A 260036-nucleotide genomic window follows, 5' to 3' on the forward strand; every position below is an offset into this window, starting at 1 on the left:
CTCTGCTTTTAAGATGCTGTCTAGGTTTGTCATTGCTTTTCTCCCAAGGTGCAGGCGTCTCTTAATTTCGTGACTGCTGTCACCATCTGCAGTGATCATGGAGCCCAAGAAAGTAAAATCTCTCACTGCCTCCATTTCTTCCCCTTCTATTTGCCAGGAGGTGATTGTTTTTTTTTTTTTTTTATGAGCTTCAGACCATATTTTGCGCTCTCCTCTTTCACCCTCATTAAAAGGATCTTCAATTCCTCCTCACTTTCTGCCATCAATTATTATAGGGTTGCCATATTTCAGAAACAGGACACCCTGAAAGTTACTGAGCTTTTTAAGACAACCCCCAAAGTTTGTTGAGCTCTTTCCTACAAAAATGGCTATTTTTTTGATTGACTAGCCAGGACAGATCCAGGACAAAGCACCACCTTTCAGAAACTGCCCCCACCCCGGACATCAATTCCATCTTTAAAATCCCAGTAATGTCTAGGGAAATCCCTATTAAATAATAATATTTAAGAACATAGGAACCTGCTAGATCAGGGTTCAATGGCCCAACTAGCCATGGCAAGGATGCCAACTTGAAAAAAATATATTTTGGGGGATGATGTGGTGCACATACAACATTCAAATGGCAATGCTCATCAATTTTATTTTATTGTGGGGGCCAAAGAGGAAAAAAGGCCCCTAGGGGTTGGCTCCTATGAGTCATGGAATCAGAGCTGAGACGGATTCTGTTTTCCGCTGGCCAACAAGATTCCTGTGGGAAACTCGAAAGCAGGACCTGAGAACGAGAACCCTCTCCCTTCTTGTTTCTAGCCATTGATAGCCCACTCCTCCGTGAATTTGCCCCATCCTCTTTGGAAACCAGCAATACTGTGGGAGGCAGTTCCACAGATTAACTCTGCGCCACACAAAGGACTTTCTTTTACCACTGTTGCGGCTACATTCACAACTAATCTCGCAGCCCGACCATCTGACAAAGAGGGAACGATGTGTTTCAGACATTACAAATTGTGGACAAATTTAATTGTTTCAAGAAGTGGCAGAAAGACATATCTAAATTTGTCTGGCAGGGCAAAAAACCCAGAATAAAGTTTAAGATACTTACTGATTCAAAAGAAAGAGGGGGTTTTGCCCTGCCGGACCTAAGACTGTACTATGAATCGGCAGCTTTCTGCTGGTTGAAAGACTGGCTACTACTTGAAAATGCAGACATTCTGGATTTGGAAGGTTTCAACAATATGTTTGGTTGGCATGCATATATCTGGTATGACAAGGTTAAAGTGTACAAGGGTTTCAAAAACCATATTGTCAGGAAAGCACTATATAATGTTTGGACTCGGTACAAGGATTTGTTGGAAAATAAAACTCCCAGGTGGCTATCACCAATGGAAGCTAAGGAGGTGAAGAAACTTAATATGAGAACTAATTGGCCAAAATATTCTGAGATCTTAGAATTTGAAAGTGGTGAATTTAAACTACAGAGCTTTGAGAAAATAAAGTCCAAGGTACGAGATTGGCTCCATTATTTTCAAATAATGGAGGTCTTTAAACAAGACAGGAAAATTGGATTCCAGGTGGAAAAATCGAAATTAGAAACTGAATTGTTAGAACCCAATACTAAGAATTTATCAAGGATGTATAACTTGCTGTTGAAGTGGAATACAATTGATGAGACAGTTAAACTAGCCATGATTAGATGGGCACAGGACTTAGGTCATGATATTATGTTTGCTGACTGGGAACAGTTGTGGACCATAGGTATTAAATTCACGGCTTGTAATGCCTTAAGAGAAAACATTATGAAAATGATTTACAGGTGGTACATGACCCCAGTCAAGCTTGCGAAGATTTATCACTTGCCCAATAATAAATGCTGGAAATGTAATGAGACCGAAGGTACCTTCTTCCACCTCTGGTGGACCTGCCCAAAGATTAAGGCCTTCTGGGAATTGATTTATAATGAAATTAAGAAAGTACTTAAATGTACTTTTCACAAGAAACCAGAGGCATTTCTTTTGGGTATGGTCGGCCAACTGGTGCCAAGGAGGGATAAGATCTTTTTTATGTACGCCACAACGGCAGCAAGGATTCTTCTAGCAAAGTATTGGAAGACACAAGAGCTACCCACGCTGGAAGAATGGCAGGCGAAAGTGATTGACTTTATGGGACTGGCAGAAATGACCGGCAGAATCCACGACCAAGAGAATGAGACTGTGTAGGAAGATTGGAAGAAATTTAAAGTATATCTTAAAAATTGCTATAAATTTGAGGACTGTTAAAGGAAAGGAAGATGTAGAATTACAGCTATATTTATTTTTCTTGATTTAAAGTGAAATTGAAATGAGAATAAGTTAAATTTTAATTGGTTAAAAGGGTTGCTGAAAAAACTGTAAAACTAGGATGCAAAAAGGGGAAGGTATGGGGAAGTCCGAGAAAAGAGGCTTACGAAAATGAGGTTAAGAAAGCAAAAATTTATGTATTTGTACGTGTTTGATGTTGGGTGTATTGTCTGGTGTGGTTTTGTTGTTAAAATTGGAAAATCAATAAAAAAATATTATTAAAAAAAACAAAAAAAAAACAAAGAGGGAACGATGGAAAATCTGTTGTTTATTACTATCACATTACTTTAATAAAGGTAGAGGGGCCCCTGACCATTAGGTCCAGTCGCGACCGACTCTGGGGTTGCGGTACTCATCTCGCTTTATTGGCCGAGGGAGCCGGCGTACAGCTTCCGGGTCATGTGGCCAGCATGACTAAGCCGCTTCTGGCGAACCAGAGCAGCACACGGAAACGCCGTTTACCTTCCCGCCAGAGCGGTACCTATTTATCTACTTGCACTTTGACGTGCTTTCAAACTGCTAGGTTGGCAGGAGCAGGGACCAAGCAACGGGAGCTCACTCTGTCGCGGGGATTCGAACCGCCGACCTTCTGATTGGCAAGTCCTAGGCTCTGTGGTTTAACCCACAGCACCACCCACGTCCCTTACTTTACTTACTTTAATAGCCCCCACCAAAAAGTATTAATTGAAATAAAACACACACCCACACCCAAAAAAACCCAACACAATGAGGTGGGTGAAACTTTTATTTCAGCATGGAAAAGAAAACAATTTTCTTCAGGAGGAGGTTCATGTCGTTGCGGAGGTGCGAAATCTTTGGCCCACCAAATGTCGCTTGAACTACAGCTCCCATCAGACCCAGCAAACATGGCTGACGTCCAGGCCTGGAACCTCTTGCAAATTTAATAATGAAAAATTCAATTTCGTTAAAGGACTACAAAGGGACGAGCCACACAATAAGTTCATTTGTGGGTGATGCCGCACTTAGGCTGACTCCAGCGTCCTCCGGCCTTGGGCGCCCAAATGTTGTTGGACTACAACTCCCATCATCCCCTGCCATCTTGGCCAATGATGAGGGATGATGGGAGTTGTAGTCCAACAGCAAGGTTGAAGAAGATTATACAGATTTGAGCAGCTCACAGCTAGAAACTCTTAATTTAGTTGCTACATATGATTTTGGGGGCAGGAGGGGATTACATTTAAAAAAATATGAAAGGTTTTATGCATTAACATGCCCAACTGAACATATAATAATAATCTGAATTTAAACTATGCCAAAAAAAATACCAAAAGCTTTGTAATGGTTATCCCCCCCAAAACTAGAAATTGCTGGAAAATGGGAGTTTAGTTCAGCACCTTCTGGAGAGTGTGAGGTTTGAGAAATCTGTTCTACTCTAGATCATGATTTCAAATTCCCAGTGACTATGAGATTTAGGAACATGATTTTTGTGCCACATGGCAAAGGGGGATATTGCTGCAGGGCGAAACCAGCGGGTTCAATCTGCTCTGTTGCACATACCTTGGTGAGACTTGAGAACAGATGAGAGAGGATAGCACAGGGCCCTCCAGCATAGCCGTCAACTTACAGATTTGAAAATAAGGGACCAGCGGTCTCAAAAACAAGGGATCAGAAGCCAAAATAAGGGATTTTAGTCAACCAGCAGCCAAACGAAGCCTCAAGTGGTGGTTCCCACAGCGTAGCAACCCGGCAAAGGGGATACAGCAAGGAAAAGCACCGTCACCTCTCTGCTGGGAAGCGCTGAGCAAAGGGGAGTCCCCAGACAACGCGGCCGATTTGAGTGGCACAAGGCATGCAAGCTCCACCCCCCAGTCGTTCTTAGACTCCTTATTGGGTGAGCAATGCAGCCAAGCAACACAGTTGGAGCCTCCCTCCTCCCTGGCCGGCAGGCAGGGAGGGAGAGGAGCTGCTTTCTTTGAAACCCGGGGAATTTAAGGGACATCATCAATAAGGGACAGCAGCGGGACATGGCGCTGGGATAAGGGACTGTCCCGCCAAATAAGGGATGCTTGACAGCTATGCCCTCCAGGTGTTGCTGAACTACAACTCCCAGAAAGCAATGGTGGGAGTTGTGGTTCAGCAACATGGGGAGGGCACCAAAGGTCCCCCCGCCACCTTTCAACCCACGACTTCCAATTGGTATCTGTGACGTAGAAATCTGAGCAACTACAACTCCCATCATCCCTGACCGGTCAATGGATGATGGGAGTTGTAGTTGAACGACAGCTGGGTGGACCCAAGGTTGCCAGAATACTGAGCCCCAAAGGAAGGAGGGAGGAGAAACTTTGGCCCTCCCAAAGGTTTCGGAACTACGACTCCCATTGGGCGCAGCAGAAGCACATGGGAGTTGTAGTTCGGCAACACCTTCAGGGTTCCCTGCACCTGTACAAAGGAAGCAAGCTCTGGCAATAAGTGGCGACTCTTACCCAAAATGGGAGCCGTCCCCTGTGAAAGTAGCATCCTGGGTTTGGAAGCCAACTTTCTGTGCGACTTGCGCCGTGAGTGAAGTTGAACATGCAGAGCTTCGGCGATTTCAGAGAGGCTCTGGCAAGCACAAAAATCATTCCCTGTGTGCAGACACTGCTGCTGCTCCTCTTTCTGGGCCACTTCCCATCTGGTTAAAAAACAAAAACGCGAACTCGAAAACCCACATCGCAGTCCCCCCTCTTGTTGCGCACGGATCCTTTCCCATGTTTGGAATTCCAACCGCCCCATTTTCTCTCTCCCAGGTCCGCTAAACAAAGCACCTCGACTCAAAACTAATTCTCTCTCTCTCTCTATTCGCAATTTAGAAAATAATAAAACAGGACCCACCCAGTCCCAGACTTTCAACCGCTTTGATACAATCGGCAAAGCCAAGCCATAAAGTCGGGACAGCATTACTTTCCGCTTATGTGTAGCCCTGCCTCTAGAAAAGTAGCAGGTCAGCGAAGTTGTATCCCTTGCACGCTACATATCTACTTGCAAGGATTTTTCTTTCTTTTTTTTCGTGGCGGAGAGGTGGTGTGCACAAAATATTCCCACATCTAAAACACCTCTGCACTGCAGCCTATAGTGGTACGGTCTGAGAATTGGTTCCCCCACCCCGCAAAAAAAGGGGGGAAAGGTGAGATTTCAAGTGGCAGGATGGACTTATAGGTAGCACAGAAATCAAGGCAAAAAGCAGTGAGTTCTGGCTTCAGGGAACACAAAATCAGGTTCGCTGGTGGCTGGTAGGGTGGAACGCTAGGAGCCTAACAGTAGGTGGCGCCACAGCCAACGACAGAGTCAACAGCAGGCAAAATCAACTCTCTTTTGTCCCCATCTCCCTGCTGGGTTCTAAAAGAGCAACATTGAGGGGAGGAAGGCGACAGGCAGCGCCACCCCTGGGCTGGCAGTTGGGGGCTATCTGGGTGCAGACTGAGGTTGGCGGGGCAATGCCTCGTTTGCTCCTAAGGGGAGTTTCCCACTGATCAGGTCCCTCTTTGTAGGTTTCAAAGGCTTAGCACTCTGAGCACCCCAGGCCTGGAGGGCTCCTCCCTCCTCTATCTGGAAAAGGGGTACACATTGAGAAGAGCCAAGTGGCCGGGACATGACAGGCGTTTTGGAGAGATTTGCTTTCTCCCCACCTGCATTTTCAGGCACCTTCATTTATGCGCTCGGAACAAACCTTCTTCCCAGAGCAAGGGATTTGCCATGACTTTTGGCCTAGGTGGGCTTGTGACACTCCTGTTCACTTTTAAAGGGGTTTATATCGATCATGCCCGACTCTGGTAGCGGTGGGAAAATAATGCATCGATATTCCAGCACAGCTGCCCGAAAAATGCCCCTTCTAGAGAAGACGGGGCGCTAACGAAATGCCAAAGACCCAAGTCTTATTATGAAAAGGGGAAGAGAGGAGGATTCGATTATCTACTAAGGTTCGTCCAACTGATTTTTCAGGAGTTTCCTTCTGCGTGGATTCTCTGATGACTAATGAGGTTTGAGCTCTGAGTGAAGCTTTTCCCACAGTCCAAACACCGGTACGGTTTCTCCCCTGTATGTGTCCTCTCGTGGGCCACGAGGCTAGAGCTGCCACGAAAGCTCTTCCCACAGACGGAGCACTGAAAGGGCTTCTCGCCGGTGTGGATTCTCTGATGTGTAATGAGGTGCGATTTGTAGCTGAAGCTTCTCTCGCACACCATGCACTGGAAAGGCTTCTCTCCCGTGTGGATCCTTCTGTGCGCGCTGAGGCGGGAGCTGACGCTGAAGCTCTTCCCGCATTCCCCACACTGGTATGGCTTCTCGCCCGTGTGGATCCTCTCGTGGCTGACTACTTCTGAGCTGCGCAGGAAGCTCTTCCCGCAGAACGAACACCGGTAGGGCTTCTCTCCGGTGTGGGCCCTCTCGTGCGCGAGGAGATCTGAGCTTTCACTGAAAGTTTTCCCACAGTCCAAACATATAAACGGTCTCTCGCCCGTGTGGCTTCTCTGGTGCTTCCTGAGCCGCGAGCTCACACTGAAGGTTTTTCCGCACTCAGAACACTTGTATGGCTTTTCCCCCGTGTGGATTCTCTGGTGGCTGTTGAGGTACGAGCTCTGGCTGAAGCTTTTCCCGCACTCCAAGCACTTGTACGGCTTTTCCCCCGTGTGGATCCTGTGATGCGTGATGAGGTTCGAGATGTCGCTGAAGCTTTTCTCGCATACCGAGCACTGGTAAGGTTTGTCGCCGGTGTGGATTCTCTGATGACTAACAAGGCCCGAGTTGCGCCGGAAGCTCTTGCTGCAGTACAGACATTTGTACGGCTTCTCTCCAGTGTGGGTTCTCTCGTGAGCGATAAGTCCTGACTTCACACTGAAGCTCTTGGCGCAGTGAGAGCACTTGTAGGGCTTCTCTCCCGTGTGCGTCCTGCGGTGGGCAATGAGGCTGGAGCTGACACTGAAGCTCCTCCCGCAGTCGGAGCATGTGTACGGCTTCTCTCCCGTGTGGGTTCTCTCGTGAACGATAAGGCGCGACCGGAGGCTGAAGCATTTGCCGCACACCGAGCACTTGTGAATTTTCTCTCCGGCTTGGTCTGAGCCCTGACTGAAGTTTTCTTCGTAGACGATTATCTTCATGGGTGGCTTGCCCTCGCCCGTCTCCTTCTCTGCCGCGGCTACACCGAGATCTTCGTAACCACCCGCCAATGGGATGGATTTTTGCAGCCTCTTCCTGGGTGGCTTTTTCGACGGCTTATCTGATTGCGGCGGCCTTTCGGGTAGGTCTTCCGGTTTGTCAAAGAGAGGGAAGGTCTCCTCAAGGCCTTCATCGGACGCCTCACACAGCCCCTCGTGCTCCCTGTTCTCTGGCTGTGGACTGCCTTTGTTGTTCTCACTAGGGCACAGGTTGCCTAAAAGGAACAGTTTTGGGGATTAGCACTGATAATCATAATCGTCTGTTTTATCTGAATGCCACTTTCTCACAGAACGGTGTCCAAAATGGCACAAATCATATCAAGTGAGCAGTAAGTGTGCTTTTATGTAAGTCGGAAGGTGCCCAGAGTGGCTGGGGCGACCCAGTCAAATGGGCGGGATACAAATAATAAAATTACAGTGGTACCTTGGTTGTCTAAACTTACTCCATTCCAAGAGTCCGTTCGACTCCCGGAACCGTTCGAAAACCAAGGCACGGCTTCCGATTGGCTACAGGTGCTTCCTGCACTCAATCGGAAGCCGTGTCGGACGTTTGGCTTCTGAAAAGCGTTCACAAACCAGAACACTTCTGGGTTTTCAGCGTTTGGGAGCCAAAACATACACGTACCAAAGTGTTCGAGAACCAAGGTACGACTGTATTACTATTATGATTAAGTTCCAAACATATCAGAAACAATTACAAATCATCAGTCTCAGTCACAGACCTGATAGAAATCATCACAATATCAGCAAGAACCCCAAAACAAATTTAAGAATCAAAATCAACGGCTTGGCTCTGGGACTTCAGAAGTTCAGAAACTAATATAGAGTCAGACCATGAATCTAGTGAGCATAATATTGCCTATGCCAATTGGCAAGATTTCAGGCTGACGTCTCTCCCAGCCTTAGCTGGAGATGCCCCTCTCTCTCCCCCCAACCTTCCTTCTTTTCTCTCCCAGCTTTCTCCTCTCTCCCCCCCCCCCTTCTCCTCAGTCGGTATCACAGGAGACTCCTGATCTCGGGGTCGTGGGTTTGAGCCCCACATTGGACAAAAACATTCCTGCACTCAAGGGGGTTGGACTAGATGACCGCCATGGTCCCTTCCATCTCTATCATTCTACGACCCTTTCCCAACCTGTCTCTCTCCCTTCCCCATCTCACCAAGCCTGCCTCTCCCTTCCTGTCTCCCCTTTCCTTTCTCTTCTAGCTCTCCGCTTAATGGTTTGGGTCAAAGGAAGCATGTTGTGCCTGCCAAGGAACCAATTTTAAAATTCAAATGGGCACCTTACCTCGTGAAGAACTGTCCTCTGCAGCAGTCTCCTCCTTGACCTCCAGGCCCTGCTGTCTCTGCTCAGGGTCCAACAGAGCTCCTTCGGCCTTCAGGGACGTCTCCCTGGCCTCCTCAAACAATCCCGGCACCTGAAAGACCAGGAAAGAGGCTGAAAGATGCAGCACGTGTGGCGGTGGGCAACGCCGCAGGCGATGACAGGTCCTAAGTCCACCCTGAACAACTTTCAGACCTCCCTTACCATTCCTTGTTGCCGTTGGCAAGTTGGAACAGAAAAATCGGCTTCATTCCCAACCCACGCATTATCGATAGGGGGTCGTTATTTATTTGTTGTTTTTAAATAATATATATTTCTTGCCTGCCCTTTGTCGTAAGGTCCCGAGGCAGGTTAAAACAATTAGAACACAATATTAAAAAGCAATTTAATATTGGGACCAAAAAAACTCACACACTTTGAGTGTCAAAACCAAAGGTAAAGAGGTGGGTCTTCAGCGGTCTCCAAAAGCTGTGCAATGGGGGTCGCTTGTGCAGAGGATGCACTGAGGGGCCACCCCACTAACTTCTGAGGGAGGAGGAACAACCAGGCGGGTCCCCTCTGCCAACCTCAGCACCCAAGAGGGTCTGTAGGGAAGGGGATGTTCTTTCAGATATTTGGGCTATATCCAATGCAAGTGCTGTCCATTATATTTTCTCTGCGCAATCAGAACGGATTTCAGGAACCAAAAAGTCGTATTGAAAAAAGTGGACTTTCGCGCCGTCTAGCCCCACAAATGGCCACTAAGTATTTCGTTTTGGCGACTGTAACCCTGGTTTGAGGAGCCATTTGGCGCCCCATGGCCTGAGGAGAGTGAGTGTGGCCAAGGGAGGGGGCCTGACAGACAGGTCTGGAGGGCCACATTTGCTTCCTGGGATGGAGGCTGCCTATACAGTGGTGCCCCGCAAGACGAATTGCCTCGCAAGACGAAAAACCTGCTAGACGAAAAGGTTTTCCGTTTTTCGATGCGCTTCGCAAGACGAATTTCCCTATGGGCTTGCTTCGCAAGACGAAAACGTCTTACGAGTCTTGCGATTTTTTTCGCTCCCCCCTTTTTCAAAGCCGCTAATAGCCTTTTAGCAGCTAAGCCTTTAATAGCCGCTAAGCCGCTAATAGGGTTGCTTCGCAAGACGAAAAAACCGCTAGACGAAGAGACTCGCGGAATGGATTATTTTCGTCTTGTGAGGCACAACTGTACCTGGATGAAAGATTTAAGAGACCCAATATCTCACTTGTGCTTCCGGCCTTTCGGGCTCTCGCTGCCTCTGGAGGAAATCCTCGGCCAACATCACCGCCTGGGCGCAGGTCTCCGGGCAGCCATCTTTGACCCAGCTCTGGCTCTCTGGCGGAAGGATGGCCAGGAACTGCTCCAGGATCAGCAGCTCCAGGATCTGCTCCTTGGTGTGCCTCTCCGGCTTCAGCCACCGGTGGCAAAGGAACCAGAGGCGGCTGCAGGCCTCGCGGGGCCCGTCGGCCTCCTTGTATTGGAACAGGCGGAAGTGCTGCCGCTGGACTTCGGTGCTGATGGCGTCAACCCGCAAGATGGCCGCCTTCACCTTCCCATAATCTGCCGCTTCCCTCTCCTCAAATCGCGGCCCTTCCTCTTTCAGGCCCGGTATGAGCTGCGACATCCACTTTCCCGGACGGGTGTCAACAGCCTTCTCAACGGACGTCAAAAATATATCGTCCCAGCGCGGCGGGTCTGGAAGCCGGGGGTCGTCCACTTCCGAATGAGATGTCACCACCATCTCCGTGACGTCCCTCGTGCAGACTTCCTCGCGTGCGGCAGCCGCTTCGTTTTTCACCAGAGCAACGTGGTTGGTCACACCGGGGTCCTCAGAAACGTCTGTCTGTCTTCTAGGGCCTCCATCGGCCATTTTCTCACCTGTTGTATATAATTTGTATTATATTTTCTGTTTTACAATTTAAAGTACTCCTTAATATATCAATGACGTCCCTTTTCCTCTTTCAATGGTTCATTTTACATATCATAAATACCTGCATATTTTACAAAAACTATACCATTTAGTATTCCATTATTACACCTAAAGGTACCCCTGACCATTAGGTCCAGTCACGGACAACTCTGGGGTTGCGGCACTCATCTCGCTTTATTGGCCAAGGGAGCCGGCGTACAGCTTCTGGGTCATGTGGTTAGCCTAACTAAGCGGCTTCTGGCGAACCAGAGCAGCGCAAAGAAACACCGTTTACCTTCCCGCTGGAGCGGTACCTATTTATCTACTTGCACTTTGATGTTGGCAGGAGCTGGGGCAGAGCAATGGGCGCTCACCCCGTCGTGGGGATTCGAACCGCCGACCTTCTGATCGGCAAGTCCTAGGCTCTGTGGTTTAACCCACAGCGCCACCCGCGTATGTTCTTCTAATTCTCTTATAGTATATGTTAAGTCTGCGAGTTGTGCATATTCTGTCAACTTAAGTTGCCATTCTTCTTGGGTTGGGACCTCACTCGTTTTCCATTTTGGGGCTAACAAAGCACAGGGCACAGTAGTGGCATACATAAATAACCTTTTTTGACACCTGGAAATTTCAGCCTGAATTATCCCCAACAGGAAAGACTCTGGTTTTTTGGGGAAAGTACTTTTTAACATTCCCCCCCCCCAATTCATTATGGATCATTTCCCCATACTCTTTTCACCCTCCACATATGAAAGAATGTACCCTCGACCTCATTGTATCTCCAGCACTTATTTGATTCAGTCTTAGGCATTTTAGTAAGCCTACTCTGAGTTAAACGCCATCTGTAAATCATTTTCAAGAAGTTCTTCTGCCTGCCCATTTTCTCACCTGCGCACTCCGTTGGAAAAGGTTCCTGGAGGCCCAGCGGGATGGTCCCCACCTCCTCCTCCTCCGAAGCCATTTTCTCTCCCCAGATCGAGGGCAACTTTAGCCCAGCTTGGCTATCTCCACTCCAGATTCAACCCCTTCTGTGTCTTCTTACTAAACGCAGCTGGGTTATTTGTTCGGAAAGATAAAATGCTCAACAATTTACAACAATAATAATGAATAGATACGACCTGTGCTTTCCCCAAACAAGTGAAGACCTTTTTTGTTCCAACAGGATTTCTAGCTGGGCAAATGGGGTCTTTACTGCCAGTGTCCTCTTAGAACCTTAGAATTATAGAATCATTGACTTGTAGAATTGGAAGGGACCCTGGGGGTCATCTAGTCCAACCCCCTTCAATCCAGGAATCTCAGCCAAAGCATCCATGACAGATGGCCACCTGACCTCTGCTTAAAAACCTCCAAGGAAGGAGAGTCCACTACCTCCTGAGGGAGTCCGTTCCGCTGTCCAAACAGCTCTTACTGTCAGAAAGCTCTTCCTAATGTTTAGTCGGAATCTCCTTTCTTGTAACTTGAAGCCATGGGTTCGAGTCCTACCCTCCAGAACAGGAGAAAACAAGCTTGCTCCATCTTCCATGGGACAGCCCTTGAGATAGGGGAAGATGGCTCTCCTATCTCCTCTCAGTCTCCTCTTTTCCAGGCTAAACATTCCCAGCTCCTTCAACCATTCCTCATCTGGCTTAGTTTCCAGACCCTTGATCATCTTGGTTGCCCTCCTCTACACACATTCCAGCTTGTCAACATCCTTCTTAAATTGTGGTGCCCAGAACTGGACACATTATTCCAAGTGTCGTCTGACCAAGGCTCTTACTTCCCTTGATCGGGACACTATACTTGATGTTTGATGCAACCTGGAATAGCATTAGGGTTTGTTTTTTTTGCTGCTTGACTCGTGTTAAGATTCTTTTGGCCTTTTTTTTTTTAAAAAATGTTGGTTTTGTGTCTTTTAACTGTTTTTAATTATTTTGTGTGTAAATCGTCTTGAGACAGTCATTTAGAAGGAAATTAATAAAGCACTTTGTAATAAAAATATTAATAATTACAATTATTGATTATTATTATTATTGGGATGTAGCCAATGAATTCATTTCATCAGCGCAAGTATTTCCACTTGTGCAATGGAGCCTCCCCCCCCTTATTCTTCAGATATGGGAAGTGTGCAGGGTGTCAGGATTCACAGAATGCTGTGTGAGATAGTAAGTCTGCAGCCTTGAGTTTCCTGGCTGATGCAATCAGCCTGCAATGCTCTCTATGGAAGTGCTGGGTCAGAAAGACTCAGCAGTAATGTGCTGTCAGTTGATTGGCTGTCATTGGTTTAAAAGGGAAACCTGTCCGTCAGTAAGTGTGGTGGTGCAGAAGAGTGTGGTCAGAGAGAGAGAGAGAGAGAGAGAGAGAGAGAGGGAGGGAGGGAGGTCTTCCTATTTGCCTTAAGGTGCAGCCAGGTACTCTGTTTGACTGTAGGAACTGCTCGTGTATTATAGCCTGTAGATATTTGTATATATAGCTCACAATAAATATACTGCACTGAAGAACCTGGAATTCTGAGCATTTCTGCTAAAGCGCTGCGGAGAATTCGTGACACAGGGTGCACACTTGGTGTGAATGGGCGGATGTTCCTCTACCCAAGTAGAAATCCTTGTGCTGATGGAACAAGTTAGCTAGATGCAGCCCATTCGTAAGAATTCTTAGTAATGAATAAAGATTAATAATCAACAATGAGCCTTTTACATAGCTCAGTTGGCTGAGCATGAGACTCTTAACCTCAGATTTGAACCCTATATTGACAAAAGATGGTTGCATTCCAGGGGGTTGGTCTAGATGTGCCTTCCAGCTGACAGTTCTACGATTCATTTAATCCCGCCTGAGGCCAGGCTAGGCGGAGAGGCAGAGATCTTCAGAGCTGAGCAAGTATTTAAACCTCAAACCTTCCTGGCTCGATGGCCCACACTCTTCCCCACCACACCAGACTGGGGACAGCGCAGCAACTCTGTGCATCTTTACTCAGAAGCAAGTACAGACTATAATCTGGAGTGGGAGGGAAGCATTGCAGGGACACGAATGCATTGTATTCCAGGATAAGATCTCGTGCATCTAATGAAGCGGGCTGCAGTATCCCCGAAGCAGACACCGTCATCAAATGGTTAGCCTTCCAGATCACACAAGACTCTTTGTTGTCAGGGCTCCCCTCTCTGAAAATGACCGTCCTTGCAGGAATTCTTACATCATTCAGGCATGGATGGTTGGCTGAAGTCTCTTTATTTTTATGATTATTTGCAATTTCTGTCCTTAATCATCACCATTCTGTCCTTAATCATCATCAATAATAATAATAATAATAATAATAATAATAATTGCACATGCATCTCCCCCAACTCTCCTCCACCAGTCACTCACCTTTTGCAAAGATTGCAAGGTTGCAATCCTTCCTTGCAAGGTGCGTGCAAACCACAGATCCCTGGATGCACAATTCAGAAGGCGAACCTCCCCTTCGCAACTCCCCTCTTTCTCCTCCCCCTCCCGCCACAGGAAGGAACTCGCCAGCCCCCGAAAGGTCCTCCCCCAGGACCTCGCTCTCGAGTCCCGCCCCCGCCTCTCTAGCAACGGCCCACTCTGTCGCTTTAACCCCTCGCGCGCCTCGCGGCAAAGCAAACCAACCATGCGGGGTTCGCGTAAGGCGGGCGCGGGAGGCTTTTTTTAGTCCGCTTTCCCTGCTGGACCCCCTCGAGAGGTGGGGGTGGGGAGTAGGTGCCGGCGATGGGCGGGGCCAGAAGCAAAAGGGGGCGGGGCGGTTGGCTGCAAAGTTCCATCTTTTTGTTGCAATGTCCAGCTTTGCACAATATGGTTGCTTTTTTTCTTTCTCTCTCTTTTATTACAAAGGATCATGGAATTACAGAGCTGGAAGGGATCCCCAAGGGTCGAGTGCAACCACACTGCAATATGATGATGATGATGGTTGTTGTTGTTTAGTCGTGTCCGACTCTTAGTGACCCCCTGGACCAGAGCATGCCAGGCACTCCTGTCTTCCACTGCCTCCCGCAGTTTGGTCAAAGATGATGATGATAGTTTATTATTTATACCCCTCCCATTTGGCTGGGCTTCCCCAGCCACTCTGGGCGGCTTCCAACAAAATATTAAAATACAGTAATGCATCAAACATTAAAAGCTTCCCTAAACAGGGCTGCCTTCAGATGTCTTCTAAAAGTCTGGTAGTTGTTCTTCTCCTTGACATCTTTTGGGAGGGCGTTCCACAGGGCGGGTGCCACTACCGAGAAGGCCCTCTGCCTGGTTCCCTGTAACTTGGCTTCTCGCATTGAGGGAACCACCTGAAAGCCCTCAGCGCTGGACCTCGGTGTCCGGGCAGAACGATGGGGGTGGAGACACTCCTCCAGATATACTGGATGATATATTATTATTTATACCCCATCTATCTGGCTGGGTTTCCCCAGCCACTCTGGGCGACTCCCAATAGAATAGTAAAAACACGATAAAACATGGATGCTTTGGCTGAGATTCCTGCATTGCAGGGGGTTGGACTAGATGACCCGCGGGGTCCCTTCCAACTCTTAAGGTTCTATGATTGCAACACAGGGAACTCAACATACATTCCACTGTCTGATTTGAAACCATACCAAACCCTGCTTAGCTTTGTAAACGTGCAAGCAAGTTTTGCTGCACATAAAACGGAGAAAAGATTTATAACAAGGGAAGAAAATTTAAAAGATGAAAATCAAACCTGGCACATAGATTAAGTAGAGTTGTAACTGCTTCCTAAAGCCTGTTGCCTTGCTTAGCCGGCTTTGGAAAGGCAGCATGAGGACCGAGGGGAGTATGTCATTTTGGCTTTGCTTCCACCCCCACAGTAGGTTCCCTGTAGGAGTACTTGTGAAGCCCACTCGGTATGAAAAGTTGGGCCACCCCGATTTAGTCACCTAGGTTACTTTTATAGGTTTTTCTGGTTTCATCAGCATTTTGATCCTTCTACGAATACTGATCTTATAATAATTTTGCGGCTTCTAGCAAAAATTCTACAAATTTTATAATGTACACTAAGGTTGCGGCCCTCCCTATGTCAGATGACCCTTGGGTTCCCTTCCAGTTCTACAATTCTATGATTCCTGCAGTATCTGAATGGCCACAGGCCATTCAGAACTGAAGGGCAATTTGATTCAGCAGCTTGCTAATCTTTCTAAATCAATTAATGAAAATCTGGCTGGTTTTATGTGTGTATTATTAGTAAACACGGCTGATTTTGTGTGTCATTAGTAAATTTTCTGTTTATGCATACCACTGAAAGATTACTATTATGATGGTGCATAAAAAGGTCTCCAAATAAGAAATAAGATGGAAGCCTGCTATCTGGGGTTAAAAAAACAAAAACAGAAGCTGAAGTTCTCTAATCATGCCAATATCACTTTCCTATGCTGATGAAAACTTGGTGCATGAAATAATAATTATTAAAAAAGCAGGCAGGCTGAGAATATGCTCCGATGAGAAGCAGTGATGGCCACGAACTCAGATGCTTTTAAAAGAATATGGGTCAAATTTGTGGAGGATAAGACTATCTGTGGCTAGTGGCCCTGTCAAGAGGCAATATGTCTTTGAATACCAGTCACTGGGGATCAGAAATGGGGAGCGTTGGGCTCCTGCTCTCGGATTCTGCTCTACGGGCACTGAGGCATTGACAGGAGTGAGCCAGCAGTAAATCACACCAAGCAAGTTGGAGTTAACTCTTTATTAGCAAAAACAGGATATGCACAGGAGTGTCCGGCCTAATGAGAAGAGCAACTGATCTCCAACAGGTCTCACCTCCATGAAGCAGTGGCTGAGATGGAAGGTCCTTACCTCCCCATGGCTGCCTAACTCCCCTCCTCTCCAGGGCCTTTTCTGAGCAATCGGAGACTGTGCCTGTATAAAGCTAACTGCCCCTCCATCCTCTTCATGCCTCTCCTGGTTCTGGGAGAACAAGAGGGAAGGGAACTTGTTGCAGCAGGAAGGTGAGACATCCATGACTCTTCACCAGCCAGAATACTCTCTCCTCCCACCCCCTGCTTCAGCTTCTCATTCTGGGCTGCTCTCTGCCACAGACTCTCCCCGCTCACTAAGCCCTGTTACCCCTTCAGCTTCTGACACCTCCTCTCCCCAGTCTGTTCCCTCTTCTCCCTCATTGTTGTCCCAACACCATTCCACAGGCCTTGAGCCTTCTTTCCTTCAGGGTTCTCCAGCTGGTCGACCAGTATGCCGGACTGCAGAGACCCCCTTTGGCATGATCCAGCGTTGTTTGCGAGGGAAGAAAGTGAGGTGGAACAATGACAAACTCCATAGACTGCAATCAATAAGGAGAAGGAACGGAACAGGATGGCAGTGGGAAGCACCTGGTCAGACGAGAAAGCGTGGGGGACTGCAAAGTGTCGCTCAGTCACAGTTTTTCCTCTTCTGGCTCTGCTTCGAAGTGGTGCTGGGGTGTGTGACGGCAGCTGGCAGAGAGGTTGCCGGCGAATCTCCGGGACCTGGGTTCGTTATGGGAGGGAAAGGCTCGGGGCTGGTGGAGGGACACAGGGGGCCTGGCACCGGGTCGGGTCCCGGAGCCAAGTCTTGTGCCCCGGCAGGAACGTGCATCCCGGGTTCGTCAGGGGTGGGGGAAGGCAAGGGCATTGTGCTACTCCCTGAGGCGCTGGCCCGCCTCTCCCCGGAGTTGGGAGCGGCCTGCTGGGCAGACCACGGGGGGCTGAACCCCGGAAAGAGACTGGGAGAGGGGTATCTCGGTGTCGAAAAAGCCGTCGCAATGGCCTCCATGGCGGAGGTCTGCCTGCCCATGAGGTCGGCCAGCGTCTGGTGGGAGCGTTCGATGGCTGCGATCATGCGGTGAGTGGTGGCGCGGTCCTCCTCCCGCTCCTGCTTTTCCTGGCGCCTCTCCTGCCTGTCCTCAGCACGCTCCTCCTGCCGGGTGTTTTCGAAGGCCTGCAGGTCCTGCTGGTGCAGCTGCCGCAGTGCGTCCACAAGGTCAGCGTTCGCCTTGGAGGAGGACACCATCGCCGGGGAGGATGTGGGTTCCGCAGGCCGCCGGGCGGACTCTAATCGCTGGCGCCAGTTGCGCTCCCGCCGGAAGCGCATGCGCTCCACGTTGCCGGCATTCGGCCTCCTTGGCTCCTCCGCAGCGCCTGAGGAGAGACAAAAGGAAGGAGAAGGAGTGAAGGAAATAAAACAGCCATCAGCCCTCGTCATAGAATCACAGACATTCGAGGCCTAAAGGAAAAGATGAACGCAGACACAAAACACACATCTTATCTGATGTGTAACTATTGTGGATGAGAATCTTTTGTCAAACTGGGGCAAGTTCAAGGTGTTGGCACTAAAATACCCAATGCAGCTCAGGACCAGGTTCCTCCACAGCAGGTCTGGGCAATTATCGGCTTTCCAACATCGTAATGTTGCCAGCTAAGCTTCATGATATGGTAGCTAATAATAATAATAATTTTATTATTGATACCCTCTTCCACCTGACAGTTTCCCCAGCCACTCTCGGCAGCTCATAGAATATATCAGAACACACCAAAACATCAAACATTAAAAACTTCCCAATACAGGGCTGCCTTTAGGTATCTTCTATATCAGGGGTCAGCAACCTTTTTCAGCCGTGGGCCGGTCCACCACTCCTCAGACCATGTGGTGGGCCGGACTATATTTTGAAGGAAAAAAATGAACGAATTCCTATGCCCCACAAATAACCCAGAGATGCATTTTAAATAAAAGGACACATTCTATTCATGTAAAAACACGCTGATTCCTGGACCATCCGTGGGCCGGATTGAGAAGGCAATTGGGCCGCATCCGGCCCCTGGGCCTTAGGTTACATACCCCTGTTCTATATGTTATGTAGTTCCTTATCCCTTGACATTCGAAGAGAGAGCATTCCACAGGACAGCATTCCATGACAGATGGACAATCAACCTCTGCTTAAAAACCTCCAAGGAAGGAGAGTCCACTGCCTATTGTGGGAGCTCATACCTGTTTACATTCACTTGCTTTGATATAAGCTAATTGGTCTACTTTGATCCTAGGCTTGGAGCCCAGAAACGGGAGCTACCTGTAAGGGTTGGGTATTTGCCGCCTCTGCCCTCATATTGGCAAGTGCAGCGATGGGAAGTCCTGCCAAAGTGAGGGCTCAATAGGCAATCTGTAAATGGCTGCTCTTAACTTTTCCTTTTAACTGGTAATTTCATGGTTTTATTCTTTTCACACACTGCTTTTTAGGCTTGGTCGTTTTCTTTTTCACACTATAAATTTTGCGTAATAAATAAGCGAAACACACATGCTGCCTCCGACAGAGGAGGGAGAACGTTGACATCGCACCCCACAGCCATTATACAGTGGTACCTCTGGTTAAGAACTTAATTTGTTCTGGAGGTCCGTTCTTAACCTGAAACTGTTCTTAACCTGAGGTACCACTTTAGCTACTGGGGCCTCCTGCTGCCGCCGCCACCGTGCAATTTCTGTTCTCATCCTGAAGCAAAGTTCTTAACCTGAGGTACTATTTCTGGGTTAGCAGAGTCTGTAACCTGAAGTGTCTCTAACCTGAGGTACTACTGTATGCCACAAAAAAACTGTGCCCAAGCCACAAAGCACCACAGATAAAAGCACCACTCACTTGACACCTGAGGTTCAGCAGGGGTCTCTGGGGAGGGCAAGGGGACACTACTGCCCCGCGGCGGCTCCTCTTTCCCCACGATCAGCATGTCGTCATCTTTGGACGGCTTTCGGGCCTGCCTGCCCAGTTCGGCGGCCGCCCCCTGGAGTTCTTTGGGAGGGGAGGCCTGCGGCAAGGGGAGGACGTACTGCCGCTCGTTCGCGGCTGCCTCCGGGGCGGCGCTGGCCGCTTCCCTGGCGATCCTGGTGGCGGCCATGGGGTTGAGGGGCAGCCTCTTGCGCCGCTTGTCCAGCCGCTCCACCACGCCGGCCCCACACACCTTGCCGCAGACGATGCCCTTTCGTAGGCAGAGGAACTGCTCCAGCAGCTTGAAGTAGGGGGCGGTCTTGGGCGCCCTCCCCGAGTGGAGGTTCCCGCACTTGATCTCCTTGTAGCCGCGCTTGAGGTCTTTGGCCCGGCTGCGGCACTGCTCGGCGTCCCGCTCAAAGCCCCGTTCGCGGAGGCGGTCGGCAATCCAGGCAAAGAGCTTCATGTTGCGGTACTGCTGGCCCAGGGCGATCTGGACGTCCTCCGCTTTCCAGATGTCAATGAAGGCGATGGTCTCCTTGCGGGACCAGGCGTCCCGCCGTCTCCTGGGCTCTGGGGAAGGGAGGTTCACATCCGGGGGGCTTGGGAGAGAATCCGTCAGGGAGAAAGGCTCTGCAGCCAGCTGAGAGCTCTCTGGGTCGGCCGTCATTTCTGCTTGCTGTAAAGAAAAGAAAGGGGGAATGAAACTTTGGGCAAGTGCGGCTCAGTGGTTAGATTATTTTTTTAAAAACAAAACACTTGTATCATATAATTGGCTCCCGGTACATTTCAGAGCACAATTCATTTTTTAAAATATAAATATTTTAATTAGTTTTTTAACATATCGTGTCCAACATTCATATAACATAATTTCTTATACAATATTTTTGACTTCCATCAGCTCCTCTGGTGATTTTCCGTTTTTATCACTTATTCTGCATTTCCTAATTTTACTATTACTCTTAATTATCATTAACTAATAATTTTCTGGGACGCGGGTGGCGCTGTGGGTTAAACCACAGAGCCTAGGACTTGCTGATCAGAAGGGCGGCGGTTCGAATCTCTGCGACGGGGTGAGCTCCCGTTGCTCAGTCCCTGTTCCTGCCAACCTAGCAGTTTGAAAGCACGTCAAAGTGCAAGTAGATAAATAGGTACCGCTCTGGTGGGAAGGTAAGCGGCGTTTCCGTGCGCTGCTCTGGTTCGCCAGAAGCAGCTTAGTCATGCTGGCCACATGACCCGGAAGCTGTCTGCGGATAAACGCCGGCTCCCTTGGCCTATAGAGTGAGATGAGCGCGCAACCCCAGAGTCAGTCATGACTGGACTTAATGGTCAGGGGTCCCTTTACCTTTACTAATTTTCTTCATAGTCCTTTTTGCAATATTTCAAATAATCCTCCTTACAAATCTTCTTGCAATCCTACTAGCGTAATCTGTTCATTACAATTACACTTCAAATAGTTCATATATTTACTTCAGTCTTCTGAGAATCTCTGGTCCCGCAGGTTTTGAATTCTTCCTGTTAGTTTGTCTAGCTTTGCATAGTTTCAGAGCAGAATTCAAAGTGTTGGTGCTGACCTTTAAAGCCCTAAATAGCTTTGGCCCTGCATGCCTGAAGGAACGTCTCCACTTGCCTCAGTTCTGCCTGGACGCTGAGGTCCAGCTCCGAGGGCCTTCTGGCGGTTCCCTCAATGCAAGAAGCGAAGGTACAGGGAACAAGGCAGAGGGCCTTCTCAGTAGTGGCACCCACCCTGTGGAACGCCCTCCCATCAGATGTCGAAGAAATAAACAACTACCTGACTTTTACAGATAGGTAGCCGTGTTGGTATGCCATAGTCAAAACAAAAAGAATTCCTTCCAGTAGCACCTTAAAGACCAACTAAGTTAGTTCTTGGTATGAGCTTTCGTGTGCATGCACACTTCTTCAGATACACTCAGTGTATCTGAAGAAGTGTGCATGCACACGAAAGCTCATACCAAGAACTAACTTAGTTGGTCTTTAAGGTGCTACTGGAAGGAATTTTTTTTGTACCTGACTTTTAGGAGACATCTGAAAGCAGCACTGTATCGGAAAGTTTTTAATGTTTGATATCTTACTGTGTTTTAATTTATTGTAACCCAGTCAGATGGGCATCATATAAAATGAAATGAAATAAAATGAATAAAATAAAAATAATAAGCATCAGCATCAGAATAAGAAAAGCTGTTTACATTAGCAGAAATAAAAAAACCATACACTATTGACAGCAGCGAGCCAGCATTAAATCACACCTAGCAAATTGGAATTAGCTCTTTATTAGCAAAAAGGATCAACACGGGAGTGTCAGACCTAATGAGCAAAGCAACTCATCTCTGACAGGTCTCGCATCCATGAAGCAGCTGCTGAGGCTGAAGGTCCCCATCTCTCCATTTCTCCAGGGTTTCCCCCAAGCAATCTGAGATTCTGCCTACTATCCCCTCTTCCCTTTTCATGCCTCTCCTGGTTCTGGGAGACCTGATCTTAGGAAAACAGAAAGCTGCTTTCTGCCAAGTCAGACTACCGGTCCATGCAGTCTGGTACCGACTTCACTGACTCTAGGATTTCAGACTGGGTTCTCTCCCAGTCCGACCTGGTGATGCCTGCCTCACTGCCTCTCTCAGCCTCTCCAGCCAGCCTCTCTCTCCACCTGGCTATCATCCGCCAAGCTTCCGGCGCCTTCCATGCGAGCCACCTCTCACCTTTTGCTCCTGCCTCTCGGCCTCTTGCTTCATCTGCAGGAAATCCTCCGCCAGGCCCACCGCTTGGGCGCATGTTTCCGGGCTGCTCCCCGTCACCCAGCTCTGGAGTTCAGTGGGCAGGATGTTCAGAAACTGCTCCAGGATCACCTGCTCTAGGATCTGCTCCTTGGAGAAGCGCTCTGGCTTCAGCCAGTGGTGGCAAAGGTACCAGAGGTGCCCACAGGCTTCTCGGGGACCTTCAGCCTCCTGGTAGCGGAAGTCCCGGAAGCGCTGGCGCAGGGTATCCCTGCTCGGAGCATCTCCGCCCAGGGCCTCTTCCTTCGCTGCCCCGAACCCCCTCCTTCCAGTGTCCGGGACGAGCCTGGGGGCGGCTTCCTCGCGAGCCCACTGGCATCCTTCCACAGCCCCCTTGAAAGATGCCAGAAGCTCCTTCGCGTCGTCCCAGGGGGCGGGTTCCGGCGACTGCATGTTGTTGCCCCGTCCGGACGGAGGGGACCGTGCCGCCTCGGGGAATTCTTCCAGCTGGGTCTCCCAGCAGTCAGAAAGGCCCTCGTCCGGCTCCTGCTTGACCTGCTGTGACAGTGCCCAGCCAAAAAAGGCCCTTGTGGTCCTGGACGGAGCCGGGTGGGCACCCCTGACTTTCCCTTCCAGCCCCGCCAACGGTTTGAGCCCTTCCGACTCCTGGCCCTCCATTTTCATTCCCGTCCGAACACACCGTGTGCAACGGGAGGCGTGAGGAGGCCACACTTGCCCAGTCGTCACCCCCAAACCTTTTTCCTCAGGCGCTCGTCTCTCCAAAAACAATTGCCAGCCATGAGTCACTCTCTTCACATTTGCATAGGCGTCTCTCAGCAAAAGCTGAGGACATTGGGATGCTTAATCCATGAGGAGTCTTACACGGCAGTGGGCAATGTTAGAGGCCTGGAGCTTTTTTCTCCGCTGAAGAAGGAAAGATAAAAATTAATCATTGCGAGTAACAGAGGGCCCATCAATTTGTGCAATGCTTCCCAAGCCCCACATGACCTCTTGAAAATTACTGAGGATCTCAGTGGACCCTATCATTATTTTTTCTGCCTGCTGCAGCAATTGTAAAGCACTGTGTTATGTGCTGTATGCTTTTTAACTGAATGCTTACTGCTTTGTTTCTTTCGTATCTTGTATTTTGCTGTATTGCAAATAATTCTTGATTATGTGTTTTGTGTTTTCATATTGTGATTTTTATCTTGTGAACCGCCAGGAGACCTGTGGGTATAGAGTGGTATACAAACTTAATAAATAAATTATTATTATTATTATTATTATTATTATTATTATTATTATTATTATTTCCAAAGTTTTTTGATTGTGTTTTTCACAGAAACACCATGGACCACTTGAATGAAGCTTGAGGGGCGCAGTTATCTGAATAAGCTAGCTTTGTTAGTCAACAGCAGCAGCAACAACAAATAAACATATGTAAATAAATAATAATAAGAGTAATATATTGCTTATTAACAGTACTTTCTTTGTCATGGTTCTCACTAGTACAGAGCCCCATCACTTTCTGCTGCTGTTGTTGCCTACGGCACCATTTGGTGCTGTCACTCACGGCACTTTGATCAAAAGATTACTACCGTCACTTCATTATTTTTATTTTTATCAAAAAAACCTTCTTCTTCATCATCAACTCACCTTCTTACCAGCCCTGCACCGTAAAATCCCAGGGCTGGTTACAGCAATTTTAAAAAACCACAACATTAAAGCCAGTTTAAAACAAACCACAGTCAACTAGGAGTGTTTTGTTGCTGTTTACTTTCACAAAAAAATTAAAAAATATTAACAACCCAGGGTTAGTGGATTGTCTTTAATTTTATTATGTATTTTGTGGGGCATATACAGAGAGAGAGAGAGAGAGATTTTTGTTGTGAACTGCCCAGAGACCTATGGGTATAGGGCAGTATACAAATTAATTAATTATTAGAGTGATCAATCAATCAATATTGGGGGACCCCCACCGCAATTAACTAATTTTGACACATAACTTTTATTAAATTTTCCAATTTCCATTTCAAAATATTCATTTGAACAACATTACATCAGTGACTACCCTTCTTCTCTTTCCGTAGTTCATCCTGCATATCACTAATTAGTAATTAATTTTTTTGGGGGGGACACCCCCCCTCCCCACCCACAGCAAGAAGAAACTTCCTAGAACTGAGGGCTAAGGGCACGCGGCGGCTTCACTCGCCCCTCCTGAGCATGCTCCGAAGAGGGACCCCCCCCACCTGCGCGCATGCCCGGAGGGGGCGAGCCAGCGCCGGGCTTCCCCCAGCCAGCAGGCGAGCGTCACGGGACGGGGATCCCCCCCCCCCAGCGGCGCCCGCTTGCTCTCCTCTGCGCTGCTTTTCTTTTGCAAACGAACAAACGACAACAACCACCACCGTGCATTGGGAGGGAGGGGAGGGGAAATGGGGGGAAGGGAGGAATAAAAGGAGAGGATCGGGGCGAAGAAGGGAGGAGAGGAAAAGAAGGTGGCCTTACTCCCCCCTCCCCCAAAAAAATCAGATCCCCCCCCCCGGCCCTGTCTCGCTCACCCCTCCTGCAGCCCAGCCCAGATGCCAAACTTCACTCCTGCGGCTGCTGGGAAATCCGGACTCCAGTTTCCCACGCACGAGGGGAAGGAGGGAGCAAAGCAGGAAGGGGACGGATTAGCCCCTGACATCAGGAGGCTTGGCCTCACATGCCACCCACACTGGCCTGTCTAGGAATCCGGAGTGAGGCCTCGTTTAAACGCTGGCCGATTTGGAGCAGAGCTCTCCATCCATCTATTGCAGGGGGGGGGGTAGTGGAAACTTTATTTCCTTCCCTCTCTTTCTTTCCCTCTCTCTCTCTCTCTCTGCCTTCCTTATATCTCAGGTCCCTTTCTGCCCATCATTACACCTCTAAGCTGGGAAAGGAAGGTTGAGCTGCACCGGGTGGATTTCTGCCTGCCAGTTTAGTTCAATCAAAGGCGCAGCAAGAGGCCTGCCCCGCTTTTAAAAGAGCACTGCCTTATATCCCGCCCAGTGGCCTCTCCAGGAATCTGGAGTAAACCCTCATTTAACTGCAGGCAGTTTTGAAATGGGGGTTGTTTTTTTGAGGGGGGTGTCACACTCCCCCTTCTCTGCCTTTTTAATAGGTAGTGGCTGTTTCTTCCTATCTTGGCACCTCCGTGCAAGGGATGGAACGTGAGCTGCATCAGTTGGATTTCTGCCTGCCGTCCAGTTAAATTAAGGGTGCATATCCGTCTTTAAAAGAGGGGAGATCTTTGCTCTGTTGTACATCCCACTGACTGGTGTCTCTAGGAACACAGAGGAAGCCCTTTTTTTTGTAGCTCATCTAAACGCAAAGACGTCTGGATCTGGGATCTGGTTTCCGCTGCCTCGTTCTCTCTCCTTCCCAGGCGGAAAGATCCAACAGTGGAAGTTTCTCTCTATCACTTCCTTGCTGCACCTGATGGGTTTCTGCCTGCTACAAGCTGGTAAAGTTGTAGCGGAGCTCAGCCATTTTTGTTCAGAGAATGGTAATACAATTTCTTTATTATCTGAGATTGTTAATGACATGGCTGCCGCCTCTTTAATAGGGGCATGACAGTAGGGAACTCCACAGGTGAAACTTTGCTCCAGATGGATTTCTGCCTGCGACATAGCCATGAGAAATAGGTAAAGGTAAAGGTACCCCTGCCCGTACGGGCCAGTCTTGCCAGACTCTGGGGTTGTGCGCCCATCTCACTCAAGAGGCCAGGGGCCAGCGCTGTCCGCAGACACTTCCGGGTCACATGGCCAGCGTGACATCGCTGCTCTGGCGAGCCAGAGCTGCACACGGAAACGCCGTTTACCTTCCCGCTAGAAAGCGGTCCCTATTTATCTACTTGCACCCGAGGGTGCTTTCGAACTGATAGGTTGGCAGGCGCTGGGACCGAGCAGCGGGAGCGCACCCCGCCACGGGGATTCGAACCGCCAACCTTTCGATCGGCAAGCCCTAGGCGCTGAGGCTTTAACCCACAGCGCCACCCGCGTCCATGCCATGAGAAATACTTTGCCTTAAAAAAGAGAGGAGGGGGTGATCCTAGGTTTTAATCGTCTAGGATTGCTATTTATTTATTTTTTGGCAGGGTGGCTACACTTTTAATACTATCACTACAGGAGCAAATCCAGCAGGTGGAGTTTTCCTGTGACTTTGTACAGAGAAAACTGGACACAGAGAAAAAATGTTTTCTCATAATACTGTCAGAACATAAGAAGAGCCCTGATGGAATGTGCTGCCCCAAATGTAGGGCACCATCTGAGATGGGCTTTGAAAGAGGATTTGACAATATTTTGGAGCAGAGATGTCTCAGAGATGTGCTAGGGCAGGCCTAGGCGATCGGTTCTGTGAAACCAAGGAAGACTCGTGCAAATTTCCTTTTTTAAAAGTTATTTTTAATATCCTATGAGCCACCCCAAACATTTTTTTACAATGGAAGGGTGGGATATATATGTTGTTGTTGGTTAGTCGTTTAGTCGTGTCCGACTCTTCATGACCTCTTAAATATATAAAGCAAAGTTCTTAAAACAATGTGGCTTACTGTGGTAAGAGATCACTTACAGTATAATAATAATAATAATAATAATAATAATAATAATAATAATTTATTTGTACTCTGCCCATCTGGCTGGGTTTCCCCGGCCACTCTGGGCAGCTTCCAACAAGGATTAAAAATATATCAAAATTCAGGCGTCTCTCGTTTTTATGAACTTGTGCACACTGACGAAGTGTTCTGTGAAATGCTGAAAGCTGGCATACTCGAAAACTCGTTTAAAAATCTGGGAGAGAGAGGAGATCCCAGCAGACTTTAGGGATGCCAAAATTATCAATCTTTTTTTTTTTTTTTAAATGGTGACAGAACGGATTATGGAAACTATCGGGGCTTCTCTTTATTAGCTGCAGGCGGCAAAATTCTTGCCAGGATCTTAGCCTGGCTCAATCAACTAACTGAGGACTTTGCGTTGGTGAGAAAGGACCTGTCAGTCTGATGGAGGGCAACCAGAGTTGCCTAAATCTGTTCCAGAGCGAGAAATTCCACGCAAGGACAAAGTGCATTGGGGTGAAGAAGTACACTTTGTGCAAGAGGGTCTTGTGGAACGGTCTTACTGTCATACTGATTCAATGACTGCAGGTCCAGAACCTACGTGTCAAGCTTGGACTCTTGGTGTGAAATATACTCGGAGTTGAGTGAGTTCATGCTCTTTATTGAATTACAAGAGGATCTGTCCTGGAGTGTCAACACAAGGGGGCTTGTGAAGAAGGCGCAGCAGAGACTGTACTTTTTGAGAATTCTAAGGAAAAACCATCTTCCACAGAAACTGCTGCTTGCCTTCTGTCACTGTGCCATTGAGAGCGTGCTCACTTATGGCTTATGTGTGTGGTACGGAAGCTGTACTACCCAGGACAGGATGGCGTTGTGCAGAGTTGTTAAGGCAGCAGAGAGCATTGTTGGCTGCCCACTTTCCACCTTAGAGCAGATTTATGCCACAAGGTGCCATAGGAAGGCACTGGACAGAGTAAAAGATCCATCACATCCTGGTCACTGTCTCTTTGAGCTCCTGCCGTCGGGACGGAGATACAGGACGATGAAGACAAGAACGAGCCGTCTTAAGAACAGCTTCTTCTCCAGAGCGATCTCGGCCCTGAATGGGAAGCCTGGACTTTGAAAGTCATCTAATCTTCCTTGCTGTATTATACTGTATTGTTTTAATTAGTGTTTTTATAGTTGTTTTGATTTTGTGTGGAGTGCCCTACCTGTGTGGATGGAGCAGCCAAGTAATTTCGTTGTCCCTGAGAGGGGGCAATGACAATAAAGATATTATTATTATTATTATTATTATTATTATTATTATTATTATTTATTCAGATCATAGTAGTGAGGAATGGAATGTTTCCCTGAACTGTCTACTTTATATACATTATTATTATATATATAAATAATAATTATTATTTTAATAATTAATTATAATAATTTAATAATAATTTTAATTAATAATAATAATAATAATAATAATAATAATAATAATAATAATAATTTATACCCCGCCCACCTGGCTGAGTTTCCCCAGCCACTCTGGGCGGCTCCCAATCAAGTATTAAAAAGAATACAGCATTAAATATTATTTACACAATGGGCCCCACGTGATTGGCTAATTCCGGGATACTCCTGTAGGCCAATCAGCTTGCAGATTCACTTTCGCCTGGAGTTGGATTGGGTGGCTCCTGTGGACCAATCAGACTGCTGCATTCTGGATCCCATTGTTCTAGGACCAATCAGACTGCTGCAATTTGGATCCTAGTCAACTCAATACATAACAGGGTGGTTGAATAAAAATTGTGTATATAAGTGTATGTTGTCTTGCCTGCGTAAGGGGCATGTGGGATGTATCATCACTGAAGCAGTCAAGTACAACAATTTCCTGTTGCCTAGAGTGGACCCACAGGGGAATGTGGCTCCAGAGAGGGAGGACTTCCTGCCATACCTGTTCTGGAGCCCCCTCCCCTTGTGTGTGACCAGGTAGGTGGGCGTGGCCCTAGCAGACCCTTTAAATGGGCTGAGCACGTGGCCATCGCCCCTTTCTCCTTTTGACTTCTCTCTTGGACCTCCTCTTCTGGCTCTTATCCAGCAGCACATGGTTTATCCTTACAGAGGATAGAAGCTGCAAGGTAAGTAAACTTTACTCCTAAAGAAGACTCCTGTGTTGTTGTTATTATTTTAAGAGGGAAATACTAAGGGGAAACCTACCAGGAACAAGCAAGACTGGATTGCTTAATTTAAAGGATTGTAAGGAATCACCAACTTGCAAGGGAATGTGTTCTTTTTTAAAAAATAATAATTTTTTATTAGTTTTTCAACACAAATTAAAAGCAAAACAACACACGCACATAGACAAACAAAAACATATAAACATGTATAATTTCAAGAAACTCTTTTTCCTAAACCTTGCTTCTCGGACTTCCCCATACCTCCCCTTTTCTGCATCCCTGTTTTAAAGTTTCTTCAGCAACTCTTCACATCAATTAATTAATTACTTATTTTCTTTTTACGCTTCTTCTCATACATAGTCAGTTACAGCTGTAATTCTATATTTTCCCTTCCTCTGACATTTTAACACTCATCAATTTTACAACTATTTTTAAGGTATACTTTGAATTTCTTCCAGTCTTCTTCCACAGTCTCTTTTTCTTGGTCCCGGATTCTGCCAGTCCCATGTAGTCAATCACCTTTGTCTGCCACTCTTCCAGTGTGGGTAGTTCTTGTGTCTTCCAATACTTTGCGCAAGGGAATGTGTTCTAATGGCTTTCTCCCTAGTGTGAGTGAGGAGGGATAATATTTAATCAATACATCCTCCCTGGAAAATAGAATGCCTATGGTCAAGCTAACATATTATCAGGGTAAAAAAAAATTTTTTTTAAGAAAACCACAAAAGTTGATGTTATTATGTTGACAGTATGTGAAACCGAGCCACAATTTTTTGAAAAACAAAACAAGAAAGCTATTAAATCCAAGTGCAAGAAGGAGAAAGAGGATTTTTCTCTCTGCTGTTTACCGGTAATTTCTCTTTTCATATCAGTCTTGTTTTTCTGTGAACTCCAATTCCCAAATAAACACCTGGCCCCCTTTAGCTGAGCAAACACCCAAGTGGGACAGTGAAGGGGCTTGAGATGAAGAAGGAAAGTCTGTGAATTCACCCCTGTCTGAAGGGGTGGGCTGGAGCCTATTATTATTATTATTAGTATTTATATACCACTGTTATAAGAAAAAACCTGCTCCTATTCCCTTCAGGGGTATCCAAGAGCCCATATAGAGTCCTTTATTAAACTGTTGCAACAGGGTTCCCACTCTCCACATGCAGGAGGGAGGAGGAACCCAGAACAATGGTGCACAAGCCCTTATATTGTTGTTGTTTAGTCGTTTAGTCGTGTCCAACTCTTCGTGACCCCATGGAGAAGAGCACGCCAGGCACTTCTGTCTTCCACTGCCTCCCGCAGTTTGGTCAGACTCATGTTCTTAGCTTCGAGAACACTGTCCAACCATCTTGTCCTCTGTCGTCCCCTTCTCCTTGTGCCCTCCATCTTTCCCAACATCAGGGTCTTTCCCAGGGAGTCTTCTCTTCTCATGAGGTGGCCAAAGTATTGGAGCCTCAGCTTCAGGATCTGTCCTTCCAGTGAGCACTCAGGGCTGATTTCCTTCAGAATGGATCAGTTTGTTCTTCTTGCAGTCCATGGGACTCTCAAGAGTCTCCTCCAGCACCATAAGTCAAAAAGCCCTTATATAGAAGTTTGAAATTGCCCACCCTGTAGCCCAAGACGTCTCCCCAAAAAAAATCATGCATCACAGAAGGCAGAAATCCTGCCTGCTAAGATACTCAGTGGTCACTGATTGCATTAGCTGGGCAGCCTGGCCATTCTTTTGTAATGGTAAATACTTTAATTCCTAAATCTAGGTCACAGGCTCACCCTATTCATACACAAATATGCCCTTAAGACTGGATTTGCAAGCAAAGAGACAATGGGAAGGCTTTCCCATTTCCTTTCTCCTTGCAGAGAAATATTTGAGGTCAATTTGGGAGAGTCAAAACGGTTTGGGAGAGTCAAAATGGCTTCAGGATTACTCTCCTGTACTATTTCAGACACGTGGCTCATATACTTACGTAAGTGTTTCCCTTGTACATTTATGAACATTTATTTAGCACCTTGGAATTCTTATAACACCGCCCTATACCTGGAGGTCTCAGGGCGGTTCACAGTAAAAAATCAAAATATAAAATCACAAAACATATAATCAAAATAAAAACAACCCAATAACCCCCCCAAACCACATTTTTAAAGGGCATAGGATGAAGTAGGACTTACTCATGAGTAAACAAGCAAAGGCTTCTGCTGCTCCACACTGTTCTCAGTGTTTACCTCTGCTTTTAGTGTTTATTGCTGCTGTCTACAATGCAGTTAATATTTGGATATTTTATTTAACCTGTTTTATTAGTTGTTATCGGCCTTTGCCAGACAGCCCTAAAAAATTAATTCTATCAAATGAAGACATAATTAATCCCACCAGGTAATAAAATGCATTGACCCAACAAAACACATGACATTTGTGGATTTTCTAATATTAACAATAGCAACTGCTTTGCACTCTTGAGACATCTCTTGTTATTTTTTCACACAGGTAGTTTCCTGCCCCCCATAGTGAAGGCGGTGCTTCCAGAGTGACATCAGGACCTTGGCCAATCAGCCTCTTCGGACGCCGAAAGTTCCCTTCTCTAGGATAGCACATCTGGAAATGGTAACATTGGCTGGTTTCCTTTTTATTTTTTTAGTTGGTGGTTAAGATAGAGAGGGTGAGAATCCCTCAGCAAACCGTGGGAACAGATCTGAGCTTTCCATTTGCGCACGTCCTGAGTCCATTTTAATGGTTTCGATTCTCTCCCCTGGATTTATAGCTAATCCAGAAAGCTCGCAGGCTGGAATCGGGACAGGATCCGGCAGGGAAGCCCAGATTTACAAGCCATGCCTGATTATTGCTCTGGGCCTTTTAAGAAACAAACAAATTGGGGGCCAATGGAGGAGGGCGAAAGATTTAAAATACATGCACACATATATGTATATAAGTCCAGTTATCTCCTGCTTGGACTACTGCAATGTGCTCTACGTGGGGCTACGTTTGAAAGTGACCCGGAAACTACCGTATTTTTCGCTCTATGAAACACACTTTTCCCCTCCTAAAAAGTAAGGGGAAATGTGTGCGTGTCTTATGGAGCAAATGCAGGCTGCTCAGCTATCGCTGAAGTGTGCGCACCGATCCCTCTTGCTCTCCTGGCTTCAGGGATAGCCATGCAAAGCCTCTTGAGCGCAGCCGGAGGCTTTGCGTTGCTTTCTGATTTTCCTCCTCTAGAAACTAGGTGCGTCTTATAGCCGGGTGTGTCTTGCAGAGCGGAAAATACGGTACCACCAATCCAAAATGCAGCAGCTGGACTGGTGACTGGGAGTGGCCACTGAGACCACATAACTCCAGTCCTGAAAGACCTACATTGGCTCCTAGTACGTTTCCGAGCACAATTCAAAGTGTTGGTGCTGACCTTTAAAGCCCTAAATGGCCTCGGCCCTGCATTGCAGAAGGTTGCAGGTTCAATCCAGACAGTACTAAACTAAGTGACCAAGATTCCTATTCCCTTGTGTAGGTGAGGATGATGAAGGAAATATTATATTGTGAGCTATTTTCATAAAACAACAACGCTGGGCGTGTCAGAAATGCAGGATACGTATGCGGCACTCAAAAGTACCTTCTGAAAGGGGAGCTGCTTATCTGTATTTCCTATTCTCAAGATTCCTCATTTCAATCAATTTACTTTCCTAAACAGGCAACGAGAAAGTGGCAGCCAGGAGATGAAGCCAAAGACGCCTGTGCCTCTGAAGAAAGTTGCAAGAAGACCACCTGGGCCACAGCCAGGATGACGATGCCTGATACTTGCAAGGAGCAAGACCTGTGCATTGTCTATGGGGAACCCATCAGGGCTAAGCCCATCATCCACAAGAGAACAGGGGGTCAGCAAAAAGCCCGCCCAGTCGAGGAGGAGGAGGATGAACCCCTTCCTCATGGAGGAAGTTGCAGATCCCCCTGGGAAATCCCAGTGTGGAAAATTCCTGGTGCTCCTAAGGAGCAGGATGTGTGCATTGTGGGTGAGGAAAACATCTGGCAGTTCCCCAAAACCGCCGAGAGAAAGGCATGTTTGCAGAAAATCAGCTCAGGGGAGGGTCCAGTTTACAGCAAAGGAGACTCCAGTGTCCCGAGTAAAACTCCAGCTCAGACCGTTGTTGCTGCCACAGCCAGGATGACGATGCCTGATACTTGCAAGAAGCCAGACCTGTGCATTGTCTATGGGGAACCCTTCAGGCAAAAGCCCATCATCCACAAGAGAACGAAGGGTCAGCAGAAAGCCCACCCAGTCGAGGAGGAGGAGGAGGAACCCCTTCCTCATGGAGGAAGTTCCAGATCCCCCTGGGATATCCCAGTGCAGGCAATTCCTGGTGCTGTTAAGGAGCAGGATGTGTGCATTGTAGGTGAGGAAAACATCTGGCAGTTCCCCAAAACCGGCGAGAGAAAGGCATGTTTGCAGAAAATCAGCTCAGGGGAGGGTCCAGTTGATAGCAAAGGAGACTCCAGTGTCCCAAGTAAAACTCCAGCTCAGACCGTTGTTGCTGCCACAGCCAGGATGACGATGCCTGATACTTGCAAGAAGCCAGACCTGTGCATTGTCTATGGGGAACCCATCAGGGCAAAGCCCATCATCCACAAGAGAACGAAGGGTCAGCAGAAAGCCCACCCAGTCGAGGAGGAGGAGGAGGAGGAACCCCTTCCTCATGGAGGAAGTTGCAGATCCCCCTGGGATATCCCAGTGCAGGCAATTCCTCGTGCTGTTAAGGAGCAGGATGTGTGCATTGTAGGTGAGGAAAACATCTGGTAGAACCCCAACTTCTGCGAGAGAAAGGCATGTTTGCAGGAAACCCACTCAGTGGAGGGTCCCGTTCACAGCAAACTAGACTCCAGTGTCCCCAGTAAACCTCCAGCCCAGACTGTTGGTGATGCTGCTAAAGGACAAGACACCTGCATTGTGTATGACCAAGGTGTCCTACAAAAGCACCCTGTCCATATCAGAATTGGGTATCCTGAGGAAACACACCCAGGGGAGGATGAAGTTAAGCCTATTGATGGTGGAGAAGATTGGAAAGCCACATTGCAGCCCACTGTTGGTGCCCCCAAGGAACAAGACATCTGTGTTGTGTATGGAAAGAAGCCCATCATTCAAGGAGGAGCTTGCAGTGAATCACAGCCCCTGTCTCCCACCCCTGTGGGAACAGGAACTGACTAATGAGGAAGACCTTCTATTTACATCAATGTGTTATTTGATTGATTGATTGATTGATTGATTGATTGACTGGTTGCATTTATATCTCATCCTTTTCTCCCAGGAGGTGCACATGGAATTCTCACAAGAACCCTGCAAGGTAGACTAGGCTAAGAGGCAATGACTGGCCCAAGGTTCTCCAGAGAACTTCTGGGCTGACTAGGGATTCGAACCCTGGTCTCCCAGGTCCTAATCCAGTACTCCAACCACTACACCACATTTATTTTATGAGCCGTCTGGAGTGCAGCAGGCCCGCAATGTCATTGTCTCAATTCTCCACAAGAAATGCAGGAACGAAAAGGATAGCGATTTCATACAGCGATTTCTGTATAATTAGCCTAAAATCCCTAAGATCAGGAACGCGTTTCCGCACATGTTTTCCACCTACTCAAATTTATCCGTTTGTCTCTGCGTGCATTCTTTAATGAGCAGTGAGGTCTCAGCTGTTAAGGAAGCTTTTCCCACAACCCAGGCACTTGATAGGCCTCTCCCCTGTGTGGATTCTCTTGTGTGTCATGAGGAAGGTCTGTCCCTGGAAGGTTTTCACACACACCAAACTCTTGTACGGCCTTTCTCCAGTGTGGACTCTCTGATGTGTGATAAGTTGAACCCAGACCCTCTTGGGGTGTTAATGCTGTGAGCCCCTCCACTGTGAGCTCAGGTTTCATGTATGTGCAAATAAACCATGTATCTTAAAAGACGCCACAGTCTGTCCCTCATTCCAAAGGAAAGCGAAGCCTAGATAAGCACCAGGAACCCCTGGAATCTTTTTTAAATTCTTTTTTTTTTTCATTCATTACACATCTCATATTCATAACATTTACTATGCATTCCTCCCTCCCTTCCGCTCCTAGGCTTCCCCCAACTTCCGCTTCTAGTTTGTTTCTCCTTTCACCAACTTTGCTGCCTCCTAAAAGAAAAAGCTACTAATAACATATTTATACAAGAACACCAAACCTAAAAACATAAAAATAACAATGAATACACCATATTATTTCTCTATCTTCTACACATTTTCTAATGCTAACAATGTGAATGTTTATTTGAATCCTGCCATCAAGTCTATAGACTTTCTTTGTTTCTGCAAATATAATATAAATGGTTCCCATTCTTTTTCAAAACAAAAAATTCCTTCCAGTAGCACCTTAAAGACCAACTAAGTTAGTTCTTGGTATGAGCTTTCGTGTGCATGCACACTTCTTCAGATACTTTTTCAAAGTCACTGTTGTCTTTTTCTCTTAGTCTGTCATTTTTGCCAGTTCTGCATAGTTCATCAACTTCTCCTGCCATTGTTCTTTAGTTGGTATTTCTCCAGTCTTCCAGTTTTGTGCAATCAACAATCTCGCTGCTGTAGTGGAATACATAAATAAAGTCCTATTTTCTTTCGGTATGTCTTGGCCTAAGGAACCTCTGGAATCTTGCACTGCTCAGAAATGGAGGGCGTGCCTGCGACAATACTGCCTTAGAAGAGGCGTTCCTCTTTCTCACGCACATTAACACCCTAGAACAGGCATGTTCCCCTCTCACACATGCACATCTTAAAAGAGGCAGTCCCCCTCTCCCTTGTATGCACATCCAGAGAAGGGCATCCCCCCTCTTTTTCTCTCACACACGAGAGAGAGGAGAGAATGCCTCTCCTCACACCCTGATATGATACGATACAATAATCTTGTCATCGTCCCATACAGAACAACAAAAGTGAAAAAATCTACATCAGACATTCAAAAACCAACAAGCCTGCTATCCCAGCTTGGTTAACCCCCTACAAACTCTGATACCCCATAATTAAATACAATATACCGTAGTCCCACAGAGACTACCTTACACTGTGTTTAAAAATCGCATTTGGATAAAAACTGTTTCTCTTGTGGCTAGTCCTAGTCTTTATAAACCTGTACCTTCTTCCAGGGGGACACGGGTGGCGCTGTGGGTTAAACCACAGAACCTAGGACTTGCCGATCAGATAGTCAGCGATTCGAATCCCCACGACTGGGTGAGCTCCCGTTGCTCTGTCCCTGCTCCTGTCAACCTAGCAGTTCGAAAGCACGTCAAAATGCAAGTAGATAAATAGGTACTGCTCGGGCGGGAAGGTAAATGGCATTTCCGTGCGCTGCTCTGGTTCACCAGAAGCGGCTTAGTCATGCTGGCCACATGACCCGGAAGCTGTACTCCGGCTCCCTCGGCCAGTAAAGTGAGATGAGCGCCGCAACCCAAGAGTCGGCCACGACTGGACCTAATGGTCAGGGTTCACTTCTTCCAGAAGGCAGAAGCTGAAAGAGATCATTTATAGGGTGCGCACTATCCTGCGCTATCTCTGCAGCTTTCTTTTGGCACCTGGAAGCATAGATTGATCCAAGGTGGGAAGAGTGCACCCAGTTATTCTCTCTGCAGTCTTTACAACCCTGGACAGCATTGTTTTTCCCCTGACCGTGCAGCTCCCAAACCATGCACACAGACTATAAGTTAATACACTCTCCACAGTACAATGGTAAAATGCCATCAACCTGTTCTTTGGCAGATTATTTTTCTGGAGGATTCTCCGAAAATATAACCTCTGCATGGGAAGAAGGCAGCCCTGTTTAGGCAAGTTTTTAATGTTTGATGTTTTATTCTAATTTTAATTTGTTGGGAGCCACCCAGAGTTATTATTACTATTATTATTACCGTACTTCTCTTCCTACCAATGAAACCCTGGTCCCCCCAGCATCACCCAGGCAGGGCCTTCTCACCTGCTCCTGAGCCAGGGATGCCAAGACAGGCATTCTCATTTCAGTGTCAATTAAATGAGGGTTGCCATATTTCAAAAAGGTATTTTGGAGGGGGGCAGAGTTGTTGAGCTTTAAAGGGGGGAGAGTGTTTTTGAGCTATTTCTTAATGAAATTTGCCCAAATCTACACTGCCCACATGGGCTGCCATACGTCCAGATTTTCCGGGACTTTCCAGCGATTCTTCCCCCCCCCCCCCGATGCTGCTTACGAGGGTTAAATACTGGCTATGTCTGGGAAATTCAGTCCTTAGGCCTTATAACAGGGGGGGAAACGTCCATTTTTTAAAAGCCATTTGGGACACGGGAAGCTATCTCTCTGGCACGCTAGATTCCCGTTTATGGATTTCAGTAGTTCTTCCAGGGTTTCTGACACGATCTTTCTGTGAGGGAAAGAATCCAAAAGGAGGAGGACAAGGTGAGGGGGAATAAAAGGCCTTTCCTTAGACATATCTGATTTCCTGTCCCTGAGAAAACCCTCTGAAGGGTTGCTAGGCAGCAGGATTAAGTGAATTGCATTTCAGTTCAGATGAGACCCCTCAGGGGTTCGTGCTGCCAGCTGAGCGCAGGGCGACACGCCAGCAGTGCTAAAATGAATATTATTTTTTTGTGGGGAGAAAGGCAACACTGGAACCGTTCTAGAGAATAGCAAACTGGGCAAGGGAGTTTATTCTCTGTGGAGCAGGGTCTCTGTTTGGGATTAGGCTGCAGGAGATAATCCAGCCTAACTTCACACTTCCCAATTCCATACGTTTCATTTGTTATTGCATTGTTTTGCCACCTTTCCTCCAAGGGCCTTCAGGTGTCGTGCATAATTCTCGTGCTCCCCCATTTTATCCTCACAGCAACCCTGACAGCGGAGGTGGAACATGGCCACTGAAGCTAGGAGCCATTGACAGCCTTTCCCTTCTCTTTTAAAGCCATCCAAGTTGGTGGTTGGGCTGCCTCTTGTGGCAGGCAGTTCCATAGTTTAAGCACTTGGTGAAGAAGTTACGTCCCCAAGGAACATTCACCCAAACCAGCTCAGGGAGTGTCCCGTTCAGGGCTTTTTAATGAGAGTGAAAGCTCATTAAGTAGCAACGCCTGCATCAAATCTCCCTAAAAACAACTCAGGATGAGAACCTAATGCACAAATACACATTTACTGAGAGCAATCTGATAATGATTTAGATCCCTTGGCCATATATTATCTGCGTTTGCCTAAGAATGAGATGCTTGCATGCTCTGTTTACCTAACAATGAATATACCCGACTGGACCCTTCGAACCTGTTTGCTCACATCTGGCTTTCAACAACACACGTAACGAGTGTTTAATGCAAATCTTGCAAGCTTCTGGACCGGGATCAGAAAGAGATTAGCAAACTAGGGAGAAATATGGTGTCCTGGGAGTTATTTTGCTCCCAGATTTTGCTTCAGCCACCAGCAATGGAGGACAGCCTTGAACTCTGATCTTCTTTCTTGGTCATCAGTGCCAGAACAGGATCTTGAATTAGATGGGCCAGCAGGCCCTTCTCATGTTCATCATAATGGCTCCCGACCCTGGCGTGAACCACGGTTCCCAGAAGCCCTTGCAAGACCCAAAGGAGGTTACAGACCAACTTTTTTGTTTGTGCAAAGCCAGCGCCATATACTACAATGTGCATTTAAATCACACTGTTTCTCCCAAGGGATCCTGGGAATTAGTCTATTAAGGGTACTGGGAATTGTAGCTCTGTGGGTGAGCTACATGATTGTTTGAGGGAAGCCATGTGCTTTAAAAGGGTGGGTTTTTTGGTGTAGTTTACTTCTGAGTAAACATCATGGGTGTAGCTAGGTGGGCAAGGGGAACAGCTGCCCCCTCATCAAATAAATAAATACTTAACTAAAAGAAGAAATTGTAGAAGGATTTCGACAGATTTTTCTGAGCACTTGGGGTCGAAAGAAAGTAATTTAAAATCCTGGCTGGGCCCATGGTAGACATTTATAGGATTGCACTATGGTAGACGTGTATAGGATTACACGTTAACCCTTCAAGGTTCCAGTTACAGATAGGTAGCCGTGTTGGTCTGCCATAGTCAAAACAAAAAAAAAAATGCCTTCCAGTAGCACCTTAAAGACCAACTAAGTCAGTTCTTGGTATGAGCTTTCGTGTGCATGCACACTTCTTCAGATACACATATCTTTATCTGTGTGAAGTGTGTATCTGAAGAAGTGTGCATGCACACGAAAGCTCATACCAAGAACTGACTTAGTTGGTCTTTAAGGTGCTCCTTCAAGGTTCACAAGACTTCTTTTTCCCCAAAAATTGCACCACCTCCTTTCTCTAGGAGAGGCATAGGTAAACTCGGCGCTCCAGATGTTTTGGGACTACAACTCCCATCATCCCTAGCTACCAGGATCAGTGGTCAGGGATGATGGGAATTGCAGTCTCGAAACATCTGGAGGGCCGAGTTTGCCTATGCCTGCTCTAGGAAAACAGGTTTGGTGTTGCCTTTGTTTTGAACTACAGTTCCCAGAAGCCCTTGCGAGCCCCAAAGCAGACGCTAGGCACCTTTCCTTTGTGGGGAAACCGGCCAATTTTAAAACAAACAAAAGCCCCACATGCACAAACGGGATGGAACCCGAAATAAGGACAGGGGTTGGGAATTTAAGAAGAAAGAAAAAGAGACACACCCCTAAGCATTGCAAAGAGATAATAAGTAGTATCTGGACTTGCAAACTATGCACAACCTGGATGGAACCCAAAATTAGGACAGGGGTTAGGAAGGAAGGAAGGAAGGAAGAAAGAAAGAAAGAAAGAAAGAGAGGCTCTCGATGCATTGGAAATAAATAATAACAAATGCATAAGTAGGGTGGAACCCAAAATAAGGACAGGGGTTGGGAATTAAAAAAGAAAAAGAGACCCCCCCCCATGCATTGCAAGTAAATAACCATAATTCCTGGACTTGCAAACTATGCACAAGCAGGGTGGAACCCAAAATAAGGACAGGGGTTAAGAAGAGCAATTTAAAAAAGGAAGAAAACCCATTGCAATACTAATACTAATATTAACGTGATGATAATATCCGGGCTTGCATCAACTCTTTTGCTTTGCCCAAGAGGAGAGGAGAGGGGAGAGCGAGCAGATTCCTAGAAAGGAGCCCCAGAGAGTTAGTCTGGCCTCTTCCTGCTGTATCTCCTCCCCCTGCAAACGGAGTCTTGCGAAGCCACTTCCCCCCCCCGTCTCCTTCCTTCGCCTCCGGGAGTGGCTGCAGATCTGGGGGGTCTCCGGAGTGCGGGGGGGGGGAGCAGGTCCCTTCCGGAGGGGAATCTGGGTAAGTTGCACCCAAAGAGGAGGCGGAGAAAAGGCACGATCCTGAGTGGGTGGGGGGAGCAAGAGAGGGAGATCTGGCGGGGGATCGAGTCGCTCTCTTCGCTCCGGAGGGGGGAGAGAGTTCGCTCCCTTCCACCTCTAGTAGCTCCCTGCCCCACAAACTGGGGAACCAGTAGCTCCCTGCCCCACAAACTGGGGAACCAGTAGCTCCCTGCCCCACAAACTGGGGAACCAGTAGCTCCCTGCCCCACAAACTGGGGAACCAGTAGCTCCCTGCCCCACAAACTGGGGAACCAGTAGCTCCCTGCCCCACAAACTGGGGAACCAGTAGCTCCCTGCCCCACAAACTGGGGAACCAGTAGCTCCCTGCCCCACAAACTGGGGAACCAGTAGCTCCCTGCCCCACAAACTGGGGAACCAGTAGCTCCCTGCCCCACAAACTGGGGAACCAGTAGCTCCCTGCCCCACAAACTGGGGAACCAGTAGCTCCCTGCCCCACAAACTGGGGAACCAGTAGCTCCCTGCCCCACAAAGTCGTACAGTGCTTGACAGTGAAGGGCCACACTCCTTTTTTTATTTAAAAAAAATCTCAGGGCCTCTCCAGGTGAGCTTTTATTGCAGGCGTAATGTGCCACATCGTGTGTTAGTGGTTCATTATTTTACTTTCTTTGTTGATGATGTCTGTTTAGGGAAGTTTTTAATGTTTGAATTTTTATTCTGCTTTTAATGCTCTGTTGAAACATGCCCAGAGTGGCTGGGAATTACCGTATTTTTCGCACCATAGGACGCACTTTTTCCCCTCCAAAAATGAAGGGGAAATGTGTGTGCGTCCTATGGTGCGAATGCAGGCTTTCGCTGAAGCCTGGAGAGTGAGAGGGGTCGGTGCGCACCAACCCCTCATGCTCTCCAGGCTTCGCACACCTCTCCGCAAGCAGCAGGAGCCCAGCGCTGGGCTCCCGCTGCTTGCGGAGAGGTGCCTGCATGCCGAAGCCTGGGCGCGCTGAGCTCAGCGCGTCCAGGCTTCGCGGACCTCTCCGCAAGCAGCGGGAGCGCTCCCGCTGCTTGCGGAGAGCTGCCTGTTTGAGGGCTGGGGTCGGGGGAAGCTCTAGCTCTAGCTTCCCCCGCCCCAGCCCCGCACCTGGGGGGGAAATATTTTTTTCCCCTTTATTTCCCCCCAAAAAAACTGGGTGCGCCCTATGGTCCGGTGTGCCCTATGGTGCGAAAAATACGGTATTATTATTATTATTATTATTATTCCATAGTTTGCAGGGCTAAACAAATGGTTAAAAATGGGGGGTGGGGGGAGAAATGGTGGTATTGGTGGAAGGTGCAACAAAAGTCGGACCAACAACCCGCACCCACCCCAAACATTTGTGGTATGAATAGCTATGGGATTTCAGCAAGAGTTTACAGGATTTGCACGGACTGGAAGTGAAGACACAGAACTGCCCCAAAACGTTTGCAGGTCCAGAGAGCATTGAAATCTGGGATTGCATATGGCCATCCTGATAGCACCCAAGATCCTGGGTTCAAATCCTCTGGAGCAGAGGCTCTTTGCAAGAAGGGAGGAGGAGGAGTGGCAGCCCCATTGAAGCCAGGAGGGCTTACTTCCGAGTAGACCCGGCCAGTATAGCCGCTGCATAGCCTGCTTTGTTTTCTAAGGAGCTCAAGTCGGTGTGTGTGTGTGTGTGTGTTTATTTCACCACCACCATTGTCTGATCCTCACTACAACCCTGAGAGGTAGGTCGGGGTGGGAGAGGATTGAGTTGCTGAGACACAGCCAGAGGCTTGAAATCGAATTGAAGCCTGCCCTGGTCTGACGCTTTTAACTGGGCTGCTCTGTTAAAAAGATCTATCTAAAAAAAAAAAAAGCATGTATCTATACACACATGTGCACATACAGTGGTGCCTCGCAAGACGAAATTAATTCATTCCACGAATTTTTTCGTCTAGCGAATTTTTTGTCTTGCGAAGGACGAAATCCCATAGGAATGCATTGAAAATCAATTAATGCGTTCCTATGGTCAAAAAAAGTCCAAACAAAGCCAAATTTGGTACAACAAGAGTTTATTAAGTGCTCTTTAAAGTCACACATACTGTAAAGAGCATTTCAAAATTCAAACCCAGAATTTTTTTAAAAAACAAACAGCAGAGTGGCCCAATGGTCACAGAAAATCATAAAAATGCAGGAAAAAAACCACAAGCTTCCAGATTCTTGCAAACCCCTCCCCAACACCAAGTCCTTGAATTCCAAACACCCCAACCCAAAATCCAACCCCCCCCAAAAAAAGTTTTAAAAGCTTAACTTACCAAATGGCTGCAAAAGAAGTTTTGGAAAAGCTTCAAAAATCACCAAAGTCTTTAAAAACCTCATAAAAGGCTACTATGTACACTGCGTTCTATGAGTTGCTCCTCGAAGTCAAGCCGCAACTGTATTAATGGTGTTAAGAAAAAGGAAACAAACTTGCAAGACGTTTTTGTCTTGCGAAACAAGCCCATAGGGAAATTCGTCTTGTGAAGCAGCTCATAAAACGGAAAACCCTTTCGTCTAGCGGGTTTTCCATCTTGCGAGGCATTCGTCTTGCGGGGCACCACTGTACAGATATGCACACAGAAAAGTGGAACGGTCTCCCTCTGGAGGTGGTGAACTCTCCTATCTTGGAGGCTTTTAAGCAGAGGTTGGATGGCCACCAGTCATGGATGCTTCAGCCCAGATTCCTGCATTGCGGGGTCAGACTAGATGACCCTCGGATCCCTTTCCAACTCTTACCATTGTTCTATGATTCTATGTCTCTTAACGTGCCTTCGGGCTCCCAAGAAAGACGGCAGCCTTTAACCTTCCCCGTTCCTCGTCGATTGCTTATACAGTAATAAAAAAATAATGAACAATTCCTTCCCCCCTATAAAAAGTTAATTTTTAAAAAGCAAAGCCTACGTGCAAAAGCTAAAAATGTCCCACGGTGTCTTGGAAGAGGCATTCCCCTTCGCTTTTACAAAGCACAAATTTCGTTTGGAGATTGTGTGCGGGTATACGTAAATGCATTTAATATATGCAAGGCACTTTGCAGAAAGTAAATTAATGCAAGGCACTTTGCGAAAAGGCATGGTAAAGTTGTGATTTATTATTGGGGTCTCCAATGTGACGCCGCAGTGCCCTCAGGCCCCTCCTCTGACTCCAACCAATGTTCCTTGCCCCTCCCGATTTGTTACTGAGGGTTTTGGGGAAGGTGGGTGGGTTATTTTTCTTTTTGGGTCAAAAGAAAAAAATTCCTTCTGGTAGCACTTTAGAGACCAACTAAGTTTGTTATTGGTATGAGCTTTCGTGTGCATGCACACTTGTGTCACCTGCTTATTTTGTCTAGGTTTTATTTGTTCTTTGTTTTGATGTTACTTTGCGCGTGAGAATACAGACTACTGCAATTTTCCCCATCTGTGAAATGGGCATTTTGTCGCACTCACAGTAGTTCCTGAATTGCCTGACGCACACAAGTTTATACATGTACCCCACACCTTCTTAAAACAAGGAAAGCACATTTTTGTTTTATTTAAAGAAGAAAACAGAGTTTCTTGAAGAAAAGGAGAACAGTGTCTCTTCTACAGATAAGATCTCTGGGTGTTCAGCTATAGTTTGGCAGCGGTACTGATTGCCTAACTGTCTAAAAGGAATTGTCTTAAACCGGGGTCAGCAAACTCTTCCAGCAGGGGGCCGGTCCACTGTCCGTCAGACCTTGTGCAGGGCCGGACTGTATTTTGGAAAAATAATAATGAACGAATTCCTATGCCCCACAAATACCCCAGAGATGCATTTTAAATAAAAGCACACGTTCTACTCATGTAAAAACTCCAGGCAGGCCCCAAAATTAACCCAAAAGCATTTTAAATAAAAGCACACATTCTACTCATGTAAAAACACGCTGATTCCTGGACTGTCCACGGGCCAGATTTAGAAGGTGATTGGGCCAGATCCGGCCCCCGGGCATTAGTTTGCCTACCCATGGTCTTAAAGGCTGCCAAAATGAAGGCGGCTAAACCATTAGTGGACATTTTTTAAGTGTGTGTGAAAAGACTATGAGTTCAGCCCTGTTCTGGTACTGACAGAAAAAAGAAAGAAAAAGAAAATCTCTGGGTTCAGAATATGCTCAGAGGCACCCTGCTCTAACTGAGCATCTTTCGCACCTGGTTCTGGTTGGTGGAGGGCCTGAGAAAAATCAAGTCTGCCCCACCCTTGGCTTCAGCCCTACGCAAACATGTATGATTCATATCACTGAATTGTGTCGAGTGACGTCCTGACAAAAGGAGCTTTTGGGGAGGCAAAACCTGTTCGCAACAAAATGCAAACGAAAAACCGTTTGAGAAATTAATCCGGCTACCCAAGTACAGGGTATGGGAAACGTCAGCAGCAGAAGGGCCGTGAAATAATTAAATAAATTTGTGTTTAAAAATTGGGCATGGCATGGCAGTTGAATAGATTTGGATGGACACTTAAGAGTTCGAAATTCCCACTTTGGCCATAAACCTTACTGGTCTCTATGGGCCAGTCACTATTTTTCTGCCTAATCTACCTTTCAGGGTTGCTGTCAAGGTTGGGAGAAAGCAAGTGCTGTACATGCTAAATTCTAAGACCACTATTCTCCTTGGCTGTTTTGAGGGGTCCCCACCAGCCTTTTATTCACTAAAGCTTTTTTGTTTTTTTAAAGGCTTTGAAACCTCAGATCCCCCCACCCCAAGCCTGGGGGTCTCCCTCTCCCCACCCACGTCCCTGGATGTTCGTTCACAAAGTATGGCTGCCATAAATCCAGAATTTCCCAGATGTAGCTGGGAGTCTCCCGCTGGAAATGGCATCTGGGTGGAATTTCCAAATATCGGCAAAAACGTCCTGGAAAACCGGGGGGGGGGGGTCTAGAAGTGTGGGTTTTGTGTCCTGATTTTCACTTTTTGAAATACGGCAAAAGACCCCCTATTTGGAAATCAGTGTTTGCTCTGAGGGTAGAGAAAGCCATGCTCAACGGCTTGTGTGGCATTTGTGTAGCGATGTTTTATTTTTTATTTTTTTTGCAAAAAGTGGGGAAGTTTCTCCTTGCCAGGGGGAGCGGCTTGGGGTTGCCATAATGGCTACCAAAACTCCTTAAGGAAGAAAATGAGATGGGCTGCTTTCGTTACAATGCAAGGGGATGAGCTCACATCTGCGGCTGAGTTTTCCGAGGGATTTTCTTTTTCCGGAGAGATATTATGTGTTCTCTCCTAACCACTTCCTCCTCTGCTTTTAAAAAATGCTCTGTTCTTTTTCTGTCATTCTTGGTCTGCAGACGTGGCTGAGGATCTTGGGCTTCCTCGTCCAAATTCGGATGCCATCACCCCACCCCTCTTTTTTATAACATTTTTTATTGGTTTTACGAAATTTTATACATTTTAACCATTTCAAACATGAAAACAAAAGGTTCTGTTCAACCTTCGGACCTCCTTCCCTCCCTCAATGGGTTCCACATTCAAGATAAAATTCTCTGCATTTTTTTCGTTTATCCATCTGTTCAATATCCCTGACTATGATTTTAACTGTTTACAATGGTCTTTTAAGGAAACTAAAAATTTACTCCAGTCTTTTAAGAATACTTGATCTTCCTGGTTTCTTATTTTCCTCATCGGTTTCCTTCATTCCATCTCTGGGCTAGAAGCATTCTCGCTGCCGTCGTTGCATACACAAAAAGTCTTTTTTCAATCCTTTAGGCCAAACTCATACCATACATTTAAAGCATCTTGATACCACTTTAAACAGTCATGGCTTCCCCCCATTTTCTTTTTTTTTTGGGGGGGGAAACAATAATTCGTTAAGCGGACAGTCCCCACCCACCCCGAGCTACAGTTCCCACGGTGGATTCACCATGAATCTATCTTTTGGGAATTGTAGCTCTGCGAGGGGAATAGGGGGTCTCCTTTTTTAAAAAAATTATTGAATCATTTTTTCAATACAAACAACAACCACAAAAACCACAACAAAAACCACAATAACACTAATAACACAATGTAACAATTCAGATTTGAATACTGATATACCTATAACTACACCTTTTTAACAATATTTCCCCACCTCTCCTCCCCCTACTTCCCACCACTATCTATCTGCCTTATCGCTTAAGTATTCCTTCCAGATTTCTTCATATTTATCCATTCTTAAATTGCGTCGATATGTGATTCGTTCGTAGGTAACTAGCCTGTCCATGTTGTCAATCCATCAGCTCAATGGGATCCTTTGCAACTCTTCCAATTCATGAAAACAAGTTTTTTTGTTTCTAATATGGCACGGTACGTCCATTTCTTTTGACCCCTTGTAATCGCCCACGTTTCTGGTATATAATTTAGAATTAAATGCAGTTTGCGAATAGGGGGTCTCCTAAAAACTCTCAGCAGCCTGAACAAACCACAGCACCCAGTTGGTTGAGGGTGGTGGGACTGTGGCTACCAAAAACTACAGTTCCCATGATTATTCGGGGGGAGTCGGTGACAGTTAAAGTGGTATAGGAGCGATTTAAATTTATGTTGTAAATGTGACCCTAGAAGTGGGCTGGGTAGTCCTAAAGTTTTGGGGGAATCTGCTTTATTTTTGTTTTACCAATAACCGGAAGTTTCTAGTAAAGCCAGATACAAAATGGCGGCTCAAGGGGCTGGAGCCAATGGCAGCTGCAGGCCACACACCCTGAGGCTGCATCTTGCACTCTGCTTTGGAAGCAGTACGGTGTCGCTAGAAACCGTCATGGCTTCCTCCAAAGAATCCTGGGAACTGTAGCTCGCTGAGGGTTCTCAGTTGCTAGGAGACTCCCATTCCCCTCACAGAGCCACAATTCCCAGGGTGCTTTAGCAATCAGCCCCTATTCCCAAGGAAATTTGAGATTTGTAGCTCTCTGAGGTGAATAGAGGTCTTAAATAGATGAAATTTCCATTCTGGTTCCATCTAGGCCACTGTTAGAAATTAGCCAGGCGCCAGGCGCATTTTGTGCCTGGTGCAGGTTCAATTGCAACCACGTGGAGACGTCTAGATGCTAAGTTGGCTACTGACATCTCCATCTGGCTGGCCTCTCCAGATTTCTTAAGCGGGTCAGCAGAAGAGTTTATTTATTGCATTTATATCCCACCTTTTTCTCCAAATAGTACATGGTTCACCCCCCCTCAGTTAATCCTAATAACGACCCTGTGAGGTAGGTTAAGAGGTTGTGATTGACTCCAAGGTCACCCAGTGAGCTTCATAACAGAGTGGGGATTTGAACCCTGATCTCCCACATCCTGGTCCGACACTCTGACCACTACACCACCCTGGCTTCCTAGAGTCCTTCTGCTGTGGGGCAGCTGTGGGGTAAAAAAATATAGCGAAAGCAAAATGTCACTTAGAGCAGGATCTGGAACATTTTGAAGCTTGAATTTGTTTTATTCTGGATTGTTCTATTTGATGCTTCAAGGTGCTGTAAGCCACTTTTAGACTTTTCCTTTAAAATAGTGAAAAACTTCTGGGAAATGATATATAATGAGATGAAAATGATGTTGAAATTTACATATATATCTGGGTTTCTAGAACTGATCTAGGTGCAGGCTGGACATTTCTGCAGGGCCTCTGTGATTGCTTTTCACCTTCTCAAAATCTACTCTCTGTCTCCCTCAGGAAAAGAGCCACATTTTGCGGAGAACCGCTGCTCCCTTTGTGCATACGTGGAACGACGGACGCTGCGCACCCCGTATAATCCGAGTCCGGGAACGTCGGGGCGAGGAAAGGAAGAGCTGGGCAAACACCTAGGTGCATTCGGGAGATTTGCCACCTTCGGGAGCGAGGGAAATGTCCGCCGAGCAGGCCCCGCGGATCCTCCAGGAAAAGAGCATCCGTGAATTCCTCCAGAGGAAACCGGGGGAAGAGATCAAGCAGGAGTCTCGCGACGGCCTCCTTCAGCAGTGGGAAGCCCAGTGGCAGGAGTTCCTGAAGACGGTGGAGGCCTCTCAGCCGGGACCCCCGCAGCCGCCCGAGGAGCCTACCCCCTGGGACGACGCCAAGGCCTTCCTGGCCTCCTTCGAGCAAGTGGCCGAAGCCTGTCGGTGGCCCCGGGAGGAGTGGGTGACCCGGCTGCTGCCGGCCCTCAGCGGGGAAGCCAAGCACGCCTTTGGCAGGCTGGAGGGCCGGGACAGGAAGGATTATGGGAAGGTGAAGGCGGCCATCTTGCTAGGGGACGCCATCAGCCGGGAGAAGAACCGCCAGTATTTCCGGCACTTCCGGTACCAGGAGGCCGAGGGGCCGCGAGGGGTGTACAACCGGCTGCAGGAGCTCTGCCGGCGGTGGCTGAAGGTGGAGAGGCACTCCAAGGAGCAGATCCTGGAGCTGCTGATCCTGGAGCAGTTCCTGACCGTCCTGCCGCCCGAGATCCAGGGCTGGGTCAGGGAACGGGGGCCCGCGTCCTGCACCCAGGCGGTGGCCCTGGCCGAGGACTTCCTCTGGATGCAACGGGAGTCTTTGAGATGGGAGCAGCAGGTGAGAGACCCCGCTTCCTCTCCCCTCCTGCCCCCGGGGGTGCCGGATGCGGCCCTCCGGACCTCTCTGCCTGGCCCTCGCCACCTCTACTTTGCACTGCCTGACTGGGGCGCGTGCTTGAATTCCGATTGGCAAGACTTAGCTTTAAGCAAATGCCTACTTGCAAAGCAAAATACTGTTGTTTCCTGCTGGATCTTACATTATGTGTGATTTTTTGCTGTTTCGTTCTGTTTGTATGTAAAATTCCCCCCTTTGGGTAATAAGAATAAGAATAAGCATTTTTTTATTTATACCCCGCCCATCTGGCTGGATTTCCCCAGCCATTCTGGGCGGCTTCCAACAGAACACCAAAATACAATAACCTATTAAACATTAAAAGCTTCCCTAAAAAGGGCTGCCTTCAGATGTCTTCTAAAAGTCTGGTAGTTGTTGTTCTCTTTGACATCTGGTGGGAGGGCGTTCCACAGCGCAGGTGCCACTACCGAGAAGGCCCTGTGCCTGGTTCCCTGTAACTTAGCTTCTCGTACCGAGGGAACTGCCAGAAGGCCCTCGGTGCTTGACCTCAGTGCGAACGATGGGTTGAGATTTACAAATTTCAATAAAAACTCTCTCTCTCTCTCTCTCTCTCTCTCTCTCTCTCTCTGTATATATAACCAAAAAGGTGAGGCAGAGAGAGTGATTGGTTGAAGGTCACCCAGATCCCAATGCAGTGCTCTAACCACTACACCATACTGTAGTTTGGGGCTGAGTGGATGCCAGGCTCTTCCCTCCTTTGTTATTGTCCTGCTGCTCCCGCTCCTTGGTGCTGCTTCATGTTCTGGTCCTCCCTACTGTTTCAGGTGGCAACGGCAGGGGTTCCTTTGGCGGCGGTGGCCATTCCACTGGCCGAGGCGGAGACAGTGGCGCCTGATTCTGGAAAGAGGCAGCTGTGCACGGTGGTGAAGCAGGAGATGGATGCCGTCAACATCTGTGAGCATGGAATGCCGGCCCACGGGAAAGAAAGTACCGTATTCAGGCGAATCTAATGCGCCATCAAATTGAATGCGCACCTCAGTTTTCAAAACCTTGAAACCGAAAAAGTATTTGCTGTGTCAGTGGTGTTTTTTAAGCTTGCCGTCGAATCTAATGCGCTGTCAGGTCTAAGGTGCACCCTAATTTTTGCGATGTAAATATTGGAGCACACCACATACATGGGGAGAAAGCAGTAGAAAGATGTGCACTGATCATTGCATTACAGTCCTAATTATTATTACAGTGGTACCTTGGGTTACAGACGCTTCAGGTTACAGACTCCACAGGTTACAGACTCCACTAACCCAGAAATAGTACCTCAGGTTAAGAACTTTGCTTCACAATGAGAACAGAAATTGCATGGTGGCAGTGGGAGGCCCCATTAGGTAAAGTGGTGCTTCAGGTTAAGAACAGTTTCAGGTTAAGTTCGAACGAATTAAGTTCTTAACCCGAGGTACCACTGTATTATTGTGTCATTGTAAGATTAGTGTATAATTTTATAGAAAAAAAATCAAAATTTCTGTTGCTATTAGTGTATACAGCCGTACCTTGGAAGTCGAATGGAATCTGTTCCGGAAGTCCGTTTGACTTATAAAATGTCCGAAAACCAACATGCAACTTCTGATTGGCTGCTGGAAGTATTTATACCCAACTCATCTGGCTGGGTTTCCCAGCAGAACATTAAAAACCACAATAAAAGATCAAATATTAAAATATTAAAAACTTCTCTAAACAGGGCTGCCTTTAGATGTCTTCTAAAAGTCAATATAGTTGTTTATCTCCTTGACATCTGATGGAAGGGCATCCCACAAGGCGGGCGCCACCACCGAGAAGGCCCTCTGCTTGGTTCCCTGTATCATCACTTTTTGCAGTGAGGGAACTGCCAGGAGGCCCTTGGAGCTGGACCTTAGTGTCTGGACAGAACGATGGGGGTGGAGACGCTCCTTCAGGTATACTGGGCCAAGGCTGTTTAGGGATTTAAAAGTCAGCACCAACACTTTGAATTGTGCTCGGAAACGTGCTGGGAACCAATGTAGGTCTTTTAAGACTGGTGTTGTATGGTTTCAGCGGCTGCTCCCAGCCCCCAGTCTAGCTGCTGCATTCTGGATTAGTTGTAGTTTCCGGGTCACCTTCAAAGGTCGCCCCACATAGAGCACATTGCAGTAGTCCAAGCGGGAGACAACCAGAGCATGCACCACTCTGGCGAGGCAGTCCGCAGGCAGATAGGGTCTCAGCCTGTGTACCAGATGGAGCTGGTAAACAGCTGCCCTGGACACAGAACTGACCTGCGCCTCCATGGACAGCTGTGAGTCCAAAATGACTCACAGGCTGCTCATCTGGTCCTTCAGGAGCACAGTTACCCCATTCAGGACCAGGGAGTCCCCCACACCTGCCCACCTCCTGTCCCCCCTAAACCCTTCTGTCTTGTCAGGATTCAACCTTAATCTGTTAGCCGCCATCCATCCTCCAACCGCCTCCAGACACTCACACAGGACCTTCACTGGTTCTGATCTGAAAGAGAGGTAGAGCTTCAGGTATTTGTAGACGGATATTGTGGCTGGGGAGACCCAGCCAGATGGGCGGGGTACAAATAATAATAATTATTATATTATTATCACCTCTCAGTCTCCTCTTCAACAGGCGTCTCTCTCTTCCGGCAGGTGACATCCGACAGGGCGAGAACAGCGGGGAAATCCTTGGGCTCCAGTTGCAAAGAGTGGAGCAGCAGAAGCTGGAGGAAAACTTTGGGAACCAAGGCGGGCCGAGGCGGAGAACGAGAAACCACCAGGCCGAGAAGTGGAAGAAGCCCCCCATTCCTTGCCCCGGTGGCGGGTTCCACAACGCCTCCATCTCGGAAGAGAAGCCCATCGAGAAGAGGAAGTACAAGTGTAACGTCTGTGGGAAGTTCTTCAGCTACAAGTCGAGCCTTAAAATACACCTGAGAATCCACACGGGGGAGAAGCCCTACAAATGCCAGGAGTGCGGAAAGAGCTTTATCCGGAGCGACCTCCTGGCGTCGCACCAGAGAATCCACACCGGAGAGAAGCCCTACAGCTGCTCCTACTGCGGGAAGAGCTTCTGCGACCTGTCCACCCTTATCAAACATCGGAGAATCCACACCGGGGAGAAGCCCTACGTGTGCCTGGAGTGCGGCAAGAGCTTCAGCCAAAAGGCGATCCTGAATTCGCACCAGCGGATCCACACCGGGGAGAAGCCGCACAAATGCCTGGAGTGTGGGAACAGCTTCAGTAGGAGCACTTACCTTACTTCCCATCAGAGAATCCACATGGGCGAGAGAACGTACAAAAACATTGGCTTCTCTGAGCAGTCGGGCCTTATTCACCCTCAGAGAATCCACGTCGAGGAGAAACCCCACAAATGCCCGGAATACAGCCCAAACTTCAGCCAGCCGTCGTCGTGCGCGACACATCAGAAAATCTACGCGCTGAGCGACACTATCAACGTTTTTGAGTGTGGGGAGAAACTTCAACTGGAGGCAGCGTCTTATGAGACTTCTGAGCGTCCTAGCAATTAGCCTCATGTCTGGTCGCCTGCGGTGATTTGAGCTTGCCTCCTGGCGACCAGGTGTGTTCCCCCTTCCAGCAGGGATTAAAAGCCACATTCTTTATAAACGGCAGCACTGTAAATGCTCCTTCAGTGGAGATGCAGACAGGGCAGGGAGCGCGATTTTATATCCTTTCGCATTCTGTTTTGCAACTAGCTGTAGGGCGGCTGCCAGGTTTGAGAGCTGAGGGAGGGATGCCGCGCTCTCGGCGTTTTCCAGCTTCCCTTCCCTTCCTTTGCGCTGGCATTCCAAGTGACCAAGCAGAGGGAAAAGCCATCCCAGCCTTTGCCCTTCGGTCAGCTTGCGTGTTTGATCTGTCTCAATCAATTCAGCCAGCTGACCTGTGAAATATTAGTCATGTATTGTCAGATAATGATCAAGTACAGTGGTACCTCGGGTTACATAAGCTTCAGGTTATACATATGCTTCAGGTTACAGACTCCGCTAACCCAGAAATATTCCCTCGGGTTAAGAACTTTGCTTCAGGATGAGAACAGAAATCGTGCTCTGGCGGTACGGCAGCAGTGGGAGGCCCCATTAGCTAAAGTGGTGCTTTAGGTTAAGAACAGTTTCAGGTTAGGAACGGACCTCCGGAACGAATTAAGTACTTAACCCGAGGTACCACTGTATTTGAAAAGGCTACCTTTTCAAGCCCCCCCCCCTTTTTAATGGCTTTCCTCAACTCTCCAAAGTTACAGCTATTGAGGACTGCATTCCCTTGCAGATAATCTTTTTATTTATTTTTTTGAGGGGTGCGTGCCGGTATTGGATGGGGGTAAAGATCCAAAAGCGGGCAGTTTGCAGGGTTGTATAGCATTCTCTCTGCCACCTCATTTTTCTCCCTCCCTCCCTCCCTCCCTCCCTCCCTCCCTCCCTCCCTCCCTCCCTTTTCCTTGTCCCCAGCTTCTGGTGTCCAGAGGTAGACTGCTGCATATGGAGGCTCCATTGGGTCACCCACATCCCATAGAAATTTTGCAGGCTTTTCCCGTCTTTTTGGGCTACAGTCACACCTCATGTTACGTCCGCTTCATGTTACGTTCTTTCAGGTTGTGTCCCGCGGTGACCCGGAAGTACCGGAAAGGATTACTTCTGGGTTTCGCCGCTCGTGCATGCGCAGATGCGCAATATGAAGTCATGCGCAGAATCGCAACCTGGCGAATCGCAACCCGTGCGTGCGCAGACGTGCCGCTGCGGGTTGCGTTCTTTTCATGTTGTGAATGGGCCTCCAGAACAGATCCCGTTTGCAACCAGAGGTACCACTGTACTTATTGGGAAAACTTCCCCCTCTTTCTCTCTCATACACTTACACACATTGCAGAAGAGGAACTAATCACAGGAAGGTTAGACTAGAGAGCAAAGACTAGAGTGGGTCTGCAGAGGGCCAGATGAAATGAAGTTGGGGGGCACAGCCTTCACACCATTGATTTAAAGTCTCACTTGCGACTGTACCCAGTGAGCATCACTGCAACCTGTTCCTTCTGCTTGCCACCCCCTCAGTGACCCAGTCCCCTGCATGAGTTTTACGAACCTGCCAGCAGGATCTAATTCTGGGGCAGCGGAACTTCCCGCAGCAAGAAAGTTAGGGAGTCCTGGATGGACCTTTGACCCTGATTCTTCCCCGAGATTCTTTTCCTCTTGTGAGATTGCCTGCAGTTCTAACAGGTGGCCAGTAGGAGGCATGTTGCTGGGTTAATAGTTTGCCCCCCCCTCCCAAATTTTACAGGTATTGGGAGGGGGGCAAGTCCTTGCTAACAACTGACACCCTGGAATACTTAACTATATTTGGTAAGATGATGATTATTTCTTTGATCATGAAAGTGAAGAGCTTGTAAGAAGGTTCAAGAAGACACTCCCCCCCCCCGAAAAATCTGGGTTCTCACGTGATGCTGGTGAATCTTGTCAGTCTCTGTGTGGCTCCTTCCTCTGGAGCCTTTTAGAATCATAGAATCATAGAATTGGAAGAGACCACAAGGGCCATGGAGTCCAACCCCCTGCCAAGCAGGAAACACCATCAGAGCACTCCTGACATATGGTTGTCAAGCCTCTGCTTAAAGACCTCCAAAGAAGGAGACTCCACCACACTCCTTGGCAGCAAATTCCACTGTCGAACAGCTCTTACTGTCAGGAAGTTCTTCCTAATGTTTAGGTGGAATCTTCTTTCTTGTAGTTTGGATCCATTGCTCTGTGTCCGCTTCTCTGGAGCAGCAGAAAACAACCTTTCTCCCTCCTCTATGTGACATCCTTTTATATATTTGAACATGGCTATCATATCATATTTTGAGCCTCTTCGGGTCGGAAAAGCTGTTGTCGCAGCCTGGGCACCGATGTCCTTTGTCCCCTGCTTGGAGTCTCTGATGAGATGTAAGGTTTGCGCTCCAGAGAAAGCCGTTTCCGAAGTGCAAGCTTTTATTCAGCTTCTCTCCTCCTCTGTGGACAATCCTGGTTTCCTTCTCCTCTGCCACTCCCTGCTTTCCCACAGCCCCTTCCCTTGCAATCTCGAAAGGTAGAATGGACATTGTCCCTTCTCCTCTTTTATGTTGGCGTTAGCAGAGCTGGGTGGATTTGGCCATATCGGTGGGCAGGTTTTTGGCCTGCTCTGCAAGGCCAGCCCTTTTCTTTCCCCTCTGCTTGGAAATGCATAATGGCCACTCTCATATTCGGGAGAAAGTAAAAACGAGGGATGTGCTCAGGAAAACGAATGGGCTGGATCTGAATTGCCCCATCAGAGACACCAGCCATTCAGTACTGTGCCTCTTCACCATTTGAATTGCCCCGTCCTGATCCTTGGTCACTCCTGCATGCGACGGAACGGTTGGCTTTTTAAACATAGCTAGGCGATTGGCAGCTTTTAAAAAAATAATAATAATTTTTATTAACCGGCCAATCAAATCAAGTCAAATCACATCACATAAATTCCGAATTAAAAAGCCGAATTTCAAATTTTGTTGAGGGGACCCATATTTCAAGATCCGAAGGGGGATTCTGATCATCTTCTTGCTACTGCGTTAATGTCCAAATCAGTCCAAACAAAGTTCATAATTCTATCCAGTCTTACCTTGCTGTTTCCACATCACCTCTTGTTCATATATTTTCTCTTTTTTCTTTATGATCTCTTCTGATAGTCTCCTTAAGCCGATAAACACCAATAATAATCCTGTGTGAATTTTCCCGTTCTTCCAATCCTCAAATTGAGATGGTTTCCATATATCATCGCCTTCATAGATAACAGCGCTCTTTCCATCATTAATTACAGAACTGTCGTTCTTAAGTCCCACTGAGGAGTTTCACCCACAATATAAAAACAGCTCTATTTCTCCTCTCAGACTTAAGTCCTCCGACAGAACTTCCCAATATGGCGACGGCACTTTTAACTGCGTCATTCCAGAGCCCTTATACATTCCACGCTCTTCTCAAAACATGCTTTGGTTCGAAAGTTTATCTCCACACAGCCTTAAATCCACAGCTTAAGTCCTTAAAACGACATTTCTGACTTGTGGGGGGTTGGTTCTTGTTTAATCACATATAAGAAAGAAAGGTTTCCCCCCCCTCCCCCATCAGTCCCTTTGCCATACCGAGTCTTGGCGTATTTTCTTGTGATTTATACTTGCTCCTTCGACTCTTCTTGTTTTATCAGAGATCTCTTCTGTTAGCAGTCTTTACTCCCCCTTCTTCCTTGAAATATGTGCATTCGCTTCATCCAAATTGTTTCTTTTGAAGTTCTTGCAGCTAGTGGCACGGATCAGAGACAGCGTCCAGGAGCGCCGATATCCACAGAAGGGCATTCTGCCTAGTGCCCCCATCCCCACAAATTCGGGGGTGTTATAGGGCACAGCAGGCAAGGGCAGTCCCACCCCACAATCCTGGGGGGGGGGGTAGGGAGGCTATTTACTCCCATCACAGCCTCCAAATTACCTTGTGTGGGTCCGAGAGATGTTATTGTAAGCCATCTTCTGATGCGCCCCCTAGTGGCCCCAGGCGATTGGCAGCTTTGCTTTGCTTGTGAAGATGTACCTCTCATGCGTTTTTTTGCGGTCTCTCACAGTGGCCTCCTTGAAAAAGAGGGCAGTGGTCCCTGTTGCCCATTGGTAGGGTGGGAGCCAGGGAGCCCAACAGCAGGTGGCGCCAGAGGCAACGCAGGCAGATCCTAATCTAATTCTGCTATTCTCCCTGCTGAGTCCTACAAGGGGCAACGCTGAGACTGTTTGCCAGGTCTGTTGGGAGGAATTGGGACGGAGGCTGGTGGGGCAAGACGGTGTAGGAGTTTCATAACGACAAGGCCCACGAGGCTTCTCTGCGTTGCGAGTTCGCCTTTCTGAGAGGCTGAATTCTTAACCTCTCTTTTCTATAACTTCTTTGGTGGTGTGGAGGCGGCAGAGGGAGAGGGAGAAGCTCTTCCGCATTGAGATCTTCCTGAACTGTAGGCTCTATCCTCCATGATGCCGTCGCAAACACCAATTCTCCCCTAGCACAGGTATGGCAACCCCTCTTCGTATTCCCTTCTGAGAACCTCTTGAGGGGGACATGTTCCAGTGGTGGGTAGGGTCAGAGGCAAAAGGGGTGCAGCAACATGCTTTGGGGGGGGGGACGCGGGTGGCGCTGTGGATTAAACCACAGAGCCTAGGACTTGCCAATCAGAAGGTCGGCAGTTTGAATCCCCGTGGCTCCCGTTGCTTGGTCCCTGCTCCTGCCAGCCCAGCAGTTTGAAAGCACGTCAAAGTGCAAGTAGATAAATAGGTACCGCTCCGGCGGGAAGGTAAACGGTGTTTCTGTGCACTGCTCTGGTTCGCCAGAAGCGGCTGAGTCATGCTGGACACATGACCTGGAAGCTGTACGCCGGCTCCCTCAGCCAATAAAGCGAGATGAGTGCTGCAACGCCAGAGTCAGCCATGACTGGATCTATCAGTCAGGGGTCCCTTTACCTTGATACATTTGTACAGTAGGCCAGTTTCCAAGCCCCTCTTACCTTCCCCTGGCCTGCAAGAAGCATAACCAGAGTGCAGGAACACATCCCAGCCAGGCAAAACCTCTCCAGGAGAGTATGAAGTGGGGGTCAGTGACGGGGTGGCGTAGGGAGAGGTCCGGGGGGGGGGGGTTGGAGGGCTGTGTTTGACTTCCAAACCCTCGCCAGCACCTTAGGGATTCCTGATTGCGACACCGAATAACGGCTCAGAATTTCTCTGCCTTAAAAAGATTATCTCCCTGAGTATGATAGCTGCTGGGGAGCTTTCTTGAGCCGTAAAATGTGTCCCCAACCAAGAACACTCGCCCATAGTTTTCAGAGACACGTCTTGATTTCAGACCTTGGCATCAACATGAGGACAGATGGGTCCAGCCTTGTGTTTAACAGAATGTGCCTGGTCGCCATAGGTGAGCGCAAGCTCTGTGCAGGCGAGCAAGCAGGTTGGCGGAGGAGGAACGGCACGTCCCTGCCTTCTGTTCGCCTGCTTGGTTTCCATCCTAGTTGCAAAACACCTTTCTCCACACCAGCATGGAAATGCAGAAGGGGGGCGAGTATGGCATGATCTGCCCCTCCTCCAGCAGCCCCCTTGGTTACAAATCACATTATATTTTTTTGCTAGCCTAAGATGCTCATAGACAGTGTTTGCATCTTGGCTGTGGCGGAAATCGAGAGCAGGCTTGGGGCTTTTGTGTGTGTGTTTTGCTTTTTCCCAGGCTAACGATTGTAGTGGGCTTAGTCGGATCCTGACATAATTATTTTAAGTTCACTATTTGATTGTCAAATCATGTTTATCTTGGCAACTGCAGTAGATGTGCTTTTGAGGGAGCTGTTTCTAATCAAGCTTGAAATTTGCCGAATGACAAAGAATTTGATCTCCGACAACTGGTTTGCCCCAAGTGGGGTTACCTGGACTTGGACCTTTTGAGTTCAGGAGCAGTTCTTCGCAAACCTCATTTTGGAAAAACTCGGCACCAAACAAGTCAACCTGTAACGCTGTTCAGACTTTCCAGAGATCTAAATTTTATTAAAAGGCAACTTTCGCTTTTGCTGTTGTTGTTTAAATGCTTTCCTATTGTCAAACTTTTGATTGTGCTTTTCAAATAGTTTTTAAAAATCTACTTTTTTCTAAAAACAAAAAACCCTGTTTTTTAAAAGGTTTTATTAAGTTTGTAACCTAAACTGCTTTCTGCGTGAGAATTGAGATGTGTATGATATTTTAAATATGGTAAATAAAATACCCTGGGTCTCTAGAGATTTGTGTGATTATGGTGGTAGCGTTTTATATATTAAAGATAATGCTGAATTATCTTTTGCTTTCTGCTTGACGTAATGTGCAATTATATGCAGAACAGTCATAGCTTCCTATGTTCCTAATTTCAAGGTGAGAAGATTAAGCCTTGTGGCAGGCAAACGTGAAAATCCATTTTCAGCAATTGGGTAAAAGCAGCACGTTCAGTGTTATTGGGGTGGCTCATATTTGGGCAGGTGGGGTGAGGTGTGCCTCCTGTCACTACTGGCAATTTTTGCTTTTTTTAAAAAAGGAACTCTGGTACTTTGAGACTTAGGGTAGTTCAAAAGCAAAAATGGGTTTTATTTTACAACAAAATGGGTAAAAGAAAATATGATAGAATCGTTTCAAGGAGCAGTAAACATATATATATATATATATATATATATATATATATATATATATTTGCTTTCGTAGATTTTCACGGGTACAGGAATGCAGGTTTTGGTGTCCTCGGGTGTCTTCCCGTGTAAAAGTTGGGGTGTCTAGGCGACGTTTCGACGAGGTCTCACTCGTCATCTTCAGGCTGGTGCTTTCGGCTTCTTGTTACTGGAACAGAGCAGGATCTCAGTGTTTGAGTTCCTATAAATACTGTTGAGGGGGTGTGGTGTATAGCCTCCAATGTTCTGGGCAGAGAGGAAGTTCCCAGGCTAGTGTGCCTTTTCTTCTTTTGTTCCTTAATTACTTGAGGGATATCTTGAGTGATTTCTTGAGTGATATCCTGAGTACCACTTAGGTGGGTCATTAGGTGTGGATTAGTTGCTAAAGTCTTTGTGTCTTGACCTCTTGAACTTTGTGAAGAGTTTTTCTGAGAAGATGGCTGTACTGCACTTAGTTGTGCTCTGGCTTGGCTTCGTGTATAGGGGCGAGCTGTGGTTTTGTGGCCTGTGTCAGCCAGATCTGTGTAGGGATTGCAGGGGGGTGCAGCATCCGGAGGTGCCACCATGGTTTGGCTACTGGATGGTGTCTGTAATTTATCTGTGGAGAGGGTCTGGGTTTGGGTCTGGTGTGGTTGATTGGTGATGGCGTTCTGTGTGCCTCTGGATCTGGTGTCAGTTTTTGTGGGGAGGGCTAATTTCCAGATGTCTGGCAAGCGGGATGTGTCGTCACGCTTGTTCATGTTGTGAGGGTGTTTCTCTATCTCGATGGCTTCCATGATTATTCTCTTGTGGTGATGTTCCATGTTAAAGAGCAATTTGGAATCTGCAAAATTAATTTCGTGTCCTGTTTCTTTCATGTGTTGGAAAAGAGAGGAAGTTTTTTCTTCTTTTTTGACGGCATTCTTGTGTTCTGCGATACGTGCATTTATTCGTCTGTTTGTTTGTCCAATGTACGTGGCTGGGCAGACTTTGCAGGGTATTTCATAGACCCCTTGGTTTTCCAACTGGATTTTATCCTTGGGGTTTCTGAGGATATTGGCTATTTTTTGGTTGGTGCAAAAGGCTGTTTTGATATTGTGTTTATGGAGGATTTTGCTAATTTTATCTGTAGTGCCCTTGATATAAGGAAGGAGGGCCATGCCATTGTTTTCTTCTGTGTCTTGGTTTTTGGGGGGTGTTTCTTTTTGGATTAGCTTCGTAACCCTGTTTTGCTGGTATCCATTGGCAATTAACACATTTGAGAGATTCTGTAACTCAGTTGTCAAGTGGTCTTTGTCAGCCAGGTGTTTGGTTCTGGAGATGAGAGTCTTGGCTACGGAGTTTATTTGTGCAGGGTGGTGGTGTGATTGTGCATGTAAGTAGCGGTTGGTGTGTGTTTTTTTCCGGTAGATAGTGTGTCCTAGGGAGCCATCAGGTTTTTTGTAGATTAGGACGTCAAGGAAGGGAAGTTGGTTGTTGGCTTCTATTTCCATAGTGAATTGTATTTTGGGGTGTAGGCTGTTGAGATGTGTGAGGAAGCTATCCAGTTTTTCCTTCCCGTGTGGCCAAATTACAATAAAATCAGACTTGAAGTCACCAACATCCTCTGCTCCAGCAAACCACCCAGAAGCAATTTACACAAAGAAGAACAGAAAGCACTCACCAACCTGAGGAAAGACAACAACATAATCATTCTCCCAGCAGACAAAGGTAATGCCACTGTTGTGATGAACACATCGGACTACCAAGCAAAACTATCAAACCTACTCCAAGATCCTACCTACCAACCTATAAAAACAGATCCCACCACCTATCTGGAAAAAACCACCAAATCCAAAATAAAAGCCTCTCCTATCAGTGAAGAAATCCAGCTAAGAATCATCCCCAGAGAAAAATCATCCAGATGCCCCAAACTCTACGGCCTCCCCAAGATACACAAAGAAGGAACACCACTCAGACCAATAGTCAGCTCCATAGGCTCACCTCTACAAAATCTCGCTAAATTTCTCGCCAAGCAACTTCAGCCCTATGCAGAATCCATCTCTTCACACGTTCCAAACTCCTTCCAGTTCATAGAAACAATAAAGAAGCAAAACCTACATCCTAATGACCTACTTGTGAGCTTCGATGTTGTATCTCTCTTCACACAAGTGCCCATTAATGAAGCCTTAACAGCCATTCAAAACAAATACAATCCCCCCGAATACATCTTGGACCTGACCAACCACTGCCTAACCAACACGTACTTCATCCACAATGGACAAAGATACAAACAGATAGAAGGAGCACCTATGGGATCACCCCTCTCACCGGTCATCGCAAACCTGTACATGGAACACTTTGAAACCAATGCTTTAGACAAGTCAGAACACAAACCCAAACTTTGGCTCAGATATGTTGACGACACCTTTGTAATTTGGCCACACGGGAAGGAAAAACTGGATAGCTTCCTCACACATCTCAACAGCCTACACCCCAAAATACAATTCACTATGGAAATAGAAGCCAACAACCAACTTCCCTTCCTTGACGTCCTAATCTACAAAAAACCTGATGGCTCCCTAGGACACACTATCTACCGGAAAAAAACACACACCAACCGCTACTTACATGCACAATCACACCACCACCCTGCACAAATAAACTCCGTAGCCAAGACTCTCATCTCCAGAACCAAACGCCTGGCTGACAAAGACCACTTGACAACTGAGTTACAGAATCTCTCAAATGTGTTAATTGCCAATGGATACCAGCAAAACAGGGTTACGAAGCTAATCCAAAAAGAAACACCCCCCAAAAACCAAGACACAGAAGAAAACAATGGCATGGCCCTCCTTCCTTATATCAAGGGCACTACAGATAAAATTAGCAAAATCCTCCATAAACACAATATCAAAACAGCCTTTTGCACCAACCAAAAAATAGCCAATATCCTCAGAAACCCCAAGGATAAAATCCAGTTGGAAAACCAAGGGGTCTATGAAATACCCTGCAAAGTCTGCCCAGCCACGTACATTGGACAAACAAACAGACGAATAAATGCACGTATCGCAGAACACAAGAATGCCGTCAAAAAAGAAGAAAAAACTTCCTCTCTTTTCCAACACATGAAAGAAACAGGACACGAAATTAATTTTGCAGATTCCAAATTGCTCTTTAACATGGAACATCACCACAAGAGAATAATCATGGAAGCCATCGAGATAGAGAAACACCCTCACAACATGAACAAGCGTGACGACACATCCCGCTTGCCAGACATCTGGAAATTAGCCCTCCCCACAAAAACTGACACCAGATCCAGAGGCACACAGAACGCCATCACCAATCAACCACACCAGACCCAAACCCAGACCCTCTCCACAGATAAATTACAGACACCATCCAGTAGCCAAACCATGGTGGCACCTCCGGATGCTGCACCCCCCTGCAATCCCTACACAGATCTGGCTGACACAGGCCACAAAACCACAGCTCGCCCCTATACACGAAGCCAAGCCAGAGCACAACTAAGTGCAGTACAGCCATCTTCTCAGAAAAACTCTTCACAAAGTTCAAGAGGTCAAGACACAAAGACTTTAGCAACTAATCCACACCTAATGACCCACCTAAGTGGTACTCAGGATATCACTCAAGAAATCACTCAAGATATCCCTCAAGTAATTAAGGAACAAAAGAAGAAAAGGCACACTAGCCTGGGAACTTCCTCTCTGCCCAGAACATTGGAGGCTATACACCACATCCCCTCAACAGTATTTATAGGAACTCAAACACTGAGATCCTGCTCTGTTCCAGTAACAAGAAGCCGAAAGCACCAGCCTGAAGATGACGAGTGAGACCTCGTCGAAACGTCGCCTAGACACCCCAACTTTTACACGGGAAGACACCCGAGGACACCAAAACCTGCATATATATATATATATATATGCTTTCGTAGATTTTCACGGGTACAGGAATGCAGGTTTTGGTGTCCTCGGGTGTCTTCCCGTGTAAAAGTTGGGGTGTCTAGGCGACGTTTCGACGTTTCTAACTGCACTTAGTTGTGCTCTGGCTTGGCTTCGTGTATAGGGGCGAGCTGTGGTTTTGTGGCCTGTGTCAGCCAGATCTGTGTAGGGATTGCAGGGGGGTGCAGCATCCGGAGCACAACTAAGTGCAGTACAGCCATCTTCTCAGAAAAACTCTTAACAAAGTTCAAGAGGTCAAGACACAAAGACTTTAGCAACTAATCCACACCTAATGACCCACCTAAGTGGTACTCAGGATATCACTCAAGAAATCACTCAAGATATCCCTCAAGTAATTAAGGAACAAAAGAAGAAAAGGCACACTAGCCTGGGAACTTCCTCTCTGCCCAGAACATTGGAGGCTATACACCACACCCCCTCAACAGTATTTATAGGAACTCAAACACTGAGATCCTGCTCTGTTCCAGTAACAAGAAGCCGAAAGCACCAGCCTGAAGATGACGAGTGAGACCTCGTCGAAACGTCGCCTAGACACCCCAACTTTTACACGGGAAGACACCCGAGGACACCAAAACCTGCATATATATATATATATATATATATATATATATATATATATATTTAAATGCAGTGCTCAGAAATGTACTGGGAGCCAATGTAGGTCTATTAGGATCAGTGTTATGTGGTCTCAGCGGCCGCTCCCAGTCACCAGTTTAGCTGCCGCATTCTGGGTTAGTTGTCGTTTCCGGGTCACCTTCAAAGGTAGCCCCACTTAGAGCTCAGGGCCTCTGCCTATAATCTATCATTGTTATTGGAGAAGAGAAGAGGTCCCTGCAGATTGGAGGCAGGCAAGATGTCCCCATCTACCGACTGGTCATCTTGTGTGGATACCAGGAAAGATCAAAGAACAGATAATTGAACAGTAGGTCTGTGAGCACTTAGAATAGGGTTACAGACGTCCCCGGGACAGTCCCTGGATTTGCAAATCTGTCCCTGGGAAACGTGGCCGCCGCAGCCTCAGTAGCCTGGTAGTGCAGTTGGCTCTGGCTGGCTTCAGGAGCTGCTCGCTGCTGTGGTGCAGGAAATATGGCGGGCGCCACAGCAGTGAGTAGCTCCTGAAGCCAGCCAGATCCAACTGCACTACCAGGCTGGCCCCTCCTGGGCAGCGGCTTCCCGCCCGGGACTCCTGAACCTCCCCTGATCTGTCAAAACGAAGGGAGAAGGAGATTGGGGAAGGCTCGGGAGTCACAGAATCATCGAGTTGGAAGAGACCACAAGGGCCATGGAGTCCAACCCCCTGCCAAGCAGGAAACACCATCAGAGCACTCCTGACATATGGTTGTCAAGCCTCTGCTTAAAGACCTCCAAAGAAGGAGACTCCACCACACTCCTTGGCAGCAAATTCCACTGTCGAACAGCTCTTACTGTCAGGAAGTTCTTCTGGAATCTTCTTTCTTGTAGTTTGGATCCATTGCTCCGTGTCCGCTTCTCTGGAGCAGCAGAAAACAACCTTTCTCCCTCCTCTATGTGACATCCTTTTATATATTTGAACATGGCTATCATATCACCCCTTAACCTCCTCTTCTCCAGGCTAAACATGCCCAGCTCCCTTAGCCGTTCCTCATAAGGCCTTTGACCATTTTGGTTGCCCTCCTCTGGACACGTGTGGGTAGCACGCCATTGCCCAGTTTTAAAAAAAACTGCGCATTTATGTTTCACAGGGTGTGAAAAGAAGGGCTTTGCACCTTTATGCAATATGCACGTGTGCTGGGGCCCAGGGTCTTTTGCCTCACCATCCCCACTACTGACTCAGCTTCAAAAAAAAAAAAGTATCCCCGGATTCATTGAAAAAAGTCTAGTAACCATAACTTAGAAACGGACGCTGTGATTACTTAAGAGTCCCTTGCCAGCATGACCAGTGCTCAGCAGTGGCGTAGCGTGGGTTGTCAGCACCCGGGGCAAGGCAAGTAATTTGCGCCCCCTAACCCGTGGATTTTAGCACTCGAGTCTCTTCCACTAGATTAGTTAGTGCAAACGTGCACCCCCCCCGATGTTGCGCCCGGGCCCCCCTGCACCCCCCACGCTACGCCACTGGTGCTCAGGGATAGCGGATGCAAGAGTCCAGCAACTTCTCCAGGGCCACAACTACCCGGTTCCTAGTCTAGACTGACTGCCAGCAGCTGTCCAGGATTTCAAACCAATTTGTTTCCAAGCCTTCTGCATGACAAGCAGGTGGTCCTCCCCACTGGCTATGCCCTGTCCTCCTTTCTCTCAGATTCCTCCTTCCCACAATGCCCATAGCTCCCAGTTTTGGGGCACAGCCTACTTTCTTTAGTTTATCCTAGCCCCCTGATCAGTTTCACGAGAACCACCACTCCATTTCTCCTACCACCATATAGAGGCCCTCCAAACCCAAGAGCTTTCTGGCTTCTTCATCTCTCTAATAGGTCCTTTCCTTCTTGCTTTTTAATAATAATAATTTTATTATTTATACTCCACCCATCAGGCCTCCCCAGCCTGTGTCCCTCTAATCTTTCCCTCAAGTCCTCCTCCTGGTTCCTGATTCTCAGTCTGTTTCCTAATCTGGAGCCTCCCCTCAGCTAAACTACCTGTGCTCCCTTGCTCCTTAATTTTTTTACACAGTGAGAACCATCCCCCCTCTTTCAACGCTCGTGTGAGATTCTTTTTTTAAAAATCCCAGCCAAACTGATAGCTTGCCCTTCCCTCACAGGGTCTGGACAGACAGCAAATCTTGAGACCATTCCCTTAGTAGTCAGAGCTCAGAATGCTCATGAACCAGCTCAGCCAATCAGTGCCAGAGGCTGCCCTGATGTAAGAGCAATGCAGTATGAACAGCCCTATTATTCTGGCCCCTCTGCAGAGTCTCTTTTTGTATCGTGAAGAGGATGTTTTCCCGATCCAATGGGAATGAGCAACTTGGCTGTAAAGCAGTTGCCTCATGGCTGAGTGTGAGTGGAAATCCGGGTGCTCTTGGGACGATCTGAATACAGTGGGATTTGAAAAGCAAAGAAAGCTACTTTGTTCAACAAATCTGGTTTCCTTTTGAGAATTAACACTGCTTTGGGTACAGCTGCGATTTAATTTATAAGCTGCGTCTCTATTACTCTTTACAACTGGAAACCTAATAAAAATATAACAGGGAGAATATAACAGATATACCATATTTTTTGCTCTATAAAACGCACCAGACCACAAGACACACCTAATTTTTGGAGGAGGAAAACAAGAAGAAAAAAAATTCTGAATCTCAGAAGCCAGAACAGCAAGAGAGATCGCTGCACAGCGATCCCTCTTGCTGTTCTGGCTTCTGGGATAGCTGCGCAGCCTGCATTTGCTCCAGAAGACGCACACACATTTCCCCTTACTTTTTAGGAGGGAAAAAGTGAGTCTTATAGAGCAAAAAAATACAGTATATAACAGAAAGAAAGTACACGTATTTGGAAACAAGGACTAACACAAAATGCTAATGGCAAAGTCACACAATCTCACCCTCATCCTATGCACGGTCTAATCGTGTGCATGTTTGAAGGAGGACACTCAATGTCTCCAATGGGGCTTTGGAAGAGAGAAGAAATTAGTTCAAACCACACTTTTTAAAGTGATCTGACCTAATTCGTCACTCCTGGACTTACATACATACCACATGCATACCAGAATGCATACCAGAGCACAGCTGTGGATGCCTCTGATTTTTTAAAATTCAGTTTTGGTTTGTTAGTTTTGAAGGGTACTAAATGCATATTTTAGGGGGAATGGGTATTAGAAAGCATACCAGGAAAAAATGAGATTTTTAGAGGGAGTCGGTGCCTAAAATGCATAGTTTAAAATGTGAATTTTTTCATGCATTAAAAAAATAATCTACAAAAGACAAGAGCTATAAATGAGCGTGTTCAAAACTTGACATGGATCCATCCACCCATTACTCTCCAGTAAATATGGATAAGATGCCCACATTGGAGGCCCTTTGAAATCCATTGGCTTACAGAGACACACACACACACACACAGCGCTTGCATTGAACGGGGCATTGTTGGTGTGTGTGTGTGTGTGTGTGTGTGTGTGTGCATAACACAAAGTCTCTTGCTACCACATGCAAGAGAGAAAAGAGACAACAGGACTTCCCTCAATTATTGGGAGATGGAGGCACCGACATCAGCTGTTCACAGTGCTTGCTCACAGAGAGAAACTCTTTGCACCTGTTCAGAGCAGGAAGGAGGGCAGGTGTTTGTCCTAGCATCCAATGAAATGTGGACATGTTTGAAGTGGGCATGTTCAATGTAGGAGAGGCTGAGACAGTACAAACAGCAACTGAGCAGGAAAACCAAATAGTCTCTCCTACATTGCGGATTTTTGAGGGGATATTTGGTGAGACCTTTCACAGGCACCATAGAGTTAAAAGGTGAAGGACCCCTGGACGGTTAAGTCCAGTCAAAGGTGACTGTGGGGTTGCGGTGCTCATCTTGCTTTCAGGCTGAAGGCCTGGCATTTGTCCACAGCCAGCTTTCCGGGTCATGTGGCCAGCAGGACTAAACCGCTTCTGGCGCAACGGGACACCATGACGGAAACCAGAGTGCACGGAAACACTGTTTATCTTCCCGCTACAGCAGTACCTATTTATCTACTTGTACTGGCGTGCTTTCGAACTGCTAGATTGGCAGGAGCTGGGACAGAGCAACGGGAGCTCACCCCATTGCAGGGATTCGAACCACCGACCTTTTGATCGGCAAGCCCAAGAGGCTCAGTGGTTCTGGTGGACACCCGGGCACCCATGGACACCATGTTGGCAAACCTTACCCTAGGCAGTTGATATGAATAAATTATAATAATAATAATTTTATTATTTATACCCCACACAACTGGCTGGGTTTCCCTAGCCACTCTGGGCAGCTTACAGCATATCTAAAACCATAATAAAAACATTGATCCATTAAAAACCTCCTGATACAGGGTTGCCTTCAGATGTCTTCTAAAAGTTGTGTAATTTTTCTTATCTCCTTGACATCTGAAGGGAGGGTGTTCCACAAGGAGGGCACCGCTACCAAGAAGGCCCTCTACACAACTATCCAGGTCATTACAAACTAATTAATGGAAACATGCAGTTAAAAACCATCCAACTAACTGAGTAATTATAAAACCACAAATGAATCACGAGCATTAAAGAGGGAGTCCCGCAAAGGAGCAACCACGGAAGAGACCCAGCTGTTCAGCTCTCCAAAACCAAAGATGGTTGGAGCAGGACCTCATCTGCTACTCTTAAGAGTATGGGGAAGTTAATATGGAGGCTTCACCTCCCGTGTGAATTCTCTGATGCCGAATAAGATTTGTGCTCTGGCTGAAGCTCTTTCCACACGCTAAGCATTTATACGGCTTCTGCCCCGTGTGAATCCTTTGATGTTTAACAAGGCCTGATTGGTCGCAAAAGGTCTTGCTGCAGTCCGAGCATTTATATGGTCTCTCTCCCGTGTGGATTCTCTGATGTGACGTAAGGTGAGTACTCTGACTGAAACTTTTCCCACACTCCAAGCATTTATACGGCCTCTCCCCTGTGTGAATTGTCTTGTGGTTAATAAGGCCGGATTGATTACAAAACCCTTTCCCACAGTCGGAACACTTGTATGGTTTCTCCCCGGTATGGATTCTCTGATGTGATGTAAGGCTCGTACTATGGCGGAAGCTCTTTTCACACTCGGCGCATTTGTACGGTTTCTCGCCTGTGTGAATTCTCTGGTGTTGAATAAGGCTAGTGCTCTGGTTGAAGCTCTTGCTGCAGTGTGAGCAACTGTATGGCCTCTCCCCTGTGTGGATTCGTTGATGGGACGTGAGGTGCGTGCTCTGACTGAAGCTCTTTCCACATTCCAAGCATTTATACGGCTTCAACCCTGAGTGGAGCACCTGATACTCTGTGACACTTCTGTGCTGGCCGAAGCTCTTCCCAAACTTTAAGCTTTTGTTGGTTTTCTCCCCTGTGTGGATTCTCCAATGTGCACTGAGGCACTTGCTTCTCCTCTTCTCTGCTTGTTGTTGTTCTTGAACTACGATTTCATGGAAGTCTCCGTCCTGGCAAGGAATGGCTTTATCTCTGCCCTTCTCCACGTGGATTCCCTCTGGCCTCTTCGATCCATCTTGATTCCAGAAGTTCTCTTTCAATGCCTCCTGCTGGCCTGCTTCTGAGGTCCTGCAAGGTTCACCTTCATCTTCGCTCTCCCATACACCACCATCTGAAATGAAGAAAGAAACCTGATAAAAGCCATGAATGAATCATTCAAAACCAGGAATCAATCAGTCAGTCAGTCAGTCAGTCAGTCAATCAATCAATCAATCAATCAATCAATCAATCACAGACCTCCTTAATAATACTCATAGAACAGGAACATTCTTTTATATGGGGTGGACTTGTAAAAGGTTAAAAGAATATTGGGAAATGATACATAATGAATTGAAAAAAATGTTTAAAAGTACTTTCTCCAAAACCCCCAGTCCTTTCCGTTCGGGATAATTCAGACGGAAATTCCCAGGTGTCAAAAAAGTGGTATATTTATGTATGCCACTACTGCGGCCCGTGTTTTGTTAGCCCCAAAATGGAAAATGAGCGAGGTCCCAACCAAAGAAGATTGGCAATTTAAATTGACAGAATATGCACAACTTGCAGACTTAACATATAGAATAAAAGAACAAGTTTTGATGGATGGAATACCAAACGGCATAGTTTTTGTAAAATATCTAAGGATGTAAAAATTAGTACTTTAAATTGTAAAACAGAAATTTTAATTTATATATATGCAGCAATGCAGGATACTCAACTAAAAAATCCACTTTGAATGTGGCCTAGGTTCTATTCAGAGTGGACACATTGAAATGAATGAGTTCATTTGGGCCGCAGAGCAGCGGAGGATCGCATTCCACAACATCTCCACCAGGATGCCACTTTAAACAGCCACAGCTTCCCCCAAAGTATTCTGGGAGCTGTAGTCAGTTAAAGGTGTTGAGAGTTGTGAGGCAACCCTCTCTTCCCCTCAGAGACCTTCAGAGTTCCTTTTTCGTGTGTGTATATAAAAAAATACTCATTTTACATCCTTAAGATAATGATTTCCCTTCTTCTCTTTCCATGGTTCATTTTACATATCATAAATCCCTGCATATTTTACAAAAACTATACCATACAGTATTCCATCGTTGCATCCATCAAAACTTGTCTACACTGTTGAATTTATGTTAATGCTGCCAGCGTTTTCAGCTCTACACAGTAATTTTCCATATATTCAATCAACGTTTTCCAATCTTCTCTAAACGTATGTTCATCTAGTTCTCTTATTCTATAAGTTAAATCTGCCAAGTGTGCATATCCCATCACTTTAAGTTGCCATTCTTCTTTAGCTGGGACTTCGCTCGTTTTCCATTTCTGGGCTAACCAAACACAGGCTGCAGTTGTTGCGCACATAAATAACCTTTCTTGACACCTGGGAATTTCAGTCTGAAAATTCCCAGAGTTCCTTGTGAAGATGGTCAAACTACTCTGGGAATTGGAAGAGAGGCCTTCTAACAACGGTCTCTTAGCAAACTGCAACTCCAACAAGAGTCATGAATTCAAAATGAAAATGCAGATAGGGCCATAGGCTCTAGAGAGAGAGAAGCGGAGAGTAGCTTCCGGAGGTCAGTCCAGCAGGGAATGTCAAACTATCCAAGGCACACATGGAAAACCCTCCTCTCCTTACCCAGCAGGTCCTCCTCGTCCTCTTCCTGCTTGGCTGCTGCATGCGGCTGCTTCTCCCTGGCCTCAGGTGGCGATTGGCCAGAAATGGAGGAACCTGCAGCTGCCGCCACCACCACCTCCTCCTTCTCCTCAAAGACCACCTGCAACAAGCAGAGCATCTCTCTTGCATTAGTATACCTGAAGGAGCGTCTCCACCCCCATCGTTCAGCCCGGACACTGAGGTGCAGTGCCGAAGGCCTTCTGGCGGTTCCCTCGCTGTGAGAAGTCAAGTTACAGGGAACCAGGCAGAGGGCCTTCTTGGTGGTGGCGCCCTCCCTGTGGAATGCCCTCCCACCAGATGTCAAAGAGAACTACTACTACCAGACTTTTAGAAGACATCTGAAGGCAGCCCTGTTTAGGCAAGCTTTTAATGTTTAATAGATTATTGAATTTTAATATTTTGTTGGAAGCCACCCAGAGTGGATAGGGAAACCCAGCCAGATGGGTGGGGTATAAATAATATATTATTATTATTATTATTATTATTATTATTATTATTATTATTATTGAAAGTATCGGAAGCAAAGGTTTGCTTGCGTCCTCCACCCTGCCCTTAGTGACCTCATTGCCATGCAGGGGGAGGAATCAGGACTCAGTTTCATTAAGGCATGTTTAGGTGCAAGACGGACCATGCAACAAAATGTCACCACTCAGGAGCGCTCTTGTTCAGGATGCCAGTCAGGCCCTTTTTCAGCCATACCGTTCCATCCCGTCCCCAGGTTCCCTGCCCTACTGCCAGTCAGCATTCTGTGCCCACTGAGCACGCTCAGTCTTCTTGGGACTGGTTTCCCCCACTTCTGTACTACTGCAAAACTAGAGGTTCCTCTGCAGCCCACCTGCCCATCGTAGAATCATAGAAGGTTAGAGCTGGAAGGGACACCAAGGGCCATCTAGTCCAATACAGGAATCCTGCCCACAGCCAGCCTTGGGTGGGCTCAAACCACCAACCTTCTGTTCAATAGTCAGATACACTGACCAAACCTTATGAGGAATGGTTGAAGGAGAAGGGTATGCTTAGCCTGGAAAAGAGGAGGCTGAGAGGAGACATGAGAGCCATCTTCAAATACAGTCATACCTCAGGTTACAGACGCTTCAGGTTACGTGTTTTCAGGTTACGGACGTGCCGAAACCCAGAAGTACTGGAACGGGTTACTTCTGGGTTTTGACACTTGCACATGTGCAGAAGAGCTAAATCGCGCTTTGCGCATGCGCCGAAGTGCTGAAGTGCAACCCGCGGGTGCACAGACGTGGCGCTGCGGGTTGCGAACGATGCCTCCCACACGGATGTGTTAGAATTCCTGCTCCATGATTGCAGTCATAGGATTGTTGTCTTTCACATGACGGTATATGTTTTGACTCCAGAGAGTGGGATGTGACGAAGACAGGATGTTTGTGTTACTGTGTTCCGTGAAGTGGGACTATTGTCCTTTCTTCCTTTTCTCTTTGCTATCTGATGCTATAGAGAGAGGGAGCCATGTTGCAGTGCTCCATGTGTGTGTTTATATTAAATAAAGTAGATTAGCCAAAATGCTGAGTTGCTGAGGTCTGTCACGCAATGATGCGAAGACTCTGCGGATCCCTAAGTGTGTCGTGTCAGTTGGCATCGGTCGCTGTGATGTTTGGGCTGAAGAAAACTTTGAAGCTCCCGAACGATTGATCAGGAGGGAGAGAACATGCCAGTCGGGCATGTGTCTCTGCCAAAGTCCTACTCGAGTGTAGGCTGAACTCCTGACAGGATCATGTTTGCAACCTGAGTGTCTACTGTATCTCAAGGGCTGTCACATGGAAGAGGGAGCATGTTTATCTTCTGCTCTTTAAGGCAGGACTCGAACCCATGGCTTCAAACTCCAAGAAAGGAGGTTTCGACTAAACATTAGGAAGAGCTTTCTGACAGCAAGAGCTGTTTGGACAGTGGAATGGTCTCCCTCGGGAGATTGTGGACTCTCCTTCCTTGGAGGTTTTTAAGCAGAGGCTGAATGGCCATCTGTCATGGATGCTTTGGCTGAGATTCCTGCATTGCAGGGGGCTGGACTAGATGACCGTTGGGGGTCCCCTTCCAACTCTACAATTCTATATGATTTCCTGATACCTTCCTTCTTCTGTGTGCATGGTAACTACATAAGGTTTTTCCTGAGTAAGGGCTGGCAGTCGGGTTGGCTGCTAGCGTGTAGGACTGTAAGGGGATTCCTTCTGTGGCCAGCTTTATTGCTGAGTCACAGAACCCAGCCATGCAACTCGGAATTGGACACCATGAAGCCCTAAGGGGAGCCTGGATCAGGCCAAAGGCCTGCCTAGTTGAACATCCTGTTCTCACAGTGGCCCAATGGGAAGCCCACAAGCCGGACTAGGCCAGGCCACCGATACTGACACTAACCACAGCCAAGTGGTCCCACCTGGCTTTCTAGATTGACCCGAGTCTCCTGCTGCCTCAACAGGAAACCTTCTGCCAGGGCCACCGCCTGGGAGCAGGTCTCCGGGCCGCAATCCCTGACCCAGCTCTGGATCTCCGCTGGCAGGATGGCCAGGAACTGCTCCAGGATCAGCAGCTCCAGGATCTGCTCCTTGGAGTGCCTCTCCACCTTCAGCCACCCCTGGCAGAGCTCCTGGAGGTGACTGTAGGCGCCGCTGGGCCCCTCGGCCTCCTGGTAGCAGAAGTGCCTGAAGTGTTGGCGCAGCTTCTCCCTCCTCAAGGCGTCCCCTCTCAAGATGGCTGCCTTCACTTTCCCATAATCCTCTCTGTCTCCGGCGTCCAGCCTCTCAAAGGCCCACTCGGCTTCTCCCCTGAGGGCCGGCAGGAGTCGGGCCGCCCACTCCACCTTGGGCCACCGGCAGGCTTGGGCCACTTGCTCAAAGGAGGCGAAGAAGGCCTTGGCGTCGTCCCAGGGGGTGGGCTCCTCCGGCAACTGGGGGGCTCCCCATTCCGAGTGAGGGGACTCCACTGTCCTCAAAAACTCCTGCCACTGGGCTTTCCAGCAATGGGCCAAGCCTTCTTCTGATTCCTCCTTCACGCGATGTGGGGTCCCTCTTTCAAGGAACCCCTCGGCATTCCCCGAATGCCTTGCTCTGGGGAGTTGACTCTGCGCCTCATAATCCATCCTGGGTTTGTGGCCACCAGCATTCAAGAGGGCGTGAGCGGCTTTCCCTGTTCCTTCCGGTTCCTCTCTTTCTCCCTGGGCTGCAGGATATTCCTCCTCCATTTTCATCCCTGGGCAAAGGTGCGCTGTGGAAAATTCCAGAAGAAACCACAGTAAGAAAAGGGCCTGAAAAGCAGAGAGAAAGAAATCGACAGAGGTGAACGGTCAGCCTCTCGTAGGACTGGAATAAATGAACTCTCCCTATTTTTCTTTTCTTTCTTTCTTTTCTGAGAAATTTGACTATATGGGAAGATTGTGGTCAGCTGCAGGAGAGAATGGGGCCTGTGTACCTTTGTGTAGAAGCTACAAGCTGGCATACTTCCTTACTGTTACTGCATTAATACTGCCTGGAAGTGGATGACAAATGCTAAAAAGAAAGGAAGAAAGAAAGGAAGGAAGGAAGGAAGGAAGGAAGGGAGGGAGGGAGGGAGGGAGGGGCTAGTCGGCCAAGGAAAGGCTGTAATTCATTGGTAGAGATCTGTCTTGCACTCAGAAGGTCTTGAGTTCTAATCCCCCATGGCAGTGGTTCTCAAGCTTTTTTTCTCTGGGACACACTTTGAGAATAAAAATTTGCTCACGCCACACCAGGATTTTTTTTAATTTTTATTGATAAGAAGCACATTGGAGCACAAAAAGAAAGAACTCTTGGCAGTGCTTGATTTAAAACACATAACACAACTACTGTATAACATGATCATGGGACGTATGCAAAGTATAAAACAATGCAGCTACTTAAGAACATTAGTCATTTCCAAATTATAATTCTAAACGAACCTCTTACATATGCACCTTAAGTACGTATACAAACTCACTAAGAGGTGTGAGCTTCCTTTTTCCAGATAATCTCATTTACATCGGTCCGATTTGAACATCTTAAAAAGCAGAGACATCACCTTGCCAACAAAGGTCCGTATAGTAAAAGCTATGGTTTTCCCAATAGTGATGTATGGAAGTGAGAGGTGGACCATCAAGAAGGCTGATCGCCGAAGAACGGATGCTTTTGAATTCTGGTGCTGGAGGAGACTCTTGAGAGTCCCACGGACTGCAAGAAGATCAAACCTCTCCATTCTGAAGGAAATCAGCCCTGAGTGCTCCCTGGAAGGACAGATCCTGAAGCTGAGGCTCCAAGACTTTGGCCCCCTCATGAGAAGAGAAGACTCCCTGGAAAAGACCCTGATGTTGGGAAAGATGGAGGGCACAAGGAGAATGGGGAGGACGAGATGGTTGGACAGTGTTCTCGAAGCTACCAGCATGAGTCTGACCAAACTGCAGGAGGCAGTGGAAGACAGGAGTGCCTGGCGTGCTCTGGTCCAGGGGTCACGAAGAGTCGGACATGACTAAATAACAACAACAAATACCCCCCCATCTGGCTGGGTTTCCCCAGCCACTCTGGGCGGCTTCCAACAGAATAATCCTGTGTGTGGTGGGGGGGATCTGAAGGGGCTTCTCTTTGTCCCCCCCTCATTTTCCACCCCTCCTTCTGCTTTGCCTCCCTTCCCTTCCAGATGACCCCCAATGCTCCCTTCCCAGTCCTTTGCCTGCCCCCCCCCCAGCTCCCTTCAGTGATTCACCTCCTTGGCTGGGCCTTTCTGCTGCTTCTGCCTCTTTCTCCAGTCTTCCTGCAGATGCAAAGCAATGCAATGCAATGCAATGCAATGCAATGCAATGCAGCCCACTCCCCCTTTCCAGCACTACATACAGGAAAAAGGGCAATTTGCTAATCCCTCTCTCCTGTCCTCTCTAGGAAGCAGGAGGGGGGAACTCCTTCGGCTTAACCCTTTCGGGGCATCGCTGTCTTTAAAAAACAAACCCACAAAGCAAAACTAGGACATCTCCGATTTGGATTATTAGAAATGTCAAAAGTCCCTGGTGTGAATAAAAAAACTCTGGTGCTTTTAGGGACATGAGGGAGAGTGCACCTGGTTGTTTATAGAATCATAGATTTGTAGATTTGTAGAACTGGAAAGAATTGCTGTTAGCTGCTCTGTGCCCAGCTCTGGCTGGGGAGGGCGGGATATACAAATTATTATTATTATTATTATTATTATTATTATTATTATTATTATTATTATTATTTATTATTATTATTATTATTATTATTATTATTATTCCACCTAAGGGCCATCTTTCCGCAGGGCCTGCAAGACAGAGCTGTTCCACCTGGCCTTTGGTTTGGACTCAGTCTGACCCTTATGCTTCCCTCCCCTTATGGTTTTGATTTTTTAAAATGAGGCTGCATTTAAAATTGCATTTTGACCTGTATTTTAAATTGGTGTTGTTTTTCCTATTATGTTTTTACTGTAATTTTACTGGTGTTAGCTGCCCTGAGCCCGGCTCTGGCTGGGGTATAAATTTATTATTATTATTATTAAGTCCAACCCACTGCAATGCAGGAATGCTTCTTAACAGGTGAGATGCCTGTCTTTAGGAACCCACCTCATCTTTATGATTGTAAAATTCCTTAACATTGTTTTTTCGTTTTTTAAATATTTTGCTTTAATGTTGTGAGTTGCCCTGGGGCCTGTAGGCAATTAACATACAAGCAAGCAAAGAAACAAGCAAGCAAATAATATATAGTACATAAATTCGATTTAAAAAATATTAAAATAGTTTTACTTGTTTTTCGGTGTTTTTTATTTTTAAAAACAAAAACAAAAAAATGGTGTTATTTAACTTTTTAAATACTGGTATATATTGTGTGGTGTTAGTTATGTTCTGCCTGCACTGGAGCAACACCTCCACTGAAAGAAAGAACAAGAAAACTGGGATTTTTCACGTTTTGGAAAGTGATGGGGGTAAATGTGGGGCAATGTGAGGCGGTCCCATAAATACGAGGGCCCTAAGCCACAAAGGGCTTTAAAGATAATGTAGAATTAGCTAATCCAAGGGCTCTAATTGGAGTAGGCTTTCTCCCTTTTATATCATCGTTGTTGGCATCCGTCCGTCTCAATAGACAATGGAGTGTGCCTCCAAGGGTGAAGTCAAACCACTGTGTTAGCAGCACAGAAGTGACCTCCATCGGGCACAAGCCTGGGCAGTGTGTCTGGAGGTCCTGGGCTGCCCTAAATGTCAAGACCTCCCTCTTGGCCTCGTTGATGTGGTCTAAAGGAAAGCAGAGCAAGATGTTTGGCGCCTGTGTAGGGTTTACTCCTTAGCCTTTTCTTCTCCTGAAGATAACCCACAAGGCAGCGGATAATTAGGAGCAGAGTTTTCTTCTCCTAGATGGACTATTTTCCCAGATGGATGAGGCCCAGATGAATACAGTGGTACCTCGGGTTAAGAACTTAATTCGTTCTGGAGGTCCGTTCTTAACCTGAAGCTGTTCTTAGCCTGAAGCTGTTCTTAACCTGAAGCACCACTTTAGCTAATGGGGCTTCCCGCTGCCGCACAATTTCTGTCCTCATCCTGAAGCAAGGTTCTTAACCCGAGGCACTATTTCTGGGTTAGCGGACTCTGTAAACCTGAAGCGTCTGTAACCTGAAGTGTCTGTAACCCAAAGTACCACTGTCATAATTATTTTAGGCTATGTCTCTCAAAAGTACTGTTCCCGCCTTGTTTAATTTATCCTGCCATTTCCCTTCCACACTCATCTCATACTTTGGCGCCATTCCTTCTCTGAGGTTAAAGCGCTGTGGCGCCACTTTTAACAGCCATGGCTTCTCCGCAAAGAATTCTAGGATCTGTCATCTGCTGAGAGTTGCGCTACAATTCCCAGAGTGGTTCAACAACCAGCCCTCTATTTTCAGGGAACTCTGGGAACTGTAGCTCTGTGAGGGGAACAGGGTTCACCAAACAGCTCTCAGAACCCGTAACAAACTACAGCTCCCATGATTCCTTGGGGGGAAGCCATGGTGATGGAAGTGGCACCAGGGCACCTTAAATGTATGGTGGGAATGTGGCCTAAGTTGCTCTTCCGAGGTTCCCTGCCCCAGATCTTGATGCAGAGTTAAGGAATGCAAACCTTTCTGAAGCTGCCCTGAACATGAACGATTTGTGAAAGGGATAGAACCACAAGCTCTTTCGTCAGCTCGGGATAGGGCTGCCATCTGGTGGGAGAGCCGGCAAAATGTGTGGGATTTCAAGGCTGATTGTCTAAAAAAAAAAGCTGAAGAAGTTTCCTAAATATAAAAAGGTCAAGAACTTTTGAGTTTCTTTTTCCAAAAAATAAAATAAAATCAGGAACTTTTGTGTCTTCTAGAAATATGGCCTAACTTGGATACAATTTTAGTTTCAAACAAACAGAAGAAACATGAGCACGGAAGCTTATTCAAAACCACCAACTTTTAATTCTTCCCCCTCCCCTCATTAATGTAAGGTGGAATTGATAGTCAAATGGGAAAAGCAAGAGGGTCGGTGCCTTGGAATGAGCCATTTTTGAGGAGAGAGTCTGGGGTGGGAGAAATCAGGAAGGGGTCATCTTCCTTCTCAGCGATGGTCTGTGCCAGGGATGGAGGTGGCTGTAGTCTGTTTCAGGAGAGACAGAAGGAGGGGGACACTTTGTTGGTCTCTCCTCATCTTCTCAGGAGAAGAAGTCACCTGCCTCTTGAGACCCCCGATTTCAAGGACCACCAACTAGTCAACTGTTGAGGCGAGGGAAAGAGAAATAAATAACCGAGACGACAGGAAGGAAGAAGGTTAAGATAAAATCCGTTCTGCAAGACTTTAGCAGGTAATGTTCACAACCACACACTATGGTACCATTTTAAACAGTCATAGATTCTGGGAGCTGCTGTTTCCTTACAGGTGCCGAGAGTCGTAAGGAGAGACCCCTACTCCCCTCACAGAGCTACAATTCCCAAAGTTCCCTGGAAAAATCAACAATACTTATTGGCTTATCTCTCATGACTGTTGTCAGGATGACTAGTTAAATATCATAAAGCCTATTAGGTCGTTTTTTAAAGCTCTAAATTAGAGCTCCGAATTACTGTCCTGCCTCACATGATGTTGTCAAGCTGAGAAGCTTGGAATAGACTAGACTAGACTAGACTAGACTAAAATAAAATGTGTTATATCTTACAGGCCTCTCAGGGTTGATGTCTGCTATGTAATATTAAGAAGAAGAAGAAGAAGAAGAAGAAGAAGAAGAAGAAGAAGAAGAAGAAGAAGAAGAAGAAGAGGAGGAGGAGGAGGAGGAGTAGTAGTTTGGATTTGATATCCCGCCTTTCACTCCCTTTAAGGAGTCTCAAAGCGGCTAACGTTCTCCTTTCCCGTTCTCCCCCACAACAAACACTCTGTGAGGTGAGTGGGGCTGAGAGACTTCAAAGAAGTGTGACTGGCCCAGGGTCACCCAGCAGCTGCATGTGGAGGAGCGGGGAAGCGAACCCGGTTCACCAGATTACGAGTCCATCGCTCTTAACCACTACACCACACTGGCTCTCTTAAGCACATTAAGGAATAAAAAAAGGTCCAAATTATATAAATAACAATAATTACTGGCCTACCCCTCAGGGTTGTTGTCAGCCTTATCAGCTAAGCAGCATTAAGTGCTAAAAACAGACTAGACAATTGCGAGTGAACGCTGTTCCATTATTCTTACATGGGCAACTCGAGTTCCCAGCGGTGCCCCTCCTGGTTCTGGTGCTTGGCTACTGGTTCATAGGACCTTACAGAAGGCTTGTTTTTCCTCGATTCCAGGTGTCCCCCTCATCCGTTAGCAGGAGGGGCCTTGTACCTCCATGTCGTCCTCGTCATCTTCCTCACATCTCTCCAGCTCACGCCTCTGGGCTCGGTAGGAAGCTGAAAGGGGACAGAGGGAGAAGGCCGTTTCACTGCGGACCATGACCTCTCGCTGTCACTGAGATACACGGAGCTGGGCCCTTGCCACGACCCCCATTGTGAAGAGCCAAGCGGGGAAGCATGAGAAAATGTTACCACCGGAATGGAGTGCTCTGGTTGTGGTGTTCAGCCAGCCACGCCCTCCTTCAGTACTCCATTCCGCCTCTTTGCCAACGGACGCTCAACATTCTTTGCCCACTGGGCATGCTCGGTCACTATTAACGTACTGGTGGAATCGATGCTCAACATTACCCAGCAAATGGGCAAACTCAGCCTTGGCCCAGTATACCTGAAGGAGCGTCTCCACCCCCATCGTTCTGCCCGGACTCTGAGGTCTGGCTCCGAGGACCTTCTGGCGGTTCCCTCACTGTGAGAAGTGAGGATACGGGGAACCAGGCGGAGGGCCTTCTCGGTAGTGGCGCCCGCCCTGTGGAACGCCCTCCCATCAGATGTCAAAGAGATAAACAACTACCTGACATTTAGAAGACATCTGAAGGCAGCCCAGTTCAGGGAAGTTTTTTATGTGTGACATTTTAATGTATTTTTAATCTTTTAAAAATATTTATTTTAAAATATCAAAGAAATAAACAACTCTCTGACTTTTAGAGGACATCCGAAGGCAGCCCTCTTTAGTGAAGTTTTTTATGTTTGATGTTTTAGCGTGTTTTTTAATATTTTGTTTAGCGTGTTTTTAATATATTGAATGCAGTTCTGGGCTGCATCAATAGGAGTATAGCATCTAGATCAAGGGAAGTAATAGTGCCACTGTATTCTGCTCTGGTCAGACCTCACCTGGAGTACTGTGTCCAGTTCTGGGCACCACAGTTCAAGAAGGACACTGACAAACTGGAACGTGTCCAGAGGAGGGCAACCAAAATGGTCAAAGGCCTGGAAACGATGCCTTATGAGGAACGGCTAAGGGAGCTGGGCATGTTTAGCCTGGAAAAGAGGAGGTTAAGGGGTGATATGATAGCCATGTTCAAATATATAAAAGGATGTCGCATAGAGGAGGGAGAAAGGTTGTTTTCTGCTGCTCCAGAGAAGCGGACACGGAGCAATGGATCCAAACTACAAGAAAGAAGATTCCACCTAAACATTAGGAAGAACTTCCTGACAGTAAGAGCTGTTTGACAGTGGAATTTGCTGCCAAGGAGTGTGGTGGAGTCTCCTTCTTTGGAGGTCTTTAAGCAGAGGCTTGACAACCATATGTCAGGAGTGCTCTGATGGTGTTTCCTGCTTGGCAGGGGGTTGGACTCGATGGCCCTTGTGGTCTCTTCCAACTCTATGATTCTAAGTTTTTTATGTTTGATGTTTTAGTGTGTGTTTAATATTTTGTTGGAAGCCGCCCAGAGTGGCTGGGAAAACCCAGCCAGATGGGCTGGGTATAAATAATAAATTATTATTATATTATTACTCCCCTCCCAATGGTCTCCCAGAACCAGGAGAGGGCAGAGCAAAGACAGACAAGGCAATGAAGTCTCAGACTGCTTGGGAGAGGAGGTGGGGACCTTCAGCTCTCACAACTGCCTCACTGGGGCAAGACCTACCGGGATCTGTGTTGCCGTGCTCACTAGGCCTGGCCTCTGGAGCTGATTGTTTCTTTGAATGAAGAGTTAACATCACTGACGCCTGCTGCTGGCACCCTCCCCTGACATAAAGCTTCCGCTTACCCGGCAGGTGACGGTCCTTGAAGGGGGGGCGTCCCGCTGCGTCCCACACGGCCCGCATCCGGTTGAAATACGGGGGGATGACCGCAGGCTTCTCCCTCCCTTCCGCGGCAGGCCGCCCGGCTGCAAAAAAGTCCGTCTTCAGCTGTTTCCACTTCGATCGGAGCTGGTCGATGTTCCTGACGAAGCCCTGAGCCTGGAGCTGGTCCCGGATCCTCTCCCAGTGTTGGTGCCCCCTCTGGGAGCTGCTACTCATCAGAAGGGCCAGGGCGGGACTCGCTTTGATGCTGCTCAGCAAGGCCACAACTTCTTTCCCTTCCCACCGCTGGCCACGGATGCGGGAGGGAACCATCTTGTGGAGGCCGGGTTCACCGGTGGAGCCCATGTGCTGGGCGCCACAGAAATACAGGCGCTTGTAGGGTTTTTCCCCAGCGTGGGTCCTTTGATGGACGAGGAGCTTTGCGCTGCACAGGAAGTACTTCCCGCAGACTTGGCATTTTACCGGCTTCACCCCCATCCGGGTTCTCGTTGGGAGGATGACGTTCCGGCCGTAAGAACCGTAGGCAGTCCGTTTCCGGTTGGTGTCGATTCCTACCGGGACTGCAACTGGGGTTTCCGTGGGGCTCAGGCAACCCAATCCATCAACTTCCTCTGCCATCAGCTTTTCCTGACGGCCGTCTGCTATTCCCTGGCGCCCTGAGGCATTTTCTTGCGCACAACACTCGGAAAAGCTCTCCTCCGTTTTCCATACCGGTGTCCCGTGTGGACATTCTGCCTCAGAGTCTTCCGCCGCGTAGTCTTCCCCGTTGCAGATGGTGACCCAACCTTTGGCTGCTGGAGAAAGGAGGAGAGAATCCTAAATACACTCAGAGCTTTGAGAGAAATGAGACTTGGAAACAGAGGGGGAACGCGCTTATTTGATAGAGGAAAAAAGCACATTCTTTTCAAAGACCTTAGGTACAACTTTAGGGCAGCCCTGTTTAGGGAAGTTTTTAATGTGTTATGCATTGCTGTATTTTAATATTTTGTTGGAAGCCGCCCAGAGTGGCTGGGGAAGCCCAGCCAGATGAACGGGGTATAAATTATTATTATTATTATTATTATTATTATTATTATTATTATGCAGTACTGTACAGTCGTACCTTGGTTGCCGAACGCCTTGGAACTCGTACGTTTTGGCTCCCGAACAATCAGAAACCAGAAGTGAGTGTTCCAGTTTTCAAACGATTTTCAGAAGCCAAATGTCTGGCACGGCTTCCGATTGGCTGCAGGAGCTTCCTGCAGCTAATCAGAAGCCACGCTTTGGTTTCCAAATGTTTTGGAAGTCGAACAGATTTCCGGAATGGATTCCGTTCGACTTCCAAGGTATGACTGTATATTTAAGAAGGTGATGCCTTTCATTACAGGTCAGTCAGTCTAACTCTCTAGCCACTAATATGCTTACACTGATGATAATAATAATAATAATAATAATAATAATAATAATAATAATAATAATAATAATTTTGGTTTTGGCATCTGGGAATCAGTGGAGGAGTGGGCCTTTGGGGTTGAAGTCAAACTCTTGCAAGGTTGCAGCGCCTGCTGGGGCTGAAGAGACTGATATTACAGTCATACCTCAGGTTAAATGTGCTTCAGGTTGAGCGCTTTTGGGTTGCGCTCTGCGGCGACCTGGAAGTAACGGAACATGTTACTTCCGATTTTCGCCGCTCGCACACGCGCAGATGCTCAAAAGGATGTTACGCGCATGCGCGGAAGCGGCAAATTGCGACCTGCGCATGTTGCGTTCACTTCTGGATGCAGACGGGGTCCGGAACGGATCCCGTTCATATCCAGAGGTACCACTGTACAACTAATAAAAACAAAATTCAACAAATAAGAGAAACTCATGCACAAAAGGCACTTTCTTCCTCCCCATACCCAGCAGGCCAGCTTCTCCGTCGTCATCTTCCTGCTTGGGGTCGATGCAGAGAAGCCTCTGCTTGTTCAGGGACGGATCCTGGCCTTCCTCGGAGGAACTCCTAGCCACCTCTTCAAACGTCACCTGAAAAAGCAGAGAGGAACCCGGTCAAGGCGGAACTGAGATATGCTCAGCAGAAGATTTTGGTCTGAGCAAGTCCCTCAGTTCTCATCAGCAAATTCATATACGAGATAAATCCATATAAGGTCCCGTATTTTTCACTCCATAAGACGCACCAGACCATAAGACGCACCTAGTTTTTAGAGGAGGAAAACAAGAAAAAATATATTCTGAATGAAACAGTGAATGTTTGATTTTTGTGATTCATGCTGTGGCCACAGACGTGATTTGACAGTGAGTTTTGGGTAGCCCAATCCAAAATACCTGAGGATCCATGCTGATCTGTGCTTTGTAACCACACTTTTTTGCCACTGCGGCCCCATGAAACAGTGGGTGCGTGATTTTTTTGGTACAGGCTGTAGCCATGTACATGCTATGTGATCTGATGGTGAATTTGGGGTGACCCAATGCAAAAATCCTGAGGATCCATGGGCTTTTACCTCCCCTCTCCCAGGCAGCCTCCTTTATCTCTAGCGTCTCTTATCTCCCTCCCCGATCGCTTGCCGATTAGCGGCTTTATTTCAACCCCTACTACCCTCTTTCAAAAAAATAGCATAATCTGCTTTTCACGGCGCTCATCTCGCTTTATTGGCCGAGGGAGCCGGCGTACAGCTTCCGGGTCATGTGGCCAGCATGACTAAGCCGCTTCTGGCAAATCAGAGCAGCGCATGGAAACACCATTTACCTTCCCGCCGGAGTGGTACCTATTTATCTACTTGCACTTTGATGTGCTTTTGAACTGCTAGGTGGGCAGGAGCAGGGACCGAGCAACGGGAGCTCACCCTGTTGTGGAGATTCGAACCGCCGACCTTCTGATCGGCAAGCCCTAGGCTCTGTGGTTTAACCCTAATAAGCCCTAGTAAAAAAATTATTAAAAATAAAGAAGGAAAAAGGTGGCCATATGACCTCACCTGGCTTTCTTGGCTCTGGGCCACTTCCTGCCTCAACAGGAAGTCCTCGGCCAGGGCCACCGCCTGGGAGCAGGTCTCCGGCCCACACTCCCTGACCCAGCTTTGGATGTGGGCTGGCAGGATGGTCAAGAGCTGCTCCAGGATCAGCAGCTCCAGGATCTGCTCCTTGGAGTGCCTTTCAAATTTCAGCCACTGGCAGCAGAGTTCCTGCAGCCGGACATAGGCCCCTCTCGGCCCCTCGGCCTCCTGGTAGCAGAAGCGCCGGAAATGCTGGCGGATCTTCTCCCGGCTCATGGCGTCCCCTCGCAAGATGGCCGCCTTCACTTTCCCATAATCCTCTCTGTCTTGGGCCTGGAGCCTGCGGAAGGCCCGCTCGGCTTCCCCGCTGAGGGCCGGCAGGAGTCGGGCCACCCACTCCTCCCGGGGCCACCGGCAGGCTTGGGCCACCTGCTCAAAGGAGGCCAGGAAGCCCTTGGTGTCGTCCCACGGCGAGGACTTCTCTGGGAAGGCTGGAATGCCCCAGTCCGGATGAGGAGACTCCACCGTCTTCAGGAACTCCTGCCACTGGACTTCCCAGAGCTCAAGGGAGCTCTCGTTTGGCTCTTGCTTGATGTGATCCCCCGGCATCCGTCTCAGGAATTCTCGGATGTTCCCAGCTTGGAGGACGTGAGGGGCTTTCGCTGCTCCTGGAGATCCCGCCTCTCCCGATGTTGGTCCTGTGGGGGTCTGATTCCCCCTTTTCATATTTGAGAGGGTTCACGGAAGAGCGAACAAAAACCGAGTGGAAAATTCCAGAATAAATTCCAGTGGTCGGCTGAGGGGAAAAGGGGGGGGGGGGAAGGTCATGAGAGAAAATGAGCACAAATAAAGGACTGACAACAAACTTGGAGGGGTAGCTAATGCCGCAATAAGACAGAATCAGAATTCACAATGAGCTTAACAGATTGGAGAACTGGGCCCGAGCTAAGAAAATGAATTTCAGTAGGGACAAATGTAAGGTTGTCCACTTAGGCAGGAAGAACTAGATGAACAAATACAGTCATACCTCATGTTACGTTTGCTTCAGGCTGAGCGTTTGCAGGTTGCGTTCTGCGGTGACCCGGAAGTACCGGAAAGGGTTACTTCTGGGTTTCGCCACTCGCGCATGTGCAGACGTGCAAAATGACATCATGCGCATGCGCAGAAGCCACGAATTGCGACCCGCGCATGTGCAGGCGCGGGTTGCTTTCTGCTCATGTTGTGAACGGGCCTCCGTAACAGATCCCGTTCACAACCAGAGGTACCACTGTATAGGATGAAGGGACACCTGGCTTACTAGCAGTACATGTGAAAAGGATCTAGGGGTCTTGATTGACCAAAGCTTAACATGTGATGCAGCAGCAAAAAAAATGCCCATGTTATTCTAAGCTGCATTAACAGAAGTCTAGTGTCCAGATCATGGGAAGTCTTAGTCTCACTCTATTCCATAGCTGTCAATTTTTACCTTTTCTTGCGAGGAATCCTATTCAGAATAAGGGAATTTCCCTTAAAAAAAGGAAAACGTTGACAGCTATGCTCTATTCTGCCTTGGTCAGACCACACCTGGAATACTGTGTCCAGTTCTGGGCACCAAAATTTACAAAGGACATTGACAAGCTGGAAGGTGTGCAGAGGAGGGCGACCAAGATGATCAAGGGTCTGGAAACTTAGCCTTATGAGGAACGGATTAAGGAACTGGGTATGTCTAGCCTGGAAAAGAGGAGACTGAGAGGAGATAGGAGAGCCATCATCAAATATCTCAAGGGCTGCCCCATGGAAGATGCAGCAAGCTTGTTTTCTCCTGCTGTGGAGGGTAGGACCCGAACCACTGGCTTCAAGTTGCAAGGAAGGAGATTCCGACTAAACATCAGGAAAAAACTTTCTGACTGTAACAGCTGTTCGACAGTGGAACAGACTCCAAAGGGAGGTTTGGACTCTCCTTCCTTGGGAGGATTTTAAGCCGAGGTTGGAGGGCCATCTGTCATGGATGCTTACGCTGAGATTCCTGCATCACAGGGGGTTGGACTAGATGACCCTGGGACCCTTCCAGCTCTACAGTTCTATGATGCTATGCCCTGCATAAGGCAGCTTCTCTTGGAGAGAGACCACCACCTTCCATCACCCCCCAGTGATTTTCATAGAATCATAGAATCATCGAGTTGGAAGAGACCCCAAGGGCCATCGAGTCCAACCCCCTGCCAAGCAGGAAACACCATCAGAGCACTCCTGACATATGGTTGTCAAGCCTCTGCTTAAAGACCTCCAAAGAAGGAGACTCCACCACACTCCTTGGCAGCAAATTCCACTGTCGAACAGCTCTTACTGTCAGGAAGTTCTTCCTAATGTTTAGGTGGAATCTTCTTTCTTGTAGCTTGGATCCATTGCTCCGTGTCCGCTTCTCTGGAGCAGCAGAAAACACCCTTTCTCCCTCCTCTATGTGACATCCTTTTATATATTTGAACATGGCTATCATATCACCCCTTAACCTCCTCTTCTCCAGGCGAAACATGCCCAGCTCCCTTAGCCGTTCCTCATAAGGCATCGTTTCCAGGCCTTTGACCATTTTGGTTGCCCTCCTCTGGACACGTTCCAGTTTGTCAGTGTCCTTCTTGAACTGTGGTGCCCAGAACTGGACACAGTACTCCAGGTGAGGTCTGACCAGAGCAGAATACAGTGGCACTATTACTTCCCTTGATCTAGATTGCTGTGCGCGTTTCTATATCAGAAGGAGGCATCTCTAGACAGGCAACTTTAGCAGGGATTTACGCTTTACACACACAGGAAAAGAGGGAACGAAATGAACGTTTGCAAAAGGTCTTCCCTCCCCAAAGCGGAGCAGAGTGCGACCCTCCTGAGGTCACCGGGCAGCTTTTGCAACCGGAGAGACAGAGGAAAGTGGCGATGGGAGATCTTATTAAACCTCGATCTTGCAAATCCCTCCAGCCATCGCCCAATACCTTTTCCAGGCTGGATCCTGCTCTCCTCTCTTGTTTTCTGCAGCAAAAGGAAATTCAAAAAGCCATCTCAGGACCATCCCAGGGAGCTGGGAGGACTCGCCTTCCTCATTGCCTCTCTAGGAAGCCAGTATCTCTTCGCTTTTAACCCTTTGGGGTTGACTTTCCCCGCCACCAACCGGGAAAGTGAGAGGGGTAACCTGCCTGGTTTGGGCTCCAGAGGGAGAGAAGGGATTTAAACAAGGAAAGCCGGAGGACAGATTTTCATTCATTCCTTCTTAGCACGGCAGCGGCTCATTAACTCATTAGCTGCCACCAGCCTGGCAACCTTTGTTCCTAACGGGACACGATTGGCAGAGATTCAACCCGTGAAGCTTCCCCACTTCCTCCTGAATCGAGGCTTCCAAAGGCAGAGGAACCCTGCCAAGGGGGAAGGTGGCAACTTGCCTGCCGCGTGTGCCTTTTTCTTGTTTAATGGGATCGTCTAATTACTTATTTCAGTTACGGCTGCTTATATTTTAATGAAATTGATGTGTTGTGGATTTAGAGTATGCATGCTATGTTTTAGCAGGATACCTTTCTTGTGTTGTTATAATTGTGGGCGCTTACATGCTAAGGTTTATAGGGGGTTGCTTTATTGTATATTTAAATTATTGTGGATCTTTATTTCTGGAAGCTCAACATAAAAAAAAACGAAGATCATGGCCACTGGTCCCATCACCTCCTGGCAAATAGAAGGGGAAGAAATGGAGGCAGTGAGAGATTTTACTTTCTTGGGCTCCATGATCACTGCAGATGGTGACAGCAGCCACGAAATTAAAAGACGCCTGCTTCTTGGGAGAAGGGCAATGACAGGCCTAGACAGCATCTTGAGAAGTAGAGACATCACCTTGCCAACAAAGGTTCATATAGTTAAAGCTATGGTTTTCCCAGTAGTGATGTATGGAAGTGAGAGCTGGACCATAAAGAAGGCTGATCGCCGAAGAATTGATGCTTTTGAATCATGGTGCTGGAGGAGACTCTTGAGAGTCCCATGGACTGCAAGAAGATCCAACCTCTCCATTCTGAAGGAAATCAGCCCTGAGTGCTCACTGGAAGGACAGATCCTGAAGCTGAGGCTCCAAGACATTGGCCACTTCATGAGAAGAGAAGACTCCCTGGAAAAGACCCTGATGTTGGGAAAGATGGAGGGCACAAGGAGAAGGGGGCGACAGAGGACGAGATGGTTGGATAGTGTTTTCGAGGTTACCAGCATGAGTTTGACCAAACTGCGGGAGGCAGTGGAAGACAGGAGGGCCTGGCGTTCTCTGGTCCATGGGGTCACGAAGAGTCGGACACGACTAAACGACTAAACAACAACAACAAATTTCTGGATGATTAACTGGGATTGTTTCATTCCGTGTTTTAATTAGGGATGCTTGTGGTTTAATGTTGCATAAATGTCTATATGCCTCTGGTTTAATGATGCATAAATGTTTACAGCTTTAAAAAGCCCAGAAGCCTACTTTGGCATTATGAGGTAAACATTGATTGATTGGCATCTGCCAGTCTTGGAAAACAACAGAGAAGTACATCTTTGAGGGTGAAGTCGAACTGTTGGAAGCTTGCAGGAGAGACATATTTTTTGTGGGTTTTTTTGCAGGAGAGACATGTTTCGTTGCAACCAAGGAAGGTGACGGCGCCCAGTTGTGCCGCTGCAGATGCACCATGGTGTTTCTCTTCTCTGCACTCCTCCCAGTGGTCTTTTCTCCTCTGGTCACTGCTGTTGATTTGCAGTGGAGTGCAGAGAGAAGAAAAAGTGGGAAGGGGGAATGAGGGAGCATGTAGGGGTGAGAAACCCATTAGGCATGGGGCACACCTTTCAGTTTTCTCTGCCTCATTTCTGCAGTCTTAAATTTAGTTATCCAAATTGCCGCTTCACAGTAAAAGGAAGGAGCTCCTGAAAATCTGTCAGCATTGTAGTGCAGATTTCTCCTAAGGCACATTTTTTGCAAAGCATGTTTTCGCTAATAATCAAAACAAAAAAAATTCCTTCCAGTAGCACCTTAAAGACCAACTAAGTTAGTTCTTGGTATGAGCTTTCGTGTGCATGCACACTTCTTCAGATACACTGAAACAGAAGTCACCAGACCCTTCTATATAGTGAGAAGGTGGGGAGGGGTATTACTCAGAAGGGTGGTGGGAATGGGTGATTGGCAGGTAGCTGTGATGAGCCTGTTGACCACTCTTAACGACTGCAATAGGTCTTACAGGAAAAAGCAAGGGGTGAGAAGGTGAAAAATGGCTTTGTCATGTATAATGAGATAAGAATCCAATGTCTTTGTTCAGACCAGGTCTCTCCATGGTTTTAAGTTTGGTAATAATAATGACATCTTTTCCAGTAACAAGTCTGGATCAGTTGACCAGATAGCTAATCTTTCGTTAGAGGACTATGTAACTTGGGATAAGGCATCTCCAGCCCCAGTACTTGCACACCCTTTGCAGTTACCTTTTGCCTCCCTTGCTCCAGTTGCTGAGTCACAATAGCCCCGCCTAGATTTCTGGACTTAAATTTGGCAATGGAGGTCTGGACGCTTTATCTGAATCACTGCAGCTCTGTGCTTATGTGGTAACCACATTAAGACTTAAAATGGCAGAGTATCTTTGAGTCAAGCTGGGTATCTAAGTGTAACACTTGCAGGACTGAACCCTGTAGTACCCTACTTCTCCCATTTCTCCAGGATGGCGTGGAACCATTAGTGAGTACTCTTTGGTGGCCTTCCCTGTTGTGCTCTGCGGCAAACCCCCTCTGTATACACCATATTAACCACCATGGGTTAGCTGATGATTTTTGTGTGAGGGTAAACTTAGATCCTTGGGACATGGGTGGTGCTGTGGCCTAAACCACTAAGCCTCTTGGGTTGCGTTGGTGGTATAGTGGTGCGCATAGCTGCCTTCCACTGAGCCTCTTGGGTTTGCCGATCAGAAGGTCTGGGGTACCAGAAGCGGTTTAGTCATGCTGGCCACACGACCCGGAAAGGCGTCTGCGGACAAACGCAGGCTCCCTCAGCCTGAAAGCGAGATGAGCGCCAGAACCCCATAGTCGCCTTTGACTGGACTTAACCATCCAGGGTTCCTTTACCTACCTTGACTTACCTTGAGAGCAATACATGTGAAAAGGATCTAGGAGTCTTGGTTGACCACAAACTTGACATGAGCCAACAGTGTGACGCGGCAGCTAAAAAAGCCAATGCAATTCTGGGCTGCATCAATAGGAGTATAGCATCTAGATCAAGGGAAGTAATAGTGCCACTGTATTCTGCTCTGGTCAGACCTCACCTGGAGTACTGTGTCCAGTTCTGGGCACCACAGTTCAAGAAGGACACTGACAAACTGGAACGTGTCCAGAGGAAGGCAACCAAAATGGTCAAAGGCCTGGAAACGATGCCTTATGAGGAACGGCTAAGGGAGCTGGGCATGTTTAGCCTGGAGAAGAGGAGGTTAAGGGGGGATATGATAGCCATGTTCAAATATATAAAAGGATGTCACATAGAGGAGGGAGAAAGGTTGTTCTCTGCTGCTCCAGAGAAGCGGACACGGAGCAATGGATCCAAGCTACAAGAAAGAAGATTCCACCTAAACATTAGGAAGAACTTCCTGACAGTAAGAGCTGTTCGACATTGGAATTTGCTGCCAAGGAGTGTGGTGGAGTCTCCTTCTTTGGAGGTCTTTAAGCAGAGGCTTGACAACCATATGTCAGGAGTGCTCTGATGGTGTTTCCTGCTTGGCAGGGGGTTGGACTCGATGGCCCTTGTGGTCTCTTCCAACTCTATGATTCTACCTTAGATCCCTGGAGACCCAGGCAGAAGTTGAAGAAATAAGAAAGATTTATTTTACAGAACAAAGTTGATAAAACAAAGGACGCATCAGGAGATAATGTTCCTTCGGGAAACAGTTAGCATTAATAATTACACTAAATCGAATGGATGTTACAGGCTTCTAAAAAAGGTAGTCAATGCATTTCAGCATATTTATCCCGCATTGGCTCCCAGTACATTTCCGAGCACAATTCAAAGTGTTGGTGCTGACCTTTAAAGCCCTAAACGGCCTCGGTCCAGTATACCTGAAGGAGCGTCTCCACCCCCCGAGGTCCAGCGCCGAGGGCCTTCTGGATGTTCCCTCATTGCGAGAAGCAAAGTTACAGGGAACCAGGCAGAGGGCCTTCTCGGTAGTGGCGCCCGCCCTGTGGAGCGCCCTTCCAGCAGATGTCAAAGTGATAAACAACTACCTGACATTCAGAAGACATCTTAAGGCAGCCCCGTTCAGGGAAGTTTTTAACGTGTGATATTTTACTGTACTTTTGGTTTTTATGGAAGCCGCCCAGAGGGGAGGCCCAGCCAGATGGGCGGGGTATAAATAATAAATTATTATTATTATTATCTGTCTTCACATAAATCTATCCATCTGTCTTCCCATAAACCCATTTCTTAGCAGAAGCATCCGTCTCTGCCCACCATACACCTCACACGTGCAATGGGATGCCATGCCCCCCCCAATTACGTTGTATTGTAATTTATATTTGGTCGGGGAGGGTGGGGTATAAATAATAAAATTATTATTATTATTATTTTATTTCCAGTAATTTCACTTCAGTTCCTTAGCTGAGTTGCTGCATAGGTGAATTCTCTAGTTCTTAAATAACGTGCCACTTTCTGTCATGTTACCCAACCTTTTATGAATCCCACTCCTGAGGTATTTCTAGCAATAGAACAGACCTTCTTATCTGGTTTGGGATTCTTCTCTTCCTAGAAGATCACTCCCCTCCTAGCCGAAATGAGACCCAAGTAGACTGTATCCTCACAGCTCCTACTTCTCCTGGCTCAAACTCAGCCCCCCAGTTAACTCCTGTATGAATACTCTCCCGAGAGAGTACACACTGTATTTCAGTCTAAACTCAGACTCCTTTCTCTAGCTGTAGATACTTTTCTCAGAGTGGATGCTACACGCAGACCAGAACCAACTCTCTCTCTCAAACTATTTGCCCACTCTCTTAGAAATGCTCCTTTTATTCCCCCTCTCTAAATGCTCCACGCATGCACCCCCTCTGGCTAGCTGTCTTGGTAGCCAAACAGACAGAGACTCCCAGCCGCTGGTGGAATTCAGAGGCACTCTGGTCTAGCTCAGCTGTCCATCACAGTCCCAGGTCTCTGCCCCTGGCAGCAAGTGACAATTCTTCCACGTGAAACCCCTCTGGCTGTTTCCACTTTGCTGCAGCGCAGGGGAGACTCCAGGATGAAGGCTCAGAGTCAAGGCGTCTTCTTCCTCCCGTACTCAATAACCATGGGCTTCCCCAGCAGGATGAAGCCGTTTGCCAGCTGCAGGGCTGCCTGTGCTGTTGAGATACCTGAGACCAAAGAGCGACACAGGATCAGCCTTGGCGGTTCAGCTCCTGGGGAGGCATCCAGAGACCGTTGGAGCCTCTGCACTCCATTCCCCGCCCACATCCCAACCGGAAGGCCAGCGTTTGGCTCTGGGGGACGTGGAGGGCTGGACACTCACTGGGAAAGGTGAGGAAAGCTTGTCCTCTCATGCGCCCACTCAGCAGGCGGAATTGGATCTGGGGGGCTCCCTCCTCCTGGAACCTCGCAAACAAGGACAGCAGCTCCTTCATGTTGACGCGGCGGCTGAGGTTCTTCAAGTACAGCACCTGCTCAGCACCAAAACACATACAGTAATGCAGTGTTGGAAACTCAGATATATAAGCTAATCGCCAAATGACACCTTAAATCTAGGTGGCCGTCACCACCACAGAATGTCTAGTTCATGGAAGAAGCAAAGATCACCAGTGTTGAAACAATGATTCTTCAACATCAACTTCATTGGACTGGTTATGTTGTGCAGATGCCTGATGATCATCTTCCAAAGCAACTACTGCATTCCCAATGTAAAAATGGAAAGCGTCTCTCTCAAGGCAAATCTAAAAAAATGTAACTGGGAAACACTGGCTTGCGAGCGCTCCAATTGGAAAACAGCCTTCACCAAAGGTGTCATGGACTTTGAAGATGCTCAAACTCAGGACGAAAGGGAGAAATGTGCTAAGAGGAAGGCACACTTGGCAAACCCTCACCGTTATCAACTCCCGTCCAGAAACCTATGTCCCCACTGTGGAAGGATGTGTAGATCCAGAATTGACTTCCACAGTCACTTACAGACACACTGTCAAAACTGTTTATGGAAGACAATCTTACTCGGCTACGAGTGATCACCAAAGAAGATTCCTTCCAGTAGCACCTTAAAGACCAACTAAGTTAGTTCTTGGTATGAGCTTTCGTGTGCATGCACACTTCTTCAGAATTTTTTTGTTTTAATATTTTTGTTTTGACTATGGCAGACCAACACGGCTACCTATCTGTAACTGGCACCAAAGAAGAGATGATGATGGTTACTATTAATTCTATTTCTATACCACTTTATATTTTAAAGAAAAAAAATCTAAGTGGGTGTCAACACATACCGTATTGACCTAAATATAAGCCACACTTTCCTCCCAAATTCCGACTGTGCGGCTTAAATTTGCGACCTTACAAAACTTGGTTTTTACGATTTCACTGCTGAAATAGACGGTAAAATGGAACGGGTGTGAGTGCCTGCAGAATTTTAAGGGAGTGGCTTATATTTGGGTATTGTCTCCCCCCCCCCCCCCGATTTTTAAAGGTGTGGCTTATATTCGAGTGTGGCTTATATTCGGGCCAATACGGTATAAAATAATCCAGAATAAAACAAATTTGAGCTTTGGGGAAAATATTTCAGAACCTTCTCTAAGTGACCCTTGGGATTCCTTCCAACTCTACGATTCTGTGATCTCCCCCCCCCCCCCCCCCGGTTTTTTGAGCAACATCTTCATGTCTGGAGAGCTTCCTGGGAAGGTCATTTTCTGGGGACAAGCTGCAAAAAGAATGGAAGCGCTCTTCCGCAGAATGGCCAGGCGACCCCCTCAACAACCTCTCTGTTACCGACTCTCAAACATTTGAGTTTGTCAAAAGGGAGACTGATGAAATTAATTGACTGGAGCCATGCGGCTCAACTCGGGTCAACTGGACCTGTTTTTTTTTAACAAGGTGGACCCAAGTTACTTCTGTGGTCCTTCCGGGTTTTGAGGCCTTGAAGGTTAAGCTCATTCGTTTCCTAGGACATCTGCCCCTGATCTTGAGGGTTCTAGAACATGAACGGATCCTCTTGGCGCCAGGAACCTGACACGGCTCCCCAACAAGCTTTTTGTCTCGTTTCCCGTACCGCCAAGTGGTGGGAGAGAACCTCTTTGCTGCTCCTCCATTTGCAAGCAGGGAGGCTCCTGAGCCCCAGGGGCAGGGAGGGAAGAGACTCACCTCGCTTGGCTCTCCAGGGCTGTAGGAGGAAAACCGGGGAATCTGGCGGATCTCCTCCTCCGAGAGGCGGTTTTTGTGGATCTCCTCCTCTGGGATAAACTCCACCGGCTCTGTCACCGTCACCGTCACGGGCGCTGGGGTTGGCTGGGGATCTGCGCCCTGAGATGCTGGGGGGCTGCTGGAAGGCGCGGGGCACGGTGAATCTGGGTCACTCTGGGGAGGCGAGGGAAGCCCCTCCGGCCGGCGGCCAAGAGTTGTGCTGAGGTGTGACAAGGGGTCCTCCTGTGTAGCCTCATCTGGGCCAGAAGGGAAACAACAGAGCCCTCAGTGACAGACATTTGCAGAAGGCCACGTTGCGAGGAAAGTTAGGCAATGAAGCACCCCGCCACCTCCCCCAGTTGCCTTCCACACCCACCCACAAGGACTGCAGGGGCCCCAGCCATGCACCTTGGTGGTACAGAACCCTTAGGAAGGCATGGCGGTCCGTGCCCTGGAAGAGAGAGCTCTCAATCTCCATCTCTCGCCTGCTCAGCTGCTTACTGCCCGCAAAGCGTTGGGGTAGTGAAAGGATGCGCCGGCGCTCGGCCATCTTCTCCTCGATGGCCCCGATCCTCTCTTTTATCGCTTCAGGGGCTGCCCCGAGGCCGGGACTCTGGAAGGAAGCCACAGACAGGGGTCAGGTGCCTGCCCCTCGTCCCCCACCCCTTCAGCTTCCTCCAACTCATAGGAGATCCCTCCCCTGGTGCTGAGAAGGGCTGCACTGAGGAGGAATGGTGGGAGCCTCCCCCTTCTCCTGATCAGCATCTTGAATCTTCCCAGGAGCAGGAGGAAAGTATAGATTTGGAACAGTGGTTTGCAGAGGGACATAGCTCAGAAGGCAGATGCTGGGAAATACTGGATGGGGAAAAGCTAGGAGAAGAAACACTGAGAGAGAGTTAACAGATTTACTGTCTCTGGAAAGCATTCATCCGCTCTCCCCAAGATCAAGAATGGCTGAGACTGTGGCAGAAAGGAAAGCACAGAGGGTACAAGTTCAGGTTACGAGATGTAAAAGTGACATGGGGGGCTAGGGACATAAGGGGGTGGAATTCTACATTGGGAGCATCGCCATTCCTAAGAGATGGGTTCTTTGTTCTCTCACTGTGATCATTAAAGATCATCACATTCACCCAGTGCTATACCAGCTGCACTGGCTCCCGGTGGAGTACAGGATCAGGTTCAAGGTGCTGGTTTTAACCTTTAAAGCCTTACGGCCTAGGACCCTTGTACCTACGGGAACACCTCTCCTGGTATGTCCCACGGAGGACCTTACAGTCTTCAAACAAAAAACATATTGGAGGTCCCGGGCCACAGGGAGGTTAGGCTGGCCTCAACCAGAGCAAGGGCTTTTTTGGCTGTGGCTCCGATGTGGTGGAACGCTCTGTTACAAGAGACCAGGGCTCTGCGGGACTTGACATCTTTCTGCAGGGCCTGCAAGACAGAGCTGTTCCACCAGGCCTTTGGCCAGGGCACAGCCTCACCTCCTCCTTTGGTAATCCTCACAGAATTCTAGCCCAATGGTTGCCATTAATTTGATTCTGAACTGATTTTAGAATGAATTGATTTTAGAATGCTGCATTATTTTACTGTTGTTAGCCGCCCTGAGCCCAGCTTCGGTTGGGGAGGGTGGGATATAAATAAAATTTTATTATTTATTATTATTAAATGGGAAGAAGACTCCTTTTCCTTTGTTGTGTTTATCTACTGCCGGGGGGGGGGGGGGGAAGAGGAAGCCGATTTCCTGAAGCCTGACACCTGGGCCTCACATATTTCAGCATGGAAGGCAGACCACTGCACTGGTGCCACCAATAAAAAGGTCCAGTCTGCGTTACAGCAAGCTGGTCATTATCAGGCCGTAGCAAAACAAACCGGCTTCCACCAGCCGACTGCAGTGCCCTTACTAGGCAGCGAAGTGAACACAGTGAAGGACTCCCTGCCCCCTCATTCACCTTATCTGCCAAGGCATGGCTCTTCCAGAACTGGATCTCGGCGTCTGAGAGGCCCAGCTCTCGAAGAGCGGCGGCCTCTTTGTTGCTTTCCTGCAGCGCCTGGAACTGAGGCAATGTGCAGGTCCCAGCGGCTTCCTCTCCAAAGGGCTTGTAGAGCGCTGCAGGCGCAAAGCAGCGGCGCTTGGACACACACCTGCGAGCCAACATAGCAGTGTTAGAAGAGGGCTACCCTGGGAGGCGGCAGGCCAAGCCTCCGGGAAAGAGCCTGCACCATTGGATCCTGAGAAGGGGGTTGGACTAGATAACGCTTGGTGTCTTTTCCAACTCTACCATTCTACGATTCTCAGAAGACCCGATGGCAGAGGACCCTCACTGGCACACAGCGTCCCCCCCTCTCACCCCCCTTGCCCAAGGCAATGTGCTTCCGACCTTCCTGCGACAACGGACCAAGAATGCTTCCTGCTGCCAGGGACACCTCCCACCCTGACTCTGCCCTTGTGCAGGATCCACACTCACTGCTCAATGGAGACAGATGTGTCGAGCTGATGGTGCAGGAGACTCTTGAGTTGCCTCTGCCCTTCCGTCTCCTGGTCCTCCAGGGGAATGTCATCCCGGCTGTGTCTGCTGTCGATCCTGCGAAGGCGGAGAGGTCAGAAGCAGGGAGCTTAGAACTCAGATAGGATACTTGGCGCCTAATAGCTCCTTAATTCCAGGCTTGCCAAAACAGTAAGTCTAGTGCCATTTGGGAGCAAGACGGTTCTCAAGTCTTATTTTTCAAATGATGGACAGTGTGATTGATTTTCAGGTAAACATCTTTGGCTCTAGTAATAATAATAATAATAATAATAAATTTTATTTATACCCTGCCCTCCCCAGCCAAGACCGGGCTCAGGGCGGCAAACACCAAATATAAAACAACTTAAAATACAACATTAAGATGCAGCCTCATTTCAGCAGAAACTCAAAAACTTTTGGGGGGATGAGGTGTGCCTACTGAAATAAAAGCAACTATTTATTTACAACAAAGGCCAGATTGCCCCTCTTTAAAATAAACAACAACAATTTTTCTTACCATTTTTAATTGATTTTCCATAAAACAAATTGTCACCAAATTAATTCAAATTTAAAAGCTGACTTCTCATCCCACCACCTGTTCCTCTCCCCCTCCATTCCTGCTCCAGAAACATTAGCTTTCCCACTTTCATTTCAATAATCAATAAAATCAAACATATTTATATTTGCAATAACATTTCATCCTTTCTCCCTGCACATCACATCATCCGTATGAGTACCAATTTCTGCTGTGGACTTCTATATATTATTGTAACCTATCCACATAATAATCAGGTCAAGCAAATCCTCTTTTATCTGTCTGCGATAATCATTCATCAATAATTTTAATTCACCTCCCAGCGAAAAAGAACAATAATGTTATTTATGTACACCACTACGGCGGCCCATGTTTTGTTAGCCCCAAAATGGAAAGCGAGCGAGGTCCCAAACAAAGAAGAATGGGAACTTAAACTGATGGAATATGCACACTTGGCAGACTTAACTTATAGAATAAGAGAACAAGAGGAACCTATGTTTAGAGAAGATTGGAAAATGTTTATTGAATATACGGGTGAAATTTGTTTACATTTGAAAATGTTGGCATTTAGATAAATTCAACAGGGTAAATAAGTTTTGATGGATGTCATAATAGAATACTGAATGGTATAGTTTTTGTAAAATATGCAGGGATTTATGATATGTAAAATGAACCATGGAAAGAGAAGAAGGGAAGTCATTGATATCTTAAGGATGTAAAAATAAGTACTTTAAATTGTAAAACAGAAAACGAAATAAAAATTATATACAACAGGTGAGAAAATGGCCAAAGAACACTTCTTCGGATACCTGCACACTTCTTCAGATACCAGCACATGAAAGCTCATACCAATAACAAACTTAGTTGGTCTCTAAGGTGCTACTGGAAGGGAAAAAAATTGTTTGTTTGTTTCTACCTACCAGGAAGGTATAATTATTGATAGGACTCAAACAAGTTTTTTATTTTGTTTCGACTACGGCAGAACAACACGGCTACCTACCTGTAACTTCCTGCTTGATAATCCCTTTCTGTCCCTCTTAAAGAAAACACACATGAATCTGGATCATGAGGCTGCATTTTAAATTGTATCTTAACCTGTATTTTAATAAATTGGTGTTTGTTGTCCCCCCCTCCCATTATGTTTTTATTGTAATTTTACTGGTGTTAGCCGCCCTGAGCCCGGCTCTGGCCGGGGAGGGCGGGGTATAATAAATTATTATTATTATTATTATTTACATAAACTATTATCAGATTCATTCAGGTTTACAGAGTTGTTCCTGAAGGCAGGCTTAGGTTACATAACAGATAAACTATATACTAGATAGTAGTGAGTCATGAGAAGACTGCATCTGAGCATTAACCAGTTACCAGGCAACCAAAATGGTCAAAGGCCTGGAAACGATGCCTTATGAGGAACGGCTAAGGGAGCTGGGCATGTTTAGCCTGGAGAAGAGGAGGTTAAGGGGTGATATGATAGCCATGTTCAAATATATTAAAGGATGTCACATAGAGGAGGGAGAAAGGTGGTTCTCTGCTGCTCCAGAGAAGCGGACACGGAGCAATGGATCCAAACTACAAGAAAGAAGATTCCACCTAAACATTAGGAAGAACTTCCTGACAGTAAGAGCTGTTCGACAGTGGAATTTGCTGCCAAGGAGTGTGGTGGAGTCTCCTTCTTTGGAGGTCTTTAAGCAGAGGCTTGACAACCATATGTCAGGAGTGCTCTGATGGTGTTTCCTGCTTGGCAGGGGGTTGGACTCGATGGCCCTTGTGGTCTCTTCCAACTCTAGGATTCTAGGATTCTAACACTCCTTGCAGCAACCGACCAACAGACCAAACTGCCACATAGAGGCAGTTAGTCCTGTCTCAGAATGTTGGACTTGACTGACAGCTATATATCCCAAAACCAAAAAAAATCCTTCCAGTAGCACCTTAAAGACCAACTAAGTTAGTTCTTGGTATGAGCTTTCGTGTGCATGCACACTTCTTCAGATACACTGCCAGAAGTGTGCATGCACACGAAAGCTCATACCAAGAACTAACTTAGTTGGTCTTTAAGGTGCTACTGGAAGGAATTCTTTTTGTTTTGACTATGGCAGACCAACACGGCTACCTATCTGTAACTGGAGCTATATATCCCATAACACACACACATACCAGGATTCTCCCCCCCCCATTTAAATCAGATTTTAAAAATAAAATGCTTTTGGAGGAAAAATCTTTCTAAACTAGTTTTCTATTTAAGTTACATTGTAGTTCAAAGGCTATTCATCAGGAAATAAGGATTTGTTTTAATGAGATGAAAAAGATGCTGAAATATACATTTACCAAAAAACCAGAAGCATTTTTACTTGGTATTGTTGGGGAGGATGTTAACAACGTCAGCAAGAATATTATTGGCACAAAAATGGAAGCAAGAAGAACTACCGACGAAAGAAGAAATGAAATTAATGGACTATGCAGAATTAGATAAATTAACAGGAAGGATTCGGAATCTGCGGGACCAAAGATAATTAGAAGACTGGACTGAACTATTTGAAAAGCAATTGTAATAAACAGATTACGCTAATAGGACAGCAAGAAGTTCTGTAAGGAGGATTATGTGAAATATTGCAAGGAAGACTATGAAGAGAATTATTAGTTAACGATAACTAAAAGTAACAGAGAAATTAAGAAATGCAGAACAAGTGATAAAGAACGGAAAATCTTCCGAGGTTGTTGACAGAAGTCTAAAATATTGTATAAGATAAGAAGTTATGTTAAATGACTGTTGGAAACAATATCTAATGGTAAGGATTTACTGAACCAACAGTGGAATACAAAAAAGGGAGGTATGAGGAGGTCCGGGAAATAAGTTAAAGGAAAATTAGCAATGGAAAATCTGTGTATTTTTAACTATTTTTATTTTGTATTTTTGTTATTTCTTTTTCATTTTTTTATTGTAATACTTTAAAAAACTTAATAAATATTCTATATAAAAAAAGGAAACGATATGTTACAAAATTAATAAAAATGTATAAAAAGGAAGTAAATATTAAGATTATACTAGCAAGAATAAATCTTTCTGTAAAAAAAAAGAGATTTAAATGAAATCTTACTGACTAGTGATTTAAATTGATTTGATTTAAATCAAATCTACCCTGGTACATACATACACCCCCCCCCACTCCAAGGCCAGCTGGCCATTTAAGGACCACCTTCTGTGGGGCGGGAATCCTTCAACTTGGGGGGCAGCTTCCTTCCCCCCAAAACGGGTCTCCTCCTTTCTCCCTCGCCTCGGAAGCTGCCGGGATGCTGCTGCGCCTTTCGGGGACCCCGCAAACCCCACAGGGCCCCGTCGGGCTGCACCCCACCCTGAGCCCCCCAAGTCAAGGGGGCAGCAAAGGGGCGCGGGGAGGAGAAGGAGGCGACGCCGGAGACCCACGCGCCGCTGTGGGAAGCATGAGCCAGGCAGGGGAGGGATGGCGACCCCCCTCTCCCCACACATGCACCCCCAAAACTCCCCTCGGGGGGTCGCAGCAACTTCCCGCCCATCCCCCCAACTTACCTCCTCATCGCTTTCAACGGCACCAACGGAAACTCCTCGGACTGCAACTCCCAGGAGGCGCCGCGCGGAGCAGGAAGGAAAGGGAGCGGGGCGGGGCGCGGTGGCTGCTGGGAAATGTCGTTCCGAGCGGGCAGGAGAGAGGAGCCGGCCGCAGTCGCGCAAACACACTTGATGGGCATTGCTGGGGGGGTTGGACTGGAAGACCCGTCGAGCCGCTTCCAAGTTTACACGTCTTTTTTAAAAATGATTTGTGCTTTTCATTTTACAGTCATTTTTACATTTCAAAACCCGACCTCCTTCCCTCTTTCTGCGGTTCCTAAAATTTCTTTTTAGCGTCTTCTGCATATTTCATTTCATTTCTATACCGCTTTAAATTTGTAAGAAAAATCTGAAAGCGGTTTACAGAATATTAAAACATCAATAAAACAAAACAACATAATTAACGGAAGACTAAAAAATTATAAAGATTAAAAAAAATTACAAAGGAGGTCAACTACAAAATGCATATTGAACACAAATTAACTTAAATATATATTAACTTAAATATATAAAACTGTAGGTTATTACACTAATAATGCCAATGTTCTTCTCTGTTTAGAATTATATCTGTAAATATTCAATAATCCATTTCCATTCTTTTTATTAAAAGTTTTGTTATCTTTATTTCTTAATTCTTCCGGTATGTTTTGCCATTTCTGCATACTCTGTAAATTTTTGTATCCATTCTTCCTTTGCTGCTTTTCATTTTGGGGCAAGTAACATTCTTGCCACTGTAGTAGCATACATGAATAGGCTTCTATACAGTTTAGGTAGTTCTGTCCCTATAATTCCCAAAAGAAAAGCTTCTGGGGTTTTTCCAAACATTATTTTAAACATCCTTTTCATTACAGTATAAATAATTTCCCATAAGCCCTAACCTTATTACAAAACCACCACATATGATAAAAATAACCTTTCTTTTTACATTTCCAACACTTATTTGATTTAGATTTATACATTTTTGCCAATTTACTCAGTGTTAGATACTATTGATATAACATTTTCATATAATTTTCTCTTAAACCATAGCATGCTATATCCATATTCCACAATTGTTCCCCTGGTTCCATGTCTGTATTATGACCAATATCTATTAAGGATTATGACCAATATCTGTTGAGGATTTTACTTGCTCATCCTTTGTCTCCCATTCCAATAATATTTTATACAGCACTTGCATTACATTCCAACAGGTCTCTCTCCAGTTGTGATATTTACACTTCTATGATTCTTTGAGGAGTCATACAGCCCCTTTTTTTAAAAAAGTTGGCAACCCCTATACATGTTCCTGGAGACAGGACCTGACTCTGCACTGCTAGGCCTTGCAGATGAATCTCCCTGCAGCCCCCCATCCCATCCCACTAGGACACCCTCCCTCCCCAAAAGCTGCAGCTCCAGCCAGCAGGGATGAGAGGGTTTCGCATTAGGGTCAGGGCAGGGGCGGACCTGCATTGTGGGGGCCCTGAAACTCCAACTGTTCTGGGACCGCCTCTTCCCATAGGAACTGACCTGGACCCTGCGATCCATGAATCCCAAGAAAGGGCCTTTCTTGCAGTGACTCCCAATTTGCGGAACACTCTCCCAGTGGGGCATATCTTTTGGCACTAAGCGATAATGTCCCTCTTCTCCCAGGTCTTTGGACAATTGCTCAGTCTACAGCCTATTAAAGCAATGATTGAATCATAGAATCCTAGAGTTGGAAGAGACCACAAGGGCCATCGAGTCCACCCCCCTGCCAAGCAGGAAACACCATCAGAGCACTCCTGACATATGGTTGTCAAGCCTCTGCTTAAAGACCTCCAAAGAAGGAGACTCCACCACACTCCTTGGCAGCAAATTCCACTGTCAAACAGCTCTTACTGTCAGGAAGTTCTTCCTAATGTTTAGGTGGAATCTTCTTTCTTGTAGTTTGGATCCATTGCTCCGTGTCCGCTTCTCTGGAGCAGCAGAAAACAACCTTTCTCCCTCCTCTATGTGACATCCTTTTATATATTTGAACATGGCTATCATATCACCCCTTAACCTCCTCTTCTCCAGGCTAAACATGCCCAGCTCCCTTAGCCATTCCTCATAAGGCATCGTTTCCAGGCCTTTGACCATTTTGGTTGCCCTCCTCTGGACACGTTCCAGTTTGTCAGTGTCCTTCTTGAACTGTGGTGCCCAGAACTGGACACAGTACTCCAGGTGAGGTCTGACCAGAGCAGAATACAGTGGCACTATTACTTCCCTTATCTAGATGCTATACTCCTATTGATGCAGCCCAGAATTGCATTGGCTTTTTTAGCTGCTGCGTCACACTGTTGGCTCATGACAAGTTTGTGGTCAACCAAGACTCCTAGATCCTTTTCACATGTACTGCTCTCAAGCCAGGTGTCACCCATCTTGTATTTGTGCCTCTCATTTTTTTTGCCCAAGTGCAATACTTTACATTTCTCCCTGTTAAAATTCATCTTGTTATTTTTGGCCCAGTTCTCTAATCTGTCAAGGTCGTTTTGAAGTGTGATCCTGTCCTCTGGGGTGTTAGCCACCCCTCCCAGTTTGGTGTCATCTGCAAATTTGTGTGTTTGTCGTTTTTAGTATCATCTGTTCACAGATTTGTAGAGTGGGAAGAGATAACACAGGTCATCTAGCCTAACCCCTTGGAATACAGGAATTTATATACTGACCTTCAAGAGAGCTCAGGGCCGTTTGCAACATAGAACATTATGTTGCAAACGGCCCTGAGCTCTCTTGAAGGTCAGTATATAAATTTAATAAACAGTGATAACAATAATCACCATCAATGGTGATTGGCCTGATGTTTGGGTCCAGCTGGGATAGCTCAGTTGGCAGAGAATGAGACTTAATCTCAGGGCTGTGGGTACCAGCCCCACATTGCTCAGAAGTTCCCTGCATTGCAGAGGGTTGGACTAAATGAATCCCAACTCTACCATTTTGTTAGTGTGGGCCTTGACTTTTCAGATCTGGGTTAGCCAGCCATGTTCTAAGGCTCCTGGGCCTAAAACAACATCCGCTCCGCCCCTTGAAACTGCAGAGTAGAATCCTAGAATTGTAGAGCTGGAAGGGACTCGAGGGTCATCTAGTCCAACCCCCTGCAATGTAGGAACCTTTTGTCCAATGTGGGGTTCGAACCCACCCCCATGAGATGAGCACAAACAATGCTCAGTCCACACCTGGGAGCAGAAGAGAGAGGAAACCCTACACCCAGTAACTCCTCTGGCCACACAGTTCTGCACAGAAAAGGCCTTTATTGTCAAACACAAAACTAGTAACAAAACATTTGGGCATCGTGCGTGCATCCCCCCCACCCCCTGTGACGAGGCAGTCAGTCAAACGTAATCCGGAAGCTGCGCTCCTGTTCCTTGCGGCGGCTTTCACAAACCTTGGTCACTTCCTCTACTTTCCTTTGCAGCAGGGCTGAAGGTGGAATGACAAGGAGAATGTCAGAGGGCTGAGCATCCCAGCGTGCACACCCTGTGGCACAGCAGTCGCTCCCTCCCCCTCCCTCGCTGGAAGCACAATGGGGCTGAGTGGGGTGTGCTTCTAATAGGGCAGCAGCCACCCCCTACCAGCTCAGTCTGGACTAGGAATCTCAAGCTGCACTGGGCTGTAGCTCCATGGCAAATTGCATTTTCTCCCACAGGCAAATTCACTGGAATAGTGTGTGCTAGGCTCACTCGTGCAGAGCACCCGTCTTGGGGTTCAGCCCCCAATTGCAGCGTCTCCACGTGGGGCTGGGAGGGACTGCTTCCTGAAATCCTGGAGAACCACTGCTGCCAGTCAGTGTCGGCGACACTAAACTAGATGGACCTATACTCCTTGTTGTGCTGGCCCTCCTTCCCTGCCTTGTGGGAAGGGAGCTATTGGTTTGACTTGCTTTGGTTTGCATTATGCATTTTGTGTTTTCTTTCTTGTGTTTTTATGCGGTGGCCTGCTCTGTGATCTTTGGATGAAGGGCGGGATGCAAATTAAACAAATAAACAACACAACAGCCAACAGATAGCTCCTAAAACCTGAGCAGGAGATGGATTTCGCGGTCTGGAGAACCACAAAATGGATCCTCCCCCCCCCCCAATATGAGGCTGCGATTTCCCCCCCAGCGGTTGCCATGTTTGCTGCAGAGGATCTCAACATGTGCCAAGCAGATAGCTCAGTAGGTTCGAGCACGGTGATAATAACATCAAGGTGGCAGGGGTTGATCCCCGTATGGGACAGCTGCATATTTCCCTGTCTAGTTCCCAGGCTGAACTAGATGATCCTCAGGGTCTCTTTGAACTCTATGATTCTAGGACATGGAGTGCTCTTTTCCCACCTTGATGCTTCCTTCCTTCCTTCTCTCTCCCTAGCCAACCTGCCTCAAAGCAGTTCATCTTAAAACTGAAGGAAGGACCCTACGACTCCCTAATAAGGAAAAGTGCCAAATACCTGAATTCTGATCAATCCACTGGAGGGAGTCCATGTGCGCATTCAGAATCTTGCAGATCTGCTGAAGCTGGAAGAGATTAGAGAACGTCATTAGTTGCTGAACCTGGTCTGGATCTCTCGGAGCCCTGCAAAGACCACGAGATCAGCACTCACGCCGGCAGTCAGTTTTCAAGACTGAAGGATGCTGATGTTCTGCAGGAAGAGTTGAGCTAGGAACGGCATCATCGGAAGGGAAACCGAGCGCCGTAACTGACATGATTTAAAAAGGCCTTTGCCCAGCCCAGGCAGGTAGCAATGTACTCTGGCCCCAAGATGGCAGGTTGGCAGTAGTCCCTTTCCTGCTCTGCATGGCTCAGCTGTCGGTGGGAGAGCGCAGAGCCCTGCCTGGGACTGCAGAGATGGCCGTGTTGGTCCTGCGAGGCACAAATGTGGGTGGAAGAGGAAGGCAAATTCACACAGATCATGTCTTGGTGTCCAAGGGTACTAAAATCCCCCCCCCCCCGTCTTGTTGAGGCACATCAAGGCTGGTGGTGTGATCTGCTGAAGGCTGATAGGACTCCATCCTTGAAGTCATAGAATTGGGAGGGACCCCGAGGAATGCAGGAATCTGACCTAGAGCATCCGTGACAGACGGGCAGTCAACCTGTTTAAAAATCTCCAAGAAAGGAGAGTCCACAACCTCCCGAGAGAAGCGTTCCACTGTCAAACAGCTCTTAGGTGTGGTCTGAAAATGTGATGCAGCAGCAGAAACAAAACAAAACAAGCTACGGTAATTGTATTCTAGGCTGCATCAACAGAAGTCTGGTGCCCAGATCAAGGGAAGCCATAGCCCCGCTCTACTCTGCCTTGGTCAGACCACACCTGGAATACTGTGTCCAGTTCTGGGCACCTAAATTTACAAAGGACATTGACAAGCTGGAAGGTGTGCAGAGGAGGGCGACCAAGATGATCAAGGGTCTGGAAACTAAACCGTATGAGGAATGGTTGAAGGAGCTGGGTATGTTTAGCCTGGAAAAGAGGAGACTGAGAGGAGATGGGAGAGCCATCATCAAATATCTCAAGGGCTGTTCCATGGAAGATGGAGCAAGTTTGCTTTCTTCAGTGGGTAAGACCTGAAGCAATGGCTTCAAGTTGCAAGAAAGGAGATTCCAATTCAACATCAGGAATAATTTTCTGACGGTGATAGCTGTTTTGACTGCGGGATGGAAGGTGGTGGACTTTCCTTCCTTGGATGCTTCATTTGAGGTTCTTGCCTTGCAGGGGATTGGATTAGATCAGGGTCCCTTCCAAGTCTACAATTCTATGAGTCGGGTGAAAGCAAAGCAGGCCAGCCTTGAAGAACGGGGTTTCCTGCTCCTGAAGCCTGACTGTGCTGAAAAGCATTGCTGAACAAGGCCACAGTGACAGACAGCTGCCTGGAGGGGGAAAAGCAGGACAGAGCGGTCCTCATAAACCAGGAAGGAGCATCCTTAGAGAGGCTCTTGGCCCTCTCCTCCTCCCATGCATCTTGTCCAGTTTGTACTCACCGGGTCACTGGTGTCAGCAGGACCTCCAGAGGTGTTCAGGTGCTCAATAATATCTTTCAGATCTTGGGCCATGCGCTTCAGCTGGGCATCAATGTTCTCTGCCAGTTTGTACCTGCAGCACAGGAAAACATGTTGTCACAGATATCAATCTCCCTCCTTCTCTCGCCCCAGGGAGCCTGCCAAGCCAAGGCCAAACACTTTGGGGGGGGGGAATCCTAAAGGCTCTTTGGCTGCCATGAGGGACCCTTAAGCTTCTCCCATGGAACTGTGTGAAGCTGTGACGATCCAGGGGAGCTGCTGGGTTTCCCAGTGGACTCTAATCTTGTCAATACTTTCAATTAGACCTGTGAGCAGAAACACCCTTTGGAGACAGCTTGGGTCTTCTGGCTTAAAAGTGGACTCTGCAGGAATTGCAGAACAGCACCCACCTCCCAGCCCAACATGCTCAGATTATCCAGAAAGCAAATTTCCCCCTTTAGAATGGCTCAACATAGGCTGATCTCCACAGCTGACCTCCAAACCGTTGCTTTTTATTTTTAAACTTGTCTATCTGGGGACCACCCGCAGCCCACACAACCAGCCCCGCTGCCATCCATGGCATCGTCTTACGTCTTCTCCCGTTCCTCATCTGCATGTTGTAAGTAGACGGTCCCACTCTGCTCCTTTACGGACTCTTCCAGGGGCATCAGCAAGTCCTCCAGCTCCTTTTGCTGGGACAAAATGAAATCTAGTTCTTGGTCCAACCTATAGAAGGAAAAAAGGGAGGGAGGGAGGTTAGGTAAGCAGACAACATGTGGCAGCATTGTGCGGGAGAGGCACTCAGGTGGAATTCAGGCAGGTTAGCCAAAAATATATTTGCACTTATGGCTGAAGTCAACCTGAGGACGCCAAAGGGCCTCCTCTTCAGGTACCAGCACACACAGGGAAGAAAATGGTTACTTTGGGTCACCTGGCATAATTGTAATGTGATTTGATAGGTGGGAAGAGGAGGGAGGTGAGGATAATAATAAATAATAATAATAATAATAATAATTTTATTGCTTATACCCCGCCCATCTGGCTGGGCCTCCCCAGCCACTCTGAGCAGCTTCCAATAAAATATTAAAATACAGTAATGCATCAAACATTAAAAGCTTCCCTAAACAGGGCCGCCTTCAGATGTCTTCTGAAAGTCTGGCAGTAATAATAAGAATGGGCTAGATCCTGCGCCCCACCCCTGTACAGTGGTACCTCGGGTTACAGACGCTTCAGATTACAGACTCTGCTTGTTGGAATTCTGCTACCCGGTCATCGGTATGTGCCTATCTGATCAGGCACCGGCTGAATTCCTTAGACCTCCCTCCGGCGTCTCCCGGCAGGATAAACTACACGAGGTCCGTTCCGGCGATTTTCCTCAGGCTGTGAGGAAAACACACCAACTGCTTCTCCTCCTCTCCTCCTCCCTGCATATCCCCAGGGAGGGGAATCAGACACAGACAGTAACGTATCTACATGTCCTTTTATTTGTGTCTTTCAGCAGTCATACAGAAAACATGTCTGCTCTCTTCAACAAACAGAGAGAAACTCCACTCCACCCATGTACATCCTGTACAGGTCATATGACAAACCCACTGAGCTAACATCCGGTGCTCAGTACAGAAAGGACTGCCCCTTTGTTCCCATGGCAACAGTCACAAACATCCTGTTTGGCTTTCCAGCCACAAGCAGCAGACTGTGCTGCCTTTGCTTGCTGCAGCTTTGGTGCTTTAGAATAACATCCTCCCCCTAAAGTATCAATGCGTGCTGCAAGCAAAGCGTCATCCAGAGGCGAAAACAAACAGTTGTTATACTTATAACATTCCCCTGTTGTTTCAGTTCCACCCTTGGAACTACCCGCCACTGGTTTTACCAATGTACCTCTCTGGTTGTGTGACTTCCAAGGAATGAGTGCTTCTGCATTACCTTGGTTAACAACTCTCTGTTGTGCCTTTGTCTCTGACTCAGACACAGCTTCAATCTGACCTTGGTCGTTTACAACAGCAACAGCTAAGTAAGCAAACTCTTGTGAATACCTCTTGGGTGGTACACTCTTCGTTGCTCTCTCAGACCTACGTAAGAGGTGCTGCTCTTCTCTGCTTTCTGGTTCAGCCTCTGAACTCTCTGGAGAACCAGTACTAAGCTTAATCAGTGGTTCATCCTCCTCTTCTGAGGGTCTGGTCATTGTGTGAGATTTCCTCTCAATGACTGTGACAACTGAGCTGTCTGAGCTATCGCTGTCATCATCAGTGCTACTGAACTCAATAAAATCAACATCATCATCATCATCATCAGAATCATCATCATCTCCTGTGGGAAATGTGTGAACAATCACTCTCTCCTGTTCAGGAGCACTCTCTAGAAATTTTGTGAGAATCACCTTTCCAGATTCAGACAAAATTACTCTGTAGAGACCCTTTTCATAACCCACAAAAATGCCTCTGGCATTCTTTACTCCACCTGGAGCTTCTGTTCTCACATGAGACCCAAAAACCTTGAAATGAGCAACAGAAGGTTTTCTGTGGAACAGTTTCTCAAAAGGAGAACATCCCAACTCTTTTGAAAACTTTCTCAACCAGGTATAACAATATGACATTAGCGATTCAGCCCAGTACTCATGTGGCAGATGTGAACTAAATAATTGCGCATGCATTCCCTTTTGCAATTCTTTGTTCACCCTAACACAAACACATCTATTCCAAGCTTCTTCGGAAGCTGCAAGTTTGTGTCTTATCCCTTTCTTCTTCAGGAACCTCTGGAACTCCTGTAAAAGAAAAATTGGCTTCTCATCTGTGCAAAGACAATCTATGTCAGCATCATGCATATTTTTAACCTTGTCACAAAACTCTTTAAACCTTTCTAAGGCTTCTTTCGGTCTCTCCAAAAGATAAATCCAGACAAAACCTGTAAAAGAATCAATACATATTAGGTAATACTTTGCATTGCCTCTAGATGGTGCTAAAGGACCAATCACATCAGCATACACCCGCTGAAATGCCCTGTTGACCCTCGAGGTCACCTGCTTGGCGTCTTTCTCAGCTACACCTGCAAAAGAGATCATGTTAGAATCACAAGAATTACATTTCATGTAATCACTTTGATCAAAAGTCAACAAATACAGTCCATCTTTCTCTTTGGCAGAAAGATACAGCTCTCCATCTTTGTAGATCTCGCATTTCTCATCATCATAGGACAGTTTTAGTCCCTTCTTGGCAATCTGCGAAGCGCTGAGCAGATTGTACTTCAATTCTGGAACCAAATAAACATTGCTTATAGTCAAGTTCAGACTTTTAAGATACACAGTCCCAATTCCGGTCGCTTCCAGCTCTTGACCGTTGGCTTGTTGTACAGCGAAGCTTTGCTTCTTAAACGTAGAAAATAGTCCTCTGTGTCGACACATATGAACTGTGGCTCCAGTATCCAAAACAAAGAAATTCCCCGCTTCTGGTGTGGCTCTTAGCGACATCAAAACTTTTGCAGTCATAGCCTTTGGCTTGGTGTGACCTTTGTCTGACGCGTCAGACTTTGTGGAGCTTCCCTTGGCTCCTCTGTTCCGACGTGGCTTCGTACAGTACCGTTGAAGATGCCCAGTCTGGTCACAATTGTAGCATCGGACAACGTTCATAGCTACAGCATCTCCTCCAGTAGCTTGAGCAGTGGGGTTGTTAGAACTCCGTTCTTCCCTCCCTCTGTCCTTCACGTCCAGGGCGGCAAGTCTGTCATGTTCACAAAGAACCACGGCAAAGACCCTCTCCGACGTGAGATCATTCGCTGGGAGAGACCCCAGCTGACTGGCAACTGTTTTGTAAGTCCGATTCAGGCTGTTGATCACCATGAAGCAAAACACTTCCTCCTGCAAACGGAAATTGCGTTCGACCATCTGTTGACGCAGAAATTTCATTTCCGTCAGGTGCGCTTGAACATCTCCATCAGGCGCAAGCCTCAGGTTGGTCAGCTTCTCAAAATACAGCAACGCTGAAGAACCTGCATCTCTCTGATGTGTCCTTCTTAGCGTGTTCCAAACATCTCTCGCGTGCTCTAAGCCTTGTATGTGGATCAACTCAGAATCTGACACACACAGAATTATAGCAGTTCTGGCCTTCACATCCTGTGACTCCCAAGCACGCGTTGGCGCTGCAGGAATGGGGTTCTCAATCACGTCAAACAGTCTCTGATTCTGCAGCAGGGCCTTCATCTTAATTGACCAAGATGCATAATTGTCACTGGTCAAAAGGTCTGGAGAAGGCAGGCCTCCCCCCTTCTTAGCATCCATTTTGAGTCCTTGCATTGACTCTCAAACACAAGCCTCTAAAATCCAAAAGCTGGCTTGTTTACACTCTGTGCCACCTGGCAGCTCTCAACGCTGGCTGCGTTGGAAATTTCCAAGAGCTCCTCAGCCTTTGTAGTCAAAACATTCTATTGTTGCTTTCACTTCTCCTCTGTGAGGCTCAGCCTTCACTGAAAGGCGTCGCTTAGCAACAGTACATTCCAATCCCTTGGAGAAGAAACCACAGGAATGTTTGGTATGCGGTTTCACTTTTAACTGGAGCCGTTTTCCATACGCTGCTCCCTCGAAGCAGAAAAATAACGCAATCTGCTTTCACTCTTCTAAGCCCGAAAATCACATACCTGGGGCTCCGTGGCTTTTGCTTCAGCTTGCTCTGGTCAGCTTCTGGCTGCAGAGAATCAGCTTTCTCACCTCAGGCATCCATGGAAGCCACTTCTTGATGCAGAGGGCGATGAAAACAGGAACCATCCTCTGCTACCAATGTTGGAATTCTGCTACCCGGTCATTGGTATGTGCCTATCTGATCAGGCACCGGCTGAATTCCTTAGACCTCCCTCCGGCGTCTCCCGGCAGGATAAACTACACGAGGTCCGTTCCGGCGATTTTCCTCAGGCTGTGAGGAAAACACACCAACTGCTTCTCCTCCTCTCCTCCTCCCTGCATATCCCCAGGGAGGGGAATCAGACACAGACAGTAACGTATCTACATGTCCTTTTATTTGTGTCTTTCAGCAGTCATACAGAAAACATGTCTGCTCTCTTCAACAAACAGAGAGAAACTCCACTCCACCCATGTACATCCTGTACAGGTCATATGACAAACCCACTGAGCTAACATCCGGTGCTCAGTACAGAAAGGACTGCCCCTTTGTTCCCATGGCAACAGTCACAAACATCCTGTTTGGCTTTCCAGCCACAAGCAGCAGACTGTGCTGCCTTTGCTTGCTGCAGCTTTGGTGCTTTAGAATAACACTGCTAACCCAGAAATAGTACGTCGGGTTAAGAACTTTGCTTCAGGGTGAGAACAGAAATTGCGCAGCAGCAGTGGGAGGCCCCATTAGCTAAAGTGGTACCTCAGGTAAAGAACAGTTTCTGGTTAAGAACAGACTTCCAGAACGAATTAAGTTCTTAACCTGAGGTACCACTGTACTACAGAAAACTAAAAAGACCCTGACATCTCTACTAGCTGGCGCTGAAAGAAGGTGTGGAGAGGAAGTGCTTCTGAGGAATGGCTCCCTGCCCAAGACAGCTTCACCATCTAAATCAGTATTATAGAATTGTAGAGTTGGAAGGGACCCTGAGGGTCATCCAGACCAACCCCCCACAATGCAGGAATCCCAATGCAAGCATCCGTGACAGACGGCCATCCACCTCCCAAGGGAGTCCGTTCCACTGTTGAACAGCTCTCACTGTCAGAAAGTTCTTCCTGATGTTGAGCTGGAATCTCCTTTCTTGGCAATTGAACCGCCTTCTGCAGCTCCTTCATCGCGTGAAGCAAAGTTACAGGGAACCAGGCAGAGGGCCTTCTCGGTGGTGGCGCCCGCCCTGCGGAACGCCCTCCCATCAGATGTCAAGAAAATAAACAATTACCTGACTTTTAGAAGACATCTGAAGGCAGCCCTGTACAGGGAAGTTTTTAACGTGTGTTGGTTTACTGTGGTTTTGCAATTATTTCTTGGAAGCCGGCCAGAGTGGCTGGGGAAACCCAGTCAGATGGGTGGCATATAAATTATGACTGTGGGACTGAGGGGGGCTCAGACCTTTGCCACTTGCAACGTCCCCTGCCATTCACAAGCATCTCAAGGCCTCCTTCACAGTACTCAACCTCCCGCCAATAACATGTTATGCAGCCCCCTTTCCCTCTACCTTTTCTGATCCAGTTTCACTTTTTCCACTTCTCGGTGCAGAGACGTGATCTATAAGACAGAGACCGGGTTTACAAAGGGGGACAGGAATCTATAAGTGACAATAAAAGCCCCAATCTTTTTCAAGGTACAGTGGGAAATCAGGGCTTTGGGAACACTGGAAAAGAACAGGCTGAAGAAGACACTGAGCAAAAAGGAGTTAGTGCAACGCGCTCTCTGTGGGGCTTCCTTCACGATGGATACGGAAGCTGCAGTTAGTGAAGGGTGCTGCAGCACAATTGCTGACAGGAATGAGGCCTTGGCAGAATGTAACACCTGGGGTCAGAGGTCTGCTCTGGTTGCTGATCTGCTACCAGGCCAAGTTCAGAGTTTATAAACTAACATTAACACTATTAACTAACACTGTTCACTGATAGGAACGCTGAACAACTTAGGACTAGTTTACCTATGAGATCAACTTGCCCTCCATGTGCCCACTCAGCTGCTTCCATCGGCAGAACTGGCACCATTATTCCATTTTTCCATGTGGCAGCACCCACCTTTTGGAGCGCCCTGCACCCTGAAACCAGGGACACCTCCTTCGCTGTACTGTTTTCGGCCCTTGCTAAAAAACATTTTCACTTAGGCAAGCCCACCGAAGCCTGCAGAATGTTGACAAGTGTTTTGATCTGTTTTCAGTTGACTGCTTATTTTAATGGCTATTTCAATGTTTTAAATACTTGCTTTGACTCAGACATATGCTCTTTACTATGTTTCAATCACTGATGTTCTGTAATGTGTTTTTAATGTTGCCCTGTGATCTTTCGATGAAGGGCAGTATTTAAACTAAAAGAAATAAATAATATTAATAATGTTACTGTTCTATTCTTTATTTGTAAACCACTTTGAGTGGTCCCCCCCCAAATTGAGCAGTGTATCATTTTTTATAAAATACATAAATATAGAGAAGCTGATTTATTTTATTTTTTTGGCTATACAGTGTTACCTTGGTTCTCGAACTTAATCTGTTCGACTCCCAAAAGCTTTCGAAAACCAAGGCACGGCTTCCAATTGGCTGCAGGAGCTTCCTGCCCTCGACTGAAAGCAGTGTTGGATGTTTGGCTTCCGAAAAATGTTCACAAACCGGAACACTCACTTCTGGGTTTGCAGCATTCAGGAGCCAATTTGTTCAGGAACCAAGCTGTTCAAGAACCAAGGTACCACTGTACTGTTAAGGTTAAAATTGTGTACAGTGGTGCCTCGCAAGACGAAATTAATCCGTTCCGCGAGTCTCTTCGTCTTGTGGTGTTTTCGTCTTGCGAAGCACGGCTATTAGCGGCTTAGCGGCTATTAGTGGCTTAGCAGCTTTAAGAAAAAGGAAACAAACTCGCAAGACGTTTTGTCTTGCGAAGCAAGCCCATAGGGAAATTCGTCTTGCGGAACGACTCAAAAAGTGGAAAACTCTTTCATCTAGCGAGTTTTTTGTCTTACGAGGCATTCATCTTGCGGAGCACCACTGTATAAAGAGGAATCTTAGTTACAGCCAGCCCCTGCATGGACACAGGAGGCAATACCTTAGCTCCCCCTCTGACCTAGGCAGCAGAGCTCCCTAAAAAGAATCTTGCTGGCAGAATGGGTCCCTACCTTCTCCCCGTTTTCAATCAGTTTCCTGTCCCAGGCGTTGACTTGGGTGGCCTGCTGGAGGAAGTGCTTCTCCTGGTCCTCCAGCTCCAAGCTCCATTTGTTAACCAGGCTCTCCAGCTGGGCGTAGGTCATCGACGGGGGAGCCCTGCAAAGAGAGGAGGAGTGTGCTGGGTGGCGAAAGAGCTGAGCCAGCCCACAGCTCCACCCCCACGCGGGGCTCAAGGAGGGAGACCTGCATCCAGCAAACTGCTATGCCTTGCCTCCGTGGGGAGACTCCATTCTACACCCCCCAAACTCATGGCTTGCCTAGTATATGGCAATCATCATCATCATCAGCAGCAGCAACAACATTTATACTCTACGCATCTGTCTGGGTTTACCCAGCCTCTCCGGGCAGCTTCAAGTATGTATAAAAGCTTAATAAAACATCAAACATTATAAACTTCCTGATTATAAACTTATTAAAATTACAAACATTATAAACTTCCTTTCAATGCCTTCTAAAAGTTGTGTAGTTCTTCCCAACTCTGAGTTAAAGATAAAAATCCCTATCAGAGAAGAATGACAAATCAAACTGATGGACAATGCTGAGATGGCAAAGCTGACTAGAAAACTCAGAAACCAGAAGCACAAAAACTTTACAAAAGAAAGGGATTTTTTTATAAGCTATTTAGGAGACCACTGTAAGCAGATGGAAACAAGAGCAAGATTTTGATTCATTTGTAGTGTAAAAATACTATGGATAATATAGTCTGACATAATAATTGGAGTACTTATGATATGCAGGTGCAGGTTCTAAAAATGAGACTCCATGGAGGGAAGTCCCGAGATTCAGAGACTCTATACAGATATATCTTTGCCAGTTTGTGTTTATTTGTGCTTTGTATTTGTAAAATCAATAAAAATGTTGTGAGTTGTTTTTTTTAAAGTTGTGTAGTTCTTTATCTTCTTGACATCTGAAGGGTGTTCCACAGGGAGGGTGCCACTACCGAAAAGGCCCTCTGCTTGATTCCCTGTAACCTCACTTCTCGCAGGGAGGGAACCGCTAGAAGACCCTTGGAGCTGGACCTCAGTGTCCAGGATGAACGATGGGGTGGAACACGCAGAGAACTTACGTGACTGTTGTGGTGCCCGCAGTGGACGTGGAGGCCACTGTAGCAGTGGTGGATAGAGGCTTCAGGTTCAGCATGAATCCCGTACTTGGGGTGGAGGCGATACCTGCAGAGAAAACAAATGTTGGGTCAAACTACAGCAGGAAGTCAACAGGGATGCAGGGCAACAGAGTCCCTGCTTGGAGCTGGTCCCAGGATGGGAGACTCCTGGGCCTGACCTCAGCTGCGATGGAAGAGCCAGGGATGGGAAGAGGAGGCTGCCAAGCTCGGGACCCCTCTTGCATTATCAATAAAGACAAACAAATATATAAACAAAGGACCTTCCCATGTGATATAGACACAATCCCCTACACTAACAGTAGGCAATAGATTCCTGCTCTCCCTCTCAATCTGCCTCTTTCCCCCCCAACCGAATGATGTCTATGACAGTGTTTCCCAAACTTGGGTCTCCAGCTGGTTTTGGACTGCAGCTCCCATCATCCCTGACCACTGGTTCTGCTAGCTAGGGATGATGGGAATTGTAGTCCAAATACAGCTGGAGACCCAAGTTTGGGAAACACTGGTCTATGACAAGTGTCTCTCACTAACTGTTAAAAAGACTCTGTGAACTGATGATAGATGTACCTTTCCCTGTTCATCTGTTTGTTTCGCAACACACACAAAAAATAGTTAATAACAACTAATTAAAAGAAAAATATCCACTCCACCTCGTTAGCAATCATTTTCGCAATGCCAAGAGAGGAGGTATCAGCAGATGAAGGAGCATTTCTGACATGGAAAATTTGGGGCTGGGGTGCAAATACCACCCACTTGCCCTGCTCAGGAATCCCTTTTCTTCAGAGTCTCCAGCTTTGGCAGCAGGAGGAAGAAGAGCGATTGACCCTCCAGTTCATGTGCAGACAGTGCTGTGTTACTTAATGCTGCATGAACTCCAGAACCATCAGTGGCCCAGGCAGGACCTAGTACAAAAAGATGCGAGCCAGACAGACTTCTGGAGTCTGCTTTGTGGACAATCCATCACACACATACAGTTCCACTTCAACTACAGCATCCTGCCTAGTTTCCTGGTACTGCTGGCCTTGACCTGCAAAGCCCTAAATGGTATAGAACCAGTATATCTGAAGTTGCCAGCTCTGTCTGCAACATAACCCTGCCTACCCGCAGCTTTCAACCTTGGTGGCTCTGCTATGCACAACACCCCCTTCCAGGAGCACGGCTGTTTGGGATGCGAGGCAGGGCCCTTCCCAACGTGGCACCTTGGAACCGTGCAACTCCTTGCCTAGAAAGATTCCATCGGCTCTAGCATGGGTTAAATACGTTGTTTTTTAAATCCCTGTTTTGATGCTGAATGGCTCAGTTTCGTAAAGCTGATCATAGTAACGTAAACAGCTTTACGTGCTTCACGAATTGCAAAACCTGCAGAGCCCTTCAAATAATATAACGACAGCAAGCAAGAAGTCCATGGTGCCTGCAACATTCTACCTGATAGCTCAGTCGGTAGAGCAGGAGACTCTCGATTTCAGGGCCACGGGTTCGAGCTCCACGTTGGGCAAGAGATTCCTGAATTGCAGGGGGTTGGACTAGGTGACCCAGATCATCCCTCCCAACTCTATGATATTCTACCCAAAGAGCAAAAGTCAGCGGCTGCTGTGTGTATCCTTGCCTTCCCTCCCTCCTTCCCTCCTATTCTCTCTTCTGAGCCTTACTGGTTGCTGCGGGGGCTCCTCCCACTGCAGTCGCCGTGGCTGTGGGTGCTGTTGCTGTCGTCCCAGGGGCTTTAGCGCCAAACCCTAAAGTCCCAGCAGGCGCCGTCCCCGTTGAGGTGACACCAACTACAGAAGGAAGAAAACAAGGGCTCCTGAGTGCGGCTTGGCAAGGCTGCTTCCTGCTCAAAAAAACAGCCCCGGCAGTGAAGTGGTTTGGCGCAACAGACCTTTAGGCAAAACCTGGTGAAGTACAAAATATCCTGGACTGAGGGGGAGAGAGAAGTGGTCCGTTTTGCACCGTCAGCAGGCAGTGGGCAGAGCCAAGGCTGCCCAAGCCCCACTCTTCCCACTTCCCCATCAAGAAGGGAGGCAGGGCCCCAGTTGCTTACGTGAGAGGCCAGTTGCAGATGAGGCTGGCGCGGAAGAGCTTGCAATGGATGCAAACAACGTCGGCCCGGACATCCCGAGGATGGAGTTCACAGCTGTGGTCGAAGGCGCCGTGGAAGTTGCCGCTGTACCTGCTTCGGGGAAGAGACGCATTCTGGGGTTCAGTTACAACCAGGAGGAGGAGAACACACTTTCCTCACAGAAGATACTTAGCAGGTAAGAGCATGAGACTCTTAATATCAGGGTTGTGGGTTCGAGTCCCACGTTGGGCAAAAGATCCCTGCATTGCAAGGGGCTGGACTAGATGACCCTCAGGGCTGCTTTCAGCTCCGCAGTTCTAGGATTCTATGCACCTGTCCACAAGGCCAAGGAAGACACAGAGTCTCTTGACACCTCCGGCCTGGTGGCGGAGCAGTTTTTCAAGAAGCCAAAGGCAACTGGAAGTTCCCACAGCCCCTGCCCCCCTCTTATGGGCAAGTAAGGGAAGCAGCTGCCATCACCACTGCTGCTATGCCAGTCCCTGTGTGCTAGGTGCTGTACAAAGAGGAGAACCATCTACTCCCAGACACACTATGCAAAGGCACAAGGCTATGGCAAAACTTGGTGAAGGAGCTGTGGCGATGCGGGAGGAGAAGTTAAACAGCAACTGAAGAAAAAGAATGGGCGGTGGTTGTTCAGGGAAGGACAGGGAAGCGGCAGTGGTGAGATGACAGCAGCAGCAGCAGCTTGGCGGGCAGAGCGTGTCCAAGAGCAGAAGCAGAACACGGGGAGGACAAGAACCAAAAGGCGGCAGTGGCAGATCAGCTTGGCTGGAGTGTGTGTGTGTGTGTATAAGCACAAAAGGGAACAGGCAGGATTCGGAGGGGAAGGTCTGGAGCTTGAAACAGAGAGTGAGGAGAAAGGCCCAACTGTGCCAAGGTATTTCAGAGTTAATTTAGAAGGCCAGCAAAGCAAGGAGGGACACCAGCACAACTGACCTGCCCTATCTCACTTCACTTCTTAGCAAGAACGGCCCAATTTCCCCCTTCCCGAGGCACAATCGCCTACCTCCAAGTTTCGCTCCAAAGGACAAGGCTGGCCCTTGACCGAGCGTTCCTGTGGAGGCAGAGGTGGCAGGTGTTGACGTCAGCAGCCCAAAGCCTGAAACTGGAGCTGGAACAGAGAATGGTTAAGAGAAGCAGTTATCACCTTGAACTGTGCTTGAGTAGAATGGCATCTTTGGGGCAACGTGAGAGACAGCTGCATTATGACTCAGCCCTTCACCTATATACAATTACCTAACTTTGCATATGGAGGGCAAGCTTGCAAGACAACTTGTCTACAAAGAAACTCTGCCTTGCCAGAAGTGCTTTTGCACAGGGCTTGGCGTCTCACCTGTTGTCTGCGCCCCAAGGCCAAACGCCACAGCTGGCTGCGCTGTGGATACCGTGGTTGTAGTAGGGCCGGCCGCGGATGCAGGAACTCCGAACGCCAAGCCAGTGGAGGCGGGTGCTGCTTGCTGCGTCGTATTCCCTATGGAGCCAAGGCTGAAGCTGGGGGCCGCAGCCTGCGTTGCTCCCACGCCTCCAAAGCTGAAGCCTCCAGTTGTGGCAGGCTGGGTAGCAGTGTTGGAGCCGAACACAAAGCCGGAAGGAGCCACTGGCTGGCTGGCAGGGGTGCTACTGGGTGTGGATGTGCCCAGTCCGCCGCTGCCGAGCCCAAGAGCCCCCGTAATGCCAGCCGATTGTGCTGTGTTGGTGCTGCTCAAGTTCAGCTTGGGGGCGTTTCCCCTAAATAAATAAAAAAGAGGAAAAGAGTCCAGGGTGGATTTTTGGCAGATATTCAAAGCATCCCAAGTTCTCCTGTGCCATTTTTTTTGCTGCATCATTTCATTCATTTTATTTCTGACTAAAGTCTCAGGGTAGGTTTGTTTGCCCAATTACCACAGGATTTTTAACATTCCAGCTGAGCCCAAGGAGACTGGCAACCGGCGTTAGGAATTAGCCAGGCAGCAGGCGCATTTTGCAAGTGGCGCGGGTCCAATTGAGACCATTTCCATCTGGCTGGCCCCTCCAGTTTTTGGAAGCAAGTAAGCAGAATAACTTATTCATTGCATTTATTTCCCACCTTTTCCTGCAAGGAGTAGAGTCATATCTTGGTTCTCAAATGGAATCCGTTCCGGAAGTCTGTTCGACTTCCGAAAACGTTCAAAAACCAAGACGCGGAAGCAGCGTTGGACGTTCGGGTTCCAAAGAACGTTCGCAAACCAGAACACTCACTCCTGGGTTTGCAGAGTTCAGGAGTCAAAACATTCGAGTCACAAGGCGTTCGACAACCAAGGTATGAATGTACATGGTCCAGGCCCCTCCTCAGTTAATCCCTACAATGACCTGGTGAGGTAGGTTAAGCGGCTGTGAATGACTCCAAGGCTTCCTGTATGAGTGGGGATTTGAACCCTGATCTCCCAGGTTCTGGTCCAACTAACCACTACACCACTCTGGTTTCCTGGAGTTCTTCTGCTACGGGGCAGCTCTATAAATTAAGGAGGTCAATAAATATGGAGAAAGCCAAATGTCCCTTAGAGAAGGATCTGACATATTTTCCTGGAAGTTTGCATTTGTTTTATTCTGCATTGTTTTATTTTATGTTAATGTACTGTCAACCGCTTTGAGATTGTTTGCTTTAAAACATAAAGCAGTATAGAAATTAAATTATTATTATTGATAATAATAATTTAATTTCTATACTGCTTTATATAATAATAATAATAATAATAATAATAATAATAATAATAATAATAAAATCTCCAATGGGAAGGAATGGTGCCTAGACACACCATTGTGGTGGCTGTAACCTAGGTTTAAGGTGCCATTTGGTGACATTGCTGGGAACCACACTGGGCACCAGCTGTCCCACCTAAGGCTATAGATTGTACAACACAGTGGTACCGTGGTTCTCAAATGCCAAAAACCCGGAAGTAAGTGTTCTGGGTTTTCAGAAGCCGAACGTCTGATCCTTAGGGCTCAACAAGCCTCCCACCCACATGGGATTCTGCCAACCTTACCCCAGTGTGAAGACATTTCCAGCAGCAGCTGGTGCCGACGTGGCAGGTGTGCCGAAGCTGAATCCAGAGGTCTGTGCCGATGTCGCTGGGGGAGCGAAAGAGAACAGGCCTGCAGGCTGGGTGCTTGCTGGGTTTTGAGCAGCTGTCCCAAAACTGAAGCCTCCCCCTGTGGTGGCTGAAGAGAAGGAGAACCCCGCAGGGGCTGTGCTGGCTGCGGTTTTCGGAGTCCCGAAGCTGAAGCCTCCCCCAGGAGTGCTAGGTGTGCCAAAGTTGAACTGGCTCATGATGATGGCTGTGCTCCTGTGAGGAAACAGAGAAAAAGAGCTGTCTCGTTGGCTCCAGGGCTGATGCTGATCTGTGGAGGCTGGAGATCTCGGTGGGCGAAGCAACCCAAGGGCACATGAGGGGTGGGGTGGGGTGTTGAAGCAAAGGCAAACTGTTTCAGAAGCTCTGCAAATGCCACCTTGGTTACAAAGATAACCCCACAGTAAATATGGGGGGGGGGGATCTAAATGTCCCTTAGAGAAGGAACTGAAATATTTTCCTCAAAGCTTGTATTTGTTTTATTCTGGATTGTTTTATTTGAGGTTTCAATGTGATGCCAACCACTTTGAGATTTCCCCTTTAAAATATAAAGCGGTCTAGAAATGGATACTACTACTACTACTAATACACTCTAGTGGGAGTGGAAAAGGTGCCTAGACATACTGCTGTGGCAACCATAAATGGTTTAAGGTGCTATTTGGCGATTAGCTTATACATCTGAAGGGCCTTCTCGGTAGTGGAACCCACCCTGTGGAATGCCCTCCCGTCAGATGTCAGACAGATAAACAATTATTTTACTTTTAGAAGGCATTCCTTAGGAAAGTTTTCAATGGCTGATGTTTTATTGTGTTTTTAATGCTGCGTTGGGATCCAGCCAGATGGGCAGCATATACAAAATAAATCACCACCATCATCATATAAGTTTCTAATGCTGCCCACCAAAGACCACCAGTGTCGAAGCAATGATTCTTCAACATCAACTTTGTTGGATTGGTCATGTTGTTCGGATGCCTGATTAATGTCTTCCAAAGTGACTACTCTATTCCAAACTTAAAAATGGAAAGATTAATGCTGGTGGTCAACAAAAGAGGTTAAAGACTCTCTGAAGGCAAATCTAAAAAAAAGTAGTATATAGGAATGGTAGGAGAAGAGATTAAAAGAGAAGATGAAAACTTCTTCCAATACGCCACGGCGGCGGCCAGGATCGCGTTGGCGCAGAATTGGAAAACATCTAACACCCCCACAGTTAAAGAATGGCAGACGAAACTATTCCAATATATAGAACTAGCGAGGTTGACACAAAGAATTAGATCTCAAAATAATACTAAATTAAAAAATGACTGGAGTAAATTTCTGGGCTATGTTGAAGTGACTTATGGAATGTTGAAAATCTCAGTGGATGGAATTTAAAACCTGTAATGTTTGAATATTGGTAATGATAATGTAATCAGCGAGTAAACTATAAGGATTGTACAACCCAAACCGGGAAGGATGGAAGTCACAGTGTACGGAACGATGTTTTATTACCCTCTTTTGGTTTTGTTTTTCTTCTTTCCTCTTTCTTTTTCTGTTTTTCTTGTGCCTTTTCTCTTTTTTTTATTTTTATTTTTATCTTTTTTATTTTGTTCTTTTTTTTTTTCTTTCCTCTTTGCTTTTTTGACCCCCTATTGTATGTTCTGCCGCGGTTTGTAGATGATTGTATGATTGTGTAAAAAATTTAATAAACAGAGAATTAAAAAAAAAAAAAAAAGTAGTATAAACACCAACAATTGGGAAACACTGGCCTGTGAGCGCTCCAGTTGGAGAACAGCCTTTACCAAAGGTGTCATGGGCTTTGAAGATGCTGGGACTCAGGACGAAAGGGAGAAACGTGCTAAGAGGAAGGCACGCTTGGCAAACCCTCACTATGATCAACCCCCATCCAGAAACCAATGTCCCCATTGTGGAAGGACGTGTGGATCCAGAATTGGCCTGCCACCACAGTCAATTATGGACTCACTGCTAAAACCGTGTTTATGGAAGACAAAATAAATCATCATCATTCCCTGTTTTTAATGTCCGAAGTTTTATTCTGTTTTTAATCTTCTGTTGAAAGCCGCCCAGAGTGGCTGGGGAAACCCAACCAGATGGGCCGGGTACAGTGGTACCTCGGGTTAAGAACTTAATTTGTTCTGGAGGTCCGTATTTAACCTGAAACTGTTCTTAACCTGAGGCACCACTTTAGCTAATGGGGCCTCCTGCTGCCACCATGCGATTTCCATTCTCATCCTGAAGCAAAGTTCTTAACCCGAGGTACTAGTTCTGGGTTAGCAGAGTCTGTAACCTGAAGCGTCTGTAACCCGAGGTAATAATAATAATAAATTTTATTTATACCCTGCCCTCCCCAGCTAAGGCCGGGCTCAGGGCGGCTAACAAGCAATAATAATAACAAGTTGAATGAATACAATTTAAAAACAAGACTAAAATACAACATTAAAACACTGTAATAAATTATTATTATTATTATTAGTAGTAGTAGTAGTAGTAGTAGTAGTAGTAGTAGTATCATCATCATTTCTAACGCTCCCCACCCACTACTTCCAGCCCGTCAAGTTACGGGCCCCAGCGACCAAAGGGAACCGTCCCCCGTGGGCGCCTCATGCCAGATCTCGCCGCAAGGAGCGGACTGACTTCGACTCCATACCTGAGCTTCTAACCCTGCTCCTCCGCCTCCTCCTCCTCCTCCTCGTGCTGCTGCTCTCAGCGCTAACGGCAGTCTCCTGCGTCCGCGAGAGGGTCTTGCGGGGCCGGGGAAGAGCAACTGTCAATCTCCCCTTCCCTCCTCGCCTCACCTCTCTGGCGGCGTCTCCTCCGCTGCGCGGCAGTTACGCTCCTCGGCCGCGCGCCCTTATGACGGCACGGATGTCAGCGCCCGTCCGCGCGGAGGTTCCGGCGCCTCCCGATGTCGTCTTGGCGCTCCTCCGCCAATGGGCGCGCCGCACCCTCCTTGCACCCGCGCAGGCGCCGTGGGGCCGTTGCCGTGGCGACGCGGGAGACGCTGGCGGCGGCTGGCAGGCAGCTGGCTTTCTGGGCGCTGCTGCGAGTCTCCTTGCAGGCGCCCCGGCGATGGAGCCCCCGGAGCTGGGTCTCTGCTCGGCCTCCTCCTTGCTGGCTCTCTCCCAGTTGCTCTCGCCGCCGGAGGAGGAGGACGAGGACGGAGGACGAGCGATAGGGGTGAGAGCAGGGCCGGGTTTATGTATAAGCTAAGCAAGCTATAGCTTAGGGCCCCACTCTCTTGCCCTCCGCCCGCAATATACTTATTCTTTTTTTTTTATAGAATATTTATTAAGATTTTTGGTAATAATACAATAAAAATAAGAAAAAAAGCCAATATTCTTAATTATATTTCAATATTAATATACTTCCTCTTAATTGTATTTCAGTTCAACAAATACTTTGAAAAAATACATATTTTGTTCTGTGCAAATGGCTTTAGATACCTATTAGGTCCATAAATTACAGTCATACCTTGGGTTACAGACGCTTCAGGTTACGGATGCGCTGAAACCCGGAAGTACTGGAACGGTTTACTGTACTTCCGGGTTTCGGTTGTCACGCATGCACAGAAGCGCTAAATTGAGCTTTGTGCATGCACAGAAGCGTCGAATCGCAACCCGCGCATGGGCAGACGTGCCGCTGCGGGTTGTGACCGCTGCAGGTTGAGAACGTGCATCCCACACGGATCACGTTCGCAACCCGAGTGTCCACTGTACCATCTAGCATATATTCAACACAAAAAACAGCAGCAATTTGTTGTTGACGAAGGACAGCTGGACATATAACAGGGCCCCATTACCTTCAGTAGCTTAGGGCCTCATCAAACCTAAATCTGGCCCTGGGTGAGAGGAAGGCCAGGGGTGGGGTGGGGAGACCCCTCCCCCTCCAGGGGTTTATTTCTCTCTTTAAACATGACCTTTTAAAATTAAATTTTCAGATTTTGCCATTTGTTTTAGAATCCTAGAATTGTAGAGTTGGAAGGGACCCCTGAGGGTCATCTATTGCAACCCCCTGCAATGCAGGGATCTCTAGTAAAAGGTGGAAGATTTATACGATCTGAAGAGAAAGCAGCTGAAAACATTAGCAGGACTGCAGTAACACTTGTAACGTAACGAGAAATATGGACATAATGGAGTGATAAAAAATTCGGATTATGGAAAAAGGATGCAGTAAAATAGGTTTAACAACAGAACCCATGGAGGGGAATGTGGGAAGGTCCAGAGACTTGGAGGAATCTTTAAACTGTGGATATGATGTGGTGTGATTATAATTTTAAATATGTAAAACCAATTTATTTATTTTTTTTAAAAAAGAGCAATGCAGGAATCTCAGCCGAAGCCTCCTTGACAGATGGCCTTCCAACCTCTGCTTAAAAAGCCTCCAAGGAAGGAGAGTCCACAGCTTCCCAGTAGAGACTGTTCTATAGTCAAAGAGCTCTCACTGTCAGAATGTTCTTCCTGATGTAAACATTAGGAATCTCCTTTCTTGTAACTTGAAGCCATTGGTTCGAGTCCCACCCCCTCCCGGAGCAGGAGAAAACAAGCTTGCTCCCTCTTCCATGTGACAGCTCTTGAGATATTGGGAAATGGCTCTTATATCTTTAGACAACATTCAGAACAAATCTTTCCTATCGATTGAACTCCCATCCACCCTTCCATAGTGTTCTTTTCTAACCAAATCAAGCTGCTTTATTACTTATATTTTACCCATTATATACATTAATTCTAACTTGCTAAACTATCCTTTCTCATCTGTTGCTGTAATTCGAACGCTGCATATGTTTTCACATAACCATGCTATTAAAAGACAAATTCCGCAAAATATTTCCATTCCTCAAGAATTTTTTCCTCATCTTTAATTCTAACAGTTAGTCATCTCAGCATATTCCATCATCTTCATAAGCCAATTTTCCTTACACCTGCCTTCTTCAGGGCAGCTAACGGACAAGGGCTGAATGCAATATTTTTGCAGGTGAGCAGCGCAGGCCCAGGGAACATTGGCCCCCCAAAGGCAGCAGCGCCCACAGGTAAGCCGGGTGTTACAATGATTTATTACATTTTTGTACCACCTTTATCTTCCAAGGAGCTCAAGGTGGCGTACATGGTTCACCTCCTCCTCATTTCATCCTCTCAGTAACCCTGTGAGGTAGGTTAGGCCTGTGAGGTAGGTTAGATGGTGACTGGCTCTACGACACCCAATGAGCTTTATGGCTGAGTGGGGTTTCAAACCCAGCTCTCCCATGTTCAACACTCTAATCATTATGCCACAAAGCAAGGAGATTTTTTTTGGGGGGGGGAGCAGGGTGCACAGGGACATCACTGATATGCCATCAAAAGGCAGGCACACCCTTGCCATCTGTTGAAACAACAAACCAAAGTGATGCCGCTTACACATGGAAGGAATCAGTGAACTCGGTGACAAGGACAGAGCTGCAAGGCACCTCCATGCATCACACAGAACACACAACAGTGTTCCTGCCCTGTGAGCCCTGGTGGCATAGGCAGCCGCAGCCTTCAGATCCCATTATGCTCCCTGTAACCACTGTCATAGGGCAAGAAGACACAGAAAGAGGAGTGAGGAGAACTCAGTGGCCAGCACTGTTGTAGCTCCCTTAACAGGAGGCCTGCAAGGAGCACATACAGCCAGGTCGAGGGTTTTGTGAGCCTTTGGGCAACAGAATGCCCATGGATCCTCTTTGAGCTCCCTCTATTTAAAGTGAGGCTGGCCTTATAATAATAAAACTTGGAATTGCAGCAATGCACAAGACTCTTACTAATGTATGAATAAAGGTAAAGGGACCCCTGACCATTAGGTCCAGTCGTGGCCGACTCTGGGGTTGTGGCGCTCATCTCGCTTTATTGGCCAAGGGAGCTGGCGTAAAGCTTCCAGGTCATGTGGCCAGCATGACTAAGCCGCTTCTGGCGAACCAGAGCAGCGCACGGAAATGCCGTTTACCTTCCTGCCTATTTATCTACTTGCACTGTGACGTGCTTTCGAACTGCTAGGTTGGCAGGAGCAGGGACCGAGCAATGGGAGCTCACCCTGTCACAGGGATTCGAACCGCCGACCATCTGATCGGCAAGTCCTAGGCTCTATGGTTTAACCCACAGCACCACCCGCGTCCCTTAATGTATGAATACCGGCACCTAATTTTTTACCAATAATGTTGTTAACCATCGTGAGATCTATGAGTATAGGGCAGTATACAAATTTGATTAACAACACCATGATCATCATCAACAACAAAAAGCACTGGCCTATATATAAGCCCATCCTTTCTAACACCAGTAGCAATTTCCCCAATGGCATTGTAACAGGTACTAAATCATTATTTGTAGTGATGTATGAACATCTCTGATTAATGGGATTTCAGCCAGTGATTAATGGGATTTACAACTTGAAAACCAAGGTGCTTGTTGATTTACCGACACTGTTTTTTAGATGCTCCCTTGTGCCATGAGTGTGTTATGAGCCAGATGTGGCCTGTTGCCCTGCAAGTATCAAAAGGCCAGGGAGCTGTGTGTGCTCTGCAACGACAAGTAAACCAGGTGATTCTGTCTTCCTGCTTGCAGCCGCCACTCAAGTGAAATATGGGAACAGCAAAGAGATCTGGAGTGCAGAGGACGTGCCAGAGGATTCCGAGTACAGTGACGATGCCTTGGACTCCAGGGAACAGCCTGAGTAAGCCCACACGCCCTGCCAGGAGTGCTTGCCAGCACATGCCTCTCTCTCCAAAATCTGTGCTCTGATTTGCCTTTGGATGAGGGAGTTCTCTTAAATACCGTATTTTTCGCCCTATAGGACGCATCGTCCCATAAGGCGCACCTAGTTTTTTGGGGGGGAAATAAAGGGGAAAAAATTATTTCCCCCCCAGGCGCGGGGCTGGGGCGGGGGAGGCCCGCCCGAGCTTCCCCCGACCCCAGCCCCCAAACAGGCAGCTCTCTGCAAGCCGTGGGAGCCCAGTGCTGGCTCCCGCTGCTTGTGGAGAGGTCCGCGAAGCCTGGACGCGCTGAGCTCAGCGCGCGCAGGCTTCAGCATGCAGGCAACTCTCCGTAAGCAGCGGGAGCGCTCCCACTGCTCGCGGAGAGGTCCGCGAAGCCTGGAGAGCGAGAGGGGTCAGTGTGCACCGACCCCTCTCGCTCTCCAGGCTTCACCAAAAGCCTGTATTCGCCCCATAGGACACACACACATTTCCCCTTCATTTTTGGAGGGGAAAAAGTGCGTCCTATAGGGCGAAAAATACGGTAGTCTTGCAAGGGTTGGTTCAGTGTTTGAAATTAACCGGGCATCAGTCGCCTATCACCACAGACAACAGGCCTTTTGCGAGTAAGTGGAGATGTCTGGTCGCAAGATTTGACGACTAACATCTGGCTGGCTGCTGCTGCTGCCATACCGTGCCAGTCAGGAAGTGGGGTTAGGAGTGCAGCTTTATAAATTGCATTGAAATTGCTGCAACACATGAGTAGCTCTGGAGCAGCTGACAGGCAGGGCAGGCACCATCCTGGCAGAGAGAAGGAGGCAATTCAATCTTCTGCTGTTTCAAACAGGCGTTGCTACCAAATCTATAGACCAAGTTCCCTTAATTTTTAAAAAAATACATTTTACATATCTTAGCACATCAATTATATAGTTGTCATTTAATTTACACTCTTTGGTTACCACACACATCCCTCTTATTTAGTCCTTGTTTGCATCTCCTTAACTGCCAACCCTCTTCTGCTTATTTTTAACTGCGGCTCATATATCTAACCCCACTTGGAAGTTTATCTGATTGTTATATTTCTTTAAATATTCATCAAGGTACAGTATTCCCACTCTTCTTTTATATCTGACTCATCCTGATTTCTTATCTTTGCAGTCAACATTGCTAGCTCCGTGTATTCTATTAGCTTATTCTGCCAGTCTGCTTTTGCGAGACTATTTTTGTCCTTCCACCCTCGGGCACAGATTATTCTGGCCTCTGTTATTGTATAGAGGAAAAGACTAAGTACTTTATTGGCTATTTCCCCCTCTACTATACTCAATAAGAACATCTCTGGTTTCTTGGGAAATGAGACTCTTAACATCTTTTTTAGTTCTATCATCTCCCAATACATGTTGGCTTTCTTACACCCCCACCACATATGTATAAATGTCCCTTCAATACATTTTTACAAGTTTACTAGGGGTGAGTTACCACCTATATAACATCTTACGTAGGTTCTCTTCTAGAGTATAGCATGCCAAGAAGTTTATTGTTGTTTTCCACAGTTTCTCCCAAGAGGCCAAGTTCTTTCCTGTAGGGAAATAGCTCAATTTACTTTGCTCAATTATATTAGGGGCGTTACATGCTTGAAATGCAATACTCAGCTATGTTCTTGCATTTCTTAAAATCCATAGGAAGGGAACATGCTGTTCCCAAATTTGCTTCATTCCAAATTAAATAAATTGGCATGGGGGGGGAGGGAGGGAGGGAGGGAGGGAGGGGGAGAGAGAGAGAGAGAGAGAGAGAGAGAGAGAGAGAGAGAGAGAGAGAATGGTTGCCCAATGGAAAATTAATTGAAATTTGTTAGAAAAGCTCTGTGAGATTCAGGCTCCAAGAAGGAATTGTGGATGGGAAAGAAGGACACAGCCAGAAGCAGCTTGCTACATAATTGCTTGCCAGCTGGAGGCCAATGCTTGTCCACCTCCCTCCAGTTGCTTTCTGGGGTTGCAGTGGCTGAGCAGGAACTGAAAGCATCGGGCTCTGCCCCCTTGGGAGTGTAGGGGCTGCCAGGCAGCAGCTGATGAAAAGAGGTGCCTCTCCCCCACCTCAGTGGCTTTCAGCCTTGCTGGTGAACATTGTCGTCTTTCACAGATATGAAATATTATTCAAGCAGCGTGTGAGTGCCGAGGACATGTTCCTGGGAATGAGCAGGAAGGATGCGTCTACGGCTTGCTGTGAGGACATGCTGGTAAGAAGCAGGCTCTCCAGGCTCTTCCTCTTAATGTACAGTGGTACCTCGGGTTACATACACTTCAGGTTACATACACTTCAGGTTAGAGACTCCACTTACCCAGAAATAGTACCTCGGGTTAAGAACTTTGCTTCAGGATGAGAACGGAAATCGTGCTCCAGCGGCGCAGTGGCAGCAGGAGGCCCCATTAGCTAAAGTGGTGCTTCAGGTTAAGAACAGTTTCAGGTTAAGAACAGACCTCCGGAACGAATTAAGTACTTAACTCGAAGTACCACTGTATTTGGCCCATTGTTCTAACAGGGATGGAGTTTTAACGGGGATGTGGGTGGTGCTGTGGACTAAACCGTGGAGCCTCTTGGGCTTGCCGATCGCAAGGTCTGCACTTCAAATCTGCTTGACGGGGTGAGCTCCTATTGCTTTGTCTCAGCTCCTGCCAACCTAGCCATTCAATAGCATACCAGCACAAGTAGATAAACAGGTACCACCACGGCGCCAAGGTAAATGGCGTTTCTGTGAGCTAGAAGCAGTTTAGTCATGCTGGCCACATGTCCCAGAAAAGCTGTCTGCCAACTAGCAACAATCCCCTCGTCCGTACCCCATGAATTCAATTCAATTGGACAACTGTCCAGGGCTCCTTTGACTTGGCTGGGTGCCATTTTATTTGGGGGTGAGGTTCTTCAAAATTGTTTTTAAGTGTTATATATTCATTTGGATTTTGTTTTTGCAGGCTGGGCTATTTTTTCGGGGCTTTTGTTGCGGAGTGTATTTGTGAATAGTTTGTATACATTAGTATTGCTAATTGTTTTAGTTATTTTTATTATGTATTTTGGGGCTTCAAATTGTAACTATGTTGTGAACCACACTGAGACTAACAGGTATAGAGTGGTATACAAATTATTGTTATTATTATTTAAATCAATAATAAATAATATTAAAAATATTTTCACCTAGAGTCCCTTGTATCCCCAGCAAGGAGCTGTATTGGTGCTCCCTGGTAACTACCTCTGTTTTTCATCTCAGATTAAAATCAAACTTCCAGATACGAAGGCTTCAGACATCACCCTTGATATCCGGGAAAAGGTTCTTGATCTCCGGAGCCCAGAGAAGTAAGCTGGGAGGAGGGGGTGTGGAAGTTTCCCTCAATTATTTTGGCCCAATTTGGCAGCAGGCGCTTGCTCATAAAGGAACTCCTGAACACACGAGGAATGAACCTTGCACAGGTCGCTGGTTGGTCGGCTGACTGGCAGTGTGAAGATTCTTGGGTAGAAAGGCAGACTTTGCGCTGGCCTGTGACCTCCAGTGTGACACTTCAGGGTTGGTGACAGGGGCTGGCTGTTTTTGGTGTCTGGTAATGCTCTCTATAGGGACGCGGGTGGCGCTGTGGGTAAAACCTCAGTGCCTAGGACTTGCCGATCATCAGGTTGGCGGTTCGAATCCCCGCGGCGGGGTGCGCTCCCGTTGCTCGGTCCCAGCGCCTGCCAACCTAGCAGGGTGCAAGTAGATAAATAGGGTCCGCTTACTAGCGGGAAGGTAAACGGTGTTTCCGTGTGCTGTGCTGGCTCGCCAGATGCAGCTTGTCACGATGGCCACATGACCTGGAAGTGTCTGCGGACAGCGCTGGCCCCCGGCCTCTTAAGTGAGATGGGCGCACAACCCTAGAGTCGGACACGACTGGCCCGTATGGGCAGGGGTACCTTTACCTTTAATGCTCTCTATTCTCTGCCTTATTCTTAGTACACCCTTGAGTCTTGGCTAGCGCTTTCAGAAAGATGCACGCAAGCTTTGTGTGCAGGAAGAAGCTTTGAAAGTGGGCATCAGTGGCTGCCTAAGATCTGGAAGGAAGGAAGGAAATTACTGTTTTCTGAACTCTTTGTGTGCCCCCCTAATAACAATTTTATTATTTATATGCCGCCCATCTGACTGGGTTGCCCCAGCCATTCTGAGCAGCTTCTGACAAAATATTGAAAACACAAGAAACCTCCAACTTCCCTTTGGATGTCTTCTAAAAGTCAGATAGATGTTTATTTCCTTGGCATCTGATGGGAAGTTTTTAATGTTTGAGGCAGAGGCCCCCCTCAGCCTTGGCCACAAAGATTCCTTCCTTCCTTCCTTCCTTCCTTCCTTCCTTCCTTCCTTCCTTCCTCCCTTCCTCCCTTCCTCCCTTCCTCCCTTCCTCCCTTCCTCCCTTCCTCCCTTCCTTCCTTCCTTCCTTCCTTCCTTCCTTTCTTTCTGCCAGTGCGGTGTAGTGGTTCGCGCCTCTGCTCCTCCACATGCAGCTGCTGGGTGACCTTGGGCCAGTCACACTTCTCTGAAGTCTCTCAGCCCCACTCACAGAGAGTTTGTTGGGGGGGAGGAAGGGAAAGGAGAATGTGAGCCGCTTCGAGACTCCTGAAGGGGAGTGATAAAGTAGGATATCAAATCCAAACTCCTCCTCCTGAAGTGCAAGCCTGGGCAGTGTGTATGGAGGTCTTGGGCTGCCAAGACGACGAGATCGCCCTCTCAGCCTCGCTGGTGTGGTTCAAAGGAAAGCAGAGCAATATGCTTGGCTGCAGGAGTTGCCGTAAGGAGGCCTACTGGGCACAATCCAACCACCTTAGGGACTGTATTCCAGATTTGTGTAGGGTTTACTCCTTAGCCTTTTCTAGAGCCAGTGTGGTCTAGTGGTTAAGAGTGGTAGACTCGTAATCTGGTGAACCGGGTTCGCGTCTCGGCTCCTCCACATGCAGCTGCTGGGTGACCTTGGGCCAGTCACACTTCTCTGAAGTCTCTCAGCCTCACTCACCTCACAGAGTGTTTGTTGTGGGGGAGAACGGGAAAGGAGAACGTTACCCGCTTTGAGACTCCCTAGGGTAGTGATAAAGCGGGATATCAAGTCCAAACTCCCCTCCCTCCCTCCCTCCCTCCCTCCCTCCCTCCCTCCCTCCCTTCCTTCCTTCCTTCCTTCCTTCCTTTTCCTCATATGGCAGCTTCTACTTTTCTTTTTCCCAGGAAGCTTCTCTTGCACCTGCCTCACCCTGTGGATACCAAGAGCGGGAAGGCCTCTTTCCTCTCCGAAAAGGGCACTCTGGAAGTCACCCTGAGGATGAAACGAGAGCTGGATTTCATCAATTTTGCCTGAAGAGGAAAGGAAGCAGCTCCATAGAAATGGGCGTTGAGTGAGCAACCACAAAAGCTGGACTGAGCAGGAAGGGTGGCGTCTTTCCTGTTGCAGCTCCCATTCCTTAGTGCTCTCACCAGGAAATCTAGCTGGGGAGGTGTCCCAGTAGAAGATGAGGCTTGTGCCTTTGGACAGAGTGGTGATTGAGGTACATTATAGTCCAACCTTTGAACTTTCAGATTTGCAGCCGGGACCATTGTCTGCTCTTATTTCTGACAATTGCACACCCATTTTGTGGATAATTAAACTATATTTTCCATTCCTTAATGCATGTGTACATCAATATTATTTTGGGAAGATCTGCACGTATAAGCAGAAAAAGAGGTTTCCTTGCATTTGATAAAGTTTTGTTTTCAAGGCTGCCTTCTCCTGCGTGTGGGGGGAGCACCCTGTTGCAACAGATCAATAAAGATCAGGCTTACTATATGCCTTGCTTCTCAATATTCTCTGGTTGGCCTCTGTTATTCTCTCCTACTGATAGAGAACCTACAAAAGGACTCTATATGGGCTCTTGGGTGCCCCATAAGGGGAAAAGAGCAGTTTTATCACTTATAACAGTGGGCATTCCTGTCTCCTCAGGGAGTGAGTCCCAGAGTTGGACTCTGTGTTTTGAAGAAGAGCTGGATCTCCCTGCATCCAGCTTCCCAGTTCAAGTGTTAGGAGAGTGGGACCAAAACTTTCCTCTGCCCACTTTATGCTGTGAATAATTGTACAAATTCCTATTGTGTTGCTTAATTGCCTTTCCCCCGCTAAACATAAAACCCAAACGTTTTCTAAACTCCCTGGAAGGTAGGACTCGATGTAAAGGTGGTATATAAACACCAGTGAAATTTATAAAACAGACAATAAATGCTGGAAATGTAAAGAGAAAGAGGCTACTTTTTACCATATGTGGTGTTAATGTAAGAAAGTGAAGAACTTCTGGGAAATGATTTATAATGAAATGAAAAAAAATCCAGAAGCCCTTCTACTGAATATCATAGGTTCAGAAATTCATAAAAAGGCCAATCAGGTTGCAGATTCACCTCCTCCAGGAGCCTGATTGGCTGCTCCTGCAGGCCAATCAGGTTGCTGATCCACTTCCACCTCGAGCTGGATTGGGTGGCTCCTGCGGACGAATCAGATTGTTGCATTCTGGATCCTATTCTAGGATTTAGCTCAGTACATAACAAAGCAATTGGAAGACTCTCTCTCTCTCCCCCCACCCCACATTGCTTTTCTACATTTGCTTTAAGTCACTTGCAGACCTTCGGGTGACAGGCGACGAATAAGCCCAACAAATGAAATGATTCAGCTTCCCTCTACCATGATGCCTGTCACTTCTAAGCTGTCTGATGCTCCATGTCACAAAAGCCATTACTGGAATCTCTGCCTTTTGGCAGCTTTTCTGCAATAGGAATATCCTGACATCTAAACAAAGAATGCTTGTTCTGTGGTGAGTGAGAACAGTGTCATTTATCGGACATTTAAATGAAAAACTCTACTATGTTACAATTGTTCAACGAGGCCATGTACACACTGCAACTGCAAAGCTCATTCAAAGCCCATTCCTCGCCCCTCGAGAATTCTCTGGATTGTAGTTCGCTAGGATTCCCAGCAGCCCTTAACAAACCACAGTGCCCAGAACTTGAGGGGTAGGGAGAACATGTACTTCGCAAGTATAGTTTTTATGTAGTTTTAAATAATCAAAATATCCCATATGCCCACGAAAGGCAGGCACTTACACATAAGATAACTAGATAAATGTAGATAAATAATTTCTCCCCTCTGTGGGTTCTTTGGTGTGAAAGAAGGTGTACATTTTTCTCCACACTCCAAGCATTTCCTGTGTGAATTCCTTTATTTCCTTTCATTTAGCAAACAAGTTCTGAAAATTTCTACGGTACCTGCTCTTTGTGACCCAGCTGATGTATTCCAAGGCTTAAGGGAGACATAAAACACGTTTGACATTTGGAGCATATAAAATGTTTCTTTACAGAGTGGGTTGTGTCATAATCAACAAAGTCTGATGGAGGAACAGAGCTTATGCCACAATCTGGCTTCTCTATGTGGGCTCTCCAATGGGCAATAAGGTTTGTGCTGCTACTGCAGCTATGTTCACATGCTGAGCATTTATAAGGTCTCTCTTCAGTGCGGATTGTTTTATGTTCAATAGAGCTTGCTTGAGAAGCATAACTGGTGCCACTCTCTAGCTTTTTCTCGGTATGGGTTCTCTGATGTGCAGTAAGGTTTGTGCTGTTACTGAAGCTGTGGTCACAGTCTGAGCATTTATGAAATGTCTCTCTAGTGTGGATTCTTCGATGTGCAGTCAAGTTCGACTTCCTCTTGAAGCTCTTTTCACACACGTCACATTTATAGAGCATCTCTCCTGTGCAAATTCCTTGACTTCTGGCAACTTTTGATGTATGGCAGAAGCTCTTTGCACCCCTGGAGTGTTTATATGGCTTCACCCCTGCATGGAGTCTTCGATGTGCAATAAGGTTTGACTTCCAATTGAAGCTTGTCCCACATTGTTCACATTTATGGGGTCTCTCTCTTGTAGGAACTCTCTTGTGTTTCAAGTTCTCTTTTACATCCTCATGCTTAAGTCCTGGCAGAATCGCACATGGTTCTACCTCATTCTCAACTACCTGCACATCACCTGTCGGAATAAAGAGAAAGACCCAAAATGTCAAGCAAGACCTCAGTTTGCTCTCTCTTCCCCCATTGTGAGTCACATTCTCCCTTCTGGAAAGGCTGGTGGGAAAACTTAGCTGTCCACTTCACCACCCACCCCAGTATTCCAAATTTGCAATGTTCCCTGTCCCCAAACTCCAGGGGCTGAGCTCACCAAAGATTCAGTGAAACCCATTGTCATAAGGTTTGGGAACCTTTCCTACAAGGAAACATCCCCTCTGAAGGTCCCAGCTGCTGGAGATTTTTGTTTGATTTTCCTGGACTGTAATGCTTTAAGGTGAGCTCTGCTGGGTGAGACTAAAAGCCCATCTGGCCCAGAATCTTGTACCAACAGTGATCAACCAGATGTTTATGGGAGCCTGCAAAGTACCGTATTTTTCGCTCTATAGGACGCACGTTTTCCTTTCTAAAAAGTAAGGGAAAATGTATGTGCGTCTTATGGAGCGAATGCAGGCTGTGCGGCTAAGCCCAAAGCCAGTTAAGGGAGACGGAGCACTGCACAGCGCTCTGTCTCCCTGTTCTAGCTTGGGGTTAGGTGCGCAAAGCCTCCGCAGGGCAGCAGGGTGCCTTCACCCCACTGCCTTGCAGTGGCTTCAAAGGCTGTCCCCGAAGCCAGAACAGCAAGAGGTTATCCCAGAAGCCAGATCCCTCTTGCTGTTCTGGCTTCTGGGGTTCAGAATTTTTTTCTTCTTCTTTCCTCCCCCCCAAAACTAGGTGCGTCTTATGGTCCTGTGCGTCCTATACAGCTGAAAATACGGTAAATTTGTCAACAAAACTACCCCATTACACAAGCACTAACAGCAATAGATGTGAAACTAAAAAACAAGGCTAAGAACTGTGGGGCTCCCTCTTTTACCCTTTTGATGACGTAAAAGGGTCAAAGAATATTGGGAAATAATTTATAATGAATTGAAAGATATGTTTAAAAGCACCTTTCCAAAAAAGCCGAGTCCTTTTTTGGGGGGATAATTCAGATGGAAATTCCCAGGTGTCAAGAAAGGTTATTTATGTATGCCACCACGGTGGCTCGTGTTTCGTTAGCCCCAAAATGCAAAACGAGTGAGGTCCCAACTAAGGAAGAAGGGCAACTTAAGCTGATGGAATATGTGCAGCTTGCAGATCTAACTTATAGAAAAAGAGAACAAGAAGAATATTTGTTTAAAGAAGATTGGAAAATATTTATTGAATACATGGGGGGGGGGAATTCTGTACGCTTGAAAACGTGGGCAGCATTAAGATAAATTCAACAGTGCAAATAAGTTTTGATGGATGTAATAATGGAATGCTGAATGGTTTAGTTTATTTAAAACATGCAGGGATTTATGCTATGCAAAATGAACTATGGAAAGAGAAGAAAAGTCATTGATATTTTAAGGTTGTTTAAATGAATACTCTAAATCGTAAAACAGAAAATTTCATTTAAAAATATATATTAAAGAAGAACAGTGGCGTAGCGTGGGGGGTGCAGGGGGGGCGGCCGCACCGGGCGCAACATCTGGGGGTTAGGGTTAGGGGGCGCAAATCCACCGGTTAGGGGGCGCAAATCCACCGGTTAGGGGGCGCAAATCCACCGGTTAGGGGGTGCAAATTACTTGCCTTGCCCCGGGTGCTGACAACCCACGCTACACCACTGAAGAAGAAGAAACAAATGGGGGGGGCAGTGGGCATCAAAAAATGCAGGCTCAGAAGCACAGCTTCTCCTTACTCAGACATCTGGCCTCCTCATTGTCAACTTCTTGTTCCATTTCCTGCCATGGCTGCCTCTGTTTCATAGCTCCCTGAGCCTGGCCTGCCTCAGAGGTATTTGCAGCCTCCTCCTCCTCCTCCATCATAGATGCCTGAAACATCAGAAAGGCATCCATTAAAAACAGCTCTACTGGACTAAGCCAATGGCCCACCTAGTCTGGCATCCTGTTCTCACAGTGGCCAATTTATACCCCACCCATCTGGCTGAGTTTCCCTAGCCACTCTGGGTGGCTCACAGCACATGTAAAAACAGTAAAACGCCAAACATAAAAAATTCCTGATACAGGACTGCCTTCAGATGTCTTCTAAAAATTGTGTGGTTCTTTATCTCCTTGACACCTGGTGGGAGGGCGTTCCACAGGGCGGGTGCCACCACCAAGAAGGCTCTCTGCCTGGTTCCCTGTAGCATTACTTCTCGCAGGGAGGGAACCAGCAGAAGGTCCTCGGCGCTGGACCTCAGTGTCCGGGCAGAACGATGGGGGTGGAGACGCTCTTTCATGTATACTGGGCCAAGGCCATTTAGGGCTTTAAAGGTCAGCACCAACACTTTGAAAACTCAGTGTTAGAAACTTAGATATATAAGCCAGGTGTGCCAAATGGCTCCTTAAGATGAAGGAGTGGAGACCAGAGGTCCACTTTGGAGAGCCAGGCTGGAGCCATTTTATAAGCTGAAAGCCATCTTAGAGAGCAAACTAAAAGCTAAAAATACATCTCTCTCTCCCCTGCTTGCCCCTGCTTGCAAAAACAATATTTTTGCAACACAGCGAGTTTGCAAGAGGATGCGGTCAGGGGATTTTGCTAGTAGTTGAGCTGTTTCTGAGAAACTGTGTTTGCCCAGAATGTCTGCCCACCGCAGGATTCTAAATGCAGACCTAGGCCTGAAACTGTTAAAACCACAGACCCCTTTTCTGAGAAACGGGGGGCCAGAGCATTTACTGGAAACAGCAATTAGGTCAAATAGTTTTTAAGCTCGCAGCGCCACCTAGTGTATAAAGCAGTTTGGAACCGAAAGGCCAACACCAATTTTCTCATTGGTAGAGCTACAATGAATATGCATAAAGGGGGATGTCTGGGAGGTGGAAAGGGGGGCTGAACTGTTGCTTTGCCTTAGGGCATAAAAGTTGTCTGCATCTGACTGACGGGGGGCATTCTCTCATTTCTTCCTGAATGCACCCCTTTTTGATTTTGTCTGACAAAATTCAAACTGAATAAAAGATTTTTTTTAAAAGAAATATTGCTGCCTGGAGTTTTCCATTTCTGGTCTGTATTCTGAAGTCTCTAACAAAGACAGGGTTACAGTCGCCAAAATGGAATGCCTAGTTGCAATTTTGGGGGCCAGAAGGGCTTCGAAAGCTGTATTTTTCAATATGACTTTTTGGTTCCTGAAATTCATCCCTATTGTGCAGATAAAATATGGCACACAGAATTCTACAGGATGTGAAAACATAAAAGTATTGAACAAAAGACACCTTAGTGACTGTCACCAATTGAAGCTTTGTTGCTCAAACCACTTGGTAAAAAGGGGAAGTGGCTTACATACAGAGATTTATTAAAGGACCGAGAAGGAAAATGGAAACTAAAAGATCATTTTCAGAGTTGGTTAAATTACAGGCAATTACACAAGATGCACAAAGAAGATAATAAAGGATTTAGCTAGGCCACTTCCAATTTTCAAAAGGAAGTTATAGAAGAAGTGAAGCTGCTGAAGAGTGCAGAGAGTCTTCTACTAGTATGCGAAACAAAAGCTGAGGTAAAATCAGTCATGATCAAATGGGCACAAAATATAGGAAATAACGTACAATTTGAGGATTGGGAAAAATTGTGGAAAACAGATTTAAAATTTACAGACTGTTCTCTTTTGAAAGAAAATCATATGAAAATGATGTATATAACACCAGTACAGATAGCAAAAAAGTACAAAACTGGGTCAAATACATGTTGGAAATGTAAAGAAAAAGAAGGGACTTTTTATCCTATGTGGTGGGAATGTAGAGAAGTTAATTTTTTTGGGAAATGATATATAATGAATTGAAGAAAATGTTTAAAAGGACATTTGTTAAAAAACCAGAAGCATTTTTGTACGGGATTGTAGGAAAAGACCTGCCAAAGAAAGCAAAGAATTTATTTATGTATGCAACAACAGCGGCAAGAGCCATGATAGCACAAGGATGGAAGAATATCCGCCCTCCCTTCCCCACAGGTGGGCGGGGTTTGCGGCACCGAGCGGGGCTCACCTGGGCAGGTGCCACCCACCTGCTTGGGCTGGCCTTTGACCCGCCCTCGGCCAGGAAGGACAATGGATGGCCGGCCGGGGGTGGGCCCAAGCCTCTTTTGCTGTTCTTCCTTCCAGGATCAGGATCATCAGTAGTGTGTCCAGGTGGCCGGATTGAGGTAAGTAACCGGCCTCTTCACGTTTTGCCTGGATCGGTGTGTGTGTGTGTGTGTGTGGGTGGGTCTTGGCCCCTCCACGAGGCTAGGCCGCATTTTTGCAGCCTTCTTTCCTTTGCTAGGCCTCATTTTTGCGGCCTTCTTTCCTTTGCTAGGCCTCATTTTTGCGGCCTTCTTTCCTTCACTAGGCCGCGTTTTTGCGGCCTTCTTTCCTTTGCTAGGCCTCATTTTTGCGGCCTTCTTTCCTTCAGTAGGCCGTGTTTTTGCGGCCTTTTTTCCTTTGCTAGGCTGCGTTTTTGCAGCCTTGTTTCCTTCGCTAGGCCACATTTTTGCGGCCTTGTTTCCTTTGCTAGGCCTCATTTTTGCAGCCTTCTTTCCTTTGCTAGGCCTCATTTTTGCGGCCTTCTTTCCTTTGCTAGGCCTCATTTTTGCGGCCTTCTTTCCTTTGCTAGGCCTCATTTTTGCGGCCTTGTTTCCTTCACTAGGCCGCGTTTTTGCGGCCTTCTTTCCTTTGCTAGGCCTCATTTTTGCGGCCTTCTTTCCTTTGCTAGGCCTCATTTTTGCGGCCTTGTTTCCTTCACTAGGCCGCGTTTTTGCGGCATTCTTTCCTTTGCTAGGCCTCATTTTTGCGGCCTTCTTTCCTTCACTAGGCCGCGTTTTTGCGGCCTTTTTTTCCTTTGCTAGGCTGCGTTTTTGCAGCCTTGTTTCCTTCGCTAGGCCACATTTTTGCGACCTTGTTTCCTTCACTAGGCCGCGTTTTTGCGGCCTTCTTTCCTTCGCTAGGCCACGTTTTTGCGGCCTTCTTTCTTTCCTTCGCTAGGCCGCGTTTTTGCGGCCTTCTTTCTTTCGCTAGGCCGCGTTTTTGCGGCCTTCTTTCCTTCGCTAGGCCACGTTTTTGCGGCCTTCTTTCTTTCGCTAGGCCGCGTTTTTGCAGCCTTCTTTCCTTCGCTAGGCCACGTTTTTGCGGCCTTCTTTCCTTCACTAGGCCGCATTTTTGCGGCCTTCTTTCCTTTGCTAGGCCTCATTTTTGCGGCCTTCTTTCCTTTGCTAGGCCTCATTTTTGCGGCCTTCTTTCCTTTGCTAGGCCGTGTTTGTGCGGCCTTTTTCAGCTTTTGCTGGCTAGGCCGCAGGGAAGGCCTGCTGGGCCCCCAGCTAGGCTGTCGGGGGGTTTGTGTGTGCTTGTTTTTGCGGCGGCAGATTGAAGAATGAGGAAACCCCGACAAAAGAACAGGGGCAAGAGAAATTGATGAACTATGCAGAACTGGCTAAACCGACATACAAACTGTGAGATAAAGGACAACTGTGATTATAAAGAAGAATGGGAACTTTTCACAAATTACTTAAAACGGCAACAAAATGAATTGGACTCCTTGGCAGGTTTTGAATAAGCATACACAAATTTATTGATTGATAACATGGTAGACAGATAATGTGAGGATTTGTATAATTTTATAACATGCAGAGAATAATAGGGGTTGAGAAATCAGAGAGAAGAACTGAGGGAAGTCTCCGGGGGGGGGGTTGAGGGGGGAAGGGGTAAATAATGAATATGATATATTTTGATATGTTGTTATGTTGAAATTGCTAATAAAAACATTTTTTTGAAAAAAGAAAACATCGGAGTATTTCAGGGAAAGGACTATGAAGCAGTGGCCCTCTGTATGTTGGTGAACTACAACTCCCATCACCCCAATTACTCGCCATGCTGGGATTTGTAGTGCCATAGGTCCCCCCCCCCCCATGCCTGGCTTTAGATGTTCAGTATTAAGCCTTGAGAAAGGCAAGAGACATTTCTCAGTCCCTCCAGAGCCTGAAAAAGTTGCCTACTCAGCCCCTTGAGGAAGACTAGATTAACAATATGGGGATAAATGACAACCTCCCCCAAGGCCTGTTGTTGTTGTTTAGTTGTGTCTGACTCTTCGTGACCCCCTGGACCAGAGCACGCCAGGCACTCCTGTCTTCCACTGCCTCCCGCAGTTTGGTCAGATTCATGTTTGTGGCTTCGAGAACACTGTCCAACCATCTCATCCTCTGTCGTCCCCTTCTCCTTGTGCCCTCCATCTTTCCCAACATCAGAGTCTTTTCCAGGGAGTCTTTTCTTCTCATGAGGTGGCCAAAGTCTTGGAGCCTCAGCTTCAGGATCTGTCCTTCCAGTGAGCACTCAGGGCTGATTTCCTTAAGAATGGAGAGGTTTGATCTTCTTGCAGTCCATGGGACTCTCAAGAGTCTCCTCCAGCACCATAAGTCAAAAGCATCCATTCTTCGGCAATCAGCCTTCTTTATGGTGCAGCTCTCACTTCCATACATCACTACTGGGAAAACCATAGCTTTAACTATACTGGCCTGTAGCTTTCCTTATTTTCAAGAAGGGAGGCAGGGTTGTGTAGTGGTTAGTGTGTTGGACTAGGAGCTGGGAGACTGGGGTTCAAATCCCTACTCGACCATGAAGTTCACTGGGTGATCATGGAACAGTTGCTGCTTCGCTCTCTCTTTCAAAGTAATTTTTATTAGATTTTCAATTTACATTTCAAAATAAACATTTTACGCATGTTAAGGTATCCCATGGCTTCACTTCTTATCCTTCAATGGTTCATTTTGTATAACCTTTATTCCTGCATATTTTATCTTAACCATTCAAATCAGAGTTCCACTTTCACAACAATTATTACTTACACTGTTGAGTTTATCTTAATGCTGCCAACGTTTTCACCTGCTTACAGTTATTTTCCATATATTCAGTAAATATTTTCCACTCTTCTTCTTGCTCTTTTATTCTATATGTTAAACCTGCAAGTTCTGCATATTCTAACATCTTAAATTGCTAATCCTCTTTACAGGGGTCCTTGCTCACTTTCCATTTTGGGGCTAACAAAACACAAGCCGCTGTTGTGCACACAAATAAACTTTTCTGACACCCCCAACAGAAAAGACTCTAGTCTTTTTGGGAAGGTAGTTTTAAGTATTTTTTTCAGCTCATTATAAATTATTTCCCAAAATTCTTTTACTTTTTTTTACATGTCCACCACTTATGAAAAAAAAGTTGTGGAGAAATATAAAAAATTGCTGGAAGGAAAACACCTTTATGGTTATCCCCCACTGAAGCAATTACAATTAAGAGAGTTAAAATGGATAGACAATGTGCAACTTAGGGAACTGCTAGACTTTACAGGGAGGGAACCCAGATTGAAGCCTATGGAAGACTTAAGGAGCCAAGTTACAGATTGGTTACGATACCACCAGATATCTGATATGTTTAAGTAAGATTTTAAAAATGGGGGTTTGGACCAAAGCTCACAATTTGAAAAAGAACTTTTACAAAATAAGGATAAGAGTCCTGTCTAAAATGTATTACCTTTTGTTAGAATGGGAAACAAAAGACGAACTAGTCAAAGCTTCAATGACACACTGGGAATAGATATAGGACACAATATAGACTTAAACCACTGGGAGAAACTCTGGAAAAGTGATTTTAAATTTACTGCAAGAGAATTATCTGAAAATGATTCATGGATGGCATTTAACTCCAAGTAGGTTGGCTAAGATGTACAAAGTAGAATCAGATATGTGTTGGAAATGTAAAGAAATGGAGGGAACTTTTTTCATATGTGGTGGACGTGTAAAAAAGTAAGGGAATTTTGGCACAGTCGCTGCTTCTCAGCCTGATGTAGCTCACGGGGCTGTTTGGAGTGAGGGAATCTAACAAGGAGGGGAGAACCAAGTAGGCCACATTGAGTTCCTTGGAGGAAAAGATGGGATATAAACACTATATATAAATACGTAAGATGGAGAGAGATCCCTTCCCGATCACCAGCCCTCCAGCAACACAGGTGTTACAAGAATGCTAAGGTCTCAAATATAGAATAGATATTCATAAATTCACATATATCTAAATATATGAACCATGTATCTGAAATAGGAGAGCAATCCTGAAGCCATTTTGACTCTCCCAATGACCTCAGATTTTCCTCTGCAGTAAGGGAGGCAAATGGGGAAAGCTTTCCCATTGTCTTTTTGCTTGCAAATCCTATCTTAAGGGTGTATTTGTGTATGAACAGGTTGAACCTGTGATCTGGATTCAGGAACTAAAGTATTAACCAGGGGTCAGCAACCTTTTTCAGCCATGGGCCGGTCCACCGTCCCTCAGACCACGTGGTGGGCTGGACTATATATATTTTTTGGGGGAGGGGGAATGAACAAATTCCTATGCCCCACAAATAACCCAGAGATGCATTTTAAATAAAAGCACACATTCTACTCATGTAAAAACACACTGATTCCTGGACCGTCTGCGGGCTGGATTTAGAAGGCAATTGGGCCGCATCCGGCCCACAGGTCTTAGGTTGCCTACTCCTGGTATTAACCATCACAAAAGAATGGCCAGGCTGCCAAGGTGACCATTATCCAGTATCCTAGCAGACAGGGTTTGTGTTGTAGACCGTCACCTTCAGTGATGTATATATGATGTTTTGGGGGGGTGGTCTTCGGCTACAGGGTGGGCAATTTCAAAAGTCTATATAAGGGCTTGCGCGCCATTGTTCAGGGTTCTCTTTCCTCCTGTGTGTGGTGAGTGGGGACCCTGTTGCAATAGTTCATTTCCTTTAATAAAGGTCAGGATTACTAGCCGCTTTGCTTCGCAGTATACTCTGAGAGTCCCATGGACGGCAAGAAGAACAAACCAATCCATTCTGAAGGAAATCAGCCCTGAGTGCTCACTGGAAGGACAGATTGTGAAGCTGAGGCTCCAATACTTTGGCCACCTCATGAGAAGAGAAGACTCCCTGGAAAAGACCCTGATGTTGGGAAAGATGGAGGGCACAAGGAGAAGGGGACGACAGAGGAGGAGATGATTGGACAGTGTTCTCGAAGCTACAAACATGAGTCTGACCAAACTGCGGGAGGCAGTGGAAGACAGAAGTGCCTGGCGTGCTCTGGTCCATGGGGTCAAGAAGAGTCGGACACGACTAAACGACTAAACAACAACTACAACAATACTCTGGTTGGCTTCTTATTTTCGACTACCAATAGGGACTTATGATTTTGGAATTAGGGACTCTATACGGGCTCCAGAATACCCCATAAGGAAAAAGGAGCAGGTTTTTCTTACAACACAGGAGTAAATGGTAATGGAGGTGCCCCCTACCTTCCAGCTCACCCCGCAAGACAGGATCCAGGAGCTTTCCATCTTCCATGGATCTCCAGCACAGCTATTAGAAAATAGGAAGAGCACTGAGTTAATGGCACTTTCTCCAAATGCTACAATGTCACCTCACCTATTTTCTCCATTACAACCTTCTGTCTACATTGCCCTGCTAACAGAGGCTGGCAGTTCTTGCAGTCTCTCCAGGCTATTTAAGCTCAAGCTGCAGAACCACACCATGCATCCAACATGCATTTATTATTGTCATCATCGTTATCCTGACTTTTTCTTCAAACCAGGAATCAAAGGCAGTTTACACAATTTTGTTTTAAAAAAAGAATCCGCCTTAAAAAAAAGAATCACATTCCTGCAAAGGTAGTCTATAAAATACTGAATGCAGGAGGCAGCAAGCCAACTCCCTTTGCTTACCCAATCCTGGGAATAAATCTCTTGTCTCCCAAAGTTCTTCCTCTACAATCGAGAATCTCCTGATTTCAGCTTCTCTCTCTTTTCCCCTGAAGGAAGAAAAAAAGGTTCCTTTAATTCACCCAGATCTCTTTAGAACCAAGGAAGCTCTAGAACTCAGCAGCTACTACAGCAGCTACTACAGGGAAAGCCAGAGGATCAATTTCCAGGAAGGAAAATAGAGCAGAAACAGGAAAACCCCATTTAGAAACCACTGAGTTTCCCCACCACCACTAGGTAGTTTCAAACCCCACACATTGTAGGCAGGTGGTGGTGGTGAATTTATGATTGGCCTTCTGCGTCTTCCTCTCTCCCAGCTGCGCAACTGCTCAGATAAATGGTGCCAGCTGTTGGTGATTTCAGTGGGATTAGCAAAGGCTGCTGGGGATTGCAGTTCCCAGCAAGCAGCTTTGGCTGGTGCCCATTGGGGCAGAAGGGAGGGAGTCCAACAGCAGGTGGCGCTAGAGCCAACTACATTCTAGTTTTGTTCCCCCTCCTTTTCCTTGCAGGGCTGTGGAAGGGCAACAGCTGAGACTCAGTTGGTGGAAGCTGATGAGCAATGCCATTCCCTGCCCCCTGGACTGGTTGTAAGCAAGAAAGTAGGCAGGTGGGGTTTGGCAAAAGTCAGACTGAAGGTTAGGCAGTGCCCTGCTTTGCCCAAATGGAGCATCTTCCCCGGCAGCAAACAAACTGTGGCAGGGAGATCTGGCCCAAGACCTGGGAGAGATATTCTTTCTTCCCTCTTGCACTTTGACTGATAGCTTTCCTGTTTATTTTGGTGCTCATTTTCACATCTTGTCAGCATAAGTACATTAAAAGAAAAGGATTAAGGACATAAGAATCTGTTTCCTGGATCAGACCAAAGGCCCTTCTTGTCTGTCACTCCCAGAGACACCTCCAGAAAGCTCTAAAACAATACAAAAAGGCCTCACTTCTGAGAAACGCAGAGGGACTCTAAGCACTGTGGCACTATTGAATTATTAGCTGTGGAGAGAGGACTCTCTTCCTCCATGCATCCTCCTAAACCACTTTTAAAAGCCATTGGCTGTCAAGATGTCAAGAGGTCCGGAGGGTGGCAATGTGAGAACAGGGCCTTCTCTGCAGTGGCTCCCTGTCTGTAGAATGCTCTCCCCAGGAAGGTTTGCCTGGCACCTTCATTCTACACCTTTAGGCACCAGGCATAAACGTTCCTCTTTCATTATCATTATTTATTGAATTTATATACCTCCATATACCTGGAGGTCTCAGGGCGGTTCACAAAACAGGCTGATTGTCATCCTTTTAAAATGTGGGGATGTGTGTGTGTGTGTGTGTATGTATTTGGTTGTTTCTGTTTTTATTTTGATTATGTATTCCATGTTTTTATAATTTGATTTTATCCTGTGAGCTGTCCTGAGACCTGTGGGTATAGGGTGGTATATAAATATAATAATAATAATAAATTATATAACATACGGCGCTAGGCATGAAGTGCTCTTTTCCAGCTCCACTGGGCGACTGAGGTTGCAATCCTGTACTCACTTAACGGAGAAGTCCTGTTGCACTCAGTGGAGCTTCCTTCTGAGTAATTGGCTGCCAGTTCATTTTCAGGCTGATTCTAGTGTTTAAAGCCCTCAATGGTCCAGACCCCAAATATCTGTGACTGCGGCTGGCAGTGCAAGTTGGCACAGGGTGTTGCTTTAATAATAATAATAATATTTATTTATACCCTGCCCTCCCCAGCAAAGACCGGGTTCAGGGCGGCTAACACCAGGCATAAAAACAATTGATTAAAATACAGCTTAAAAACAAGATTAAAATACAACATTAAAATGCAGCCTCATTTCAGTAGAAACTCAAATCAAAAACTTTTTGGGGATGAAAATGTCAAATCTTCACCAAGGCCAACCTTGCAGACTGGTCCGACATGGGCCAGAAAGAAGCCAGGCAACTACCGGTGACAGACCATCTGCTTTCAGACCCTCCAACTCTTCCCTATTTTCCGAGATTTCCTTTCTGGTGCAAGTTTGCAAAGCTAAGCAGGCTTTTGGCAATTTATTTCCTTTCTTACATCTATTGTGTTGCAGCGCGTCGATTGCAATTCCAGCAAGTTGTTTTTGCGATATCACCACCTCTATTGTTTATTAGATCATTGCATACGTGCACAATTTAATGTCATTATATATACATACTTTCTTACATTATCACTGCTGGTGTTTTGAGTTACTTAATCGTTGGAACTGGTGAGGCAATTGATTTTTGACACTCAATCATGCTGTTATTCTTGGTAGTTTGTGATACAGCAGACAGCACTTCTGGGTGGTGCAGCAATAAAAATGCTGGCATGCTTGCAAAGAAAAGCAGGCTCTGGTGTGGTTCAAATTAGATGGGGAACTACCTGTTGCGATGCATGGAAGTTGGTCTAAATGACTTTCAGGGTCCCTTCCAGCTTGTTAATTCTTTGATTCCATGACACCTCCTGTAAATAGGTGCACAAACTTTTATGCCAATTCAATTCCCTTGCGAAGTTGGTTTTATCCTTTTACTGAGTCAACCATGAGGGTTGGTTCAGGCTGGAGGTTTACTGCCTTCCCAGATCATTATACCTGTCTCTGGGGCCAGGGCTTCCAGTTTTTCTGTGACCAGCGACGAGGCCGTCGTTCCACCTCTTTTCACTGTACTGTTTAAGGATTATCAGTTATTGGAATTAGGGGTTTGGGTTTTAATTCAATTTTACCAGCAGCTTCAAGACCTATATTTAGTGATTTTTAGGACCTGCCGGCACAAATTGTGCTTAGTTGTGGGGTTACACTTAGGTGAAGTACACCTTTAATTAATTGTTGCCTTATTCTATATAATTTACCTGGCCATGAGTATGGTTTGATTCCTTGGCTTGAGATCAAGGGATATCTCAGTTGGTTGGAGCTTGGTGCTGGCGGTGCCAGGGTTGCGGGTTTGCTCCCCAGGTGGAATAGCTAAGGCGGTTGCTTGGGGACTCCCTTCTGCACTTGTGATCCAATTGGGGGAGAATGACCTGGGCCAGCGTACAGGCTGTTGAGTCTGGTGTGGGTCTCCAGCTTCACCTCCCAAGACAAGTGAGAGCTTCCTAGCTGTCCAGGCCCAGGATGTGCTGGGATGAACTGTTGCCTCTTGTGGGGCCCACCTTCTGCCTTAGTTGTCCAGCTGGGCGAAAATGACCTGCCTTTGTTAAAAGGCTTGGACTTATGGACTCGCATTATATTGGGGTTGGCCTAGGGTGTGGTTGTTTGTTTGTGATTGGCTATGGTGATCTTTGTTTTCGTGTGTGAGTGGGGTGGGTGGGTGTTTTGGATCAGGTTAGCCATATTGACTTGTATGCTGTTTTTTGATTTTTGTCATTGTCTTGTTGGGCTGTGTATGTGATAAAGGGGAGCCATATTGGGGTGAAGGTGTCTTCTTCTATTTGTCCCTGTGTCAGTTTCAGTTTATTGGTTAATTTTTCTAGTAGGGCTGTTTCCCTTACTTTTTGGTACCATGGGTCCATGCTTACTCCTGACAGGTCTCTCCAGTGTTTGGTTTTCTGGCTGCTGAAAGTAGGTGGGTTACAAGTTCTTTGTGGTGTAAGTGGGCATTACAGACTCGGGACTTGCCTGCAAAGCCAGATTTTCACCTTTCACTCCCCGTCACCCCCATGCGCAAGCAACTTTCACTGCTCCACCTGCGTTGATTCGTGGGCACTCGGCGCGCCTTCTCATTCATGCGCCAAAATAAATAAAATAAAATAAAATATGAAGTACTTGGAGGAGCTAGCGACTGTCCTTCCTGCCACAACCATTTTTTGGTTACAGCTCCTTTCAAGGCGCGCTTGGCGCGGGAGTGTGTGCCCAGCTGCTATGGACAAAGCCAGAAGGCGTGGGGATCGTGCTGCATCACGGAAGGTGCTTGCTGGGTGGCAGGCTGATTCCCCACCCAGATGTTATTTTCAGAAATGCGGCCCTGTTTCGGGCGGATGGCGTGCACCTGTCGGATGGCGGTAGTGATGTATGGCTCGCTGGAATTGAAAAAAATTCATTAGATTGGTTGCGGGAGTGACGGTATTGGCGACGAGCGATTGGTTCGTGTGGCGGTTAGGCATTGGTTTAGGGAATGTGGGGAGGGGAGGTGCGGCCATCACCTGCCCCTCCAACGAACAGGGTATTCCGTTAAAGGAATCCAGGAGTCTGGATCTCATCCGAAGCCTGGAGAGGGTCTAGGGCCATGCCAGGATCCCTGGGAACCCCAAGGGTGAGCACCAGTCAATATACACTGACGGAGATCCCCCTGCTGGTTATTTACCCTTACAGGTTTCCTGCAGGGTGGGGCAGAAGCCAGATATAGTTTTGATACCAATGCCTAAGTCAATACCAGTCACATTTGTGTATTCAATAAAGTTGTGGCCAAAATTTGCTCATTAACATTTAAACTAAATTCTGTCTCCACTCTGTCTGTATTTCCATGAGGGATGGGTTTTTGGGGCTCGGATCACTTGTCATCTGATTGGTTCAAAATTGGGAAAGGAGTACGACAAGGCTGTATATTGTCTCCCTGTTTATTTAACTTATATGCAGAATTCATCATGCGAAAGGTTGGACTGGATGAATCCCAAGCCGGAATTAAGATAACCTCAGATATGCAGATGACACAACTTCATAGCTCTCAACTTTTCCCTTTTCTTGCTAGGAATCCTATTCGTAAGAAGGGAATTTCCCTTAAAAAAAGGGAAACGTTGACAGCTATGCACAACTTTGATGGCAGAACGTGAGGAGGAATTAAATAACCTTTTAATGAGGGTGAAAGAGGAGAGTGCAAAATATGGTCTGAAGCTCAACATCAAAAAAACAAAGATCATGGCCACTGGTCCCATCACCTCCTGGCAAATAGAAGGGGAAGAAATGGAGGCAGTGAGAGATTTTACTTTCTTGGGCTCCATGATCACTGCAGATGGTGACAACAGCAGTCATGAAATTAAGATACCTGCTTCTTGGAAGAAAAGCGATGACAAACCTAGACAACATGTTAAAAAGCAGAGACATCACTTTGCCGCCATAGGTCCATATAGTTAAAGCTATGGTTTTCCCAGTAGTGATGTATGGAAGTGAGAGCTGGACCATAAAGAAGGCTGATCGCCGAAGAATTGATGCTTCTGAATTATGTTGCTGGAGGAGACTCTTGAGAGCCCCATGGACTGCAAGAAGATCAAACCTCTCCATTCTGAAGGAAATCAGCCCTGAGTGCTCATTGGAAGGACAGATCCTGAAGCTGAGGCTCCAATATTTTGGCCACCTCACGAGAAGAGAAGACTCTCTGGAAAAGACCATGATGTTGGGAAAGATGGAGGACAAGCTGGTTGGACAGTGTTCTCAAAGCTACTAACATGAATTTGACCAAACTGTGGGAGGCAGTGGAAGACAGGAGTGCCTGGCATGCTCTGGTCCATGGGGTCACGAAGAGTCGGACACAACTAAACAACAAAAATGTTTAAGGGTTCTTTGAGTGTCTAGACAGAGTGGTTTAACTATCAGCCTCTCTTCCTTAGGAACTCTGGGAGCTGTAGCTCTGTGAGGAGAATAGGGGCCTCCCTTAACATCCCTCAGCACCCTTAATAATCTACAGCTCCCAGAATTCTTTAGGGGAAGTCATGACAGTGCTTTCACTGCATGGAGCAGATGTTGACTAAGTGTGCAGGAAACGGCAACCTAAATTGGAAACCTGCATCCGTTTTTGTTCCGAGGAGCCAGTGAAAGCAGAAGAGTACAAAGCTTAAAATACACACAACTTTATTATTCAGGTAGTCTCACAACAAAACTAAAAAGCAGAAGCAGCTACAGTACCAGTTTTACATTTCAGACAGATGATGGGTAACTTGCTGAAGCCTCTCAAACTTTCCCGTCTTTCCTCGGGTCTCTCCTTCTCTATGGACTCAAGACCCTAAATAATCGCCTCAGTTATCCCCGATATGGTTAATTCAGCTGTATGAGCAGAGGAGCCCTCAATTAAGGTTTTTTTTTTAAAAAAATGTCACATGGAATCCACACCACAAATGGACAACAAAACCTGAGGCAACCAAAAAGACCCAAGAACCCACTCAAAGCATGGATTATGTGTGTGTATTTGATGGTTTGTGGAATGTAGCCTCTAGGTGGCTCCAGTGATGCCAAAAAGATGGATGCCGAGACTGAGATCACATTCGAACCATACATTTATAACTGTTGCCATGGCTTCATCCAAAGAATGATGGGAAAAGTAGTTTGTACTTCATAGTCCTACAATTGCCAGCACCCTTAAGAATTGAAGTTCCCAGGATTCCTTGGGGGGAAGCTTTAAAAGTATTGTATGGATGCGACCTTCTTAGCATAGTTGAAGAAGTTACATGGTTTCCATCTGCTGTGTGTTCTCACCTTCATGAGGTTTCAATTCATCATCTAAACTCTCATTGAGATTTGAACCCTGGTTGGGTGTCTCCCTTGTGTGATGCTTTCGATGCCTCTTGAGGTCTGATTTATGGGTGAAGCTCTTTCCACACTGTTCACACTTGTACAGTTTCTCCCCTGTATGGGAAGACCTTGCATGTCTGGAAAGACCTCCGCTCTCACGGAAGCTTTTTGTACACACAGGGCATTTGTAGGGTTTCTCTGTTGTGTGAGTTCTTTGGTGTCTAAGGAGATTTGCCTCCTGACTAAAGGCTTTTCTACACTCTGAGCATTGAAAAGATTTCTGTGCTGTGTGGGTTCTTTGATGTGTAATAAAAAGTCTCCTTGAATGGAAACATTGACTGCACTTGGAACATACATAGACTTTGTTCCATCTGTGTATGATTCTCTTATGTCTAGTAAGGACTGACCTGTTGCTGAAACATTTTCTACACCCTGAGCATTTATAAGGTTTCTCTGCTTTCTGTCGTATTCTTTTATGTTTGGTAAGGTATGACCACTTAGTATAGTTTATCCTCCAAGCTGAACATTTATACTTGCGAATTATCTGTTGACTAGGAAGATTTGAGCTCTTACTAAAGCTTTTTCTACCCAGTGATAACTTAAAAGGTGTCTTCCTCCTGTGAAGTTTTAGATATTTAGTAAGATTTGATTTCTGACTGAAGCACTTATGGGGTCTTTCCCTATTGTGAATCCTCTGATGTCTAGTAAGGTTTGACATCTTAGCAAAACATTTATTACAGACTGAACATTTGAAAGGTTTCTCCCCTGTGTGAGTTCTTATATGTTCTGTAAGGTATGAGTTCACAGTAAAGCTTTTCTCACACTTTGAACATTTGAAAGGCTTCTCCCCTGTGTGAGTTCTTTGATGTCTAGTAAGGTGTGAGCTGTAAGTGAAGCTTTTCTCACACTTTGAACATTTGAAAGGCTTCTCCCCTGTGTGAGTTCTTTGATGTCTAGTAAGGTGTGAGCTGTAAGTGAAGCTTTTCTCACACTTTGAACATTTGTACGGCTTCTCCCCTGTGTGGGTTCTTTTATGTACTTTAAGGTTCCATTTCCTGCGGAAGCTCCTTCCACACTCCAAACAAGTAAATGGCTTCACCTCTGTAGGGTGTGTGGGGCTGTTTCCATCGTTTCTGCTCCCACTGTTTATTTCTCCAGATTCTGCCGTTTGAATTGTTTTCTCCTTTGAGGATGTTCTCAAAGCATCTCTGTTTTCTGGTTGGTCTCCTTGCTCAGTGAAGAAGCCACTTTGAGAAACGATGGATTTGTCTGTCTTCCGTTTTCTGTGGCTTCTCTTTTCCCTCTTTGGTCCATTGTGACTCATGAGGTTCTGCTCCACCATCTCATCCTGTGCTTTTTTCAAAGTTTTCCTTTTGTTCTGTCTCCACTGCAAAACACCTGCTGGATAAGAGAGAAGGAAAACAGATGTCAGAGAGAGAGATGGAAACTGAGATATTCAATGTAATATGTTTTGTCTTTTTGATACACTTTCGGGCCATTGCTGTCTAAGCGGGTAGTAAGTTGCCATCATGGGCAAATTTTCTTTCCACTCTGCTCAATATCCTTAGTCAGGTTTTGCTGTTGCGTCAGATTCACCAGCAAGTTTCTACCTGTAGAGATTCTACTCTCGAGAGCAAATATTTTCTCAGTGTGCAGGTGGAAGTTTACATTGGCTTTAGGAAGCATAGCTATATTGTTCGTCCATCATGAGGTTAGATCAAGATTTCTAATTCTTGATGCATTGAAACTTTTCTAATGCTCAAGAGCAGACAGTACAGCAAAAGTAGCAGACTACGAGCATGGGGAAAGTAGTTGTGAACAACAAACAAAACAACAAAAAGTACAAAGCGAAATTAAAAAAATTCTGCACAAGGCGCACACACACACACACACACACACACACACACACACACACACACCTCAAGAGCAGTACAGTTTCCCCAGCAAACAGAACCTACTTAGAGTGGGTTCTATGTCAGTACATTACTTTTAGTGGGTCTATTGTAAGTTGGTGTAGCATGGGATGACCTCAAAAATAGCCCTGTGTGCTTGTCATTAAGACCTGGAGCTAAGAAGCAATTCTGCCTGGGGCTTCCCTCCCCAATATGCATTACAGTGGTGCCTCGCAAGACGAAATTAATTCGTTCTGCGAGTTTTTTCATCTAGCGAATTTTTTCGTCTTGCGAAGCACGGCTATTAGCGGCTTAGTGGCTATTAGCGGCTTAGCGGCAAGACGTTTTCGTCTTGCGAAGCAAGCCCATAGGGAAATTCGTCTTGGGAAGCACCTCAAAAACGGAAAACGCTTTCGTCTAGCGAGTTTTTCGTCTTGCGAGGCAGTCGTCTTGTGGGGCACCACTGTACCCGGGAGTCCCATTACTTACCAGTATCCATATTTCTCTGAGCTGTGGCTTCACTGGGGGCTGTTCCTTGAAAAATGGGCTTCTGACAGGAGTCTTGTTCCTTGGTGGCATCAACAGTGGGCTGGAAGGTGGATTCATTGGAGCCTTTCCAATCTTCTCCACCAGCAACAGGCTTAACTATATCCTCCCTTGGGTGTGTTTCCTCAGAATACCCAATTCTGATATGGACAGTGTGCTTTTGTAGGACACCTTGCTCATACACAATGCAGATGTCTTGTCCCTTACCAGCATCAACAACAGTCTGGGCTGGAGGTTGACTGGGGACACTGGAGTCTAGTTTGCTGTGATCAGGACCCTCCACTGAGAGCGTTTCCTGCAAACACGCTTTTCTCTCACAGATGTTGGGGTTGTGCCAGATATTTTCCTCACCCACAATGCACACATCCTGCTCCTCAGCAGCACCAGGAACTGTCTCCACCATGATTTCCCAGGGGGATCTGCAACTTTCTCCATGAAGAAGGGGTACTTCCTCTTCCTCCTCGACTGGGTGGGCTTCCTGCTGACCCTCCGTTCTCTTATGGATGATGGGCTTTGGCCTGATGGGTTCCCCATAGACAATGCACAGGTCTGGCTTCTTGCAAGTATCAAGCATCATCATCCTGGCTGTGGCATCAACAACAGCCTGGGCTGGAGTTTTACTTGGGACACTGGAGTCTCCTTTGCTGTAAACTGGACCCTCCCCTGAGCTGATTTTCTCCAAACACATATTTCTCTTGCAGGTGTTAGGGTAGTGCCAGATGTTCTCCTCACCCACAATGCACACATCCTGCTCCTTAGCAGCACCAGGAATTGCCTGTACTGTGATTTCCCAGGGGGATCGGCTACTTCCTCCATGAAAAAGGGGTTCATCCTCCTCCTCAACTGGGTGGGCTTTCTGCTGACCCCCCGTTCTCTTATGGATGATGGGCTTTTGCCTGATGGGTTCCCCATAGACAATGCACAGGTCTGGCTCCTTGCAAGTATCAAACATCATCATCCTGGCTGTGGTCTAATTGGGCTCCTTGCAACCTTCTTCGTAGGCACGGGGGTCTTCTGCTTCATCTACTGGCTGCCGCTTTCTCTTTGCCTGCTTTAGAAAGAAGATTGTTTGATATAAGGCATCCTGAGAAACAGGAAATACAAAAATTAAAAGCATAAGAAGTATCCTGTTCAGCTCAGCCTTCAAAGGATACATTGTGTGCCCCATATGCACACTAGACACTCTCCATCTTACTGTTTTAGGAAAATAGCTCACAAATGATTCTTTTCCTTCACACCTCTCATATACACAAGAGAAAAGTAACTTTGGCCACTTAGCTCTGTACTGTCTACACTGACTGGCAGCAGCTCTCCAGTGTTTCATACAGGAAGCCACTCCCAAGCCCTACATGGAGATCCTGGGGATTGAACTTGCCACCTTCTGCAATGCAAGGCAGGCACTCCACCACTGAGCTGCATTTGACTCACCCAGGTCCCCTTAGGGCTAAGGAAGGTCTGCACTCGCGGCCCAGAGCAGCACCCCTTTGTAATATCAAGTCTGCATTTCAAATGCCACAAAGGAGAAGAAAGAGGGGAAAAACAGGAACCCCCAGTTCAGAATTTTATACCCAAATCCCAGCATGTCTTCTCTTGAGTTCTTGGTAGGCTCTAGCTCACCCGTTCTGGTAGACATTGGTGAATTCAGAGACTTTCTTTCTTCATCTCAAGCCCCTTCACTGTCTCATTGGGTGTTTGCTCAGCTAAATGAATCCAGGTGTTGATCATTTATGTGGGAAGTGCAAAGGCTGCTGGGAATTGGAGTTCACAGAAAGACAAACTGTGGCAGGGAGGAAATGTGATCTGAAATGAGAACTCAGACAGTAGAGATATAGATAGATAGATGATATAGATAGATAGATAGATAGATAGAGATAGATAGATAGATAGATAGATAGATAGATAGATAGATGGATAGAAATCCTCTTTTCCCTGTGCACATTGATTTATGGCCTCCTTGTTTTGTTTTGTTTTGAATTTGTTGTTGCCAGGGCTATTGTTCTCCACCCTAGGATGATACAGCATTCAGTTACCTCATTAGACATGTAGATGGTGGTACTTAACTGGCCAGCTTAATCAATTACCTTAGAAACAGAGTGGTCTGAGTGGTTCAGCAGCGGCAGCAGCTTCTACTAGATTTTAAACTCACAGATACAGGATCGTAGACCTGAAAGGCACTCAAGGGTATTATCCAAACTGACTTCCCAAAAGCCCGTAACAGTACATATCAGGGATGCGTAAACATATATACTTGTGGTGAGGGACCTGTGGCTCTTCCAATGTTTGTAGGACCACAACATCCATCATTCCACACAATTGGTTGTTTGTTTATGCAGCAAAGAAACCAAAAAAAATGTGTAGTTTGGGTGGAAAATAGATGATGAACATTTTCACATTGTACTCCCAGAGTGGCTGGAAGAAGCAGGAGAACAACCCTTAGGCATCTTCTCCAAATAGGAAGCCTATAGTAACTGGTAGAATCATGTGCTCAGTCACGCAACGGTTTTCCAAGAGAATTGCTCCCATTTATGACAGATGAAACTATTGATGGCTACCATTCACAATAGCTATGCCCTGTCCCATGGTTGGAGGCAGTAATGCTTTCAAGTACAGTTCAACGAGCGCCTCTGTTATCGTATGTTTCGGTTGCCGAATGCCGAAAACCTGGAAGTAAGTGTTCCGGTTTCCGAACATTTTTCAAAACCCCAACGTCCAGTGCGACTTCTACTTGTGTGCTAGAAGCTCTTGCAACCACTTAGAAGTTGCCTCTCAATTGTCGAACGTTTCGGAAGCTGAATGGGCTTCCGGAACGAATTGCGTTCATCAACCAAGGTTTGACTGTACCAGAATCCTCTTGGCTGAGGTCCTGTTTGAAGGTTTCCCCCGGGACATCAGGGTGGCCTCTGTGTAAAGAAGATGCTGGACTAGGTGGGCCTTTGACCTGATCCAGCAGGCTCTTATGCCTGTGCTGCCCCTTTAGCTGTATGTCTCTCACAGGGAACTTTCCATAGGCTCTCCTTTGGCATCTCTCTGTGGGAGTGTGTGTGCATTTGGGGTCCTTGCCAGTTCTGCAACGAGGAACATAGGGTGTGGTCCTGATGCATTTATTTACTTGTGCCATGCTGATGCTGCATGCCAACAGGCGGAGCGTGTGGTAGGTGTGTCCAAGGCGCATGGCATGCATCATGTGCCAACAGTGAGCACTGCTAGGGCTGCAGTGTCCCCTCTCTTAGTTTCATTCCTGTGCTGATCATTTTGAGCTACCTCCCATGAGCTACCTATGAATTAACTAAACGCTTTCTTCCTGCTCACTAGCTGCTAGTTTATGGTTAGGCAAGCACAGTGGCGGAGGAGGGGGGTGGGGTGGGCGCACACCACCCCAGGTGCCATGTTTGAGGGGAGCGACCAGAAGGCACTCTGCAGGGTGCTCGCTCAGCCGCCCTTGGCCGCGGCGGTGCAAGCCACCACTGCAGACGTGTGTAGAGGATCCCGCGGTGTCCTTACGGTGCTCAAGTGGTGCTGGGGGCAAACCGCTATGTATGGCACATGTGCAGCATCACTACATACAGGGCATACACGGGGTCTCTATGTACAGGGCATGTGTCAATGCCACGCATGTGCCGTACATAGTGGTTTGCCACCGGCGCCGCTCGAGCGCCGTACGGATGGTGGTGGGATCCCTCCGCCATCGCTACAGCTGCAAGCGGAGGATCCTGCCACCATCCGTAAGGTGCTCAAGCGCAAGCGGTGGCCAACCGCTACATACAGCACATGCGTGGCTCCACTCGCCTGTGCTATACATAGCGATGCCACGCATGTGTCGCTGGCGATATGCCCCACCCCGGTTGCCGGTTAGCCTTCCTTCATCACTGGGAAGCCATGGCTTGGGGAATACAGATTGGCCCACAGGCCAGAGGTTGTGCAGCCATGTGCAATGAGAAAAGCCATACCAAAAACCCCAAACTAACAATTTAATAAATGCTGCAGCAGCATATTTAAAACTGCAACCTTGACAGGAGGCAAGAGTAATAAAAAAGAGAAGCAAAAGGAATGAAAAACATACAAAATTTATTGATGAATAGAACAAACACATCAAAATACTTATAGAAGCAAGTCCCAAATAAAACATGCATTTAAAAAGAAGTACCATGACAGGAAAAATACACTGAAGTAGAAGAATGGAGAAACAGAAGCATTTGCAAGATCCCTCTGCTTCTCCATTGCTGTCTTGTGCCAATTAAACTGACGTGAAATGAGTGCGCTATCATAAAAGCTTTCCCCACACTTGTGGGCTATTTTGTGGGAATTGTCCTGTGCTGATTAATTGAATATTTAAAAAAGGGTCTTGCTTCAGCCTGAGAAGCTCTGCGATGTCTCCTATTTATGCTTCAGTTGGTGTAACCAAGGCTTCCGCTGGAACATGGAAGATACAAAACATTTCTTTTCAGGGCGGGTTACATTATGTTCAACAAGACTTGGTTCAGAAGCATGGCTCAGGCCAAAATCTGGCTCCTCTCCTCCATGAATTCTCTGATGTTACCTAAGGGAGGTGGTGCACCTGAAGCTCTCTCCACATTCTGAGCATTTGTAAGGTCCTTCTTCAATGTGGATCCTGTTATGTTTAATGAGATCAAATGGAGAAGTCCTTGTCGCATTTTGAGCATTTGCACGTTCTCTACACTTCATGGGTTCTCTGGTGTGCGATGAGCTGCGTGCTGAACTGGAAGCCCTGCTCACATTTTGAGCATTTAAAATGCTTCTCTTTTGTGTGGATTAAGCTCTTTTTTTTTAAAAAAAAGTCACAAGAAATCCCCAGCACAAATGAACAACAAAACCTGAGGCAATGAGTTCTCGTCACTAAAAAGACCCAAGAACCCTCTCAAAGCATGGATTATGTGTGTGTATTTGAAGGTTTGGGGAATGTAGCCTCTGGGTGGCTCCTGTGATGCCAAAAAGATGGGTGCCAAGACTGAGGTCACATTCACACCATACATTTATAACTGTTGCCATGGCTTCATCCAAAGAATGATGGGAAAAGTAGTTTGTACTTCATAGACCTACAATTGCCAGCACCCTTAAGAACTGAAGTTCCCAGGATTCCTTGGGGGTAAGCTTTAAAAGTATTGTGTGGATGCGACCTTCTTAGCATAGTTGAAGAAGTTACATGGTTTCCATCCGCTGAGTGTTCTCACCTACATAAGGTCTCGATTCATCATCTAAACTCTCACTGAGATTTGAACCCTGGTTGGGCATCTCCTTTGTGTGGTGCTTTTGATGCCTCTTGAGGTCTGATTTTTGGGTGAAGCTCTTTCCACATTGTTCACACTTGTACAGTTTCTCCCCTATATGGCAAAACCTTGTATGTCTGGAAAGACCTCCGCTGTCACGGAAGCTTTTTCTACACACAGGGCATCTATAGGGTTTCTCTCCTGTGTGCCTTCTTTTATGTACTGTAAGGTGTGAGCTGTGTGCGAAACATTTATCACACTCCAAACACTTGTAAGGCTTCTCGTTTGTGTGAGTTCTTTGATGGTTAATAAGGTTTGATCTCACAGTGAAGCTTTTCTCACACTCTGAACATTTGAAAGGTTTCTCCCCTGTGTGAGTTCTCTTATGTACTGTAAGGTTTGAGCTGTCAGTGAAGCTTTTCTCACACTTTGAACATTTGAAAGGCTTTTCCCCTGTGTGGGTTCTTTTATGTACTTTAAGGTTCCATTTCGTGCAGAAGCTCTTTCCACAGTCTGCACATTTATGTGATTTCTGTCCTGTGTGAATCTTCTGATGGGCAGCAAACTGCTTCTGATTCCTGAAGCTCCTTCCACACTCCAAACAAGTAAGTCGCTTCATCTCTGTAGGGCCTGTGGGGCTGTTTCCATTGTTTCTGCTCCCACTGCTTATTTCTCCAGATTCTGCCATTTGAATTGTTTTCTCCTTTGTGGATGTTCTCAAAGCATCTCTGTTTTCTGGTTGGTTTCCTTGCTCAGTGAAGAAGCCACTTTGAGAAACAATGGATTTGTCTGTCTTCCGTTTTCTGTGGCTTCTCTTTTCCCTCCTTGGTCCATCGTGACTCAGGAGGTTCTGCTCCACCATCTCATCCTGTGCTTTTTTCAAAGTTTTCCTTCTGTTCTGTCTCCACTGCACAACACCTGCTGGATAAGAGAGAAGGAAAACATGGATGTCAGAGAGAGAGAGATGGAAACTGAGACATTCAATGTAATATGTTTTGTCTTTTTGATACACTTTTGGGCCATTGCTGTCTAAGCAGGCAGTAAGTTGCCATCATGGGTGACCTTTCTTTCCACTCTGCTCAATATCCGGAGTCTGGTTTTGCCATTGCGTTAGATTCACCAGCAAGTTTCTACCTGTAGAGATTTTACTCTCGGGAGCAAATATTTTCTCATTCTGCAGGTGGAAGCTTACATTGGCTTTAGGAAGCATAGCTCTATTGTTTGTCCATCACAAGGTTAGATCAAGATTTCTAATTCTTGATGCATTGAAACTTTTCTAATGCTCAAGAGCAGACAATACAGCAAAAGTAGCAGACTATGAACGTAGGGAAAGTAGTTGTGAACAAAACAACAAAAAGTACAAAGCAAAATTGAAAAATTTCTGCACAAGGTGTATATAAAAATATATACAACTCAAGAGCAGTACAGTTTCCCCAGCAAACAAAACCTACATAGAGTGGGTTCTATGTCCATTACTTTTAGTGGGTCTACTGTAAGTTGGTGTAGCATGGGATGACCTCAAAAATAGCCTTGTGTTCTTGTCATTAAGACCTGGAGCTAAGAATCAATTCTACCTGGGACCTCCCTCCCCAATATGCATTACCCGGGAGTCCCATTACTTACCAGCATCCATATCGCTCTGAGCTGTGGCTTCACTGGGGGCTCTTCCTTGAAAAATGGGCTCCTGTCTAACCATTTCCTCATGCGCAATGCAGGAGTCTTGTTCCTTGGTGGCATCAACAGCAGGCTGGAAGGTGGATTCCTTGGGGCCTTTCCAATCTCCTCCGCCAGCAATAGGCTTAACTATATCCTCCCTTGGGTGTGTTTCCTCAGGATACCCAATTCTGATATGCATGGTGTGCTTTTGTAGGACACCTTGGTCATACACAATGCAGATGTCTTGTCCTTTAGCAGCATCAACAACAGTCTGGAATGGAGGTTCACAGGGGACACTGGAGTCTAGTTTTTTGTGAATGGGACTCTCCACTGAGTGTGTTTCCTGCAAATACTCCTTTCTCATGCAGTTGTTGGGGTTGTGCCAGATGTATTCCTCACCCACAATGCACACATCCTGCTCCTTAGCAGCACCAGGAACTGTCTCCAACATGATTTCCCAGGTGGATCTGCAACTTCCTCCACGAAGAAGGGGTACTTCCTCTTCCTCCTCGACTGGGTGAGCTTCCTGCTGACCCTCAGTTCTCTTATGGATGATGCGCTTTGCCCTGCTGGGTTCCCCATAGACAATGCACAGGTCTGGCTTCTTGCAAGTATCAAGCATCATCATCCTGGCTGTGGCATCAACAACAGCCTGGGCTGGAGTTTTACTTGGGACACTGGAGTCTCCTTTGCTGTAAACTGGACCCTCTGCTGAGCTGATTTTCTGCAAACACGTCTTTCTCACGCAGGTGTTGGAGTACTGCCAGATGTTTTCCTCACCCACAATGCACACATCCTGCTCCTTAGCAGCACCAGGAATTGTCTGTACTGTGATTTCCCAGGAGGCTCTGGAACTTCCTCCATGAAAAAGGGGTTCATCCTCCTCCTCAACTGGGTGGGCTTCCTGCTGACCCTCCCTTCTCTTATGGATGATGGGCTTTGCCCTGATGGGTTCCCCATAGACAATGCACAGGTCTGGATTCTTGCAAGTATCAAACATCATCATCCTAGCTGTGGTCCAACTGGGCTCCTTGCAACCTTCTTCGTAGGCACGGGGGTCTTCTGCTTCATCTACTGGTTGCCGCTTTCCCTTTGCCTGTTTGAGAAAGCAGATTGTTTGAAACAAGGCATCTTGAGAAACAGGAAATACAAAAATTAAAAGCATAAGAAGTATCCTTTTCAGCTCAGCCTTCAGAGGATACATTGTGTGCCCCATATGCACACTAGACACTCTCCATCTTACTGTTTTAGGAAAATAGCTCACAAATGAATCTTTTCCTTCATGTTCGTCACGTACACAAGAGAAAAGTAACTTTGGCCACTTAGCTCCATACTGTCTACACTGACTGGCAGCAGTTCTCCAGTGTTTTATATGGGAAGCCTCTCCCAAGCCCTACGTGCAGATGCCAGGGATGAAAGCTGCCACCTTCTGCAATGCAAGGCAGGCACTCTATCACTGAGCTGCCTCCCTTCCTCCTAAGACTCTTCTGCTCTTTGCTCCAGGGCATGTCGCAACCTCCACCTGCAGAATCCCTAATACACATCCTGTCCCTTTTTTCCTTTCTGTTGTGGACTCTGGGCTGCAGCTCCACCTTAAACAAGCTCCCCCTTAGTGAAACAAACCTCATATAGGGAAAGATTAAGAAAAGTGATGAATAATGAAAATAATAAGACGCAAAATGCATAAGGAAAGTAATATAACTAACAGTAGTGGTAAATTACAGAAAACAAGAATTGTATAAATCTGAGGAGTTGTTTATGGATACACTATGCTCAAATATGGAAAATGATAATATATAAAATGGAACAAAATAATGCAATAAAATTATATGTGATATAAAATACTAGAAGAAAGAAGAAGGGAAGTCAGCTTTGAAGAGCAAGTATAAATGTAAAATGTAATACAATATGTGTATGTGGAGTATCTAATTGAAAAACTAATAAAAACACAAAAGGCAAGAGGCTGCCTTCCGGACCCCACCCCATCTCAACCTCCCAGGGGAAGAAATTTCTCTCTTTCACCCTTCCTTGCTACCCACATTCCTCCTCCTGCACAGTGAGAAATCCCTTGTTTTCACTTTCTCATTCTTCCAAAGGGCTCTCACCCTTTGACTCTTCAGGTCCTCTTAGGACTAAGGCAGGTCTACATTTGAGGCCCAGAACAGCAGCCCCTTGTGAGATCAAGTCTGAATTTCAAATGCCACAAAGAGGATGAAAGAGGGAGGAACCAGGGACCCCCAATTCAGAATTTTGTACCCAATCCCAGCATGTCTTATCTTGAGTTCTTGGTAGGCTCCAGCTCACCCGTTCTGGTAGACATTGGTGAATTCACAGACTTTCCTTCATCATCTCAAGCCCCTTCACTGTCCCACTTGGGTGTTTGCTCAGCTAAATGGATCCAGGTGTTGATCCTTTATGTGGGAAGTGCAAAGGCTGCTGGGAATTGGAGTCTACAGAAAAACATACTGTGGCAGGGAGGAAGCGTGATCTGAAAAGAGAAATTAAACAGCAGAGAGAGAAAGACAGAAATGCCCTCTTTTCCCCTCCTGCGCTTTGAGTTATAGCTTTCTTGTTTTTTGTTTTTGTTTAAATTGTGGCCTGGTTTCACATACTGTCAATATAATAACATCAGCTTTTGTGGTTTTCTTAAAAAAATATTTTGACCTTGATAATGTTAGCTTGACCATAAGCTAGTCCAGCATGCTATTTTCTACAGTGGCCAATCGGATAGCTCTAGGAAGACCAGTTACTGGACGTAGAAGACCCAGAATCTGGTGTTCAGATGTTGAGGGGTCCTGAACATGATGGTACTATTGTGCATCAAACCTTTTGTAGCAATAAATTTTATACACTGTAGGGTTGCCATATGTCTGGGAAAACCAGGACATGTCCTCTTTGGGGGTGCAACATGCCCACCTGGGCAGACTTTTTCTTTTTAAAGGAAATGTCTAGGTTTTGGGAGGGTTATTTGGGCTCAGGCAGCTGGAGACAGGCCTGCTGCTCCAATGGTTTTAACTGTTTTACCTTTGTGTGTGTTTGGTTGTTCTCTGTTATTATTGAGGGAGTGGAGATGTGTCTGGAAGGAGAAGAGCTGGGAAGAATAGCAGGGTCCCTCATCACAGTGGTTCAGGGCAGGGGGAGGTGAGGGAGACCGGGTTATGCCCAGAGGGCACAGCCCCTGCTGGTGTTAACCCTTGCCGGTCTTCAAGCCATAAGGCTGAAGCTGGAAAGGACCAGTGCCTAAGCCAATACCGCTCTTACCTGTAACCAATAAAGTTGTGGCCAATTTTAGCCCATTACCCTTACTTATGGTGTCTTGTGTTGTTATTTACCACTGGTGGGAAGCGGGAACTCGCCACGCAAAGCCACTTCCTACCTTGGGAGGAGGTGGTTTGCAGGCTGACGCCCCCAACACGTGCACGGTGGCTGGCTTGCAGCCCCGCAAGAACTGGGGAATCCTCGGGCCGCGTCATCCTCTGAGCCAGCCAATTGGCTGCCTCAGGGTGTGTAGCTTGCCCCATTTAAGGCAAGCGCGGCCTGGGGATTGCCCACCCGCCCCTCAAGGTTTCCTTCTGACCTTGCTATGGACTTTGGTTGGTCGCTGTTAAGGGGCCTGGTAGGAGTTTTTTTCCACTTAGCAAATTGGCACCGGCCATTTGGTTTTTTGCCTACCTCGTAGGAAATCGTCACAACATGGGGGGAGGAGCGCCATCACCTCTCCCAAATATTGAAGGGTAACCCATCTCAGCACTCTTAACAACCTTTAGCTCCCATAATTCCTTGGGGGAAGTCTTGACTGTTTAAAGCAGTATTCACATTGCTTTCACTGCATGGGAAACCCAGCAATATGGTGGAGTAATAAATTATTATTAATATAATAATAATGCACAAAACATAATATTTACACAACTTTATTATTCAGGATTGGTGGTCGCAAAACAAATCTAAAAAGCAGAAGCAGCTACTGTGCCAATTTTGCATTTCCAACGGGGAAGCCTCTGAAGCCTTTCAACCTTCCCTTCCTTCCTTGGGTCAATCCTTCTCTTTGTTTTCAAGAGCCTAAATTATCCCCAACTTGGTTAATTCAGCCGGATGAACAGAAGAGCCCTCACATTTATTGGGGTGCCAAGAGAAATTCCCAATGTCAAGAGAGAAAGGTGCTGGTTGACTGTGCTCTGGCCAAGGAAAGAGCTGAGTTTTCTCTAGATTCTCCCAAGAGCAATTTTCATAGCCTAACTGATTACGATAAAGCAACTTTATTATATACACACACAAACACAAACACAAACACAAACACAAACACAAACACACACACACACACACACACACACACACACACACCTATCACATGGAATCTACACAAAGAATGGACACAAAACCTGAGGCAATGTATTTTAGCCACTTAAAAGACTCAAGAACCCACCCAAAGCATGGATTATGTGTGTGTATTGGGAGGTTCAGGGGGGATGTGGCCTCTGGGTGGCTCCTGCGACACCCAAGAGATGGACGCTGAGACTGAGGTCACATCTGCACTAAACATTTAAAGCTCCTTTGTAGCTATTATATGGCTTTCTCAAAAGAAATCTGGAAACAGTAGTTTCAACCTCATAGGTCTAAATTCCAGACACCTTTACGAACAACTTTAAGTCCCCAGTATTCTTTAGGGGGAAGCTTTAAATATATTGTGTGCATGCGACTTTCTTATGATAGTTGAGCAAGTTACATGGTTTCCATCTGTTGTGCGTTCTCACCTTCATGAGGTCTCGATTCATCATCTAAACGCTCACTGAGATTTGAATCCTGGTTGGGTGTCTCCCTTGTGTGGTGCTTTTGATGCCTCTGCAGGTCTGATTTACGGGTGAAGCTCTTTCCACATTGTTCACACTTGTACAGTTTCTCTCCTGTGTGAGCTCTTTTATGTACTTTAAGGTTTGAGATATGTGCGAAATGTTTCCCACACACAGAACATTTGTAGGGCTTCTCCCCTGTGTGAGTTCTTTTATGTTTAGTAAGGTTTGAGCTGTGTGCGAAACATTTATCACACTCCAAACACTTGAAAGGCTTCTCGTTTGTGTGAGTTCTTTGATGGTTAATAAGGTTTGATCTCACAGTGAAGCTTTTCTCACACTCTGAACATTTGAAAGGTTTCTCCCCTGTGTGAGTTCTCTTATGTACTGTAAGGTTTGAGCTGTCAGTGAAGCTTTTCTCACACTTTGAACATTTGAAAGGCTTTTCCCCTGTGTGGGTTCTTTTATGTACTTTAAGGTTCCATTTCGTGCAGAAGCTCTTTCCACAGTCTGCACATTTATGTGATTTCTGTCCTGTGTGAATCTTCTGATGGGCAGCAAACTGCTTCTGATTCCTGAAGCTCCTTCCACACGCCAAACAAGTAAATCGCTTCATCTCTGTAGGGCATGTGGGGCTGTTTCCATTGTTTCTGCTCCCACTGCTTATTTCTCCAGATTCTGCCGTTTGAATTGTTTTCTCCTTTGTGGATGTTCTCAAAGCATCTCTGTTTTCTGGTTGTTCTCCTTGCTCAGTGAAGAAGCCACTTTGAGAAACGATGGATTTGTCTGTCTTCCGTTTTCTGTGGCTTCTCTTTCCCCTCCTTGGTCCATCGTGACTCAGGAGGTTCTGCTCCACCATCTCATCCTGTGCTATTTTCAAAGTTTTCCTTCTGTTCTGTCTCCACTGCACAACACCTGCTGGATAAGAGAGAAGGAAAACATGGATGTCAGAGAGAGAGAGATGGAAACCGAGACATTCAATGTAATATGTTTTGTCTTTTTGATACACTTTTGGACTATTGCTCTCTAAGCGGGTGGTAAGTTGCCATCATGGGTGACCTTTCTTTCCACTCTGCTCAAGATCCTTAGTCAGGTTTTGCGTTGCGTCAGATTCACCAGCAAGTTTCTACCTGTGGAGATTCTACTCTCGAGAGCAAATATTTTCTCAGTCTCCAGGTGGAAGCTTACATTGGCTTTAGGAAGCATAGCTATATTGTTTGTCCATCACGAGGTTAGATCAAGATTTCTAATTCTTGATGCATTTAAACTTTTCTAATGCTCAAGAGCAGACAACAAAGCAGAAGTAGCAGACTACGAGCATAGGGAAAGTAGTTGTGAACAACAAACAAAACAACAAAAGGTACAAAGCGAAATTAAAAAATTTCTGCGCAAGGCGCATACGCATACACACACACACCTCTCAAGAGCAGTACAGTTCTCCCAGCAAACAGAACCTACATAGAGTGGGTTCTATGTCCATTACCTTTAGCGGGTCTACTGTAAGTTGGTGTAGCATGGGATGACTTCAAAAATAGCCCTGTGTGCTTGTCATTAAGACCTGGAGCTAAGAAGCAATTCTGCCTGGGACCTCCCTCCCCAATATGCATTACCCAGGAGTCCCATTACTTACCAGCATCCATATCTCTCTGGGCTGTGGCTTCACTGTGGGCTGTTCCTTGAAAAATGGGCTTCTGTCTAACCATTTCCTCATGCACAATGCAGGAGTCTTGTTCCTTGGTGGCATCAACAGCAGGCTGGAAGGTGGATTCTTTGGGGCCTTTCCAATTTCCTCCGCCAGCAATACGCTTAACTATATCCTCCCCTGGGTGTGTTTCCTCAGGATACCCAATTCTGATATGCACAGTGTGATTTTGTAGGACACCTTGGTCATACACAATGCAGATGTCTTGTCCCCTAGCAGCATCAACAACAGTCTGGAATGGAGGTTCACTGGGCATACTGGAATCTAGTTTGCTGTGAATGGTACCCTCCACTGAGAGCGTTTCCTGCAAACACACTTTTCTCTTACAGATGTTGGGGTTCTGCCAGATGTTTTCCTCACCTACAATGCACACATCCTGCTCCTTAGCAGTACCAGGAACTGTCTCCACCATAATTTCCCAGGGGGATCTGCAACTTCCTCCATGAAGAAGGTGTACCTCCTCTTCCTCCTCAACTGGGTGGGCTTCCTGCTGACCCTCAGTTCTCTTATGGATCATGGGCTTTGCCCTGATGGGTTCCCCATAGACAAGGCACAGGTCTGGCTTCTTGCAAGTATCAAGCATCATCATCCTGGCTGTGGCATCAACAACACCCTGGGCTGGAGTTTTACTTGGGACACTGGAGTCTCCTTTGCTGTAAACTGGACCCTCCCCTGAGCTGATTTTCTGCAAACACATCTTTCTCACGCAGGTATTGGAGTACTGCCAGATGTTTTCCTCATCCACAATGCACACATCCTGCTCCTTAGCAGCACCAGGAATTGTCTGTACTGTGATTTCCCAGGTGGATCTGCAACTTCCTCCAGGAAAAAGGGGTTCATCCTCCTCAACTGGATGGGCTGGGAGGGCTTTCTTCTGACCCTTCGTTCTCTTATGGATGATGGGCTTTGCCCTGATGGGTTCCCCATAGACAATGCACAGGTCTGGCTCCTTGCAAGTATCAAACATCATCATCCTGGCTGTGGTCCAACTGGGCTCCTTGCAACCTTCTTCGTAGGCACGGGCGTCTTCTGCTTCATCTACTGGTAGCCGCTTTCCCTTTGCCTGTTTAGGAAAGTAGATTGTTTGAAATAAGGCATCTTGAGAATCAGGAGATGCAGAGAATTAGAAACATAAGAAGTATCCTGTTCAGCTCAGCCTTCAGAGGATATATTGTGTGCCCTCTATTCACACTAGACACTCTCCATCTTACTGTTTTAGGAAAATAGCTCAGAAATGAATGTTTTCCTTCATGATCCTCATATACAGAAGAGAATAGTAACTTTGGCCACTTAGCTCAGTATTGTCTACACTGAATGGAAGCAGCTCTCCAGGGCTTCATACAGGAAGCCTCTCCCAAGTCCTACATGGAGATACTGGGGATTGAAATTCCACCTTCTGCAATTGAAGGCAGGCACCATTGAGCTGCGTTCCTTCCCCTTAAGACTCTTCTGCTCTTTGCTTCAAGAAATGTTGCAACCTCCACCTGCAGAAGCCCTATGATATGGCGAACCTCACCAATAAAGAATCAATTATCTAAAGGAATTGCGGGAGGAACTGTAATTATTAGTTGGATACATGGCTGCGCAGTCCCCGGCAGAGAGACCCAATTTGAACTGGCAAAATATGATCAGATATGAAAGAGGTTCAGGCTGAGGGGGGGAAAAAGGGAGTCGGCTGTTGCACAGGAAGGAAGGGAAAAAAAACCCAGCCTTCCGGGGGTGGGGGGGGCTGCAGATATTTGATGGAAAAAAGGGAAGAGAAGAGAATTGTATCTTTGGCCACTTAGCTCAGTACTGTTTACACTGACTGGCAGCAGCTCTCCAGTGTTTCATATGGGAAGCCACTCCCAAGCCCTACGTGGAGATACTGGGGATTGAACCTGCAACCATCTGCAAGGCAAAGCAGGTACTCTCCCACTGAACTGCATTCCTTCCCTCTAAGACCTTGTTGATCTTTGTTCTACGAAATGCAGCATTTTTGCACCTTAAATGTAGCATCCGCTATCTGCAGAAGCCCTTATACACACCCTGTCCCTCTTTTCCCTTCTGATATTACTCTGGGTTGCAATTCCCGAAGGACTCTCCCTTAAGCAATCATGCTCCTCCATGGACACTGCCCCTTCGTGAAATATTTAATTAATGCAAAAGCCAAGACCTCACCCCTGTTTACCCATCCACGGGAATAATTCCCTCTCTTGCATTCTTCCTTGCTGACCATATTCCTCCTCCCACAAAACTGGGGAGCCCCTTGTTGTCACTTTCTCATTCCTCCAGAGGAATACCAGCCTCCTTTGACTCACCCGGGTCCTCTTAGGACTAAGGCAGGTCTCCATTTTAGACCCAGAGCAGCAGCCCCTTGTGAGATCAAGTCTGCATTTCAAATGCCACAAAGAGGATGATAGAGGGGGGAAACAGGGACCCCCAGTTCAGAATTTTCTCCCCAATCCTAGCATGTCTTATCTTGAGTTCTTGATAGGCTCCAGCTCACCCCTTCTGGTAGACACTGGTGAATTCACAGACTTTCTTCTTCATCTCAAGCCCCTTCACTGTCCCACTTGGGTGTTTGCTCAGCTAAATGGATCCAGGTGTTAATCGTTTATGTGGGAAGTGCAAAGGCTGCTGGTAATTGGAGTTCACAGAAAAACAAACTATGGCAGGGGGAAGCGTGATCTGAAAAGAAAAATTAAACAGCAGAGAGAAAGACAGAAATTCCTTCTCTTTTCCCCTCCTGCACTTTGAGTTATAGCTTTCTTCTTGTTGTTGTTTGTTTAAATTGTGGCCTGGTTTCACATACTGACAATATAATAACATCAACTCTCGTGGTTTTCTTAAAAATTATTTTGACCTTGATAATGTTAGCTTGACCATAAGCTAGTCCAGCATTCTATTTTCTACAGTGGCCAATCGGATAGCTCTAGAAAGACCAGGAGGCTGAGAAGTTTCTGAGAAGGTATGAGAAAGACTTGGGAAGGCCAGAGAATAGGCCTAGGAGTAGGGAGGAAGAGGAAGAGGAGGCGGGAGGAGGAGGAAAGGAGGGAGGGCGGGTGGGGGAGGAGAGGATAGAGGAAACAGATGAGGAAGATGATGAGGCCGTGGTGGGAGCGGGGACGGCAGAGGAGGGGGAGCTCTCAGGTAATAGAGGCAGTAGGTTCTAGTTCGGGACTCCGGTCAGAGAAACCGTAACAGATAAAGGAAAACAATAACACATACATTAAATTTTTTATCCTGGAACGTGAATGGGTTGAATGAGAAAGTTAAAAGGAATAAAATCGAGAGAGTGTTGAAAAACAAAAATTATGATGTAATTTGCTTCCAGGAAACCCACATTGCGAAGAAACATAAACATATCCTGATGAATAAAAAATTGGGAGTAGAGTTTATTAATTCGGAGGTAAATAAAAAAAAAGGAGTAGTGATATACGTAAAAGAGAAGTGGGATCCCGTACAAATTTGTAAAGATGAAGAAGGAAGAATTTTAGGGATCCAACTAAATTTCCGGGGGGAAAAAATCAATGTTGTGACGGTCTACGCCCCGAATAAAAACAGAGCAGAGTTTTTTGAGAAACTTGAAGGAATCTTATTAGAACTAGAAACGCATAAATTAATCTTGCTCGGGGACATGAATGGTGTCCCAGTACCGGAGCTGGACAGGAGTGAAAAGAGGGAATTTAAACAGAGGAAAACTGCCGAAATCCTTTAATGATTTAGAGGAAAACTTAGACTTAATTGATGTCTGGAGGTATAAAAACCCTACTTCCAAACAATTCACTCATTATTCAGAACCCCATCAAAGTTGGGGCAGAATTGACCAAATTTGGATGACAAGAAACCTTGCTTTAAGGGTAAAGAGATGCGAAATCTTACCCAGGACACTTTCTGATCATTGTGCGTTGGTTATGGAAATTAAAAGTGGGCTTAAGGGACAATATAGGTGGAGGCTGAATGAAAATTTACTGGATGTTGATGAGGTGAAAGAAAAGGTTAAAGGCACTTTGAAAGATTATTTTGATTTAAATTTAAAGGGGGAACCCACCATAGACACTGTATGGGACGCCAGTAAGGCGGTCATGAGGGGTATCTTAATTCAACAAAATAATTACAGGAGGAAATTAAGAGAACAAAAGAAAGAAGAAATCCTCACACAATTGAGAAACTATGAGAGGAAATTGACCATAAATCCAGCAGATGAGGAGGCTATTCGTGCCTCAAAAGTGCTACAGGCCCAATACTCAGCTATATTGAACCAAGAAATAGACTGGAGAATCAAATTTATGAAGCAGAGGTACTTTGAATCGGCAAACAAAATGGGGAAGTTACTCGCGTGGCAGCTGAGAAAGAGAAAGAAGCAAAATGTGATAAGTAAAATAATAATGGAAGATAACATCATAGAAGACCCAGATGAAATAGAAAAAAGGTTTGTTCAGTTTTTTGAAAAGTTGTATGAGAGAGGAACGGAAGACAGATTAGAAATTGAAAGATATTTGGAGCAGGATAGAGGAAGATATATACCGGAAGAGGACAGAATACAATTAAATAAGGAAATTACAGTAAATGAAGTTAAGGAGGCCATTAATAGGATGAAAAATGGAAAGGCCCCTGGGCCGGATGGCCTGTCCTCAAAATACTATAAAATACTAGGGGAACTCCTCGCTCCGGTGCTTAGAGACGTTATTAATAACATTCTCCAGGGAGGGAAAATTCCCGGTTCCTGGAAGGAGGCATACATAACTCTGGTTCCAAAATCAGAAATTGAGAAAACAGATATAAAAAACTATAGGCCAATCTCTCTGCTTAATAATGATTATAAGATCTTTGCCGATATAATGGCAAGTAGACTTAAGAAGGTTTTAAGGAAATACATACATAAAGATCAAGCGGGATTCCTCCCTAATCGATACCAGAAAGATAATGTTCGCCATATATTAAATATCATCAAATATCTAGATACAAGGATAGACACTCCAGCAGCATTAATTTTTATAGACGCCGAAAAGGCTTTCGATAATGTCTCCTGGGAATTCTTATCACTATGCTTGGAAAAGGCAGGAATAGAAGGCCCCTACATGAAAGGTATTAAAGCAATATATTCGGAACAACTGGCTATGCTGATTATAAACAACAACCTGACCAAACCATTTAAGATCGGGAAAGGTACAAGGCAGGGCTGTCCTTTATCCCCCCTGTTATTTATAATGGTTTTGGAAGTTATCGCAAATAGAATAAGAGATGCAGTGAGTGTGAAGGGGATAAGAATTGGAAAGAAAGAATTCAAGCTAAAGGCATATGCCGATGACCTAGTCCTATCCCTGGAAGAACCAATGGACAGTGCCTGCAAGGTGATAGAATTATTGGAGGAATTTGGCAGATTGTCAGGATTTAGATTAAACAGGAAGAAAACAAAAATTTTAATAAAGAATCTGGCCAATGAGGACAAAACCCAATTGGAACAAAAGACTGGTATAAAAATGGTGAATAAGGTAAAATATTTGGGAATTTGGCTATCTCCGAAAAATATAAATTTGGTCGAAGATAATTATGACAAGATTTGGCAGGAAATTAAAAAAGATCTGGACACCTGGCACAGGCTGAAGCTTTCATGGACAGGGAGGATGGCGGCGATTAAAATGTGTATTCTTCCAAGGTTTCTGTTTTTGTTCCAAAATATCCCGATAATAAAAGGCACCACCCGTTTTAGGAACTGGCAAAAAATTATGACTAAGTTTATTTGGCAGGGGAAGAGAGCCAGGATAAAGTTTAAATACCTGACAGATGCAAGGGAAAGAGGTGGTTTTGCGGTACCGAATATAAGGTTATATCACGAGGCAGCCTGTTTAAGTTGGTTAAAGGATTGGGCCACCCTTAGAAATACTGATTTATTGGATTTGGAGGGTTTTGATATTAGGTTCGGATGGCACGCTTACCTGTGGCAGGAGAAAGGTGAGGTTCACAGAGGGTTTTCTAGTCATATAATTAGAGGTTCACTATTGGAGGTGTGGAATAGATATAAAAAACTGATTGAAGAAGGGACCCCTTGGTGGCTCTCCCCAGTGGATATCATTAAAATAAAAAAACCAAACATGACGGGGGAAAGATGGACCTATGAGGATCTTTTAATTAAGACAGAAGAAGGTTGGAAGGTGAAGTCTTATGACGAGTTGAAAGATAAGATAAAAGAATGGTTACACTTTCACCAGATCAATGCACTGTGGGGTGAGCACAAGAAACTGGGGATGAGGGATAAAAAATCAAGATTTCAGGTGGAAATCTTAGAGAGTAATGATAAACACCTCTCCAAATTATATAAACAATTATTGGAATGGGATACAAGAGAGGATTTGGTGAAGGGTGTGATGGTAAAGTGGGATAGAGACCTTGGACACAACATTGATTATAATAAATGGCAGACACTCTGGAGGAAAGGTATGAAATTTACAGCGTGTGCAACCCTCCGAGAAAATCTAGAGAAAATGATGTACCGCTGGTACCTGACCCCAGCAAAGCTAGGAAAGATGTATAAAACAGTTGATAATAACTGCTGGAGATGCAAAGATAAGATTGGGACCTTTTTCCACATCTGGTGGACCTGTGAGGCAGTGAAGGAATTTTGGGGAAAGATTTATGACGAATTGAAAAAAATCTTAAAGTACAACTTCCCCAAAACACCCGAGTTGTTTCTTTTGGGTATGATTGGCGAGGAAATAAAAAAATCAGATCAAACCTTTTTCCAATATGCGATAGCCGCAGCGAGGATATTAATTGCACAAAAATGGAAATCCCCTGATATGCCTACGATTGGAGAGTGGCAAGTGAAATTATATCAATATATAGAATTAGCGAGATTAACACAGAAAATAAGGCAAAATACTACTACGAAACTTAAAGATGAATGGAAGAAATTTTTAATTTATGTTGAAAACAATATGGGCATTAGTAACACAACAGCAGATGATAATTAACACCTTCGATGTATAATACTAATGTAAGTTCTACTGCAAAGATTATATAATGGTTATGCAATCCTAGACCAAGTTGAACGGAAGTTTGTCTTTTACCGTTTTTTCTCTCTTTTTTTCTTTTCTTTCTTTTTTTCTTCTTTTGAATGCGTTTTTTTCTTTGTAATCTCTTTTTCTTTTGTTATTTTCTACTTTTTAATTGTATGTATATGTATATATGTATCTGATGTCTGATGTGTAATGTGAATCTTTTTTCTAATAAAATAAAATTAAATTTAAAAAAAAAAAGAAAGACCAGTTACTGGACGTAGAAGACCCAGAATCTGGTGTTCAGACGTTCAGGGGTCCTGAACATGATGGTACTATTGTGCATCAAACCTTTTGTAGCAATGAATTTTATACACTGTAGCGTTGCCATATGTCTGGGAAAACCTGGACATGTCCTCTTTGGGGGTGCAACATGCCCACCTGGGCAGACTTTAAAGGAAATGTCTGGGTTTTGGGAGGGTTATTTGGGCTCAGGCAGCTGGAGACAGGCCTGCTGCTCCAATGGTTTTAACTGTTTTACCTTTGTGTGTGTTTGGTTGTTCTCTGTTATTGTTGAGGGAGTGGAGATGTGTCTGGAAGGAGAAGAGTTGGTAAGAATAGCAGGGTCCCCCATCACAGTGCTTCAGGGTAGGGGGAGGTGAGGGAGACTGGGTTATGCCCAGAGGGCACACCCCCTTCTGGTGTTAACCCTTGCCGGTCTTCAAGCCATAAGGCTGAAGCCGGATAGGACCAGTGCCTAAGCCAATACCGCTCTTACCTGTAACCAATAACGTTGTGGCCAATTCTAGCCCATTACCCTTAATTATGGTGTCTTGTGTTGTTATTTACCACTGGTGGGAGGTGGGAACTCACCACGCAAAGCCACTTCCGACCTTGGGAGGAGGTGGTGTTGTAGGCTCACGCCCCCAACACGTGCGCGGTGTCTGGCGTGCAGCCCCGTGTGGACTGGGGAATCCTCGGGCCGCATCATCCTCTGAGCCAGCATATTGGCTGGCTCGGGGTGTGTGGCTTGCCCCATTTAAGGCAAGCGCGGCCCGGGGATCGCCCACCCGCCCCTCAAGGTTTCCTTCTGACCTTGCTATGGACTTTGGTTGGTCGCTGTTAAGGGGCCTGGTAGGAGTTTTTTCCACTTAGCAAATTGGCACCGGCCATTTGGCTTTTTGCCTACCTCGTAGCAAATCGTCACCACCTCTCTGGTCTTGGCAGTTAGGCATTGGTAGGGATATTGTTATGTAGATGAGATGGGGGGAGGAGTGCCATCACCTCTCCCAAATATTGAAGGGTAACCCATCTCAGCACTCTTAACAACCTTTAGCTCCCAGAATTCCTTGGGGGAAGTCTTGACTGTTTAAAGCAGTATCACATTGCTTTCACTGCATGGGAAACCCAGCAATATGGGTGGGGTATAAATAATAAATTATTATTAATATAATAATAATGCACAAAGCATAATATTTACACAACTTTATTATTCAGGATCGGTAGTCTCAAACCAAATCTAAAAAGTAGAAGCAGCTACTGTGTCAATTTTACATTTCCAACGGGGAAGCCTCTGAAGCCTTTCATACTTCCCTTCCTTCCTTGGGTCAATCCTTCTCTTTGGTTCAAGAGCCTAAATTATCCCCAACTTGGTTAATTCAGCCGGATGAACAGAAGAGCCCTCACATTTATTGGGGTGCCAAGAGAAATTCCCAATGTCACGAGAGAAAGGTGCTGGTTGACTGTGCTCTGGCCAAGGAAAGAGCTGAGTTTTCTCTAGATTCTCCCAAGAACAATTTTCATAGCCTAACTGATTACAATAAAGCAACACACACACACACACACACACACACACACACAAAACTATCACATGGAATCTACACAAAGAATGGACACAAAACCTGAGGCAATGTATTTTAGCCACTTAAGAGACTCAAGAACCCACCCAAAGCATGGATTATGTGTGTGTATTGGGAGATTCAGGGGGGGATGTGGCCTCTGGGTGTCTCCTGCGACACCCAAGAGATGGACGCCGAGACTGAGGTCACATCTGCACTAAACATTTAAAGCTCCTTTGTAGCTATTATATGGCTTTCTCAAAAGAATTCTGGAAACCGTAGTTTCAACCTCATAGGTCTAAATTCCAGACACCTTTAAGTCCCCAGTATTCTTTAGGGGGAAGCTTTAAATATATTGTGTGGATGCAACTTTCTTAGGATAGTTGAGGAAGTTACATGGTTTCCATCTGTTGTGCATTCTCACCTTCATGAGGTCTCGATTCATCATCTAAACGCTCACTGAGATTTGAATCCTGGTTGGGTGTCTCCCTTGTGTGGTGCTTTTGATGCCTCTTGAGGTCTGATTTACGGGTGAAGCTCTTTCCACATTGTTCACACTTGTACAGTTTCTCTCCTGTGTGAGTTCTTTCATGTAATTTAAGGTTTGAGATTTGTGTGAAATGTTTTCCACACACAGAACATTTGTAGGGCTTCTCCCCTGTGTGGGTTCTTTTATGTACTGTAAGGTTTGAGCTGTCAATGAAGCTTTTATCGCACTCCAAACATTTGTAAGGCTTCTCCCCTGTGTGAGCTCTTTTATGTTTAGTAAGGTGTGAGCTGTCAGTGAAGCTTTTCTCACACTTCGAACATTTAAAAGGCTTCTCCCCTGTGTGGGTTCTTTTATGTACTTTAAGGTTCCATTGCTTGTGGAAGCTCTTTCCACAGTCTGCACATTTATATGATTTCTGTCTTGTGTGAATCTTCTGATGGGCAGCAAACTGCTTCTGATTCCTGAAGCTCCTTCCACACTCCAAACAAGTAAATTGCTTCACCTCTGTAGGGCATGTGGGGCTGTTTCCATTGTTTCTGCTCCCACTGCTTATTCCTCCAGACTCTGCCCTTTGAATTGTTTTCTCCTCTGTAGACACTTTCAAAGAGTCTCCGTTTTCTGGTTGGTCTCCTTGCTCAGTGAAGAATCCACTTTGAGGAATGATGGATTTGTCTGTTTTCCATTTTCTGTGGCTTCTCTTTTCCCTCCTTGGTCCATCGTGACTCAGGAGGTTCTGCTCCACCATCTCATCCTGTGCTTTTTTCAAAGTTTTCCTTTTGTTCTGTCTCCACTGCACAACACCTGCTGGATAAGAGAGAAGGAAAACATGAATGTCAGAGAGAGACATGGAAACTGAGACATTCAATGTAATATGTTTTGTCTTTTTGATACACTTTTGGACCATTGCTCTCTAAGCGGGCAGTAAGTTGCCATCATGGGTGACCTTTATTTCCACTCTGCTCAATATCCGGAGTCTGGTTTTGCCATTGCGTCAGATTCACCAGCAAGTTTCTACCTGTAGAGATTTTACTCTCGAGAGCAAATATTTTCTCAGTCTGCAGGGGGAAGCTTACATTGGCTTTAGGAAGCATAGCCATATTGTTTGTCCCTCACGAGGTTAGATCGAGATTTCTACTTCTTGATGCATTGAAACTTTTCTAATGCTCAAGAGCAGACAGTACAGCAAAAGTAGCAGACTATGAACGTAGGGAAAGTAGTTGTGAACAACAAACAAAACAACAAAAATCACAAAGCGAACTTGAAAAATTTCTGCACAAGGCGCATACATACCCACACCTGCACCCACACACACCTCTCAAGAGCAGTAGAGTTTCCCCAGCAAACAGAACCTACATAGAGTGGGTTCTATGTCAGTACATTACCTTTAGTGGGTTTATTGTTGTTGGTGCAGCATGGGATGACCTCAAACTAACCTTGTGTGCTTGTCATTAAGACCTGGAGCTCAGGAGGAATTCTGCCTGGGGCTTCCCTCCCCAATATGCATTACCCGGGAGTCCCATTACTTACCAGTATCCATATCTCTCTGGGCTGTGGCTTCACTGGGGGCTCTTCCTTGAAAAATGGGCTTCTGTCTAACCATTTCCTCATGCACAATGCAGGAGTCTTGTTCTTTGGTGGCATCAACAGCAGGCTGGAAGGTGGATTCTTTGGGGCCTTTCCAAGCTCCTCCGCCAGCAATAGGCTTAACTATATGCTCCCCTGGGTGTGTTTCCTCAGGATACCCAATTCTGATATGCATGGTGTGCTTTTGTAGGACACCTTGGTCATACACAATGCAGATGTCTTGTTCTTTAGCAGAATCACCAACAGTCTGGGCTGGAGGTTCACAGGGGACACTGGAGTCTATTTTGCTGTGAACGGGACCCTCCATTGAGAGCGTTTCCTGCAAACACGCTTTTCTCTCACAGATGTTGGGGTTCTGCCAGATGTTTTCCTCACCCACAATGCACACATCCTGCTCCTTAGCAGCACCAGGAACTGTCTCCAACATGATTTCCCAGGGGGATCTGCAACTTCCTCCACGAAGAAGGGGTACCTCCTCCTCCTCCTCGACTTGGTGGGCTTCCTGCTGACCCTCCGTTCTCTTATGGATGATGGGCTTTGGCCTGATGGGTTCCCCATAGACAATGCACAGGTCTGGCTTCTTGCAAGTATCAAGCATCATCATCCTGGCTGTGGCATCAACAACAGCCTGGGCTGGTGTTTTACTTGGGACACTGGAGTCTCCTTTGGTGTAAACTGGACCCTCCGCTGAGCTGATTTTCTGCAAACATGTCTTAATCTCGCAGGTGTTGGAGTACTGCCAGATGTTTTCCTCACCCACAATGCACACATCCTGCTCCTTAGGAGCACCAGGAATTGTCTGTACTGTGATTTCCCAGCAGGCTCTGGCACCTCCTCCATGAAAAAGGGGTTCATCCTCCTCCTCGACTGGGTGGGCTTTCTGCTGACCCCCTGTTCTCTTGTGGATGATGGGCTTTTGCCTGATGGGTTCCCCATAGACAATGCACAGGTCTGGCTTCTTGCAAGTATCAAACATCATCATCCTGGCTGTGGTCCAACTGGGCTCCTTGCAACCTTCTTCGTAGGCACGGGCGTCTTCTGCTTCATCTACTGGTAGCCGCTTTCCCTTTGCCTGTTTGAGAAAGCAGATTGTTTGAAATAAGGCATCTTGAGAAACAGGAGATGCAGAGAATTAGGAGCATAAGAAGTATCCTGCTCAGCTCAGCCTTCAGAGGATATATTGTGTGCCCCATATGCACACCAGACACTCCCTGTAGTAATGCTCGCCCCCAACCGCTTGCCCCTCCCTTCTCCTGTCTCTGCTCTCCGGCCAGACTAGGACGCCCAGGGCAAGGTTGGCAGGCGTATTACTTTTTGCAAAACAGAACAAATTCGACCCGGTAGGACTGCCACCACTCCCTATGTTCCAGGGGACCCAAAAATCACAACCCAGGGAGAAGGCTGCGACCCATTATCCAGGCTGTCCCCCACTCTACAAGCTGCATCCACAGACTTGCAGACAGAAGTTCTACGGTATAGCGTAACCAAGCGTAAGGCTAGGACTTAGCTATTCCCCTGGGAAGGCACACAAACTAAAACAGTTTCATTCTTAAAAGGTTTATTTTAAAATAACGTAAGAAACATGCTAAGATAGCAGGCACATCTTTTGAATGTTACAGATAAGCAAAATAACAACGTTACATAGTATAGCTAACTCTACATACTCACAAGCTCTAACACAAAATAGGATAGTGAAGTCCTTTAGGAATCTGCAAGTTGAAAGCTTTTGAAGATCTCCATTTCAAAAGACGAACGACGGCTATTAGGTTGGAACAATACAGCCGGGCATCTATGCTGATTGCAGAGCAATGGCAGAGAGCAAATTCTAAAACATTTCCCTGATCTTTTATCCACAATTCGCACTTGGCGTCGTAACTCTCAAGCCAATCATAAGACCTAAATTATTTTCAAATACACCAATGACCGGCTTGCTAGTCAATCAATTTACCCCTTGACAGCTGGGCCAATTTGGAATTTTAAACTTTAAATCAAAGAGCTTCCTCCCTTCCGTGGAAATTAGCCAGAGACACATTCCCAAGCAATTCAAGGACAGATAACATCACTGGGGGGGGGGGGGCGATGTTTACACCATCAGACTCAGGTGTTAGGTCTTTCATTTAAATCAAGGCATCCTTGGTTCTAATAAAACTTTCAGCTGAGGAGCCAGCTAGTCTAGGGCTTAAAGATACACAACTTCTTTCCCAGGGTCTCTTATGGCTGATGGAGTTCCCATAAGGCTTCACTCCCTTTTGCTTGACCAAAGAATAATTTCTAAATAATCCTAACTTTACTACACTCCCCATCTTATTGTTTTAGGAAAATAGCTCACAAATGAATCTTTTCCTTCATGTTCGTCACATACACAAGAGAATAGTAACTGTGGCCACTTAGCTCAACACTGTCTACACTGACTGGCAGCAGCTCTCCAGGGTTTCATACAGGAAGCCTCTCCCAAGCCCCACGTGCAGATGCCAGGGATTAAAGCTGCCACCTTCTGCAATGCAAGGCAGGCACTCTACCATTGAGCTGCGTTCCTTCCCCCTAAGACTCCTCTGATCTTTGCTCCAGGAAATTAGCAACCTCCACCTGTAGAAGCCCTAATTCACATCCTGTCCCTCTTTTCCTTTCCGTTGTGGACTCTGAGTTGCAGGTCTGCCTTAAACAAGCCTCCTCTCTCATGGACTTCTGATTTCCCGGGCGTGGGAGATGGCTGCTTTCCCCATTACATCAGACCCTAAATGTGCAGGTTATCAGGGATGATATGGGGGTAATTATCACTGCAGACACCCCAGCGTAAGGGGGAAACAGGCCATTACCCACAGATCATCCGTTATCTGCCGCTCGCTTCAAAATGTGGGGCAGGGCCACTGGGTGCGCACTGCGCGAACTGGGAACTCTCCAGAGCCAGTCAGCATGAGCCAGGAGATCCCTGTTTTAAAAAAATTATTGAATTCGGCCTAAGAAACAGGCATGTTCTGGAAAGAAAGAGATGGAAAAGATCTGCTAAACTAACCAATCACTGGATGCCAAGGTTTGGACTTGAAAAGGACTCTCATCTTTGTGCTTTGATTTATGAGGTGAGCGGCAGCCATTTTTGTACATTCCTTATATTTGCTATTTCATGAGCACCTAGAAAGGAATGCTGTGATCACCAATAGTCAGCATGGATTTCTGAAAAATAAGTCATGTCAGACTAACCTGATCTCATTTTTTGACAGAATTACAAGCCTGGTAGATGAAGGGAACGCAGTGGATGTAGCCCACCTTGATTTCAGCAAGGCATTTGACAAGGTGCCCCATGATATTCTTGTAAAGAATCTGGTAAAATGCAGTCTTGACTATGCTACCACTCAGTGGATTTGTAACTGTCTGGCTGACCGAACTCAAAGGGTGCTCATCAATGGTTCCTCTTCATCTTGGAGAAGAGTGACTAGTGGGGTGCCACAGGGTTCTTTCTTGGGCCCGGTCTTATTCAACATCTTTATCAAAGACTTGGATGATGGACTCAAGGGCATCCTGATCAAATTTGCAGATGACACCAAACTGGGAGGGGTGGCCAACACCCCAGAGGACAGAATCAGACTTCAAAATGACCTTGACAGATTAGAGAACTGGGCCAAAACAAACAAGATGAATTTTAACAGGGAGAAATGTAAAGTATTGCACTTGGGCAAAAAAAATATGAGAGGCACAAATACAAGATGGGTGACACCTGGCTTGAGAGCAGTACATGTGAAAAGGATCTAGGAGTCTTGGTTGACCACAAACTTGACATGAGCCAACAGTGTGACGCAGCAGCTAAAAAAGCCAATGCAATTCTGGGCTGCATCAATAGGAGTATAGCATCTAGGTCAAGGGAAGTAATAGTGCCACTGTATTCTGCTCTGGTCAGACCTCACCTGGAGTACTGTATCCAGTTCTGGGCACCACAGTTCAAGAAGGACACTGACAAACTGGAACGTGTCCAGAGGAGGGCAACCAAAATGGTCAAAGGCCTGGAAACGATGCCTTATGAGGAACGGCTAAGGGAGCTGGGCATGTTTAGCCTGGAGAAGAGGAGGTTAAGGGGTGATATGATAGCCATGTTCAAATATATAAAAGGATGTCACATAGAGGAGGGAGAAAGGTTGTTTTCTGCTGCTCCAGAGAAGCGGACACGGAGCAATGGATCCAAACTACAAGAAAGAATATTCCACCTAAACATTAGGAAGAACTTCCTGACAGTAAGAGCTGTTTGACAGTGGAATTTACTGCCAAGGAGTGTGGTGGAGTCTCCTTCTTTGGAGGTCTTTAAGCAGAGGCTTGACAACCACATGTCAGGAGTGCTCTGATGGTGTTTCCTGCTTGGCAGGGGGTTGGACTCGATGGCCCTTGTGGTCTCTTCCAACTCTATGATTCTATGATTCTGTAATATGGCGAACCACACCAAGAAAGAATCAATTACCTAAAGGGATTGCAGGAGGAACTGTAAAAATTAGTTGGATACATGGCTGCACAGTCCCCGGGAGAGAGCCCCAATTAGAGCTGGCAAAACAAGATCAGATATGAAAGCGGCTCAAGTTGAGGAGAAAAAAATGGAGACGGCTGTTGTACAGGAAGAAGAAAAAAACCAGCCTCCCCTACTGGGGGGGGGAGGGGCTGGAGATATTTGATGGAAAAAAGGGAAGAGAAGAGAATTGTATCTTTGGCCATTTAGCTCAGTACTGTCTACACTGACTGGCAGCAGCCCTCCAGTGTTTCATATGGGAAGCCTCTCCCAAGCCCTACATGGAGATACTGGGGATTGAACCTGCAACCATCTGCAAGGCAAAGCAGGTCCTCTCCCACTGAACTGCATTCCTTCCCTCTAAGACCTTGTTGATCTTTGTTCTACGAAATGCAGCATTTTTGCTCCTGAAATGTAGCATCCTCTATCTGCAGAAGCCCTTATACACACCCTGTCCCTCTTTCCCCTTCTGATATTGACTCTGGGTTGCAGCTCCCCAAGGACTCTCCCTTAAGCAATCATGCTCCTACATGGACACTGCCCCTTAGTGAAATATTTAATTAATGCAAAAGCCAAGACCCCACCCGTTTACCCATCCATGAGAAGAATTCCCTCTCTTGCATTCTTCCTTGTTCACCATATTCCTCCTCCCACAAAACGGGGGACCCCCTTGTTGTCACTTTCTCATTCCTGCAGAGGAATGCCAGCCTCCTTTGACTCGCCCAGGTCCTCTTAGGAATAAGGCAGGGCTACATTTGAGACTCAGAGCAGCAGCCCCTTGTGAGATCAAGTCTGCATTTCAAATGCCACAAAGAGGATGAAAGAGGGGGGAAGAGGGACCCCCAGTTCAGAAATTTGTACCCAATCTCAGCATGTCTTCTCTTGAGTTCTTGGTAGGCTCCAGCTCACCCGTTCTGGTAGACACTGGTGAATTCACAGACTTTCTTCTTCATCTCAAGCCCCTTCACTGTCCCACTTGGGTGTTTGCTCAGCTAAATGGATCCAGGTGTTAATCGTTTATGTGGGAAGTGCAAAGGCTGCTGGGAATTGGAGTTCACAGAAAAACAAACTATGGCAGGGGGAAGCGTAATCTGAAAAGAAAAATTAAACAGCAGAGAGAAAGACAGAAATTCCTTCTCTCCCCCCCCCTGCACTTTGAGTTATAGCATTCTTGTTTTTTGTTTTGTTTTGTTTAAATTGTGGCCTGGTTTCACATACTGTCAATATAATAACAGCAACTTTCGTGGTTTACTTAAAAAAAGATTTTGACCCTGATAATGTTAGCTTGACAATAGGCTAGTCCAGCATTCTATTTTCTACAGTGGCCAATTGGATAGCTCTAGGAAGACCAGTTACTGGACGTAGAAGACCCAGAATCTGGTGTTCATAAGTTGAGGGGTCCTGAACATGATGGTACTATTGTGCATCAAACCTTTTGTAGCAATGAATTTTATACACTGTAGGGTTGCCATATGTCTGGGAAAACCTGGACATGTCCTCTTTGGGGGTGCAACATGCCCACCTGGGCAGACTTTAAAGGAAATGTCTAGGTTTTGGGAGGAGCTGGAGACAGGCCTGCTGCTCCAATGGTTTTAACTTTTTTACATTTGTGTGTGTTTGGTTGTTCTCTGTTATTATTGAGGGAGTGGAGATGTGTCTGGAAGGAGAAGAGTTGGGAAGAATAGCAGGGTCCCCCATCACAGTGCTTCAGGGTAGGGGGAGGTGAGGGAGACTGGGTTATGCCCAGAGGGCACACCCCCTTCTGGTGTTAACCCTTGCCGGTCTTCAAGCCATAAGGCTGAAGCCGGATAGGACCAGTGCCTAAGCCAATACCGCTCTTGCCTGTAACCAATAACGTTGTGGCCAATTTTAGCCCATTACCCTTACTTATGGTGTCTTGTGTTGTTATTTACCACTGGTGGGAAGCGGGAACTCGCCACGCAAAGCCACTTCTGACCTTGGGAGGAGGTGGTGTTGCAGGATCACGCCCCCAACACGTGCGCGGTGGCTGTCTTGCAGACCCGCGTGAACTGGGGAATCCTCGGGCCGTGTCATCCTCTGAGCCAGCCAATTGGCTGCCTCGGGTGTGTAGCTTGCTCTATTTAAGGCAAGTGCGGCCTGGGGATCGCCCGCCCCTCAAGGTTTCCTTCTGACCTTGCTATGGACTTTGGTTGGTCGCCGTTAAGGGGCCTGGTAGGAGTTTTTAGCACCGGCCATTTGGTTTTTTGCCTACCTCGTAGGAAATCGTCACAACCTCTCTGGTCTTGGCAGTTAGGCATTGGTAGGGATCTTGTTATGTAGATGAGATGGGGGGAGGAGCGCCATCACCTCTCCCAAATATTGAAGGGTAACCCATCTCAGCACTCTTAACAACCTTTAGCTCCCAGAATTCCTTGGGGGAAGTCTTGACTGTTTAAAGCAGTATCACATTGCTTTCACTGCATGGGAAACCCAGCAATATGGGTGGGGTAATAAATTATTATTAATATAATAATAATGCACAAAGCATAATATTTAACAACTTTACTATACAAGATTGGTAGTCGCAAAACAAATCTAAAAAGTAGAAGCAGCTACTGTGTCAATTTTACATTTCCAACGGGGAAGCCTCTGAAGCCTTTCATACTTCCCTTCCTTCCTTGGGTCAATCCTTCTCTTTGGTTTCAAGAGCCTAAATAACCCCCAACTTGGTTAATTCAGCCGGATGAACAGAAGAGCCCTGACATTTATTGGGGTGCCAAGAGAAATTCCTAATGTCACGAGAGAAAGGTGCTGGTTGACTGTTGTCTGGCCAAGGAAAGAGCTGAGTTTTCTCTAGATTCTCCGAAGAGCAATTTTCATAGCATAACCTATTAAAATGAAGGCACTTTATGTAAAAAAACATTTCAATTATCATATGGAATCCACACAAACAATAAACAACAACCCAGTTGAGGCAATGTGTTTTAGTCACTTAAAAGACTCAAGAACTTGCCCAAAGCATGTATTATGTCTGTGTATTGGGAGGTTCAGGTGGGGACAGGCCTCTGGGTGTCTCCTGCAACGCCCAAACGATGGACACCGAGGCTGAGGTCACATTTGCACCACCCCTTTAAAGCTCATTTATAGCTTTTCTATGGTTTGTTAAAAGAATTCTGGAAACAGTAGTTTGTACTTCATAGACCTACAATTGCCAGCTCCCTTAAGAACTGAAGTTCCCAGGATTCCTTGGGAGGAAGCTTTAAAAGTATTGTGTGGATGCAAACTTCTTAGCATAGTTGAAGAAGTTACAAGGTTTCCATGCATTGTGCATTCTCACCTTCATGAGGTCTCGATTCATTATCTAAACTCTGACTGAGATCTGAACCCTGCTTGCGCGTCTCCCTTGTGTGGTTCTTTTGAAGCCTCTTGAGGTCTGATTTATGGGTGAAGCTCTTTCCACATATTGAGCATTCATGGGGTCTCTCGGCTATGTGAATCCTCTGATGACAAATAAGGTTTGACATCTGAGCAAAACATTTATTACAGACTGAACATTTGAAAGGTTTCTCCCCTGTGTGAGTTCTTTTATGTTTAGTAAGGTTTGAGCAGTCATTGGAGCTTTTCTCACACTCTGAACATTTGAAAGGTTTCTCCCCTGTGTGAGTTCTCTTATGTACTATAAGGTATGAGCTGTGTGCAAAACGTTTCCCACACTGAGAACGTTTGTAGGGCTTCACCATGTGTGAGTTCTTTCATGTGCATTAAGGTATGAGCTGCATGAGAAACGTTTCCCACAAACAGAACATTTGTAGGGCTTCACCCATGTGTGAGTTCTTTCATGTGCATTAAGGTTTGATCTCACATTAAAGCTTTTCTTGCACACTGTACATTTGAAAGGCTTTTCCCCTGTGCGAATTCTTTCATGTACTGTAAGGTACCGTTTCATGCGGAAGCTCTTTCCACAGTCTGCACATTTATGACGTTTCTTTCCTGTGTGAATCAGGTCTGGCTCCTTGCAAGTATCAATCAATCAATCTTTATTACGGTCCAGAGACCCAACAAATCATTACAAATCAATACACAATTCTGAATGGACAGAGTGGTTTAACTATCAGCCTCTCTTGCCTAGGAACTCTGGGAGCTGTAGCTCTGTGAGGAGAATAGGGGCCTCCCCTAACACCCCTCAGCACCCTTAATAATCTACAGCTCCCAGAATTCTTTAGGGGAAATCATGACAGTGCTTTCACTGCATGGAGCAGATGTTGACTAAGTGTGCAGGAAACAGCAACCTAAATTGGAAACCTGCATCCGTTTTTGTTCCGAGGAGCCAGTGAAAACAGAAGAGTACAAAGCTTAAAATACACACAACTTTATTATACAGGATTGGTAGTCTCATAACAAAACTAAAAAGCAGAAGCAGCTACAGTACCAGTTTTACATTTCAGACAGATGATGGGTAACTCGCTGAAGCCTCTCAGACTTTTTCATGCGAATCATTTGTTGACTAGGAAGATTAGAGCTTTTACTAAAGCTTTTTCTACTCAGTGATGGCTTAAAAGGTGTCTTCCTCATGTGAAGATTAGCTGTTTAGCAAGGTTTGACTTCTGACTGAAGCACTCAAAACAAATTGAGCATTCATGGATTCTCTCCGCTTTTGTGAATCCTTTGATGTCTGTTAAAGGTTGCCGTCTGAGCAAAACTTTTATTACAGACTGAACATTTGAAAGGTTTCTCTCCTGTATGCCTTCTTTTATGTACTGTAAGATGTGAGCTTTGTGCGAAACATTGATCGCAGTCTGAACATTTGAAAGGCTTTTCCCCTGTGTGAATTCTTTGGTGTTTAGTAAGGTTTGAGCTCACAGCAAAGCTTTTATTGCATACCAAACATATGAAAGGCTTTTCCCCTGTGTGGGTTCTTTTATGTAGTGTAAAGGTCCATTTCCTGCGGAAGCTCTTTCCACAGTCTGCACATTTATGTGATTTCTGTCGTGTGTGAATCATCTGATGGGTAGCAAACTGCTTATGATACCTGAGGCTCTTTCCACACCGCTTCACCCCTGTAGGGCATGTGGGGCTGTTTCCATTGTTTCTGCTCCCACTGCTTATTCCTCCAGACTCTGCCCTTTGAATTGTTTTCTCCTCTGTGGATGCTCTCAAAGCATCTCTGTTTTCTGGCTGTTCTCCTTGCACAGTGAAGAGGCTACTATGAGGAACAAGGGATTCAGCTGTCTTCCGATCTGTGTGGCTTCTCTTTCCCCTCCTTGGTCCATCCTGACTCAGGTAGTTCTGCTCCATCATCTCATGCTGTGCTTTCCCCAAAGATTTCCTTCTGTTCTGTCTCCACTGCACAAGACCTGCAGGATAAGAGAGAAGGAAATCATGGATGTCAGAGATGGACTATAGCAGACTATATAGCAGACTATGAACATAGCGAAAGTAGTTGCAAACAACAAACAAAACAATTTCTTCACAAGATTGGGTTCTATGTCCATCCATTACTTTTAGTGGGTCTACTGTACGTTGCTGTAGCATGGGATGACCTCAAACATAACCTTGTGTTCTTGTCATTAAGACCTGGAGCTAAGAAGCAATTCTGCCTGGGACCTCCCTCCCCAATATGCATTACCCAGGAGTCCCATTACTTACCAGTATCCATACCTCTCTGAGCTGTGGCTTCACTGGAGGCTGTTCCTTGAAAAATGGGCACAATGCAGATGTCTTGTCCCTTAGCAGCATCAACAACAGTCTGGAATGGAGGTTCACTGGGGACTCTGGAATCTAGTTTGCTGTGAATGGGACTCTGCACTGAGTGGGTTTCCTGCAAACACGCTTTTCTCTCACAGATGTTGGGGTTGTGCCAGATGTTTTCCTCACCCACAATGCACACATCCTGCTCCTTAGTAGTACCAGGAACTGTCACCACCATGATTTCCCAGGGGGATCTGCAACTTCCTCCATGAACAAGGTGTACCTCCTCCTCCTCCTCAGCTGGGTGGGCTTCCTGCTGACCCTCAGTTCTCTTATGGACGATGGGCTTTGCCCTGAGGGGTTCCCCATAGACAATGCACAGGTCTGGCTCCCTAGAAAGATCAAGCATCATCATCCTGGCTGTGGCATCAACAACAGCCTGGGCTGGACTTTTACTTGGGACACTGGAGTCTCCTGGATTGTAAACTGGACCCTCTGCTGAGCTGATTTTCTGCAAACACATATTTCTCTCGCAGGTGTTGGGGTAGTGCCAGATGTTTTCCTCACCCACAATGCACACATCCTGCTCCTTAGCAGCACCAGGAATTGTCTGTACTGTGATTTCCCAGGGGGATCTGCAACTTCCTCCATGAAGAAGAGGTACCTCCTCCTCCTCAGCTGGGTGGGTTTCCTGCTGACCCTCCCTTCTCTTGTGGATGATGGGCTTTTGCCTGAAGGGTTCCCCATAGACAATGCACAGGTCTGGCTTCTTGCAAGTATCAAACATCATCATCCTGGCTGTGGTCCAACTGGGCTCCTTGCAACCTTCTTCGTACGCACGGGCGTCTTCTGCTTCATCTACTGGTAGCCGCTTTCCCTTTGCCTGTTTGAGAAAGTAGATTGTTTGGAATAAGGCATCTTGAGAAACAGGAGATACTGGGGATTGAACGTGCCGCCTTTTGCAATGTAAGGGAGGCACTCTACCATTGAGCTGCCTTCCTCCCTCCTAAGACTCTTTTGATCTTTGCTCCAGGAAATGTAGCAACCTCCACCTGCAGAAGCCCTAATACACATCCTGTCCCTTTTTTCCTTTCCTTTGTGGACTCTGGGTTGCAGCTCCGCCTTAAACAAGCTCCCCCTTAGTGAAAAATGTAAATATAAGAGAGACAGAAAGAATTACAGGGATAAAGTGTGGCGAAAAATAATATAAAGTTAAAGCCTTCGCCGGCGATATAGTCTTGACAGTACAGGAACCTTTAACTTTGACAGCGGAAGCATTAAAAGTAATTGAAGAATTTGGAATGTTGGCAGGATTGAAAATTCATAAGGGTAAAACAAAAATGATGGTGAAAAACATGAAGGTGGAACAAACAGATTAGCTGCAAAGTAAAACGGAAATAACAGTGGTAAAGAAAAGAAAATATTTGGGGGTCTGGCTCTCCCCGAAAAACACAAACCTATTCAAGGACAATTATAAAACAACATGGAAAGAAAGACAAATTTGGAAATATGGGACAGATTGAAAGTGTCCTTCTTGGGAAGGATAGCAGCTGTCAAGATGAGTGTCTTACCTAAGATGCTTTTTTAAATTCCAAACTGTGCCTATTGTTGCCAGATTATGTCAATTCAATGAGTGGCAAAAAATGATTTCTAGGTTTGTATGGCAAGGGAAGAAACCTAGAATAAAGTTTAAACTTCTGACGGATAAAAAAGAAAGAGGAGGCTTCTCGTTACCGGATCTTAAAATATATTATGAAGCCGCTTCTATAACATGGTTAAAAGAATGGCTTAGTTTGAAGAACACAGACATATTAGATCTAGAGGGGTTTGGAAATAGATACGGGTGGCACGCGTACCTTTGGTGTGACAAGGATGGAGTACAGAGACTTTCTAGATCATATTATAAAAAGATCATTGTATGAAGTTTGGAAGAGATATAAAGAGTGGTTTGAAAGGAAAACACCATGGTGGCTGTTACCCCAAGAAGCCTTCTCTGTGAAAAAAATTAAATATGAAAGGAGAATGGCTAACGCACAGAGACATATTTATAGAAGGAAATAATGTAATAAAGATCAGGCCTTACGAGGAACTAAAAGATAAATTATCAAGTTGGATGGAGTATCGTTAAATGAATGACATTTCCCCAAAAGATAAAAAAGCAAGAGGTTTTGACCAAACCAAATCAATATTAGAAACTGCAGTATTACAAAACAACACAAAAATATTGTCAAAGGTCTGTTAGTTTTTCTTAGAATGGTGCACAAAAGACGAAGAAATCAAGAGCGTCATGATTAAATGGGCAATGGATGTTGGCCGTAGCATTGAATACGAGAAGTGGATAAGACTATGGAACACTGGGCTAAAATTCACAGCAAGTACTTTGTTAAAAGAAAATCTGTTAAAAATGATGTACAGATGGTACCTCACTCCAATTAAAAAGTTAAGGATGTACAAAACAGGAAACAAGAATTGCTGAAAATGTGGGGTGAAAAAGGTAATTTCTTTCACATGCGGTGGTCATGTCATAGGTAAAAACATACTGGGGAAATATATACAGTGAGCTAAAGAAGATCTTTAGATATATGTTTTTGAAAAAGCCAGAGGCATTCTTGTTAGCAATGGTAGGAGAAAATCTGGTTAAGAACGACCAGAAACTGTATTTATATGCAACAAAAGCGGCGAGGTTCCTGTTAGCATAGGTCTGGAAACAGCAGCAGTTACCAACAGTAGAAGAATGGAGACAGAAGGTAATGGAATATGCAGAAATAGCCAAACTAACCGGGAAAATTCGACAACAGGGTGAGGAAACATTTCAAAAAAGATTTATGTAGTATAAAGGAAAGAAAAGATGAAATAGTAAAACTAGTAGAATTGGCAACAAACCTCATAATGGGAAAGATTAAGAAAAGTGATGGACAATGAAAATACAGTGGTGCCTCGCAAGACGAAATTAATTCGTTCCGCAAGTTTTTTCGTCTTGCGAGTTTTTCGTCTTGCGAATCACAGTTTCCCATAGGAATGCATTGAAAATCAATCAATGCGTTCCTATGGAAACCGCTTTCAGACCAGGTCCGGGGACAGTCTGTCCCCTGACCTCTTCTGAAGGCTGGGGGGGGGACAAGGGCTTTTCTTCCCACCCCCAGCATTTTAAAAAACCCTGGGACAGCAGAGGACGGCTTTTGAAGGCAGGTGGGGGGGAGCAAAGACTTTCGCCCCCCGCCGGCCTTCAGAAGAGGTCCTGGCTTTAAAATCGCCCCGGGACAGCGGAGGACTCTCAGCGAAGCCTTCGCTGCCGCCCGCCAGCATTTTAAGATCGCCCCGGACAGCGGAGAAGTCCTCCGCTGTCTGGGGTTTTTTAAAATGCTGGCGGGCGGCAGCAAAGGGGCACCACTGTAATAAGAAGCAAAATGTACAAGGAAACTAATATAACTAACAGTAGTGGTAAATTACAGACAACAAGAATTGTATAAACCTGAGGACTTATTTGTTTATGGATACACTATGCTCAAATATGGAAAATGATAACAATATATAAAATGGAAGAAAATAATGCGATAAAATTATACGTGATATAAAAGACCAGAAGAAAGTAGGTGGCAAGTCAGCTTTGAAGAGCAAGTATAAATGTAAAATGTAATACAATATGTGTATGTGGAGTATCTAATTGAAATATAATAAAAACACAAATGGCAAGAGGCTGCCTTCCGGACCCCACCCCATCTCAACCTCCCAGGGGAAGAAATCTCTCTCTTGCACCCTTCCTTGCTACCCACATTCCTCCTCCTGCACAGTGAGAAATCCCTTGTTTTCACTTTTTCATTCTTCCAAAGGGCTGTCATCCTTTGACTCACCCAGGTCCCCTTAGGGCTAAGGAAGGAACATCTACACTCGCGGCCCAGAGCAGCAGCCCCTTGTGAGATCAAGTCTGAATTTCAAATGCCACAAAGGAGAAGAAAGAGGGGAAAACAGGGACCCCCAGTTCAGAAATTTCTACCCAATCTCAGCATATCTTCTCTTGAGTTCTTGGTAGGCTCCAGCTCATCCGTTCTGGTAGATGTTGGTGAATTCACAGACTTTCCTTCTTCATCTCAAGCTCCTTCACTGTCCCACTTGGGTATTTGCTCAGCTAAATGGATCCAGGTGTTGATCCTTTATGTGGGAAGTGCAAAGGCTGCTGGGAATTGGAGTTCACAGAGAGACAAACTGTGGCAGGGTGGAAGCGTGATCTGAAAGGAGGAATTAAACAGCAGAGAGAGAAAGACAGAAACGCCCTCTTTTCCCCTCTTGCACTTTGATTTATAGCTTTCTTCTTTTGTTTTTAAATTGTGGCTTGGTTTCACATATTGTCATCAGAATAACATCAACTTTTGTGGTATTCTTAAAAAAGGACACCTCCTCCTCCTCCATGTGCCTCCGACATGAGAGGCCGGGAGCCTGGCAACCTGAGAACAGGACTTTTCTGAGGTGCCTCCTCACTCCTGGAACGCTCTTCCCTGGGATGGTACCTTCCTTCCTTATTTCTAGGCACCAGCCGTTGAGCCAATGAGTGAATGCAGAGCTGTGAGCGATTTGTGAGTGGTTTAGATACCAGGCAATAGGAATCCCCCGAGTCCTCAAAAGCTGCTTCTCCCTTCCTTTGAGTGTACTTATTCTGAGTCTTGGGCCTTTAACAGCTGTGTAGCAGGCAGAATTTCAACAGGTCAAGCTATTTCTCAAAGGGAAATATAACTTTAGTGAAGCTTCACATTCTGGCTGTCACAATTTCAGTTACAGGTGCGGCCAATGATTTATGGTTGATAAAGTTTTCATATATACAGAGGATCAAGTATTGATGAATAAACTCCAGTTTGGCTTCTGCAAGTCACCAATCTTTTAGGGTTCTTTGAGCATCTAGGGCAAAGTGGTTTAACCATCAGTTCCTCTCCCCCAGTAATGCTGGAAACAGTAGCTCTGTGAGCAGAATAGCCGGTCTCCCCTAACCCATCTCAGCACTCTTAACAACCTTCAGCTCCCAGAATTCCTTGGGGGAAGCCATGACTGTTTAAAGCGGTATCCCATTGTTTTTACTGCATGGTGTGAGTGGGGGCTGAGTGTGCTGGAAACTGCAATCTAAACTGGAAAGCTGCATCCATTTTTGTTCTGAGAAGCCAGTGAAAACAGAACAGCACAAAGCATAATATTTACACAACTTTATTATTCAGGATCGGTAGTCTCAAAACAAATCTAAAAAGCAGAAGCAGCTACTTTGCCAATTTTGCATTTCCAACGGGGAAGCCTTTGAAGCCTTTCAACCTTCCCTTCCTTCCTTGGGTCAATCCTTCTCTTTGGTTTCAAGAGCCTAAATTATCCCCAACGTGGTTAATTCAGCCGGATGAACAGAAGAGCCCTCACATTTATTGGGGTGCCAAGAGAAATTCCCAATGTCAAGAGAGAAAGGTGCTGGTTGTATGCACACACAAACACAAACACACACACACACACACACACACACACACAGACAGACACAACTATCACATGGAATCTACACAAAGAATGGACACAAAACCTGAGGCAATGTATTTTAGCCACTTAAAAGACTCAAGAACCCACCCAAAGCATGGATTATGTGTGTGTATTGGGAGATTCAGGGGGGATGTGGCCTCTGGGTGGCTCCTGCGACACCCAAGAGATGGACGCCGAGACTGAGGTCACATCTGCACTAAACATTTAAAGCTCCTTTGTAGCTATTATATGGCTTTCTCAAAAGAAATCTGGAAACAGTAGTTTCAACCTCATAGGTCTAAATTCCAGACACCTTTACGAACACCTTTAAGTTCCCAGTATTCTTTAGGGGGAAGCTTTAATTATATTGTGTGGATGCGACTTTCTTAGGATAGTTGAGGAAGTTACATGGTTTCCATCCGTTGTGCGTTCTCACCTTCATGAGGTCTCGATTCATCATCTAAATGCTCACTGAGATTTGAATCCTGGTTGGGTGTCTCCCTTGTGTGGTGCTTTTGATGCCTCTGCAGGTCTGATTTACGGGTGAAGCTCTTTCCACATTGTTCACACTTGTACAGTTTCTCTCCTGTGTGAGTTCTTTCATGTACTTTAAGGTTCGAGATCTGTGTGAAATGTTTTCCACACACAGAACATTTGTAGGGCTTCTCCCCTGTGTGAGTTCTTTTATGTACTGTAAGGTTTGAGCTGTCAGTGAAGCTTTTATCGCACTGCAAACATTTGTAAGGCTTCTCCTTTGTGTGAGTTCTTTGATGTTTAGTAAGGCTTGAGCTGACAGTGAAGCTTTTATCGCAGTCCAAACATGTGAAAGGCTTCTCCCCTGTGTGGATTCTTTGATGTCTAGTAAGGTGTGAAATGTAATTGAAGCTTTTATCGCACTCCAAACATTTGTACGGCTTCTCCCCTGTGTGGCTTCTTTTATGTAGTGTAAGGGTCCATTTCCTGCGGAAGCTCTTTCCACAGTCTGCACATTTATGTGTTTTCGGTCCTGTGTGAATTTTCTGATGGGCAGCAAACTGCTTCTGATTCCCGAAGCTCCTTCCACACTCCAAACAAGTAAATCGCTTCACCTCTGTAGGGCATGTGGGGCTGTTTCCATTGTTTCTGCTCCCATTGCTTATTTCTCCAGATTCTGCCGTTTGAATTGTTTTCTCCTCTGTGGACGCTCTCAAAGAGTCTCTGATTTCTGGTTGGTCTCCTTGCTCAGTGAAGAAGCTACTTTGAGGAACGATGGATTTGTCTGTCTTCCGTTTTCTGTGGCTTCTATTTTCCCTCCTTGGTCCTTTGTGACTCAGGAGGTTCTGCTCCACCATCTCATCCTGTGCTTTTTTCAAAGATTTCCTTCTGTTCTGTCTCCACTGCACAACACCTGCTGGATAAGAGAGAAGGAAAACATGGATGTCAGAGAGAGAGATGGAAACTGAGACATTCAATGTAATAGGTTTTGTCTTTTTGATACACTTTTGGGCCATTGCTGTCTAAGCAGGCAGTAAGTTGCCATCATGGGTGACCTTTCTTTCCACTCTGCTCAAGATCCGTAGTCAGGTTTTGTCGTTGCCTCAGATTCACCAACAAATTTCTACCTGTACAGATTTTACTCTCGAGAGGATTTATTTTCTCAGTCTGCAGCTGGAAGCTTACATTGGCGTTAGGAAGCATAGCTATATTGTTTGTCCATCAAACGGTTAGATCAAGAGTTCTGATTCTTGATGTATTGAAACTTTTCTAATGCTCAAGAGCAGACAATACAGCAAAGGTAGCAGACTACGAGCATAGGGAAAGTAGTTGTGAACAACAAACAAAACAACAAAAAGTACAAAGCGAAATTGAAAAATTTCTGCACAAGGCGTATATATAAATATATACAACTCAAGAGCAGTACAGTTTCCCCAGCAAACAAAATCTACATAGAGTGGGTTCTATGTCCATTACTTTTAGTGGGTTTATTGTAAGTTGGTGCAGCATGGGATGACCTCAAAAATAGCCTTGTGTTCTTGTCATTAAGACCTGGAGCTAAGAAGCAATTCTACCTGGGACCTCCCTCCCCAGTATGCATTACCCGGGAGTCCCATTACTTACCAGCATCCATATCTCTCTGAGCTGTGGCTTCACTGGGGGCTGTTCCTTGAAAAATGGGCTTCTGTCTAACCATTTCCTCATGCACAATGCAGGAGTCTTGTTCCTTGGTGGCATCAACAGCAGGCTGGAAGGTGGATTCCTTGGGGCCTTTCCAATCTCCTCCGCCAGCAATAGGCTTAACTATATCCTCCCCTGGGTGTGTTTCCTCAGAATACCCAATTCTGATATGCATGGTGTGCTTTTGTAGCACACCTTGGTCATACACAATGCAGATGTCTTGTCTTTTAGCAGCATCACCAACAGTCTGGGCTGGAGGTTCACAGGGGACACTGGAGTCTAGTTTGCTGTGAACGGGACTCTCCACTGAGTGTGTTTCCTGCAAACACGCTTTTCTCCCACAGATGTTGGGGTTGTGCCAGATGTTTTCCTCACCCACAATGCACACATCCTGCTCCTCAGCAGCACCAGGAACTGTCACCACCATGATTTCCCAGGGGGATCTGCAACTTCCTCCACGAAGAAGGTGTACACCCTCCTCCTCCTCAACTGGGTGGGCTTCCTGCTGATCCTGAGTTCTCTTATGGATGATGAGCTTTGGCCTGATGGGTTCCCCATAGACAATGCACAGGTCTGGCTCCCTAGAAATATCAAGCATCATCATCCTGGCTGTGGCATCAACAACAGTCTGGGCTGGAGTTTTACTTGGGACACTGGAGTCTCCTTTGCTGTAAACTGGACCCTCCCCTGAGCTGATTTTCTGCAAACATGTCTTTCTCTCGCAGGTGTTGGAGAACTCCCAGATGTTTTCCTCACCCACAATGCACACATCCTGCTCCTCAGCAGCACCAGGAACTGTCACCACCATGATTTCCCAGGGGGATCTGCAACTTCCTCCATGAAGAAGGGGTTCATCCTCCTCCTCAACTGGGTGGGCTTCCTGCTGACCCTCCCTTCTCTTATGGAAGATGGGCTTTTGCCTGAAGGGTTCCCCATAGACAATGCACAGGTCTGGCTCCTTACTAGTATCCAACATCATCATCCTGGCTGTGGTCCAACTGGGCTCCTTGCAACCTTCTTCGTAGGCACGGGCGTCTTCTGCTTCATCTACTGGTAGCCGCTTTCCCTTTGCCTATTTAGGAAAGTAGATTGTTTGAAATAAGGCATCTTGAGAAACAGGAGATGCAGAGAATTAGAAACATAAGAAGTTTGAGAACACAGACATATTAGATCTAGAGGGGTTTGGAAATAGATACGTGTGGCACGCATACCTTTGGTATGACAAGGATGGAGTACACCTAGACTTTCTAGATCATATTATAAAAATATTATTGTGCGAAATTTGGAAGAGATATAAAGAGTAGTTTGAAAGGAAAACACCATGGTGGCTGTCACCCCAAGAAGCCTTCTCAGTGAAAAAATCAAATATGAAAGGAGAATGGCTAACGCACAGAGACATATTGATAGAAGAAAATAATGTAATAAAGATCAGGCCTTACGAGGAACTAAAAGATAAATTATCAAGTTGGATGGAGTATCGCCAAATGAATGACATTTTCTCAAAAGATAAAAAAGCAAGAGGTTTCGAACAAACCAAATCCATATTAGAAACTGCAGTATTACAAAACACAAAAATATTGTCAAAGGTCTGTGAGTTTTTATTAGAATGGTGCACAAAAGACGAAGAAATCAAGAGCGTCATGATTAAATGGGCAATGGATGTTGGCCGTAGCATTGAATACGAGAAGTGGATAAGACTATGGAACACTGGGCTAAAATTCACTGCACGTACTTTGTTAAAAGAAAATCTGTTAAAAATGATGTACAGATGGTACCTCACTCCAACTAAACTGTTAAGGATGTACAAAACAGGAAACAAGAATTGCTGGAAAAAGGGAATTTCTTTCACATGCGGTGGTCATGTCATAAGTCAAAACATACTGGGAAAATATATACAGTGAACTAAAGAAGATATTTAGATATGTGTTTTTGAAAAAGCCAGAGGCATTCTTGTTAGCAACGGTAGGAGAAGATCTGGTTAAGAACGACCAGAAACTGTATTTATATGCAACAAAAGCGGCGAGGTTCCTGTTAGCGTAGGTTTGGAAACAGCAACAATTACCAACAGTAGAAGAATGGAGACAGAAGGTAATGGAATATGCAGAAATAGCCAAACTAACAGGGAATATTCGACAACAGGGTGAGGAAACATTTCAAAAAGAATTGGAAAAATTTATGTTGTATAAAGGAAAGAAAAGATGAAATAGTAAAACTAGTAGAATTGGAAACAAACCTCATAATGGGAAAGATTAAGAAAAGTGATGGATAATGAAAATAATAAGAAGCAAAATGTATAAGGAAACTAATATAACTAACAGTAGTGGTAAATTACAGACAAGAAAGAAGGAGGCAAGTCAGCTTTGAAGAGCAAGTATAAATGTAAAATGTAATACAATATGTGTATGTGGAGTATCTAATTGAAAAGCTAATAAAAACACAAAAGGCAAGAGGCTGCCTCCCGGACCCCACCCCATCTCAACTTCCCAGGGGAGGAAATCTCTCTCTTCACCCTTCCTTGCTACCCACATTCCTCCTCCTGCACAATGAGAAATCCCTTGTTTTCACTTTTTCATTCTTCCAAAGGGCTGTCACCCTTTGACTCACCCAGGTCCCCTTAGGGCTAAGGAAGGAACATCTACACTCGCGGCCCAGAGCAGCAGCCCCTTGTGAGATCAAGTCTGCATTTCAAATGCCACAAAGGAGAAGAAAGAGGGGAAAAACAGGGACCCCCAGTTCAGAATTTTCTACCCAATCTCAGCATGTCTTCTCTTGAGTTCTTGGTAGGCTCCAGCTCATCCGTTCTGGTAGACATTGGTGAATTCACAGACTTTCCTTCTTCATCTCAAGCCCCTTCACTGTCCCACTTGGGTGTTTGCTCAGCTAAATGGATCCAGGTGCTGATCCTTTATGTGGGAAGTGCAAATGCTGCTGGGAATTAGAGTTCACAGAAATACAAACTGTGGCAGAGTGGAAGCGTGATCTGAAAAGAGAAATTAAACAGCAGAGAGAGAAAAAGACAGAAATGCCCTCTTTTTCCCTCTTGCACTTTGATTTATAGCTTTCTTTTGTTTTTAAATTGTGGCTTGGTTTCACATATTGTCAACATAATAACATCAACTTTTGTGGTGTTTTTTAAAAAGAAGACTCCTCCTCCTCCTCCGTGTGCCTCTGACACGAAAGGCCTGGAGCCTCGCGACCTGAGAACAGGCCTTTTCTGAGGTGCCTCCTCACTCCTGGAACGCTCTTCCCTGGGATGGTACCTTCCTTCCTTATTTCTAGGCACCAGCCGTTCAGCCAATGAGTGAATGCAGAGCTGTGAGCGATTTGTGAGTGGTTTAGATACCAGGCAATAGGAATCCCCCGAGTCCTCAAAAGCTGCTTCTCCCTTCCTTTGAGTGTACTTATTCTGAGTCTTGGGCCTTTAACAGCTGTGTAGCAGGCAGAATTTCAACAGGTTAGGCTATTTCTAAAAGGGAAATATAACTTTAGTGAAGCTTCACATTCTGGCTGTCACAATTTCAGTTACAGGTTCAACCACTAATTTATGGTTGATAAAGTCTTCATATATACAGAGGACTGTGTCTTGCAGAATAAAATCCAGTTTGGCTTCTGCAATTCACCAATCTTTTAGGGTTCTTTGAGCATCTAGGGCAAAGTGGTTTAACCATCAGTTTCTCTCCCCCAGTAATGCTGGAAACTGTAGCTCTGTGAGGAGAATAGCAGGTCTTCCCTAACCCATCTCAGCACCCTAAAGAACCTTTAGCTCCCAGAATTCCTTGGGGGAAGCCATGACTGTATAAAGCAGTATCACACTGCTTTCACTGCATGGGAAACCCAGCAATATAGGCGGGGTATAAATAATAAATTATTATTAATATTATTAATTATAATTATGTTGTGAATGTGTGCTAAGTGTGCTGGAAACCGCAACCTAAATTGGAAAGTTGCATCCATTTTTGTTGAGGAGCCAGAGAAAACAGAAGAGTACAAAATGTAATATTTATACAACTTTATTATTCTGGATTAGTAGTCTCTAAACAAATCTAAAAAGCAGAAGCAGCTACTGTGTCAATTTTACATTTCCAACAGGGAAGCCTCTGAAGCCTTTCATACTTCCCTTCCTTCCTTGGGTCAATCCTTCTCTTTGGTTTCAAAAGCCTAAAGAATCACGTAGATTATCCCCAACATGGTTAATTCAGCCGGATGAATTTATTGGGGAGAAATTCCCAGTGTCAAGAGAGAAAGGTGCTGGTTGACTGTGCTCTGGCCAAGGAAAGAGCTGAGTTTTCTCTAGATTCTCCCAAGAGCAATTTTCATAGCATAACATATTAAAATAAAGGCACTTTATTATATGTAAAAAAACTTTTCAACTATCACATGGAATCCACACAAACAATAAACAACAACCCAGTTGAGGCAATGAGTTTTAGTCACTTAAAAGACTCAAGAACCTGGCCAAAGCATGTATTATGTGTGTGTATTGGGAAGTTCAGGTGGGGACAAGCCTCTGGGTGGCTCCTGCGACACCCAAACGATGGAAACCGAGGCTGAGGTCACATTTGCACCACCCCTTTAAAGCTCATTTATAGCTTTTCTATGGTTTATTAAAAGAATTCTGGAAACAGTAGTTTGTACTTCATAGACCTACAGTTGCCAACTCCCTTAAGAACTGAAGTTCCCAGGATTCCTTGGGTGGAAGCTTTAAAAGTATTGTGTGGATGCGACCTTCTTACCATAGTTGAAGTTACATGGTTTAAATCCGCTGTGTGTTCTCACCTACATAAGGTCTCGATTCATCATCTAAACTCTGACTGAGATTTGAACCCTGGTTGGGCGTCTCCCTTGTGTGGTGCTTTTGATGCCTCTTGAGGTTTGATTTACGGGTGAAGCTCTTTCCACATATTGAGCATTCATGGGGTCTCTGCCCTTTGTGAATGCTCTGATGACTAGTAAGGTTTGACATCTTAGCAAAACATTTATTACAGACTGAACATTTGAAAGGTTTCTCCCCTGTGTGAATTCTGTTATGTACTGTAAGGTATGAGCTGTGTACGAAACTTTTCCCACACTGAGAACATTTGTAGGGCTTCTTCTTTGTGTGAGTTCTTTGATGTGCATTAAGGTATGAGCTGCGTGCGAAACATTTCCCACACACAGAACATTTGTAGGGCTTCACCCCTGTGTGAATTATTTGATGTGCATTAAGGTTTGATCTCACATTAAAGCTTTTCTTGCACACTGTACATTTGAAAGGCTTCTCCCCTGTGTGGGTTCTTTTATGTACTTTAAGGTTCCATTTATTGCGGAAGCTCTTTCCACAGTCTGCACATTTATGTGATTTCTGTCCTGTGTGAATCATCTGATGGGCAGCAAACTGCTTCTGATTCCTGAAGCTCCTTCCACACTCCAAACAAGTAAATCGCTTCACCTCTGTGGGGCATGTGGGGCTGTTTCCATCGTTTCTGCTCCCACTGCTTATTTCTCCAGATTCTGCCATTTGAATTGTTTTCTCCTTTGTGGATGTTCTCAAAGCATCTCTGTTTTCTGGTTGTTCTCCTTGCTCAGTGAAGAAGCTGCTTTGAGGAACGATGGATTTGTCTGTCTTCCGTTTTCTGTGGCTTCTCTTTTCCCTCCTTGGTCCATCGTGACTCAGGAGGTTCTGCTCCACCATCTCATCCTGTGCTTTTTTCGAAGATTTCCTTCTGTTCTCTCTGCACTGCACAACACCTGCTGGATAAAGAGAGAAGGAAAACATGGATGTCATAGAGAGATGGAAACAGAGTGATTCAATCAAATATATATCGTATTTTGTTACACTTTGGGGGCCATTGCTGCCAAAGCGGGCAATGAGTTGCCATCATGGGTTACCTTTCTTTCCACTCTGCTCAATATCCTGAGTCTGGTTTTGCCATTGCGTCAGATTCACCAGCAAATTCCTAATCTTGAGAGTAAATATTTTCTCAGTCTGCAGGTGGAAGCTTACATTGGCTTTAGGAAGCATAGCTATGTTTTTTGTCCATCACGAGGTTAGATCAAGATTTCCAATTCTTGGTGCTTTGAAACTTTTCTAGTGCTCAAGAGCAGACAATACAGACAAAGTAGCAGACTACAAATGTTGGGAAAGTAGTTGTGAAGAAATAACAAAAAATCAAAAAGTACCCAGCTAAATTGAAAAATTTGTCTACAAGGCTTACTGTATTTTTCGCTCTATAAGACGCCCTTTCCCCCTCTTAAAAAGTAAGGGGAAGTGTGTGTGCCTCTTATGGAGCGAATGCAGGTGGGAGGCTCCGCTCAGCGCTCCCCTTAAAGAGCCGTGTGGAGCGTGTGTGCGGCTCTTGGGGGCTTTTCCCTGAGGAGGAAAGCTGTGTGTGGCTACCTCAGAAGCCAGGGCTGCACAGTGATCCCACTTGCTGTCCTGGCTTCTGGGATTCAGATTATTTTTTCTTGTTTTCCTCTTCCAAAAACTAGGTGTGTCTTAAGGTCTGGTGCATCTTATATAGCGAAAAATACTGTGTGTGTGTGTACACTGTACAACTCAAGAACAGTACAGTTTCCCCAGCAAACAGTCCTGCTGTTTCCCCAGCAAGCAGAACCTAAATAGAGCTTCAGATTACAGACTCCGCTAACCCAGAAATAGTACAACGGTATAAGAACTTTGCTTCAGGATGAGAACAGAAATTGCGGTGCGGTGGTGCAGTGGCAGCAGGAGGCCCCATTAGCTAAAGTGGTGCTTCAGGATAAGAACAGTTTCAGGTTAAGAACGGACCTCTGGAACAAATTAAGTACTTAACCTGTGCTACCACTGTATATAATTTCTTGTTTAAAATTTCTGCACAAGCCACACCCACCCACCCACCCACCCACATGTTGGGATACTGCCAGGGAGACAAAGGCCATCACTGCCTCCATGTCGTCTCCGGACGTCCATCGATCTCCCGTAGATACAGTATCAGCAATTAGCGGCATGAGCTCCAGAAATAGATTGCCGCATTCCTGGGCTGATGCACACTCTATCAGCAGAATTCACACAGCGAAAGTTGCACAGCTGGAGAGCATATTTACAAGTTTATTCAGCGTTGGTCAGAACAAAGAAAAGCATGAACAAAGAAAAACAGTGTTTTTAACACTGATTGGGAGCCGCCCAGAGTGGCTGGGGAAACTCAGCCAGATGGGCGGGGTATAAATAAATTATTATTATTATTATTATTATTATTATTATTATTATTATTATTATGACCGCCTGCTAGCGTGTTCAGGCACCGAGAGAGAAAATGAAAGCAATAGCAAACATAAAGATCCTGTGAACAGGAAATACGCAGACTCTGTGACTCACAAGCCTGCTCCCTTTTAAGGTGGAACGGAAATATCCTAACAACACACACCCCCCTCAAGAGTAGTATTGTTTCCCCAGCAAAGAGTACCTACATAGAGTGGGTTCTATGTTCTATGCATTACCCGGGAGTCCCATTACTTACCAGTATCCATACCTCTCTGAGCTGTGGCTTCATTGGGGGCTCTTCCTTGAAAAATGGCCTTCTGACTAACCATTTCCTCGTACCCAACGTGGGAGTCTTGTTCCTTGGTGGCATTAAGAACAGCTTGGAAAGTAGATTCATTGGGGCCTTTCCAATCTTCTCCGCCAGCAACAGGCTTAACTACATCCTTCCCCAGGTGTGTTTCCTCAGGATACCCAATTCTGATATGCATGGTGTGCTTTTGTAGGACACTTTGCTCATACACAATGCAGATGTCTTGTCCCCTAGCAGCATCGACAACAGTCTGGACTGGAAGTTCACTGGGGGGCCTGGAGTCTAGTTTGCTGTGAACGGGACTCTCTACTGAGAGGGTTTTCTGCAAACACACTTTTCTCTCACAGATGTTGGGGTTCTGCCAGATGTTTTCCTCACCCACAATGCACACGTCCTGCTCCTTAGCAGTACCAGGAACTGTCACCACCATAATTTCCCAGGGGGATCTGCAACTTCCTCCACGAAGAAGGGGTACATCCTCCTCCTCCTCAGCTGGGTGGGCTTCCTGCTGCCCCTCTGTTCTCTTATGGATGATGGGCTTTGGCCTGATGGGTTCCCCATAGACAATGCACAGGTCTGGCTTCTTGCAAGTATCAAGCATCATCATCCTGGCTGTGGCATCAACAACAGCCTGGGCTGGTGTTTTACTTGGGACACTGGAGTCTCCTTTGCTGTAAACTGGACCCTCCGCTGAGCTGATTTTCTGCAAACATGTCTTTCTTTCGCAGGTGTTGGAGTACTGCCAGATGTTTTCCTCACCCACAATGCACACATCCTGCTCCTTAGCAGCGCCAGGAATTGTCTGTACCATGATTTCCCAGGAGGCTCTGGAACCTCCTTCATGAAAAAAGAGTGGGTGGGCTTCCTGCTGACCCTCCCTTCTCTTGTGGATGATGGGCTTTTGCCTGATGGGTTCCCCATAGACAATGCACAGGTCTGGCTCCTTGCAAGTATCAAACATCATCATCCTGGCTGTGGTCCAACTGGGCTCCTTGCAACCTTCTTCGTACGCACGGGGGTCTTCTGCTTCATCTACTGGTTGCCGCTTTCCCTTTGCCTGTTTGAGAAAGTAGATTGTTTGAAATAAGGCATCTTGAGAAACAGGAGATGCAGAGAATTAGAAACATAAGAAGTATCCTGTTCAGCTCAGCCTTCAGAGGATATTTTGTGTGCCCCATATGCACACTAGACACTCCCCATCTTATTGTTTTAGGAAAATAGCTCACAAATGAATCTTTTCCTTCATGTTCGTCACATACACAAGAGAATAGTAACTTTGGCCACTTAGCTCAACACTGTCTACACTGACTGGCAGCAGCTCTCCAGGGTTTCATACAGGAAGCCTCTCCCAAGCCCTACGTGCAGATGCCAGGGATTAAAGCTGCCGCTTTCTGCAACGCAAGGCAGGCACTCTACCACTGAGCTGCGTTCCTTCCCCCTAAGACTCCTCTGATCTTTGCTCCAGGAAATTAGCAACCTCCACCTGCAGAAGCCCTAATTCACATCCGGTCCCTCTTTTCCTTTCCGTTGTGGACTCTGGGTTGCAGGTCTGCCTTAAACAAGCCTCCTCTCTCATGGACTTCTGATTTCCTGGGCGTGGGAGATGGCTGCTTTCCCCATTACATCAGACCCTAAATGTGCAGGTTATCAGGGATGATATGGGGGTAATTATCCCTGCAGACACCCCAGCGTAAGGGGGGACTGGCCATGACCCGCAGATCATCCGTTATCTGCCGCTCGCTTCAGAATGTGGGGCAGGGCCGCTGGGTGTACCCTTTGTGAACTCCAGAGCCAGGCAGCATGAGCCAGGAAATCCCTGTTTTTTAAAAGTATTAAGGCGTGTTCTGGAAAGAAAGAGATGGAAAAGATCTGCTAAACTAACCAATCACTGGATGCCAAGGTTTGGACTTGAAAAGGACTCTCATCTTTGTGCTTTGATTTATGAGGTGAACGGCAGCCATTTTTGTACATTCCTTATATTTGCTATTTCATGAGCACCTAGAAAGGAATGCTGTGATCATCAATAGTCAGCATGGATTTCTGAAAAATAAGTCATGTCAGACTAACCTGATCTCGTTTTTTGACAGAATTACAAGCCTGGTAGATGAAGGGAACGCAGTGGATGCAGCCTACCTTGATTTCAGCAAGGCATTTGACAAGGTGCCCCATGATATTCTTGTAAAGAAGCTGGTAAAATGCGGTCTTGACTATGCTACCACTCAGTGGATTTGTAACTGGCTTACTGACCGAACCCAAAGGGTGCTCATCAATGGTTCCTCTTCATCCTGGAGAAGAGTGACTAGTGGGGTGCCACAGGGTTCTGTCTTGGGTCTGGTCTTATTCAACATCTTTATCAACGACTTGGATGATGGACTCAAGGGCATCCTGATCAAATTTGCAGATGACACCAAACTGGGAGGGGTGGCTAACACCCCAGAGGACAGAATCACACTTCAAAATGACCTTGACAGATTAGAGAACTGGGCCAAAACAAACAAGATGAATTTTAACAGGGAGAAATGTAAAGTATTGCACTTGGGCAAAAAAAGAGAGAGAGGCACAAATACAAGATGGGTGACACCTGGCTTGAGAGCAGTACATGTGAAAAGGATCTAGGAGTCTTGGTTGACCACAAACTTGACATGAGCCAACAGTGTGACGCGGCAGCTAAAAAAGGCAATGCAATTCTGGGCTGCATCAATAGGAGTATAGCATCTAGATCAAGGGAAGTAATAGTGCCACTGTATTCTGCTCTGGTCAGACCTCACCTGGAGTACTGTGTCCAGTTCTGGGCACCACAGTTCAAGAAGGACACTGACAAACTGGAACGTGTCCAGAGGAGGGCAACCAAAATGGTCAAAGGCCTGGAAACGATGCCTTATGAGGAACGGCTAAGGGAGCTGGGCATGTTTAGCCTGGAGAAGAGGAGGTTAAGGGGTGATATGATAGCTATATTCAAATATATAAAAGGATGTCACATAGAGGAGGGAGAAAGGTTGTTTTCTGCTGCTCCAGAGAAGCGGACACGGAGCAATGGATCCAAACTACAAGAAAGAAGATTCCACCTAAACATTAGGAAGAACTTCCTGACAGTAAGAGCTGTTCGACAGTGGAATTTGCTGCCAAGGAGTGTGGTGGAGTCTCCTTCTTTGGAGGTCTTTAAGCAGAGGCTTGACAACCATATGTCAGGAGTGCTCTGATGGTGTTTCCTGCTTGGCAGGGGGTTGGACTCGATGGCCCTTGTGGTCTCTTCCAACTCTATGATTCTATGATTCTGTGATATGGCGAACCGCACCAAGAAAGAATCAATTATCTAAAGGAATTGCAGGAGGAACTGTAAAAATTAGTTGGATACATGGCTGCGCAGTCCCCGGCAGAGAGCCCCAATTAGAACTGGCAAAAAAAGATCAGATATGAAAGCAGCTCAAGCTGAGGAGAAAAAAAATGGAGACGGCTGTGGCACAGGAAGAAGAAAAAAAAACAGCCTCCCCTACCGGGGGGGGGGGGGGTAGAAGGGGCTGGAGATATTTGATGGGAAAAAGGGAAGAGAATTGTATCTTTGGCCACTTAGCTCAGTACTGTCTACACTGACTGGCAGCAGCTCTCCAGTGTTTCATATGGGAAGCCTCTCCCAAGCAGCTTCATGGAGATACCGGGGATTGAACCTGCAACCATCTGCAAGGCAAAGCAGGTACTCTCCCACTGAACTGCATTCCTTCCCTCTAAGACCTTGTTGATCTTTGTTCTACGAAATGCAGCATTTTTGCACCTTAAATGTAGCATCCTCCATCTGCAGAAGCCCTTATACACACCCTGTCCCTCTTTCCCCTTCTGATATTGACTCTGGGTTGCAGCTCCCCAAGGACTCTCCCTTAAGCAATCATGCTCCTACATGGACACTGCCCCTTAGTGAAATATTTAATTAATGCAAAAGCCAAGACCCCACCCCTGTTTACCCATCCATGGGAAGAATTCCCTCTCTTGCATTCTTCCTTGCTGACCATATTCCTCCTCCCACAAAACTGGGGAGCCCCTTGTTGTCACTTTCTCATTCCTGCAGAGGAATGCCAGCCTCCTTTGACTCACCCAGGTCCTCTTAGTACTAAGGCAGGTCTACATTTGAGACCCAGAGCAGCAGCCCCTTGTGAGATCAAGTCTGCATTTCAAATGCCACAGAGGAGAAGAAAGAGGGGAAAAATAGGGACCCCCAGTTCAGAAATTTCTACCCAATCTCAGCATGTCTTCTCTTGAGTTCTTGGTAGGCTCCAGCTCACCCCTTCTGGTAGACATTGGTGAATTCACAGACTTTCCTTCTTTATCTCAAGCCCCTTCACTGTCCCACTTGGGTGTTTGCTCAACTAAATGGATCCAGGTGTTGATCATTTATGTGGGAAGTGCAAAGGCTGCTGGGAATTGGAGTTCACAGAAAAACAAACTATGGCAGGGGGAAGTGTGATCTGAAAAGAAAAATTAAACAGCAGAGAGAAAGACAGAAATTCCTTCTCTTTTCTCCTCCTGCACTTTGAGTTATAGCTTTCTGGTTTTTTTGTTTGTTTGTTTGTTTAAATTGTGGCCCGGTGTCACATACTGTCAATATAATAACATCAACTTTTGTGGTTTTCTTAAAAAAAGATTTTGACCCTGGTAATGTTAGCTTGACCATAGGCTAGTCCAGCGTTCTATTTCTACAGTGGCCAATCGGATAGCTCTAGGAAGACCAGTTACTGGATGTAGAAGACCCAGAATCTGGTGTTCAGAAGTTGAGGGGTCCTGAACATGATGGAAATATTGTGCATGAAACCTTTTGTAGCAATGAATTTTATACACTGTAGGGTTGCCATATGTCTGGGAAAACCTGGACATGTCCTCTTTGGGGGTGCAACATGCCCACCTGAGCAGACTTTAAAGGAAATGTCTGGGTTTTTGGAGGGTTATTTGGGCTCAGGCAGCTAGAGACAGGCCTGCTGCTCCAATGGTTTTAACTGTTTTATATTTGTGTGTGTTTGGTTGTTCTTTGTTATTATTGAGGGAGTGGAGATGTGTCTGGAAGGAGAAGAGCTGGTAAGAATAGCAGGGTCCCCCATCACAGTGCTTCAGGGTAGGGGGAGGTGAGGGAGACTGGGTTATGCCCAGAGGGCACACCCCCTGCTGGTGTTAACCCTTGCCGGTCTTCAAGCCATAAGGCTGAAGCCGGATAGATGGATAGGACCAGTGCCTAAGCCAATACCGCTCTTACCTGTAACCAATAACGTTGTGGCCAATTTTAGCCCATTACCCTTACTTATGGTGTCTTGTTTTGTTATTTACCACTGGTGGGAGGTGGGAACTCACCACGCAAAGCCACCTCTGACCTTGGGAGGCTCACGCCCCCAACACGTGCGGGGTGGCTGGCTTGCAGCCCCGCGTGAACTGGGGAATCCTCGGGCCGCGTCATCCTCTGAGCCAGCATATTGGCTGGCTCGGGGTGTGTGGCTTGCCCCATTTAAGGCAAGCGCGGCCCGGGGGAGTCGCCCGCCCGCCCCTCAAGGTTTCCTTCTGACCTTGCTATGGACTTTGGTTGGTCGCCGTTAAGGGGCCTGGTAGGAGTTTTTTCCACTTAGCAAATTGGCACCGGCTGTTTGGTTTTTTGCCTACCTCGTAGGAAATCGTCACAACCTCTCTGGTCTTGGCAGTTAGGCATTGGTAGGGATCTTGTTATGTAGATGAGATGGGGGAGGAGCGCCATCACATCCCCCAAATATTGAAGTGTAGTCCGGTAAAGGATTGCGCGGGGCGTTGCCTTGTCCAAAGCCTATGGAGGTCAGAGCCTAAAGCGCGCGGTGACCCCGGGGAAATTACCTAGTTGATGTGCATCAGCAGGTCTCCCCCTTGCTTGTGTTAACCCTTGCCGGTCTTCAAGCCAGATAGACGGATAGGACCAATGCCTAAGCCAACACCGCTCTTACCTGTAACCAATAAAGTTGTGGCCAATTTTAGCCCATTAACCTTAATTATGGTGTCTTGTGTTGTTATTTACCACTGGTGGGAGGCGGGAACTCGCCACGCAAGGGAGATGCCTTTTCCAGAGTTGGGTGTACCGGAGGACGCTCAGAGTTCCCCAACCTGGGGAATTGATGATGGTTGAGAGAACTGCTGGTTTTGGGGGACATCAATGTGAGCAATTTCACTCCTCCGATGCTGCAGATGAGATTGTTGCAAATCACATGCCTGTCTGGGACGATGGTGGGAAATGAAGACTTATCTCTTCTGCTGTGGGTCCTACTATACTGTACTTTCGCTTTTATTTCTTTCTGTTTGTTTTCTCAGAGCTGGAGAGAACGGACGTCATTATGCTTTTGTCTGTACCTAGTGTGTAAATAAATAGTAGATTAGCTCTACGATGTCTCACGCTTCTTGCTGTGTTTTGCCAAAAGCTTAGTGTGTATATATCATTATGATGCATGTCGCTAGAAGCACACTGGAGAGAAGAGAGATGCCTTTTCCAGAGCTGAGCGTACCGGAGGACACTCAGAGTTCGGGGGGCTTGCAGGCACCCCCAGGGCATTTTCCAACCATCAGCACCAAGGCGACTGGCTGTGGATGTCATGATGACCGTGGGTCTGTCCCCACGTCACCGCCCGAGGCATGTGGCCGGCCACACTCTGGACCTTGTTTTATCAACTGGGCTGTAAGAGGGTTTTGCAAAAATGGGGGCTATTGACAGCAGTCCCATTTAGGGAACCAGAGAACAGGTCTTTTCTGAGGTGCCTCCTCACTCCTGGAACGCTCTTCCCTGGGATGGTACCTTCCTTCCTTATTTCTAGGCACCAGCCGTTCAGCCAATGAGTGAATGCAGAGCTGTGAGCGATTTGTGAGTGGTTTAGATACCAGGCAATAGGAATCCCCCGAGGCCTCAAAAGCTGCTTCTCCCTTCCTTTGAGTGTACTTATTCTGATTCTTGGGCCTTTAACAGCTGTGTAGCAGGCAGAATTTCAACAGGTCAAGCTATTTCTCAAAGGGAAATATAACTTTAGTGAAGCTTCACATTCTGTCTCTCACAATTTCAGTTACAGCTGCAACCACTGATTTATGGTTGATAAAGTCTTCATATATATATATATATACAGAGGACCAAGCCTTCCTGAATAAAATCCAGTTCGGCTTCTGCAATTCACCAATCTTTTAGGGTTCTTTGAGCATCTAGGGCAAAGTGGTTTAACCATCAGTTCCTCTTCCCCAGTAATGCTGGAAACTATGAGGAGAATAGCAGGTCTCCCGTAACCCATCTCAGCACTCTTAACAGCCTTCAGCTCCCAGAATTCCTTGGGGGAAGCCATGACTGTTTAAAGCAGTATCACACTGCTTTCACTGCATGGGAAACCCAGCAATATAGGTGGGGTATAAATAATAAATTATTAATAATATTATTATTAATTATACTTATGGTGTGAATGTGTGGTAAGTGTGCTGGAAACTGCAACCTAAATTGGAAAGCTGCATCCATTTTTGTTGAGGAGCCAGAGAAAACAGAAGAGTACAAAATGTAATATTTATACAACTTTATTATTCAGGATTGGTAGTCTCTAAACAAATCTAAAAAGCAGAAGCAGCTACTGTGTCAATTTTACATTTCCAACAGGGAAGCCTCTGAAGCCTTTCATACTTCCCTTCCTTCCTTGGGTCAATCCTTCTCCTTGGTTTCAAAAGCCTGAAGAATCACGTAAATTATCCCCAACATGGTTACTTCAGACGCATGAATTTATTGGGGAGAAATTCCCAGTGTCAAGAGAGAAAGGTGCTGGTTGACTAGCATAACTTATTAAAATGAAGGCACTTTATTATATGTAAAAAAACTTTTCAACAATCACATGGAATCCACACAAACAATAAACAACAACCCAGTTGAGGCAATGAGTTTTAGTCACTTAAAAGACTCAAGAACCTGCCCAAAGCATGTATTATGTGTGTGTATTGGGAGTTTCAGGGGGATGTGGCCTCTGGGTGGCTCCTGCGACACCCAAAAGATGGACACCGAGGCTGAGGTCACATTCGCACCACCCCTTTAAAGCACATTTATAGCTTTTCTATGGTTTGTTAAAAGAATTCTGGAAACAGTAGTTTGTACTTCATAGACCTACAATTGCCAGCTCCCTTAAGAACTGAAGTTCCCAGGATTCCTTGGGAGGAAGCTTTAAAAGTATTGTGTGGATGCAAACTTCTTAGCATAGTTGAAGTTACATGGTTTAAATCCGCTGTGTGTTCTCACCTACATAAGGTCTTGATTCATCATCTAAACTCTGACTGAGATTTGAACCCTGGTTGGGTGTCTCCCTTGTGTGGTGCTTTTGATGCCTCTTGAGGTTTGATTTACGGGTGAAGCTCTTTCCACATATTGAGCATTCATGGGGTCTCTGCCCTTTGTGAATGCTCTGATGACTAGTAAGGTTTGACGTCTGAGCAAAACATTTATTACAGACTGAACATTTGAAAGGTTTCTCCCCTGTGTGAGTTCTTTTATGTCTGGTAAGGTTTGAGCTGTAATTGAAACTTTTCTCACACTTTGAACATTTGAAAGGTTTCTCCCCTGTGTGAGTTCTCTTATGTACTGTAAGGTATGAGCTGTGTGCGAAACGTTTCCCACACTGAGAACATTTGTAGGGCTTCTTCTTTGTGTGAGTTCTTTGATGTGTATTAAGGTATGAGCTGCGTACGAAACGTTTCCCACACACAGAACATTTGTAGGGCTTCACCCTTGTGTGAGTTCTTTGATGTGCATTAAGGTTTGATCTCACATTAAAGCTTTTCTTGCACACTGTACATTTGAAAGGCTTCTCCCCTGTGTGGGTTCTTTTATGTACTGTAAGGTTCCATTTCTTGCGGAAGCTCTTTCCACAGTCTGCACATTTATGTGATTTCTTTCCTGTGTGAGTCTTCTGATGGGCAGCAAACTGCTTCTGCTTCCTGAAGCTCTTTCCACACTCCAAACAAGTAAATCGCTTCATCTCTGTAGGGCATGTGGGGCTGTTTCCATTGTTTCTGCTCCCACTGCTTATTTCTCCAGATTCTGCCATTTGAATTGTTTTCTCCTTTGTGGATGTTCTCAAAGCATCTCTGTTTTCTGGTTGTTCTCCTTGCTCAGTGAAGAAGCTGCTTTGAGGAACGATGGATTTGTCTGTCTTCCGTTTTCTGTGGCTTCTCTTTTCCCTCCTTGGTCCATCGTGACTCAGGAGGTTCTGCTCCACCATCTCATCCTGTGCTTTTTTTGAAGATTTCCTTCTGTTCTCTCTGCACTGCACAACACCTGCTGGATAAAGAGAGAAGCAAAACATGGATGTCATAGAGAGATGGAAACAGAGTGATTCAATCTAATATATTTCATATTTTGTTACACTTTTGGGGCCATTGCTGCCAAAGCGGGCAATGAGTTGCCATCATGGGTGACCTTTCTTTCCACTCTGCTCAATATCCTGAGTCTGGTTTTGCCATTGCGTCAGATTCACCAGCAAGTTCCCAATCTTGAGAGCAAATATTTTCCCTGTCTGCAGGTGGAAGCTTACATTGGCTTTAGGAAGCATAGCTATGTTTTTTGTCCATCATGAGGTTAGATCAAGATTTCCAATTCTTGGTGCTTTGAAACTTTTCTAGTGCTCAAGAGCAGACAATACAACCAATGTAGCAGACTACAAACATAGGGAAAGTAGTTGTGAAGAAATAACAAAAAATCAAAAAGTACCCAGCTAAATTGAAAAATTTGTCTACAAGGCTTACTGTATTTTTCGCTCTATAAGACGCCCTTTCCCCCTCCTAAAAAGTAAGGGGAAGTGTGTGTGCCTCTTATGGAGCGAATGCAGGTGGGAGGCTCCGCTCAGCGCTCCCCTTAAAGAGCCGTGTGGAACGTGTGTGCGGCTCTTGGGGGCTTTTCCCTGAGGAGGAAAAGCACTGCGATCCCGCTGGCTGTCTTGGCTTCTTGCTTAGCTGCGCACAACCTCTCTCGGGCAGAGGCTGTGCATGACTACCTCATAAGCCAGGGCTGCACAGTGATCCCACTTGCTGTCCTGGCTTCTGGGATTCAGATTATTTTTTCTTCTTTTCCTCTTCCAAAAACTAGGTGTGACTTAAGGTCTGGTGCGTCTTCTAGAGCGAAAAATACGGTGTGTGTGTGTGTGTGTGTGTGTGTATGTACACTGTACAACTCAAGAACAGTACAGTTTCCCCAGCAAACAGTCCTGCTGTTTCCCCAGCAAGCAGAACCTAAATAGAGCTTCAGATTACAGACTCCGCTAACCCAGAAATAGTACAACTTCAGGATGAGAACAGAAATTGTGGTGCGGTGGTGCAGTGGCAGCAGGAGGCCCCATTAGCTAAAGTGGTGCTTCAGGTTAAGAACAGTTTCAGGTTAAGAACGGACCTCTGGAATAAATTAAGTACTTAACCTGTTCTGCACAAGCCACACACACACACACACACACACACACACACACACACACGTTGGGATACTGCCAGGGAGACAAAGGCCATCACTGCCTCCACGTCGTCTCTGGACGTCCATCGATCTCCCGTAGATACAGTATCAGCAATTAGCGGCATGAGCTCCAGAAATAGATTGCCGCATTCCTGGGCTGATGCACACTCTACCAGCAGAATTCACACAGCGAAAGTTGCACAGCAGGAGAGCATATTTACAAGTTTATTCAGCGTTGGTCAGAACAAAGAAAAACATGACCGCCTGCTAGCGTGTTCAGGCGCCGAGAGAGAAAACGAAAGCAATAGCAAACATAAAGATCCTGTGAACAGGAAATACGCAGACTCTGTGACTCACAAGCCTGCTCCCTTTTAAGGTGGAACGGAAATATCCTAACAACACACACACACACACACCCCTCAAGAGTAGTATTGTTTCCCCAGCAAAGAGTACCTACATAGAGTGGGTTCTATGTTCTATGCATTACCCGGGAGTCCCATTACTTACCAGTATCCATACCTCTCTGAGCTGTGGCTTCATTGGGGGCTCTTCCTTGAAAAATGGCCTTCTGACTAACCATTTCCTTGTACCCAACGTGGGAATCTTGTTCCTTGGTGGCATTAAGAACAGCTTGGAAAGTAGATTCATTGGGGCCTTTCCAATCTTCTCCACCAGCAACAGGCTTAACTACATCCTTCCCCAGGTGTGTTTCCTCAGGATACCCAATTCTGATATGGACGGTGGGCTTTTGTAGGACACCTTGCTCATACACAATGCAGATGTCTTGTCCCCTAGCAGCATCAACAACAGTCTGGACTGGAAGTTCACTGGGGAGGCTGGAGTCTAGTTTTTTGTGAATGGGACTCTCCACTAAGTGGGTGTCCTGCAAATAATCCTTTCTCACGCAGTTTTTGGGGTTGTGCCAGATGTTTTCCTCACCCACAATGCACACGTCCTGCTCCTTAGCAGTGCCAGGAACTGTCACCACCTTGATTTCCCAGGGGGATCTGCAACATCCTCCATGAGGAAGGGGTACCTCCTCCTCCTCAACTTGGTGGGCTTCCTGCTGACCCTCCGTTCTCTTATGGATGATGGGCTTCTGCCTGCTGGGTTCCCCATAGACAATGCACAGGTCTGGCTTCTTGCAAGTATCAAGCATCATCATCCTGGCTGTGGCATCAACAACAGTCTGGGCTGGAGTTTTACTTGGGACACTGGAGTCTCCTTTGCTATCAACTGGACCCTCTACTGAGTGGATTTCCTGCAAACAGACCTTTCTCTCGCAGGTGTTGGAGTACTGCCAGATGTTTTCCTCACCCACAATGCACACATCCTGCTCCTTAGCAGCGCCAGGAATTGTCTGTACTGTGATTTCCCAGGAGGCTCTGCAACTTCCTCCATGAAAAAGGGATACATGCTCCTCCTCAACTGGGTGGGCTTTCTGCTGACCCTCCCTTCTCTTATGGAAGATGGGCTTTGGCCTGAAGGGTTCCCCATAGACAATGCACAGGTCTGGCTCCTTGCAAGTATCAAACATCATCATCCTGGCTGTGGTCCAACTGGGCTCCTTGCAACCTTCTTCTTAGCCACAGGCGTCTTCTGCTTCATCTACTGGTAGCCGCTTTCCCTTTGCCTGTTTGAGAAAGTAGATTGTTAGAAACAAGGCCTCTTGAGAAACAGGAAATACAGAGAATTAGGAGCACAGGAGTATCCCTGTATGCACACTGGACACTCTCCTGTTACTGGTTTAGGAAAACTGCTCAGAAATGAATCTTTTCCTTCATGATCCTCATGTACACAAGAGAATAGTAACTTTGGCCACTTAGCTCAGTACTGTCTACACTGACAGGCAGCAGCTCCCAGGGTTTCATATGGGAAGCCTCTCCCAAGCCCTACATGGAGATACTGGGGACTGAACTTGCCACCTTCTGCAATGCAAGGCAGGCACTCTACCACTGAGCTGCCTTCCTTCCCCCTAAGACTCTTTCAATCTTTGCTCCTGGAAATATCGCAACCTCCACCTGCAGAAGCCCCAATACACATCCTGTCCCTCTTTTCCTTTTTGTTGTGGACAGGCTGCAGCTCTGTCTTAAGCAAGATCCCCCTTCTTAGTGAAAAATGTAAATAACGCAAAACACAAATGGCAAGAGGCTGCCTTCCGGACCCCACCCCATCTCAACCTCCCAGGGGAAGAAATCTCTTCCTTGCTACCCACATTCCTCCTCCTGCACAGTGAGAAATCCCTTGTTTTCACTTTCTCATTCTTCCAAAGGGCTCTCATCCTTTGACTCACCCAGGTCCCACCCAGGTCCTTTGACTCACCCAGGATGCTGTCGAGGGGAGTGTTGTGTCCGTGTGATCTGAAGTCTGAGGTGAAACAGACAGAGGAAGATCCCTAATCGTTAATAGGGAGAGATCTGTGCTTTCTAAAAGGGACAAAGTGAATAAACGTGAGATTGTAGATATATGAACTTCTCAGTTATGTTTTTGAAAGTAAAGCTATTTGGAATATAAATAGTCTGGATATTGAACACGATCAACACACAAGCACGCCATCCTTTCCTTCATGATCCTCGCATATCGCTGATCTTCATTCCTTCCGCCTAAGACTCTGTTGATATTTGCTCCAGAAATGTAGCATCCTTTACCTGCAGAAGCCCCAAAACACATCCTGTCCCTCTTTCCCCTTCTGTTATTGACTCTGGGTTGCAGCCCCGCAAGGACTCTCCCTTCGGCAATCGAGGCCCAGAGAAGCTGCCCCTTGCAGAGGTGTGAGATCAAGTCTGCATTTCAAATTCCAGAAAGAAGAAAGAGGGGGAAAATAGGGACCCCCAGTTCAGAATTTTCTGCCCAATCTCAGCATGTCTTATCTTGAGTTCTTGGTGAATGCTGCATATGTACACTAGATTTCTGACATTCTGCATGTTATTGTTTTATGAAAATAGCTCACAATATAATATTTCCATCATGATCCTACACAAGAGGATAGGAATGTTGGCCACTTAGTTTAGGACTATCTGCATGGATGGATTGAACCTGCAACCATCTGTAAGGCAAAGCAGGTGCTCTCCCACTGAACTGCATTCCTTCCCTCGAAGACCTTGTTGATCTTTGCTCTACGAAATGCAGCATTTTTGCTCCTTAAATGTAGCATCCTCCATCTACAGAAGCCCTTATACACACCCTGTCCCTCTTTTCCCTTCTGATATTGACTCTGGGTTGCAGCTCCCCAAGGACTCTCCCTTAAGCAACCATGCTCCTACATGGACACTGCCCCTTAGTGAAATATTTAATTAATGCAAAAGCCAAGACCCCACCCCTGTTTACCCATCCACGGGAATAATTCCCTCTCTTGCATTTTTCCTTGCTGACCATATTCCTCCTCCCACAAAACTGGGGAGCCCCTTGTTGTCACTTTCTCATTCCTCCAGAGGAATGCCAGCCTCCTTTGACTCACCCAGGTCCTCTTAGGACTAAGGCAGGTCTACATTTGAGACCCAGAGCAGCAGCCCCTTGTGAGATCAAGTCTGCATTTCAAATGCCACAAAGGGGTAGAAAGAGGGGGAAAACAGGGACCCCCAGTTCAGAAATTTCTACCCAATCCCAGCATGTCTTCTCTTGAGTTCTTGGTAGGCTCCAGCTCACCCCTCCTGGTAGACACTGGTGAATTCACAGACTTTCCTTCTTCATCTCAAGCCCCTTCACTGACCCACTTGGGTGTTTGCTCAGCTAAATGAGGTCAGGTGTTAATCGTTTATGTGGGAAGTGCAAAGGTTGCTGGGAATTGGAGTTCACAGAAAAACAAACTGTTGGAGTGAGGAAGCATGACCTGAAAAGAGAACTCAGACAGCAGAGATAGATAGATAGATAGATAGATAGATAGATAGAGAGAGAGAGCAATGGATAGATGATAGATAGATAGATAGGATAGATGATAGATGATCGATAGATGATAGAGGTCCTCTTTTCCCTGTGCACTTTGATTTATTGCTTTCTTTTTGTTTTGTTTTGTTTTGTTTTGTTTTGAATTTGTTGTTGCCTGGGCTGTTGTCCTCCATCTTAGGAAGATGCAGCATTCAGCCATCTCATTGGACATGTAGATAGTGGTACTTAACTGTTAATGTCAGCTTGGTTGTTTGTTTATGCAGCAAAGAAACTAAAACATAATGTGTATGTCAGAGTCACCCGTTTGGTCCCAGCTCACAAGAGACCCAACTCCGATCCGGTTTATTTACAGAAAGTCTTTATTGAAGATCATGGTTGCATTTACACTCCATCTCTGTGACTCTACATCTGTACCGTTAGATCGTTGAAGTCCCCTCTGAATCTGTCCCGCCTCGGCACCAATTTAAGAGGCTAGCCCTGGACCACCTCTTCCTCTCCTTCCTTTTCCGCAGGGTCTTTCTGCCCCCCTGAGTTCCCCCTCTCCGGGACTCGCCCGAGGCTGAATCCTCTGACGCCTCTGCCCCCCTCCTTCTCGCTTTAGGGCCGGGCTCCTCCCCAGGGCTCTCCTCACTTCCGCGCGCCTCTACCTTTGAACTTGGCGCGCGTACGTTGCTCCTGACCTTTCTCTTGACCGCTACACTGCTCTCGGTGCTGCTCTCCACCCCTTCCGGCTGAGCGCCCTGCTCCGATCTCCTTCCCCTGTCTCTCTCCTGCTCTGCTCCCTCTGACACACTTGTAACTCCACCCCCTTCACTCCGTTCCGGCTGAGCAGCCGGCTCCTGCCTCCGACCCCCACTGGGGCTTCTCCCTTCTCTCCCCTGCTCCTCACTGTTTCCCCCTTGTCCCCCTTTCAGTCTGACCAGGGGAGCCCCCTTTTGGGAATCCTCTGACTCACTGGTCAGACTCATGGAGAACCTTTGGGCATCGTCATCCTCCTCCTCATCTCTCTGGGATTCTTCCCCCTCGCTCTCTGTCTCCTCCCCCATCTGCTCTTCTCTCCCTGAAACCCTGACATCCATCCCCCCCTCGAAGCCCCCCCTTCCCCCCTCCCGCTCGCCGGGGGCCGGTTGTGGAAACTGCGGCTCTTCGGGGGTAGGCTCAGGATACAGGTCGTCTACGTCAATGTTCTCTGCTGGCAGTTCTGTGTATGTGTATTCGAACTCGGGTTCTTCCCCCAAATGCTTCTCAGTCTCTGCTTCCATCGCTACTTCCTCCGGTGCTGCCCGCCAAGGACCTATCAGCCACCTCTTACGCCATTCCTCCTCTGGCTGCTCCTCCCACCAATAAGGGGTTTCCGTGTCCACCCCCGAGCACGATCCCCTGGGCGGGCTTGATTCTGGTGTTCTTTCCTCGGGGGAAGAGAAACCCCTGAACGTGCTATCTGACAATGTGGGTGTGAAAAGCCAGTCATCAAAGTACTCAGCTGGCATGGGTCTATGTGGGAAAAGTGCATGGAACTCTTCTTTCAAAAGGGGTTCGTCTAACTCGTAGCCTGGCACCCAACTATTAGCAGTGGCTGGTGTGCCCTCCCTGGCGAGAAAGTATTCAACCCCCTCCTCCCCCCATCTCGAGTCCAGTATCTCTGTGACCTCGTTAAGGGGTTCGGCTCTAGGCGACCTCCCCTTCTTTGGTGCCCCCTTGCGTGGGTCTGGTACTGTTTCTGACTCCTGAAACCTGTGCGGGGCCTTGTAGGGAGTGAGCACCGACCTATGAAAGACCGGGTGCACTCTGGAGCCTTCCGGAAGGGCCAGGCGAAATGCTACTGGATTGATCCTAGCCTCAACTTGGTATGGTCCTAGCTGCCTGTGTCCTAGCTTCTTCTTGGCTAACGATTTGGCTGGCATAGCTTGGGCTGCTAACCATACCCAGTCCCCCACCTGGATGTCTTCTCCCGCCCTTCTGTGCTTGTCCGCCTGCACCTTATAGGCCTGCTTGGCCAGCTCTAAATGTCTCTGCAGCTCCTCGTGCACCTCTTGCAACTCTGCTGCGAACTGGTCGGCTTCTTGAGGCACCCCCTCTCCTGGCGCTATAAGCCTCGGAAAGGTTCTGGGATGACGGCCATTGTTCGCGAAGAACGGTGTCACCCCGGTCGATGCATGCTTCGTGTTGTTGTAGGCAAACTCAGCCATCGGCAGGTAGTCCACCCACGCTGCTGGTCGCTGATTGGCGTAACACCTCAGGTACTGCTGCATGATCGCGTTGACCCTCTCTGCTTGGCCGTTGGTCTGCGGATGTCTCGCCGACGCTAGGTCGATCTTGACGTGCAGGATACCCAGAAGCTTCTTCCAGAAGTTGGAAACAAATTGGCGCCCCCTGTCGGACAGGACGGACTGCGGTAGTCCATGCACTCTGAACACGTGGTCGATGAAGAGTTTGGCGGTCTGTTCTGCCGTCGCCACCTTGGCACAAGGAATGAAGTGCGCCATCTTGGTGAACAAGTCCACAACCACCAGCACCGCCGTCTTGCCCCTGGAGCTGGGCAGGTCAGTAACAAAGTCCAGTGCTACCCTTTCCCACGGTTGCTGCGGCGTTTCCAGCGGTTCCAACAATCCCGCCGGTTTCTGGTGTACTGGTTTGGACCTCTGACAGGTGTCACACCTGGCGACGTAATCCGCCACCTCTCCCCGCATCTGGGGCCACCAAAAGTCCCTGGCCACTAGTTCTATCGTCTTCTCCTTGCCGAAATGTCCCGCACTGGGAGCGTCGTGCAATTGCTGCAGAACCTTTGCGCGAAGTTCGTCATTAGGCACGTAGAGGGCACCCTTGCGAGTTAAGAGTCCGTCCCGCAACTGGAACTCATCGTCTCTTTGCGACCCGCTGCGGAGCTCCTCCATCTTGGACTGTGCAAATTGATCCGCTTGCAACGCTCGTCGCACCGCGTCCAGGTCGACTGCGATAGCCGCGCACGCCCACGCCTGCGGTGCGAAAATGTGCTTCGCTGCAATTGGTGTCGTCTCCTCCAGGTATTGCGGTTTCCTGGAGAGTGCGTCTGCTATAACATTGGAGTCCCCCGGGATGTATTCTATCTTGAAGTCGAAATCTGCAAAGAATTCTGCCCAGCGCATGTGTCTTTGGGTCTGCAGCTTTGCCGTTCGCCAATACTCTAAGTTCTTGTGATCCGTGCGGACTTGCACTGTGTGCTTGGCTCCTATGAGGAAGTGCCGCCACGCTTTGAAAGCTGCATGAATGGCCAACAGCTCCCTGTCCCATATGGTGTAGTTCCGCTCCGTCTTGCTGAGCTTCCGTGAGTAGAAGGCACCCGGCCTCCAATTGCCTTGCGGATCCTCCTGCAGAAGGACGGCTCCAACCGCTCTGTCGGACGCATCGGTTTCCACTCGCATGGGTCTGCCGGGATTCACGTGCAGTAGCTGTTCCTCGGAGGCGAAGAGGCTTTTAAGCTTCCGAAAAGAGCGCTCTGCCTGTTCCGTCCAAGCGAACCTCTTCTTTTTGGAACTGAGGGTGTCCGTGATTGCTGCCGTCTCATTGGCAAAACCTTTGATGAATTTGCGATAAAAATTGGCAAATCCGATGAATCTCTGGACCTCCTTCCGATTGCGTGGGCTCTTCCAGTCCAACACCGCTTGTACCTTGATTCTGTCCATGGCCAGCCCCTCGTCGGAAAGCTTGTAGCCAAGAAAATCCACCTCCGTCACATCAAACTGGCACTTCTCCAACTTGGCGTACAGCCTGTGCTCCTTCAACCTCTGTAGGACCTCCTTTACATCCTTCTCGTGAGCTTCTGGCGATTCCGAGAAAATCAGGATATCGTCGAGAAAACATACACACTTCTTGTAGAGGAGTCCCGCCAGCACGTGATGCATAAATGCTTGGAAAACGTGGCTGCCATTTTGGAGACCAAACGGCATAACTCTGTATTCATACGTGCCTAGAGGCGTGAACATGGCAGTCTTCCACTCATCGCCCTTCCGGATGCGGATGAGATTGTACGCTCCACGCAAATCCAACTTGGTGAAGATCTTACCCTTCCTAACGGTCGCTAGGAGGTCGTCAATCTTGGGCATGGGAAAGGCCTTGGGCTTAGTCAGTCTGTTTATGAACCTGTAATCCACCACGAGTCTTTTTTGGGGCGTGTCTTTTTTCTTCACAAAGAAAACAGGACTGCCTCCCACTGCCTTGGATTCCTGGATGAACCCGCGCTTTAGATTATGCTCTATGAACTCTCTGAGCTCTTGCATCTCGTCCTCAGACATGGAATACAGCTTTGCAGTTGGCAGCTGCGCCCCTGGCACCAGGTCGATCGCACAGTCGTAAGGCCTGTGAGGCGGCAACTTGTCAGCTTCTTTCTCGCAGAAAACCTCCAAGAATCCCTCGTACTTGTGAGGCACTGCCTGCACCATGCCCAGGTGCAGTTGCTGCTCAGCTCCTTCCTCCTGATTGGGTTGGATGCAATGCTGAGCACAATACGATGAGCAGAAGGTGATCTGCCGCTGGTACCACGCTACAGCGGGACTATGTCTCTCCAGCCAACTCATGCCTAACACAATGGGTGTGTCTGACAGGTGGGTGACATTGAAGCTAATGACTTCCCGATGATTTCCAATCTGCATCACCATGGGAGGCGTCTGCTGCACAACTTGCCCTCCCAGCAATTTCCTGCCGTCCACTGTGACCACGTTCAGGGGGGTCGTCGCAGGCAGGAGCGCTATGCCATGCTGCTTGACAAATTGCATTCCCACAAAATCCGCGTTGCTTCCTGAATCAACCGTGATCGGAACTTCCAGGGAATGTCCATTTGGCAGCTGAAGGGTTGCAGTGAGTTGCACTGCTGGCTTGGGGGGTAAAGGGTCTGTGCGTTGCAAGGGTGCTGGGGACTGTTCTACAGATCCGCCTGGCTGAGCCCCAGTAGCTCCGCCTCCAGCCAGGCACTGTCGTTTCCCTGAGGCTGCTCCGTTTGCACCACTTCCGCTGACACTGTTGCTAGAGCTGCAGTGTGCTTCTGGAGCCTCTGGGGGCACTCTTTCGCCATATGGTGTGCACTGTCACAGATGTAACATTTCCTGGTCCCTCTAGGCGGCTTCGCCTTCACTGCACCGGAAACGGGCTCTGGATGGTGTCTGAGCCCTAGCACCACCTATTTCCATCGGCTCTTCACCTTGCCTCCCCAAGGGCGAGGGGTGCGACTGGTTGAAGTCCCTGGGGACAAAAGGGGGGGTTCTCGCTGGTGCACGCGCCTGGGGTCCCTCCCCCTCGTGCCACGGGCGTCCCTCATGTCGGATTCCAATAGCCAAAGCCCGATGCACGACGTCTTCCAGGGTCTGGGGTCTATCCCCCCTGGCGATCTCATCCTTGACGGGGGGGCTAAGCCCCTCCCAGAAAAGATCTCTGACTGGTTTACTATCCTTCTCCCAGCCCAACGCAGTTAGCAATGCAAAGAACTTGGAGTGATATTGACGCACAGAGGCTTTGCCTTGTCGCAGTCCGTGCATCTGTCTCCGTGCAATATCCACATCCACAGAGGACTGGAAACAAGCATCCATCGCTTTAATAAATTCATCAGAACTGCGGCGGGCAGGGCCATCTTCGCGCCACAAATTGCGCAGCCAAGCTCTGGCCTCCCCATGCAGATGCGAAATTATGAACCCCACTCTCTCCTCCTCATCCTTAAAATCATGACGGAGTAAATGCAGTGCATACACGATGTCCGCCCTGAAGTTAGGGTAATCTTGAAGGTTGCCATTAAAGTGCGTAACTAGGGCGCCCCCCCGCCGTCCAAGTGCAACGCCCTCCGATCTGGACCCCGGGACCCCTGCCCTGGCCGCTTGCTCCCACCTTGTTCGCAGGTCCTGGCAAGCCTTGTCCAGTTCGTCATTCTTCTTCTGCGATGCAATGACTGCAGCTGTGAGCTCGGTAACTTGATTCCGCAGCGTGATCAGCTGTTCCTCCGCGCTCATGGCTGCTCCCGGTGGTGAGCTTTGCAAAAAAAATTTTTTTGCGTTCTGGAGAGGGGACTTACTGTCAGAGTCACCCGTTTGGTCCCAGCTCACAAGAGACCCAACTCCGATCCGGTTTATTTACAGAAAGTCTTTATTGAAGATCATGGTTGCATTTACACTCCATCTCTGTGACTCTACATCTGTACCGTTAGATCGTTGAAGTCCCCTCTGAATCTGTCCCGCCTCGGCACCAATTTAAGAGGCTAGCCCTGGACCACCTCTTCCTCTCCTTCCTTTTCCGCAGGGTCTTTCTGCCCCCCTGAGTTCCCCCTCTCCGGGACTCGCCCGAGGCTGAATCCTCTGACGCCTCTGCCCCCCTCCGTCTCGCTTTAGGGCCGGGCTCCTCCCCAGGGCTCTCCTCACTTCCGCGCGCCTCTACCTTTGAACTTGGCGCGCGTACGTTGCTCCTGACCTTTCTCTTGACCGCTACACTGCTCTCGGTGCTGCTCTCCACCCCTTCCGGCTGAGCGCCCTGCTCCGATCTCCTTCCCCTGTCTCTCTCCTGCTCTGCTCCCTCTGACACACTTGTAACTCCACCCCCTTCACTCCGTTCCGGCTGAGCAGCCGGCTCCTGCCTCCGACCCCCACTGGGGCTTCTCCCTTCTCTCCCCTGCTCCTCACTGTTTCCCCCTTGTCCCCCTTTCGGTCTGACCAGGGGAGCCCCCTTTTGGGAATCCTCTGACTCACTGGTCAGACTCATGGAGAACCTTTGGGCATCGTCATCCTCCTCCTCATCTCTCTGGGATTCTTCCCCCTCGCTCTCTGTCTCCTCCCCCATCTGCTCTTCTCTCCCTGAAACCCTGACAGTGTAGTTTGGGTGGGAAATAGACGATGAGCATTTTCACATTGTACTTCCAGAGTGGCTGGAAGAAGCAGGAGAACAACCCTTAGGCATCTTGTCCAAGTAGGAAGCCTAGATTAACTGGTAGGATCATGTGCTCACTCACGCAATGGCTTTCCAAGAGGATTGCTCCCATTTATGACAGATGAAACTATTGATGGCTACTATTCAAGATAGCTATGCCCTGCCCCATGGTTGGAGGCAGTAATGCTTTCAAATACAGTCCAACCTCAGTTCCTGAGCCCCTCCATTATTGTATGTTTAGGCTGCCGAATGCCGAAAACCCAGAAGAGTTCTGGTTTTTTAACATTTTTCAGAACCCCAACGTCCAGTGCGACTTCTACTTGTGTGCTAGAAGCTCTTGCAACCACTCAGAAGTTGCCCCTCGGTTGTTGAACGTTTCGGAAGCTGAATGGGCTTCCAGAATGGATTGCGTTTGTCAACCAAGGTTTGACTGTACCAGAACCCTCTTGGGCTGAGGTCCTGCTTGAGGTTTTCCCCCAGGACATCAGGGTGGCCTCTGTGTAAAGAGGCATACACGGCATGTACAGGGCATGCACAGCGTCTCTACGTACAGGGCATGTGCGCAATGCCACGCATGTGCCGTACATAGCGGTTTGCCACAGGCGCCGTTCAAGTGCCACACGGATGGCGGTGGGATCCCTTCGCCACCGCTACAGCTGCAAGCGGAGGATCCTGCCACCATTCATACGGTGTTCAAGCGCCAGTGGTGGCAAACCGCTGCGTACAGCACATGCGTGGCGCCACTCGCATGCGCCATACATAGCGATGCTACGCATGCGTCACCGGCGATTTGCCCCTCCCTGGTTCCCGGTTAGCCTTCCTCCATCGCTGGGCAGCCATGGCTTGGGGAATACAGATTGGCCCAGAGGTTGTGCAGCCATGTGCTATGAGAAAAGCCGTACCAAAACCCCCAAACAATTTAATAAACGCTGCAGCAGCATATTTAAAACTACAACCTTGACAGGAGGCAAGAGTAATAAAAAGAGAAGCAAAAGGAATAAAAAACATACAAAATTTATTGATGAATAGAGCAAACACATTAAAATACTTATTGAAGCAAGTCCCAAATAAAACATGCATTTAAAAAGAAGTACCAGTGACAGGAAAAATACAATGAAGTAGAAGAATGGAGAAACAGAAGCATTTGCAACATTTCTCTGCCTCTCCATTTCTGTCTTGTGCCAATTAAACTGACGTGAAATGAGTGCGCTATCATAAAAGCTTTCCCCACACTTGTGGGCTATTTTGTGGTGATTAATTGGATATTTAAAAAAGGGTCTTGCTTCAGCCTGAGAAGCTCTGCGATGTCTCCTATTTATGCTTCAGTTGGTGTAACCCAAGGCTTCCGCTGCACCCAAATGTTCTGGAACAAATGGAACATACAAAACATTTCTTTTCAGGGCGGGTTACATTATGCTCAACAAGACTTGGTTCAGAAGCATGGCTGAGGCCAAAATCTGGTCCCTCTCCTCTATGAATTCTCTGATGTTCCATAAGGGAGGTGCTGCACCTGAAGCTCTCTCCGCATTCTGAGCATTTGTGAGGTCCTACTTCAATGTGCACCCTGTTATGTTTAATGAGATCAAAAGGAGAAGAAAAGTCCTTGTTGCATTTTGAGCATTTGTATGTTTTCTCCACTTCATGGGTTCTCTGGTGTGCGTTGAGATCTATGCTACGATCGAAGCTCTGCCCACATTTTGAGCATTTGTAAGGCTTCTCTTTTGTGTGGATTCTTTGATGCTGCCTAAGGTTGGATCGGGTAATGTAACTCTTGCCACATTCTGAGCATTTGTATGGCCTCTCCCCTGAGTGGATTCTCTGGTGTACTTTCAAGGTGCTCTTTTGATTGAAGCTGTGCCCACATTCTGAGCATTGATAAGGCTTCTCTTTCGTGTGGATTCTTTGATGCACCCTAAGTTTGGGTTGAGTAAGGTAACTCTTGCCACATTCTGAGCATTTGTGTGGCCTCTCCCCTTTGTGAGTTCTCTGGTGTACGTTCAAGTTGGACTTGTGACTGAAGCTCCGCCCGCATTCTGAGCATTTATAAGGCTTCTCTTTAGCGTGGGTTACTTGGTGCGAGGCAAGGTTTGATCTATGACTGAAGCTTTTTCCACATTCCTCACATTTATAGGGCTTCTCTCCTGTGTGACTTCTTTCATGCAGAACAAGGGACGTCTTGTACTTATAGCTTTTCCCACACCACATACATAAATAGGGGGCCTCTCCTGTGTGAAATCTTTGGTGTTCAGAAACGTTCCACTTGTGTTTGAAGCTTTTTCCACATCGGCTGCATTGATAGGGTCTCTCTTCCACCTGAGTTCTCTGCATAACATTCTCGTTCATCTCTTTGTGCTCAGGCTCTGCTGACAACATCGCACAACGTTCTCCTTCATTCTCAGTTACCTGCATATCATCTGTTGAAATAAAGGGGAGAAAGTCTTGATGGGACCCCAGAGGAGAAGGAAAACTTCCGTTGGCTCTCTACTAGCGACATTTTTCCACCTTCGCCGCATCAAGCAGTTGGTCCCTTACATTTCCCGCCCCGACCTGGCCACAGTGATCCATGCGACGGTCATCTCCAGGCTTGACTACTGTAATTCGCTGTCCCAGAAACTCCAGCGGGTACAGAATGCTGCAGCGAGGCTCCTTACGGGGTCTCTGCCATGGGGGCATATTCACCCAGTGCTTTTCAAGCTGCACTGGCTCCCGGTGGAGTACAGGGTCAGATTTAAGGTGCTGCTTTTGACCTTTAAAGCCCTTCATGGCCTAGGACCCTCGTACCTACGGGATCGCCTCTCCTGGTATGCCCCACGGAGAGCCTCAAGGTCCGTAAATAACAACACCCTAGTGGTCCCAGGGCCTAAAGAAGTTAGATTGGCTTCAACCAGAGCCAGGGCCTTTTCAACTCTGGCTCCAGCCTGGTGGAACGCTCTGCCTCATGAGATCAGGGCCCTGCAGGATCTGATTTCTTTCCGCAGGGCCTGTAAGACAGAGTTGTTCCGCCTGGCCTTTCGCTTGGAGCCAATTTGATTCCTTCCCTCTCTCTCTTTTTTCTTCTTCTTTTCTTTCTTTTCCTTCTCCTCCTGCGATGAGGCTACATTTTAATATTTTAATGTTCCACTATTTTAAGGTTGTATTTTATTTTTGTTTTTAAGTTGTAATCATTCATCTTGTTTTTATTATTGCTTGTAAGCCGCTCTGAGCCCGGCCTTGGCTGGGGAGGGCGGGGTATAAATAAAAAAATATTATTATTATTATTACTACTACTAAATGTGTCAATTCATTCATTGAAATTGGCTATTTCCCATAGTGAGAGTTATTTATTTCCCCCTATGTCTGTTAGAATATGCTGCTGAAAGACACCTTGCCCAGCAGATCTTTCCTTTCCTCTAAAGCAGGAGCTTAAGAGATTGAAGGGAATTTAATGGCTTAAGAATTACCGGTAGCTTACTGGAATTAGGTAAAGGTAAAGGGACCCCTGACCATTAGGTCCAGTCCTAACCAACTCTGGGGTTGTGGCGCTCATTTGGCTTTATTGGCCGAGGGAGCCGACGTAGAGCTTCTGGGTTATGTGGCCAGCATGACTTAAGCTGCTTCTGGCGAACCAGAGCAGCACATAGAAACGCCGTTTACTTTCCCGCTTTACCTATTTATTTACTTGCACTTTGACATGCTTTCGAACTGCTAGGTTGGCAGGAGCAGGGACCAAACAACCTTCGGATCAGCAAGTCCTAGGCTCTGTGGTTTAACCCACAGCACCACCCACATCCCTTTACTGGAATTAAACAACAGTATACTGCTGAAATTTGATGTGTTTGTTGGTTTGCATGCTCTGGCGGAACAATTAGGATACAAGTGCTTGTATAACGTGGGACAGGGTTTTATTTTCTTATGAAACAAAAGCACTAATTGTGAATGCATGGGCACAATTCCTGATTTTCTTGCCTCCCTAGATAAATAAGAATGTAAGGCATTACCACTTTCTGCAGTTCATATGGTGACCAGTAGGTGGGAGGGGAGGACAAATGGGTAGGGGAAGACGGAACTTGCCTACAATCCTGCCCTCCTCGTTCTCCTTGTTTTCCTTCTGCAGCTGCCTCTGCTCAACTAAAACTGGAGTCTGGCCTGCATCGGGGAGATTTGCAGGCTCCTCTTCCTTCTCCTCCGGTATCAACTGAAACAGCAGAAAGGAATCCTTTCAATAGCTGGAGCAACAGTCTTCACACCATCTTTTTCACTCACCCTCTGCAAGTGAGAAGTTAGGGCAGTGTTTGTTCACACCACAAATTTAAGGTGTGCCCATTTATTGCAGATACACACCAATATCCAAGTGGTGCGGTATTCCCAGGGGTTCCATGCGCCTACCGAGGGCTCGGTTTCCTCAGAATGAGGGATAGCTGAGACTGTGGTATCTGGATGATAGATGGTTTATTTACACATATATGCAGCCTGACCCTGCGATGGAGGGGCTCACAGCACTGATGCCCCCCAAAGGGTCTTGCTTCTCCAACCTGCCATCGCAGTTATTTTGAGGTGGGCGCCTCCAGCACTCTTCAGGACCTTCATACCCTGAAGAGATGTGGAATCCCTTGTTGAGGGCTAGATAAAACAAAATGGAAGAGGCCAGTGTGGTGTAGTGGTTAAGAGCGGTAGTCTCATAATCTGGGGAACTGGGTTGGCGTCTCCGCTCCTCCACATGCAGCTGCTGGGTGACCTTGGGCCAGTCACACTTCTCTGAAGTCTCTCAGCCCCACTCACCTCACAGAGTGTTTGTTGTGGGGGAGGAAGGGAAAGGAGAATGTTAGCCGCTTTGAGACTCCTTAAAGGGAGTGAAAGGCGGGATATCAAATCCAAACTCTTCTTCTTCATCAAGTCTACTGTGGCCGGCACATGGCCTTCCTAACCAGAAGAGGGACAGGGCGTGTGACGGCCAGCAGAGCCAGACTAGAGTCTGGTGGTGCAGTTCCCAAGAAATTCCACCAGAGGGCTGGAGCCTGTCGCTGTTTGGCTACAGAGTCAACTAGACCCTGAGGGGGGAGGAACAGCACTTTTGGAGGGAAAAGAAAAGGAGCCATTTCTGAGGGAGAGAGTTAGATAGGGCTGGATTAGAGAAGACGGACAGGATTTGATTGGAGATATTAGAGCAGGTTCAGGTTGAGGGATAGGGTTGAATATCCACAGTGAGGATGTTAGCAAGAGGACAGAGCCTCACAGCTTTACATATAGGGAGAAAGTGTTGAGGGTCTGGGAAATGTAGACAGACAGGAAAGTTCTGGAAGTGCTGATACTGAGCCAGGAGAGGGAAAAGCTGTGGGAATACAGACTCCATGGGTTTCGAGTTCTTCTAGGTAAAGAAGACTCCTAAACCAGCCACAAGGGGTGAGCGAATCCCCTGGGTCTATTATTCCATTTGTAATACCTCAGGAATGAGATGATTAAGAGAGTATGTAACTGAAGAAAAATGCCCCTCACTCACGGACCAAAGTATTAATCTGTAAAGGAAGCTGTGCTGTATTAAATGTATTTAACTGAACCACCTGTCATAACTAAGTAGCAGAAACTGAACCGAGCATTTTACCATGTCTTCTAGAACCTAAACATCTAACTGAAGTGTACCAAAGTTTAAGAAGAGCGGTGCCTAGAGCATTATGTTTAAGCCTGTGGCATCTTTATAAAAGTTAACTTTTACCTGAAAGAATGCATTACCTGACCCGCTTTATTTCACAAACTTCTTTTAGTTTAATAAAACTTTTCATGTGTGTTTGAGCAAGTGCTGCCCGAGACTCTAATCTACTACGTTTTCCCTCACACTAACCCCTCACAGGACAAACTGTGGTTAATTGTAGAAATTTGTGCAATTGGTGTACAGTGAAGAGTCTGCGCTATATTTAATGGGGGACAGTTAGCGGGGTGAGTGCACCGCACTATTAATTGGTAGTAAGCGGGTGGGTCTGCCACAGAGCTCAACCCTTGGTCCCACAACCAACCCTCTGGAAGCATAACAGCCAGTGGTAACTAAACGCCCACCAATTTAGATCCCTTTTAAATATGATTGGACATATTCATGGAAGTGAAGGCTGTCAACAGCTACTAGCCATCACGGCTCTGTTCTGTCTCCCCAGTCAGAGGAGGTAATGCATCTGAATATGAGTTTTGGGGGACCACAGAAGAGGAGAGAGCTCTTGTGCTTGCATGTTTCCCCACAGGCATCTGTTTGGCCTCTGGGAGAACAGGATGCTGGACTAGATGGGCCATTGGCCTCTGCTTCTTAAATATTTCACCTGGAAGGAGAGCATGACTTTGATGTCTCCCAGTTCTTCATACCAGTAAGCAGTGCTTTTTTTCCTTGAAAAATGTTTAGGGGTACTCTCATTTTCCTACTCATATTGAAATACTGCCCCGTAATGAGGCCAGACCTGGATTCACAAAATGTTTAGGGGTATGCGTACCTCTGCGTCCCCCGCAAAAAAGCACTGCCAGTGAGGATTCATAGAGTCATGGTCCTCCATGGGTCATAGATACAGGTCTCTCTGTAAGAGAATGTGGGATATGTAACAGAGACACCCAAGATATTAGGGATATTCCCACACCCAGAGAGGTATGAGGAAGGGCCTCGCGTTAAGCCAGGCATCCCCAAATTTGGTCCTGCAGATGTTTTAGGACCCCACAACTCCCACCATCCCTAGCTAACAGGACCAGTGGTCAGGGATGATGGGAATTGTAGTCCCAAAAAACATCTGGAGGGCTAGTTTGGGGATGCCTGCGTTAAGCAGATTTCTTCCAAACACTACACCATGACCCCCATCTATTTGTGCATGTATAGTGGTACCTCGGTTTACATATGCTTCAGGTTACAGACTCCGCTAACTCAGAAATAGTACCTCGGGTTAAGAACTTTGCTTCAGGGTGAGAATAGAAATTGTGCTCCGGCGGCAGTGGGAGGCCCCTTTAGCTAAAGTGGTGCTTCAGGTTAAGAACAGTTTCAGGTTAAGAATAGACCCCCGGAGCGAAATAAGTACTTAACCCGAGGTACCACTGTATTCTTTTCTATACAGTTTGCAAGGAACAAGCAGTAGTTAAGATCAACTGCAAATACGGGTTTAAATATGGGCCCTATGCCTTTATCTAAAGAAGCATTGTAACAGAACAGAGGCATTATTCCAGTCTTAATGCTTTGATTGATTGGTTCTTACTGTATTTTGACAATCTGTACTTGCTTTTGGCTTGTGATGGGATCACTGTACATTGTGTGAACTGCTTCAGTATTTTGCTGTACCAAGCGGTATATACGTTAGTAAAATGAATGAATGAAATGAATACTTGGAGGAAGCCATGACTGTTTAAAGGGGTACCTTTAAAAGTTGGCATTAATGTGGTCATTTTTTTTTACACCGGCAAAGTTCACCTACTCCTAAGGGTGCTGCTGCTTCCTGGCAGGGACTCTGAGGTCCAGCTCCCCAGCAGTGTGGTCTCCAAACCTAATATTCCTGCTTCAAGGACACCTCTAACAAAGGAAACGTTGAATGCAAAAGCTCCTTTACGGAAGATGATCAAGCAAGCAAGAAGGGAAACTGAAACTGAAACTAAACTTGGGAAAGCCCCTCCTCCCGCCTCCCACTCCCAGATACAATAACCCAGAGCTTTCTAAACTCTGTGTTGCCACACAATAGCGTGTTAGCTGAAGTATGTAGGTATATTGTATGAATTCTCCCCATGCTCCTCCTGGGGCTGGAAAGGGGTTAGTTTAACGTGCAGTTTGCTAGAAAAATTGAATTGCTGCGTCGAAAAATGATACATGTCTAAAAGGCGTTGTCACCAACATGCAAAGTTTGGAAACCTATACAGTAATGCCCTTTTCTTCTTAACATTGTGGGTTTGAACCAAAGTCTGTTGCCTGTTGGAACAACACTTTCCTCACCAAATTCCGCACCCACCACTCGGCACATCCCAGATTCAGCTTCCATTCTCCTCTGAAGAAATGAAAGAATCCCTTCAACTCACCCAGGAAAGTAGAAAGGAAAATGGGTCTACTATCCAGCCCCAATGCAGCACTCACTCTGGGGGTGGAAGATTAAAAGCTAGGACGTCAGCACCCAGGAAGCAGAGCAGAAATGGGAACTCTATGTTAAGCTTCTCCTACAGGATCCCATGATGTTTTCTCTTGAGCTCTAGACAGGTGGTGCTGAATTGAGGACTCGCCTCTTGCATCCCAGACTTCTTCTCCCCCAGCTGTGCACATGCTCAGGTAAATGGGGCCAGCTGCTGATTGTTTCTGAGGGATTTGCAAAGGCTGCTGGGAAATGAAGTTCACAGGGAGGAAAACTGAGCCAAGACCATCAAGCAGGCAGCTGACAGAGAAAGATTCCCTCTCTCTCCTCTTGCATTTTGATTCCTAGCCTTCCTGTTCTCTTTTAAAACTTAAACCCAAAATTTATTTTCATATATATTTTCCACATACGAACATTAAAAATAAGAAGGCATGGCTTGGGGAAGACAGATTGGCCTACAGGACAGAGGTTCTACAGCCATGTGCAATGAGAAAAGCTGTTTAATAAACGTTGTTACCGTATGTTTAAAACTGCAACCTCGACAGGGAGCGAGAGTAATAAAAAGTGAAGCAAAAGGGGTAAAAACGTACAAAATTTATTCGTGAATCCAGCAAACACATTAAAATACTTATGAAAGCAAGTGCCCAGTAAAACATGCATTTAAAAAGAAGTACCAGTGATTGTTACACTGAAGTTGAAGAATGGAGAAACAGAAGCATTTGCAAGATCCCTCTGCTTCTCCATTGCTGTCTTGTGCCAATTAAACTGACGTGAAATGAGTGCGCTATCATAAAAGCTTTCCCCACACTTGTGGGCTATTTTGTGGTGATTAATTGGATATTTAAAAAAGGGTCTTGCTTCAGCCTGAGAAGCTCTGCGATGTCTCCTATTTATGCTTCAGTTGGTGTAACCCAAGGCTTCCGCTGCACCCAAATGTTCTGGAACAAATGGAACATATGAAACATTTCTTTTTAGGGCGGGTTTCATTATGCTCAACAAGACTCGCTTCAGAAGCATGGCTGAGGCCAAAATCTGGCTCCTCTCCTCCATGAATTCTCTGGTGTTCCATAAGGGAGGTGCTGCACCTGAAGCTCTCTCCGCATTCTGAGCATTTGTGAGGTCCTTCTTCAGTGTTTATCCTGTTATGCTTAATGAGATCAAATGGAGAAATAAAGTCCTTGTCGCATTTTGAGCATTTGTATGTTTTCTCCACTTCATGGGTTCTCTGGTGTGTGTTGAGATGTGCGCTATGATCGAAGCTCTGACCACATTTTGAGCATTCTTAAGGCTTCTCTTTTGTGTGGATTCTTTGATGCTTCCTAAGGTTGGATCGGGTAATGTAACTCTTGCCACATTCTGAGCATTTGTATGGCCTCTCCCCTGTGTGGGTTCTCTGGTGTACGTTGAAGTTGCACTTGTGACTGAAGCTCTGCCCGCATTCTGAGCATTGATAAGGCCTCTCTTCGGTGTGGATTCTTTGATGAACTGTAAGGTTGGATCGGGTAATGTAACACTTGCCACATTCTGAACATTTGTGTGGCCTCTCCCCTTTGTGAGTTCTCTGGTGTACGTTCAAGTTGCACTTCTGACTGAAGCTCTGCCCGCATTCTGAGCATTTATAAGGCTTCTCTTTAGTGTGGGTTACTTGGTGCGTGACAAGGTTTGATCTATGACTGAAGCTTCTTCCACATTCCTCACATTTATAGGGCTTCTCTCCCGTGTGACTTCTTTCATGCCTCATAAGGGATGAGCTGGTCTTATAGCTTTTCCCACACCACATACACAAATAGGGGGCCTCTCCTGTGTGAAATCTTTGGTGTTCATAAATGTTTGACTTGTGTTTGAAGCTTTTTCCACATCGGCTGCATTGATAGGGTCTCTCTTCCACCTGAGTTCTCTGTAGAACATTCTCGTTCATCTCCCTGTGCTCAGGCTCTGCTGACAACATCACACAACGTTCTCCTTCATTCTCAGTTACCTGCATATCATCTGTTGAAATAAAGGGGAGAAAGTCTTGATGGGACCCCAGAGGAGAAGGAAAACTGCCGTTGGCTCTCTACTAAATGTGTGGTTTCATTCATTGAAATTGGCTATTTCCCATAGTGAGAGTTATTTATTTCCCCCTATGTCTGTTAGAATATGCTGCTGAAAGACACCTTGCCCAGCAGATCTTTCCTTTCCTCTAAAGCAGGAGCTTAAGAGATTGAAGGGAATTTAATGGCTTAAGAATTACCGGTAGCTTACTGGAATTAGGTAAAGGTAAAGGGACCCCTGACCATTAGGTCCAGTCCTAACCAACTCTGGGGTTGTGGCGCTCATTTGGCTTTATTGGCTGAGGGAGCCGACGTACAGCTTCTGGGTTTTGTGGCCAGCATGACTTAAGCTGCTTCTGGCGAACCAGAGCACATAGAAACGCTGTTTACCTTCCCGCTGCAGCAGTTTATTTATTTACTTGCACTTTGACGTGCTTTCGAACTGCTGGGTTGGCAGGAGCAGGGACCAAACAACCTTCGGATCAGCAAGTCCTAGGCTCTGTGGTTTAACCCACAGTGCCACCCGCATCCCTTTACTGGAATTAAACAACAGTATACTGCTGAAATTTGATGTGTTTGTTGGTTTGCATGCTCTGGTGGAACAATTAGGATACAAGTGCTTGTATAACCTGGGACAGGGTTTTATTTTCTTATGAAACAAAAGCACTAATTGTGAATGCATTGGCACAATTCCTGATTTTCTTGCCGCCCTAGATAAATAAGAATGTAAGGCATTATCACTCTCTGCAGTTCATATGGTGACCAGTAGGTGGCCATGCCAACTGCAGCATGAGGAACAGCTTTCTGACACAGGTGAACTGCGGGGGGGGGGGGGCGGGAATATGCAAGGAGGTAAGATACAAAAGGGAGGGGCTTTAGTCAAGTGGGAGGGGAGGACAAATGGGTAGGGGAAGACGGAACTTGCCTACAATCCTGCCCTCCTCGTTCTCCTTGTTTTCCTTCTGCAGCTGCCTCTGCTCAAGTAAAACTGGAGCCTGGCCTGCATCGGGGAGATTTGCAGGCTCCTCTTCCTTCTCCTCCGGTATCAACTGAAACAGCAGAAAGGAATCCTTTCAATAGCTGGAGCAAAAGTCCACACCATATTTTTCACTCACCCTCTGCAAGTGAGAAGTTAGGGCAGTGTTTGTTCACACCACAAATTTAAGGTGTGCCCATTTATTGCAGATACACACCAATATCCAAGTGGTGCGGTATTCCCAGGGGTTCCATGCGCCTACCGAGGGCTCGGTTTCCTCAGAATGAGGGATAGCTGAGACTGTGGTATCTGGATGATAGATGGTTTATTTACACATATATGCAGCCTGACCCTCCGATGTTGGGGCTCACAGCACTGATGCCCCCCAAAGGGTCTTGCTTCTCCAACCCGCCATCGCAGTTATTTTGAGGTGGGCACCTCCAGCGCTCTTCAGGACCTTCAGACCCTGAAGACATGTGGAATCCCTTGTTGAGGGCTAGATAAAACAATATGGAAGAGGCCAGTGTGGTGTAGTGGTTAAGAGCAGTAGTCTCGTAATCTGGGGAACTGGGTTGGCGTCTCCGCTCCTCCACATGCAGCTGCTGGGTGACCTTGGGCCAGTCACACTTCTTTGAAGTCTCTCAGCCCCACTCACCTCACAGAGTGTTTGTTGTGGGGGAGGAAGGGAAAGGAGAATGTGAGCCGCTTTGAGACTCCTTAAAGGGAGTGAAAGGCGGGATATCAAATCTAAACTCTTCTTCTTCATCATCATCAAGTCTACTGTGGTCTGCACATGGCCTTCTCAACCACTAGAGGGTCAGGGCATGTGATGGCCAGCAGAGCCAGACTAGAGTCTGGTGGTGCAGTTCCCAAGAAATTCCACCAGAGGCCCGGAGCCTGTCGCTGATTGGCTACAGAGTCAAGTAGACACCGAGGGGGGGGGAGGAGCAGCACTTTTGGAGGGAAAACAAAAGGAGCCATTTCTGAGGGAGAGAGTTAGATAGGGCCGGATTTGAGAAGATGCACAGGGATTTGATTGGAGATGTTAGACTGGGTTCAGGTTGAGGGATAGGGTTCAGGATAGGATTTGATGGAGAACTGGTTCATATTTGAGTTGAATATCCACAGTGAGGATGTTAGCAAGAGGACAGAGCCTCACAGCTTTACATATAGGGAGAAAGTGTTGAGGGTCTGGGAAATGTAATAAAGTTTAATAAAACTTCATGCGTGTTTGAGCAAGTGCTGCCCGAGACTCTAATCTACTATGTTTTCCCTCACAGGACAAACTGTGGTTAATTATAGAAATTTGTGCAATTTGCGTACAGTGAAGAGTGTGTGCTATATTTAATGGGGGGCAGTTAGCATAAGATTGCCAGATTTTTTCCAATGAATCCGGGGACACTTTTCAATTTCAATAGGAATGACAGGATTTAGTCAGGGGACTGATTTGTAAATCCGGGGACTGTCCCAGGGAAACGGGGACATCTAGTAAGTTAGTGGGGTGAGTCCACCACACTATTAAATGGTAGTAAGTGGGTGGGTCTGTTGCAGAGCTCAACCCTTGGCCCCACAACCAACCCTCTAATAGCCAGTGGTAACTAAATGCCCACCAATTTAGATCCCTTTAAAATATGATTGGCCTCAGCCCAGTATACCTGAAGGAGCGTCTCCCGCCCCCCCATCGTTCTGCTTGGACGCAGAGGTCCAGCGCTGAGGGCCTTCTGGCGATTCCCTCATTGTGAGAAGGAAAGCTACAGGGAAGCAGGCAGAGGGCCTTCTCGGTAGTGGCACCCGCCCTGTGGAACGCCCTCCTACCAGATGTCAAAGAGATAAACAAGTACCTGACATTTAGAAGACATCTGAAGGCAGCCCTGTTTAGGGCAGTTTTTAATGTGTGACATTTTAATGTATTTGTTGGAAGCCATTCAGAATGGCTAGGGAACCCAAGCCAGATGGGTGGGGTACAAATAAATTATTATTATTATTATTATTATTATTATTATTATTATTATTATGTTCATGGAAGTGAAGGCTGTTAACAGCTAGTAGTCATGACAGCTCTGTTCTGTCTCCTCAGTCAGAGGAGGTAATGCATCTGAATATGAGTTTTGGGGGACCACAGAAGAGGAGAGAGCTCTTGTGCTTGCATGTTTCCCCACAGGCATCTGTTTGGCCTCTGGGAGAACAGGATGCTGGACTAGATGGGCCATTGGCCTTTGCTTCTAAATTATTTCACCTGGAAGGAGAGCATGACTTTGACGTCTCCCAGTTCTTCATACCCGTAAGCTGTGCTTTTTTCCTTGAAAAATATTTAGGGGTACTCTCATTTTCCTACTCATATTGAAATACTGCCCCTTAACGAGGCCAGACTTTGATTCACAAAATGTTTAGGGCTATGCGTACCTCTGCATCCACTGCAAAAAAGCACTGCCAGTGAGGATTCATAGAGTCATTGTCCTCCATGGGTCACAGATACAGGTCTCTCAACTCTGTAAGAAAATGCGGGATATGTAATTGAGACACCGAAGATATTAGGGATATTCCCATACCCAGAGAGCTATGAGGAAGGGCCTCGCGTTAAGCCAGGCATCCTCTAATTTGGCCCTCCAGATGTTTTGGGACTCTACAACTCCCACCATCCCTAGCTAACAGGACCAGTGGTCAGGGATGATGGGAATTGTAGTCCCAAAAAACATCTGGAGGGCCGAGTTTGGGGATGCCTCCTTTAAGCAGATTTCCTCCAAAGACTACACCATTACCCCCCATCTATTTGTGAATGTATTCTTTTCTATACAGTTTGCAAGGAACAAGCAGTAGTTAAGGTCAACCGCAGATACGGGTTTAAATATGGGCCCTATGCCTTTTTCTAAAGAAGCTGTGTAATAGACCACAGGGATTATTCCAGTCTTAATGTTTTGATTGATTGGTTCTTACTGTATTTTGGCACTCTGTACTTGCTTTTGGCTTGTGATGGATCATTGTACATTGTGTGAACTGCTTCAGTATTTTGCTGTGCCAAGCGGTATATATGTTAGTAAAATGAATGAATGAAAGAATGCTTGGAGGGAGCCAGGACTGTTTAAAGAGATACCTTTAAAAGTATGGCATTATTGAGGTCATTTGTTTTTACACCGGCAAAGATCACCTACTCCTAAGGATGCTGCTGCTTCCTGGCAGGGACTCTGAGGTCCAGCTCCCCAGCAGTGTGGTCTCCAAACCTAAAATTCCTGCTTCAAGGACACCTCCAAATAAAGAAACATTGAATGCAAAAGTTCCTTTACGGAAGATAATCAAGGAAGAAAGAAGGGAAACTGAAACTGAAACTGAAAGTAAACTTGGGAAAGCCCCTCCTTCCACCTCCCACTTCGAGATACATTAACCCAGAGCATTCTAAATTGTGTGTTGCCACACAATAATGTGTTGGCTGAAGTATGTAGGTATATTGTGTGAATTCTCCCCATGCTCCTCCTGGGGCTGGAAAGGGGTTAGTTTAACCTGCAGTTTGCTAGAAAAACCTGAATTGCTGCGTCGAAAAATGATGCACGTCTAAAAGGCGTTGTCACCAACATGCAAAGTTTGGAAACGTGTACAGTAACGCCCTTTTCTTCCTAACATTGTGGGTTTGAACCAAAGTCTGTTGCCTGTTGGAACAACACTGTCCTCACAAAATTCCAGTCCCACCACCAGGCACCTCCCAGATTCATCTTCCATTCCCCTCTGAAGAAATGAAAGAATCCCTTCAACTCACCCAGGAAAGTAGAAAGGAAAATGGGTCTACTATCCAGCCCCAATGCAGCACTCACTCTGGGGGTGGAAGATTAAAAGCTAGGACGTCAGCACCCAGGAAGAAGAGCAGAAATGGGAACTCTATGTTAAGCTTCTCCTACAGGATCCCATGATGTTTTCTCTTGAGCTCTAGACAGGTGGTGCTGAATTTAGGACTTGCCTCTTGCATCCCAGACTTCTTCTCCCCCAGCTGTGCACATGCTCAGGTAAATGGGGCCAGCTGCTGATTGTTTCTGAGGGATTTGCAAAGGCTGCTGGGAAATGAAGTTCACAGGGAGGAAAACTGAGCCAAGACCATCAAGCAGGCAGCTGAGAGAGAAAGGTTCCCTCTCTCTCCTCTTGCATTTTGATTTCTAGGCTTCCTGTTCTATTTTAAAATTTAAACCCAAAATTTATTTTCATATATATTTTCCAATTAGGAACATTAAAAATAAGAAGGCATGGCTTGGGGAAGACAGATTGGCCCACAGGCCAGAGGTTCTACAGCCATGTGCAATGAGAAAAGCTGTTTAATAAATGGTGTTAAGGTAACGGTAAAGGTACCCCTGCCCGTACGGGCCAGTCTTGACAGACTCTGGGGTTGTGCGCCCATCTCACTTAAGAGGCCAGGGGCCAGCGTTGTCCGGAGACACTTCCGGGTCACGTGGCCAGCGTGACAAAGCTGCATCTGGCGAGCCAGGGCCGCACACGGAAACGCCGTTTACCTTCCCGCTGGTAAGCGGTCCCTATTTATCTACTTGCACCCGGAGGTGCTTTCGAACTGCTAGGTTGGCAGGCGCTGGGACCGAGCAGCGGGAGCGCACCCCGCCGCAGGGATTCGAACTGCCGACCTTTCGAACGGCAAGTCCTAGGTGCTGAGGCTTTAACCCATAGCGCCACCTGCGTCCCTAATAAACGGTGTTACAGTATGTTTAAAACTGCAACCTCGACAGGGAGCGAGAGTAATAAAAAGAGAAGCAAAAGGGGTAAAAACGTACAAAATTTATTCGTGAATCCAGCAAACACATTAAAATACTTATAAAAGCAAGTGCCCAGTAAAACATGCATTTAAAAAGAAGTACCAGTGATTGGAGTAATACACTGAAGTAGAAGAATGGAGGAACAGAAGCATTTGCAAGATCTCTCTGCTTCTCCATTGCTGTCTTGTGCCAATTAAACTGACGTGAAATGAGTGCGCTATCATAAAAGCTTTCCCCACACTTGTGGGCTATTTCGTGGGAATTGTCTTGTGCTGATTAATTGGATATTTAAAAAAGGGTCTTGCTTCAGCCTGAGAAGCTCTGTGATGTCTCCTTTTTATGCTTCAGTTGGTGTAACCCAAGGCTTCCGCTGCACCCAAATGTTCTGGAACAAATGGAACATACAAAACATTTCTTTTCAGGGCGCGTTACATTATGCTCAACAAGACTTGGTACAGAAGCATGGCTGAGGCCAAAATCTGGCTCCTCTCCTCTATGAATTCTCTGATGTGCCATAAGGGAGGTGCTGCACCTGAAGCTCTCTCCGCATTCTGAGCATTTGTGAGGTCCTTCTTCAATGTGGATCCTGTTATGTTTAATGAGATCAAACTGAGAAGTAAAGTCCTTGTCGCATTTTGAGTGTTTGTATGTTTTCTCCACTTCATGGGTTCTCTGATGTTCATTGAGATGTGTTCTACTATCGAAGCTCTGCCCACATTCTGAGCATTTATAGGGCTTCTCTTTCATGTGGATTCTTTGATGCAGCCTAAGGTTGGATCGGGTAATGAAATTCTTGCCACATTCTGAGCATTTGTATGGCCTCTCCCCTGAGTGGATTCTCTGATGTACTTTTAAGGTGCTCTTTTGATTGAAGCTCTGCCCACATTCTGAGCATTTGTATGGCCTCTCCCCTGTGTGGGTTCTCTGGTGTAGGTTCAGAGTGCTCTTTTGACTGAAGCTCTTCCCACAGTTTTCACATTGATAAGGCTTCTCTTTCGTGTGGATTCTTTGATGCACTGTAAGGTTGGGTTGAGTAAGGTAACTCTTGCCACATTCTGAGCATTTGTATGGCCTCTCCCCTGTGTGGGTTCTCTGGTGTACTTTCAAGTTGCACTTTTGACTGAAGCTCTGCCCGCATTCTGAGCACTTATAAGGCTTCTCTTTAGTGTGGGTTACTTGGTGCGAGGCAAGGTTTGATCTATGACTGAAGCTTCTTCCACATTCCTCACATTTATAGGGCTTCTCTCCCGTGTGACTTCTTTCATGCAGAACAAGGGACGAGCTGTCCTTAAAGCTTTTCCCACACTGCTTACATATATAGGGGGTCTTTCCTGTGTGACCTCTTTGGTGTCGATAAAGGTTTGACCTGTGTTTGAAGCTTTTTCCACATTGGCTACATTGATAGGGTCTCTCTTCCACCTGAGTTCCCTGTATAACATTCTCGTTCATCTCTTTGTGCTCAGGCTCTGCTGACAACATCGCACAACGTTCTCCTTCATTCTCAGTTACCTGCATATCATCTGCTGAAATAAAGGGAAGAAAGTCTTGATGGGACCCCAGAGGAGAAGGAAAGCTTCCGTTGGCTCTCCACTAAATGTGTCATTTCATTCATTGAAATTGGCTATCTCCAATAGTGCAAGTTATTTATTTCCCCCTATGTCTGTTAGAATATGCTGCTGAAAGACACCTTGCCCAGCAGATCTTTCCTTTTCTCTAAAGCAGGAGCTTAAGAGATTGAAGGAAATATTAATGACTTAAGAATTACTGGTAGCTTACTGGAATTAGGTAAAGGTAAAGGGACCCCTGACCATTAGGTCCAGTCGTGACCGACTCTGGGCTTGCGGTGCTCATCTTGCTTTATTGGCCGACGTACAGCTTCTGGGTTATGTGGCCAGCATGACTTAAGCTGCTTCTGGAGAACCAGAGCAGCGTACAGAAACGCCGTTTACCTTCCCGCTGCACCAGTACCTATTTATCTACTTGCACTTTGACGTGCTTTCGAACTGCAAGGTTGGCAGAAGCAGGGTCCAAGCAACAGGAGCTCACCCCGTCGTAGGGATTCGAACCACCAACCTTCTGATCGCCAAGTCCTAGGCTCTGTGGTTTAACCCACAGCACCACCTGCATCCCTTTACTGGAATTAAACAACAGTATACTGCTGAAATTTGATGTGTTCATTGGTTTGCATGCTCTGGGGGAACATTTAGGATACAAGTGCTTGTATAACCTGGGACAGAGATTTATTTTCTTATGAAACAAAATCACTTATTGTGAATGCATTGGCAAAATTCCTGGTTTTCTTCCCTTCCTAGATAAATAAGAATGTAAGATATTATCACGCTCTGCAGTTCATGTGGTGACCAGTAGGTGGCCATGCCAAATGCTGCATGAGGAACAGGTGGATGATCCAGGTGAACTGCGGGGAGGGGGGTATACAAAGAGGTGAGATATAAAAGGGAGGAGCTTTAGTCAAGTGGGGGGGCAAAGGGGTAGGGGAGGACGGAACTTGCCTACAATCCTGCCCTCCTCGTTCTCCTCGTTTTCCTTCTGCAGCTGCCTCTGCTCAACTAAAACTGGAGCCTTGCCTGCATCAGGGAGATTTGCAGCCTCCTCTTCCTTCTCCTCCGGTATCAACTGAAACAGCAGAAAGGAATCCTTTCAATAGCTGGAGCAACAGTCCACACCATCTTTTTCACTATCCCTCTGCAAGTGAGAAGTTAGGGCTGCGTTTGCTCACACCACACATTTAAGGCGTGCCCATTTATTGCACACACACCTAATCTCCAAGTGGTGCGGTATTCCCAGGGGTTCCATGTGCCTACCGAGGGCTTGATTTCCTCAGAATGAGGACAGTTGAGACTGTGGTATCTGGATGATAGATGGTTTATTTACACATCTATGCAGCCTGAGCTCCGATGGAGGGGCTCACAGTATTAATGCCCCCAAAAGGGTCTTGCTTCTCCAACCCGCCATAGCAGCTATTTTGAGGGAGGTGCCCCCAGCGCCCTGAAGAAATGTGGAATCCTTTGTTGAGGTCTAGATAAAACAATATGGAAGAGGCAACCCTATCTAGTTAGCAAGAGGACAGAGCCTCATTGCTTTACATATAGGGAGAAAGTGTTGTGGGTCTGGGAAATGTATACAGACAGGAATGTTCTCGAAGGGCTGAGACTGAGCCAGGAGAGGGAAAAGCTGTGGGAATACAGACTCCATGGGTCTCGAGTTCTTCTAGGTAAAGAAGACTTCTTAACCAGTCACAAGGGCTGAGGGAATCCCCTGGGTCTATTATTCCATTTGGAATACCTCAGGAATGAGTATGTAACTGAAGAAAAGTGTCCCTCACTCACGGACCAAAGTATTAATCTGCAAAGGAAGCTGTGCTGTATTAAATGTATTTAACTGAACCACCTGTCATAACTAAGTAGCAGAAACTGAACTGAGCATTTTACCACCTCTTCTACAACCTAAACATCTAACTGAAGTGTACCAAAGTTTAAGAAGAGCGGTGCCTAGAGCTTTATGTTTAAGCCTGTGGCATCTTTATAAAAGTTAACTTTTACTTGAAAGAATGCATTGAAAGAATCAGGGATATGTCAGGGATGTGTATACCTGTGAAGAGATCCAAGATTTAGAACCTCAAAGCCAAAGTGAGAGCATTTGGGTCAAAATTAAGGGAGAGAAGAATAACAGGGACCTCATTGTGGGAGTTTACTATAGATCCCCAAGCCAAATGGAGGACATAGATGATGCCTTCCTGGAACAGATGGCCAAGCATGCAAAAGGAAGAGAGATAGTAGTAATGGGGGACTTCAATTACCCGGATATTTGCTGGATGTCAAACTCAGCCAAGAGCATAAGGTCAAACAGATTCCTCACTGGCCTTGCAGACAACTTCATTGTCCAGAAAGTGGGAGAAGCAACAAGAGGAACAGCCATTTTAGATCTGGTCCTAACCAATGTTGATGACCTGGTTAGTGGGGTAGAAGTGGAAGGATCATTAGGCACGAGTGATCATGCTCTTCTGAAGTTTACTATACAGCAGAAAGGAGCAGCCAAGCATACTAGGACTCAATTTATTGACTTTAAGAAAGCCGACTTCATAAAACTTAGGGAAGTGCTCGGTGAGAGCCCATGGACGGTAATACTAAAAGGAAAGGGAGTTCATGAAGGCTGGGAGTTTGTTAAGAGGGAGATAGTAAAAGCACAACTTCAGGCAATACCAATGAGACAGAAACATGGAAGGTGCCTAAAGAAGCCAGGGTGGCTATCTAAAGAACTTTTAACTGAGTTAAGATTAAAAAAGGATGAGTACAAAAAATGGAAAAGGGGGGAAACCACCAAAGAGGAATTCAAACAAATAGCCAGCACGTGTAGACACAAAGTCAGAAAAGCTAAAGCACAGAATGAACTCAGGCTTGCTAGAGAGGTTAAAAGCAACAAAAAAGGCTTTTATGGGTATGTGCGTAGCAAAAGGAAGAACAAAGAAACATTGGGGTCGCTCAGGGGAAAAGAGAGGACCCAAATAATTACCGCCCAGTCAGTCTGACATCAATACCAGGGAAGATTCTGAAGCAGATCATTAAGCAAACAGTCTGTGAGCACCTAGAAAGGAATGCTGTGATCACCAATAGTCAGCATGGATTTCTGAAAAATAAGTCATGTCAGACTAACCTGATCTCGTTGTTTGACAGAATTACAAGCCTGGTAGATGAAGGGAACGCAGTGCATGTAGTCTACCTTGATTTCAGCAAGGCATTTGACAAGGTGCCCCATGATATTCTTGTAAAGAAGCCCGACAGAAGCACAAGAAAGGCTGAATACCCCAATTGGTATAGAGGAGATGAAGGTGGCGATAAAAAAACTGAAAAATGGAAAAGCCCCAGGACCAGATGGCTTTACAGCAAGGTATTATAAAGAATTGGGAACAACCCTGTCGCTACCACTGAGAGAAGTAATGAACAATATATTAAAGGAGAGAGAAATTCCAGAGACGTGGAAAGAAGCATTCATAACCTTTATTCCAAAAGAAGACGCGGACCTAACTCAAGTAAAGAATTATAGACCAATTTCATTATTAAACACGGTCTACAAAATTTTTGCAGGAATAATGGCAGAAAGATTAAAAAAGGTTCTACAAGAAATTATTCATGAAGACCAAGCAGGTTTCCTTCCTGGCAGACAGATGAGAGATAATGTGAGAAACATCATAAATATTTTAGAATATCTGGCAGCCAGGAATGAGAAACAAGCAATGTTGATGTTTGTGGATGCCGAAAAAGCATTTGATAATGTATCATGGGATTTTATGCTGAAAAATATTGAACAGAGGGAAATGGGAAACAATTTTCTTAATGGAATAAAGGCAATATATACGGAGCAAAAAGCCAAGTTGATAGTGAACAATATGATAACAGAAGAAATAAAGATCTCCAAAGGTACTAGACAGGGTTGCCCGCTGTCACCACTACTATTCATCATGGTCCTGGAGGTGTTATTGGACTCAATAAGGAAAAAGGAAAGTATAAAGGGGGTGGCAGTAGGCCAAAATCAACATAAAGTTAAAGCCTTTGCGGATGATTTAGTTTTGATGGCGGAAGAACCGTTGGGGACTGCAGTTGAGATACTGGAGGAAATTGAAAAATTTGGAGAGGTGGCAGGTTTTATAATAAACAGGAAAAAAACTAAAATTATAGTTAAAAATATGGAAAAAACAATGATGGAAGTACTGCAACAACAAACGGGTATTGAAATTGCTAAAAAGGTGAAATACTTAGGAATATGGCTAACTCCAAAAAATATTGGCCTGTTCCAAAACAATTACGTACCGGTGTGGAATGGAATTAAGAAGGACTTGGAAGTATGGAACAGATTAAAACTATCCCTTTGGGGTAGAATCTCAATGATCAAGATGTCAGTGCTACCAAAGATGTTATTTTTATTTCAGATGATACCAATATTAAAAGGAGTGGCGATTTTTAAAGAATGGCAAAGGATGATTTCAAGATACGTTTGGCAGGGCAAAAAGCCGAGAATTAAATATAAATTATTAACAGATGCAAAAGAAAGAGGAGGCTTTGCCCTGCCAGATTTGAAGTTATACTACGAAGCATCATGTCTTTGCTGGTTAAAAGAATGGATTAAACTTAAAAATATAAAGCTCCTAGATTTGGAAGGATTTGATAACAGATTTGGATGGCACGCGTATCTTTGGAAAGAAAAGAAGAAGGGCTATAAATCATTTGAAAACCACATCTTTCGGAGAGCGTTATTGGAAGTTTGGGACAGATACAAAAATATATTGGAAGTAGGGTCCCACATTGGTTATCCCCATTAGAGGTTATAGAGGTCAAAAAAGTTAACATGAGAGGTGATTGGATTACCTATGGAGATTTGGTGATGAAGGAAGGAGGAAAGTGGAGATTAAAACCATATGAACAAGTAAAAGAATATGTCTATGATTGGCTGCACTACTACCAAATAAATGAAATGTTTAAAAAGGATGTAAAAGAAAAAGGGTATAAAGAAAAAGATTCAAAATTCCAAACAGAGATTGTGAATAATGATTGTAAAATAATTTCTAAAATGTATAAAATTTTGTTGGAATGGCATACAATGGACGAGGAGGTAAAAGTAGTTATGATTCAGTGGGCCAAAGATTTAGGATATAACATAGAAATGGATGATTGGCAAAAAATATGGAACGAAAATCTGAAGTTTACAGCATGTGTCACATTAAAAGAAAATGTAATGAAGATAGTATACAGGTGGTATATGACACCAGTAAAATTAGCAAAAATGTATAAAATTTGTAATAAATGTTGGAGATGTAAGGAGAAAGAAGGTACATTTATGCACATGTGGTGGGACTGTAAGAAAGTAAGGGGGTTCTGGGAGATGATATATAATGAATTAAAGAAAATGCTAAAATATAGCATTTGCTAAAACATTGTTAAGAAACCAGAAACCTTTTTGTTGGGAATAACAAGAATGGATATAAATAGGAGAGACTGTAAACTTTTTCAGTATGCAATCACCGCAGCAAGGACATTGCTGGCCCAAAAATGGAAACAAGAAGAAGTTCCGACTTTGGAAGAATGGAGGATAAAATTAACAGACTACGCAGAACTGGACAAATTAACTGGGAAAATCAGATACCAAAAGGATTATAGGTTTTTTGAGGACTGGGGGAAATTTACGGAGTATTTGAAAACTGTATGTGAGGACTGTACAACGCTAGTGTGTTTTAAAGAAGCTTTGTGAAAACATAAGGAATATTGCTAGAAGGCAAGCAAGGACAGAAATATAATATCCAATGGCAATATTAAAATTAAGGAATGTGAAGATAGGATTTGAACTACGAACGATTGTCAGAGAAGTTGAGGGAGGTCCAATAAGTTAAAATATGTGATATGTAAATGGATATGATTGGAGTTTTTTATGGAAAAAATTCTAATAAAAATTTATTATAAAAAAAGATATTCTTGTAAAGAAGCTGGTAAAATGCGGACTTGACTATGCTACCACTCAGTGGATTTGTAACTGGCTGACTGACCGAACCCAAAGGGTGCTCATCAATGGTTCCACTTCATCCTGGAGAAGAGTGACTAGTGGGGTGCCACAGGGTTCTGTCTTGGGCCCGGTCTTATTCAACATCTTTATCAACGACTTGGATGATGGACTCAAGGGCATCCTGATCAAATTTGCAAATGACACCAAACTGGGAGGGGTGGCTAACACCCCAGAGGACAGGATCACACTTCAAAACGACCTTGACAGATTAGAGAACTGGGCCAAAACAAACAAGATGAATTTTAACAGGGAGAAATGTAAAGAATTGCACTTGGGCAAAAAAAATGAGAGGCACAAATACAAGATGGGTGACACCTGGCTTGAGAGCAGTACATGTGAAAAGGATCTAGGAGTCTTGGTTGACCACAAACTTGACATGAGCCAACAGTGTGACGCGGCAGCTAAAAAAGGCAATGCAATTCTGGGCTGCATCAATAGGAGTATAGCATCTAGATCAAGGGAAGTAATAGTGCCACTATATTCTGCTCTGGTCAGACCTCACCTGGAGTACTGTGTCCAGTTCTGGGCACCACAGTTCAAGAAGGACACTGACAAACTGGAACGTGTCCAGAGGAGGGCAACCAAAATGGTCAAAGGCCTGGAAACGATGCCTTATGAGGAACGGCTAAAGGAGCTGGGCATGTTTAGCCTGGAGAAGAGGAGGTTAAGGGGTGATATGATAGCCATGTTCAAATATATAAAAGGATGTCACATAGAGGAGGGAGAAAGGTTGTTTTCTGCTGCTCCAGAGAAGCGGACACGGAGCAATGGTTCCAAACTACAACAAAGAAGATTCCACCTAAACATTAGGAAGAACTTCCTGACAGTAAGAGCTGTTCGACAGTGGAATTTGCTGCCAAGGAGTGTGGTGGAGTCTCCTTCTTTGGAGGTCTTTAAGCAGAGGCTTGACAACCATATGTCAGGAGTGCTCTGATGGTGTTTCCTGCTTGGCAGGGGGTTGGACTCGATGGCCCTTGTGGTCTCTTCCAACTCTATGATTCTATGATTCTATGATTTCCTGACCCGCTTTATTTCACAAACTTCTTTTAGTTTAAAAGAACTTTTCATGTGTGTTTGAGCAAGTGCTGCCTGAGACTCTAATCTACTACGTTTTCCCTCACACTAGACCCTCACAAGACAAACTCTGCTTAATTGTAGAAATTCGTGCAATTGGCATTCAGTGAAGAGTGTGTGCTATACTTAATGGGGGGCAGTTAGCATAAGATTGCCAGATTTTTTTCAATGAATCCGGGGGCATCAATTTCAATAGGAATGATAGGATTTTGTCAGGGGACTGATTTGTAAATCCGGGGACTGTCCCCAGGAAATGGGGACATCTGGTAAGTTAGTGGGGTGAGTCCACGGCACTATTAATTGGTAGTAAGCGGGTGGGTCTGCTGCAGAGCTCAACCCTTGGCTCCACAACCAACCCTCTAATAGCCAGTGGTAACTAAATGCCCACCAATTTAGATCCCTTTAAAATATGATTGGCCTCAGCCCAGTATACCTGAAGGAGCGTCTCCACCCCCATCGTTCTGCCCGGACACTGAGGTCCAAGGCTGAGGACCTCCTGGCGGTTCCTTCCCTGTGAGAAGCAAAGCTACAGGGAAGCAGGCAGAGGGCCTTCTCGGTAGTGGCGCCTGCCCTGTGGAACGCCCTCCCATCAGATGTCAAAGTGATAAACAAGTACCTGACATTTAGAAGACATCTGAAGGCAGCCCTGTTTAGGGAAGTTTTTAATGTGTGACATTGTAATGTATTTTTAAACTTTGTTGGAAGCCTCCCAGAGGGGCTGGGGAACCCAAGTCAGATAAATTATCATCATCATCATCATCATCATCATCATCATCATTATTTTCATGGAAGTGAAGGCTGTCAACAGCTAGTAGCTATGACGGCTCTGTTCTGTCTCCTCAGTCAGAGGAGGTAATGCGTCTGAATATGAGTTTTGGGGGACCACAGAAGAGGAGAGAGCTCTTGTGCTTGTATGTTTCCCCACAGGCATCAGTTTGGCCACTGAGAAAACAGGATGCTGGACTAGATGGGCCATTGGCCTCTGCTTCCTAATTATTTCACCTGGAAGGAGAGCATGACTTTGACGGCCACCGGTTCCTCATACCAGTAAGAAGTGCTTTTTTTCCTTTAAAAATGTTTAGGGGTACTTTCATTTTCCTACTCATATTGAAATACTGCCCCGTAATGAGGCCAGACTTGGATTCACAAAATGTTTAGGGGTATGCGTACCTCTGCGTCTCCCTCAAAAAAGCACTGCCAGTGAGGATGTATAGAGTCATTGTCCTCCATGGGTCACAGATACAGGTCTCTCAACTCTGTAAGAGAATGAGGGATATGTAATGGAGATAAGATATTAGGGATATTCCCATACCCAGAGACCTATAAGGAAGGGCCTCGCGTTAAGCCAGGCATCCCCAAATTTGGCCCTCCAGATGTTTTGGGACTACAACTCCCACCATCCCTAGCTAACAGGACCAGTGGTCAGGGATGATGGGAATTGTGGTCCCAAAAACATCTGGAGAGCCAAGTTTGGGGATGGATGCATTAAGCAGATTTCCTCCAAACACTACACCGTGACCCCCATCTATTTGTGAATGTATTCTTTTCTATACAGTCTGCAAGCAACAAGCAGTAGTTACGATCAACCGCAAATACGGGTTTAAATATGGGCCCTATGCCTTTTTCTAAAGAAGCTGTGTAATAGACCACAGGGATTATTCCAGTCTTAATGTTTTGATTGATTGGTTCTTACTGTATTTTGACACTCTGTACTTGCTTTTGGCTGGTGATGGATCATTGTACATTGTGTGAACTGCTTCAGTATTTTGCTGTGCCAAGCGGTATATATGTTAGTAAAATGAATGAATGAAAGAATGCTTGGAGGGAGCCAGGACTGTTTAAAGAGATACCTTTAAAAGTATGGCATTATTGAGGTCATTTGTTTTTACACCGGCAAAGATCACCTACTCCTAAGGATGCTGCTGCTTCCTGGCAGGGACTTTGAGGTCCAGCTCCCCAGCAGTGTGGTCTCCAAACCTAAAATTCCTGCTTCAAGGACAGCTCCAAATAAAGAAACATTGAATGCAAAAGTTCCTTTACGGAAGATAATCAAGGAAGAAAGAAGGGAAACTGAAACTGAAACTGAAAGTAAACTTGGGAAAGCCCCTCCTTCCACCTCCCACTCCCAGATACATTAATCCAGAGCTTTCTTAACTCTGTGTTGCCACGCAATGATGTGTTGGCTGAAGTATGTAGGTATATGGTGCGAATTCTCCCCATGCTCCTCCTGGGGCTGGAAAGGGGTTAGTTTAACCTGCAGTTTGCTAGAAAAACTGAATTGCTGCGTCGAAAAATGATGCATGTCTAAAAGGCGTTGTCACCAACATGCAAATTTGGAAACCTATAGAATAAAGCCCTTTTCTTCTTAATATTGTGGGTTTGAACCAAAGTCTGTTGCCTGTTGGAACAACACTGTCCTCACAAAATTCCAGTCCCACCACCAGGCACCTCCCAGATTCATCTTCCATTCCCCTCTGAAGAAATGAAAGAATCCCTTCAACTCACCCAGGAAAGTAGAAAGGAAAATGGGTCTACTATCCAGCCCCAATGCAGCACTCACTCTGGGGGTGGAAGATTAAAAACTAGGATGTCAGCGCCAGGAAGCAGAGCAGAAATGGGAACTCTATGTTAAGCTTCTCCTACAGGATACCATGATGTTTTCTCTTGAGCTCTAGACAGGTGATGCTGAATTTAGGACTCGCCTCTTGCATCCCAGACTTCTTCTCCCCCAGCTGTGCACATGCTCAGGTAAATGGGGCCAGCTGCTGATTGTTTCTGAGGGATTTGCAAAGGCTGCTGGGAAATGAAGTTCACAGGGAGGAAAACTGAGCCAGGACCATCAAGCAGGCAGCTGAGAGAGAAAGGTTCCCTCTCTCTCCTCTTGCATTTTGATTCCTAGCCTTCCTGTTCTCTTTTAAAATTTAAATCCAAACTTTATTTTCATATATATTTTCCACATTAAAAATAAGAAGGCATGGACTTCCGGGTTGGCGCCATCGCCGAATGGCGGACTCCCTCCGAGCTCCGGAGGGAGCCTGCTCGGCAGGGGCTGGGTCCTACCGCGCCGGCGACGCGGGGACCCTCAAAAACCATGGGCGCTGAAACCCATGGACATGGTGACTCGGCTGGCACCTTTTAAGCCCCCCCGACCCGCGAAGGAGCCTTTTTAAAGGCTACGGAACGGGTGACAGAGGGGGGTGGTGCTTTGAGTCCTCCGCTTCCCCTGCCGAGCGAAGCCGCATGCCATTCGACGGAGAGCGCTGACTTCTTCCATTGGAAATTCGGACTGAAAGCGCAACCCGTGAGTAATTGGAACTTCGGATTAAAAAAGGTGATAAATTTACAAAAATTCGGAACGAGCGGGGGAGGCGTAAAAAGGAAGTCAGCTCCCCCCCTGTTGTAGAGGAGCTAAAGTAAAGGACCTAACATCTAAGATCGAGCGCAACCCTATTTTGATAAAGTTATTAAATTTCGCGATGGAATATTACAAGACTGAGCTGGAGGAGAATAGTGGAATTGAATCAAAAAGCAACCCCCCCCCCCGAACCTGGGAGCGTCTTTGCTAGAGCGCCGGGAGAAGATAAGGAGAGGTTTTGACAGCTGTCAAAGAGCTGTCAAAGCAGAAGGGAAAAAATGAGAATTTTGTTACGAGGACTTTGCCGGTTACATTTGTTACAATTTGGACTTAAAATGTTTAAAACAAGGAATAACAAGTTATTTTGACTGGTGGACGTGATCTGAAAGGGAACTGAGTTATTGCAATCCACCTAGAGGAGCTGAGGGATATTACAAGTTGTTGGCATTGAATTTGAGCAGAACTTTTTATCTCCTGGGAAACTGCAGAAATGGAACACTATTATGGCTACACACAAAAGCAGACAATAGACTTACTTATCTATTGAAGAATGGAAGGGACTTGGCATCATGTTTTGTTCCTGAATAACAGAGCCTTTGCAGAGGAACTCAGAAGTTTTTGGAATTAGAACATTTGTGCAGGAAAACAGGAAAAGAAAAGGGGAAAAGAAAAAAGAAGGAGAGAGATCTACAAGAACAACAAGAAAAACAAGAATTTGACAAAGTTGGAAGTGGGAACATTTGGGACATCCAGATTTGAAATAGTATAAAGAAATAAAATTGGAGTCTTTACTCCCAAGTAAATAAAAATCTGGATGGAAAAAATGGGCCTTTTTGAGATAGACTCCTTCCAAGATTGGATATTTAAAATTAAAGATGACTGGTAAAGGACTATGGCTTAAACAAATGTGGGAGCTCCAGGAAGACATCAGATGTTGATAAATATGGGGAACGCAACCGGGAAAAAGGGGGAGGGAAATCTGGAATCCAAAGGGTGTAAAGTTATATTTCACTTTATTATATTTTAATCTATTATGTATATTAAAGGGGAGAACACGTGGAAGGGAACAGGTCGATTTTAGGAGATGGGAAAAATTTGGGATAAGAATTTGCTGAATTTATTTGTAAAAATTGGAATATAAGAGGGGGAGGGGAGGGGAAGTCCTGGAAAGATGTTATGGAAAATAAGACTTTAAATTGGGATGCTTTGTTTTTTATATTGTTATAATTGGAAATCTCTAATAAATATTATTTAAAAAAAAAATAAGAAGGCATGGCTTAGGGAAGACAGATTGGCCCACAGGCCAGAGGTTCTACAGCCATGTGCAATGAGAAAAGCTGTTTAATAAACGTTGTTACAGTATGTTTAAAACTGCAACCTTGACAGGGAGCGAGAGCAATAAAAAGAGAAGCAAAAGGGGTAAAAAACGTACAAAATTTATTCATGAATCCAGCAAACACATTAAAATACTTATAGAAGCAAGTGCCAAGTAAAACATGCATTTAAAAAGAAGTACCAGTGATTGGTACACTGAAGTTGAAGAATGGAGAAACAGAAGCATTTGCAACATTTCTCTGCTTCTCCATTGCTGTCTTGTGCCGATTCAACTGACGTGAAATGAGTGCGCTATCGTAAAAGCTTTCCCCACACTTGTGGGTTAATGAGTGGGAGTTGTCTTGTGCTGATTAATTGGATATTTAAAAAAGGGTCTTGCTTCAGCCTGAGAAGCTCTGCGATGTCTCCTATTTATGCTTCAGTTGGTGTAACCCAAGGCTTCTGCTGCACCCAAATGTTCTAGAACAAATGGAACATATGAAACATTTCTTTTCAGGGCGGGTTACATTTTGTTCAACAAGACTTGCTTCAGAAGCATGGCTGAGGCCAAAATCTGGCTCCTCTCCTGTATGAATTCTCTGATGTGCCGTAAGGGATGTGCTGCACCTGAAGCTCTCTCCGCATTCTGAGCATTTTGAGTATTCTTAAGGCTTCTCTTTTGTGTGGATTCTTTCATGCTTCCTAAGGTTGGATCGAGTAATGTAACTCTTGCCACATTCTGAGCATCTGTGTGGCCTCTCCCCTGTGTGGGTTCTCTGGTGTACGTTGAAGTTCCACTTTTGACTGAAGCTCCGCCTACATGCTGAGCATTTATAAGGCTTCTCTTTAGTGTGGGTTACTTGGTGCGAGGCAAGGTTTGATCTATGACTGAAGCTTCTTCCACATTCCTCACATTTATAGGGCTTCTCTCCCGTGTGACTTCTTTCATGCAGAACAAGGGACGTCTTGTACTTATAGCTTTTCCCACACCACATACACAAATAGGGGGCCTCTCCTGTGTGAACTCTTTGGTGTTTGTAAACGTTCAACTTGTGTTTGAAGCTTTTTCCACATCGGCTGCATTGATAGGGTCTTTCTTCCACCTGAGTTCTCTGCATAACATTCTCGTTCATCTCTTCGTGCTCAGGCCCCGTTGAGAACATCGCACAACGTTCTCCTTCATTCTCAGTTACCCGCATATCACCTGCTGAAATCAAGGGGAGAAAGTCTTGATGGGACCCCAGAGGAGAAGGAAAGCTTCTATTGGCTCTCCACTAAATGTGTCATTTTATTCATTGAAATTGGCTATCTCCCATAGTGCAAGTTATTTATTTCCCCTATGTCTGTTAGAATATGCTGCTGAAAGACACCTTGCCAAGCAGATCTTTCCTTTCCTCTAAACAGGTGCTTAAGAGATTGATGGGAATATTAATGGTTTAAGAATGACCAGTAGTTTACTGGAATTAAACAACAGTATATGCGGGTGGCACTGTGGGTTAAACCACAGAGCCTAGGCCTTGCCGATCAGAAGGTCAGCGGTTTGAATCCCCGCGACGTGGTGAGCTCCTGTTGTTCAGTCCCTGCTCCTGCCAACCTACTAGTTCGAAAGCACGCCAAAGTGCAAGTAGGTAAATAGGCACCGCTCTGGCGGGAAGGTAAACGGCGTTTCCGTACTCTGCTCTGGTTCGCCAGAAGCGGCTTAGTCAAGCTGGCCCCATGACCTGGAAGCTGTACGCCAGCTCCCTCGGCCAATAAAGCGAGATGAGCGCCGCAACCCCAGAGTCGGTCACGACTGGACCTAATGGTCAGGGGTCCCGTTACCTTTTTTATACTGCTGAAGTTTGATGTGTTTGTTGGTTTGCGTGCTCTGGTGGAACAATTAGGATCCATGTCTTTGTCTAACCCAAGACAGGGTTTTATTTTCTTATGGAAGATAATCAGGTATTCTGAATGCATTGGCACAATTCCAGATTATCTTGCCTTCCTAGATACCGTACATAAGAATGGAAGGTATTTTCACGCTCTGCAGTTCATGTGGTGACCAGTAGGTGGCGATGCCAACCAAAGCATGGGGAACAGGTGGCTGACCTAGGTGAACTGCAGGGGGAGGGGCTATGCAAAGAGGTGAGATATAAATGGTGGGGCTTTAGTCAAAGGGGGGGGAGGGCAAAGGGGTAGGGGAAGACGGAACTTGCCTACAATCCTGCCCTCCTCGTTCTCCTTGTTTTCCTTCTGCAGCTGCCTCTGCTCAACTAAAACTGGAGCCTGGCCTGCATCGGGGAGATTTGCAGGCTCCTCTTCCTTCTCCTCCGGTACAAACTGAAACAGCAGAAAGGAATCCTTTCAATAGCTGGAGCAACAGTCCACACCATCTTTTTCACTCACCCTCTGCAAGTGAGAAATGAGGGCTGTGTTTGTTCACACCACACATTTAAGGTGTGCCCATTTATTGCACACACACCCAATCGCCAAGTGGTGCAGTATTCCCAGGGGTTCCATGCGCTTACCAAGGGCTCGGTTTCCTCAGAATGAGGGATAACTGAGACAGTGGTATTTTGATAATAAATGGTTTATTTACACATCTATGCAACCTGAGCTCTGATGGAGGGGCTCACAGCATTACTGCCCCCCCCAAAGGACCTTGCTTCTCCAACCCGCCATAGCAGCTATTTTGAGGCGGGCGCCCCAGTGCTCTCCAGGACCTTCAGACCCTGAAGACATGTGGAATCCCTTGTTGAGATAAAACAATATGGAAGAGGCAACCCTATGTAGTCCATGGGTCTCAAGTTGGTGTAGGGCAAGGTTTGGCTTGTACCTGAAGCTTTTATCACACACCTCACATTTATAGGGCTTCTTTCCCGTGTGACTTCTCTCATGCCTAATCAGGGACGTCTTGTTCTTATAGCTTTTCCCACACTGCTTACATATATAGGGGGCCTCTCCTGTGTGAACTATTTGGTGTCGATGAAGTTTTGACTTGTATTTGAAGCTTTTTCCACATTGGCTGCATTGGTAGGGTCTCTCTTCCACATGGGTTTCCTGTATAACATTCTCGTTCATCTCTTTGTGCTCAGGCACCATTGAAGATATCGCACAACATTGTCCTTCTTTCTCAGTTACCTGCGTATCACCTGCTGAAATAAAGGCAAGAAATACTTTATGGGTCAGCAAAGGAGAAGGAAAGCCTTCCTTTGGCTCTCCCCTAAATGTGTTGTGGTGTCATTGAATTCATTAAAATTGTTTGTGTCCCATAATGCGACTTATTTATTTCCCCTTTGTGTGTTAGAATATGCTGCCGAAAGACACCTTGACCAGCAGATTTTTCTTTTCCCCTAAAGCAGGAGTTTAAGAGAGTGAAGGGAATATTAATGGCTTCAGAATTAGTTTACTGGAATTAAACAACAGTATACTGCTGAAATTTGATGTTTGCTGGTTTGCATGCTCTAGCAGAACAATTAGGACACAAGTCCTTGTATAACCTGGGACAGGGATTTATTTTCTTATGAAACAAAATCACTTATTGTGAATGCATTGGCACAATTCCTGGTTTTCTTCCCTTCCTAGATAAATAAGAATGTAAGGTATTGTCATGCTCTGCAGTTCATGTGGTGACCAGTAGGTGGCCATGCCAACCGAAGCATGTGGAAAAGCTGACCAGCCCAGGTGAGCTGGGGCAACATATGCAAGGGGGTGAGAAATAAAAGGAGGCCTTTAGTCAGGTGTGGGGAAAGGGCAAAGGGGTGGGTGGGTTTGGCACATATAGCAGGATAGGGGGAGTCTGAACTTACCCCAAATCCTGCCCTCCCCATCATCCTGTTCTTCCTGGGTTTCATTCTGCAGCTGCCTCTGCTCAACTGAAGATGGAGCCTGGCTTGCACTGAAGAAATTTGCAGCCATCTCCCCATCAACATATTCACGTTCCTCCTGGGTTTCATTCTGCAGCTGCCTCTGCTCAACTGAAGATGGAGCCTGGCCTGCAGTGAAGAAATTTGCAGCCATCTCCCCATCAACATATTCACGTTCCTCCTGGGTTTCATTCTGCAGCTGCCTCTGCTCAACTGAAGATGGAGCCTGGCCTGCAGTGAAGAAATTTGCAGCCATCTCCCCATCAACATATTCACGTTCCTCCTGGGTTTCATTCTGCAGCTGCCTCTGCTCAACTGAAGATGGAGCCTGGCCTGCAGTGAAGAAATTTGCAGCCATCTCCCCATCAACATATTCACGTTCCTCCTGGGTTTCATTCTGCAGCTGCCTCTGCTCAACTGAAGATGGAGCCTGGCCTGCAGTGAAGAAATTTGCAGCCATCTCCCCATCAACATATTCACGTTCCTCCTGGGTTTCATTCTGCAGCTGCCTCTGCTCAACTGAAGATGGAGCCTGGCCTGCAGTGAAGAAATTTGCAGCCATCTCCCCATCAACATATTCACGTTCCTCCTGGGTTTCATTCTGCAGCTGCCTCTGCTCAACTGAAGATGGAGCCTGGCCTGCAGTGAAGAAATTTGCAGCCATCTCCCCATCAACATATTCACGTTCCTCCTGGGTTTCATTCTGCAGCTGCCTCTGCTCAACTGAAGATGGATCCTGGCCTGCAGTGAAGAAATTTGCAGCCATCTCCCCATCAACATATTCACGTTCCTCCTGGGTTTCATTCTGCAGCTGCCTCTGCTCAATTGAAGATGGAGCCTGGCTTGCACTGAAGAAATTTGCAGCCGCCTCCCTCTCCTCCTATATCACCAGAAACAGAAGAAAGGAATAATTTCAATAGGAGCCTATTGTTCAAGCTGGAGCAACAACCTCCCATCAGCTCTATCTTTCACTCACATTCTACAAGTGAGAAATCCGGGATGTGCTTGTTTGCATACCACACATTTAAAGTATACCCATTTATTGCACACACACCCAATATCCAAATGGTATGGTATTCCAGGTATCCAGGAGCTTACAGAGGGTTCGGTTTCCTCAAAATGAGGGACATCTGAGAGTGTGGTATCTTAATGATCGATAGTTTATTTACACATCTATGCAACCTGAGCCTCTGATGGAGGGGCTCCCAGCATTAATGCCCCCTAAAGTGTCTTGCTCCTTCCTCCCACCACAGCAGCTATTTTGAGACTGGCACCCCCAGCGCTTCCCAGGACCTCCAGACCCTGAAGGCGTCACTTGTGGAGTCCCTTGTTGAAGACTAGACTGAAGACTAGACAGACCATATGGAAGAGGCAACCTTATCTAGTCTATTGTGGCCTGCAAATCTCCTTCTCAAGCATTAGAGGGATTGGGAACTCAACCCCTGGCCCCACTCCCACCCCCCGGCAGCACACTAGCAAATGGGAACTAAATGACCACCAACTTGGATGGCTTGAAAATATTCTTGGACATATTCATGGAGGAGAAGTCTATCAATGACTACTACTGCTTCCACACTTAGAGGTAGTAATTTTTTCTTAAAACGAGTGTGGGGAGACCACAGAAGAGGAGAGGGCTCTTGTACCCCGGTTTGGCCACTGGGAGAAGAGGATGCTGGACTAGATGGGCCATTGGCCTTTAGTTCTTGATTATTTCACCTCTATCACTTCATTAACGAGTTCCAGGTCTTCCCAGTCAGGTGTCTTGTGGCATTGGTTCCCCA

At 46.3% G+C, this 260036-nt stretch overlaps 13 protein-coding genes across 20 annotated transcripts; 3 read left to right on the forward strand and 10 right to left on the reverse strand.

The window, feature by feature from the left end:
- Positions 1-3060: 3060 nt before the first annotated feature.
- LOC309363198 (uncharacterized protein) lies at positions 3061-14156 on the reverse strand. Of its 2 annotated transcripts, XM_081899303.1 has the most exons (5): positions 14058-14156; positions 11607-11769; positions 10035-10687; positions 8770-8899; positions 3061-7698 (listed from the first exon to the last, which is right to left on the reverse strand). In XM_081899303.1, exons 2-5 carry the CDS (start codon positions 11677-11679, stop codon positions 6269-6271), a joined length of 2286 nt encoding a protein of 761 aa, XP_081755429.1. In that variant the 5' UTR covers positions 11680-11769; positions 14058-14156; the 3' UTR covers positions 3061-6268. The 2 variants fall into 2 exon arrangements, with proteins under 2 accessions (XP_081755429.1, XP_081755430.1); XM_081899304.1 differs by lacking the exon at positions 11607-11769 and having other exon boundaries at positions 14058-14145.
- Positions 14157-16380: 2224 nt separating this feature from the next.
- On the reverse strand, positions 16381-24750 carry LOC309364482 (uncharacterized protein). The gene is made up of 4 exons (XM_081901870.1): positions 24662-24750; positions 22089-23027; positions 19309-20053; positions 16381-17821 (listed from the first exon to the last, which is right to left on the reverse strand). Exons 2-4 carry the CDS (start codon positions 22785-22787, stop codon positions 17076-17078), a joined length of 2190 nt encoding a protein of 729 aa, XP_081757996.1. The 5' UTR covers positions 22788-23027; positions 24662-24750; the 3' UTR covers positions 16381-17075.
- Positions 24751-28380: 3630 nt separating this feature from the next.
- On the forward strand, positions 28381-34737 carry LOC309364990 (uncharacterized protein). 3 transcript variants are annotated; one of them, XM_081903063.1, is made up of 4 exons: positions 28381-28799; positions 31120-31191; positions 31303-31419; positions 32495-34737. In XM_081903063.1, the coding sequence occupies exons 3-4, from the start codon at positions 31417-31419 to the stop codon at positions 33596-33598; spliced, it is 1107 nt and encodes a 368-aa protein (XP_081759189.1). In that variant the 5' UTR covers positions 28381-28799; positions 31120-31191; positions 31303-31416; the 3' UTR covers positions 33599-34737. The 3 variants fall into 3 exon arrangements, with proteins under 3 accessions (XP_081759189.1, XP_081759190.1, XP_081759188.1); XM_081903064.1 differs by lacking the exon at positions 31120-31191 and having other exon boundaries at positions 28381-28650; XM_081903062.1 differs by lacking the exon at positions 31120-31191 and having other exon boundaries at positions 28382-28799.
- Positions 34738-39968: 5231 nt separating this feature from the next.
- On the forward strand, positions 39969-52838 carry LOC309364698 (uncharacterized protein). The gene is made up of 4 exons (XM_081902477.1): positions 39969-40097; positions 47745-48599; positions 49439-49568; positions 51272-52838. The coding sequence occupies exons 2-4, from the start codon at positions 47916-47918 to the stop codon at positions 52144-52146; spliced, it is 1689 nt and encodes a 562-aa protein (XP_081758603.1). The 5' UTR covers positions 39969-40097; positions 47745-47915; the 3' UTR covers positions 52147-52838.
- Positions 52839-67588: 14750 nt separating this feature from the next.
- LOC309364588 (uncharacterized protein) lies at positions 67589-75292 on the reverse strand. Its single transcript, XM_081902215.1, has 4 exons — positions 75225-75292; positions 72913-73739; positions 70482-70620; positions 67589-68987 (listed from the first exon to the last, which is right to left on the reverse strand). Exons 2-4 carry the CDS (start codon positions 73720-73722, stop codon positions 68023-68025), a joined length of 1914 nt encoding a protein of 637 aa, XP_081758341.1. The 5' UTR covers positions 73723-73739; positions 75225-75292; the 3' UTR covers positions 67589-68022.
- A 2624-nt stretch (positions 75293-77916) lies between these two features.
- LOC309364643 (uncharacterized protein) lies at positions 77917-87681 on the reverse strand. Of its 2 annotated transcripts, none has more exons than XM_081902345.1 (6): positions 87062-87681; positions 84087-84900; positions 83016-83139; positions 81099-81926; positions 79190-79389; positions 77917-78233 (listed from the first exon to the last, which is right to left on the reverse strand). In XM_081902345.1, exons 2-5 carry the CDS (start codon positions 84828-84830, stop codon positions 79304-79306), a joined length of 1782 nt encoding a protein of 593 aa, XP_081758471.1. In that variant the 5' UTR covers positions 84831-84900; positions 87062-87681; the 3' UTR covers positions 77917-78233; positions 79190-79303. The 2 variants fall into 2 exon arrangements, with proteins under 2 accessions (XP_081758471.1, XP_081758470.1); XM_081902344.1 differs by having other exon boundaries at positions 81099-81929; positions 87062-87678.
- Positions 87682-91652: 3971 nt separating this feature from the next.
- On the reverse strand, positions 91653-101076 carry RBM41 (RNA binding motif protein 41). The gene is made up of 7 exons (XM_081903428.1): positions 101048-101076; positions 96927-97043; positions 96411-96603; positions 94870-95074; positions 94423-94718; positions 92597-92744; positions 91653-92441 (listed from the first exon to the last, which is right to left on the reverse strand). The coding sequence occupies exons 1-7, from the start codon at positions 101053-101055 to the stop codon at positions 92344-92346; spliced, it is 1065 nt and encodes a 354-aa protein (XP_081759554.1). The 5' UTR covers positions 101056-101076; the 3' UTR covers positions 91653-92343.
- Positions 101077-104314: 3238 nt separating this feature from the next.
- LOC309364658 (nuclear pore glycoprotein p62-like) lies at positions 104315-124014 on the reverse strand. Of its 4 annotated transcripts, none has more exons than XM_081902381.1 (13): positions 123804-124014; positions 121076-121375; positions 119407-119801; positions 119080-119184; positions 118035-118163; positions 117646-117771; positions 115943-116045; positions 114828-114972; positions 113206-113255; positions 107647-107781; positions 107038-107149; positions 105512-105578; positions 104315-104503 (listed from the first exon to the last, which is right to left on the reverse strand). In XM_081902381.1, the coding sequence occupies exons 2-13, from the start codon at positions 121357-121359 to the stop codon at positions 104412-104414; spliced, it is 1743 nt and encodes a 580-aa protein (XP_081758507.1). In that variant the 5' UTR covers positions 121360-121375; positions 123804-124014; the 3' UTR covers positions 104315-104411. The 4 variants fall into 4 exon arrangements, with proteins under 4 accessions (XP_081758507.1, XP_081758504.1, XP_081758506.1 ...); XM_081902378.1 differs by having other exon boundaries at positions 118035-118166; XM_081902380.1 differs by having other exon boundaries at positions 118035-118166; positions 123952-123997.
- A 117-nt stretch (positions 124015-124131) lies between these two features.
- On the forward strand, positions 124132-133516 carry DNAAF6 (dynein axonemal assembly factor 6). Its single transcript, XM_081903384.1, has 6 exons — positions 124132-124333; positions 126128-126182; positions 127729-127837; positions 129993-130089; positions 131113-131198; positions 133081-133516. The coding sequence occupies exons 1-6, from the start codon at positions 124226-124228 to the stop codon at positions 133208-133210; spliced, it is 585 nt and encodes a 194-aa protein (XP_081759510.1). The 5' UTR covers positions 124132-124225; the 3' UTR covers positions 133211-133516.
- A 1520-nt stretch (positions 133517-135036) lies between these two features.
- Positions 135037-137849, reverse strand: LOC309365071 (uncharacterized protein). The gene is made up of 2 exons (XM_081903204.1): positions 137631-137849; positions 135037-135890 (listed from the first exon to the last, which is right to left on the reverse strand). The coding sequence occupies exons 1-2, from the start codon at positions 137785-137787 to the stop codon at positions 135127-135129; spliced, it is 921 nt and encodes a 306-aa protein (XP_081759330.1). The 5' UTR covers positions 137788-137849; the 3' UTR covers positions 135037-135126.
- Positions 137850-194438: 56589 nt separating this feature from the next.
- On the reverse strand, positions 194439-197472 carry LOC309364616 (uncharacterized protein). Its single transcript, XM_081902282.1, has 2 exons — positions 196506-197472; positions 194439-195798 (listed from the first exon to the last, which is right to left on the reverse strand). The coding sequence occupies exons 1-2, from the start codon at positions 197368-197370 to the stop codon at positions 194813-194815; spliced, it is 1851 nt and encodes a 616-aa protein (XP_081758408.1). The 5' UTR covers positions 197371-197472; the 3' UTR covers positions 194439-194812.
- A 29094-nt stretch (positions 197473-226566) lies between these two features.
- On the reverse strand, positions 226567-228932 carry LOC309362688 (uncharacterized protein). Its single transcript, XM_081898382.1, has 2 exons — positions 228558-228932; positions 226567-227775 (listed from the first exon to the last, which is right to left on the reverse strand). Exon 2 carries the CDS (start codon positions 227703-227705, stop codon positions 226608-226610), a length of 1098 nt encoding a protein of 365 aa, XP_081754508.1. The 5' UTR covers positions 227706-227775; positions 228558-228932; the 3' UTR covers positions 226567-226607.
- Positions 228933-234369: 5437 nt separating this feature from the next.
- On the reverse strand, positions 234370-242780 carry LOC309361279 (uncharacterized protein). The gene is made up of 2 exons (XM_081896179.1): positions 241410-242780; positions 234370-235333 (listed from the first exon to the last, which is right to left on the reverse strand). The coding sequence occupies exons 1-2, from the start codon at positions 242611-242613 to the stop codon at positions 234627-234629; spliced, it is 1911 nt and encodes a 636-aa protein (XP_081752305.1). The 5' UTR covers positions 242614-242780; the 3' UTR covers positions 234370-234626.
- Positions 242781-260036: the final 17256 nt, after the last annotated feature.

Source organism: Podarcis melisellensis (genome assembly GCF_964234715.1).
Source record: "Podarcis melisellensis genome assembly, chromosome: 2".
Taxonomy (NCBI): Eukaryota; Metazoa; Chordata; class Lepidosauria; order Squamata; family Lacertidae; genus Podarcis; species Podarcis melisellensis.

Coding starts and splice junctions, on each gene's coding strand:
- LOC309363198 (XM_081899303.1), bottom strand. CDS start 11,679: ATGGCTTCGGAGGAGGAGGAGGTGGGGACCATCCCGCTGGGCCTCCAG. Junction 10,688..11,606: donor TTTTCCAACGGAGTGCGCAG/GTGAGAAAATGG, acceptor TATATACAACAG/GTGAGAAAATGGCCGATGGA. Junction 8,900..10,034: donor CCGAAAGGCCGGAAGCACAA/GTGAGATATTGG, acceptor CTGGTCTTTCAG/GTGCCGGGATTGTTTGAGGA.
- LOC309364482 (XM_081901870.1), bottom strand. CDS start 22,787: ATGAAAATGGAGGGCCAGGAGTCGGAAGGGCTCAAACCGTTGGCGGGG. Junction 20,054..22,088: donor CCGAGAGGCAGGAGCAAAAG/GTGAGAGGTGGC, acceptor TTTTCTTTACAG/CAAGCAGAAATGACGGCCGA. Junction 17,822..19,308: donor TGCTGAACCTCAGGTGTCAA/GTGAGTGGTGCT, acceptor GTCTCTCCTCAG/GCGCTGCGGAGGAGCCAAGG.
- LOC309364698 (XM_081902477.1), top strand. CDS start 47,916: ATGTCCGCCGAGCAGGCCCCGCGGATCCTCCAGGAAAAGAGCATCCGT. Junction 48,600..49,438: donor CTTTGAGATGGGAGCAGCAG/GTGAGAGACCCC, acceptor CTACTGTTTCAG/GTGGCAACGGCAGGGGTTCC. Junction 49,569..51,271: donor GATGGATGCCGTCAACATCT/GTGAGCATGGAA, acceptor CTCTTCCGGCAG/GTGACATCCGACAGGGCGAG.
- LOC309364588 (XM_081902215.1), bottom strand. CDS start 73,722: ATGAAAATGGAGGAGGAATATCCTGCAGCCCAGGGAGAAAGAGAGGAA. Junction 70,621..72,912: donor GGGTCAATCTAGAAAGCCAG/GTGGGACCACTT, acceptor TGCTTGTTGCAG/GTGGTCTTTGAGGAGAAGGA. Junction 68,988..70,481: donor GGACGAGGAGGACCTGCTGG/GTAAGGAGAGGA, acceptor TCTTCATTTCAG/ATGGTGGTGTATGGGAGAGC.
- LOC309364643 (XM_081902344.1), bottom strand. CDS start 84,830: ATGAAAAGGGGGAATCAGACCCCCACAGGACCAACATCGGGAGAGGCG. Junction 83,140..84,086: donor CCCAGAGCCAAGAAAGCCAG/GTGAGGTCATAT, acceptor CTGCTTTTTCAG/GTGACGTTTGAAGAGGTGGC. Junction 81,930..83,015: donor CGGAGAAGCTGGCCTGCTGG/GTATGGGGAGGA, acceptor TCCTTTCTCCAG/CAGCCAAAGGTTGGGTCACC.
- RBM41 (XM_081903428.1), bottom strand. Junction 95,075..96,410: donor GCCATGCCTTGGCAGATAAG/GTGAATGAGGGG, acceptor GCTTCCTTCCAG/AGTCCCGGCCTCGGGGCAGC. Junction 92,745..94,422: donor GCCCTGGAGAGCCAAGCGAG/GTGAGTCTCTTC, acceptor GGTGCTGAGCAG/GTGCTGTACTTGAAGAACCT.
- LOC309364658 (XM_081902378.1), bottom strand. CDS start 121,359: ATGAGCCAGTTCAACTTTGGCACACCTAGCACTCCTGGGGGAGGCTTC. Junction 107,782..113,205: donor GTGAAACTGGATCAGAAAAG/GTAGAGGGAAAG, acceptor TTCCTTCTATAG/GTTGGACCAAGAACTAGATT. Junction 104,504..105,511: donor GTGGATTGATCAGAATTCAG/GTATTTGGCACT, acceptor TTCCACCTTCAG/CCCTGCTGCAAAGGAAAGTA.
- DNAAF6 (XM_081903384.1), top strand. CDS start 124,226: ATGGAGCCCCCGGAGCTGGGTCTCTGCTCGGCCTCCTCCTTGCTGGCT. Junction 127,838..129,992: donor GACTCCAGGGAACAGCCTGA/GTAAGCCCACAC, acceptor CGTCTTTCACAG/ATATGAAATATTATTCAAGC. Junction 131,199..133,080: donor GATCTCCGGAGCCCAGAGAA/GTAAGCTGGGAG, acceptor TCTTTTTCCCAG/GAAGCTTCTCTTGCACCTGC.
- LOC309365071 (XM_081903204.1), bottom strand. CDS start 137,787: ATGGATGCCTTTCTGATGTTTCAGGCATCTATGATGGAGGAGGAGGAG. Junction 135,891..137,630: donor TGAGGAGGCCAGATGTCTGA/GTAAGGAGAAGC, acceptor TTATTCCGACAG/GTGATGTGCAGGTAGTTGAG.
- LOC309364616 (XM_081902282.1), bottom strand. CDS start 197,370: ATGGTGGTGACAGTTCCTGGTGCTGCTGAGGAGCAGGATGTGTGCATT. Junction 195,799..196,505: donor TCAGAGAGATATGGATGCTG/GTAAGTAATGGG, acceptor TCTCTTATCCAG/CAGGTGTTGTGCAGTGGAGA.
- LOC309362688 (XM_081898382.1), bottom strand. CDS start 227,705: ATGCAGGTAACTGAGAATGAAGGAGAACGTTGTGCGATGTTGTCAGCA.
- LOC309361279 (XM_081896179.1), bottom strand. CDS start 242,613: ATGCAGGTAACTGAGAATGAAGGAGAACGTTGTGCGATGTTGTCAGCA. Junction 235,334..241,409: donor GACATCACAGAGCTTCTCAG/GCTGAAGCAAGA, acceptor TTATTTCAACAG/ATGATATGCAGGTAACTGAG.